At 42.1% G+C, this 288,358-nt stretch overlaps 11 protein-coding genes across 20 annotated transcripts in view; 4 read left to right on the forward strand and 7 right to left on the reverse strand.

The window, feature by feature from the left end:
* Positions 1–12,407, reverse strand: part of ncmap (non-compact myelin associated protein) — a 13,791-nt gene extending 1,384 nt beyond the window's left edge. The window contains exons 1-4 of one of the 5 annotated variants that reach the window (XM_061062649.1): positions 12,206–12,407; positions 11,823–12,023; positions 1,336–1,442; positions 848–932 (exon numbers count right to left, since the gene is read on the reverse strand). In XM_061062649.1, the coding sequence (XP_060918632.1) occupies positions 848–932; positions 1,336–1,429 (179 nt within the window). In that variant the 5' untranslated portion in view covers positions 1,430–1,442; positions 11,823–12,023; positions 12,206–12,407. The other 4 variants (XM_061062648.1, XM_061062646.1, XM_061062647.1 and 1 more) reach the window with 4 other exon arrangements.
* Positions 12,408–19,228: 6,821 nt separating this feature from the next.
* rcan3 (regulator of calcineurin 3) lies at positions 19,229–64,993 on the reverse strand. Of its 2 annotated transcripts, XM_061063226.1 has the most exons (5): positions 64,834–64,993; positions 63,215–63,501; positions 25,854–26,027; positions 24,377–24,548; positions 19,229–20,399 (listed from the first exon to the last, which is right to left on the reverse strand). In XM_061063226.1, the coding sequence occupies exons 2-5, from the start codon at positions 63,428–63,430 to the stop codon at positions 20,245–20,247; spliced, it is 717 nt and encodes a 238-aa protein (XP_060919209.1). In that variant the 5' UTR covers positions 63,431–63,501; positions 64,834–64,993; the 3' UTR covers positions 19,229–20,244. The 2 variants fall into 2 exon arrangements, with proteins under 2 accessions (XP_060919209.1, XP_060919210.1); XM_061063227.1 differs by lacking the exons at positions 63,215–63,501; positions 64,834–64,993 and adding an exon at positions 44,337–44,656.
* Positions 64,994–67,189: 2,196 nt separating this feature from the next.
* On the reverse strand, positions 67,190–75,283 carry nipal3 (NIPA like domain containing 3). Its single transcript, XM_061062723.1, has 11 exons — positions 75,053–75,283; positions 74,690–74,758; positions 73,023–73,194; positions 72,717–72,776; positions 72,224–72,369; positions 70,832–70,928; positions 70,554–70,689; positions 70,369–70,457; positions 70,114–70,177; positions 69,751–69,845; positions 67,190–69,162 (listed from the first exon to the last, which is right to left on the reverse strand). Exons 1-11 carry the CDS (start codon positions 75,119–75,121, stop codon positions 68,975–68,977), a joined length of 1,185 nt encoding a protein of 394 aa, XP_060918706.1. The 5' UTR covers positions 75,122–75,283; the 3' UTR covers positions 67,190–68,974.
* A 21,814-nt stretch (positions 75,284–97,097) lies between these two features.
* On the forward strand, positions 97,098–106,249 carry grhl3 (grainyhead-like transcription factor 3). The gene is made up of 15 exons (XM_061063135.1): positions 97,098–97,257; positions 98,661–98,829; positions 98,927–98,991; positions 99,638–99,908; positions 100,027–100,263; positions 100,933–101,044; positions 101,195–101,289; positions 101,866–102,024; positions 102,133–102,202; positions 102,293–102,417; positions 103,267–103,292; positions 103,417–103,502; positions 103,594–103,679; positions 103,886–103,950; positions 105,196–106,249. The coding sequence occupies exons 1-15, from the start codon at positions 97,241–97,243 to the stop codon at positions 105,311–105,313; spliced, it is 1,701 nt and encodes a 566-aa protein (XP_060919118.1). The 5' UTR covers positions 97,098–97,240; the 3' UTR covers positions 105,314–106,249.
* A 415-nt stretch (positions 106,250–106,664) lies between these two features.
* Positions 106,665–112,270, forward strand: cldn23l (claudin 23-like). Its single transcript, XM_061062652.1, has 3 exons — positions 106,665–107,026; positions 109,581–109,633; positions 109,809–112,270. Exon 3 carries the CDS (start codon positions 110,044–110,046, stop codon positions 110,764–110,766), a length of 723 nt encoding a protein of 240 aa, XP_060918635.1. The 5' UTR covers positions 106,665–107,026; positions 109,581–109,633; positions 109,809–110,043; the 3' UTR covers positions 110,767–112,270.
* Positions 112,271–115,742: 3,472 nt separating this feature from the next.
* Positions 115,743–145,016, reverse strand: cnksr1 (connector enhancer of kinase suppressor of Ras 1). Of its 2 annotated transcripts, none has more exons than XM_061063726.1 (21): positions 144,784–145,016; positions 143,369–143,526; positions 140,784–140,986; positions 139,764–139,848; positions 131,774–131,815; positions 130,791–130,910; positions 127,771–127,830; positions 124,993–125,061; positions 124,665–124,790; positions 123,565–123,683; positions 121,145–121,290; positions 120,080–120,237; positions 119,947–119,980; positions 119,193–119,368; positions 118,996–119,069; positions 118,527–118,598; positions 118,056–118,120; positions 117,785–117,846; positions 117,571–117,661; positions 117,121–117,302; positions 115,743–116,645 (listed from the first exon to the last, which is right to left on the reverse strand). In XM_061063726.1, the coding sequence occupies exons 1-21, from the start codon at positions 144,833–144,835 to the stop codon at positions 116,205–116,207; spliced, it is 2,535 nt and encodes an 844-aa protein (XP_060919709.1). In that variant the 5' UTR covers positions 144,836–145,016; the 3' UTR covers positions 115,743–116,204. The 2 variants fall into 2 exon arrangements, with proteins under 2 accessions (XP_060919709.1, XP_060919708.1); XM_061063725.1 differs by having other exon boundaries at positions 120,068–120,237; positions 144,784–145,015.
* A 7,612-nt stretch (positions 145,017–152,628) lies between these two features.
* On the forward strand, positions 152,629–203,621 carry rps6ka1 (ribosomal protein S6 kinase a, polypeptide 1). 4 transcript variants are annotated; one of them, XM_061063728.1, is made up of 23 exons: positions 152,629–153,021; positions 161,319–161,363; positions 188,361–188,414; positions 192,162–192,278; positions 192,380–192,461; positions 193,601–193,681; positions 193,860–193,939; positions 194,060–194,166; positions 195,328–195,365; positions 196,110–196,252; positions 196,359–196,429; positions 196,571–196,659; positions 196,746–196,810; positions 196,951–197,053; positions 197,781–197,911; positions 198,209–198,334; positions 198,931–199,020; positions 199,129–199,287; positions 199,698–199,859; positions 199,993–200,069; positions 200,167–200,284; positions 200,601–200,738; positions 201,473–203,621. In XM_061063728.1, the coding sequence occupies exons 1-23, from the start codon at positions 152,959–152,961 to the stop codon at positions 201,593–201,595; spliced, it is 2,262 nt and encodes a 753-aa protein (XP_060919711.1). In that variant the 5' UTR covers positions 152,629–152,958; the 3' UTR covers positions 201,596–203,621. The 4 variants fall into 4 exon arrangements, with proteins under 4 accessions (XP_060919711.1, XP_060919712.1, XP_060919714.1 ...); XM_061063729.1 differs by lacking the exon at positions 188,361–188,414; XM_061063731.1 differs by lacking the exons at positions 152,629–153,021; positions 161,319–161,363 and adding an exon at positions 187,192–187,345.
* A 6,841-nt stretch (positions 203,622–210,462) lies between these two features.
* Positions 210,463–212,090, forward strand: LOC132993287 (uncharacterized). Its single transcript, XM_061063039.1, has one exon. The coding sequence runs from the start codon at positions 210,955–210,957 to the stop codon at positions 211,573–211,575; it is 621 nt and encodes a 206-aa protein (XP_060919022.1). The 5' UTR covers positions 210,463–210,954; the 3' UTR covers positions 211,576–212,090.
* A 6,523-nt stretch (positions 212,091–218,613) lies between these two features.
* Positions 218,614–241,626, reverse strand: asap3 (ArfGAP with SH3 domain, ankyrin repeat and PH domain 3). The gene is made up of 26 exons (XM_061063724.1): positions 241,241–241,626; positions 237,436–237,508; positions 234,557–234,702; positions 232,998–233,072; positions 231,066–231,115; positions 230,358–230,475; positions 228,923–229,008; positions 228,479–228,554; positions 227,430–227,516; positions 227,105–227,214; positions 226,349–226,418; positions 226,121–226,208; positions 225,765–225,813; positions 224,755–224,921; positions 224,527–224,660; positions 224,195–224,286; positions 223,902–224,082; positions 222,882–222,967; positions 222,622–222,737; positions 222,460–222,527; positions 221,646–221,753; positions 221,319–221,523; positions 220,748–221,018; positions 220,415–220,622; positions 220,126–220,257; positions 218,614–219,975 (listed from the first exon to the last, which is right to left on the reverse strand). The coding sequence occupies exons 1-26, from the start codon at positions 241,364–241,366 to the stop codon at positions 219,901–219,903; spliced, it is 2,997 nt and encodes a 998-aa protein (XP_060919707.1). The 5' UTR covers positions 241,367–241,626; the 3' UTR covers positions 218,614–219,900.
* A 6,836-nt stretch (positions 241,627–248,462) lies between these two features.
* On the reverse strand, positions 248,463–263,257 carry e2f2 (E2F transcription factor 2). Its single transcript, XM_061063732.1, has 7 exons — positions 262,427–263,257; positions 254,200–254,299; positions 252,970–253,189; positions 252,365–252,526; positions 252,131–252,245; positions 251,823–252,024; positions 248,463–250,501 (listed from the first exon to the last, which is right to left on the reverse strand). Exons 1-7 carry the CDS (start codon positions 262,706–262,708, stop codon positions 250,224–250,226), a joined length of 1,359 nt encoding a protein of 452 aa, XP_060919715.1. The 5' UTR covers positions 262,709–263,257; the 3' UTR covers positions 248,463–250,223.
* Positions 263,258–269,430: 6,173 nt separating this feature from the next.
* On the reverse strand, positions 269,431–271,475 carry id3 (inhibitor of DNA binding 3). Its single transcript, XM_061062832.1, has 3 exons — positions 271,063–271,475; positions 270,658–270,731; positions 269,431–270,215 (listed from the first exon to the last, which is right to left on the reverse strand). Exons 1-2 carry the CDS (start codon positions 271,360–271,362, stop codon positions 270,678–270,680), a joined length of 354 nt encoding a protein of 117 aa, XP_060918815.1. The 5' UTR covers positions 271,363–271,475; the 3' UTR covers positions 269,431–270,215; positions 270,658–270,677.
* Positions 271,476–288,358: the final 16,883 nt, after the last annotated feature.

The raw sequence follows: 288,358 nt of genomic DNA on the forward strand, positions 1-288,358 counted from the left end.
ACCCCCCCTCCTTGAAATCTGATTGGCCACCCCAGATGCCACCCCAAAATCCAAATCTATGATTGAATATTTGCCTAATCAGAGGCGGGACTTAAGTACAAATCACCTATTCTGGCTGTTTTCAACAGGTTAATAGTACTTTCAGTTGTAAATCAACACTTTGCTCTTTCCATAAAAAAAATAATCAAGCAAAAACTTGTGCACACTGTCTAAATTACAATGGACCTAAATGCCAATACATTTATTTTTGCAAGTTAGACAGTATAGAGTTTCCATGCAATTTTCTACGTACTTAAATGTTGTTACTTTGCACATATACATCCTTGTTTTTGAGTCCCTAAAGAATCAAGCGAAGAAGATTTATATGTGGCCAAATTGTGTAACTTACAATAACTCATCATAAGTGGGATAGAAAGGGTAAAAAAAATTAATTAATTTGTGTGCTGGTGCCCACAAACGTCTTGCCACCCCTGCCTCAGTCAATGCCCCAGGTGGGTCACCCCAGTTAAAAAAAAAAGTCTGGACACACCCCTGTAGATAGATGTCTGGTTTACTTGAGAGTGCACCTGAGTGATTGAACCGATAATCCCAATTTAGAACATCATGCAAAAGGAAGCAGGTGACATACAGGCCCAAAAGGGTTGTGAGTCATAAGAAAGCATTGTACAGTGGTGCATGGTTGATTTTATCAAGGTAAATCCCAGTCTGATAACCTAATAAAGAGGTTAAAAGTAGCTGCCGCCTCGTCCTTCCTTCTGTGGATAAGAATAGCACGATTGCTTTGTTCCCCGGCCCGTGGCATTTCACTCTGCAGGAATTGTTCTGTCGCGCAGGAATGCAGTCCTACCTGTTGTATGTCTTCAGGATGATTAGTAGAATGGCGAGAACGATTATGATGCCGACGACGATGATGGCGATCATCGCCCCAGAACCTGAGACACAGATAGAGAGAGAGAGAGAGACGAGGAGGAATGAGAGGTTAACACGCTGAAAGGTTGTGAGTCTGTTGTTAAATTTGCATCATCAGTTTTGTATATATTCTCTCTCCGCTCCATGCTGTGCAACTTATTTTGTGTAGCCTCCACTCAACAGCAGTGTGCGGTTGCTAGGCAACAGCATCACACTCAGGCAAACAGAACAAGGCAAATAGTTGCCATTAAATGCACGAGTGCCACTCCTGTACAAACCATCCCGATTACACTCAATGATGCGATAGGTTGTTATTTATGAGGCTTGGCTGATAATCTCTCACAGGGGACATTGAGATCTGACGGTGATGACATCATCTCCCATTTAATAGGAAAAACAACAAACACAACACTTAGAAATCCTTACTCTGGATGAGTATTTGTTCTTTGGACTTTGTAACAGTGGTTGTGTTCGCGGGTAGCGTCGTGTTGGTCACAGGTGAGACAGTTGAGGCTTGCATCTTCAGCAACGACCTGCACAGACAAAAGAAGCAAACTCAATACACTAAAAAAAAAAGCTTGTTTCTCTGCATGAAAAATAAGACATTTTGAAAAGATAACACTTTTTTTATGACAAAGATTAAGCAAGAAAATAATCTAATGGTTTTAACATCAAAGGACATCAGTGATACGACAGATCAGAGATGGCACAGCGGAGGGAGTGGCATCAATGGAATCCACAGGAATGAGGATCCTCACCAGAACATTATAGGCTTTGTTTGAAGCACCGATGAAAGCCAACTTTACTACCGCAGGACTGATGTTCAGGCCAAATTACAGCTATAATTAACATCCTCGTTTAACAACAGTTCCTACTGTACACTTCACAGCAATGCATGTTGGTAACGTCTACGTCACCGATCACTGAGCAATCCAAAATGGAAAAGATGTGACCGAACATCTTTGTGTTTGCTCTCTATCAGCATGCAGGCTTTAAGATCAAACAGCTTGTTCATACATCACTGACATGTTTGCTCAAGCTTGGCACAAACACTTGTGATTTTAAACAGCCCGATAACGAAAGGATCAGAACTAGAAGAAAAAAAAGGTTTAGACATGGCTGCACCATAGTTCTGCTTTTTTAGGCAATCAACATTTATATTTATGGCATGAATCCCCTCTACCTACAGACACACAGACACATGTATGCACCCTATCAAACAATCATTCTCAAATTCTTGGGGGAATAAATTCAGAAAATAAAAGGCTGTGTTTTTCTGTAAGTACTTTTTGAATGCTTTGGGATGCATTTAAGTATTTTATTTGACTCTTTTGCCTTTATTAGGACAGCTGAAGAGAGACAGTAAAGAGAGAAGGAGAAAAGGAGAAGAGAGCAGGGGATGACATTCAGCAAAGGGCCGAGGTCGGATTTGAACCTCCAGCCGCTGCGATGAGAACTAAAGCTTCTGTACATGGAGCGCGTCACACAACCATTAGGCTACTGACTACACATTAGATTTTAATACTTGCAAGTATTGTGTAACAAAGCTTAATGTAACTAATTCTCTGTCCAAAAAACGTAGAATAAAAAATAATAAAGAAACATATTAGATGCACCTGCTGACCTGAGGTGGAGCAGGGTCCCTTTATAAACATGTTCTGGATTTTATATTTATATGCTTCTGAGTCTATTTGTTCCTTCTTTCATGAGAGTCTTTCTTGTGTTTGTTTATTTGTATCTTCTGTAAAGCACATTGACTTTACATTTGTATGAAATGTGCTAATCTAATCAAATCAAATCGAGTCTTTCCCCGTCACAAACAGTGATGTCTATTGGTTCCACATTTCAACACCATTCTGTTGCGATTAATAACGAATGTAGCACTAAATCCACAGCAGGAAATGGACCCCAACAATGTACTTTGTGCTCCACTATGAGTGAGGTTTAATAAAAGTCCTAATGCTGAGGTGCACTTGGATTGTGTAAATGGTAAATGGACTACTCAGAGCGCTTTTACACTGCAGGTCACACCTACACATTCACACACTGATGGTAGAGGCTGCTGTGTAAAGTGTCCATCAGCAATAACTAATCCCATTCATACACATGCATACGCCTCTAATGACGCAGCAGGAGCAACTTGGGGTTAAGTGTCCTGCCCAAGGACACAGCAGACATGTTGCTGCAGGAGCTGGGGATCAAACTCCCCACCTTTGAGTTGAGAGACGACCGACTCTACCAACTGAGCCACAGCCCGCCCCAGTACAGTGTACATTCAGTCCTGACAAATGGGACTGTTGTGTTGCATCCAGAGGGCTACAGTATAGGCAGCTTCATTATGTTTTGATCCAAGCGGACACACTCTAATCTTGATCTAAACTTCTGTGTTGCTGACGTCACATGTCACGCAGAGATTATCTATCATTCAGGAGAATCCCTGACACCGCCCAGGAAACAATCCACACCCCGCTGTAGGACAGGGCTGTCCCTGTGAGAGATAAACTTAAAAATAATCGGCCTTTGCATTTACCCGGAGATACTGAACTGCATGCAAACGTCACATGAAATGACTACACTTGTAGTTCACGAACAGGTAGGTTTATTTGATTGAATATTCATTTTAGAAAAATCACTTGAACCTCTGTTTCAGACTTTCCACAGGACTTGCCTTACTTGCGTCATAATGGGAGGAGTCATCCGCGCTTCACGTACACTAACAAGGTATGACGGTCCGTGAGTCATTCACGCCTGACTCAGATATTTGGTCATTAATAAGAAAGGCTTGATGTGCTATAATTATCGTGATCATCTTGTACAAAGGAGGATTTGATACAAATGCATCTTACGCAGCGTTTAATGAATGTGCAATCAGTCATTAAGGGTTTGTTAATCGAAGGCTTTAATGACGTCATTCAGTGTTTTAACGTTACATCATTGATCACGACGGGCTTTACATCGTGGTTTACATGCTAATTGGGAAAAACGCTCTCAGGAGACGGATGAAGGGAGAGGTTGCATTAAATTACCGTCACAGTTAAAACACGGAGTGACGTTTTAATATGTCTGCTGGGAGGGAGAAACAGCAGCACAGAACAGAACAGGAGCTTCAAGCGGAAAACATTTGCATCAGCTATAAAAAGCAGAAAAGCCTGGCACAAGGAAGAGCAGTGTGTGTGTGTGTGTGTGTGTGTGTGTGTGTGCGTACTCTCACACACATACACACACCTCACTGTCTCTGCTACTCAATTGATCACAGTCAATCCACAAAGAAAGTATGCAAAGCTTTTACTTTCACGGCTTCCCTGTCTACATGTGAAGATAAGGCTGATGATGAAGTTATGTGCTGACAGACATTAGACCGCTGTCACTTTCAAAACAGCTAACAGATGAAATCACAGTGCTAATACAACATGACATGATAGCACAGCGCTACTTCTGAAAGACACACAGTCGCACTCTCTCTTCACTCTTTTAAACACGCTGTCACATCATTTTTCCAACAAAGATAATGCCATTGTTAAAGAAAGACTCTGACATTTGGGGAATACACCTTTGAAATGTCTTGTAGAAAGTGATATCAGAAGATTAACGCTGATAGGGCAGCTATGAAGCTATAGCTAGCAGCCAGCTAGCTTAGGCTTAGCTCAAAGACTTGAAACAGCTAGCACCTCTTAAGCTAACACTCTGAAATCTTCTGACATTTATTTAGTACAACAAAGAGGACCAACAAATAAAAACAGAAGTATAAAATCACAAACTGGCTTCTTCTTTTTTGTCTTTTTTTTAAGGTTAATTTTTTGCTAACAGTGTCACTGCAGGGGGCTTTGGAGTCCAATCAATGAGGTCTCCATGCTGGAAATGCGGAAAACTAACGACAGGCAAAGGCTGAGGCGGATTTTTGTCTTAAAATTCTTTGCAAGAAAGAAAACACAAACGTAAAAGCACAAATTGTCCCAATTTCCCTGAACTACACCGACGTTATCTGCACGCTGTGTTTAAGGCCGTGATGTGCAGACCAATACAGAGTCCTGTGTGCATTGACGTCAACACCAATGGGGCGTAAAACTTTACATTGCACCAGCCAGCCGTGCATATCCTGGAGGCATTGTGAAACCGTTTACAACACCATGCATGTGACAGTCATTATCAGTCATCAGCAGTCAGAGATACAATAAATTGCACAACCTGCTGCTGCAACAGGGTCAAGCGTAGTGGAAAAATATTCCAAGAATGTGGGTTTTATCCTTTAAAACTAAAAAAGGAATCTGAACTGAATCTCAGGTTGGCAACAGAAACTTGAGGCTAGCACTCGATAATTGTGTGTACTGTACGTGGTATATCGTACTTCCGGCTCAACAGCAAATATTGCCCAACCTACTCCCACTGTGTTTACATACTATTAGGCGTAGAGATTAACAGTGGCATATATCATGTTGCTGTTTGCAGAGGTGACAGCCTCTGATAAGTGGATTACTGGTTATTTGCTTGGTAACACTACTGCTTTGGTGGCACGGTGGCAGCTTTGGTAACCGTGCAGCTGAATTTGGCAATATTATGGTTGTCCCACAATTTGTATTTGTAAAGCCAAGATATAAAAAATGTTCATATAGATACATATAACGTATTTGTCTGAATGTGCTTGAGATAGAAATTGAAATTGAAAGCCTTTATTGTCATTATAGAATCCATCCCACTCTTCCCATTCGAGGTCGCGGGGGGCTGGAGCTGATAACAGCTGTTATTGGGCGAGAGGCGGGGTTACGCCCTGGACTGAACATAAGTTAATCACAGGGCTGACATATAGAGACAGACAATCAGGCACGCTCACAGTCACACCTAAGGACAATTTAGACTCACCAATTGACCTAACAAGCCTTTCTTTGGACTGTGGGAGGAAGCCGGAGAACCCCACGCATGCACGGGGGAGAACATGCAAACTCCCCATAGAGAGGCTCCTGTCAGACGGGGATTCTAACCTTGAACCTCCTCGCTGTGAGGTAACGGCGCTAACCACTGTGACCACTTGAACCATGCAAGATTAGAAATGCTTCTCCTTAAATGTGCACAAATGTTCACCAAAAACAAATCGCATTCAAGTGAAAAGAAGAGGGAGAATGTATATTTAAAAATATTTACAGCAGATGATGTATATAAGTGATGTTTGGAAAGTACAGTAATCAGTATTTTTAACAGAATTCATAGTCAGATGTTTATGGTAAATGTTACTGTAAGTTTAAATGTATAATCTAATCTAATTTGTCCTCTTAGGGTCTCCGTAGATTTGTGATGGCAGTTACTGTACACCAAATTCTGTATATGATCACATCAGAAATATAGGACATTTTTACTTCTGTATCAAATGATGAGAAAACCAGCTTTCCTTTAAAAGAACACAATGGCCCTAAAAAAGCACAGATCCAATTTGGCTTTCGATACATATTTTCTGAAATCTGCTGAAAACTAGTCATTCAAGGGAAGTTTTTATTTCAAGATACAATAAATCCGATCTGGAAATTTGAGCTGATCATCTGAAGTTTAATGTTCTGTTTTGTAGCCAGAAGCGTCACTAGTATCCCCAAACTGTTTCGGGCAGGGCAAGACAATTCTGCATCATGTGTCAGCTTTTGTTGAGGATGCGAGGGTGTAACTGAGGAAAGTAAGAGATATATTTCATTGTCCCAGGAGGTTTTTTTTGTTTTGTTTTCATGTGCAAAACTAAGTCGACATAAAACTGCTGAAGAAGCAGAAACAGTTAGTGTAAAAAATCTAAAAAATGTACTGGCCTCTAAATGGTATGTACAGAAAGGCCTACATCGGCACATGCTGGTGTTTTCATTAGTAGTAGGCGGATGTGTCTCACAAAACGAGTTGTGTCGACAGGTATAGGTAATGAATTAGGTAATGCATTAGCTTAATTACAGGCTAACTTAAAGTGTAGCTTTGGTAGAGGTCACTTAAAGTTTGGGAGAGCCTTCAACAAAGGAAACTCCTACGTTATTCAAATAACACTCCAACATGTAGCCACCAGCTTACTATCCCACAGCCAGTTTGTGACTTCCTCTAACTTGGGCTTGGTCAAAAGAACAAATACAGCGAACATTGCCAAAAGTGCTATGTATGTATAATGTAAGCTAATTAGATTGATAAGTGGTAACGGATTATAACAAAGCATCCCCAAATAATCTTAAACAATAAAAGGAAAGACAATCTGTGTGTTTTGTCAGACTCTATACAAGAAAGATATATATATCTAAAGGCTTTATATGTGATTTTTTGATCCAGCAGATGTCGCCCTTGAGCACCAGCATGACACCAAAACAACTCGCGCTGCATTGTTGTGTTAGCATGCTAATGCTAGCGATCTTTATTATGCTCGTATCTTCACATTGCATGTAAATTTACCTGAAATGAGCGTGATCTAGAAACACAGTTAATCAGTGAGTACAGTATGTTATTCTTCTTTTCTCTAGTCCCTCAATTAAACAACTTTTATACACGAGGGGAGGAGTCAGCCGGCTGTCCGGGCGATGTAAACAAAGTGAAGATAGGACTCTGAAAACTCTGAAAACATCACAGACAGTGGGACTCGGGTGTTACACCCATTGTAGACAGTCATGACTCAGAGTTATTTTCAGAGGATATACTTGATTTATATTATATTTAAGTGAGCATATATATAAAGACTTTAAGGATATCTGATCCTTATTCCAACTCTAGTCGTGTGTTAGAGGACAATATAAACCCAACTCTTTTCGGTAAATATGAAGGTTAAGCTAGCAGCCGCTTAGCTTAGCGTAGCTTATTTTAAAATAGAGTTGGTAACACAGGAAAAGGCTAGCAAGGCTCTGTCACCAAATCACTCTACAAGGATTTGATTTATCCTGACCAGGCTATCTCCAGTGTTGGAAAATGAAGTCAGTGTGGTGGTGCAAAGAAACTGCAGTTCCTCTAGTGTCCACTTGAGGGCTGGCTGCAAAAGCCCGGGATGTCCTATTAACACCCATATTAAAATGTAAATTTTATAGCAGAAAAAAAACATGTTTACAGCCTGGTACAAAAATCAGATCGGCCTGGATAGCTCATTTATTTACTTGCCTGTACAGTTTTTTTTTTTCATCGGTTTTAATTATATTAATGCGTGGCTAATTTGAGAGGTGGGCCCATTGTAATTCCTTGCCAGTTGGGTTTAGACCCGCCTCACCTTGTCCCCTCTGGACATATCAAGGCTAAGTTTCCCCACTGCTTCTGGTTGTGCTTAGCTCAATTAGCTAGCTTAACTCATCTAGCTAGGCAAAACCTTACAACTAAACGCAGCCACAAACTCTATCTATAGATTCAAGACTAATTTTAATGTTTAATTTCTAAAAGCAGACACGTTTTTCTCCATTGGATACCAATTATCCCTTAGCTTGGATTCTAAACAAACAGCTGGGAAACTTTCTTGGCCACAGATTGGAAACACCATTAGCCATCAACACATCTTTTAGCGTACCACAACACATCAGGGAAATGGCCAGTGAAGAACATCGGTTTTAACTTTGAAACCAAATTTCCCTCTGGGATTATGTAAGTATTTCTGATTCTGAAACACTCAGCTCTGAACCCAGGATCTTCTTCCTGTGCTGACCACTGGCCCGCCTCTGCTAACACACAATAAAAAAAAAAAAGATATAGCATGTTGACATCATCAGGAGGCAAGCTTCAGTGATGTTTTATGAAGTTTTTTCAGATGCAAGAATTTTGAACTCCATCTAATCAGGGCTCTTTGTTTTGACGTCAGTATCTACTTCCTCATCGACCAGTCTCCTCTTTGCTGTAATAACAGTTTGTTTGCTTTTCCACAATCTGCTGCTACTCGCTCACACCGCAGACTCAATATCCTTTTCTTCCTTCCTCAGTAAACAAATCATTTTATTGGTCTCCAAACACAGAACAGGAACAATTTAGAGTCCTCTTCTTCTTTTTTCATACGAGGGAAAAACCAGACAGAGCTGTCGGCCGGCTCGACCTATTCCCCTCTTTGCACGTGTTCCTCCACACATTTAGCGCGATAACACGGACTCCCCCTACGCACATCGCAATAAACACATTCAGAGGCTGACCTTCATCAATTGAGGAGTCAATATTTGAGCTGCCAATTTGAAGTCGGTTAACACGGCGCAGGTGGAGCTATTAGAGGAGGCGCTGGTCTATACAGTCACAGCAGAGAGGTCATCTGTGCCACGTCAGATGTAAATTCATCATTTGTTATCAAGCTGTCGCACTAAAGAGGGATTTAACTATGACTTTTATTGACCTCCGACAGTCACTGGGGGGATTTACAGTAACCCTGACACAACGGTCAGTGACGTAAATGATGGAGTGACATCAGAGATTTAAACTGAACTCACTTAATAATGCGTGTTTGGTTGTAATCCATCACAGTTTTGTTTCAGTTTATAGTGAGAGAGTGAGAGTTAAAAGCAAATTATTTAACTTTATCCTCACATTTATCATGATGTGGTGAAAGATCAGGCTGTAAAATCTTTCGAATAGCTGCACAAAAAGTTTACCGCGTGTTTTACTTTCACTTCTAGTCGAACATAAACAGAGACTTTGAGAAGTTAAAGGAAGAATGTGCGACTTTGATCCAGTAGATGTCGCCCTTGAGCAGCAGCATGAAACCAAAACAAACTGCTGTTTGGCCACGCCTCTGCCACACTGAACCCTCCTCGCTCCTCCAGCGACACACCACAAAACCCCCCCTCCCCTCTAGTTTTCAAATTGGAACGCACATTAATTAATCGCTAACAAAATCGTCCTTGTCTGGAGCTGCATTGTTGTGTTAGCAGGCTAATGGTAGCGCTCTTTAGTTAGCTCGTAGCTGCACATTACATGTAAATTTACATGGAATTACCGTAATCTTAAAACGCTTACGTGACGTTCGACTAAGCAGTGAGTTCAGTATGTTTTTTTGTAGTCCCTCACTTGAACAGCCAGCCTGCCGTCCCGTCCATGTAAACACGGCTCCGACAACAATACAGCTGGAGGGACTCTCGCTTCTCACTCATTGTAGACAGTCATGACTCAGAGACACATTTACAGAGGAAAAACTGGATTTATCTTGTATTTATGTGTAAAACATTGCACATTCTTCTTTAAAATTTTGCTTTTTTCGTAAAATTTGCGATCGTTGGATGTTTTAATACATCAATGCAGTTTATTATTTTGGCGATACCATATAAAGTGATCCACAAAAACAACATTTTGATTGCATCTGTTGCTCTGATTGTTTGAGATGCGTTTCATCTTTTATCTCGCATGAACAAAACGAGGTCACGTTCTCGTCAGCGCATCAGCCCTGATTCACGACGCCTTTTAAAAACATCACACTGTGACGGATTGTCTGGTTTCATTTCGATCGTTAAACATGAACCTGTCAGTCGCTGCACTGAAGTGATTTTGTGACAAAAGATAATTTTACATTTATAGACTTCCCTTAAATCTGATGGATCTCTTTTCATACAAACAGATACGTAGCTCTGATCTCGACAGAAAGCTGCTCAAATAGTCTGGGTGTAGATTTGTCTTTCGAGTGAGGACATTCAGATTTTCCATGACTAATATAATCCGACACTTAAAGCATTAAAGTCCATAATCAACACTATCATCATCATGTTAGTCAGAATAATGTCATGCAGTAGAGCAAGGCTGCCCTTTTCAGATTGTCCTGGAATCTAACTTCCAATCTATGTAGAATAATGAATATCACAATTTTTAGAAATGTTATGTGCAGTAGTCTTTCTATATATAATAAAACATACTGTGAGTGATAGATGGATGGATGGATGTAGATAGATACTTTATTGATCCTGAGGGAGATTCAAAGCATCCAGTAGCAGCTTACAAAGAAACCCATGATACATTTGTTACATGTAACGCTGCCTCCCATATGTATAGGCCTATATTAACCTGAACAGAGACTGAAAGAAGCCCCTACAGAGATCAATTGGTGTGTATCCAGAGATTCAATTTAATATAATTTGGCACAATATAAGAAAATATCGATTGATTGACAGAGCCTGTAAGTAGAATCATATATTAGAAATGTAAGAAATCAATAACCTGTTCATTGTGTTTTGTACCTTTTATATTCTTCCTTTTATCATTCTCTAATGGGGTGTATTTTATTTATTTATTTGTCTATTAAACTGTATCACTGTCTGTGGGCACCAACCTTAAAATAACAGCTTACACTGCTACTCTCCCAGTGACGTTTCAAGGTGGTTCAAACTCTTAATTAGGCTTAAAGCTCAGCCCAATTAAACAGGAGGCGCAGCTGGTATGCAGAAAATGGTCAATGACCTTTACACGAGTGACTGTACCTTTACATAATTAGTGAAGTTGAGAAGCAACTTTTCCATCCTGCTCAAATATCTTTAAAAAAAAAAAAAAAATGACTCTGACTTAAGCGTCTATGAGGAGAATTATCTTACACTAACATTAGAGGAAAACAAACAGGGCAGCCATATTTCACATTTTCCTACAGTGCAGAGGTGACTGATGAGACGATAAGTGGGGCTGTTCCCTCACACAGTCGCTTCATCATAAAAGAGCTACAGAGGGAAGATAGTGGTGGGAACTGAAACTGAATCCTCCTCGTAAAAATCTGCGTCGTTCCCTCTGGTTCAACTGTAACAGAGTCAATCTCAGAATCTGAAACTCTGAGGTATGCGAGCTATTTCCTTTCACCTGAGACTCACCTGCTGTCCCGCCACGCTGTCGGGGAGAACCCTTCCCTCTATTGCATATACAGTACACACACACACACACACACACAAACACTAAAAAGACTTCAATCATGATAGAGGTAGAAGAAGAAGAAGAAGAAGAAGGAGAAGGGAGTGAAAAGCAGAGATTTGTGCGTGACTCACCTAACCGTCTCCTCTTTAGTTTCAGCCCAAGCCTTTCCCAGACAGGAGCCTGAGCGGTGCAGAGCCCCCTCCCTCAGCTGACTGAGGGGGGCATAGTCCACAGGTGGAGAGCCGACGAGTCACAGCAGCTCTCAGGAAGGAGCCGCGGGGGTGAGTAGAAGAGTGTGCGAGCAGCTCCAAGGGATGAAATCAAGTCCAAGGCTGTGTCCAAACAGAAGGTACGGACTCAAACACGGGACTGAAAACAAGAGGAGACACCTGTACGTGCGTGTGTGTGGTGTGTGTGGTGTGTGTGTGTGTGTGTGTGTGCGAGGTTTCTGTGGGAATCACAGTGTTTATGTGAAAGGGGAGGAGGAGGAGGAGGAGGCTCCACGCTTGCTCACTTGTTGCTCCTCACAGAGAGTAATAATGTCAGGCAGCTGGTTTTTCAGGTCCTTCCGCCCGGCCCCTTAGGCGTGCCGTGGACGATGATCAAAAAAAAAGTGAGGCGTCTCTCCAGAGTCGTCTGCTCTGCTCCGTGCTCACCATGACTACATCCTCTCAAAAATCCGACCGGCTGCGTCTCTCACAGGATGTTTGACATGGACTGCAGAGGGGGAGGCTTCTGTCACTGCAGATGGAAGATCAATCAATCAATAAAACTTTATTTATATAGCACCTTTCAGACAAATTAAATTGCAGTTCAAAGAGTGCAGAAAAGTTATTGACGACAAAGTGGTTTATAAAATCATTGAGAGACTAATGCACACCAATAAGAATAATAAAAAAAATTAAAAAAAAAAAAGACACAAAGCAATAAGATATTAAAATTAATACATAGAAGAATAAGAATAATAATATTTAAAATTGTAGTAGGATAAAAAAGACAATACATGATGTCAAATCCAGGGTTGGAAACTCTGCAAAATTAAACTGAATGTTTGCACAAGCAGGTTCTTTTTTTCTCTTCAAGTAATGCATTAAAATAATATTTCTTCTTTTTCCGCATGTGTGTGCATGCTTTGTGTAAGTGTGTAGACAAATAATGTGCTGTGTAAAGTTCCCACTTATCCCTTCGTCTTTGTAGGAAGTGTTTTTTTTAATGTGTCTGGTTGAAAATTAACTTTGTGTTTATGAATATAATAAGCGTCCAAAGGGTATACTGGGTGTGTTTGTAGAAAAAAAGATATTGCATGCGACAGCCTTTTCTTTCCTTTTCTTCTCAGGGGACAATAAGCTCCTTTCAAAGACTTGGCAACATCTGTGTGAAAGTTGCCCCACTGAATAGAAAAACATTTTTTCACAGGTACAAATGTGCCAAAAAAGCGGCCCTATCAGCCTCACGCTCACTGCAGCAGGAAGGAAAACAAGTTGTCCGCCTCATGTTACCTCCGGGAGGTCAAAGTTGGTGACTCTTTTGAGCTTTGTGAGAAAGTGTAACTAAACTTCTGACTCACATTGTGTGGCTCTAATGGCCTGCAGAGGACGTGCACTGTGAGTGTCTCCCGGTTCAGACCATGCGGAGGACGATTACATAAGTATGAAAGCTGGGGGTCGAGTTTCATACAGAGAAATTAAATTCCCAGTGTTATGTTGGCTTCTCTTTGAAATCTGTTTAAAACAAGAGTGTCATCTCTGTAGCTTGTCTTTCAATCTCTCCTATTTGTTGTGTTTCTCCTCGGGTTTCTTATGGCTTGTCTCTTATGATACATTTTTTCTGGAACCATCATTTCTCTCTAGAAAAGTGTTGGATTAATGTTAATAAGTGTTACCACATTACAAGAATTCTTGCAGAAAAGGTTTCCCTAAGGTTTAAATGTGCTGTGTAGTTGATACATGTGATAATATATAGTATTGAAATCGCATTGCTGTTTTGTTTGATTGTTTTGTGGCTCTTGCTTATGTCATATTTTGTGCAGGTTGACTATTTTTTGTTTGCATTTAATTTTTATTTGTCAGACTTGACTCTGACTGGCACCCCAAATGAAAACCTTGTCAAACCCGCTACAGTGCTGACCAATGAAAGTGTCCCTTAGGTGCCCAGTGGGTGCCTGGGGAACAAAGGGTCCCAAAGGAGTCAAGAAGTGCTGTAACATTTTTTTGGTGGACAAAGATGTCCCTAAGGAGTCTAGTCACTGTAAAAGGCTGCATACGAGTCCTTTAGGGACCGAGTGACCGACCATTTTTGGCAGACAAGTGCTCCCAACAAAGTCCAGTAGGTTTACGTTTTTGTGACAGACAAAGTGTCCAGTGGATGTAAAATTTGGGGCGAAGAAAAGTTTCCCCAAGGCACCTGGTGTGACAGGTCACTAAGGCGTCCAGTGGGTGTTAAAACGGTTAAAACGGGGAGCTGGTGGTGCAGTGGTTAGTGCGGGCGCCCCATGTATGGAGGCGGGTTGCCCAGGTTCAAATCCAGCATGTGGCTCCTTTCCCGCATGTCATTCCCTTTTCTCTCTCCCTGATTTCATACTCTTATCCACCGTCCTATCTCTCCATTAAAGGCACAAAAAGCCCCAAAAAAACATTATTGAAAAAAAACTAAAAACGATTAAAACCTTCTTTGCAGCCGTTAGTGCGTGAGCCCCATGTAGAGAGACTGTCGTACTGCAGGCGGACGGCCCCGGGTTTGAGTACGACCTGTGGCGCCTTTTCCCGCATGACTTTATGAATAACCTGTTTATTTATTTTAAAAAAAGGCCAAAGATAACTTTCAAAATAAGACTGCAAAATGCAAAATTCCTTGACAGATGGTTTCCATGGCAACACGTGATGGAGGATGTTTAGATACAGGTTGGCAAGGGAAAATGTGGCGATATCTTTAGTTTAATAAAATATATAATGAATAGGGGATGTATAGAAACATTATTTTGGTTGCAAAAAGTGAAAGTAAATCATGGTTATGTCACTTTTATGTGTGTCACTTTTTTGTTTTGGGTTTGTGTGTTTTTTTTTTTTTTTTTAATGTGGGTTGCTTGTTTTCTGTTGTTATATTTAAAAAAAAAAAAAAAAAGAATAAATGAAAAAAAAGGCCAAAAATATATTTGTATTTCTGGATGGCGGGCAGTGTGAGTGAAACCAGTGCCACATTGACTGCAGGTGTGATCAATCTCACGTCCTTTGGAGTGAACGAGACTCAAACATTACTGAACAAACACAAAATACCTAACTGCCCTTCTAAGTACTTTGAGAGATTATAATTATGTACACATATTTCTATGTAAACTGACTCTTGAGCGAGAGGAATGTGCACCTTCCTGCTGGCCTGCACATCAACATTTATCAGAATAATCTACATTTTAGTACTGGCGACAGTACGCACCATAACAAATATAAATATTTTAACCAGGCAATAAAACAGAGGAAGTCTTATCAGTGTTATCTCACCCTCTTTCTGAGACGGATTAAAGTGTTTACTCTCACTCTTACTTATCACTTTATCGTCACAGAGGATGTAAAAGCCGAGAGAAAATGTTTGGACTCATTGAAAAAACTCATTGTGTAAATCTCATTGTCTACGTGTGACTCATGAGTTCACTCAAAGATTCCCGCTTGAGCAACCGAGACGTTCAAGCTGAGTAATTGTGGAAAGTACAGAAAACGTCCCCATTAACACTCTCACTAAAGGCTGGCTTTACCTGGGTTTGTTCCTCTCAGGTGCAGCACATCTTAAGGTTGAACAGTGAGGGTCATTGTGAGGAGGAATTCCTCTCTCCGTGCACCATGAAGAGAGCTTTTTGTGAGAGGACACACCATTTCACAGCTGCTGTTATGTCCTTCTCTACCTATAAAACACTCACAGCTGTTGTTTGTTTTCACCTGTTAGCACGCGGTATCAGCTTCGACCTCTGACCCTTTCCAAAACCTGCGTCTTTATATTAAATATGCTGTGTTTTCACAAATCAGAAAGCATACATCTTTGCACTTTAAAAACTGTTTTCTCTTTTTTGTTTTTGTTTTTGGAGATGTGCATCTTTCCACCCTTTTGTGAGCGCACCTGAAGTTGTGAAACGCGCTTTTGAAAACAAACCCACGGCCTTTTGTTGTTTTCCTTCCCTTTGCACAATAACGAAGAGGAAGTAGGACGTGAAAAGTCTCCTGTCATGGAATTCATGAGCAAGTCATCGCTCTCTTTTTTTTGTCGTGCACTGACACGCCGAGACTGCAGCTGTGAGAAAAAAAAAACCAACACACAGGTCACGGCTGCACTGCCTCACAGCCGCCTCACCGCGCGCCTTGTCACTGAAAGAATCATTTACTCAACCTTGCTGTCAGCGTCCTTACAATTAAAGCAAGGCTGTGACCTGATACGATATTAACTGCTGTGAGGTCCTTGAGGGGGGGAGAGAGAGGGGGGGATATGAGGTGCAAAGTGCAAGTGACTGCACCATTGCTCTTTGCATTATAAAGCAGTGAGAAAAACAAAAAGCTGTGAACACTGATGCCATCTACTGAAAGGGACAGAGCCCACTCTGTTTCTCGAGGAGGCTCAGGTCTTCTGATGTGTGGAAGTGTTCTATCAGTCAGTGTTGGAAAGTGTTGTTTTTTTTATGGTGCTGGAGGGGCAACATGACCGACAGGAACACTATGCAGCTTGACAAGCTGATAGAAAAAAAATTCTGGCTCAGTTTTAGTCAGGTGTAGGGACACACTGAGGACTGCATGTGAAAGACAGGACGAGATATATTGAACAATTGGTAGCGATCCTCTCCATGACACCACGGCATGGCCAGAGAAGTAGCAGCAGTGGACAGCTCATCTATCTATCTATCTATCCATCCATCCAAAGTCCAATGGTGGAGGCTGGGCGTCAGGGACGACGGCTGGAAGTAGTGCCAGATCATCTCGCTGAAGTTTACTGTCATGAATTGTACAATATTTTGAATATAAATCAACAAGGATGTTTAGATTTTGGGATCATTGAGTGGATGAAGATATGGACCTATGGGTCTGAAATAAAGTGTAAAGATGCTACAGAGATGTTAAAAGTCTGACATGTGCCTTTAAGTGAATGGACCAGGTCTCTTACATATCCATTCATTTGAGCTATAAGCTAAGCTAAGCTACTGTTTTTCTCAAATATGCTAATAATAAAAAAACATAGTTCTATATAGCAAAAACTAGGGCGATGACCGGCGATCTCTCCTTTGTGTTCCTCACGTTCCTGTCCTCCCACTCTTCCTTGCCACTGAGGTGGAGGTCGGATCAGGTCGTGCATGAATGAGGACGTCGGTGGCCGTATAATTATGATTTAGTTTCTAATAATTGAACTTTCCTTACACCTTGTTTCATGTGTGATAGTCTTCTTTGACTTTCTCACTTCGAGCCAGTTCCTGACAAAAGTGAATCTGTTTCTTCTCCTGTACTTGTGTGGCTCCTATAAAAGAAACACCACGGAGCATGTCTTTTTAAGAATAAGTCTTTATGTATTTCTCTATGTGAAACAAATTGCTATTATACTACACAAATAGAAGCGGATACTTTCAGAGAACAGAGACCACCTCTGAGAAATAAGTACAGAACATGAAAATACACAGAGCGGTATCATAGAACTGTAAATTATTGCTTGTTTTGCTACTTTTGTTTTCTGGAATCCTACAATACAAGACACAATATTCATATCGGAACAGAAACGGTACAACAGTGACAAACGGCATTATTGACCTTTTTAAGTAGACGTTCCCCAGAAAATGAAAGAAAACATTCAAACAGAGTCCATGTTGAACACAACACAATGACAGTTGGTTTTTTGATCGAGCATCTTCAGGACTTATTATTAAACTTTTTCTTAGTTTTTTTTAGTTTTTTTTTTTTCTTGGTTTTCTTTTGTTTTTTTTTCCCCCCCATCACATCATTGCCAAGAGAAGCCGTAACAAACTGCACACTGGGACTGGCCTCAGCAACGACAAAACAAAAAAAACAAAGAAAAACACTTGGCATATGTACATAAATATACATCTTCATTTTCAACTGTGACCACCCAGTTTAAAACACCATGACCACAGAGAGTACAAAAAATCTTCACCATAGCGTCTTCCTCCCGCAGCTTCCTCTTTCGTCGTCGGAGTTCGTCCAATCAGCCGTCAGCTCGGATAAACGCGACGGCTTCCACTCGGGTGCAAAATAAAAAAAACTGCACTCAGCCATCGCAACGCTTTTCAAAAGGACTACTTTCTCAGGCGATAACATGAACATGAAAACAAAGACACTGATTTTCTTTTGTAGAGTGTCACCCCGCCTTGTTTTAAAAAGCCCGTCGGTGTCCATGCTGTTACAGCGCTTTGCTCCCTTTTTGATCAAAAAAAAAAAAAAAAAAAACAAGGCCTGAAATTCTCCACAGTTCACACAAGCAAAAAGGAAGTGGAGCATTTTTTTAAATTTTTCTCTCACTGCAATATGCTGGTGAAAAAGGCTAACCAGGTGATTGGCTTAAGATAAAAAAAAAACAACAACAACAACAACACAAGAAAGAAACAGAAGAAATGAAATGTGCTTCCTACTTTTTTAGTTTTTGTGTGAAGGAAACAAAACATTAAAGTGCTCACATGCAGACAGACTTCTCGTTTTGCTCGATAATAATATAAAGCAGAAATGTAAAAAAAAAAGAGTCACGCTCGATTTTCATGCTGCCTCATGTCGGATACGATTCAGACTCACTGCTGACGCCCAAACAGCCCTGTTAGGAACATTTGCTTGTTGCTTGTGAAGCGTTCAAATATCGGAGGGAAAGCACTGATATGACGTGGGACTTTGGGGGAGGATGAACTGGAAAGTATCTGGGAGTTTACGGAGATTTGTAAAAGAGTTTCATCTGAATTAGAGCGGCTCAAAAGAATATAAAATATGTGAAATGATTTCTTTCTGTTTTTTGAAACTGAATAAATCAGTTTAGAAAGTAAAAGTCATTATGACGGTGTGAGGTGAGTGGATGCTTTGGTTGGTGTCGCATGAGGCTTTTTCATTTTTCCCTTTTTTTCTCAGCAAAAATCGGACTATTTCCACAAATCTATCGCCGGGCTATTTACAGCGAGAAGCAGCGCGGTATTCTTTGACGGAGACGCGAGAAGAAGTCCCCCCGGGGTTTGCTTGGAGATAGTCAGTGCAACAAAAAAAAAAAGGTTTGTAAAAGGTTTCCAGAAGAATACCTGACACAGGAAGGTGAGTTTCATCAAACATAATAAGACATGAGAGATGTGAGTGAACAGGAAATCAGCTTCTCAAACCCCTTGAAGAAAACGGCGGGGATGAACTGTCTCTGATTCGTCAAATCCCATCGAAGGTGACAAACGCGGATTTTCCATCTCGTTGAATACTGAACCGTCTCTTTTAGACTTTTTTTTTCTTCGTCCACCTTAGACGTCTCTTGAAACTCTGCACAAGGGGGATATGCACTCCCCCCCCCCCCCCCCCTCCCCCCCACACCACCCTTGAAAATTTGTCACACCACCTCCTCGTCGACACAAACAACGATTAAAAAATACACCTCAGCTCCTCATCTACAGAAGTAACTAGGCATGCAAAAGTATCTGGGTAACAAATACATTGTAAGAATACACATCGAAGTAGTTCAGCGAAAAAACGACACCTCTCCAAATGAAAAGACAAAATCAAAAAACAAGCCAAGAAAAATAAAAAATAAAAGTCAGAAAAAAACCACCACAACTTTTGTTAGTCACATATGGCGCTTCGTGCTGTGTGTCATGTTAAATAAGTTCCTTTTTTTTCTGGATATATCTTGTTAGTATTTGTGTTTCTGTATGTGTTTTTAGTTATACAGTATATACATGCAGACAGGAGCGGAAACATCACACACTCAATCTTGATGCGAGCTGAAGCGACAGACCGGCAGATATGAAAATGAATGAAAAAAAAAACCAAATACAGAAATATTTGTAAAAGTCGTCTGAAAACGTAAAAAAAAAAAAAGAAAGAATAAAATGTCTCTGTGTAGAGGTCTGGCATGTACCTCAAACTGAAGAGGATAAACAACAGTGAGACAAAAGGAGAGGTTCAAGCTAACAAGCTAACTAACGAGTGAACTTCTGACGAGCAATGAGAGCTGAGTGTGTGTGAGAAAGTGACAGGTGCCTGCGTTGGGACAGGTTTTTTCCCCGGCCCCTCTTTGCTGAAAAAGGGGGGTTGGTGGGGGGGTTGGAGGCAAACATTGGCTGCCGCTCCCCCACGCTGTCCGCAGAATGTGATGAGTGTGTGTGTGATTCTCATCCATCCCCTTTCAAGCCGCCTCATTCCATCGCCACGTTCCCCACAAACACCGTCTTTGAGCAATGTTTGTTGGTTTTTTTGTTTTTGCTTTTGTAGTTGAACTGAAATGAGGGGCGTCAACGCTCTCTGTGAGTGCAGAGACAAGAGAGAGAGGGCAGGTGTGTCGCAGGGTTTTAATAAGGGGCGGACTGGGGGCCGCGCCGATGTCGTGGGGGAGGCCTCTCTAGTTTAAGACTTTCGGGGGTCCGTCTGGACGTCTGGTCTGGACGATCTGCTGCTTTGGCCGCGCCGCCTCGTCCTCCTCCGTCTCGCTCTCGCACACGTGGACGACCACGCTGGGGGTGGACTCTGTGCCCGCGTGGAGCTCGTACTTTTCACCTGGAAGAGAGAGAGGAGAGAAAAGGAAAATATAACATAAAATGTCATCCAAATAAAAGATTTCAGAGGAGAGGAATTGTGAACATTTCACTTAGCATGTGAAAAATGTGCAACATTTTACACATTAATGAAGCAGAAATCTAGTTTATCCTGTAAAAGCCTCTCTGAGTCATGACTGTGTATAAATAACCAAAGGTAAGGACAAACACAAAGAACAGGTGTATTTCGGTAAAAGGGGTTAACTTGTGGAATACTTATGAGATGGAATTAAGAATGTGTAGTTCACTTTCCAGATTTAAATTTTAGTTTAAAAAAATGGTGTTTAACAAATATAAAAGGTCGGTTTGATTGTTTTTTGGGTGTGACTTCTGTTTTGTTTTTTGTTTGTTTCATTTGTTTTGTTTTGAAATAAATTCTTGGAACAAATTTTGTTCTTATATGTTTTTTTTTTTTTGTAACCAAACTAGTCGTGTCTTAAATAATAAGATTTGTAACAAGGGGAGGTGTAATAAGCTAAAGCTTCAGCCTTCACCTTTTCGGTAGGTTTTTGTATTTTTGTTTTAGTATCTCTGCTTATTTAATGTCCTGTAAGCGTTTTTAGATCAGTCATTCTGTGTCAGTTTGCATCAGTATGAAGCTACGAGCTAACTAGTGTGCTAACATTAGGGTTGGAGGGGTGTGGCTGGAGGAGAGCGGAGGCTACAGCATGGCGACATGTCACCAAAACAGCATCAGCAGCAAAAGAAACATCTACAAGATCCTCTTACCCGCATTACACATGAGGGGAAAGCTTCATTATTATTATTTTTTAAATGTATTTAACCAGCAGACGCTCATTGAGGTTAAAAATCTCATTTAAAAGAGTGTCCTGGCCAAGAGGGGCGGACTTTTCGATGACCTTTTTAATTATTGTACTCACTACAGCACCGACTGTGTATTGATCCATGACTGAAAGTAGACGAAAAAATTTACAATTTTCTCTTCTTTGAATATTTTTCTAGGAACTACATTTCCCAGCTGAGTTGATTAAAACATTTTTGTCATGTTTAAAGAAACTGTATATCTATGATTCTTCAATGTTTAGGCCCTGAGTAGGAGCTGACCATGAGGCTGCAGAGGGATTTCCCTGAGCTCAAAATACTTGCTCTTAAATACTTAATAAATCTAATTTGTTGCTTGATAAAATTGAATCTACATTTCAGATTGAAGCGTTGCTATTTTGGATGCAACCTTTGATCATCTTATCAAAACCATCTGAATCGTCATGTAGAAATATGTGTGCAGTGAGAGAGGTTCAGCAGCTTTTATGTTATCTTTTCGTCTGCTATTTATTCCACATGTGGGATATTTTTACATGACAGGACGATCGACTGTTTGTCTGTCCTTTGTGTCAGATCAGACGGGCGCTTAGACGAGCCCGTCACGAGAAAACAAAACAGCTTGCCTCTGAATAGCCCTGGTATTTGTGCAGATGCCAAACTCAGCGGACTCAGATTGAAAACACACACACTTGCTAGATTGTATCACAGTTGCCATGGAGATGAGATCAGACAGCTGGCAGACAGGAGGAAATTGGTCTCGTGGATTTTTTTTTTCTTTTTTCTTCCTCTGCGGTGCCAAAACAGGGGAAAAAAACGGACAGAGGATGGGAGCCCTGCTGTTACCGCCGAGGGTTGACAGAGGGAGTCAGCGCACCGTGCTGCAGCCCGCCGCTAATCTGATTCTAGGATGTGAAGCGAAGGACAAAGCCATTTCCTGATGCCCCGTGTTGCTATGGCGATGTGTCAGGAGTGATCCTATGGGATGGAGCGTGTGTGTGCAGTGTGCATGTTTATGAGTGTATAGAAAGTTTAATCATGCTTTTGAAAAAAAAACAACAAAATAGATGAAACTGTTAAATTGAATACAGACTTAGAGGTGACGTTTTCCTTCTTTCACCTGCATACACAAACAGGGCGACAGCGTGCACAGGGCATACCTAGGTGACATTTCAGAGAGGTGTCTGCAAATCTAAGATCTTACCCCGAAACACACACAGAGCCTAAATGAATTCTGAGCAAACAAGCTGCAGGGGAACGAAGGTCTTTAGAGCGTCTAAGTCTCACTGTGTCGAAGCTTTGCAGCCGACACAATTCACGCCTTTGCCGGAATTGTAAAAGGGATGGGAACTGAACAAAAAGATCTATTTGTGGTGCAGTGAAACTAGTTTGCCTTAGAGTTAAAAGATTGTTGAGTGATGTTGGTTCACTGTTAAGCTTTTTTTTTAATTTAAGTTAACTCTATATCTTTATTGCAAAGGGCTGAAAGCTCTCAACAGATCATTAATAATAGTCGTGGTGGCCGAGCTAGTTAGTGCACAAAATACATTATTTCAAAAACACTGTGACCTTAATGTCAGACAGAGGTCAACAAAAACACATCGCTCCTTTCAAATCCAAAAAGTGTTTCTATTTCCAGTTTAAATAAAAACCGTAGGTGGAAGAATTTCACAGCTAGCTTCATTTGATTTGAAATGCTGTGTCTCCCTGACCTGTGTTAAAAATGGGAACCTTACATTTTATCATCATGGTAATGACTAAAGCTAAAAGGTCCTCACCAGTACAGTAGATGATCCCTGTTCAAAGCAGGACCTCAAAGACACAGCATCAAGTTTATGTTGATAATAAGTCCTGCAGTAATATTTACTCATGATAAAGAACTAGGATCACCACTTTGGATTTGTGTCTGTGTGACTCTGCTATCCAGTCAAGTCGCAGATTACAGACATCAGTTTTTTCCAACAGCATGAACTTTGGTCAGGACAGGGTAATTACGAGAACAATGAACATTTTACACACCATAATTAGGTAGTAGAGTTTCTGCTGGAATCATGAAGGCCCCCCTGATACAGTATAGTGTCTCCATAGCAACCAAACATGAGAGGTAGAGCAAGCAGAGATTGTCCACTACACAAGGTTTTTGGGGGGGAGATTGTTGAGATATGAAATTCACAAGATTCGTCCAAAGGTTGGGACGGACATGTGGGACCTTGACCTTTGACCTTTGAACAATGACCTCCAAAGTCTAATCAGGTCATTATTCAGTCAAAAAAAAAATTACCCAAAAAAAAAAAAAAAAAAGTGTTTGATGTCACAGTGAAGTTGATGTTGAACGTTAATATGTGGTTTCTTTATTTTATAGGCATAGATTGTAGCTTGTATCACAGTTTAATTCCTCACACTCTGGCTTTTAAAGGTCTAAAAAAACAGAAGACAACATCTGAAGTCTCTAAAACCTGGGTTTTGTTTTGTCCTCAGCACAAAACACCAGAGAAGAAGTCAATGCCCGACAGGAGTGCTGTCTTTAGTTACAGTTCTCAAGGTGTTGTATGATTTGCCATTGTGTTAACCTTTCAGCAGTCAAAGCCACAGAAAGACTGGCACTGGTGCACATTTTCTTAGACATGTCGGAGTGCAGAGAGTGGAGGTTTAGTACCTGCGACGTTGACAGATGTCAGAGGTCAGCACTGCGGATATCAGTTATGGTCTAACTGCATGACCATGGAACACTTGCACTGTAACACTGGAGCAGGAGCGTCTATGTTAAGAAGCCTTACACTTAGATTTATTTGATTTTTTTTTAAATGTCCCCCACCTCATAACGACATTATAAAGGCTGCGTTCAGGTCATTTTGGATCTGATGTTGCTTCCCATGAATGACTGAAAAGCAGGAAAAATCAAGAATAAATCTGTGATGATTCACAAATGTTCCCCGCAAATTATTTTGACAAATTGCTTCCCGGCAGCGCAACCTGTCCGTAACACCCTTCTGAGAGCGTGAAATTATTTCCTGTTTGAATCTGCAGCGATGACTCACATTAGTAATATTTTTATTATACCTTCATCATACACTTTCTTACTCCACGTCGTGCCTGTATTCTGGGCGTTTTTGTGTATCGAATGCTTTTTAAAAAAAATATTAGCCATGAAGTTCTTACCAGGTCCTAGCTTGGCTACTGCACACAGGAGGTCGTAGTTGATGACGGGCGTAGCGTCCTCGCGCTGGCTCCAGCCCACAGGTGGTGATGCAGGCGGTGAGATCAGGAACTGTTTGACAGGCTGAGGCGGGGCCAGGTACGCCTTGTCGATGTCCTCGTCCCCGTTCTGGATCTATGAGAGACGGGGACATGATGGGAACAGTTTTTATACCTCCTGTACCTTTAAGAAGAGTTTAATCCAGATACTAAAGAGTCTCAGTGTCTTAGTCTCACATTTTCCATCTCATCATCAAGAGGGAATTTTGCTCTTTTGACAGTTGCTAATTAAGATAATAACATGCATGTGGCATCCTGTCAGACCGGTACAGTCCTTAATGCTCCTGAGACAAAATGTCATCTTTTTAAAATGTAAATGTTAAATAAAGTTATTCAGTTTTGTATCTGATGAGTATGTTGTCATTTTTAATGTTTCTGTTTGTGTTAGCTGAGAGGGGACTGCAGATATCAATTAGCATGCTTGCTAATTCAAGAATGTACACATTTAGTTTTTTGTTTTTTTTACCCCAGATGTTTATTTAAATGTGCCGTCCTCAGCAGAGTCCACGGCTCATGAATTTATATTTTTGATAAAGCAACAACAACAACAACAATAATAGTGAGTTGACTGAATGGTTTAAAGTGTTGGCAGGAATCTGCTGAAACCACCTTTAGAAAAATCATGACATGTTCGACAGTTTTAAAATACTTCTGGTCTCTTTATTTGAGGATTGTCAGGACTAGCGACACATCTTGATGATACCTAAATAATCAGTCTCATTACATTCGTTTGAAATAAAGCACCTGTGTTAAAAGGAAGTGTTTCCCTTCTCTTAGACCTGCTCTTTTTATTTAGTGTAGCAGATAAATTATGATTTTGCGTCAGGTATGTTACCAGCTATGTTTTGCTTTTGAGCCATACCAAAACAGACACATCTCTTTACCAACAGATTTGAAACTCTAATGTAATTTGAGTAATTATATCTATAACGACTTCATGATCACACTGAAGATATTTTCTCTTCTTGTTTTGTGTTTATACTGCAAACAAACTCCACTCTGTTTTTCTTTCCTTTCCTTCTGTCTGTTGTCTCCCACAGGCCACAGACAGTCACACACACACACACACACACATATATACAGTTGTAATGGAAGGAAAATCAAGAATTCATGTGGTTTTGTGTTTGTATGTGACTGATGAGATTTGACAGAAGGTTTGTCGGGATGAGGAAGCATTCAGGTGCGGCTCAGAGACGGCCGACACAAGAAGAGAAATAAAAAAAGAGAAGGGGCGACATGAAGGCAGAGCCCCCCCCCTCGTTTCTTATTCGTCCCTGTTATCCCTCGTATTTCGGTCAGCCATATTCCTCAGGCAGTCCAGGTCCCACAGGGCCCTCCTTCTTTGCTTGACCTTCCCATGACCCCCTCCGCTGTCACTCACCTGGGCGAAGTAGAGTTTGAGCTTGGTGCCGTTGAACTCGGACTCGTGCAGCTCGATGCGAGCGCGGGCGGCAGCCTCCGGGGTGCCGAAGTTGATCCGGACTCTTCGGAAGCTTTTGAACATTTGGAAAGTTGTCTGCTCATCGTAGATCCTAAACAACGCCTCGAACCTCTCCTGTAGAAGAGAAAAACAGAAAACATACAAACTTAGATTTAGATATTTGTTTTAATGATTAATCGTACACGAGACGCCGACGTACTAGAGCAAGTCGTAGGACACGCCCACCCCGGCAGCTCTTTCAAGGACACGCCCACCCAGACGCACACTCTCATTTCCCTGCAACTGCAAAGAGAGCTGGCCAATCGGAGGACAGTGGGCACGCAGGGAGGGTGGGCCTTAAAGAGACAGTAGCTGAAATGAACCGTTTCAGGCAGAGGCTGAAAATTCGGGTTAAAACTGACGCCAGTATCAGATAAATAAGGAAGTTATTGAGCTACACATCTTGTAACACTACTCAATAGTTGTCCCAGACGGACATATTTAATGTTGAAAGTGAGTATAATAGATCTCCTTTAATAGGACTAACAGAAACATCAACAAGACTGAATATATAGAACTATTAGATTTTTGACTTACTGCCATCTTGTCTGCTGCTGTCAGTCCCCTTGCTTCTTATTTTTTCTGTCTCATAAATCTCTATGTTCTCGCCTCCTTTTTTAACCGCATGATGTCTGTAACCACCCCCAGTCGATATATTCCCAAACCGCCCCTATGTTTTTTATCTCTCTCCACGGGTACAAAGTGTGCCTCCTCGGGTCTCAACTCAATCAAGTAGCTCAGCAGGAGGGCGACAGGAAGAGGCCGCCGGGAGAGCTGGTTTTCTGAGTAATCCACAGCTATGACATATTCTTCATCTCCTAGCCGACCGTGTCCCGGCACAAGGCGGCGACGTGACCATGAAACACGTCCGTTCTTTCCAAGAACAAAGACGGATGATTGTCTGACTCTGTCACTTTGAGGAGAGGAGAGTCAAAAACAGCACAGGCCTGATTCAGAAGGCTTTACGTTTGGCCGGTCCTTCCTCTGAGTTTGAGTTCTGCTCGGGTCATTTTACAACAAAGACATTTTTAATCACTTTGCTGTAAATGTCTGTAAACCCAGAAAATGATCATATTTGGCCTTTTAATTCATTCAATGCTTTAAAGTATTTGTTCCTTGTTAAGACAGTGTGAAACATAAGGAAGAAAAACTCCCACGATCCTTGTCCCTGTTCAGCTGACACAGCACCTCTCACCACGATGGGGAGGGTGTGTGTGTGTGTGTGTGTGTGTGTGTGTGTGTGTGTGTGTGTGTGTGTGTGTGTGTTACCTAAACAAGAGATCTGCCTCTGCACGTTAGTGACAGCTTAGCGGTGGCAGAAACCAGGTTATCTGTTGTTTCAGTGTTTGTTTCTTCATGATGAAGTTTACACTGATCACAGTATTTTATTATCGCCACATATCACAAAGATTCAGTTCAGGATCAGTATCTTTTGAAACGATGGTCTAAGGAAGACAAACAAATCAAAAACTACAAACTGCCTTGGAAATCTTTTTATGTCATTTTTGAGTTGCTTTGATTAAAAAAAGCAAAAAACAATTCTTTCATATGATATTCAGAAAAAACTGAAGAAAGTGAAAATAATTTCAGAGGCTGGAACTGACAAATATCTTTTTTTTTTTGATTGAACACCCCACATTCCACTTAATTTATGCTACATCTATAGGATAGATCAAATATAAGAATACTGCTGAATATATATGTATATACTGTATAGACTTAAAGGAGCAGTATGTAACTCTGACACCTAGTGTTTAAAATGGGTACTGCAGTCCAAATTGAAAACATTGTAGAGAGCTGTCTCCCAAGAGTCCATACACACACAGGTTGCCATGTAGCAGACACTGAAGCTTCAGTGTTTATCCAGCTCTGCATGGGTCTGTAAACCTTTCTGTGTTCTAACCTCTCTCCATTTTTTAAAAAGCATCTCCAATATTGATCCTAGTCTGAGCACGTTTCTGCTCGTGGAGCTTATTAGAAACATGCAGAGGCTTTTTTAGGTCGGGTACAATCACTTCTGTCTGAACCAGCTCACTCGTCTGCTTCCATCGCTGCAACACCTGCTGGTTTGCTGTTTGCCTGCGTGGCAAACTGAGGGGCGTCCAAAACGGAGGTGTAAAACCGCCTACACCTTCTCTAGACAAAACAAATCCAGAGCATTCAGGAGCAGAATCTAAAGTTAGAAAGGAGGACATACTGGCTGCTGCATTGTTGTCAGAGAAGCCGGCATGTTTCCTTAATGTCTGATGGTACAGTAAGGTCATTTTATGATTTTATTCAGTAGATTTCTTACAGATTGGACCTTTAAAGCCTGCAGCGTTTCTTGTAGAGAATATTTCAATGACACACTGAGGTGGTTGCAGTCCTTTATGAAAGTCCTCTTTCACTACAGCTGAACACCAGCTTCTTTGATCAGCTGTTATGTAAGACGTTTCTGCATTTCTTCTTAGACTTCACACCATCACGATGTCTGACACATGCAGAGCTGTTAATGATTGAGCAAGCTGTGAACCACAGTTATGCCGCAGTGTGGTGTACACTGTGGCAAAACAATTAGCATTTTAAGAATAAGCAGATTCACGATTTCACTCGAAATCCTGCCTCCATGTTTGTTTACAGCTTTGTTATTCCCCCTCCGTGTACGTGCATCTGGTCGTCTTTTGCTCAACGCCTCGGGGTAACTGGCTGAACAGCAGCGCTGAGTTCACCTCCGGGCTTTGTGATACCATTTTTAGCCCGCTTTTCAGTTTACCATACATGGTGCATTGTTAGAGAGGCAAAGGAAGGTCGACTCAGGAATGAATGAAAATCTCTGAACTCCTTTTAAGCATGCTCAGGAGAATTACAGACCTGCTTATCAACTAGAATTTTACTATTTCAAAAACAGCCAATAGGAAAGAGTCGGAGTCATGACTACAAGGGGGCAGAATTGTTAAGTGTGTGGATTTAAAATTGAATCTCGCACCGCTACAGACAACAAAAACAGAATACAAAGATCAGAAGAAAACTTCAAAATGTTGCATTCAAGTCTCCCTCTTCTATATATGTGCATTGTTGCTATAACATCAGGTCATCTTAGGGATTAATATACTTTAAGGACCAGATCCACTAAGAATGGATTGCATCGCTATCGCTATTAGCACCATGAGTTGTGCAGAAATAGCACCCGCATTCTTTAGATCCCACATCCACTAAAGAATTTGCACTAACGATGAGCCGGCGCCAACGCGGCCGCAAAGTCGTCCTACACTTTCTGCAGTCTGCGTCTTAATGTGGAGAAAAAAAAAAAATACCCACGTCTGCACCTTTGCCTCTGTGTGCGGAGCTGCACTCTAAACTGATGAAGACGATGAGCTAGGAGGGGAGGGGGGAAAGTTTTACTGAGTTTACTTAGATGCTAGAATCAGAAAAAAATAAAAAAGTAAAATGACTTTCACTGTTTAGACCAAAGCTCCCTCTCTGTTAGGAGCAAGGAAAGGGAAACTAGGAGAAAGAAAAAAAAGGTGCATCCTCGTGTGTCCTTCAAACCGAAGCAGTAACAGATTCAACAGATTTGGATGAAGTCAACAACACACCTTTCACATTTCACTTAGCACTAAGTATATACACATTAATAAGAAGATATTCTTAAGTATAGCTGTGAGGATAAAAGGAATATAACTTTGAGGAAACATGAAGTCAACACTGTTTTCACTGAAGCTGTTCTTATTGTATAAAACAATGAATTGACAAAACAGAGATCAAAAAGCTCGTACATCAGAGTTACGCTCAAGTTCTCGCTGAAATTTCAGAAAATTGACCGTAAACTTCTCTTTGTTTTCAGAGCTTATATAATCAACTTGAGAATGAAAACAAAGCACTTGTTTGGCCTTTCCTCCCACTCCTTTTTTCAAACACTGAACTTTCCGTAAGCGTTAGCCAGCCTCTATGGACCCGCATGTCATCAAACTCCATGAGTGATGAACGATAATGCCGTCCTTCTCATACACACCCACCCACATTAACACACACACACACACATTAACACACACACACACACACACACACACACACACACACACACACACACACACACACACACACACACACACACACACACACACACACACACACACACACACACACACACACACACACACACAGAGTGGGTGCTTCCTGAAACTAAATGGATGTTTTGGCATGTGCATGAGACGTGGGAAAGCTACAACGATCATGTTCCACAATAGCATGTCGTTTTTCTTCTCGTCCCCACACACACCCTGATGTTGATACACCCGTTGGGTGAGTGATGTGTGACAAGCGAGCACGCTCGATCACTAATTTATGCGGTCTCTATGAGCGGACATCCTGAGGGGAGTCAGAGGGAGAAGAGGAGGGGGCACGAGGAAGAGGAAGAAGAGGAGGGGGAAGGGGGGGGGGGTGTTCAGTTACAGAGGTACTGTTCCCTTCACTGACCCACTCCCTTTGTTCCCTTTAGAGGCTTTACAAGTGAGTGTGCATATATGTGATGTACACAGAGCTCTTCACTGTGTTGCCATAATTAGTTATCAGTACAGGTATGCAAACACACACACACACACACACACACACACACACACACAAACTGAGGCAACGTCTGCAAAGTAATGTGACAGGTAGCTCCGTTAGAATCTGAGACCGCTGAAGGACAAAGCCTGTCAGCAAAGATAGATTGGTGTAAGCCGCACGAAACACACACTCACACCAACACACACTAACTGCTTGATCTAGCACCTGTTATTATTGTATCTGCAGTGAGAGAGAGAGAGAGAGAGAGAGAGAGCTGCAGGACAACAGGTGAGGGAGGATAAGAACAAGCCCGCATCAAATATAGAATATGTACAATAAAGGATGTTTTTTCCACACACAGCAGCAAGGTAACAAAAAGAGAAGAACAGGATAAAGTTAAAAAAAATAGTGAGGTAATCTCAAATCTTCCCCTATTTTACCCAGAGGCGATATTTATCTACCTGCTGTGTTTGTGTCAGAGACAGTAAAGAGGATTGGGTGTGAAGTCACCGCTCTCAAATAGCCGACTCCTCTGCTTTATCCAAACAGCAGAGCTGTCAGTTACTGCTGACCGCATGTTTCTCCATGTCACCTTTACATAACACACAGGGTGTACCTCAACAGGCTGAAATTTCCCCCCTCTCTCCTCCTCCTCCTCCTCCTCCTCCTCCTCCTCCTCCTCCTCCTCTCTGCCCTGCTGATGCACATGTGAGCCAGCCTGCGGGGGCACCGTTTTCACCAAATGAGCAAATCAGCAACACGACATCTTTTCATCTCACACACTCATTTTTGACACATTACGCTAATCGAAAAAAAAACTTTTGCCATGTTTGAGACCGAGAGTCACGCATGAGTACGTGCAACCCTTTAACACTTACAAATGTTATCTGACACTCTGCTGGTGGCAACCGTTTATGAAATACGATTGCTTTTTAAAATACCGGTAGCAATCAACATGTAACGCTGTTTTTGCAAAGCGCTTTGCAAAAACAGCGACAGCTTAGAGTTGACATCTATAACGACGGAAAATGTTCACCATGTGATCCGAAGATTGAGTTTGGAAAGGTGCAGTGAAATCGTTTTCCAATCTTAGCACAATAAAGCTGTCATACTTCATGCTGCACGCTCGTACAAAAATCACAACAGGTGCAAACAAAACAAATTACTTTTGATGGCTAATAAAATGTTTCTAGTAGAAAGTGAAGGGAAAATGCAACTGAGCTGCTGATAATTTAGCCTGGTGAAACACGGCAATATAAATGCATGTGCTTAAATTTCATCAATCAATCATTATTAGTATAGCGCCAACTCATAATAAGTGTTATCTCGAGACGCTTTACAAAAGAGCAGGTAGAAGACTTTACTCATTAAGGGGAGGTCGGATAAGATGCAGGATTCCTCGCGTTCCTGCTGTGAGCCTGGTTTTCTGCTGCCGGGACAAAGCCTCCTGGGCATGCAATGTAATAAGATATAGATGAAGAGAGTCGGTACATATGGGGAGGAAGAGTTGGTATAACAAGGGCTGGAGTTGAAGCCAGAGCCATGGGGGTGAGGACTCAGCCTAACTAAGCTAAACTAAACCCTAAACTTCTCAAAACCAACTTTTGAAGGACAAAGTTGGCACTCAGGTGAGCGACATATCCTGAAAAAAACAAACAAAGATCAAGTAAGAGTCAAGCTTACTGAAAGGCCAGTCAGAGGCCCAAAAGTGTTCCCAGCACAGAGAGAGAATCCAGTATGAAGAGTTCTAAAGCTTAGTGAGCCACAGCCTCTCTGGCGGCTGCAGGGCCCGTCCTTCAGCAGATTGCCTCATGGCTAATGAGGCAGTTATGTTCCTGATGGTGATAGAAAGGCCGTCATCACAGTGGCATCAGGATGTGACTGTGGGCATGACTCACATTGAGCGCAGAGGCCGCTCGGGGTCCTGACGCAGAACCATCGTGTGAAAAAAAAAAGAAAAAAAAAGAAAAGATCATTAGACTAAAGAGCGGGGGTTACTATGCGACGTCCACATGGTTTCGTTTTAAGATAAAGTGTGGACGGAGAGAATGACAAAGCACCGACAGAGTATTGACTTCACACCTCTTTTCAGTCATGAATGAGTCAAGAGGCAGCACTCAGTGTAACCCTGTGACATAAGTGTTTCCTCATCTTATGCGAAAGGAGGATTATGTGTCTTCAAAGTGCAGGGATCACTGACAATTAGCGGCACGTCTTGTTCTGTTAGCTCCGTAAACACAATAACGGATGAACATGCCGACAGCCGACTACATTTGAACCCGCCCACAAAACACCACCGATTCTGAATGTATTTTCAGCAAACCGAGCTCAAAACTGCGATGTTCCCGAGCTTCAAAGTGCTGATGACTTTCATTGTTGTCCACTCATTGTGCAGCGCGGGGAGTTACGTAAGGCCTACATATTCATCTGTTTGTTCTCCGTCGGTGCAGAGAGAGAGTGAACAAGTCACATCGGCTGAAACGCACACACACAGACAGGCCCCATCTTTTCCTTTGATCAGCAGCGTGACCAAACATCAACAAATCATGCACACAAAACAAGGTCCTTAATATCATTTAAAAATAGATTGGTACAAGGTCATGCCCGGGGAGAAATGAACCGAGCTAATACGGTGAAGCAGAAACTGCACCAGATTTGATTTGGATTATTACATTCATACAGTTTAATTGACTGATTCATTTTTCCACAAAAAAAACTCAGTTAGAGTTGGGCAATTCATCGAGGATCAATTTCAATTACAACTTCCGCTTCCTACGATCATGAAAACAAGATAATCAAGATTTTTTTAAAGGTTTATTTTGGGGCTTTTAACGTCTTTGTTTAGAGACAGGACAGTGGATAGAATCTGAAATCAGGAAGAGAGGGAGAGTGGGGAATGACAGAAAGGAGCCACATGTCGGACTGAACCTGAGCTTCCTGTTTGGAGGACTATACCCTCTGTACATGGGGCATGCAAAATAACCACTAGACTACCGGTGCCCTGATAATTGAGATTAAACTGTGCCGCACAGTGCTCCTTTAGTCCGTAGATTTGCCATGTGTGGTAAATGTTTCAAAGTGTAGTTATAGTTTGGCCATCAGAGTATATTACCACTATCTAAAAGGTTAGCAGAGAGAATCCCTCCCATGATTCCCCACCAGCCTTGATGTCATGTTTTGTTATTGTTTTGATAGAGAGCCCCCTGGTGACGAAATGTACATACTGCGCTTTTTTTAAAGATTCATTTTGGGCTTTTTGGGCGCGAGTCTGCGCGGACGCCCGCATATCGGAGCACAACACAGAGAATGTGACAGCTACTTTGTGGCTTATAGTGTGTCATTTTAGTCAGATACAGCCATGAAACTCTGGATTTCTCCATAATGAGGGCTGTCAGCGTTGTTTACCCGCGGGCTTGTGCTCGTGCATGAAGTGTACCGTGCTGAAGCTCACCTCTCCAAAGTGTGCCAAAGCCAAGGAAGTGTACCATGCCTGAGCACGATACGGCGCGGTCACACTGGTCTAACGAACTGGACTTTAGCGTTGAAGCGTGCTTGGGCACGGTACGGATGGCCAGTGTGACCGTGCCCTTTGACTCTTCTCCTCTGTCGCCCCCCGGTGGTGGAATGAACTTCCAAACTCCATTCGATCCGCAGAGTCCCTCTGCACCTTTAAGAAAAAGCTAAAGACCCAGCTCTTTCATGAATACCTACTAACTTAATGATGATGGTCTCCATATTATTGATGATGATGATGGTAATGACGATGGTTTTTGTTTGATAACGACGACTTATAAGATGGTTTCTATACTGATTAGAGCTCTCAAGAACTGCCCTCAATGTTGTGCTTTGCCTCTGGTCACTTCCTGTCAGCACCTGTGTGTCCAATCAGACTCAAAGCTGATCGTTTGCTCTTACTGACATTGTTCTCTTTTTTCTAGATCCTTGCTTGTGTTGTTCTTACTCTCTGATGTACGTCGCTTTGGATAAAAGCGTCTGCTAAGTGAATTGTAGAAATGTAGAACTTTGTCGGCGCCCCCTCCATTTAAATTCACAGCGTTCAATTTCTCTGTTTTGATCCGGTTCTGCCTTTAAGCCAGCACAGTACTTTTATCACACAGGTGCTGAGATACAACAAATCCACGATTGTAATCCACAGACTAGTTCAGTTCTGTGATGGTATTTCGGATCAAAAATACAAGAAGATTAAAGCAGCCTAATTTGGATTTAAAGAACGGTCATTCAGTGTTTTTTTTTTTCTTTTTTTTTCATTCTGCAAATCACTCATGTCCCAGTTTGACACGTGCGTGGCTTTAGCACAACCTAATCCAGACCCTCGTGTTTGAGCAGCGGATTGGGTGAACACCAACAAACTGGGCCACCGAGCCTCAGGGCGAGTCAGTGGCAGTGTTACACCAGAAATAGACTGCGCTGGAATAATTAAGAAAAGTCATTTCTTAAATGTGCGGACCATCATTTTTAATTACCAGTTCCCCCCAAAGGCCCGAACTGGAACCAGTCTAATGAGGTTGAAAGAGAGACGCAGATTGTAGAGATAACAGACGCAGCTGGAGGATAAATCTCATACCTGCACGCACGTCTGCTCCAGCACATTTTTTGCTTATCACATACCACGTTGTTTGCCGTACAACTGAGCCAACTTTCCATCGCAATCATGTCAGTTCAACTGAAAACGAATTATGTTTAAAGCACAGAAGACCTTCCAGATGCCAGATATTACCATGAAAACTGTCGAGAGTAGAACAGATGTTTCACCTTTCAGACCCTCACACGCACCTTAATCTACTGCTATAGCAACCCTGCAAACAGCTTTTGTTGTGCTTGCTAAGCTACCTCTTATCACATTGTAAAGGAATCTTGAAACCCAACAATGGCGGCGGCCATATTGGAAATGCTGACTATTTAACTTTCAGTCGATCTAAACAAAGAAGAAGAGCTGATGCGGGTCTTTAACCTGTTGGTAAACAGCTGAGACGCACTCGCCTGTATACCATTTTAGCCAGGTACATAATAATGCAAGCTTCAAGCTTTATTCATCAACACCGGAGGTTGCTGCTTGGCTCTTACATTAGCTGTTGTGGCTAATTTCCTGCTAACACAACATTCTGAGTCATGCCAATTTACAGTTCGATTTACTTTACAGGCAAGATTAGATGAAAAGCTGCACCTACATGAGCTGCGAATGTGTTAGGATTGAGTTAAAACAGTTGTGTTTATCCAAGGAATAGCCTGTATTAAAAGACGGGCAACATGGGGACACGAGTTGGAAATTAGCAATAGCTATAAACTCTTTATGCAGCACATCAGTTTCATGCTTTGTATTGAAATTATGTTAAATTGCATTGTCCCTATTAAAATAAATACATTCAAATTCAAAGGCTTTGAAAGCTATTCAAAGGGGAAGCCAAAACACTTGGAGCGCCCCCTACTGACGGGCCTCAGTATAGGTTGTCGTCCTCCACGTTGATAGATAGGAAGTGGATCAAAGTATAAAATCATGTTGAATAATCATTTCTCGAACATGGTTTCTGTCTTTATATTAAGTTCTTATCATGTTGATTTATGTCTTGGGTGCACACTTTCCTAAGATTTTTAGTTTGATGCTATCAAAAGGGGTTTAATGCCATCACTGGCTACACGATATCCCTAACGCAACGTTTGAATAACTCCATCTTTGAATACAGTCGGTCAACTATCCTGAGATGTTATGTCTACTTCATTATCAGCACTAAAAGCAAAGAGACTGAAAGGAAGTAGGACTGAAATACAAATTTTACTGCCACTGATCAAGCCAGTGTAACTGCTAGTTAGCGTGAAGCCAACCTCTGTAAAGCAGATGTAACTCTACAAAAAGGCAAGAGGTTCATTTTCTGCATTTTTTGCACTGTGGGTCATTGGTACAGTCGTTCATCTCTCGAGGTTGGGAAGGCTGGGAGGTCATGGGCAAGACACTAAAAACCCCAAGTTGCTCCCGCTGCTATGCACTCGGCTTTAATGGGTGACTGCGTCATCTTATTTTCTTATTTGTAATTGCAAACACTAAATCAAGAGTTCAAAGCTCTTTTGCCAGTTTTAAAATCTTTTAATGAAGCAGGTGTAGGACAAAATCCTGCACACAACCTTTCGGTCCCTCTGAACAAACACACTTGACAAAGGTTCATAGGGATCAAAATGTTGAGATTTTTTCTGAAGAAATTGGTGATGTCGCGTCACAGGTTTGTTTATATGGCTGCATGTGTGTGTAGGAACACTCACAGTGACGATAGAAGAAACAAATAAATGTTGACCTCAAAGTCTAATTTATTACCTCTATTTCTTACCTGACAACGAAATATTAACCCACGTGAACTGTCTGACAATTTACTGCTCATAAGCTCTTCAATGAAAAGATGATTTAACTCATCTGATCTGTTTTATGTAATTGAAAAATGCCGTCGGCATGTTGTTATGAAATTCCTCGATTTTAGGTTTTTCTGCCTGTTATTTACCACTTTAAAAAAACGACTATATACAACAGTTAGCTCGCTGGCTACTTAGCATGAGAGGTTATGTAAAAAAAAAAAAACAGACTCAGCACTCGGAGATTAAGTCTGTGGTTGTACTGTACGTGTATGACCCGACAGTGAGGGCACACAGGCCAACATGGCTCCAAAAAAAGCAGCCATCCATTTAAGTACAGCAGCAAATCCTCAGCCGTACTAAACAGAACAAAAAAAAGCGAATAACGACTCATAGCATGTTGGGATGTATAAGAGACGGGTATGTATGTCACACTGTATGAATAGAGCGACTGTTATTACACTTGGATCGATAGCTCGAGCAGGGAGCGGTATCGACATGGGCCGACGCTACGGCGTTTCATTGCTGTTCCCTCGAGGACAGCGTGTCCACAGTGGGGGGGGGGGGATTGGAATCAGTTTACAGCATGAGGGGGGACGCATTCATTCTATTACCACCAATCTGGTCGTTATGGTTTTTATTGAGGCAGTAGCTTTTCCTATTCAGCGGCACTCAGGCCTCGCTCGAACACACATAAACACATTGTCCTTACGTCACACACTCTTAGCAGCGGAGTGTGTCTACAATGTCTCCCACATAGATTCACACACTGTAGAGGCGACAGCAATCCAAAGAGGTTACACAACGTTACATAAGGTGCAACTCTCACTTCAAGCGACTACATCGTCTCTCTGCAGAGGAGCTTTCTCTCCCTCCTCCATCACTGTCTTTTCTGCTTACCTTTATTCTACCTCCTCCTTTTATCTCTCTCCTGGTTCATCAATACATCGTGTTGTTCATGGCAGAGCACACAGCTTTAGTGATGATCGAGCAGAACAGCAGCAAAGGTAGACGCTCAGAGCAATGCATGCAAAGCCAAGTAATGTGCGTGCAAGGGTTTGAAAGCTTGTAGAGTTTCTCAAGATTTAAGTCGATTTTTTTTTTCTAGCTTGTAATGAAACAGACCGAGGCCGGCTGTGGCCCAGTGGTAGAGTTTCTGAACTGGAAGGTTGGGGGTTCAATACCCAGCTCCTGCAGCCACCCCAAGTTGCTCCGGCTGCTTCAGCGATAGGCTATGAAAGTGTAAAGTATGGATGGGATTAGTTACTTCTGATGGTCACTCCACACAGCAGCCTCTACCGTCAGCGTGTGAATGTGTAGGTGTGACCTGCAGTGCAAAAGTGCTTTGAGTAGTCAGAAGACTCGAAAAGTGCGACACAAGCTCAACTCCATTTACTGAATTACTGAAATCAATATCGATGCCTCTTTAAGACCCTGAAAAGCAAATGAGATAATTCACAACAAGTTGATTATTTGGATATCGATACGGTGCAATACACTTCATTGTCCCCTTGAGAAAGTCTCAGAGTCAAAGTGTTGCAAAACATTCAGCTGCTTCCACTGGAATCCAGTCGGGGTTCGGTGTTTTGCCCGATCATGTTATTATTATAAGTGCCTGAAAAATGCTGCAGATGTGTACAGTAGGTATCAGTGGACGGGATTAACTCCACGCTGCCTTACATGTATCGTAGCAGAGGTTCTCAATGAGTGACACCTTTGACTGCTAAAAGACAGCAGGATGAGATCTTCAATCAGAAAACACTACCTGCACATATTCAGAACAACATCAAGAACAAAAATATGCACTGCTTTGGCAACATTGGTCTCCAAAAACCTGCAGGGAAAAGTTCCTCACAGGAGCTTGAAGAAGAGTTTCAGGGTTTCTTGGACTTCATGCAAGTACTCTCTGTTTTTTACTACTTTACTAATCTCCATTTCAAAACAAAAAGTTCTTTCTTAACTAAAGTATTTGTGAGCTTTAATAATAAACCAACTGAGTATTGTTAATGCAGGACTTTGACTTGCTAAATATTATAAGCTAGTTATAGTTTGCAACTATTTATTGATTTGGATTGATCTCAGGTCTGTATTTCATCAGGAAAACATCTTGAGGTGTATGACCTCGTCTTCAACGGGGCCCCAAGGTAAGAAAAATGAAGACTATATGGTCCTGTGCCTGATAAACTGTAAACACAATTTAAGTGTTTTCACAGATTCCAACCTGATTACCCCTGTTCAAAACTTCTTCTTCCACCCATCCATTATCTTTACCTCTTTTCCCATTAGGGGTCGCGGAGGGGCTGGAGCTGATCCCAGCTGTAATTTGGCGAGAGGTGGGGTAGCACCCTGGACTGTTTTCTTAAATCCTTGTGAAAGAAAATTTGTTTTGTATTGTTACTTTGATGATGCCTTAGAATTAATTCTAATCTAACCAACAGTCCATCATTGAAAAAGGCCGAAGATTCATGTTGAAGAGAGTCGATGTTTGTAATCTTTGCTCAATGATGCAAATTAGCGTTAATTTGTGTGCGTCGTCTGATTGTCTTGGACTTGCAGCACAATGTGATGCAACACTAATGGAGTCTACTTTGAGCGGGCGGTCTTGCATGCTGCTGCAGACACAATGAGCTGAAGCCCCTCTGTTTTCATTTAAGGTCACTGCTTTGGCGTTTCTATTTTTAGCCTCTAAAAACCGTCTCGTCCTTTCAAGCTTGTTTGTATTGGACTGGAAACCTTTAGGAGATTCTGCTGGAAAAAAAATGATCATGATGATACCAGTTATTTTCATAACAAAGGCCGTTCATTGTTGACGTCGTGGCAAGTAAACTGCGCGCCTCATACATTCCACTGCGAGTTCTTTCTTCATCGCTTCTAATCTTATCCCTTCATAGCCCACGTCGTCGTCTTGGACACAGGGTAACCGGACACCCCGCCCAGGAGGGCCGTCTTTTTGTTCTACGTCACCCTAACGGACGCAGCACTAACCTTTAGCTGACACCTGAGCCCCGGGGCCTCTCTAGGGTTTCAGGCCAATGTGAGCCGCCCGTTCTCTACCTGCCTCGTGCCACAGACGGGGGGAGCAGGCACACCTGAGCCCACTGCTTCGGGCTCCCAGGATCGCTCAACCTTGCCATGATGCGGATCTGGTTTCCTACCAACACAGAACCTGATACGGTCAGCGTCTGCATCCATCCCGTGTGTCCTGCCGCTGCTCCTCTGCCCTCCAGCCTTCACCTCAACCGCCGGTCAGGGGGGGCGCATCACTAGAGAGTTTTTTAAAACCCTGCGCCGGGGATCATTTGAACATTCAAAGCTGATTCATGTTTGATGAGTGGAAGGCTCGGTTGTGTCCTTCCTAAATAATGAAACACAGCGGAGTAAAACTGGGTCACTGACTAAACGGCCAATGATTGATTTTAGCAGTTAATAACGGCTCGTTATGAATACCAATTGCAAAAATAATGAGCAAGGTCTGATCACAATCTGTGAATATTTTGTCTCTTTTCAAGCAAAAGTTGAAAATGTAACAAACTACCACCCCCCCTAAAATGCAGGATTATTCCTCTACTTTGTGTTTTGTCATCATGAACTGAATATTTGGTGGTTTTAGGCGATTTGCTTGAAAAAAAAGGAGCAATTTGAAGTTGTCAAATTTGTCTCTTTCTGGAAAAGCTACACAGAGGAAGTAATCCACAGATCAAAATAAAGCGCCTCTATATTCATCTATCCAGCCACTTCCAAAGAACAGATAGTGAGAAACATTGTGAAATGTTCTGCTCTTGATGGGCTCTAAAAGTCTCATAAAACAACACGATGATGCGTCGCTTTGTTGCTTAGAAGCTCGAAATAACCATCCCAAACTAAAGCAAACGACAACCTGTTATATAAGGGTGTGTATCAAAGACAAGAGACAGTGGGAAAGAATGAAAACATCACAGACGTCAGCAAAAACCACTGCAGCAATGCCGAACTGCATATAGCGCATTAGTCATCAAATCTTGTGCTCCTTCCTCATAAGAAGCAACATTTCTGTGGTGAGAAAAACCTAACAGACAGATTAAAGACACAAGCGACAGACAGACAGACAGACAGACAGACAGACAGACAGACAGGACGGAAAAAAGGTGACGGAAAACTTCTCCTGGCGTCCTCGGCGAGCGGGAGTGGTGTGTGTTTGCTGATAGAGGTGTTTGTGTGTGTGTGTGTGTGTGTGTGTGTGTGTGTAGGTCTCTGAGTCCGCTGACTCACCGTTTGGAGTGTGTGAGTGTGTCAGTGTTACTACAGTCTTCGGTGTGTAGGAAGCTTAAGTTGAAAAGAAAAAAAAAAAATAAATAGCTGCCCCTTTGTTGCTCGCTGCGCAATCTCCCAGTGTTTGTATTTACAAATTCTGCAGAAATAAAATAAGGTGCGAGGAGTGTGTCATTAAATCCAAATTCTGATTCCTAACGTTGCTTAAAAAATGAATAAAAAACATCAAATGCAGCGACAGACTGAAGGCAGAGAGGCGCTTATCGAGAAAAAAAAGCCGGCTGACTGGCTGATTAATTATTTATTCATGTATAAAAAGACCAAATAAATGGGCACCAATCAAACAAGGCGAGTGTGTAAATAAATAAATTAGATGCAAATGTCAGCAGCAAATCAAGCATGCTGGGTAACTGTGCAGGCTTTGCGTCACACTGTAACACATTCGCTGCCTTGCCGTCGTGCTGTGACCTTCACCGTGCGTCCTGTGCTGTCATGTGCTGCTGATGCCAGGACATTTTTTTTTTCTTCTTTCTTCCAGGTAATGATAGTGTGTTTGTGTGGCTCAAGCATGCACACGTAGTCAGCGTCTGCCCACCGCTGTGGCCTCGCTGAACCCTCTGTGTTTCACCACAAAGCACTCGGGTTTCTGATTGGCCTACCTACTGTACCCACGTCTCTGCCATTATCGCAAACAACAACCTGCCTGCCGTCCACAGCCTCTCTGTGTTTGTGTCGTTAATGATGTAACCAGCGGGCACGGAGCCAACGCGTGGGCAATGCCGTTCCAACCGTGTCAAAACAAAAGGCTCCAAAAAAAAAAAAAAAATCACCACAGCCAGCCTTGAAGCGTTTTCTGTAATTCAAAAAAAAAAAAAAACACAAACTATTCACTGATTTGTCTTCATGTCGTCTTTTCAAGCTCCACTGCCGTTGCCTAATCTTTCTGTGAAGTGTCTATAAATAGCAACAACACACATATGAGTTCACCCAAGTGCTTTAAAGCCAAAACAGGATTCTGATTATCGCTCCTCAACCTTCAGATGTGGTGATATTAATAAAAAACAGGAGCCTTAAATGAGCTCATTTCTTCTTGTTGATTGATTGTAAAAAAAAAAAAAAAACAACAAAAAAAGTGATGCTGACAGGGAGGGGAGCTCAATCAGGAGGCAGCTCCCCCCCCCACCCCTCCACTTCCCCTGCTGTTAATCTGCCCTCTCCCCCGGCGCGCTCACTGTGCCAGAAACCAGGATTAGTGGTGTTCTTTGTGTCATTCGAGAGTCAGCCCCTGTGTCTGCTCTTTTAATTGTGTGCAAAAAACCCCTTTTTATTAAGGAGAGGTGGGCAGATAAGAGCTGCTGCTTTTTTTTTTTAATGAAGACTGTCCTATACCCAGGGCGGTGCCTGCTCTGTGAGGATGATTCTGGAGCACTTAACCAGGTTTTCATTGAGAAAAACTGAGTCACAAAGACATACATTATCTGAGTCTCCAACACTCAAAAGAGATCAGAAGTTTCTTCAAGTGTACGCATCGCTATCTTTCCTTTGTTAAATTAGAGAAATGGCCACCACTATTCTACTATTAAAGGACGATATCGCAGTGAGACACAGTGAGTATCGTTCTCTTTGGTTGCTCTGCAGTGGTGAGAAAGTGTAATGAGAGTTCTGGGCAAACACAGCAGCTGACAGATAGCTTGGTGTGTCCAGACAACAGAGGCTGACATGAGTTTTTTATTGTGCTTTTTGAATAAGAACGTCGTTTCAGAGCACAAAAAAATGCCATTTTCATGCCATACAGACACAAGACAGATACATACAGACAAAAAGCTGGTATAATGCTAGTAATAGTAATTAAGTTGGGGGGAAGAAAATATGAAAAATGGCTGACCAAGGTGCTGCATGAGAATGGGGCTGGCTGCTTAAAACCTTCAATTGCTGCTTGAGGTTGCGAGATACAGCTGAACCCAGCGTTTAACACAAACCACTGGAGAGCAGAAGCAGACAATTACGATTGTGTGTAAGCGTCAGAACCTGAAAACATCCCTCAATCATTCCACTAAGATGTCTTGTGATGAACTATTGGTGTGTGTGTGTGTGTGTGTGTGTGTGTGTGTGTCTCATGAACACACACTGATCATGTTTTTTTTAAGGTTACCTAATTGTGCCAGACTCTCGAGCTGCAATGAAGCTCTTTTCTGTCTTTACTCCCCCCCCCCATTCCTTCCTGCGTATCTTTCATTTTCTGTCTTGAGTGACAAGCCCACCAGTGAAGGGTAAAAATATTCTGACATCTGTCGGATCTGTAAATAGTTTACTGGCTTTGTCAAGCTTTGGAAGTCCATCTGTGTGGCCTTTCATGCCCCCATGCAGTGCCAGAGGTGGATTCCCCCGGGCTCGCTTTGATGACATTAAAGTGCAACATGCTGCATGACTGACAGGCTGCATATGGAATACCTGTACCTGCCCTCAGGACAAGTCAATAAAATATGACTGTAGAACGTGTTTACTGGGTTTATAGTTACATAAATGTCCTTTGAGTAAAGTCAATCTAAAAGATCTCAACGCTAACATTTTTTTTTTCCCCTAATGCACCACTTTAGATGTGAGACTATTAATACTACATTATTTTAGCATTAATTTGACGCTTACATAACCAACCTCTTTTTGACAGCTCTTTTCCCATCTACCCCAGTGCACCTGCAATGCTGCTGGGATGAGGAGAGGGAGAGAGAGAGAGAGAGAGAGAGAGAGAGAGGGGAGAGGGGTCTGTCTGCCACTGCGTCTAAAAACTGCCTCACTTCTTCCATTGCATGTGCTTTGCATGGGCAATTCAACTCCGCTCATCACACCCTTTCATCCAAAATGCGCATCATCTCACAAAAAAAAAACAACCCTAAGGCTGACAAAAAAATGTACAGTGATGCAACATTAGATAAGGTGCATTAGATATTTTCCGCGTGTGTCCCCCCCCAACCCCCCCCCCCCCCCCCTTCCGTGCCCCTTCTGACCATTTCTGCAATTCATTCAGCGTCAATCAGAGAGTGCCGTGCGCGTCTTGGCGAGCGGCGCGGCGCGGCTCCCATTGATAAAAATCCTCATCCGAGAGAGAGAGAGAGAGAGAGAGAGCTGCATTCAACGTCACCAAGGCGTGCATGCACTCGTATATAGGCAGGCAGCATGCAGACAGTCCCGAGCACAACAACACAAGGACATGAACGCAGTAATGATCAGCTGATCGCTTAAAAAAAGTCGTACCTGCATTTTGTCTGACGTAAACACTTCGATGTCTACCTCGCAGGCGATGATGGTCACCATCTCCAGTTTCATATTTATCGATGGCATTCCCCTTCGTGGTTGGGAAATAACGAAAAGGATTTAAAAGTCTTTCTCCTCCTCGGTTGCGGGTAGAATCGGGAGTTTTTCTTGGTCCCCTTCTTCTTTTTTTTTTTTAGAGAACTTGAGGTGAAGTCCAGCGGAATTTGTCTGGTTTGTTGTATCAGCTGAGAGAGAGAGAGAGAGTTAGAGCTGGACTCCTCACTGCACCGACGCGCTGCTCCGAGTGATGCTGCAGCAGCCGAGCAAACTCTCTCTCCCTCCCTCTCTCTCTCTCTCTCTCTCACTACCTCCCCCCCCCCCTCCTCCTCCTCCAGCTCCACATTGACGTCATTACCATCCTCACGTTCGTGGTCTTTTACGCCACTACAGTGCCTGACGAACCGTGCAGCAGGCACTGAAGAATATATACGCTCCGGTTTATTCCGCTTTTTTTTTTTTTTTTTGTTTTATGTTCCCTCAGCTGTCACGAGTCGCAACCGTGTTGGAAAAATTCAGCTCGTGAGTCAAGTTGTAAATCAAGCGATATGCTACAGCACCAGTGTCGCCCTGACTCACCTCCTGCACTCCTACAGAGAGCCTGTTGTTTACCTGTGAGTGAGGCTCGTATTTACATACAGCGCATTGAACGCAACACTGCAGAGGAGAGAGCCAGCAGCTATTTCAAGTCTTAAAGCCTTACAACCACTATGCTGGTAATGTTTGTAGGTAATATTGAGGGCACATAGCTCAGTGATAAGCATCTTAGAATGATGCATAACACGTTACCATCAGCATCAAGTTAAATCAACAGTACAAGGTCAAAGGTCAAAGCTATTGGAAGGCACTACATCAAATTAAATGCAATGAACGTATAACGATGGAATTCAGTTGTATTCTACATTTTATCCACAATAACTGATTCATAATAATCAATATAATGCTTGGAACATATCAAGACTTTCTCAATAGGCTACACTTTTAGTGACAGTCCAAAACACTTTTTTTTTTATAATTATGCAATCACACAAAATAGAGGACGAAGTTAAGACGCCATGAATGTCAGTGTCAGTGACCAATCAATCAGTTAGATAGACCTTGTGGTTTTAAAAACCTGAGGGTCCTTTGGGATAGATAACTGGAAGTCCAGGAAACATGTCGAAATCAATACAATACAATACACAAGTGTTTGAGTTTTAGAAAGTGGTCAGATGAATTAGTAATAAGTAAGAATCATAACTGCTCACAACTTTGTTTGGATGTTTCATTTATTAAGCATATCAGAATAATAATAAAAAAAGGTTACAACTTCAGCATTACAACAGCAAACCTGACATTGTTTTGTTTTCTTTGAGGCACTACCTGACCTCCATACGCCCATCATCCAACGATCTGCTACACCTGTGGGCTCACTACAAAAGCCTGAGTCAAGCTCCTCCCCCTTCTCTCTTAATCTTCAGCCAGGATCAGAAACATGGCTTCAACCAAGCCCTTTCTCTTTTCTCTGAGTGCTATCTTAGCATTGATAGTAATAAAGATTATTTTGACTGATTGATCGTTTTTGACTCCTTTAGGTTGCTTTCCCAGGATCACAACACAACACAACACAACACAACACAACAACACAACACAACACAACCCAACACAACAACACAACACAACACAACACAACCCAACACAACAACACAACACAACACAACACAACACAACACAACACAACCCAACACAACACAACCCAACCCAACACAACCCAACACAACCCAACACAACACCACAACACAACAACACAACAACACAACACAACACAACACAACACAACCCAACACAACACAACACAACCCAACACAACACAACACAACCCAACACAACAACACAACACAACACAACACAACACAACACAACACAACCCAACACAACACAACCCAACCCAACACAACCCAACACAACCCAACACAACACCACAACACAACAACACAACAACACAACACAACACAACACAACCCAACACAACACAACACAACCCAACACAACCCAACACAACACAACACAACACAACAACACAACACAACACAACACAACAACACAACACAACACAACACAACCCAACCCAACACAACACAACACAACCCAACACAACCCAACACAACACAACAACACAACACAACACAACACAACACAACACAACACAACACAACAACACAACACAACCCAACCCAACACAACCCAACACAACAACACAACACAACACAACACAACCCAACACAACACAACCCAACCCAACACAACAACACAACACAACACAACACAACACAACACAACCCAACACAACCCAACACAACACAACACAACAACACAACACAACCCAACACAACACAACACAACACAACACAACACAACAACAACACAACAACACAACCCAACACAACACAACACAACCCAACCCAACCCAACCCAACACAACACAACACAACACAACACAACACAACACAACAACACAACACAACCCAACACAACACAACACAACCCAACCCAACACAACACAACACAACACAACACAACAACACAACCCAACCCAACACAACACAACACAACACAACACAACAACACAACACAACCCAACCCAACCCAACCCAACACAACACAACACAACACAACAACACAACACAACACAACACAACACAACACAACACAACACAACACAACACAACACAACACAACCCAACACAACCCAACACAACCCAACACAACCCAACACAACACAACACAACACAACACAACAACACAACACAACACAGGTGTTCTTGTTTTTGTATCCTTCAGCAGCATTAAGAGTGACACACTCGTTACTTCAAGTTTATCCTGGTGAACAAAGTTCCAACATAAAAACCGATACAGTATTTCTACCGTTACCAATTTTATTTGTATAAAAAATCCCCTGAACTCCTCGCTCAATGACATCCACAGCAAACTAAAACGCTTAGCGCAGGCCTCTACAGCATTGCAATCCCCCCCCCCCCCCTCCTCTGTCAAGGCATAATTGCATAACCATGGCTGTCAGCTGCATGCTCTGGAGTTAGTGCTGCCTTCACTTAACATGCTTTATAGCATCACAGGCTTCAGACAAACAACATGGTTATATGGCCGTCACGATGATGCGTTCAGGGTCAAAGCTATTGTCTCCCCGCGTTACACAGACAATTCAAAACACTTCTAATTTTAGGGCGTTGGGGAGTCATCAAAGCAGATTCTTGCTTGATCCTGGAAAGACTCTGAAGTGAAAAAACTTTAAAAATACTTTCTCAGTGAGCTGTACTGTACTTTCAGTGCCGCCTTGTTGATGGGAGATTAACTGTACCGCGGCTTTTTATCACTCACAATAAAGCAGCTGATGTAGCTGACTTTACTGCTGCCACAGCTCCTTCTCTCTTAATTAAGATGATACAAGTTTCCACTTCAGCCGCACACCCGATCATTACAAAAATTCCCACAGACATTAAGCTATTGCATAACGTCCTAATGAACCATGTCTTCTTCCCATCACTCAGATCATCTCTCTCTCCCGCCATTTCATAATAATAATTGCCCGGCTAGCTGAGACAGCTAAGTCCCCCATAAGCCATTAATATCGAGGCTCGAAGGCAATGAGGGGGCTATTTATGTCTGTGTGTGTCGGGCATTGTCCACGCAGATCAGACGGCGAACATGAGCGAGAGATATGTGAGGATGACTTACATTCCTTTTACCAGACAGCATCAGTGTGCCCGTCCAAGTCTGGAACAATCTGCCTCTAAACGCCAGAGAAAAAAACGTCACATACACCAGAACATGTAACATGTTGGTCTGAGAGTGGCGAGCGCCGTCAGCTGCTCCGTCTGCTGGGAAAGAATCTGTTCCATCTCTTCAAAAACCATGGCGGTTCGAGCAGGCAATATGGAAGATGTAACTTGACAGGTCTCGATATTATTTCAAAAAAATCCCCCCCCCCCCCCCCCCGCGCTGCTCATTAATCACAAGCTCAGGGTGGATAAAGCCGCGTGCCCCGTGTCGCCTTTTCTTCTAAAGCCGCTCAGTTTTTCAGAAATCTATAATGTAGTCTTAGCTCGCGTAAAGGTTGTGATCATTTATTTACGCCTTGTTGGAAAATTCTCTTTTTCGCTCGGCCCTGTTGACAAAGCCTTGGGTAAACAGAAGTTGTAGAGATTCACAGTCGAGTTCAAGGGGAACTTCAGACGAGCAGAGCCTTTTGTTGATGTGAAGCCATCCTGCCATGTAGTCAGGACGAGTTTAATCCAGAAAACAGCCTTTGACACGAGAGTTTCTTCATGCACCGTTCAGCAGCAGTTTCCAAGAAGGAGTCTCAGTCAGTGGAATTTTTGTCACAGGATGTCATGAAGCACTAATGCAAGTTAGCAATTGAACTGACTTTTATACTATTTATTTATCACTGTTTGTTGTTTTTAACTCCTCGTTCTCGGTTGTTTTATTTTAACCTCCTACCACTGGGGGATGAGGCCGTTAGAAACATCCGCACAGTGGAAAAGTGGGGAATTATAATCGAAGATGAGTCGAAAACCGACGTTCAAAACCTCTAACCGACGTAATCTTGCCCCCGTGTCGATGATTTTTTTTCAGGGCAGAGTCACTTGACGACACGTCCAATCTGCAAAAACGGAAGCAATGTCCCTCATTTGGACACATTAAGTCTTTGGGGAAGACGACGCCGAACAAAAATAATTTAAAATGAGGAAAAACTGTTTGCAAGAAATGCAAGTTATTTATATTCTACTGTTTTAGAGAAGTTCATTTCTGCTTTAAATCGTAAATGTGTCATGACGGGACGTGTCTTGTCACGGCAGCCGGCATGTTGAGCCGCCATGACGGACCCTAAATATTTATTGTTGCCAAGGAAACACCGGATGTTGCGTCAAAGACCGCTGCATAAGGAAGCGTGAGCTGCTTCTGAAAGCTGCCGTACTGTTTCTGCTGCTGTGATAAAAAAAAAAACATCATGTAATTAAACGTGGCTACATCGTCGTAAACAGATTTCTCAGGTCGGTTTCACCCGTTCATATTGACTTCGGACAACATAGCTTGTTTTCACAGAGGGCAGGGGAGGGAGTAGCAGAGAGAACTCCCATGATTCCCCGCCAGCCTCGACGTCATCTTTTGTTATCGTTTTGACTGAGAGCCCCCTGGTGGTGGATTTTACATACTGTGCGTTTAATTTCTGACGATATGGTAAGGTCGTTTTATCATTTCATTCTCGAGGTTAGGTAAAGGGTCTACTGAGTAGGTCTGAGTAATAAACCTGAAGGGTACAGCAGCATGTAAGTACCTCGTGTTGATATATGAGGCATGCTCAATAATGTCGTAACCACATCTCTGTGTCAATCAATGCACTCCTTTTTTTTTTTTTGGGGGGGGGGGGCTGTTAAAAAGGTGGATGTATAGTTGCGGATGATGAAGCACATCTCTTCCTCTCTGGCCTCATTCTGCAGCTCTCCCCTCCTCTTTCATTCTAAATTCTCCTCTCCTCATTCACAATTCTCTCTCTGTTAGATCTCAGCCGGTACACACTCCAACCACCACTCCATGAAGAAGAAGAAAACGCTCCTTAACATGCTCATCCGCTCTGTGTTTCCACTTCTACCACAGCGGAGATGATAATATCACTTTAATTTCTTCATTTTAGCAATGACAGCATTAGTTGGTGGTTTAATTTAAATCATTTATTATAGAAAACAGGAGGGGGGGGGGGGGGGCTTCTTTAAATGGCTGTCATCTTATTTTGTGAATATTTTTAAACATGCGATGAGTAAGCCTACTGCAGTCTGCAGTATAGAGTCATCATGAGGCAAACAGCACCTCCACTTTGCAAAAAGCAAAATTTACTACGAGGATATTAAACGACTCCTTCAAGGATAACCCAATTCTTTCAGCCAGCCTTAATATTCTCATTTTATCGAGAATATTAAAGGTTTTAAAGTTTATTGTATTCATAAGAGTCGGCACAGTTAAACCGGAGGAACTGCAGGGTCTCTGACATGCATCATGCACTCTGTAAAGCAACGAGAGGAGGGGAGGAGGCAGAGAGGCAGAAGAAATGCTCAGAGGTTGAGAGACGCCGTGTCTGAGACTCACTGATGTGCAGAATTTGTATTCTGGAGTGGTGCTCTGCAGAGGAGCAGGAGGGAGGAAAATCAGGGCAGTGGATCATCACGCTGGGCGAAGATACGCATGCTCATTTACACACATGTATACTGTAATGAACGCCAGCATATACAGAATCATAAAATGCAGCACATGAACACACAATGGCATACAGTGAAGGCTTGAGAATGTGTGTGTTCGTGCTTCATATTCATCTGTGCGTTAAGGCAGGAAAACATGCACACACACTTCTCGAATCTAAAAATAGAAATGTTGGAAAAAATGACAACAGCTCTCACAAACACACAGCGGTGAGGACATTTGAGTGTGTGTGTGTGTGCGTGCATTCGTGTGTGTGTGTGTGTAATATGACAGCAGAAGAATGAAAGGAATGATGGTCAAAAAATCCCCAAAAAATCTCCAGAGCTCTGCCACTGCTGGCATGCAGACGGACTGCAGCTTCACTATCCTTTTTTTTTTATTTACGCACATACACAGCCCACACACACACACACACACACACACACACACACACACACACACACACACACACACACACACACACACACACACACACACCATCCCTCCATGCCAACCCCTGGTTACACCAGGCTACCTCACTTGGCCCAGCCACACCGAGCTCTGGTGCCAGCGCCAATGCAGCTGCCGTAATCTAGGCCAAGCTATTTATAAAGCAAGCAGCCAAGTACAGGCGCAGGGAGCCGCGGGGAGACAGAGGGATGGTAGGATAAAAGAGTGTCTACAGAGCGGAGAGAGAAAGATATACAGATTGTAGGTGAGAAGAAAACCGTGGGGATGGATGGCAAAGATTGAAAATAGAGAGAGAGAGAGAGAGAGAGAGAGAGAGAGAGGTCCTGACAGGTGCAAAGAAAAGCATGAATACCTGAGGATGACCTCAACACAACACAAGAAGCCTCCGTCAACTTTCCTCAGAATCTGTTACATCTGAAGGTTTTGGATTCTGCAGGCGAGCTGACGGGATTCGATGTGAGGGAGGGGTTTGTGTCACTGCTGCAGTGGGTAATGAATCGGCGGTGGAGAATGGCGATGGATACGTTTTACATGACTTCAGGCGATCGAGTTTTAATTACTAGTGACGGACAATTCCCGGCGGCAGACTCAGACAGTTGTTCTTTTTCTCCTAATTAACAAGAACGAGCCAGCCGTCATGGGAGGTGTGTAAACGGCAAATGTAGAACGTCTTACATGGGCTCGGCAGTGATGGGAAGAACTTGCAGAGCATCAGACTCTCTAAATGGACTTGAGCTTGCATAGCGCTTTTCTAGTCTTCTGATGACTCAAAGTGCTTTTACCCCGCAGGTCACACCTACACATTCACACGCTGATGGTAGAGGCTGCTATGGAAAGAGACCATCAGAAGTAACTATTCATACGCTGCCGCCAAAGCAGCGGGAGTAACTTGAGGTTTAAGTGTCTTGCCCAAGGACACAATGGACAAGTGGCTGCAGATTGACCCCCCGACCTTTCGGTTTAGAGACGACCGACTCTACCAACTGAGCCACGGCCGTCCCATGACAAACCAATTTTGAACAGTTTTAGGTTTCAATTTCAAAAATCCTGTTCTGTTTCCACTGGTTTAAAGGTGGCATGGCTCAAACTTTAGTGGTGCTCCAATTCTATTTTACAAAAATTCTGATGTTAGTGGATATTTTTCTCATTTTGAAACAAATCTCATACAAATATGTATTAGTTATGGATATGGATGTAAAAACAAAAGTCTTGGGGCTGTTCACACAAAGGGTTTGGCGCCCAATGAAGCAGCACCTATGAGACCAGAGGATACCAAGATATTTCCTTTCCTTTAAATTGGGCAACATTCAGTTATTGGTGCAAAATGTAACCTTTTCTTTGCGAATGAGCTTCCTGACAAAAGAAGTCGCGCACGCTAAAATCCACACGGTTTGGCTATAATTATTATCATGCTCAAAGAGCTGGTGGTACAGGAAGTATAGTTTTTATTAGGATTGATTGATTGATTGATTGACTGATTGATTGATTGATTGATTGATTGATTGATTGATTGACATCTTTATTTCGAACATGTATACATACATTTATTTTTTTCTTTGTTTTTCTGAAGATAAATAAATAAAAAAACAAAACAAAACAAACAGAAAAAATAAAATCAAAATCAAAACAGATGCCCAAAAGATAATTGCATAGGACAACAGAAATTTCTAATTTCTTGTTCGGAAAATTGGAAGAATATCAACATACTGAATCAGTACTGAAATGATTCTCAAAAATACTGAAAATCAAGAAAAGTATTTATGCAATGATCCTTTAATCTGTGCTGCGTTAAAACCTCAACCAATGGATATTTGCAAAATTATTCAACAGCTGATTTATATATAGACCCTAAACAGAGTCCCATCATTAGTGCGACTTTCAAAATCCTAAAGAAAAATACCTGGAACACTGTCTTTGCAGACAGACCAAACAATATTCAGTAGAGCAGGAATGATGGCCGGCCATTTTTTGTTGAGTGTTTTTAAAGGTTTGCCGAAAAAAAGGCTCCCATAAAAACCGCCTTGAATCTGCTTATATGTAAATGAATGACTGAGTAAAAAAATTTGCTTCTTTTGTTCAAAGGAGCTGACAGTAAAGTATGCTTTTTTTTTGGTTCACAGCCTACATCTGGTGGGCCGGCAGCAGCTGTTGAGTGCTTTAGTCCAGGCCAGCAGCTTAGGAGCTGCAGAGATGAGCTGATGTATATCAGGGACAGAGACAGAAGCGCAGAGCGACACGTGCCCATGTTCCACTGATTGCTTCACTATCAAAAAAAATCAGGTCAGATATTGGGTGGGTTAGGCTGACTCTCTGACCCGCAAACAGACATTGTGGCTGCTTGAATAGCAGACACAACAAAAAGAAAAGAGACAAAACAAAAAAACAAAAAAACAACAGGGACGGGGCGGGAAGAACCTCAGGCGGTCTCAGAGCTCTCTGAGAAGTGGGTGCCATTTTCCGAGGCAGGCAAACAAAGACGGAGAAAGAAAACGATTCTTCCTTCTCTGCTTCACCAGAGAATAGGAAGAGCTTTTTTAAAAAAAAAAAAAAAAATTCACACCAAACATCTAATTTAAAGGCGAGGGATCACAAAGTTGTGAAATGTTGCCGTGCGATTGAAACTTTTAAAAGGATGGAGGCTGGCACTAAAGCAAAGTGAGTGAGAAAGAAAAAGTGGTTATTCTATAGCTTCCAGATCTGTTTCACACAAACCAAATCTGCCTCCAGAGAAACAGAACTCTACAGTAAACACACAGGAACCTCAGAAGACATGTGTGTGTATGTGGGTATATCGACTGACAATAATAAACATAATAGACGCGCTAAGACACACAGAGACACGGCCTTAAACGACAGGGAGGAAAAGCACCCATGGGGAAATGAACACAATGAAATATATGAAGAATGAATAAGTGTGACGCCAAAGTGACGCAAATTGAAATTGGGAGCGTTACACACACACACACACACACACACAAAATTGTATTTCCTTTCCCCAGCAAAGTTACAACAGTGACAAACAAGTGCTGGCAGAAAACATCAACAATAAAAGGACGTCAATAGTTCTTTTCTGTAAATGACAACAGGCAGATATTGATCTGAATGCCGCTCTCCACACCTCTCTCCTCATAAACAACTCCAAGAAGCAGACTCGCAGGGGAGCGGCTGGTCGGACTAAAGCATTAAGACGTCTAGTCAGGTTCTGCACGTAAACAGAGAGGTAGAAAAGACAGGAGTAACGGGCAGAAATGGAGAAAAGGAAACTGTACTTTGAATAATATGTTTTTAAAGTACATAGAAAACATGGACGGACAGAAAAACACATCAGAAAACGCCTCTCATGAATACTCGTAGTTTAATCAATTCTTCTTGTGTTTAAAACCTTTTGCTTCCTGTGGGTTCATTTCCACATATTCATGACAACAAGCATCTGCAGCAGATTGTTAGACTGTGTGTGATTGCATCTATACTCGGCATCAGCCAAACAAGAGATCATTTTTCTGTTGATTCATTCCGAACTGCTATCTGTCCTTAGACGTGTTTCTTTTTTTAGACCGATTGAACCAGAAAATAATCTTGATTTAAATAGAATCAGAGCGGCACGGCTGAGAACAAATATCACGGCGGCTTAGATAGCAACCTAAATCTTACAGTTTCATAATCAGCCCGTACGGTGGGCGACAGCGGGACAAGATGAAACGTCTCTTTAAAAAGCAACTGTAACCAAAACAAATCCTAATTATATCAAAAAAGGAAACATGTATTTCCCTCAAGCACGAATGGTAGAAGAAGAAAAGCAGTTATTTTATCATGATGAGAACACAAGTATCTTCATCTTTTAATAGATGTTTTGAGGTATAGAGGGAGCAATGTGGCACATTGGAGTTATGTAAGTGGATTTCATTAAATGTGTGAGGACATTTTTTTTTAATTACAAAGACAACATTGATGTGTCTCCAGAGCACAGAAAACCAACACCTACACATTCACACACTGATGTACTGTAACATGACCATTAGTTAGGGGTAACTAATCCCATTCACACACATTTATACGCCGCCAACGAAGCAGCGGGAGCAACTTTGGGTTAAGTATCCTACCAAAGGACACATCGGACATGAAGCTGCAGGAGCTGGGGATCGAACCCCCGACCTTCCAATTGAGAAATTATCGAGTCTACCACAGAGCCACAGCTGCCTTATGAACGGCTTATTACAATTTATGAGAAGCAAAGTTGAGTTTTCTAAACTTGCAAACTTTTTGAAGATATCAAAATTCGAAAGGATCCTCGCATTTGAGCAACTAAAGCTCGCAAAATGTAGCACTAATACTTATATATAATAATAATAATAATAATTCTTATGTAGTTAATGTTGACTTGATTGTTCAACAAGTGTTTCTTCAACACGAGAAACTGTTACAGAAGATTTAAGAACAAATTAGATTAAAAAAAAAACACAATATTGCCTCTTTTAAAGGCTCAGTATGTAAATTCAGCCACCAGGGGGCTCGCAATCAAAACAATAACAAAAGATGAGGTCCAGGCTGGCGGGGAATCGTGAGAATCGTAAGAATCGTAAGAATCGTAGCATGATTTTGAAAGTAGCATTCCCTCAGTGCGCCGTCTACGCCCACCCCCTCCCCTCTGTGCTCCCTCAGAAGCCACGCCCCCTCACTTACAAGCACAGGCGCCGTTGCTCCAGAAGCGGACCTCAGCTCATCGCTGTAGAAACTATGTCGTCTCATGTCTCATTCAGCGGTGAGTAAACACTAAACTTTACCATAATACATGTAAAAAAACGACTTTTTAACTACTCACAACGGCCAATGACAAACTCACAGTAGTGCACACGGGGTAGAGAACGAGCAGGGAGACAGGGAGGCATCTGATTGGTTCATCAGATTGGTACCTCGTGGCAGACATTGGTTTAAGTTTTTACAGGTTTACAAACTGATACAGATGACAGATTTTCTTCGTTCCTTTTTCAGAGCTCATGAGTTATTAATTTCTGTCAGGACCTAAAGACAGGTTCAACTAAAATCTTAAAAAAGTGGATCAGGAGAAATAACCGAATCAAGACTTCTTTGAATTAAAGAGGATGATTAGCGATCGAGTTCAGGCTTCATCTGGCTCCGCAGCTACATCGTTGAATCTCTTTCTCGTCGTTTACAACGTGGTGGGCTCACATGGCATTTTTGCTAATGTGCCGCACAGTGCTGTCAACTCAAGATGGCAGAAGTGGCATACAGCCAGGCTATTTTGCATATTGAATTGAAAGGAAGTGGAAACAGGATCTGTCTGGCACACCTAATTATTGGGGTGTAATTTGCTCCGTCCCAAACAGTATAACAGCACAGAGGGAGATGTCAATCAAACACACTCTGTATATAACGGCCCAGTGAAGACACATAATTAGCCTGAATAATTTTGTCTAGTGCTTGGCTTCACTATAGGTATGCAGGGCATTAAACATGAACCAAACATACCTTCTCCACCCACTGTTTAACTTACAGAATAGTCGACTTCTACACAGTCACAACCACCGTCTTTGAATCTCTGCAGAAAATGAACATGACGGTTATTCAGCGTAAAATATACAAAAAAGCAAATATGATGCATTTGTTCACACACTAAGCAAAGTATGGTTGAAAAGTTCACCTTGCATTCTTAAAGCTCAGACTTTACTACACAATCTAGTCGCTGACTTCAACTTAAAAATCCCATCAAAATGCAGGGAGTAATGTCGTTTCACCGACAGAAATGGAACTGTCACTGCAAAAGAAAAACACACTGTCATCTTGTCACAACACATTTCACCGCCCTAAGAACCAAAACTGCTCAATTTAACCAAACACTTCTTTCCACTGTTGTCTGCTCCTCTTACATTTTTTTTCGCTCTCTTCAGTTTGATACACAACAGCGAAAAATAGCGCACCAGGTCGCTGAGACAACGTGGGTCAGTGTACCAGATTAATATCCAGGCCGCAGCAGGAGCCGGAGCCCGGCGGCACTCGCTCACTCTGCACTGCATCATGTCTGACCTTCAGCCCGCCAAGCACCCGCTCCCTCACGTTCAGCACCGCAGGGATCATCGGCCAAAAATAGACCGTCGTCTGACACATGCAAACATATCTCTAACACGCGCATGCACGCTACACTGTACTTACACAGTGCTCACTGTGTGTACATAAAACACTTTTCACATCCTCTATCACGCCGTCTTTAGTCCTCTGATGTGCTTCATCGCTCCACTCTGAGCTCGGCTCGTCTTACTTTATCGACCAATATGAGTCACACTAGCAAACACATCAGAATGAAGTAGGACAGCTGCATCAGCCAAAGTAGTTCAACTTTCCACATACTTACACTTATCACCGGCTTATCACACTGCTAATGCACTGCTGGCACAAAAGTTTGGAAAATGTTTTTAAGGATATTAAAGGAAAGATGAGACATTATGAAAATGGATCTAGTAGATACAGATTAGGTTAAATGTGCTTACATATATAAAAAAATGTTATCACAATATATGCTTGTTAGGCATAAAAAATTGGGCAATGTGCAATAACTTTGTTAACTATTGAGATAGTGAGATGTAGTGCATACATAAATAAAAAATGTAAGAATGTAAATTAGCTATAACTCATAGTTTGCAACACGTTCCTTCTGAATAGAAAATAAATACAAAATTCATTTTTTTTTTCATCACTACATTGACCACAATGAGTCTGAGGGTAGCTGATTGCTAACATTAGCTTCATCTGACTGCATCAAAATGATGAGTGCATGACCATCATCACATTGAGGCCTGAGTGAGAATCAGTGCTTGGTTTTCATTCCGAGAAATTCAGATGTTTGCAAAGTGTTTATTCCACTTATTTATGTAGTTGTAATGATTGCAAAAAAAGATACAGCTCCAAATAAGTGTGTTTTTTTTTAAAGTATTAGGTTTCTTTCTGGCATCCATACTGTACATTTTCAAACAACAGGGACATGATTGGTGCTGTTAGCATTGTACGAGTTGCATTTTCCTTTTTGTTTATTTAGAGGTACATTGCATTGCTTGTGTTTATTTTGTAAAGTTGTTGTGTTGATCATGCAAACAAACAAATGCTTATTGAATATTGAGACGACAGAATAATATGAACTCTTAAAGTCATTTTTATGGCCAACCCACAAATGTGAACTCAATATTCCCCTGCTTGTCTAAGTACAGTACAGTGTGCAATTTAGCCAACAATGAATCCACTGAGTTCACTGGTAGTTACTTCATTGTCTGTCTGCAATTTGGTGATGCACAAATATATTGCAGTTTGTTATTTGTGCATTTTAGCGTGCACCAGTTGCATGCTGGGGCTAGAAAACACGAGGGTGAACTGAAACACTACATTTGGAAATGTTAACACCAAACAGATTAAATGAAAGAAACTGAAACTGAGTTAACTTCAATTTTTTTTGAGTGGTCGGCAACCATCTTCAAACTACATTGTTTGCACGTTCACACTAACATCTTTGTTCTCATCCTTTAACACAGAACAGCATCTTAAAGACATTTCGTTTGTGTGTGTGGTATAAAGCGTGCAGCCGGCGCTTGCTTGATTGCACTGGTTATGGATTGAGGGGAGCTCGGGTTGACAGCAGCCGGAGCAGCAGATGAAAGCTTTGCTCTGCGCTGATTAGGCCTGATATACACCGGGCACTATCAGGGACGACATATAATGTCCTCTCTGACCTCACTCCTGACAAGCACTTTGCCTCCTTACTTTGCCTACTCACCCCTCTTGTCTCCTCAGCCATCACTCCTTTCACACACTTGTTTTCTGGGGGTGTTGCAGATAATGAATCATGTCAGAATTAGATTCCGCACTTGCTGCTGCTGTGTTCACTTCTCATAAATACAGTCAATGATTGTAAGACAGTGTGGCAACCATTCACATCTTCAATCATGCCTAGTGCTGGTTTGAGAGTTGAGTGTTTAATGGCTCTTTATATTCCGAAATGTAAACACTTGCCTTCTTCATATTTGTGTTATGTGTCTGTTCAGAACATGTTTATTTTGTCCATCCATCCATCCATTATCTTTGCCGTTATTCCCTTTCAGGGTGCTGGAGCTGATCCAAGCTGTCATTTGGAGAGAGGCGGGGTACACCCTGGACTGTTTGCTAAACAATCACAGGGTTGACATTCAGAGACGGACAACCAGCCACACTCACATTCACACCTACGGGCACTTTTAGAGTCACCGATTAACCTAACAAGCATGTGAACATGGAGTAAAATTAAAGCTCCGATAAGGAAAGTTTAGCTGTTTATGAAACAGACTAAAATTACAACAACAACAAAATACTGATGTCTCTATTATGTGAGTAAGTTGTCTTTTAAATGTGTTATCCACAGCTCCACAGCGGCAACTTCCAATGTTGAAAAATGAAGTGAATGGGGTGCAAAAACTGCAGTCCCTTGAGAGTCCACTTGAGGCGCTAAAAGCTCCAGAAGTCCCATTAACACGACACATTAAATGTCAGTTTGATAGCATAGCAAGTTATTATATTTACAGCCTGGTTAGGAAAAGGCATGTCGTGTCAGTAGCTCATGGGTTTATTGTATCACATTGAACGATACCTGGGCGGGCCCAACTATAAATCCAGACCAGTTTTGATTTATTCAGAAAATTGCCGTGCGCACAAGAGAGAGAAAGGACTGATATGCTGCACAGAAAATGACAACTGGGCGCACAGATTTGCAAACTGTGTGCACGGACTCCACATGCAAATTGATGCGCACAGTCTATGAAACCATGACCACATGACCACATGACCACATGGTATCCAAATGGTATATCAGAGGAACGTTTAGCAGGTCAATAGTGTGTGTCTGTTGAAATGCTTTCCTGTAATGCATGCAATGAAAGTACCTAGTATTTCACCTGTAACACTAAAATGTATAGAAGAGTAAATGTAAGTTTAAGAGAAGTGCTGTGGGAGGAGGATACACTACCTCGACCACTTTACTTGCGACTCTATATTATTACAACAGGTGAGCCTCCTGTGAGGCATGTTATCAAGACGCAGGAGAGTGTAGCGAGCAAGAGAGAGAGAGAGAGAAAGAGAGAGAGAGAGAGAGAGAGAGAGAAATGTAAATGCACCGATTGAGGTGCAATGCTCACGTCAAAAACTAAAGCTTCTCATCATGGTTTAATTTCAAACAATTTTCTGCAGCTGCGTGCTGCTGATGCTGTCCAACACTCCGATGGTGCCGCATCATCATCAACACGCCTCTTCATACGCTGAACAATAAGTTTTAATTAGCAATGAATAATAAACATAATCATTTCAGTGTAAAGCTGTTTTTTGTTTTCTGACCAGACCTCAGCTGAACTTTTCTACAGAACCATGTAGCATTGCTGCGGCTTCTCTATTTTTATTTTTTTAAATCTTAAAGCTGGTTAGGAGAGCAAACGCTGCAGAAAAGAAGAAGGAAAACGTGCTTCTACATTTGTACTTGCTTTTTTCACTAATGCAGAGGAAAGGAAAATGCTTTTACGTCTTGCTAAGAGCTTCTTATAAACACAAGGGCGCATGTAGCTCTTTGTTCATATCTCCCTATTTAAGAACACAGTGTAAGTACAGAAACACTCTGTCCTCCTGCAGGTCTTAGAGAACACAAACAGAAGGTAATATTGCTGCTGGGAGGGGGGGGGGGGGGGGGGGGGCGGGTTAAGAGCCTAAAGACACTAAAATGTAGGTTGTCATGTCCCTGCTTCTTCAATGAGGATGCAGACAATAAGTAGGGTAAGCATGTGTGTATGTGCTGAATAAAACAGCAACGCTACAATCAAAAAGCAACCTCATAAAGTCTTCATTCAACCTGTGTCTTATTTCATACCTCATCCCTTCCTGTCCTCGTTTTTTTTTTTTTAAAGATTAAATAAATGTCAGAAGTTCTATTTTTAGCGCAGCCTGTTTAATTGAGCCCTATGGAGAACTATCTATTGACAAGCTCTGACCGAAGGGTGTGTGGGTGGCATTTCCACTTAAAAGCCGAATTGTAATGAAGTGAGGAGGCAAAAAAAAAAAAAGAAGGGAGGGAGGCGTGGAGGAGGAGGAGGAGGAGGAGGGGGGCAGACTCTCCCTCTAGGAGCAACAAATGTACAAACAGCAAGCGCACAAAGCAGGAGTGATTCATTTAAAGGGATTTTGTGTGTGCGCCAGATTTAGCCTGCTTTCTGCTTTGCATATATGCACATAGAGGGGATAAATAAAGAAAACTTAAACCTTGAATTAAAGGAGGATAAACAAGTGATCAGGGAGAGGAGAGGAGAGAAGAAAAATAGAGGATCGAGTGGATAGCTTTTAGAAACAAAGATTAGAACTGGATGGATAGACTCAACAGAGAATAGAAGACAAAAAAACAGAGAGAGGGAGAGAGAGAGAGAGATGTTAGGCATGCCAGCTGGAGGGATGGAGGGATGGAGGGATGGCATAATTGGATTAGAGGGGCAGAAAATTAAAAGTATTCGCTTTATATCGTCCTCCTACCCACTGATCCCAAATATTCCTGTGCAGAGAAGCCGTCACACAGAGTCTACACACTCAAAAGGATCTAAACAGTAAGGTGTGTAAGGTATATTTGAAGTCTGCAATATTTTCTGTGTATGTGGGCTGAATGAGGCGACCTCTGTAAAGCATAGGAAGGCATGACTAACACACCGCATGAGGCCATGATGTAAGAAAGACATACTGTATAAAAAATGTATATTCACAGCAAATGCCTCACAGCACCAGAGGACTGCACAACAAAGCCTGTTCAAGATCAGTTAACATATCTGTCTGGGAGTGGAACTACAGAATCAGCATACGACCAATTGTTAGCATGAATTATTCTACTGTAAATACAGCAGCAGATTCTGAAGGAGTTGACATTTAATCCAGATTATACGTTTCACAGCTGCAGAGGAAAAAAGCAGGAAAGACAGATGTCAAGAAAAATGACAGATTGTGTGAATCCACAAATGAGGACTTTTAATATCACTACAGGTCCATCATTAGAGCATGATAGGTCCGACCATAATGACTTTATTTGTTGCTGAGATGCTTTATTATGGTGTTTGAGTCGTTCAGCTGCAACCCCTGAGCAGAGGCGCTACTGTTCAACATGCAAGGCAGGCAACTGCTATGGGCGCCCAGACCTGTAGGGGGCCCCCTCTGAGGGCTGACAAACTTAAAACCACAGCAGTGGCTCAAAATGTGCAAAGTTTGAACAGACAGTAGGAAACCTTCCTAAAGCGCCCCATCCAACAGAACCCACTCGTAATTTCCGGTAGCATTACATCATGATGTTTGAACTTTGACCTTTCTATCATTCTTCATATTCATGTTTTGAAATTTAAAATGCTCTTTACATTCATGTTTTGAAAATCATACTAATTCAAAAATGTTCACATTTTCGCTGTTTTTTTTGTTGGTGTCAGATCATTTACTACCTAAAGTGATGAACGCTGGTCGGAGAGGCCCCTCCCCCTGTGAAGTTTTTTTTACCCAGACTCCAGAATCACCACTGCCCCCTTGTTGTCAAGGCGACTATTGGAGCCAAACAACTGTGAGGCTGCAGTGTTGTTATCAGTCTGTTATCAGTAAAGCAGAAGGGACTCTTTTCATTTGAAAAAAATCAAATAGGAAACAAGTTGTGCGGTGTTCATTTAAATAACGGAAAGAAGTGAACCGCCTTCAGTACTGGAAACTCTCGGTTAACCCTGAAGTGACTTCATAACTTGGGTGGGTTTCGCAGGGTAACTTGTGATTTATTGTATCATACAAATCAGGATAACAATATAAAGTGGTGTCTATACATTTTGTCTAACCCTTCTTAAACCTGCCTCAAACTGCACGGCTCAAGTGTGTAAATGTGGGTGTGCCTCTGTACTTTAAGAATCCACAGGAAGTGGATTTCGACATTCAGGAGCAAAAGATGTCGATAGCATCATCACCATTCTTCTGCGGATCAGAATTTTGACCCGTGCTGAAACTTTCTGCCGGATGACTCAACTATTTACGCACTTAACCATCAACCCAGCAAACCCACGCCACCCTTAACCCAGAGAGAGAGAGAGTCCGCTCACCTTATGAACGTCCTCCTCAAACACGGCTTTGTGGACGCTGCACGCAAACAGCGCAGTCGGGAGGTCACTCAGATCCATCATTTCCTCCGCCATGCTTTCCTGGTCGGTCTCTCCAAACACCATCTCCTCTTCCTCCTCCTCGTCCTCATCTTCCTCCGGGTCGCTGCTGTAGGCCTCAGAGCCGTTGCTCCACGCCTTGGAGCTCTCTCGCAGCATGCCGAAAGCCTTTAAGGAGGCAGCGGGACTGGCAGGTTGGGGGGGGGGGGGGGGACCACTTACGCTGGAAACTGAAGAGAAGGAAGATTACGAGAGTGGGGGTGGTGAGGAGATAAGGTGTATATTTATAAGGTGCAATACGGACCGGATATTGTGGAAAAGTGAGCAGAGAATGATATGATCTTGAGACACTGGTGGGCGAAAGAGATAAGGTTACATTAAAGTGTTAGTAATGATGTTACACAGAGCGTCAGATAAAGGAAAAGAAAAGGGAGGAGACAGAGGGACAGGAGCAAGGATTTAAGGCAGCTCTCAGTCCAAAGTGTTCACAGAACTATATTTTAACTCATCTTGCATCTGTAGTTATATTTAAGGCGCGCTATCAAAACTGTGAGGCTAACTTTCAAAATATATTTTTGCAACCAACATCCAAATATAGGCAACAAAATGCATATTCAGCTCAAAATCAACATGAATTGCTCACTTTTACATTTATTTATTTAATGTTATTATGTACAATATTACACATTCAGGTTGCCATTTGATGCATTGTACCAGAGTTAGCTTAGAGCAGGGATGGGCAACTCTGGTCACAGCAAGGGCCACATCCATTTAATTCTCACTGCCAAGTCGACCAAATTGTAGAATAGAAAAAAAACCAATCAATTATGTCTCAATTTCAACTCAACATATACCAGTGATCAAAGATTATTATGGATATATTTCTGGTTTTCATGATTCCATGGCAGCTTTTGTCATGTTTTCTTCATGTTTCCAATTAATTGATATGTAAAAATTGACTTTAGGGCCACGTTGAGGGTTGATGGGGGCCACATGTGGCCCACCCCTGGCTTAGAGCTAGGCCTATTGTAAGGACTGAAAAGACAGGAAAATATTGAACTGTGACCTTAGAAAAGAAAAGGATTATTAAGCAGAGGCAATGCCTGTCTCTCTAATTGAAACTTAAATGGTGTTGTTTTTTAGAATAGAGTGACATCTAGTGGACGATTTAAGGAAACGACACTTATCGTCCATATTTTTAATCCAAAGGCCAAACGAAAATAACCCTTATCTTAAATATGTATTTTAAAAAAACAGCCAGGATATTGATTAAAAACATAAAAGTGTATCCTTATGTAGTTTAACCCCTGAAGAATAATGTTCAAGTAAAGCAGGGGAAGACAGAGACATCAATAACATCACCATGTTACCGTGGTTATCATAGAAGTGACAGAAAAACACTTTGTTTTCCAGAGCTTTACTGCTGTTTTTAAGCTTCATTAATGAGATATTCGGACAGAATTAAGCAGCGACTGATGCATACAGACGATGTTACTCGTTTAATTTTCCTTTTATTTCATTTGTTCTCGGTTCTAAAGCGAAATTCTTGTCTTGTTACTTACCGCACTTCTGTCAGTGAAAGTGGCCTGGACTACTCATTTCAAACGATCAAAAAAAAAAAAAGCATGACATTCTGGTGACACTTGAAATAATCAGTTTTGGAAATGCTCTGATAATTTGTTGCCAGATGTCTCCGCTGCTCGGTGTTTGTTTTTTTGACTGGATTATTGGACACTGTTTTTGATGCAGCCTACTCCATCGTCAGGACCCGCAGGTGAGACCAATGAGATGCCAGCAGGGGGCTCGAAGCGACCAATCAGGCTGCAGCAAGGGGAGGGATGCTGAGCTTCATGTGTGGTGGCGACCGAGCAGTGAAGTACCACAAGGGCTCTGCTGATGTTAAACTGGGTTTAAATGTCACAAGGACAAAGAGACACATATCATCCCGTCTGTTTTACACACTGTGTAACATAACCTGCTGAGTCTTATTTTCAGATAATATATTTTCAATTCACCTGTTGCAGACATAATTCTGTGTGCCCTAGCCATGAAGGGCAGCAGCACACTAAACATGTAACAGACATTAAACTCACAGAACACTTAAAGACACAGATCAGCATATATTGAGTCACAGAGCAGAAAAGCCATTATTCAAAGCATCTACAACCTGAAGCATCGTCCTCCAACACCTTCAATCTACCTTAAAAAAGATTTAAAGAGACAGGCTCCCCAAGACACAGATAGATCATCCTGCAGGAGATTCAAGGCCGCAGGAGCAGCGCATACCTGAAACTGCTGAAACCTGTTTCAAGACACACTTTGAGGACGTTACGACAAAAATAAGTTTGGTTGCAGAGCGAAGGATGCGGCTTCCAGAACTTTTCACATGAACACAGTTGGACAAGCATGATGGAAGCAGATTATGTATAGCCTTATAAATATAAATAAATCATTTCAATTGTTAATTTTCAAACATCATGAGGCAACAGAGAAATAAAGAGAAGTAGGTCAAATTGATTTTTAGGAATCAAATTGAATCCAAGATTGTGAGCAACACGACTCCACACTTATCGCAAATAAGTTAAATGCTATATGACTATTAAATGAATACACCTACCTGTGGGATCCCACATTGTTGTCATCACCATTACTAGTTTTTCATATAGTGTTGTGGTATGTAGTGGGCGATGAAGCAACCAGACCCTTTACTTAGAATTAGTCATAGTTCAAATACATTGATGTTTAAATCAGGTTTAATTCCTGCATTCAACATCTTGCTTGGTAAAGGTACAAACCAAATGACTATCAGTTAAACCTTACAGGAATAAGTGGGGTTGTTATACAGGTTAACTGTGACTGACAGACTATTACATATTTAAATGAGTGATGGTGGCACTCCAGTGCTAATGTCGTTGGCTATGGTGAAGCTGGTTTTATTTACTTTATATAATTTGTTGAGTGGAGAAATTCTGAACAAATATTTACCTGGAATAAACAATATATAAAACTGAGTACAGCCTTTAAGTAAGTACACTAACTTGTGCATTTGGCTCATCAAAGTCAAGAAGCACAAGGCCCAAGATGTTTGAAAAAAATGGGAACAAAAGGGAATCGTGATGAGACATTTTAACAAAGTAAATAAAAACTACTTCTATTCATTAATTTTAAGAGGTACGACACGTACACCAGCACTAATTCAAGTTCATTTTATGACACAAAATGACAAATAATGTACACGTCAGACTTTAGAGACACCTGTGAATTGATTAAAAAGTTGTTCTATTAGACGGCAGGTTAAAGGTCAAATATCATCCTCCTTTTTAACCAGTTTAAATAAGTCTCAGAGCTAAAAAAAAATGTGTGTGAAGTGTCTTGTTCTAAATCCACTCTGATCCTGTATTTGATCATGTCTATAAACCCCTCTATTTCAGCCCTGCTCAGAACAGACTGTTTCTGTGTCTGTACCTTTAAATATGTAAATGAGCTGTGTCTGACCACGCCCCCTCTCTTGAAAGAATATGGTGGTTTGAACTTTCTCGCTCCATGTCCTATTGTTTACGGTGAGAAGGCAGACTCAGAGGGCAGAACAAACACCTAGCTGTGGGAGTGTCACCCACCTGGGGGAGGGGTTACTGCCCTTTGTGATGTCATGAAGGGAAAATCTCCAAACGGCCTGTTTGAGCACACATTTTCTGAAAATGGAGCAGACAAAAGTCAGAGAGGATGGACTTTTCTCATGATTTGGGGGTTTGTAGACAGACTAGGGACACATTAGTGTAAGAAAAACATAGTAGAGTGAATTTTACATAACATGTGAACTTTAAATAAGACAGACCGAAGATAGTTTAAACAATGACAATAGCGATGAGCTCGTATGACTAACCACACACCATATGACCAAGATGAGTATGCACTGAATACTGAGAAAAGGCGTTGTGCTTTATTAACACTGCAGAAATACATTGTCTCATATGGAGGAGTGTATACATACTAATTTATACAGAAATTAAACCACAATGGAGTATTTAATCATAGGGTGCTTGATAGATATTTTAATTATTGCTGCATGATCTCCATGTTTGATTACAGATAAGTGAAACACATATTTAAAGAATTACTGAATTTGTCAGCAGAAACTCAAAGGCATCAAGTTAAAGAAGAAGAAAAAGGTATTTAAAATCCATTAAAAAGAAACATACACTACAGACTTTAACAGGTAGATTTTTATACTTACAGTGTTCATGTGAGTAGTTGCAACATTTATGGTTAATGCCGACATGCAGAAACGGTTCACTTCCTTTGTTTTTAAGTTATCAACAGTGTAATCAACTTTGCTTTTAGGGGCGCACTCACACTAGGCAATCTGTACCATGCTCGTGTGAGTGCTCAAGCTCGGTACACTTTCTCGGCCCTGGCCTGCTTGGAAGAGGTTTGCAACGGCACGATATACAGTTCATGCACGAGCACAAGCACGGGTGCACAACGCGGACAGCCTTCATTATTGAGAAATCCCGGAGTTTAATGGTTGTATCTGAATAACATGACTTAGAATAAGCCACAGAGTCAGTAAAGTAGCTGTCATATTCTCTGTGGAGTTCTCCGACTCAACTGCGAGTCCCTTTTTTTAACATATACTCTGAAGTCCGCCTGTCTTGTAAACTAAGCACACTTCATAATAACATAAAGCCATGCATGTGTTGTATTACGACGTTATGTACAAGAGGTAACCGTGCTCAGGCCCGGTTAGTCCTGGAGCGGTGTGAGCGCAGGCCAGCGGGGCAATCGTGTTTAAGAACGGCACGGGACAACTGCGCCTAGTGTGAGTGTGCCCTTTAAGGTTTCAGGTCTTTTTTAATCCAGTAGGCAGTGACAGATCACAGTTGCCTTCAAATACAGCTGAACTACTTCAGTGATGCTTCCCTCACCTCCGCAGGTTGGTGTATCACAGTGATTTATCCTGTGCACAGCTTCATTTAAGGCACAGATGAGTATAAATAAATTAGAATAAATTAGAGTAATTGCACCCCTTGTTTGGTCACATCAGGAAAAAGCAGTAATACAAAAAAGTCCAAGAAGAAGAAGAAGAAGAGGCAGGATATTGTGGAGTGAAATCTGCTCCCGTTAAGACATAATACTTTAAAAGTCAAGACGTTAATTGGCAAGTCTTCAGAAACAGCTACATTATATAACATTTATACAGTATTAACCTGAACTTTGAGGTGTAACAACAATCCAAAGTGGAAGAACGGATCCGATCATTTTCCATCACGAGCGAAATTGGAACAAAATTGCTTTAAATGCACGATCATGAGTCGTCTATCTGAAGAGTAAAAGCAGGGCGCTTAAAGGCACAACACTGATCCCGTCTCTGCTGTCATATTTCTGAGTCCATGTGACAGACCGTCTGAGCGTCCAGTCCCTAATCTATATTGTTTTGTTGTTGAATGAATACAGCTGACATCTTCTTTAAAAAGGAATGCTTTTCACGGCCGTGTTTTGGTGTCAAGATTTCAGAGGAAGGAATGAGTGTGAAGAGGAGTGTAAGGCCCGGCAGAGAACATCATTAACACCCAGTGGACACCAGCTACTGGGGGCTGGAGGTTGTGTCTTGTGTACATGTGCGGAACATACCGATCTTTAGCTTTCAAAGTCCTTGAATGTTGTCGACAGTTAAATGGAATAAAAATGAAAAAATGTTCTTGCTTAATCTGTCTTTAGGTCAGGGTGGCCATGAGATCCATCAGGGGATCTGGATCTGACTGGTGGTTGCTCCAGTTTGACAGGAAGGGCAGCGGGGGCCACTCCGTCGTTGTTGACCAGCGCTCCGTAAGAGAAGGAACCGTTGAAGTCGGGCTGAACGACTAGACCTTTGTCATGAATGACCGGCACGCCTGAAGATGAAAAAGACAAGACAGGAGAGATAGGGTTCAAGTATTTAACTAAAATGTCAGAATATCAACAGAAACAATTTTAAAGGTCACATATTGTGCTAAATACACTTTACTAAGTTTACTAATTAGAATTAGAATTAATTAGCTCCACATTTTTGAAAATGTGTGCTCAAACAGGCCGTTTGGAGATTTTCCCTTCATGACATCACAAAGGGCAGTAGCCCCTCCCCCAGGTGGGTGACACTCCGACAGCTAGGTGTTTGTTCTGCCCTCTGAGTCTGCCTTCTCACTTTAAACAATCAGGCATGTTGCAAGAAAACCAGAGCAACCCTTTCCCTTCCAGAGAGAGGGGGCGTGGTCAGACACAGCTCATTTGCATTTAAAGGTACAGACACAGAAACAGCCTGTTCTGAGCAGATCTGAATTAGAGGGGTGTATAGGCATGATCAAATACAGGATCAGAGTGGATTTAGAACAAGAAACTTCACAGACATGTTTTTGAGGAGATCTGAGACTTATTTACACTGGTTGAAAAGGGAGGTTAAAATGTGACCTTTAAGAATGTGTTTAAAAATAAAATATACAAACCATTTGCCATATCCATAGTGACATATGGCTCAAAGGACTTGCTCTTTTTCCTGTTTTTGGTGATGAGATAAACCCCCAGGAAACAGAAAGCAGTTCTGTGCACACAAAAAAAGATCAGTCTTTAAACATGTTATGTTAGTTCACTGCCAAATGTCTCATCTGAGTGTAAAAGTGAATGGTATTCGCTGAACAGTACAGGGCATTATAGGCCCCTTTTTTATACTTGACATGTGAAACAGAATCAGAATTTGCAGGACTCTAAAACTGTAACACAGCTCAATGGATATCAGCGTTTCACCTGTGCTTCTCCCCACAGTATCAAAATGTTTTGGTGAGAAAGGTGGATGATGGTTGTTCGCTCACCCCAACAAATACATGCAGACGTGAAGGATGTCTTCATTCTTAAACTCAAGGTAGAACACAGCTCCTGTGAACGAGAAGAGAGGACATTATTCCTGACGTCCATGTTGTGACTGAAGACAAGTTGTACAACAAGCAAAGCAGCCTGCTAATAAGACTCCAGAGCTTTTCTATTGTGCCCAGCTGTTGGTTTGAATACATCTGTCAACCCAGAGACAATTAAAACCAGCAGAAAAAAAAAAGAATCCCATGACTCACCAGCTACCACTGCAAACACGGTGGAGAGGATGTAGTTGACGCTGGCAATCAGGCAGGAGTCATGCAGTTTGCAAGCTTGGGACAGAAAACTAAATAAGACGTAAAAAAAAAAAAAGTTAGAACACCATGCTAACCAAACTCGTATCTGTTTTTAGGGAGGTGTTTGTGTTGTTGTTGTCGCTCACTTTGCCTGGAAGATCACTGAAGCCACCATGCACACGAACATGACACTGAAGATCGGGTAGTCCAGCTGCATGGTGCCCTCGGACGAGAGAACCAGCATGCCTGACACCGCCTTCACTGTGATGACTGTGATGGAGCCTGTCAATCAAATGAAGAGAACACACAGAACCAATCAGAATATAATATGAATAAGGCTTTTTTAACATGAAAACCATGGCAGTATATGTTAATAGTAAATGTAAAAGCTTGACTTTATAGATGGTAGGAAACTGAGACTCACCAAGAAGAGCGACCAGCATGAGAACAACAACGACGTAGTTAGCACGGTGCTGTTTGTAGAAGTACAAGAGCAGGCAGAACATGATGATCTCCAGGAGCTGTGAATGAAGGGAAAAGCATCAAGTAACACCGTATAAATATGTCAAATATTCTATGCTGATTCACAGTGCAGATCAAGGATGAGATAGTTACAGTGTGAGGTTCAGAGTAAACTTCCAAAAGAGAAAACTACTGTGTCCATATGCAAGAAAAATGAATACAGGTGAAGGACAACATTTTTTTTTTTTTATAACTGCAGGAGAAAGAGAAAGGTCCGCAGACTGTTCAGCTCCCAATGAGGAACTATATTTTAATCAGGGTAACATTTCGATCCATAATCATTATTCCACTTTGCCAGCGACACTGTCCACTGCCTGAGATACTGTACTTATGTCTCTTTTTTTACCCGTTGCCAGTTTAAATAAGAATGAAGCGCTTGTGACTGTTTTACCAGCAATTAAGGGGCGCAGCTAATGAGCTTCTTCTTGCTTCTGTCTGTAAACAATAATAAGGTAATGTTCCCGAGCCCCGGACTACGGTTGACAATTATAATAATTAGTTTTCCACCTATATGACTCACGTCTCCAGGTGCCTTTGTAATCACTGTAACTGTTGAAGGTCTGCTGTGATTACACAAGGTGACGAGATACAGAAGATAAGCCGCAGAAGAGGAACAGTGGCTACAATTAGAGCAACACTGAATGAACAGCAGCACAGTTTCTTATCGACTCTACAGCCTCGAAGGACTTCTGTATTTTTGTTAAATGTGCTGCCTTTACAGAACATAAATGGACTGTACAATAACACCTGCTATAGAAGTAGAAGGTTGTGTTTTGTAGGCTTAAAGGTGTTAAAGAACATCTCTCAGATTACTGAATTACTTTGTTCAAGATATGTAGTTATATCTCATATTCTTCAACACATTGTCAAGTGTTCAGATGTTGCAGCCACACTTGGGTCAAATGAGGAGATGCACCGACCCCCTTTTTTTCCAGTTCTGATCCGACTCCCATACATATGTACCGATACTGATTCCGATCATTTTTAACCCAACTTGTTGGTTTTATATGTAAGGCTACGCAAAGCTGTAGTAAATATTTCTTGTTCCTGCAGTTCAGTCTAAATGTCTTCAAAGCTAAACTGAGCGAGCTGAGAATGTTTGCCCAACGATTACTCTTGATCTGCGCCAAAAGACCGATATCCGATCTGTAAATTACGTCAATATCGGACCAAATACCGATATTGGATTAGCTCTGTCCCATCTCTAGTCAAATGTTCTGAATCTAATGACTGAGTGAGGAGGGGTTGTGTATTTGTGCCTTGTTCTTTTTTTTTCAAAATCAAAATATCTCACCAGGTACAAGAGAACAGGCCATCCCACAAGGTGCTTCACGATGTTCTCCGCTTGAAGCTTCTCATGGGAGTTTGGTCCGAATGCAACAAACAGGTAAGTTCCTCCTGTGGTCAGGATGAGGCCCAGGAAGGAAAGCCCGTAGCGCCCTGATAAAAACATACAGCAGAATCGTTTTAAAGAAGTCAGTGCAAGAAAGAAGGATACAGGATATAATGAAAAAACTGCAAGAAAATGTTGTATAGGACAGAAATATGAATTTAATTTTCACTTTTATGAGGTTTTAGAAAATGTTATTTTAAACCAAATGTGGACACACCTTCTGAGTGTCATTACGCTGCAGCATTTGAAGGGTTAGGGTTAGTATGCAGTTTGTCAAGTGTGATAGGGTTGGTCAAAGATTTGAATACAAAAGGTATAAGCTCCATGTTGTTTGCATGTATGAGTCAGTGCTTCTGCAACTACATCCTCGGTCATTCCCATACGCTGGACTTACTTGCAAAGTCCCTCGGCTTCGATTTCTCACGTAGAAAAATGAGGCCCAAGATTGAGCTTGCTGGGGGGAAAAAAACAGACACGAAAACAGACGGTGTTAATACAAACTTTTCTTTTTTTGTTATTTATATATTATATATATATATATTTATATATATTTTGTGATGATTGCCGATACCCTTTTTTAAAAAAAAAAAAATAATTTCAGTGATCTTGTTTTTACAAGCTTTCTACCAACGATTATGCCGCGTCTTGATTTCCAAACATCTGCTACAAAAACATAACGGCGCACAAAACAAACACTCACTTATAACAGAAACGGCGTTAAGCGGCGCCACAAGAGCGAGGGGAGCGAAGGCGTACGAGACGAAGTTGGCTCCCTCCCCGAGGCAGGTGAATACAAAACCACACCACCAGGTTTTAGTGCGGTAGAAGGCACGTGGGTCCTTGGTTCCCGCTAACGTCACATGGCTGTGTTTCTGCAAGGGAACAACACAAAGACTAAAAGTAAACACAAAGGCCACAACAGCAAACATCGCTCACACAAAGCAAACAAAATAAGAAGGCCTAAAACAAACACACGAGCACAACGGTTTAGCTGCAGGGACTGTTACTAACTTTAGACAGTGTGTTCATATGTGTGTGTTCTGATCATGTAAAGATACGTCTCTTTAGAGCATATTGCACTCCCCTGTATTCTGCCCCCTTATGGGGTAAGTTAAAAAAATCAAGTATGCACAGACTTCAGGTTGCTTACAATGATTGTTTTAGGATCTTACTTAAAAAGGTGGAGTAGTGCAAGTGAGCTATTTGTGAATGCAGGAGTTAACACCTTACAAGCTTTATTGAGAAACCTTAAGTACAGATTTATCGGTTGCTTCAATGACTCAAAGAATGTAATTATAATGCTGCTGTCGAACCCAAGTTATAGTGCAGTACGCTACCAGTCATACCTTTGGAGACATTGGTATAAGCAAGGGTGTAACTTTGAGTTGAACATGGGGGGGTTGAGATTTCCGCCTGTGAAGCAGGTCTGAGAAAATCTTTAACTATATATATATATATATATATATATATATATACATATATAATATTACGAACATAAACTTCATTTATTTGCTCAAGTAAATAAACATAAACACACACAGGCTGCATGAGCTACAGACATTTTTTGTCATGTTTTCCACAGGTAGCGTACCTCCTGTTGGGAAGATATTTTTATTCTTTTGCCCAACCAACAACTTAAAATTGTTGGTTGGGCTTTCTTTTTCTCTCGTGCTGGCTTCATACATACACGGGGAGAGACAGGAGGGGAGGGACCAGGGACATATAAAGAGAGAGGAGGGAGGGACGCACAGGTCTGAGGTGGGCAAAACCAAATCTCAGAGCGGGAGGGGGCGCAGACAAACGTCACTAAATCTACCACATTGTCGTGTTTATAATACTTAACATCCATTATCAATAATTATGATATCATATTGGGTGGGTTGTGGCGGCTGGTTTGTATTATTGGGTGGGTTGCAACCCACCCATCCCCCCCATAAATTACGCCTATGGGTACAAGTGCCTTTTAATGTTTTTATTCTAATGTATATGTGTGTTGTCTATTTTTTGTATTGTATGTCTTTTAAAATGGTCTAATAATAAAAGTTGATGATGATGATGATATTATAAACAGGAGGGCCAATACAGAGGGGATTAAAGAAGATAAAAACTGATATAACAAGATGATAAAGGCTGAATAGTTTCAGTGACTATTGAAGGATATCATTGTGCACTACTGCCTAGCTTTTAAGGGGTTAGACCATTGAAGGGACCCTGAAAACATGCTGACACAAAGTGCATGCTTATTAGGACATAGCCTTTAGAAAGTGAAGGGAAAAATACAAACACGTACAGTTTAAACCCAGAATTAAGAGCTTGCACACCTGGAACCAAGTGAAGCACATTTCAGGATGTTATTGTGGCTTTTACCTGAATAGTTAAGGAGATGCTGACGAGCACATTCCCAAAAATAGCAAGTAAAGTCCCAATGAGATTATCCTTGAGGAAAAACAAAGAAGAGGAGATTCAGTTAGCACACATTGCATAATAATGACACAGTCTGAACTCTGGACGCGGAGAAACTAAGACGTGTTTTTAGCTTTTGTTTTCCACTTCCTTACTCAGCTGTTAACCTACTTTACTTTAATGTTATTATTCTTACAGTTTTGTTGTGATACGACTCAGACTCAGACGTGAAAAGCCTCAGAGTACATAAAAACATCAGGACAATGGTTTATAACAGGAAAATAGAAAGTATAAGGAGACTAAAGTAGTGTTTGTGAAGTGTCTCACCGTGTACGAGCCTCCGTCGGCTCTGCTAAAATCCATTCTGCTCGTCTTCAGGAACAATTTACCTATCATTACTAGTACCCGGATGTTCAATTATAACACATTTCATGTTCTTGCTGTGCCGTTGCGTGTTTGTCTCTCATTTCTTTTTGTTTATCTCACTCTACACTGAGGGAAGATCCATCTTTGAGGACGAGGAGCATCACACTTCCGGTTTGATTCCACCTGCTTCAGGCTACGCCTTGACGCATGACGCATGACGCAGGACGCTCGAGTCACGTCACCGTAGTTTGTTCGATAATACTGTAAGATATATTTATTGCCGCTGTACAAGTACAACGAAATACTGTTGGAGCAGACATGTAGATGCCTAACATCAGTAAATATATATAACAATTAAAATACTAAATACAAACATACAAAATATACAATTAGCAATATAAAGAAATACAGTTGAATAATTATATTTAATATAATACACAGTATACAATGAACTTGAAAGTGACAGGTGCTGAATAAATACAGTGGAATATTGCACTTAGTTATGGATATTTGAGTCAGTGGGGTGGGGGGGGGGGGGTCTCTAAGTCCAGGTGGTGCAGAGAGTCAGCATGTGGAGGTGCAGAGGATACATTGGTGATTAAAATATCATAACTAACGGAGAATTCGCGTTTAATTGGACGTACAACAAGTTACGAATCCGCAAATTAAATATCGTTATAATACATCAATTAAAAGTAAATTTTCTATCAATGTTCGCTTGTAAGCTGCAGTACCACTAACACACGGTAGGTGGTGCTATGGAGCAAGGATCAGCCAAGTGCATCGCAGAGGACAAAGATATATATTTGTTTAATTAGTACTTCAATGCCAGTAAATTCTCAGGCCTCATTTAAGAGCAATTGTCTGGTGTCATTAGCCAGACTCAAAGGGCATTACCCGGCCTAATTATATTCCAGGCCTCATTAAAACTACACTGCTTGTTCAGAAATAAGGGGGCACATATAGGATAGTCCTTCACAGCAACGCTTTCATCACTCTAATAAAACATATCATGCTCCGAATGAAGTCAGACAAAGAAACGAAAGAAAACAAAAGTAAAAAATAAAAAAAACTGTGATCACGACAATCTCTCCATGGCTTCATATTATAAATCTGACTAATAGCCCTGGCATGTTATTTTCTCTGCGTGTAATTACAGTGCTGAAGGAGGGACAGAGTACAGCACGTCACCAGCAACAGTGTTTCTATAACAAGAGCAGAACAAAACAAAGTCAGTCAAGGGTGTTGCAGTTTTTTTTTGTGTGTTTTTTTTTTTTTTAATATTACTGAAGCAGATCGAGATCATACGAGTAACAGGATTAGTCATTTGCTTAGAACTCATGCAATGTTGGCAAGATATATGGCAAAGGGCAAGTTACCTTTTATCACCCTAGTCCAGTCCGAGGTGTATACACAAAAACTGGATCAATACGGCAAAAGCTTCTTTAAAAAAAACATATATATCATGCCCTCTTCACATTTGGTTTGCTTACAGCAGAGGGAGTAAGACACTGCTGCTGCTGGGAGAACACCCTTAGCTTTGGTGGGCTCAAATCAGAGCCGAGACTTTTACATTCTTCATTGTTATTTGATGTGTGATTTGCATTTAACTTAACTCTTTGCCTGGGATGATCTAACACGTTGAACACCAGGTTGCATGCATCGTGTAGAAGCAATATGAAACATTAAGTATGCATGTTTTTCTTCTTCTGAATGTCAAGTTGTGTAAGCTGTGACTCGATGTCTGTTGAAGTAGGCTTAAAAAGATTCCTGTGCATACTTCTTGATCGTAAATAGATGTAGTCTCTCTCTCACTTTACTGTCCAAAACACTTAATCGTGACACTTTGACACCAAGGGACGACAGTTGCACTGCTGTTTGTGCAACTTGTAAAAGTCTTCAGGTGGATTGCTATAAGCTTTTCTAGGCATGATATATGGCACACCCTTTGTAAGTGCATTTAAGTGGCTAATTTAATTGCATAGCAGTGTACTTCTGTTGAAAAGGGAAAGCAGTCACATTTGGTAAAGCAACACAAAGTGCTTTACATAAGACACAAGACGCATTCAGACAACTTGTAAATGCATCACTCAAAAGACCAAATAAAAGACGCAAAATGTGAGATTTTAGAAGATTAAAATCAAAAGGTAGGGATGAGGAAATGAAAGTCTTATGGCCTATTTGAAAGGACTAAGGCATCTCTGTTTTGATTTGACTCTGAGGAAAGTAAGCGGATGTGTCCCTGCTGGTGTAAACAGTCTGTTCATAAACGAGCAGCAGAACACAGAGTGCTTTATAAACCAGCAGTAGTAGTCGATTGTATGACACACAGGAGACATCGTAAAACATCATCTCTAAACTACAAAGCCTTTATACCGGCTCCGCCTGTCACAGTTTAATGTCTTACATGACTTGTTGGAATGAGACCGGCCCGTAGATATTTATCAGTCAGACGCTGATTACAGCTTGGGTTTGGGTTAAGGGGGGGAGGGGGAGGAGGGGAGATAAATAGAGACGGTGAACAGGTGTTTTTTCCCTCAGGGTGTTAACAGGTGTGTGGAGGTATGCAGGTGAATCTCTTTTTCCACTGCATTACTTCACATGCTGTGCCAATCACATTATTCCGAGTGGATGCACCTTTCAATTAAATTTATTATCAGAGTGCCAAGAGGGAAATTAATCGCACAACAAATAAATAAAAAGGATTAAAAACATTGTATGAAGGCTGTACATGTATGGTTTGCTTTTCATTTATTTCAGAGTTAATTCATAAATAAATGTGACTGGCTAAAACTGTAATTTTAAAGACATCATAAATTATGTTAGAGAAAAAATTAAATATAGCTTATACAGACTCAAAATCAAACTACAAATATTTGTAATTAAGTTTTTGGAATTGAAAGGATGCACTCAAAAAAATGTGCATTATGCAGGTAAGCACATGAATATATAAATACGCAGTTTGAATGGATAACAGCACTACTTCATAATTATTGTTGTGTCCAAAATTCCACTTTTACACAACATCTAAAAAAATGAAAAGAAGAGAAACAGTGATTATGAATCCTGTTCTTTTACATAATCACTTTTTTATGCAAAAGTTATCAGCATTACATAATTACAGATCCTGAAACTACAACTACCGTTTGTCAAAGCTCGACACACAAAGACTAAAAAACATTAACACAAAATAAAAAACTTCTCATATGTTAGATCTTTCCACCACCGCCTGCACGGTGCTCAATCTGAAACACTTTTAACATCTCTGCTTTTCTAATGATTTTTAGCGACATGTCGGTCGTGGTCATTTTAATTAGATAGATAGATACTTTATTGATCCCGAGGGAAATTCAAATTCAAAGCATGCAATGCAGTTTGTAGCATGCTGTAAATATGAACACAAATGCAATGAGGAAACAAAATGTCTTTGTTCTCACTACGGAGCTTAAGATGATGCATCTGTGTTCTCTTGCTCCTCCTTCTCCTGAGCTTCTTTCTCGTCTTCCCCCTTCTCCTCTGCCACTTTATCCTCTTCCTCCTCTTCCTCCTCTTCCCTCTAACTCTTTCTCCAGAATTGTCCTCCATGCTGTTGTGCACACCAAAAATCAAACCTGACTCCTGTATATTCAAGCAGTGATTTCTGTGGGATCTGATTGGTTACAGGTGTCCTCACATGTGCATCCTGAGTTCTGCTGTTTGTTAACTTTGTGGGCTGTTTTAGTGGCAGTTTAAAAAATGAAACAAGCTTCAGTTTTAAATGACAGTGTCTTAATGTAGAGAAGTGTATGTTTGGTGTTTTGCACACACATTTTGATCTTTCTTTTTTAAATCTATGATCGTACCCTCACACAGTAACTTTGAAACAGTGGTCATTTCCCTTGTTTTCGCCTGTAAATAGATTTTTAATAAGAAGTTGCAGGAGGGTCAGTGTCTGGAGGTCGCGTTAAGTCCAGGAGCGAGGGTGTGTTTCATCATCATCAGGACATCCGACCGTCCTCCTGAATAGTGGACTGACCTGCTTGTTATTGTTGTAGTTTGAAAGGTTGAAGCATAACAGAAAGACACAATCTGGGCAGCAACAGGCACAAACCAATGGTTATCTTAGTCATAAGATCATGTTCTGATACACGTACACACAAACCCACACACTCTTTCCTGTTAAGAGGACAAGTTATCTCACCAAGAAAACTCCTAGGAAATGGTCTTTATGTAGCACACATGTTGTAATTGCTCAGTGTGCTGATTGCCCATAAAAGGATGAGTGGGGTGTGATAAGAGAAATAAACAGATCCTCGATTCACAAGCCATTCGTATCTGTCTGATTGTTAAAGAGCATTTACTCTTCTACATAATCACCTGTGTGTGTGTGCATGTGTGTGTGTGAAAAGGAGAGTTTTGAAGTTTCTGAGGATGTGTAAGATCAGAGGAAGAAGCAAATTAAATGGGAACATTTTGACACCGTCTGAGCAGAACCAGAGATGTTACTTAAAACTCTTTATAACACTTTTCTTTTTTTTCACCTTTTTTCCAAACCAATTAATTTAGTATTTACTTTTATTTCACAGAGACAACTGTAAATAGATAACTGTCATTTCTGCAACAATGAAAGGCTGTTTAGATTATGATCTCTGACCATGTAGAAAAAACAGTATTTGTACTGCCATTGTGACATTAAAAAAATAATGAAAATGAAACTCAAAACTGTCAGTCAAGCGATCATCGTTTCCTTCCCATCTGTTGGCGAGAAAAGGTCAAAGAGCAAGCTGAGTCACAGGCTTCTTCTTTCATTTCCTTTGCTTCAGGATTCAACTTTACCTTCTCTTGCGTCAGGTTGAAGCACCTGCGTTTAAAAAAAAGAAAAAAAATTGTGAATCCTCTAATTTACAACACGCACGCAGAGCTTCTCCCCCTATAATTGACTTTTTTTTTTTGCCGTCAGAGTTGAAAACAATGTTGACGACACCAGAAAAGACGTTACATTTTACGACAAATTTCTTCTTCCTATCAGCAATACGCTTCAGTATCTTTTATCAGTGGTGATGCGTGGGCGCCATCCACCATCTCCAGAGGAATGCGCGAACGTTAGCGATGTTGGCGTGTATTTAATAACTGCCGATTCCTATTTTAAAAACCAAACAGACCAGCATCAGTTTTGTAATCACTGAAGAATGTGTGTACGTTGGATAGATAGGAAGAAGGGGAATGAAGGGGACGGATTCATGACTATATGGTACGCTGCAACAGGAAGTGACTTTCTCCATGAGGTGATACTCCATCCTGTGGAGGAATGTGAACACGTTATGAAGCCTGCGGTGGAAGAGCAGGCTTTTCCTAAATCCTCTGCAAGTCCAGGCTCGCCCGGGACACCTAATGACTCATAAGTGACAATGACAACGTTGTGATTAAAGACCGGAGTCGATCTTTAAGGACAATTAAACGCAACCCGCGACTGTGGGTGTCATGCTAAGTATGCTAACAAATCAAATTGTCCTTTGTGATTTTCGGGCATCCCTCCAGATTTCTGGTTTCGATGACATTGTGTGTTTTTTCATCATCTGCCAAACAGGATGAAGACACCTGTGTGACAAAAGACTTTCTGTTTTTAGTATAGAACGGATATCACACATGGGTGACACTAAATATCAAAGAAGAAGAATAGGTTATTTCCCCAACTTATTTTTGTGCTTTCTTGCCCATTTGCCACCACGAGTACCGGATCTTCAACGGGCTGGAAAACAACATTTTTATCTTTATCTTTATGGTCAATGGACTTGAGCTTGTATAGCGCTTTTCTAGTCTTCTGACTACTGAAAGTGCTTTTGCACCGCAGGTCACACCTACACATTCACGACCAATAGCTATCCAACGGTAGCTGCAGGAGCCGGTGGGGCCGAACCCTCGACTGACGGTACCACTGAGCCAAGGCCACGCTTGGAAACAAGAACCAGGAAATTCTTTAATGCTTCCATTATCTATACCGCTTTTTCCCGTTATGGGGCTGCGGGGGGGGGGGGGGGGGGGGGGTTGGGGTTTGAGCCTGTCCCAGCTGTCATTTGGCGAGTAGGCGGGGAACACCCTGGACTGTTCTCAATGTCAACCACATCAGGGCTGACATGTAGAGACAGACAAGCAGCCACGCTCACAGTCACACCTACAGAACGGGCAATTTAGAGTCACCAATTAACCTAACGAGCATGTGTCTGGACCGTGGGAGGAAGAAGCCGGAGTACCCGGAGAGAACATGCAAAACACCACACAGACGGGGATTTAAACCAGGAACCTCCTCGCTGTGAGGCAACAGCAAAGGCAAATTCCTTCAGGGTGATGAATATTTCACCAGGGTGACAATGTCACTCCACCTTTAATCCCTTGATGAGGAGCTTTTCAAATACCTTGAATGCTGACTTCAGGCTGCAGAGTTCCATTTATTTCACCCCAACTGTTTAAAATCATTTTTACAGCTAATCCTCTTTTCTACCAGCCCCTCAGCCTTTTACATGAGAACAATCCATTTCCAGCTTTGTTTCAATTCACAGTGATTATCCTGCTTTAGTCAACTAATTTCCCCCCAAACGCCCTTTGAATATTCAGCTGCATTTAAATGATGGAAGCTTTGGGCCCTCTGACCCCTGAGATAAGAATGAAATCAAGACAAACAGTGTCCATTGTCTTACCTGTGCATGCAGCTTTGTTCTCCTCAGTGTCATACCTGACCCCATGATGTGTGAGAGGAGAACTGCAGTGTGCTAATCTCTGTAATTAGAGACTTCTTATGCATGGACACTCCATTGAAGACTTTAGACAGCATGTCAGAAGCAGAGGTATAATTAGAGTACAAATATAGATCATTCTATAAGCTGTGGTCACGGGGTGTTAATATCCTGCCATGTATCACACAGACCTATTCAGTTGTGAGATCAGTGTATTTGATTTCTTTATGAGAAGTTGTGTGCAGACTGATTTTTATGCATACATTTTGTCCTTCTTCAAGTGAATTATCTATATTTAATAATATTTTTTTATAAATTAAATTAATTCTTTGTATGGATGCACACTGTTTTATTCAGGTTTTGTGGCACCTGGAAGTTGTTTCTTGTTTCATTCTTAAAATTGATTTGCAAAGTTTATTCCCAAAGTCCAATTTTTTTTCTTCAATGTACGACTTTCTGTTTTTAAATCTGTACAAGTGCAGTTTTTGTTGCCTTACATTTCTTCGGCTGGCTTGTGATTTAAAGGAAATTTGATTCAAGGTAGTATTTGACTAATTTCATCGGGTACAGCGCCTCATAATGAGCTTTAAAGGTCACATATTACCCTCCTTTACAACCAGTTTAAATAAGTCTCAGAGCTATCTAAAACATGTCTGTGAAGTGTCTTGTTCTGAATCCACTCTGATCCTGTATTTGATCATGTCTATAAACCCCTCTATTTCAGCCCTGCTCAGAACAGGCTGTTTCTGTGTCTGTACCTTTAAATGTAAATGAGCTGTGTCTGACCACGCCCCCTCTCTTGAAAGAATATGGTGGTTTGAACTTTCTCGCTCCATGTCCTATTGTTTACGGTGAGAAGGCAGACTCAGAGGGCAGAACAAACACCTAGCTGTGGGAGTGTCACCCACCTGGGGGAGGGGTTACTGCCCTTTGTGATGTCATGAAGGGAAACTCTCCAATCGGCCTGTTTGAGCACACATTTTCTGAAAAGTGGAGCAGGCAAAAGACGGAGAGGATGGACTTTTCTCATAATTGTGGCGTTTGTAGACAGACACATATTAGTGTTAGAATAACATGGTGAAGAGTATTTTGCATAATATGTGACCTTTAAATAATGTAACATTACAAAATAAACACTGTTGTGTTGAGTTTTTTTTTTTTGCTTGAACATATAATACCTTGAATGACTTTAATGAAGGTGGCATTATGACTCAGGGCTTCGTTTAAAGAGGAATTACTTCAAACAATGGCTTCACTCATAACGCTTAATGATGATGCATCGACCTAAGATTCAACAACTGTCAGTCAACCCTAGAATCTGTAATCAGCAGAAAATCCTACCCTTTTTTTTAAATTGCACAATGTTACTTCTAAATGAAAACAGTTCTAAAAGTTGTATGTGTCAATTTTCCTGCTAAACACACAAACCAGGTCTGCCAGAAAGTGATCCACCGTGACATAAAGAGAGTGTTGTGAGAGCCCACATTCAACACAGCTTATGTGTAAAGGCTTTCTTTAACCCGCAGTAATGAGAGGAGCAAGATAACACTTTGTCTCAACTGTTGACCCCAACCTGCTCTATGTATTACACATCTTAGTGTGTGTGTGTGTGTGTGTGTGTGTGTGTGTGTGTGTGTGTGTGTGTGTGTGTGTGTGTGTGTGTGTGTGTGTGTTTAAAGAATTGCTCATTTAAAATTGTTGCACTTCTCCTGCATGCATCCACACATCATCATTCTGCAGCATGACTTCAAGACACAGGACAACTTGCACATCTCTTTCCAGGCCGTATAAAAGTGTTTCTTAGGGGAGTTGTCTGTTTTTGTGTGTGTGTGTGTGTGTGTGTGTGTGCGCGTGTGTGTGTGTTTGTGTCATGGATCGAGAGAGCTGTCGTCTGTCTGACACCCGAGCAGAGAGAGAAGCGCAGGCCGGACAAAAGCCTGTGTTTAATTTTCTTTCTTTCTTTTTCTGTTTTTCTTTCCTTCATATTTCAGCGCCCTGCAATCACAGCATCTTGTTAGCTTTGGATTCAGGTTAGACTTGTTGCAGGAGATGACAACTCCCCCCCCCCCCCCCCCATCTCCTCCACCTTCTTCATGCCCCCCCTCCTCCTCCTCACATCTTCTCCGGTCTTCCATTCACACCTCTGCATAGATTTGTGTTTTTCTTTTTAAACAGGTGACAGGATTATTTGTCTTGAAGGCACGACTGTCTCTCCCTGCCTCCTTTCCTTTCTCCGCTCCCTCCCCTCCCCTCCCTCCTCTCCTTCCCCCTCTTTACACTCGCAGGTGAGTTTCCTTTTAGGAGAGACTTAAGTCCACAATAGCAGGTGCACGGGTGCGGGATTTGACTTTGTTTAGCTAAAACGGATTCCTCACCTGGATCCAGTTTTAATGTGCCGCACCCGACGGCACTCTTCTCACATTATTATGTAAACACTATTAATTAAATTCCTGTCTTCTTCTTTCAGAAAGGACCTGAAAGTATCCATATGCTTTATGTTTAACTTTGTCTAAATGTTCAGTTTGAAAACGTTCCCCCTCCTTGTTAAATTGTCAGATGATAACCAACAAGGATACATCATGTTTGCAGCAAAAATGTCATTTCTATTAAAGGGGGAAAATAAAAGCAATCCTCCTTTAACACTGACATTAAACAAACAGCATTCTTAATAATACAACATAACTCATATACTTTTGTTACTTTAAGTGCACTCTGGACGTCACACAATACACAATGGACCCAACACACAAAAAAAAGAACAAAAAAAAGGGTGCTGATGGCCCAGTGGTTACGGTATATGTTGCGCGCCCCATGTGCAGAGGCTTTGGGTTCGACTCCGGCCTCGGCCCTTTGCTGCATGTCATCCTACACTCTCTCCTCCCAATGTTTCCCGTCTCTCTTCTGCTGTCCTATATAATACATTTCTTCTTTTTTCAGCCACTTCCTGGTTCAGGACTTTTTACATATCACTGATAATACTCTTATCAGGTATTTATGCTTCTTTCTCCACTCTCTGCCCTCTAGATCTACCAATCTTTAGCCCTCTAAGTCATGACCTTACATTACATGAAGAAAGATGAAACATTAAAAGAGTAGAAAAAAAAGATACTAAATGGGTTTTTTTTATATCTTTTTAATATTTTTGACCTAAAAAGGATGTTTTAGGGAATACAAAATCCCATCTGTAGAATATGATTCCCTTCAGCTATGACCAAAATAAAAGACCTCCTGGCTGTGTCGAAAAAAAAAAAAAGGAAAGAAGAAAGATGTTTCTTTATCCCCCCCGTGGAAAAAAATCAAACAGACAAGCAGGCAGCATTCAGAGAAACGATAATTAATTTATCTCCATGGCAGCAGATTTGTGCACCAAGCTTAGAAGGTCACCCACCAGTGCGTCAATCCCTCCTCGTACAAGTACCATCGGGACGCACCCATGCTGTTGCCCTTGCGCAGGGCACGTTGCGATTGTTCCGGCAGGGCTGAGGAGAAAAGGAGTGCGTGGTTCCTCTAAACCGCAGACGAGCCGAGACACGTAGACTGAAACTGGGCGCGAGGCGAAGAAAGGAAAAGGGAGGGAGAGAGAGAGAAATAGATTATGGGGAAGTATCGCAGGTGAACATGGAAAATTTTTCTCTTCCTTCTAATCTGAGTGTGGATCTCGACTGAGTGGAATCTTTAATTTAGTTTTATTTCCCACCTTTTCTGAGACATTCAAATGTGTAAATGAAAGCTTGGTAGATTTACAGCTGCATATTTAGTTTCTGTTTTTAGCAGCGTTGCAAAAGAAGACAAAATAAAGATTTAAAAAAAAGAAGACGGTGCAGGTTTAATTGAAGGATGCAAGTAGAGAGAAAGTGATCCTGGTGCAAAGAGCTTTACGAATAAAGTGGTGTTGTGTGTGTGTGTGTGTGTGTGTGTGTGTGTGTGTGTGTGTGTGTGTGTGTGCACGGGGAGGGCAAGCCTGCAAAGAGAAGAAAAAAAAGAAAAAGAGTTTCTGTCTGAGGTGAGGTGAGGTGGTCTGGACATGTTCCCTGCTTTATTTGGGATGATGAAGCAACAGGCCCTGGAAAAGTGTCCTCCTCCACTATCCCACGGGAATATCATCACTCATCCATAGAGGAAGAGGGACGGAGAGGGATGATGGGAGGATGAGGAGAAAGGAGGAGGGAGCACGGGACGGTGGGGGGGGGGGGAGATGTTTATCGTTAGGAGAGAAAGTGAAGGATGTGAGGATGAGCGTTTCCAGCGATAACTGATTGTCAAGCGTTTCACATCTTCTTCGCTTCCTCTTAACTTTGACACACAAGTTCATTGTCATGCCAACAAACACATTTAACGCACGCACGCAACTACGAGAACACACCCTACAATAAAAAAACAAAAAAAACAAACATGCATATGCATTTGACTCATACAAACAATAGGAACACTGCAGGACATTTTGTCTTTTAATTGCATCATGAGTCCCGTTTCGTCGCAGATCAAGAGCAGATTGTTGTGAAAGCGAGGCCGACAATGACAACGTCTCTTTGTGCAGAATATGAGCCGCACTGTATCTGCTGTGAACCCTCACAGCCTGCGTGTTGTATTACGACTGCCTGCAGGAAAATTTTCACCAAAACATCATGTTCTTTTTTTTTTTTTCCTCCAGGGCGCCCCATGACCTGAGGCTACAGAGATAGTGGAAGTCAAGCTAGCAGATTATCTTTTACAGGAAAAATGACAAAATGATTCACTGGTTATTCCTTCAATACTCATACTGTCGTTTGAGCCGTCAGGGAAGCAGAAGAAGAAAGATTTTAGAGCAACAGGAAGATTGAGAACTTTTTTTTGCCATCTTTTCTACTATAGTGGTTCCCAAAGTGAGGAGATTACTGCCAAAAACATATAAAAATGCATATTTTACCCATTAATTTGAAAATATATACAAAAAAGTACTTTTTTTTAAGATTTATTTTTGGGCTTTTTGCCTTTAATGGAGAGGTAGGACAGTGGATAGAGTTGGAAATCAGGGAGAAAGAGAGTAGGGAATGACAAGCGGGAAAGGAGCCACAGGTGGGATTTGAACCTGGGCCGCCCGCTTGGAGTCAGCTTCCATACATGGGGTGCGCCCACTGCACCACTGCACCACCAGCGCCCCCCAAAAAGTACTTTCTAACAATAAATTACAAAAATAATATGATGGTGTTTGGGCTACTGTGTGGTGTTCTGATGCCAGTGTTTGGAGAGGCCTAGTGCGTCAAAGGTTTAACCACCTCCAGGGACAATGGGGGTCCCCCAGTATCTATCACCGTTACATTAGGGGAAGTTCGGGAATCCCTGTACTAACAGACAAAGGAGTCCTCTTTTTTCTGTATGTGTAAGTAGAAGAGTCATGAAGCCCTTCTAAAAAGATTGTTCCATCAATTTTCCTGCACTGGTACATATTTTTTGAGTTTACATTTTGCACGCACTCATGCAGCTCAAAGTAACACATGCACTAACACTGCAGGTTAGATTTTCCAAAGAACTCCAGGAGCGATACAATTTCATTTGAAAAATACAAGGGAATATATGTGTTTTTGCACACAATGCAAGAGTCTGTTTTCAGTCGCCCACGTTGGAAATGCTCACACACAAAGCGATATTAATTACGAGCAAACACAGACGGATTGGTACAGGCTGGAAGTAGCTCTGTCATCTACCTCAGTGAGGCCAACACTTCCACCTTGGGTGACCAGTGCAGGTCAGACATCTGTGGATCCGTACATGTGGGTTTGCGGTAAAATTAAAGTGTCCTGATTTGGAGGTTTGAAAATATGGTCACTCTAGGATGGTATCAACTCACTCATTCCTGTTAAAATAAGCAGTTAAACATGAATTCTGCAATCTCTGGCTACAGTCGTCTTCTTAGATAGATAGATACAGTAGATAGATAGATAGATAGATAGATGGATAGGAACTTTATTAATCCCTTGGGAAGGTTCCCTCAGGAAATTCAGATTCCAGCAGCAGGTAACACCACAGGATAGAACAGCACACAGATACAAAGAATAAAATAAAAACACAAGTTATATACAAATAATATACTGTACACAGTAGCAGCAATAGACATGTTCTTGTAGGCCTACTAGCAACTTAAAGAACAGTGAGATATGCTCAGTTCTATGACGAGGCAGAAGATTTTTGACGCAGAATAAATAGCTGTTTAAGGCCCTTTGTCATCTGTTAAATGTTCCACCATCACAGGTCAGAGTGCAATCATGCACATTTCTCAGCTGTCGTTAGCGGCTGCAGATAACGCCTGCAGAGTTTAACTTTGAAATGAGGCTGTAGCTTTAGCTTTAGCCCCGAGGGATCCGGAATGAAACCTAAAATGGAGATGAGCCCAATACCTGCGCCCTGCTTTGGGTGGGACCGCCGGCCTTAACACCATAAAAGTGGCTTTGTGCATATGTGTAGCAATCTAACAGCAACAACCCTAAAAAAAAAAAACTCATTTCCACTGCCTCCTCGGTAGTTTGATCTTTTGTCAGTAACATCTCACCTCTGGCATGTTTCCACCTTCATTACAACCGTAAACAGGCTCACACAGATCTAAGATTTCCTTTTTTCTGATGATCGGTTTTCATATATAACGTGTTTCCAGTTTCAGTTGCTAAATAAGTCATCTATGTAGGATAATGTGTCTTTGAATCTTGACACTCTTCGGCTTCTTTGGCCGATGTTTCCCTGACTGTAATCACTTCATTGATTTCGTCTGAGCCGAGAAAACTGAGAGATGGTGCAGAGATGTGGTTTTGGGGACAGATACGATTATCACCTGTCTGCATCTACCACATTTGTTTTTGTTTTTGTGTGTGTGTGTGTGTGTGTGTGTGTGTGCGTTACTGTGCATGCACTCCACACCTTCATGCTTATATGTAAGAGAAAGTTTGCATGCACACTTAATTGTTGATGTGCCTGTGTGTGTGTGTGTGCGTGTGTGTGTGTGTGTGTGCGCGTGTGTGTGTGTGTGTGTGCGTGTGTGTGTGTGTGTGTGTGTGCGTGTGTGTGTGTGTGTGTGCGCGTGTGTGTGTGTGTGCGTGTGTGTGTGTGTGTGTGTGTGTGTGTGTGTGTCTCTACAGCAGGTATGTCATTCCACAGTTGTTGTTGTTATCTAACGAGCTCTTTCAGCCGTCTTCATACCGATCCCTTAAAAAACAAAAGCAGAGTCTGAGAGAGAAGTGAAAGAGGAATGAGTCTTCACAAACACAACAGAGACTTTCCTCGATGTTAAACAAACAGTTTTGTTTTGTTTTTTTACGGGTCTACGTGCCAAAACGTACTGCAGAACAAACACCTGTCTGAAAGAACAGGAATAATAGAGAATTAAAAAGAGTCCTTTAAGAATCACATTCAATGAGGATATTTTCAAAGAAACTTGCAAATGTTAACTTTCATTTTTGTTTGTTGAACCTCAGTGTCCTAGATGAGAATTCAAACTATGCCTAAGAAGCTAAACTCTTCTGCCTCGCAGACATTTTTCAGACAAAGGATCAAAAGCTAGAAGTGGTTGAAACATTTTCCTGGACAAAGTGCCATAAATTATCTCACTTGGCGTTTAACTGCTCGTTAAAAAAAAAAAAAAAAAAGTTTGCAGTTTGCTATTGCATTGCACTTTAAGAACCCACAGAGTTGAAGTTATTTTACGCAGGTAAATACCTTTGCTCAAAGTTAAATGTGCACTATGGAGATTTTGGAGTGAAATTTGAAAGTTGGAGAAGTGAAACAATCCTATACTATATTTTCTGAACTAAATGCGCAAACTTTACTCAAAGAAAAAATGGGTCCCTGGACACTGGTTGGAGCTTAAAAACGACCAGGAAAGTTACGGTTTCACTGTTGCTGACCCCCACCATAATTTTATCTTCAAACAGTGTTCCAGGGACCACATATTCCTCTGAGGACAGTTTGTGTATGGAGTTATGAACATATAACACAGAATCTGAACGTTTCTCCAACTTTCACATTTCTCTACCAAAACTCCATAGTGCACCTTTAAAGCTCCCACGTTGAGCTTTTGGTTTGTGTCAATTCGTGTGGCGCCCCCTGTGGACAAAGTTGCACGTCTCGTCTCTTTGTTAGTCTTGTTTGAAACACATACTTTTTTAAACAAATTCTGCTTTCTTTCAAGAGTCAAATGTATCTCTCTGTGAATCCTTAATCCTGCTGTTACTCACCTCGTCTGACACCTACCTCCTGTTAGCTGTTTCAGGTGTTTATAATAACTAAACAGACATATCCAGTCTGTACGCTGATGGTCTTGTTTGCTTTAGTAGGTTGTATAGAGGCATCCATATTAATTTCAGTCTGTTTCATAACCAGATAAAAACTCCTCACAGGAGCTTTAATGTCACTCAAAAACTAATGCAACTACTGCAGGGAGTATTGTGCAGACAGTTATGTTTACTATACACAATTAAATAATGCTGTTATATACTAATGCCACTTCCAGGAGGCCGAATTGTTTACAGCTCAATTTCAAAGAGCTCACTTGGATTTGTGGTTACTAGCTCCATTCATGTCAGACAATATATAAAAATATTTGACTCTGTAAAAAAGTAATTGTAGGAATCTCTTGTGTTGTTTCCTGTAAAATCCCTGCGTGCTGCGTCTTTTCAACACACTCGCCCCCGAGCACGGCTCTGAGATACACATCGTATTGAGCAATGCAACGAGGACACTCTCCTCTGCAGCTTCCTGTTGCCTCAGGTGTTTGGTGTCCTACCTCCCAAATAGCCATCGTGGAAATACCAAAGTGCTGAATATTTGAAGCAGCCCTTTGAAGCCGTCTTGACAACTCCCATTTTCTCTCCTGTCCTCTACAATATTACCATAAATCCGCAGTTTTTTTTCATATTCTCTTTGGCGCCTTCGGTTTAACACTTTACTACCCCGTTCGTTGACCCAAAGTCCTTCCTGTCATACCCCCCCCCCCCCCCCCCCCAAGGCTCTGATCCGTCACTCAGGGCAATGTGGAGTTTCTGGGAGTGGCTGCTGCTGCCTGGTGGGTGAGAGGGTTTGAGGATCTCTCCAGACTCCTGGAGCCTCTCTATAGTTCCAGGTCAAACAAAGTGACAGAGGGCTTCTGCTAAAGAGGTCTCGCCATTCACCGCGGTATCACGGCTCTAAGGAGGTCAGAGCACCTGGCAGAGGTCAACAAACCCCGCAAACATACACACACACACACATCGGTAAGCTAGCTGCACACAGAAAACAGAGGAAAACTTAAAGCACTGACTCACAAAAAGGCTCAGACCTGTCATCCCATAAGTCCTCTCTGCATGGACTCTGGGCCTTGGTATCAGAACATCACTGGAGTATACAGAATAGACTCACAGCAATAACATGTGAATGATTAAAACAGTCTACTGTGACGCTATAAGGAAGTGGACCATTTTTTAGAGCAAAGAAGCAGAAAGAAAATAAATCATTTCCAGAAGCAATTTGATTCAAAATCATACTGGAATAAAACACAATTTATCAATAATGTCCAAAGTCTGGACTCATCATTATGGAGGGCAGCATACTGAGATCATTAAAGAATTAAAGAATGTTTACTTTCTCTTTCATGTGATATTAAAACTCTATTTCAGAAAGTTCTTTAATTATGTAAAATCTATGTTAAAAAAAAGTTGATACAATATAATTTGATATGACATGACACATACGGCACAACACCTAATGATTGATACGGTTTGTTACGGTACAATACGGTATGGTACCGTATTGTACGATACGGTATGATAAAATGCAAAACATACGATATGATATATATTATCGATATTATACAATAAATACAATACGAGACAATGAGAAGCAATACGATACAACATGGTACAATAACTTTTATTGTCCCCTTAGGAAAATTTGTCTTTGACTCACATACTCAGTCTTCACTGCACCAGTAGATTTTAGCTCAGAGACAAAAAGACAGTAAGACTTGAAGACCTTAGATGAGTTGATAAAATAGAGACTTTTTTTTCACTGAACAATGCATGTAAACTATCAGAGTAAACAATCAGCAACCAAAGTTAAAAAGTTAAACTCTTGTCCCTAAAATGCACTAGAAAAAAAAACCCTCAAATGAGGTACAGCGTCATCATTGTATGTGGAAACAGGGCTGCTGTAAATGTAGCTGAACAACTGACGGTAAAAGAAATGTTGTACTCCTGAGTTGTGGTTCATGCTGTTAGCCACCATATAGACGTATTAGAATAAAATGGTTTGTGAATTTAACCAACTCTATTTCCCCTTTCAAACTGTTTTGCCTACACTCTAATTAAATGGTATTGAAATGCATTTAAAATGTAAAGCCTAAATCTTTTTGCTATTCTAAGATCACTTTTACAAATGAAGTCCAATGGCCTCCCTGTGTTTCAGGGGTGAAGTTGTAACAGTGTTGCATTTTTCATTTGGTTTGCTTTCAGACTGAGTTTTGTCAAGCGCACCAAAGCCGGTCAAATGTTGTGTAGCCACCTGTCACTTGTTGGGGCTGTAGCTCCGACCAGCGGTTACTGCCACCCGGCCTAATGCTGCACTATGATCCCAAAGTAAACAACAAACAACAGGACAGTGTTGGAATGGCATCCCACAGCGTGCCGCAGTTTAGCAGTTTTTTCATCTTTAAAATAAAAGTTAAAGTAGGCTGTGTCAAGTTAAACTGGCATATCGATTGGAGCGATGTGTAACCACATTTAGCAGAGGCGTGTGTTAACCTGCAAGGAGGACTGAAGGCTGCTGTTAGCAAAACGACAAAACCATCTGACATCATTCACAGACAGCCAAATTCAAACTATAATGAATTGCATTTTGGTTCAATTCCCTTGATTGGTTTGGAACGTGTTCTCACATACGGTGAACTGAACTCTGGTGCACTTGGAAATGAACCGAGACCCCCGTTTTTAAGATGACCAGAGTACGGTACCACCCCAAACAAAACAAACTATCCGACAAAGCACACCAGAGTTTGTTATAAACAGTCTGAGGTGTGAACATGTCCTTAGTCAAACTGAATACTTTAGAGATCACAGCAGTTTAGGAGGAAGTGGCGTTGGTAAAAGCGGTTTAAAGAAAATGTGTCGGGCCTTTACGGTAACAGGTGCACCACTTGTCTCTGCGTTTCCCACAGCTGAGGAGGAGATTGAGTGCAACACGCCCCGCAGGCTCCTTATATCTGTCAACCCTCAGCACACATTCCTCCATAACAAAACCAGGCAATAGAGCAAATAGACAGAACGAGAACGAGATGGCGAGATATGTGTGCTGCGTAGGAGTCGAGGAGATGAGCGAAAAGAATTGGCTTCTAATTTATGTCTTACCTTCTTTTTTGTTTTAAAAGCAGAATATTTGCATCAGGTCAGGTACTGAAAGAGAGGACGGCGGTCAAGCAGTCGAAGGGAAAGTAGGAGCAGGAAAAAAAAAAAAGGTGGGCGAAAGGAGGAGTGAGGTGGACACAGGAAAAAGGAGAAGACAGTGGGAGGAGAAAGGTGATGAGAGAGCTCCTTCTCAGCAGCACTGGTGCATAGAGCCAGCGCTGATGTCTGTTTGTAAGACATCATGCATGGTCGCACGCACACACACACACACACACACACACACACACACACACACACACACACACACACAGCAGAGGGACACAAAGGGTCCCGGTTTCACACTCCATGGGTCAGTATCAAGGCATGAAAAGGCAGCCGTTTGAACATCTTGTGACATCCTTCCAGAGGGAGGTCTCTCCGGGATCGTTGACAAATTTTTACGCAAATAAGAGATGAAAGTTGAACTCTGAAGATAAGACTGATGGGATCTTGTTTCGCAGACTAGAGTTAGACTTTGGGGAAAGATACAGGTAGGTAGGGAGGCTGTAGTCCTTGAGAGCGGGCAGCCCGGGTTTGTAACTCCTTACTCGCATGTCAGTCCCCTCTCTCTCTCTCTCTCTCTCACCTGTTTCTGACTCTATCCAATGTCCTATATCTCTGAAATAAAGGTATAAAAAGCCCCAAAATAAATCATGAAAAAAGAAAAAGAACAACCTTGGTACCCTTTCCTCATAATCTTTCATACACAGCGCTACTCAATGTATATTTATATATTTATATGTCATACATTGTAACTCACATGACGCAGGCCAAATTGTTGGCACTGGTTTGTATTTTCCACCTAATTTACCGGCTCGTAAACTCCTCTTCATCGTCTGAAATGGAAAGATGATCGAGAAAGTACACTCAGTGAAAGGACTGCTTCATTAAAACTCATATATGTGTTGACATCTTATTAATAAATCATTCATAAAAATGTATTTGGATTCTCTCCGGTAAGCCATCTTTTTTGTAACCCAGATGTTGAAGTGAGCTACAGCTGCTGTAAAAGTCCCAGAATTTCAGAATTTTTATTATGAATTCAGATAAATTAATTATGTGCATGAGCCAAAAAAACAATGTGTCAACTTTGTCTCAGTCGTGATCACGTCTATACTAACTGTGTGTCATCATTTGACTGATCATTACAACTTCTGACGTTGCTCTCAAATCTAAGCTGGAATGAATTTAGTAAATTCTGATGCACATTTTAGATCAGCTACATTTTTCAGGATGCAGTAAAAGTAGCTCAAGATGACGTACTGATCACTCTCATCGTGATTTCATATAACGTACAGTTTGGCTTGCAGGATTTTTCCCGGTGGTGTGTGGAAGTGCAGAGCGAGAGAGAGAGAGAGAGAGAGAGAGAGAGAGAGAGAGAGAGAGTTTTACATTGATGTGGTAATTTCACCGTGTTAATGAGGGACACATTGAGAAAAGCTAAGAAAGACAGAGTGAGTGGGTGAGAGAGAGAGAGAAAAAACGGACAGATGAGAGAAGCTCTTCGCACCCTCAACGAGCTGATGATTTGTGAAAGCGAGGCAGATCGACCACAATCACCATCTTTAAATCTCTGTTCGTTTCTCTGTTCATACTAGAGTGTTAGAATGAAGCTTGAAGGACATTTTGAGTCAAGCAGAAACGAACAACCTGGGTTATGATTCCATGAAATCGACTACATTGTGAAAGTGTTGCAGCCGAGGATGTAGTTTTAATACTTACAGATGATCTTTAAATACATGCAAGTCATCATGAAGGTGTGCCCTAACAAGAACGTCTTCCATCTTTCTATTTCTCTCCTGATCTGATGCCAACTTGCCCCTGGGCTTTTCTGTATGTGTGTTTGTCTGGTGTGTGTGTGTGTGTGTGTGTGTGTGTGTGTGTGTGTGTGTGTGTGTGTGTGTGTGTGTGTGTAGGACTCCATGAGGGTGTGTGTGAGTGTGTGGGCAGGCTGCACAGCACGCACCCTTGTGTGTTACCACGCCAGATCCCCTCAGGTGTCAGCGACAAGAGACACATCAAATGAACAAATATACAGCTAACTATAATTACACACACACACATACACATTGCACTCTCTATGTGTATAAGTGTGTGTGTGTGTGTGTGTGTGTGTGTGTGTGTGTGTGTGTGTGTGTGTGTGTGTGTTTTATTGGGATTCATTGTGAAAGTTAACATTTCATTCAGTAGTTGTCTCACTCAGAATCAGGAAGCATATTCTAAAAAAAAATCAGGCGAGGGATTACAGATGGAAACTAGCATGTTTCCAGAAATGTTGATTAATGTGCTGTAAAATAAAAATAAGTTGGGAGTTGGGCTGTCGGTATCGTAGTGGTAAAGTGTGTGCCCCATGTACCGGGGCTGTGGTCCTCCAGGCGGGCAGCCCGTGTTCAAATCCGACCTGTGGCTCCCTTCCCCACACTCTCTCTCCCTGATTTCTGACTCTATCCACTGTAATATCTCTTCAAAAAAAAAAGTTAAAAATGATCATCATCATTTAAATTCATCACTTAAATTGTTTTTATTTTAAATGATTTACTAACAATTAAACCGAGGTGAAAACTTTAATCAAATAAAAATGCCTAACACCATGTTTTGGAACAAAAAAAAGTTTTTTTACTGCACAAACTGTAAATTTAGATCAGAAAATTTTATTTTACCCCGAGCAGGGAAACTCATTTTCCACCAGCTCGATTCATTCACACAGCAAACATCATCGACACCACAATCACGATACACAACAAGTGAATAAAACACAAACACCATTAAACCATTTGAGACATAATCTGTCAGAGCATTAATAGATAGAAAGATAGACTCTTTATTGTCAATGTATGAAAGAACACAACAAAACTTTGTTGGCAGCAATCCTGTACAGCAGCGTTTACAAAATCTTTCACATGTTATAAAAATAAATTCACAAGAAAAGTGTTTGTGCAAGACTGAAAGTGAATAAATAAATAACAGTTATTCAATAATAAAGAAGCCTTTATATGATCATACAAACGTAGGAAATAAAGCTCTGATTACACTTCTGCTTTGCGGAGTTCAGATTAATATTTGACTAAAGCTCCTTCAATTGTTCTTGAGTATTTTGACTTTTTATTCTGTAACATCTGATAAATAAACACATTTTCCTATTTTATTTGTCGCACATTTCACACACTGACACAACTCTACTTAAAAGGTTGAAAAAAAATACTGTCATCATTTGTTGTTCTTCTTAAAATATATTCAATTATTGCTTCATGCTGGGAATTGTGAGTGAATATTTCTCTTCATTAATATGAAAATTCAAACTATTCATTAAAGAATCCTTTAAATGTATTTATACAAAGTGCTACATGATTCTTAATTTGAGAAATTATATCCTTTTTTTTTAAAGAAATCTTTCCTTTTTCTTTTCTGAAAAAATTCTGAATGATAACATGTTTTTTTCCCCACATACACTTCACTTGAGACTCTCTTCAGGAGTTTTGATCACCACACTTTGGTGTCCCTTCTTGCACCTTCAATGAAAAAAATAAATAAAGAAACCAAAACCTGTGTATGACATGTAAATCCAAGGAGAGTGAAAAATGATACTGACAAACTATTAACATAATTAACATATTAAAGCCGAGTTCCAGGCTTTTCTCAGAATCATTACCAAGCCTTTCACACCTCTGAGATCCCCGATCTCACTCTTTTATCCCCGATGCTAATGAGACCCGAAAATCCTCCTGTCCTGGATTGTCTTGCAAAGTGCTCTCTAGGCTGCACACCACTCATACACATGTAAGCCAGTTTCTCTCCAGCATGGGAAGGGTTAATAATCCTACACCTGTCCTATCAGACACCTGTTTCATTCCTCTCAGCCAATCAGAGCACAGAGGGAATACTTGGCTCGCATGAAATAAATCTGGGCCCCGTTCAAAGAGGGAATCACAACACTTGACTCATCTGTGTGTCACTGCTCCTCTTAAGACTGATTCACCGGCGCAGAGGGAGACACACACACGTCTAAACAGCACAAGAGTTGAAACTAAAGGAAACTATTCCGGCTGACTTGGACTGGAGACATGACCAAAGAGACTGAGTAAGTTCTACGAGGATTTTCTATTTAAGCACAAATGTGCATTTCATTCAAACATTTGTTTCCAAAGAACTATTTTTACTTACTTTTAGGAACATGTGAGTTAGACTTTGTGTTTGACAGTAGGGATTTAATGTCTGGTGGGAAAGAAACTCCCCCTTCTTCCTTTTTTTGCAATGAGACCCCCATGTGAAAGATCCCTGTTTTTTAAGAAAGGGGTGTTTTGCAGGGGAAATTGATATGGATAGGTTTAACACACACTCGCACAAACACACACTTGAGCCCGTGGTCTGTTTCGGCTTGTGTTGTCACTAACCTAGGGGCCACTGTGCACAAAAGGAGACCGGGAAATAAGAATCTCCTCTTGAGGTGTTGGACAGAGACAGGGGGCAATGACAGCATGTAATGCATTGAATTACATAATGGAGAAACCCTAGACACGAGCCCCCCCTCCCCCCTTCCCAGCGTCTGTGTCTACACATCTGAACTTGTCTAGTTTTAGGGGGAAATGGAGAGAAACTAATGGAGCTGTTGTGGTTTTTTTTTTTTTTTTGCAAAGGTGTGAGAAGGAGAGACAGGTGCATCTTAGAGCAGGTGTACAAGCAGACTTAAACCCCGTCTTTAATGTGCCGTCATTAAGAAATGTTAAATGTTAAGCAATCCACTTTAAAGTACAGTATAGATGTCTGGATGCTCGCTCATGAATCATTCCATTTCTCTTTGAGCTTCACTTCTTCTGTGGTCGTGAACACCTGTGGTCTCCCACTCCTGTCAGCACATTTCAATTAGCTGTTTATCCAGAGTAAACTGCTGCTTTATTTGCTCATTAGCTACTTCAGACCAACTCCAAAGGGGGATTTATCATGGTAGGCAGGATATTTACAATCCAATGTCACTGTGAGCCTTTCCAAACAAATCCAATCCTCAGAATCCCGGGCTCTGAAAAGCTGAGCTCACCTGAGCGCAACTGCAGGGTTCTGTTTACTAGTAAGATACCTTGTCGTCTGTTTTGAGACCAAAGCAAATAAGTACGTTTATACAGGATTTGAGATGTGTATGTTTGAGTGGTGGGGGGTGGAGGTGGAGGGGGCTGATAGTGGGTGGCCCTTTGGCCTTTTTTAAAAAGAAACCTTTTTTGACACCACTGCTTCTAAAAGGGATGTTACTCAGCTCTGCGGTTTTGCAATCGAAACCCTCCACGCTCAGGAGCAAGTATGTGCGGTGCCCTGAGGGCCAGTCACTACTACTAAATTACAACGTAGACGCACACCAGCAAACGCTATCTCTCAAACAAGCATTTAGGATATTGGAAAAATATGTATTTACCCATTGAGCAACTAGATAAATCAGAATCTCTTTTAGTGTTGAACTGTCTACTTAATCACTCTTTCTGTGTCTATCTGCAGGACTCTGGGACTGATCTTTCAGAGTGAGAATTTTAACCGTTACACCAACCACATAATGGAGTCTTGGTCCTACATGGATAACCCTGTCCCTGAGCTGAACCACTCCAAACCAAGACTGCAACCGGGAGATGACCTGACAGCCTTAACCATGCTTTACGAACAGTGCAAGGTAGATAATGCAGAATCATGGGAATCAGAACTTTACTCATTGTTGTCCACAAGTTTAAGTCTAACTCTCTGACCACCATTTATCTTTCTTTTTCCAGAGCCAGAAAGAGCAGAAGATCACTGGTTGCAACCGTGGAGGAAACATTTGCAAATCCACAGAGAGGTAAGACAAAAAAATCCAGATGTTCACCCAACACCCAAATGTGGTCTAGAAAGTGTTAATACAGCGAGAGAAAGGCAGGGCTTTGGGAGGCCATAAACAGGTGAGACAGTAATCCCCAAATCAAACATAGGGGTATTATTGTCCACCTCTCAAGTCCTTCCATCCAACCCTCTCTTCATCATCTCTGCTTGTTCAAGAGTTTCCCCCAAAAAGCAAGGAGTTTGTTTTCCCTCTGTTACTGAGCTTTCCATTCCAACTACTTCTCGTTGTCCAGAGAGTGATGGCCATTGTTGGGGCACAGTGTTGGTGCCTCAAGCATCTTAAGCAGAGAAACTCAAACACAGAGATAAAGAAAGCTGGATTAGGGTACAAATAGTTCCCACCCAGACTCAAACCGTGTCTTTCCCTGAGTTCTCCTTTGCGGTAGCTGTGTGTGGTGAGAGTGTTTAGACTAGTGTTTGTTTGCACAGGCTTCTGTCATGTTCTAGAGGCACTACAGTTAGGTTGTTTGTTCTCTTGCCCTCTTTGTATCATGGGTGTAGTATTTCTGAGTCATGCTGACCTAACAAAAGTGGCTTTCCTGATCACTTAATCACCTTTGTCTTTTCTTCCTTCTCCCTTTTTGTTCCCCCCCCCACCCTGCCAGGAATCCTACAAACACCAATGACTATGTTTCATTGGACGCATCCGCCAACGTTATGAAGATCCTCTCCGAGGGTGTTCCCTCGAGCCATCCCCAAGAGGTTTTGGGATCCAAGCAGAACACCTCCCTGCCCATTCCCACAACCTCAGACACCTACGCCACCCTGACCAGCGTCGTATCCGACACCTACGACAAGCAGGAACTCAACATTATCTTCGACTCCTTGCTGCAGAAGTGGCCAGAGAGCGGGGCTTTCCCGGACCACAGCACCGAGGTAAGTTTATCTGAGAGCCCAGCCTTGTTTTTCTGAGCAGCTTTTTTTTCTTCCTGTTCAGCATTTCTGTCTTGCATATATTAACTTATATCGTTTTTTGCGTTTTCTGCAATCTCAGACTCTTCCCTACAGCGATCCCTTCCCCGAGGACCAGTCCAGCCCGGTCTACTCAGGCTCCTACACCGGCTCTCCACCAGAGAGATTCAGGAGTGACTTCCAGTTTTCTCTTGGTGCTCCACTTGCGTCTACTTACAAGTCCAGCGAGCTGCCCATGGTGTACCTGAACAAGGGCCAGTTCTACCCCATCACTCTGCAGGGAGTGGACAGTGCATGCCTTACTGCCACCAAAGTCAAGGTGAGTCATCATTAGGAAAGTCAGGAACATTTATTTCTGAGAAATGTTTATCCAGAGTTCTTGTTTTGTTCTATTTGCATGCAAGATATGTACGAACAGTCGGCGACTTTTGTTGTGGCATATTTCCCCTCGGGCCTTTTCCAGCATGAATACGTAAATTCCTTGCGTGCCACCAAGCCAACCCTTCCCAAAAATCTGTCCCTCCCTTGGAGCCAGCTCCTCAGTGACTAATTCCCTGCTGACACCCAGCACACAGGGCTGCTGGCATTTAAATGACAGCGTCCTGCCCTGTTAAATGTATTCCTACGCTGGTGTAATGAGGCCAGAGTGCAGTGGAGATCAGCTCAGCTCAGGGTGAAAAAAAAAGTGAACAAAAAGGGGGGGAAGGTGTGGTGTAGTTTTTTAACATTGGTTGACAACCCTTAACTTAGTCAAGTGAATCAGAGGATAAGGCCATACACAAACACACACCCGCTCACTGCAAATAACTGAACACAATGTGAAGAGAAAAGGGGGATTTAGGATGATAAATGGAACATGGTGGCGTTTAGAGAAGAGCTGATTGTTCTCAAAAGGTGTAGTCAGGTGAACGGATTGCTTACAGCTTGACAAATGTTCCTAACTCACAGATTTTTTTTTTTGTCACCTTTCTCCCCCCAACAATGACAGACGGTGGTGATGGCTGTGTTTGAGAATGACAAGAGCCCAGAGATGCAACTCCGTTTTTGGAATCACTGGCATGCGCGCCAGCCAACCGCCAAGCAGAGGGTCATTGACATCGGTATGTTGAACACTAATTGAAAATACATGTGTGTGATCACTGTTCAGCTCTATGCAGACGATAACATCTCGGACATACAGTAAAAGTGAACGCATCTCACCATTCTTTGGCTAAGAAGAGAATATAAAACATGTCATTCTCCTTTTACAGCAGACTACAAAGAAGTGTTCAGCGGCGTCAGCAACGTAGAGGAGGTAGCCTTCAACGCTCTCTCCTTCGTTTGGAACCCCAATGAAGAGGCAAAGGTAAACACATTCAACAAATCGGCTTGCTCATAATTATGAAACAACAACGCGTCAATGTTTTTATATAACTAAGCTCTTTGAGGCGAAAGAGAAGGAGCAGAACAGGTGGATGGTTTTAGAAGGAAAGAGAGGAAAGGTAAAGACGAGAGAGGTGGAGAGAGAAGGAGTGGCTGAGGAGGGAGGGGAGGAATCCCAGAAATGTGTTTGGCCCCGAGGCTCCTGTCACCACAGCAGGCGAGAGCCACGACAGCTAATTTTGAGCTTCTCTGTGGCCCAAAGGGCGCTGGGGTGGAGCTAACCAAACCTGCTGCAGGTGGAGAGGATAGGGAAGAACTAGCAGCAGAAAATGTGAAGATAGGCCATGAATACTGTGATTTTAATGATATGAAAAACCAGGAAGTGAGAAAAGAACATGGATAGATTTCATTCTCAAGAGGGAAAAATAAAACTCAGAGAGGAAGTCGTTCTCAATCTCTCGCCAAACATGACATCATGCTGCACAAAGCTTCTTCCTTGTACTTTATTGGCAAACATCTTTCAGCGTTAGCATTAAAATACATTCTCCTATGCTTACAGGTTTACATTGGCATCAACTCCCTGAGCACAGACTTCTCCTCTCAGAAGGGAGTGAAAGGCCTGCCGCTCAACATCCAGATTGACACCTACGACTTCAGCTCAGGAACAAACCAGCTCATTCACAGAGCTGCCTGCCAAGTCAAGATTTTCTGTGATAAGGTATGCCACTTCACCTAATTTCCTTTTCTTAAACACCACAAAAACAAAATAAAAGACAAATGGCAGTTGAGGAGTTGAATCGTGACCATTTGGTTGTTGTTTCCAAAGGGTGCGGAGAGGAAGATGCGTGATGAGGAGAGGAAGAGATCTAAGAGGAGGGGAAAGAATGACGCAAACAGTAAGTATTGCAACCTCGATTATACTTGGAGTATATAATACTGCATTTCGAAGGGTTTATTCTAACGTTCATGTTTTTTTTAATTTCCAGCCAACAAGTCTTTAGTGAGCAGCTCCATGGGCAGTGAATGCACCTTCTTCCAAACCCTGGACGACCACGTCACCCAGCCGGTCCTCTTCATCCCAGAAACACACCTCTCCAGCTTACAGCGCATGGTAGGTCCTCCTTCAGACACACGTTTGTTATTGCTAGTAAATCTTCCCTCTTTTTTTCCCTGAGTTGAGTGACTCATTTTCCCGATCCTTGTATCCCTTCAGGGGATAGGAAAGGCGAGAGAGAGAGAGAGAGAGAGAGAGAGAGAGAGAGGCAGGGAAAAAAAAAAACTGTGGGAAAGTATGTGGTGGGAAAAGTGGGCTGGGAAAAAAAAAAAAGGAGGGGATGGTGTCAGCGAAAGTGAAGGTAGAGATCAGATGAGTTAATGGGAGTCGAAACCAGGCACAGGTACAAGCCGCTGCAGCTACTGACACTGACATTAGGCTATAGGGGTTTAGACGAACACACACACACACACACCTGTTGCGCCTTCATGTGCACCACCCTCATATTACCCATTACAAACACTTGCAAAAACATTGAGGCGAGGGGGGCTGTTCAGACAGGCCAGCTTTCCCACACTATACGTTCTGAAACAACATGTGTGTGAGTATAGAGGGAAAGCTTCCACAACTTCCTGCCATGTGATTGCAAAATTACATCACGACACAAAACCTCACAGGCAGTCATGAATGATGGAGGCATTATAACATCTTAGATTGGCCATTGTGATAAAGCACAGGATGCGTCTGCCTTTGTCTCTGCATCAGCGCCCACGCTTGTGTTATGCTCTTTAAAGTTATGGGAAATGCAGTCTTAAGAGTAATGATGATAACATTCCTTTTTGAAGGTATTGTGCTCACACAATAGGGGCGGGGGGGCCGGGGGCATTAAGCAATGCTTTTATCAGTGTGCATGGAGTGGTGTCTCATCAGATCTCTAATCAGGTCTCTTTCTCTTTGTCCAACCAGGCCACTCCCAAGGACGAAGCTGACAGGTAAGCAAAGCCAAAAAAGCACATTAACAGCCGTCCATCACAACTGCTTATTCTCCAAAATTAAAAAACACAGTGGCTGTTTAAGTCTAAAGTGAATGTCTGATCTGGTTTTTTTTTTTTAAAGGAGTTCGATGAAGAGATTGTATCAAAAGAGAGACCAGTCAAGCTCTCCACCCAGCAAGCAAGCACGCAGAGAAGACCCACAAAGAGGTAGATATAGAAAAAACCAACGCAAAGATTAGCATGTAGCCGATAAGCTAAATGTGTCCTCCGTGCTAATTTCTTTTATTTCCTCCAATAGTTCTGCTCTACGTGAGGTCGGGCGCTGAGGAGGTATTTGATGCGCTCATGCTCAACACGCCAACGGTGTCGGGTCTACGAGAAGCCGTAAGTGACATACTGTAAATAGAAAAACGTCAGACTTGGTTTTTCCCCACCACCTCGCCTTTGTTGTTTCCCTCCAACAAACACGCTATCGTACATCACGCTCGCATAGCATTCGCTTTACGGCACGCTCTCTCTCTCTCAAGCATATCATTTGTCTCTGACAACATCACGCTAACTGTCGTCTCTTGTTCCGTTCCTCCCCTCAGGTTTCAGAAAAGTACGGTATGCAAAAAGACGCCATTGGGAAAATCTACAAGAAATGCAAGAGAGGGTGAGCTCCCTTATTCTGTTTTGTTCTTTGTTCTAATGCGATGAACACAGGTGGCTTTACACACAGGCTGGATTAAAAGGAGGTGATTTGGGACAGACGATGCGCATCAATTCAGGGCTTAGTTTGTCATTCTAATCTTTCCCCGTCTTAAAAGAAGCTCAGGTCGACAGACAGGGTGGGTAGGTTAGTTGGCTTGGCCCCGCTGGAATGCGTTAATTGCAGCTCCTACAAAAGAAAGATGGGTGACTGAAAGGGAATGATTTCAGAAGTCCTTTAGCTGAGTCACTGCCGATTGCTGTACTTTAAAAAAAAAAAAAAAAAAATGTTTTCATAGCTTCTTCTCATCGGACCATCAGGAAGTTTGTCATAGTTGAAAACAGATAGTGGGGTGAAATTTAAGTCTTCAAGGGTTCCAGTCTGTGAGAGTTGCAAATCAAGTTCTGTATCTTTTTTTAAAATCTCTTACATTTCTTTGAGCTCAGATGATCTTCTGCACAGAATAGGGCCGCTTTGCAAAAGTGACCTGTGGAGAAGAACTCACACCACAGGAAAATATAAAGAAAGCCATCTCCTGTCCTTGATTGTTCAAAAGTCTGATTAGCAGGATTTCCAAATATCAATTAAGCTAACCCATAATGTATCAGCTGTCAAACTTATACTAGTCTGAGTCCCTTTGTGTGAAACTCCAGAGATCAGAGGGCAGATGTAAAAAAAAAAAAACAACCTCCCGAGAGACACTGAAACACCTTTGGGTGATTTTCCCTGCTGTGTGCTCGCAGCAAGCACTTCAGGGGGGGAGCAGCTAAGCTAACAGGTTGGGTTACATTCTCCCTGCGGTTTCCTCCCTCCTCTTTTACCTCCAGTCTTCAATCAGCCGTGTCCCTGCAGGCAGAATGCATGAGTTCAGTCATTAAAGCCTTTAAGACTTACAGGTTAGTTAGAAAAGGAGGGGAGGAGGAAGAAGGTGACCTGATTTACTACCCGTACTGATGCAGGAGATATACGGGCTAGCTTGTTTTTTTTAAGGAGCGAGATGCTTCCTTTAAAACGAATGACGCGTTGTATTAAAAGAAAACGAGAAACCTGGTGACCTGTCGTTTAAGAACGCTTGGCAAAGTAGAGCATGAAGCATTAAGAGTCGATTTTGAGTGTAAAAGTTTTAAAGACGGTTCAGTTTTTGCAGTTTAGGATACTTGGACTTCCCGTGCACACCTGACTGATTTCTTTGCTTTTTCTTTTCTTCAGGATTTACGTCAACATGGACGACAACATCATCGAACACTACACCAACCAGTCGGCCTTCCTCATCGAGATGTCAGAGGTCGCCGGCGGCCAGTTCCAGGTCACCCTCGTAGAAGTATGAAGTCCATGCAGCGTCCAGTCAGCGGCCCCGCTCCGCTGAAGGACGTGAGACATGAAATCACAGCTGCCGGTTGAAACCATCTCTTATAGCATTGCCCAATCAGAGACAATGTGAGCTGTGACCGCCAAAAAACCAGTACGAGAACTGGACTTGAAGAGACCTCTCCAGTTTCAAGCTCAACCTTTAAGCCTTCATCTGAAGTGTAAATACAACTCGCCCCAGTTCTCATGATGTATTTGAGTTTTAATGCTCTAACGTTAGAGCAATTATAAAGAACAGCCTGTACATATATAATGTAAATAGATTAAATAAGACAGTGTTTAATGAATTAGCCATGTGCATGTCGCGATCCATTTTCCATGAATTATGTATTTCAATTTTTTTTTATAACTCTACGGAGATTTTTCAGCATTTTTTTTTAAGAGGTTGCTATTCCTGCTGCTTTCAGTGTACTCATCATTTCTTCTACAAAATAATCCACCCACAACTAACTCACAATGTTGTTGTTTTTTTTGTTTTTTTTTTAAACTGCCAGCAAGTGTGTTCCTGTAATGGTTCCTGTTAGTTTCACGACTATCGTAGCCCGAAACGCTTCGGGTTGGATTCAGAACCGAACGTCAGACATTTCCATCCAACAAACCACACAAGAGTTAGTATTGGCAATCATTTAGCCCCAAAGCTGTGGACATTTCCTGACTGTATAGTGTAACCACAGAGCTAACCCGCCACCCCCCCAAAAAACCTCTCCTCTCTCCCCCCAAACCCTTTCATAGTATGCATGTGTGTGTGTGAGTGTGAAAAAGGTTGCAGGAAATCCCTTCCCCTTTACGCATCATTTCAAAACAAACATGTATCCCTGCTGTATTTCATTATTATACCACGGCAATTCTGGTTGTATTAGCATATCTTGCCTCTTTTATACGAAAATAAAGAAAATGCAAAAGACTCGTTTCATCGTCGTCGTCTCTTTTTCTCATCTCTGGTTATGAGGCATGCATATATATTATCGCTGGAAAAAAATTAAGGAAGGCAGATGCTGATACGGTGTCTGCGCGCACTGTTTCAATTAGTCTTTGTTAGATTGAAGTGCTTATTGGAAACAGCTTATCACTTCATCAGCCCCCTGCAAATGGAACAAAAGCATGATTCCAGTCTGTATGTATGAGGGTTGAACATGTTTTGTGTACTTCCTTAATGCCAAGGTTTTATGTGCATGCTGAGAAAATATGCTTTTGTTGTCTATTTTTCTCAACATTTGCAGCACACACACACACACACATACAGGCTTGATTATGTGTTAGCATAAGGAGATGTGAACTGTGATTCCCTATTTGGTGCCACTGACGGGAGGAAAAAAGCAGGGAGGCACTCTGCCCTAGATATAACACAGACATCATTCAGAGAGAGAGACACACACACGCACACATATAGAAGTGCAGCAAGGCAGAGCAGACAGAGACAAAGAGACAGGCAACACAAGGACAAACAAGAGACATGAAGACAGAGAAAGCCAGCCAGCGGAGACAGGTGGCGGTGAAGCGGCTGAAGCAACACTTCACAAGAGGGGAACGAGAGGGAGAGTAATGAAGAGGTGGTTGCACCATCTGCTGCCGAGAGAGAGAGAAACATGTTTGTCGGTTCAGATGAGAGCGAGCGAGGGAGGCAGCAGCCAGCGATCTGCAGTGAGATAAACAGCACGACCCCTCCTGAATGGTAAGTGGGGACATGGACTGTGTGTGTGTGTTTACATTTCAGCGTTATATTTGCCTGTGTGAGAAGAAAGATTATTTATAGATTACAGCATGTTCATTATTCCCAAACCATGACCAGCCTCCTTAAGTGTTTTGTTTTCTGCAGATGTTTTGGATATCATTTCTGGTGTCATCTCTGGATCAAAACAAACCATCTGAAGTCAGTGCTTTGAAAGCTTTGCAGCAGCAGAGATTTTGTGGTTAAGCGAGCGCGACATCTGGTTCAGCGATCTGCAAATTGCATGTCTAATTTGTGCATTAAAAATGAAACAAAATCGAGTTTAAGATGTCAAATCGTGCCGAGTGATAACGCGGGGGGAACGAGGAAACCGTCCCGTTTCATTTCCCCCAGGAGGGAAGAGAAGCGTTTGATGTCTCGTCTCTCTTTCCCCCTCACGTTAACAACGTCAAAAATATTCTCAGTAGCAGAACAGGAAATACTGGGATGTTTCCCATCACAATGTTTGACTAACACTTCAAGACATGTGAAATGTTAATGTCAGGTATGTGTCTGTGACAAAAACCCTTCCACTTACTAGGCTCACTTCATCAAACAGACGTTAATCCTGATGGTTAATCCTTCTTTAATTACCGTCTATTCCGGAGTTTTCTGACGTGGGTTTTGGTTGAATACTTTTCCAGCATGTCTGTTCTTGAGACTGATCACTGACGGTGAATCACGGTAAATGTCATCAACCCTGCAGTGACATTTGCTCAAGTGAATTATCTCCACATTGATAATGGGTCCAATAAACTAGCTTGATTGTAGGTCAGATTTAAGGTTAAATATCCTCTCCTTGGTGCACCGAAACAAACACAGGGTGATATCTGGCATCAATTCAAGTCCAGTGCTTTAGGTTTTTTTTGTGTTTTTTTTTATAAGTATATGTCATTGTTTTATAATTTATAAACCTCTACAAAGAAGTGACTTGAGTTGCCAAAAAATTAAAAAAAATATATGTGGAAAAATGCAGCTATTTAAATAACACCTACTAATCATTTTTAAAGGATTAAAGGTTTGACCATGAAGAGCCATAGATGTACTAACGTGGGATATGTCTATCACTTTAATCATATTGTGGAAACATTCATTATGATAGCTTTATTTTGAAATCTTATTAAAATTTTGTTTTAATTAGTGCCATCAAAAGATTGCATTTCCTAAATGTGATCCAACGCTGGAATTCAATAATTAATCGCAATACATCACATTTATCAAATATCATTATTTTGCATTTTTTAAAAAAGTTTTTCTGATGCTTTTATTTTGGATTTTTGTACCATTTTAAGATTTTTCTTCACTGAGCCTACAGGGAGATTCCGCTGTCAGTGCGGTGGCTTAGCTACAGTGTGCCTGAAGGGACAAACAGCACATGATCAAGGCGATTAAAAAAAAAAAAACTAATGCATTTTTTTTTTCTGAAGCTTTCATGCTGACAGCCCTCATTTTTATCTACTGCAGGCAATTTACAAGGCTTAAGTAAGGTTTAAATTCAGTTAAAGAAATAAAAGGAAACTCAAAAAGATTATTGCTGGTCTCACAATAAAGCCAGGGTGTTGTTTTTGTTCATTGAAGCAACAGTAAGGAAGATTTCAGTTTAGTGAACCACTGAGGGTCTCTGAGTGCAACTGTACTGTCCTAAACCACAACAAGTTTTGACGTCCAGTTCCACACTGGCCGGCACGGCCCGCGGTCACACTGGCCAGGACCACAGGTTAGATTCGAACCCGGGGTGCCCGCTTGGAGGACTACAGCCTCTGTACATGGATGTGCACTAACCTCTAAGCCACTGGCGCCCCTATCACCTATTATTTTAAGGTGGAAAAGTGATGTATTGTAGCTTTAAAGAAGTTGACCCCGTGGGTGTTTATGTGACAGAGATCACACTGATTTGGGCTACTTGTGAGTGTGTGTGTGTGTGTGTGTGTGTGTGTGTGTTTGTCTGCATGAGTCACACTAAGTGAGTCCTTAAGTCGTCTCGTCTGCGTCCCAAAGGACATTTTCTTTCTTTCGTCCTCCAGGCTGCGACATCGTCGATGGACTCACTCTGCATTCAGACACTGGCCCCCGACATAATTACTAGCCACACTGAATTCTTCCAAGGTCATCACCGGCCATCAATCGTCAAGACGACAACAACACACACATACTTCTGTAAACACTCAGACACACACACACACACACACACACACACTAACATTTCAACACACAAGACCTAGTTAGACTCCTATCCATACAGCCTAACTATGTCTTGTTATAAATAAAACCACACACACACGCTGTCACGCTGAGACTGGCCAAGTTGTGGTATCCTAGCAACAGAGACAGACATCGACCACTCCGTCTTTTTCCTGTCCAGCGCTGGAAGCCGTGAAGGCAAAACCTCCTTCTGCTTTCTCCGTCTGCTGGAGCCTCACACCTCTCTCTCTCTCTCTCTCTCTCTCTGCATCATTTCCTTCATCATATGTGCACAACACCGCACTCTCTCTGAATTAATATTTCTCTTTCATCCAAGGAGTCAGAATGAGGAGTCTGCAGCTAGCGAGGAGGAGATTGTCTTTCAAAGAGGTAAACTTCTTTTTTTTTATTCATTTGGGTCGTTTAATGTTCTTACTTTCTTTGATTTTTTTTATGAGGATTCTTTTTATTGTAATAAATATCCCACATGTTTTTCTTTATGGGCAGAGGAGACATTTGGGACTTGAATACATACTTACATGACCGTGTTGACTTATCCTTTCAGAATAGATTGTTGCTGTTCTGAGGAGACCCCCGATACCAACAAGTGCTAATAAGAAGCTGCGTCCCCGTGTGGAGGAGCCGCAGCAATCGTCATCTCTGTTTTGGAAATATTTACAGTGGAAAGCGATCTGAGGACAGGAATCGTGGAGCTGGTATGTTCTATCTCTAAACACAGGCAGAGGAAAGTTTTTTTTTATAAAGAAAATCTGGGGTTGCAGCTCTCTCTCTCTCTGAGAATGCACACTCCGGGCTCCATGGTGACGGGGATCGTCTTTTCCCCGCTGGGACTGGTCCTCGTCTTCACCGCCGCCATCACCCCTCAGTGGAGAGAGGGGCAGGCGCGTCTGAATATGACCGGGCCGGGGTCACTGCTCCGGTCGAGCGTGAAAGGTCAAGGGTCAACGGACTCGCTGCTCTTGCTCCGCTCTGACGGACTCTGGGAGACGTGCCTGCAGGTGGAGCACTCGGAGCTGAAGCAGTGCTGGCCCGCTGCAGGTCCGTATCAGAGAGACTCCAGGGTCCGCCTCGCCCAAGGTCTGATCCTGACCTCGCTGTTCCTGTGCGGCACCGGCATTGTCCTGGCGTGCATCGGGGTCCGCTGTTGGACGGATCTACCTCTGAGGGGTGTCGCTGCGACGGGCGGACTCTTGGTTGTGACCGCAGGGCTGCTGAGCCTGACTGCTCTCGGGGTGTACACGCACAACCTCGGGATGCTGGGGATGAGCAGTCAAGGGACCAAGTTCCCCCAACTCAGCCTGCACCCAGCGGGGTCGCTCTACTTTGGATGGCTGGGTTCATGTTCACAGGTGCTGGGAGGCAGCGCTCTGCTGCTCAGCTTCAAACGGCCAAAGTGTCCGACCTGCCCCTCCTGCCCCGAGCTGCCCGCCTGTCCTGCCTGTCAATCATTTCCAGAGCTCAGCAACAAGCCAGACATGAATGTTTACGAAGTCAGCTGTTAGAATACAAAGACTTTCAGACAACACGGGGACATATACTTCAAATTTAACAGCTAATCAATCTGCCAGCTAATGAAGTGAAGTAATTCATTAATGACTGTGAACTGCTACACATCGTCACTGAAAGATTAATGGAACATGATGGATGTTGTTGGCTCTTGATGAAGACACAAACTAACATGTAAAATACAACAAAAAAAGAATCAAAGATTGTCACTGATTCACTGAAATAATCAATGTTGAAAAGAGCTCAAGTTCCTGCTGCCTTTAACTGCGACATGTCGTAAGTCTCTTTGTGCTGCCTTTCATATTGTAGCCATGCATATGTACTGTTAGCAAGCAACACAGTATGTTTTTCATTAAGGGCTGTCAAGCAATTACATTTTTTTTTATTTTAATCTCTTAATTTCAGTATTTAATCTGAATTAATCACATGTTTGGAATTCAATTATTTTACATTTAATGATAAAATTATCATTTTTAGGCTTTTATTTTGAAAAATGTTTAACGTCTTAAGCTGAGTGTACTTTACTTGCTGTTTGAAATCAACCCCGCTTTTATTTTGAAATAAAGCAAGGTCCTTCTTGTAGATTTAACGTGATGACATTAACTCAAGCGAAGGGAAAAAGTTACTCGTTATGGATCAAAAACTAAATGAAAAAAACATCTCAAAGGGACGGTAACAAAGTCAAATGTTTTGGACTTTGGACTCGTCAGTTGAGCTGTCAGAGTTTTTTAAAGTGAAATGAGACATTCAAGGACGCAGCAGTGTCGTTCTTTTCCATCACTCTGACTAGAGGGAGACACTGCGGAGGCTATGGTGCCCCTAAAGGCACAAAATAGAATGTGATTAATTAAAAAAAAAAAAAAAAAAAAAAGAATGCCTTAATTTCAGACCTTGATTAATTGGGATTTATTTGTTAATGCTGACAGCCCTAGTTTTTTTGTGTCCGAAGAAAACTGTGACGTAAATATTTGTGATAAATTTAGAGAGCTGTAGCTTAAATAAAGTTAGAGCTTAAAGTAAAAAATAACCTTGGGAAAAAACTTGTTTATATGCTGTTATTAAACACCAACGTCCAAAGTGGATTTAACCTAATTTTAGGTTTAACTTTACTTGTTAATATTAAAAAGTGATGAAAACAGTCTTTCAGATATTTTTTTTTTATAAATGGAAACAGAAATCTTGTTTTTTTTTTCCTGAAAAATTTGCACTCTGATTGAACTCTGAGGTCACTTTGGACAATGAAGGAGTCAGACTGAGGTCAGATCTTTGCCAACTGCTCGTCAGGGTAAATCTTTGTATGATACGTAAACTGAGACGTGCTCATTTTGTGAACGTGATATGACTTACTCAGTGACACAAACTGTCAGTGTGAAGAGGAAAGTAGGAGGATGTTCAACAGGGTGTTGTTTGTTCTTTGCAGATGATTCATTGGTGTACGCTTGTTCTATTGTGTTCATACCTGGTGATGCATCCGTCTTTTGATTAAACATTTCAATATAACACTGTTTCCTGATCTTTGTTTTTACAGTTTTTGCAACACTAAACGTAGAAGCAGATAGTTCTAGGTTTTATCTTGACATACTGTGGCCATTTCTCACTTGTTGAATTGTTGGACTCATTTTTTGGGGGGGCTTGGGGGGAGATAGGACAGTGGACAGAGTCGTAAATTAGAGAGAGAAAGATTGGGGATCAACATGTGGGAAAGGAGCCACAGGTTGGACTTGAACCTGGGTTGCCCGCCTGGAGGACCACAGCATCCATACATGGGGCGCGCGCACCAACCACTGCACCACTAGCGCCCCCGACTAATTTTTCTAAGGTTTATTTTTAGGCTTTTAATTTCTTTATTTTAGAGACAGGGCAGTCGACAGAATCTGTTATCAAGGAGGAGAGAGAGTGTGGGGAATGACGGGCAGGAAGTGAACTACAGGTCAGATTCAAACCCGGGGACCGCCTGCTTGGACGACTATAACCTGTGTACATCACTCACCACTCAGCTACCCCAGTGTTGGACTAATTTTTAAATGTGCAATACATGCTTAGTTAAATTGTAGGCCTTTATTTTACTTTTAAGAGATCAAATGCACATGCAATTTCAAAACAATCACAAAAAAATCACAATCCAAATTGACACAGAAAGAATCTGTAGATTTACAAATTATCAACAAATTATCTCATAATTCCGACTTTTTATCTCATTATTATGACTTTATTATTTTCATTTTTATTTTTTAACTGGCGGAAATGGGCTTCCATACATTTAACCAAAGTATTCAAGATATCTGGACAGAAATTGAGTAGCCTGGATTCGGAATTTGGAAAGAAGAAGAATATCGGCCCTCTTCTCTTTCCAAATTAAGTCTTAATATTCAGGAAGCCATGAGTGAAACGCCTCGTGGGGCCCACAGTGATAACACTCACTGGATAACAACACAGCACGTCACAGAGCGAGGCTTTAACGTACAGTATGACGCAGCTCGTTAGGACAGTCTTCTTCCTCTTCCTCACCGTCATCCTCAATCTTCTCTTTTAAACTCCATTTACAGTATACAGCCTCCAACAGGGTAGCATCCTCTGTGCTTGCATGTTTACTCTGCCTCATTTCCAGGCACGCGCTCTGTAATACTAATTTATTGCAGCCTATATGTGTTATTGTATTTCACTTCATAGACTGGGCACTTGTCTTAACTTCTGGAAACTAAGTTGTTCCACATAACCCTCTAAATCACACAAGCAGCAAACGCCAACAGGCATCCACACGTGCGTCATTTGGATGGGAGGGGGAGGGGAAGGGGAAGGGGGGGGGGGGGGGGGTAATTAGTAGAATAACTGAATGAACAGTTCTGACGTCTTTCAAAGAGTGACTAATTTAATAATATGACATACAAAGGGAGACCTGGAGTTCAGTGTTGTCAATTTGGTATGAACATGAGTCGCTAACACCACGGGCTGATAAAGACAAAAGAGGACAATTAAAAGCAGTAAGTGGAATTTAAAACGAGATCAGAAAAATGTTTGGACGCCAGGCAAGACGCCAGATTTCTGCTGCTCTGGAAATAAGATAAGATGAGATATAATTTATTGTCCTCAAAGGGAAATGTGTCTTGGACTCTGTCCTGCAAGAGACTTATAAAGTAGTTACATAAATAGAGATCATACAAAACATGTAACAATTCCACATAAAAACACCTTCCTACAGCAGTGACATATTGCACGGCCCCCTGGCACATCCTCCATGTTCTTCAGAATATTAATGGACAAATGAATGTTTATAGTGTTTCATTCTGAGGGACCCTGAAACTTCTCCCAAAATCCCCCACTCCTCCTCCTCCTCCTCCTCCTCCTCCTCCTCACTGTGCAGGGTCTCAAAAATGTTCTGAACTTTATTATGATGGAGAAGATAAGATGTGTAACAGAAGGTTCACAAACATGGAGTACTTTAAAAAATATATATATATGTTAAGAGACTGTCTTTACTTGATCATTCATAATGTATCATCAAGATTGTTTTGGCTGTAGTGTTGTTGCTGTGGTACGTGCACGTCCCTTTTTCTTAATAAACATGTGTGCAGGTGGGTGTATGCAGATGCACATAGGTGTACATATACTGTACGTATTAAATCTGTGTACCTTATTTTGTCCTTTAAAACCTCCTTGTATACTGTGCTGAATTTACCTCGAATATACATAGTGTTAGGGATTTCTTTTTGAACGGCCAAGCTTTCGGTTACATGATGTTGTTTTCTAGTCGTCTCTACTTTTACACAACACTTCATTTCTATTACAGTAAAACCCTTTTTTTGCGGGAAAAAAAAGAAAAAAGGTCCATTAGGCTGTTTCTTTGGATTGGACTTTACCAGACCAGTCTTTGTTCCAGACCTCCTTCCTATCATGACGGCAAAAACACTGACCTCAAGTATTTCAATAACACTTATTTGACGACACATAGCCTCAGACAGCACACACTCACTCTGCCATCTCTACAATCGTCTCCCCTCAGGCCACAGATACAGATCTCTCACTTTCCGGACTAATCGAGCCACGTCAAGCTTTGCTCTCACATCCATCAGGCTCATGAACAAATTACCTATTTCTTATTTATTTTTAAGTCCACTCATTTAACCGCTCGTAACATTTATTTATGACCTATTTATCATGCTTTTAACAGAGCCACTTGTATGTGTGTGTTTCTGCTGTTGTTTTTGTGTCTAGCTGTATGCGTACTGATGCTCTTTTACACAAATGAAGTTCCTAACGGATAAATAAAGTCATTTGAATTGAATGAACCAGTGGATGGAGTCACAATGGATGTCTCCTTCCTGTTCCCTCTATAGCTCTATAATTTATGTGTTGTGTAACTCGAGCTGTTGAAGCATTTTTGAACTGACTGAATCTGAACATGAGTTAACCATTTTCTAGGTCAATGTTATTTGAAGATCGTTCTGAAAGCAGCAAACTTCCCCCGGTGATAGGTAGGGGAAAAAAAAGAGCGAGCAGACTGTAAAGAAACGATTTCCATTGAATGAAGAAAACCTTCAGTTCACCAACAGATCGAGCAGAGAGAGAAGAATTCAAAGAAAGAGCTGTGATTCATGCACGATGGAGAGAGACACAAACGCAAAGAAAATCATTTTATAACACATATTATGAGCAGGAACCCAAAACTACATAAAAGCATATTGGTGGATAAAACGTTCTGCAGTCGTTTCCCACTTACTTTCCTTTCAATTGAAAGGAGCAAGGCCACCTCTGACATCTCAGTACTTGAAGAGTTTTTACTTTTTTCTTTTTTTTTGCATTCATAGCAGACTCAGGCAATAAAAAAAGAACCACAACTGTCATGCAGCTTCTCTCTGTGGTCTGTGTTCATATATGAGGGGAGGTAAAGTGTTCACCACGAGGTGTGAAAGGCTCAGGAAATAACAAAACAAAACGAAAGAAAAAGGAGATGGATCGGTGATTTTAAGGCATATTTCATGTGCAAAATATTTAAAAATTAAACCTTTATTAAGGTCGTGTCAATAAACAAATACACACAGTATTTATTGTAAAACTGTATTTACATGTCACATTAAAAGAGGCAGGACTTATATTACAAATTCTCTAAAAAGTCCTCTATTTTATTATCAGAAGAACAGTCTTAGAATTTATAAATACATACTAAAGTAAGAATGACACTTGGCAATTTGTTCTTTTCTGTATTGTACACTTTTTTTTTTTTTTTTGCTGTTTGAAATCTAAGTCCAAATCTGATGCATTGAACCCACAAACTTGATTAAAGTGCAGATTTTTTGAATGTTGTGTTCGGCTGATCCTTTCAGGTGGATGCACCTATGTCACCGTGCAAACCTGATGAACGTCTTTCATTTGTCTGATTCGACAAAGAAACTGTGATGTGACAGCGTGTGCCAGAGGAGAGTCGGGGGGGGAGTTCTCAAATGTAAAAGTAGTTTTCCGTAGCCTCTCCGCTCTCCGCCATCTCGCTCAGCTGTTTATTTATTGACTCCTGCAGAGATCCCAGGGAGAGTTCTAACACCGGACTTCCCTCGGGACTCGGGGAGCCCTGAGGGATCTCCAAAAAGACATCGGCGGGTTCCGCGTCCACCAACTGCTCCCCGTCGCTGAGGCTCAGTCTGTATGCGCCCTCGGCCTCTGTGGCGGCTGTTTCCGTGGCGACGGTTTCCGAGGCAACCTCCTCGGCAGGTGTGTCCTGCGCTGCCCCGCCGTCTTCTTCTTTGGCGGCCTTGAGTGCGGCAACTCTCTCGATTTCCCGGATTAGTTCCTCGTTGCTCTCCTTCCACTGACGGTACTTTGAAGGCGTCAGGCTGGACTCCTCCAGGAGCTTGTTGATCTGCAGAAGCTCCGCCTCTTTGGCCTGTAGAGCAAAAAAAAAAAAGGTTTAAGTGATGGAGAGACAATCAAACATGAAACGTTTTGAATTTATCTCTCAGAACCTTTCTTTTTGAGAGTTATTTGTTGATTTATTGTCATGAACTCAAATCAAATTAAAAAGTCACACAGAGGTTTGGCTGTTTCAGACATGAACAGAGAACATTTACTCGTTTGCACTAACTCATGAGACATAACCCTGATACAGAGAGAATATAAAGGAGTTAGTGGTAAATACAGTCTGCAAACTAAAAAAGGGAAATATTTCAACTTCAGATGTTTCAGATGAGGGAAATTAGATGAGTCAAGCTGATGCAGGAGATGTTGAATGTGAACGCTTTTTGAAAATGCCAGGCCCCTTTCGCAGTTAGAATGTCTTATAATCTGTCCTTTTTCCCAATAGTCATTTTGAAAGGCTTTTGTTTGGGTAACTCGAGGACACGATTCCCTGTTGTGCTCACCTTCAGCGTGCTCTGCAGGGCCCTGAGCGTGTGCGCTTTCTCGTTGATGACGGGGTTCTTGTTGCGTCGTATGAACGACTTCCTGAAGTGGTCGTGCGTGAACGGCTGCTCGCTGCCGATCAGAGTCACTCCTCCCTCCTTTATGTTGTTCAGCATCATACCCATCTCGTCCACCGGTCCTCCTGAGGGGAGCAGAGTCAGAGAAAGGTAAAGATGGAGGGGCAGAAAACGAGAGCGATGTTAAGATGAGGTTTGGCCGTTCTGACATCTATTGAGTTTATTTGGATGTAAATAAACACAGGGTAAAGCCAAGGAATCAACATGTCAGTTTTTAAGTTGACTTATTATCTCATAAATTATTCAAACATCAGTCAGAGGGACTTTAAAGACAATTTTCATTACAAGAAAGCTGCAAAGAAAAAGCCAGAATGGAGTTGAGACGGTACATACCTGTTCCTTTGCTGCCCCCTGTTGACGGACTCGATAATGGCACCTTGTTGATCTTCCCTTTGGGTCGAGGCAGAGTGTTGGACTGCACTTTCTGAGGCACAAAACGAGATATTGACATGGCACCCAGAAGATGTGTGTGTGTGTGTGTGTGTGTGTGTGTGTGTGTGTGTGTGTGTGTGTGTGTATGCATGTTTGAGCCTATAGCTGCACTGACCTTGTTTCTTCTGCGGGTTGAAGGAGATCCCTCGCTCTCTGATTCAGTCTCACTGTAACATTCTGCACGCAGATAAACAGGCTGTTAAGTTGTTGATATTTAAATCACTGTGCATTTCTTTCTCATTATGTCGGTGCAGCAGGAAACCTCAGAGCAAGTACAATATGTGCATCAAAGACATTTTGGATTCCAGTGACTGAGTCTGTAAGTGCATCAAATGATTTGGTAGTTTAAATACAAGTTAAACAACATGAGAAGAATATTTCCCCACCTTCTTCACTCTCAGGGCCTTTGTGCTTATGATTCTTTATGGCCGATATCAGCTTGTTAATCCACCTGAAGTAAACAAATGAACATGACAACACGGTTTAAAAGCTGTTTTGATTCAGAACTGGTTTGGATGCGGCTTTAACAGCTCAACACTTCTGTAAATGTGACGCCACAGCCTCAAAAACGTCTTTCTGAGAAGCCACCAGCAGGGGGCGATGAAGACCAACACCTGTCAGAGCAGGATTTTAACACCTTTGATGCGTTCAGTTTGCAACAAAAAAAAAAAAAGAATGATAGCTGATACATGTAGTCTACCAGTGTACTTTTTTTCAGAACTGGTGACTGAGAGTGAAAACATTTGAATTACTGAACAACCTTGGCTGATCTTTTTTTAAAGGTTATGAGAGAAAAGAAAGAAAAAGCAGACAAGACAAGCTGAACGAGTCCGTGGCTTAAAATTGATTGTACTCACTTGGTCATGTCCCCGAGGTTATCGGCAGCGAAGACGAAGTTGTGAAATCTCCGGTGGCACATTTGAAACACACTTGAGGGGGGAGGGGAGGGGGGGGGGGGGGTTTAGGCCACGTGAAGATCATCAAAAAGTCATTAAAAAGTCATACAGACACTCTATTTGTCATCAGATATGAGTCCACTTATTCAAAACATACGACATGCGCTCAATCCAAAACAGTCGATTAACAACACTCTGAATAAGGCTTTTTATTTTGCACATTTTCCTGCGTCACACATGTTGCATAAAGCTGTGACAGACTGTCCTCTGTGCACGGGGACAATAACGCTCCTGTTTCAAACTACTCAAATAAGTACTTAAAGAGTATCTAACTGTTTAATCATCTCATCAAATCTACAAACTACACATCCTCACAAACTCCTACATGAAGACTTTTTTTTATATTACGTATCATGGAACTGATCCTTACTTTTTTCTCTTGTGCTCTCCAGCGCTCTCGATGTCAAAACTCGATATGTTGACGAAACCCTCGGCCTTCTCGTCCTGCAGGGAAAACCATAAACATACACTGAAATCATCTTCAAGCTGGTTGTTTTTTTAGAGTACTAAGTCTTCCATATGGATGTGTAGAGATGAAGCAGTTTCCATTGTTGTTGTTATTCCCACCTGTTGGCTCGTGTACCAGTAGAGTGAAGGCCCCGTCAGGATGAACCAGAAGCGCTGCCACTTCTGGGTGATGAACACGCCGCTCTCCTTTCTCTTCTTCCACAGCCAGCCGTCGCAGTCAGGTTTACCCAGCTCACGGCAGGACACGCGCCGCCGACTCAGAGCCGTTGTCATGCCTGGGAGAGAAACAAACAATGATGAAAGGAAGGGATGAAGTAGGGATGTTTAAAGACTTTTTAAAGGGTTAATGCTAATCTTAAAGGCTTTATATGCGATTTTTCACACTTAAATATATAAATCAAGTATATCCTCTGAAAATAACTCTGTGAGTCATGACTGTCTACAATGGGTGTAACACCCGAGTCCCACTGTCTGTGATGTTTTCAGAGTTTTCAGAGTCCTATGTTCAGTTTGTTTACATCGCCCGGACGGCCGGCTGACTCCTCCCCTCGTGTATAAAAGTTGTTTAATTGAGGGACTAGAGAAAAGAAGAATAACATACTGTACTCACTGCTTAACTGTGTTTCTAGATCACGCTCATTTCAGGTAAATTTACATGCAGTGTGAAGATACGAGCGTAATAAAGATCGCTAGCATTAGCATGCTAACACAACAATGCAGCGCGAGTTGTTTTGGTTTCATGCTGGTGCTCAAGAGCGACATCTGCTGGGTCAAAAAATCACATATAAAGCCTTTAAGGCTAAAACAGTCTGACACTCGACTGTGCCTTTTGATTTTGGTACTTAACATTTACCTTTAGTAGAAGACTTCTTTGTGTCTTTATTCCCCTGAAAATATAAAACCAGTCAAGTTAGTGAGAGTTTAAAATGTGGGAAAACGATGTAATGTCTGCATGTCTGTCTTCCTCTCCTCACCGTGTGTCCCACCATCTCAGGGCAGGAACTGACACTCGCTCTTTCCTCGTTGACTCCCTGAGGAGAGGGACTTCTGAATGCCAAGGGCGACGGACTTCTGGGTAATGGCGACCGGTCTCGTCTCGGGCTCGGAGAGAGCCTCAATCTTTCCGAGCTGACAAAGTCTCTCCCTGAGAAAACGTTAATAATGTAGTTATTCTTCATGAACCCAGCAGTGAGCCTGAGTGAAACTGCCCAAGTGACGATCAAATCTGTCACTCTTCAAAACACAATAAAAGCTCATTTTTGAGTCCGTGTCAGCAGAGAGTGGCATTTAATACTCTTTTGTTCAATCGACATCACTGTATCCAGGCGACACTGTAACGGCATCAACACAAGTGCTAATACATGCACTGCCAGCATCGACCTGCTGAACCTTTGAGACAACATTTTGAGGTCGTTGTATCATCTCGTTTACATAAAGTCTCCGTTTTAAACCCTTTTAGTTAAATAATGAACATGTTTTCCTAAACTATAGTTCAAACTAATAATGAAGAAAAGATTAAAGCTAAAACAAAGGAGCTCCCTCGACTACATGACCTACAGGAAGATTGATTCAGTAAATAAAATCTGCTTCTCAGAGCATTTGATCGATCGTCATTTATTTAGAAAATTTAAAGGAGCAGTATGTAACATTGACCCCTAGTGTTTAAAATGGGTACTGTACTCCAAATTCAAAACACTAGAGAGAGCTGTCCCCCTCCGCCCTCTCTTCTCTAGAGTCGATGTATACACGTGTTGTCGTGTCGCACTGAAGCTTCAGTGTTTAGCTCACGTACTGGTCTATTATTCCCTGAAGACTGTGCATACTGAATTTTCTTCTTTTGTTTCCTAATCAATGTTAATATTTATTCCGGTAAACTCGGTAGTTATTGTCCTACATCCCTTTAACAAAAAAAATCAATTTTTCCAAAACATTTAGTTACAGCTCATGTCCTGCTTTGACAGCAAGAACAAACTGTTTATGAATACTAGTTCATATTTAATGAATGGAGTGAATATCTGGCCCAAAGCCGGAGTATCCTCCTTTGTTCTTACCTGAGGCTGACAGCGGTGACAGCCCCCCCTGCTGCTTTTGATATGAAGTGGGAGTCAGACTCCTCTCTTGCTCCTCGTCAGTGGGCAACTCGGATTCCTCCTGTCCCATAGGCTGCTGGGCTCCGTCTGGCCCGTGAACAGCTCTCCTGTAGTGGAGAAACAACACAAAATAAAACGGATTAAAAATAATCTGCCCGGGCGCCCTATTGCCTAGCGGGAAAAGTCCCATGCCCCCCCCCCCCCCCCCCGTACAGAGGCTACAGTCCTGCATGTCATCCCCAACTCTCTCCTCCAAACATTTCCTTTCTCTCTTCAGCTGTCCTATCCAATAAAAGCAAATGGCCCCAACAGAAATCTCTTCATGGTGCATTCAAGTGCTTTAAATTCAGCACAAAAATCAATGTGCAAAAAGATGTCAGAAAGAGTCCCTTTAACAACCACAATGACGATGTCTTTGACAGCATGAAAAACCATGGTGAGTATAAAAGGTATAAACAAGGATTTGGCTTTTAAAGAGGTGAAATATGACTCTATTAGACAGAAGTCAAAAGTTTAGACTTGTTTTTCCACTTACTCTGAAGTAAGTGTATCAGGTTGTGACAGGATAATTTAGAACTTTAATGCACCATCCCCGCCTACTCCCTCCATTTGTCTGAGCCCGCCTGCTCTCCATCAGCTCTCACCGGCTCCCCTTGCCCCTCCATCACTCTTTTTTACAGCCTTCTTTTCTTTTTTTTCTTCACCTTGTTTGTGTCTTTCTTCATCTCTCCCCTAAACTCCTTCAACTATCCATCTTCCGACTCCTTTTTTCCTCCTTTTTTCTCCCGTTTCCAGTCAGCCGTGAACCGTGGGCGTGATAGATAAGGAATCTATGGCATATGCAGTGTGACCTCATCGCAAACCTAACCAGGTCCTAGCAAATTAAAGAGATCAAAAGGAGTTCATAGGCGGTTCAGCTCTATCTGGTGAATCCTCAGCAGTTTTGTAAAAAGTGTATAAGAACAAACAAAATGTAGCCGAGCCTGCTCTGGGATCAGAGTTATTTTGCTTCTAAATGTTGCAAGTTCCCACAGGTCAGCTACAGTCAGCTATTTTATTTCTTTTTTAGGAAATTAAACTGCTTACTTTTCACATTAGACACAGATTATATTTGAGAAGAGAGTCCATAATAGGGCAACAAGATACTCTTCAAAGGAAACGTGTACCACTTTTTCATTCTGCTTATTCAGCTCGTGGATGGTGTTTTCCATTTAAAAGGTTCCCTGTGGTGTTTTCAGTCTCGACTGCGCTCAATGTTTCTCACTAAAAGCTTTTGTTTGTATCCTTTAGGCCTATCAAACGAGCCCTGTATATAATCATCCCAAGGTGCAGTACACGAGAGTAGGAATTTATTAAAAATGACTTGTGAAGCAATAACTTAACTGCAGCTTGGGCTTTCTACCCAGAGCTTGAACTAAACCCTTTTGTTTAGTTTTGTAGTTTACGAGAGGGCAAAACGGATATGAAGTATCGATGGGTGGGTAATTGACATCACTGTAAACTGCAGGGGCGTGTCCAGACTTTTTTTGAGTGGGGTGGCCCACCGGGGGCACCGACTTCAGCAGGGGTGGCCTGATGTGTGATGTGCACACACAAATAAATACCCTCTATTTACCCTCTCTAACTTCAGCAATCATAGCTACAAGATAACACAAGATATTTGAAATGTATATATCAACTTAGCTTGATTCATTCAGACACAAAAAGAAGACGTCAGTTCAAATTGATGATTTAAAGTATTTAAGAAATGCATGCAAACTCCTGCACAGTCTTAAATACAAAAATGCATGGCAATGTTTTGGTCCTGAAAAATGGCCAGTTAGTGCATTGCATGCAAGACAGTGTGCTTTACTTCCCTTTGCACCTGTTTCATGAAAGAGGTGTGCAAAGTATTTATTTAGGGGCCTCAATCTGCGCAGCCCGTTACTTAGCCTCTATCTGGGCAACACACCCCGACAGAAGTCCCTTCATCATCGCTTGTGGTTTTAATTATGACGTAAAATACAAAGAAAAGAAAAATAAACTAACAGCAGCCATTTGCAAAACAAAAAAAAAGTCAGAATAGTCACCTTTGATAAAGAAAATAGCCAATCACAGTTTTGAATTTTTGGAGGGTTTTTTTGAGCAATCAGATTTCAAGGGTGGCCCCATGCCGCCCCTCTGGCCCCCCCTCCGGACACGCCCCTGGAAAACTGGATCTTATAACTGTTGGTGTTTAAAATTACAAAGAAATTGATCTTACCTGACCAATTAAAACAAATATTTTAAAAGTAATGTAAAAAACATGCACGTTTCCAGCATTGTACTACAATTACATAATACAGCCACACTCACTGAAGGCAGAGCACATTGTTAGCGGGAAAGCTAATTAACACTCTTACCTAAAAGACAGGGACCGGACAGACGCTGCTACCCTCTCAAATATGGAGTGCCTTGGGTTATCCTCCTCTTCCCCCTCTGACCTCTCCTCTGTCTCCTCTTCTTCTTCTACTTCTTCTTTCTGAAAAGGAAAAAAAAAAAATCCTCAGAAATACAAACATGTGAGCGTGCACAATACACTCTGAGTGTGTGTTCTTAATGAGGGGTTAGCAGAGGAGGATATGTTGCAGACTGTCATGGCAGCCCTCTCTCGGGGTCTCCGTCTGTATCAGGACATGAGACAACAACACAAACACTGACACACACTGTCTGTGAGACTCTCTAAAAGCAGTACATCAAGTGACGGCAACAAGGAGCCGATGCACTCAGCTGATTCAAATCATCTTATGTGAGCTTCCTTACCCTGAGGCGGCAGCTACATCAGATACGAACATGGTGAGGGTCACACAGGGGTGTGAAATGCACAGAGTGTGCGAGCTTGTCTCAGACACAGAGTTTACTTCAGTGTGTGGTTTGAGGACGGTCGCTATGGAGACTAATAAGGATGTGTGAGTGTGTGTGTGTGTGTGTGTGTGTGTGTGTGTGTGTGTGTGTGTGTGTGTGTGTGTTTTAGGGAAAGATCCCGAGCAATGTTAAACAGAAATGGAAAAAATGGAATCTCATGAGGAGGGAACGCACGGGATCAGCTGATATGAACCGTTTAAACAATCCAACATTTGAGGGAATCTGGGATGAAATCATCAAAAACTGAGACTGATCGGTAGAAAATCTAAATTGTCTGCGTACAGCAATGATGCAGTTGACTTTGACTTTCAAATGGACTCACAAATGATTCAAATTGTATTGAACTTTGCATTTCAGGCAAATTTAGAGTAAAAAAAGAAACAGGAAGGATGCTATTCCCAGGACAAAATAGCACATCTGAAGTGAGCAGAATCTTTCTCGAGGGGACAATTTCATCTTCTTGCATGCAAGGCCATCTTCACGTTTTTTTTTTATTGTACGTGTTTTTGCCGTTGGGATCTTCAGTATTTGAAAGATATTCATGATAGATGTGTAGAGTTGACTGATTGGCCAGTTAAAGACTTTAAGGATCCCTGACCTGTTGGGGGGAGCGCAGGACGGGGTCTCTGTGTCTCACTGATCCAGGTATCTTCTTCAGGACCAGAGTGACCCCGCTGGGATTCTCCTTCAGCTTCTTGACCAGGTTAGCTCTGCTCCAGCCCACCTGATACAGACCCACATCATTACCTCCAGTGTGAACCTTACAGTGACAGACACTCAGACAGTCAAAGTGAGGAGCTTTGTCTCGGTTACCTCGGAGATGTGGAGAGGTTACACTTCATTCTGCATCACCACTCATATACAGTGCAACACATATACGTATCGGCTCTTGAACACACATAATGTATAATTAACGTCACTCTCACCACTATCTGATCGTTGACTTGAATCACTTCATCACCAGCCAAGATCTTCACAAAAATATCGGCTGAAGGCTGCAAAAAGAAGATAGAAATGATGCGACAAATGAAGACACAATAAATGAAACCAAAACACATTTAATTCAGTCTTCATTTTGGAAATGTGTTGATCATTTTTAGGAATAAATTCTGCTCGTTCCGGCTGTGACTTGTAGTGAAGGAGAAGGTAATAAGGGGTTTCTTCAGGTATTATATCTACTTTTTTTAACCTGTTTTGAGGATGTCAGAGACCCTTTAATTAAAGTCACAACATTCATCAATAACTAGTTGCTTATTAGCATGCTAATTAGTAGCATACTGGCTGCTTATAAGTCATTATTGAGCACCTATTAGTACCTTATTCTACATGAACATAGTCTATAGCTAACAGGCCATTAACTAAGAGTTTGCCCTCCTAATGACAGCTGATTGATAGTAAGTTAGGAAGCTGTTGAACATGAATTATGATCTTAATATGATTTTTCTTACTTCTACCTTGTAAGGACACTACTAAGCAAAGCATATAATGACATGCGACAAAGGAGCTGCAGGTCGGGTTCGAACCCGGGCTGTAGTCTCTTTGGATGAGGCACGTAAACCAACCACTAGGCCACCGGTGCCCCAACTTCTTCAAAGTACTGCACAGAAATGGCGGAGGAATAGCTTCCTCAGTTTGGCTGAATCGGACGGGAGTCGATCTTTTATTAAAGAATTCCTGAGAAAATCCTAAAGACGTCGATTGAAATGAAAAAAATAGTTTATGGACACACTACAGGAAGTAGGTTGATTTGATTCTCTGTGTGGAGCAGTACAGATAGCGTGCACAGTAACACACAGGCTGCACTGTGTGTGTGTGAGTGTGTGTGTGTGTTTTTGGTCAAGTCTCCCTTTAGCAGTGAGCTGCAGCGATGTAACAGCAGCAGGGGAGTCGAGGGTACTTTGTTGTTGACATCACGGAAAAATAACATCTCCGTCTTTTAGTCCTCAGGAGAGCTATACCCTCACTCTCAGTTTACAAGCCCTCGTCTTCCTCTGGCTTATAAACACTCAACCATCCCTCCATCGCTCTACAGTTCAGATCATACGCTTCATGTTTTAAGTGATCTTTAGTTTTTCATGCTCTCCGTTGGATGTTTCTATTTCCGAGAGGAGCCAAAGCTGACAAACCAACAGACAACAAACTTTGGATATGATCCACTTCTTATTTTAAAAAGCCCTTTTAACTACATTCGTGTGAGGAATCCAAAATTTAAAGATAAATACCTTTATTGGTATAACTATAAAAACGGTACATGAAGATTAAAGGAAGAACGTGCGACTTTTTGATCCAGTAGATGTCGCCCTTGAGCACCAGAATGAAACTAAAACAAACCGCTTGTTGGCGACATCTCCGCCATTCTGAAGCCTCCGCTCTCCACCTGATACACACCTCCAACCCCTCTCTCCTAGCGTGTTCACACGACGGAGTTATAAATTGGAACACATCGTAATTAAGCAACATTAAGCGCAAGCGGTGGACAAGACTGTGGTTGGCTCAAGCTGCAATTGCCTGTGTCCTGCATTGTGTTGTTAGCATGATAATGATAGCACACTCTAGTAAGCTTGTAGCTTCACATTGCATATAAAATGACATGGAATGACCAAGACCTAAAAACGCTTATGTGACATTTAAATAAGCAGTGAGTATGCTATCCTTCTTTTCTCTAGTCCTTGATTAAAACAGATTTATACAGAAGGCGGTCCCGTCCATGTAAACATGATGTAAACACAGCTCCGACAACAACAACACAGCCAGCAGGACTCAGAGAGTCATTTACTTGATTTCTGCTGTATTTATTTATGTGTAAAATGTCACACATTCTTCCTTTAATACTAAGAAACATACATAGACTATGTCAGCCATGATACACAAAAGGTTTAGTTGTTCATGTACAGGTTGTAGTTAGAGGCCTCGAGTCAATACAGTGTTTATGAGACAAAGTATCAGCAGCACAAGGACTCAGATTGGTTTCAGTATGAAAGAAGTGAATCAAAGAAAGATAACAGCGGCTAAAAATAGAGTGCCATGAAAACATTTTCAAGGTAATTTTTTCTGCCTAGTAAACAGCTCGTGCTTTCATAATAACTGAATACAAATTCATTTTTGATACTTGAAAATGTGCAAAGAAGAATTCAAAGCATGAAAGTAGATATGTTCTGATATTGGGAACAGCCACAAAATCAAGTTTCATGGTCACAAACATGGAACGGAGCTGATGTAGTTTGTAGGAGTTACGATCAACGTTCACTGGTCTTCACGGCTTATAATATACATTCTGATCATTCTACTGTGGGCAGAGACCACCAAGAGGACAAGCGTTATCTGTGGTTCACTGATCAGACCTTTCAATAGGAGAAGTGTAAAAAAAAAAAAAAAAAAAGGGTAAATATCTGCTGCAGAAATATGTGACAGACGTGAGCCAAAGAGTCACAGTTTATCTGTAGCTTTAACAGCCGGACAGAAGCGATTAGGAAATAAAAAACTGTGGGAAGCTTTAGACCCTTCTCTGGAGCTGGAGTTAACCTATTTGTTCTCTGGTTCAAGAGGAGCTGAGGTCTGAGTCACGCTGCTCTCTTCTGGGAGATCAGTTAAGAGCACTGAGGTGGCAGCGATGGTTAAGTGTGTGTGTGTGTGTGTGTGTGTGTGTGTGTGTGTGTGTGTGTGTGTGTGTGTATGTGTGTGGATTGGAAGTGAAAGAGTCTAACCTCAGCTGCAGTTCCAGTCACGTAGTGATTACTGGAGCCCGTCGACGTTATCTCGATTCCCTACCAGAAAGAGAGCGAGAGAGAAACAAAAAAGATGTTTTATACATTTCTCAGTGATAAACCTGCAGAGCAGCTCTGCACATCATTAAGATGATTCACACTAATGGACTCCGAAACATCGGCCCGTCTTGCTCCTGTCATCACTGTTGGATGTTACACAGATATGGATGTCTGTCTCTTGATATATCTATGCCTCTGCCTTTGATCACCCATCAGCCGGCCTTGATTGATTTAAATGATAACGGGGAGAGATAACATATCACAGACCAGGAAGCCAAGATTACATAATCAGTAATATAGATATATGTATAAATTTCAACATCTTAATATTAAGATTGGTCAATCAGCATTCTCCATCAAAGGCTGCAAACTCTGGAACACATTACCACCTGAAATAAAATTAATCCCGGACTTAAAATCTTTTACAAAACAGGTGAAATGCTGGCTCAAAGCAAGCCAGAGCTGGATCTTAAAACTTTATGTTAAACTGGTTTATAGCATTTGTATTGTTGTACATGTGTTTTAATGTATCCTCATATCGTGTTAGGGGGTTTTATGTAACCGAATGTTGTACATTTTAATCTGTTTGTTTACACAAAGGCACAATAGCAATTAGCTATATACTCTTTATGCAGAACATCAGTTTCATGCTTTGTATTGAAATTATGTTAAATTGCATTGTCCCTATTAAAAAAAAATTAATTAAAAAATGCAATATTTGACAGATGTATGAGTGGTTTTACATGTCAGGTGGATGTCCAACAAAAATGTGATGCTTTAAGCAACGCAAACTAAATGGAAATTAGTGCACTTTGCTCTATCTGTATTAACATCTAATAAACAGTTAATAACAATCTATACTGTAGCTGTAGGCAGATAGGTGGAGTTAAGTGGTTAAAATTGGAATATTTGACTAATACAGTACATTATTAAAACACACATCCATGCATATTCATTTGTGGAACCAACTACCAAATGGCATTCGATCTGCACCCTTTGCACTTTTAAGAAAAAGCTAAAGACCCAGCTCTTTCATTAAAACTTCCAACACAATTAATGACATTGATGATGGTGATGATAGTTTTGTTTGATAATGACGATGACGATATTTAGACGGTTTTGATGCTGATTAGAACTCTCAAGAACTCGTCGATGTTGTGCGCTGCCTGTCAGCACCTGATCGGAATTGAAGCTGATCGTTTGCTCTTACTTACGTCCTTTTCCTCCTCCCTAGATCCTCGTTTGTGTTGTACTTAGTCTCTGATTAGTCGCTTTGGATAAAACCCGTCTGCTAAGGGAATTGTAGAATGACTTAGTAGATTTACTCTTGACCTCTGTAAAGTACTCTGTTATTTTCTCTAACGTCGAAACAAAAGGTTTTTCAGCGTTCATCAAAATACACACACACACACACACACACACACACACACACACACACACACACACACACACACACACACACACACACACACACACACCGTCATTTACTGTGACAGGACGAAGACATCTACCAGGGATGAATGACAAAATCAGCTGAGTCACAATTTGTTTGTCATTTCCCAACACTGCATATACTTCTTTTTTAAATGAATCATGGACGTCCACTCCCTCCGTCCCGCTTCTCCTCTGTGACTAGAATACATTTACATTTGATGGAAAGGAAAGAGGAAATGACGAGCTTTCACTTGTAGATCCATATTTTCTTTATGAATGACCGACTTTGTACATTCGGTGCATTCAGTGACGAATAATGAAAAAACTCTTCCTGCCTTTCACTTTGCGTTCTTTCTGTCTTTGGCTCCCATTATTTTCAATCATTCAGAGGGGGCAGACCTCGTTATCTGTGATGCGCACCAATCAATTCCTCTCTGTCAGACGAGGATAATCAGGGTTTGTTGCTAGTCGCTAAGCACATTTGTAAAATGACCCTGTTTGACTGCAGAAACACGGTGAAAGATTACCAGCTTTGCTAAAATCCACCCAGACACCCAGAGACACATAAAACAACCAGAGTATAATGTCTGTCTGCAGAACCAGAGTTGGTTTAGTGGAGCGAAAAACAAGAAGATAGAAATGGGATTACCATTGTCTCCTCACATAAGAGATTTTTACCTCATTGAGTGAGCACACAAGAGAAGGAAAGAGGACACATGTATTGGACAAGGGCTCGTTACAAAACAAACTAAAGGACACTAGATGGAGAAGATAAGAGAAAAAGAAGAGAGGGATAATTGTGCTGAAGTTGTGCTGAAGGCTGAGGCGTTAAGAGAAGAGGCAGGAAAGCAGAAGTTTATTACTAACAATGAGGGATAGAGGGAATTATTATAAAAGGTGGTAAAGAGCGAACCTTTCGTTCGATGAAAGAAGAGACGAGCGGAGACAAAGAAGGACGGAAAGCTCCGGGCTATGAAGACGGCAGGAAATCAAAAACTGAAAAAGGCAGAGAGAAAATAATAAGATAGAAATAATTGAGAGATTTTTGTTATGGATCTGGTAAAGCAATTAAACAGCAGGGAGAGGGAGGGGGTATTAAAAATGATGGTGGTAATGAGATGCTGCACAGATGAGATGAACAGAATCTCAAATAGAAAACTGAAAGAGGGGACCAGAAAGATAAAGACAGAGGAGAGCTAAGAGTTTAGAAAAAGAGCGTAAAACAGTTTAACAAGTATGACAGAGGGAAGAGTCAGTCAATCTGGATTCTGTTTGAATTTGGAGTTGGTCAAGCCCAGAATTTTTTATAATGGGCTCAGTGAGCAACCCGTGTTGTTGTTAATGTTTTATTTCAGATTATTGCATTTAGTTGATGTAAAGCACTTCGAGAATTTAGTCTGTGAAAATGGCTTTACAAATAAAATGTACTTCTCACATCTCCTTAGACATTTAAACATTGGGTGTTTTCTTTGTTCTACATTTAACAATACAAAAAGTCAGAGTGATGAAGAGTAAGAAGTCTTTACCAGCTGATCTCCAGGCGCCACAGGCACCAGGTCGACACTCTCCAGCTGAGCAGTGTGGGTAAGAAAGGAGTCGGAGCTGGAGTTCAGGATCTCATCACAAACTGCCACCATCTGACGGCACTGCAGGATGAAACAAAACAACGTTTACTCCTGAGAATATCTCATTACGTTTTCAGAACAAAATGAAAACACTTAAAGATAGTCAAATGGACGGAATATACAAATAATCATAAAGTAAATAGCACCTATCAAAATCAACGTTACAAAGTGCTTTAGAGCAGTGTTTCTCAACTGGTGGGTCTGGACCCAAAAGTGGGTCGTGGAGCCGTTTTCAGTGGGTCGAGAATTTGTTCCTGGGAAAAAGCTTGTGAAGAGCTTTTTAAACATGTTTGTTTTGTTTAGTTTCCTGCCTCCGTTACTTGTTTTGAAGCATCTACTGCAGAAATGTTTATTAAATAAATCTGATTGGTTTTGGGTCCTGAGGCTATAGACAAGTTGAGAACCACTGCTTTAGAGAACGTAAAAATCCCTATAGTAAAATACATAAAAAATGATAAATAAAACCAAGAAAATAGACACAACAATGTAGCAATTAAACAAGAAGACAAAGAGAATAAAATAGGAAACACTAAGACAATTATTGGCTAAAGGAGAGAGTAAAATAAATTAAACATCAAGGATAAAACAGGCGGCCTTAGCAAGTCTGTAAAGGTTATTTTAAAGAAGATACTGATCTATCTAGTCTGAGATCCTCAGGCAGGTCGTTCAACAGCTGAGGAGCCCAAGCTCTGGGTTTTTAAGTTTGAGGTGGGAAAATGAGGAGGATCTCAGGCTGCGTACTAGCTGGTAATGGGGATAGTTCAGATATGTATTCTAGGGCCGGACCATGAAGTGCTTTAAAAGTAAGAAGTAAAACCTTCAAATCAATCTTAAAAGCAGCAGGCAGTCCGTGTAAGGTAATTAAAAGTGATAGGTACACTTACCACAGAGATGATGTCCTTTTCCTTATCAAAGACGGAGTTATCCTGCGGATCGGATGAAATAACATCATGTGAGTCACAGCACAAGAGAAAATGACACCACGGCAGACTATGTGGAGCACATATGGATTTGTGGAAATGGGACAATCTGACACCAAACTCATGTCCTAGTTCCTCTTCACAGCATGAGGCAGGAAGTGAAAGTCCAAAGTAATCCAGAGTCAGAGGGAATCCTATCAGACCTGTTAGGCTCGTTATTTCTTCTATTTCATTGGCTTTTAACCATATCAGCGCTCCTGCAAAGACTATAGTAATATTTAAAATAACACTTGTGCTATGAAGTTATTAATACAGACTACAGAGGAGGAAAAAGTGCAGAGGGTAGTTGTTTATACCGCGATTAGTGATCAAATAGATGCATGCCAACTACCATTACTGCCTATTAAGCTAACTTGCATCGCCTGCTAATGTGACACCTTACATAATGGACTGTAAGAAGACACTAATCCCTGTGAAATGTGGCAATGGATAAACAGAGAACACAGTGGACGTCTGTGCTAATTAAAGGCTGTGACACACGGCTGCGCAGGGAGGGGTGTGACTGGGAGAGGGTTGGGAGTTACTGTCATGACTGCCGGTCAGTTCAGCGTGTCTGCTAGCCTGGTGTTTGTTGTGAGTGTTGCTTTCTATTCCCCTCAGGTGTTTTCAGTGGGGATACTTGGAGAGAGCACCACAACAAACCACTCAACACTGCATGTTAAAAGTCCAAACATGTTCAGATCTTTATCTTGATCCCTACTTATGTAAGCCAAGTACTCATGCATGTCCATGATAGTCTTGTATGTTAGCATGACTAAGGATATGTGTTGGTTTGCTAGCTTGTAAGGGCGTCAGTCACAGCATGAACAAAAAAAGAATACTCTCTCTTAAAAAGAGAGCATCAACAAGTAGCTTGGCTTTAAAAATAAAGATGCACTGAAGAAGTAACTTGCCTCAAAGCTATCTGCTAACATCACCAAAAACATACCTGGGTTATCTAAAACTAGATAAAAAGTTTTTTTTTAGCCGCTTAGAAATGTTTGTATCTCATGATAATACAAAAGGAAACTGAGTCACACTGACTGTATAAACTAAATACCAACATTAGCATATCTGGCCTGCTTTGACAATGCTAGAATTGTTTGTTGTTTGCCTTTAACAGATAGGACAGCTGAAGAGAGACAGGAAACGTGTGGAGTAGAGAGTGGGGGATGAACCCACGGCTGCGGCGATGAGGACTATAGCCTCTGTACATTGAGCGCACAAAAGAACCGCTAGGCTATCCGACGCCCCCCTACTATGTCAACGCTAACATTACTGTACAGCATCTTAGCTAGGCTAAGTGAGAACGTATGCTAACATTTGCTAGTTAGCACACAAAATAGGCTTTAGCTGAGTCATTTAGTCATAAATGAAAAGTGGAAAATGGCACCAAAGGGGTTTACAATAGAGCCTGGGGGACACTGCACATTTTATGTATCACTGCATTAAGCTAAATGATCAAATAGTTGTTAAGGTCAGACTTTGTTTTGACTGAAAAACCCAAGCAAAACCTGACAGATGAATTATCTTACTGCCAGGTAAACTGCACGATAAAGCTAGTTCAAGTGTTAAAAATGTTGACCAATGATTTAAACCATAGACAGAAACTCTATAAAGGCCTACCCAGATGTATGTTTAAAGTCTGCTCTGCTAGCAAAAGTTTAAATGTAAGCTGAGGTATAAGTGTTACTGTTGCCACTTCCTCCCACACACCATCACTTCTGCCTCTGCCTCATTGGTAACACCTTTCCTTTCCAGTTTCTCACCGTTAGCTTTCGAGACATACGGTAGAAATACAACAAAATCCACACGTGCGCTTTTTCTGTTGTATTTTAAGCCACATCTCTGGGGACTTTCCCACAACAAAACCACTCGCCCTACATGTCTTTTTGACTCTACTAGAACAGGAAGCGAGATGTGCGGTGGGCTACACTGGGTCACTTCTGCCCTGAAACTGACAATAAGGGGGGGGGCGTAGAGGTGAAAACAGAGCACAGCAGGACACAGACAAACAGTTCTACATAATCACTGTCAGACATACTGTAAGTCAATCTGCTAAAAATCTAAAATATCAAATTGCTCATTCAGAAAATATGTTGCCACATTCCAAATTACTGTTAAAGTCTCAGTGAAATGTGCACACATTCATAGATACGAGAGCATCATGTGATACTTATTTCAAGAGGTTGCAGTGTTTCCTTGCTGAGGCAAAGACACATGAGCAGCAAAGGGGCAACAGGAGAAGAGGAGAGGACTAGTAGGACAGACGTGTTCAGTCCCCAAACAGCCTCCAGCATGTTCACGCTCCACTTCCTTGCCCTTCTATTGATTTCTCGCTAAAATAGGACATTTACCAAAAACATGTCGCTTTCAAAACAAGCGCTTTCATTCTTTTGACAAACTCTTCAGGTTTTGAAACTCGTTCTTATCCGTCATGAGATGAAACACTTTTCAATTCTCCGTCGCTTAAAGCAGAAAAAAAGTTACTTAACATTTAAACCAATGTAGGTCTGGCCTTTCAGTTGGCCAAACAAGAGTCTTGTGGTGCAACAACATATCACCACTATCATTACCGACCTTCACTGTATGGACCATATGAGCAGTACTGTGCACTAAAGTTCAAACCACAGACAAACATTCAAGAGCGACCTTTTCCTCTACCTTATTACAGCAACTGTAGTTAAATATTAGCCAATATTGATAAATGGTCGGCAATCTCATGCAGAATGAGCTGCACAATCTTTCCCCCCCCCCTCATATTAAATGACAACACTGATTTGCAGCATTGTCAAAAAAAAAAAAAAAATCAAATAAAAGCATTCATGCTACTTCACAGTAACATGCATCTATTCGTTTTGATAAGAAGGCTGGTTCTGCGTCTTGTGTGAGTGTGGCTTGATCAGGTGGTGAGCCAACTTTACAGCAGTGCTCTGTGCCTGAAAGCTGTTCTCTCTATTGTTGTCGTGGAAACAATAGAAGCTATTATGTGGGAGTAACGTTCCTAAAGAAAAGCGGACAACAAGAGGACACACGCATGCATGTACGCACATACACAAAAACTCTGCATCGGTGTGGATATACATAAATGTACCGGCATAAGCTAACACAGACTGTTAGAGAAATACAATTGGACAGATTGAGGCTATTTCCTTTCCTCTTAGTTGTCCTCTGTTACTTAATTTTCTAGTACAAAGTACTAAAGCCTTTCAAAATAAAAGCCTCGTTGAGTCAAGCCCAAACATGTTCCATCTGTCTCTGTTTACAAAGTTGGACTTCCCCAGCAGATATCTTCCATTTGCCATCACCAGGTCAGAGACGTGCTATAAAAAGACTGTGAGACATCTTGACGTTAGATCTCTTTACACCTGTTTCTAACCTTGACCATCTTCATCTTATTACCCCTGTAATGTTCTTTTTCTGACCGCTCCTCTGAATTTCCCTTATTCTGTATTTTTTGGCCACTTATGACACTCAGACCTTTTCTCCCTTTCTGTACCCGGAGCTTTTAATCAGTCCTCTAAAGGCAGCGGGATGCTTGTTGCTTTTGAGGAATAATAGAGCTGTTTTAAGAATCTTGTTTTTCATAATAATGTCTTTGGTCATAGAATTTTATTGCATAACAAAAATGTCTCCTTTGGAAAAACCGTCATGACATCGTCTCAGTGGCTCCATATTCGTCAATCCTTAAACATTCAAACCATTTTTTAAAAGTGGTTAAAAAAATCATTATTTAACACACATACGTCGATATAATGCTTCCAAATTCTTTCTTTTTTTAAGGTTTATTTTGGATTTTTTTATGCCTTTATTGAGAGATAGGAAAGTGGATAGAGTCGGTAAATGGGAGGAGAGAGAGAGTGGGGAAGTGACTTGCAAGAAAGGAGCCACAGGTTGGATTTGAATCCGAGCCGCCCGTTTGGAGGTTTAAAGCCTCTGTACATGGGGCGCACGCACTAACCACTAGGCTACCAACGCCACTTCCAAATTAATTTCGGCCCTCAAAACTGTTATTTCACAGTTAACAAGGCCCTCTTTCTGTCTCTCTCCCCCCCCACTCTGGACTTTGCTTTCTGTTCGGCTGCCGGGAGAGAAACTGAGACTTGGCAACTCCAGTGTATCTCAGTGCAGTGTATCCCAACAACACCAGCTGACTGCTGACCTTGAGGGCCCTTAAGGGGGCTCGAAGACACACAAAAGCGCTCAAACACACAGATTACCAGGAAATAAAAAGTGCTTCTATTCGTGTGAAGGATGTTTTGTGGCTTCTGTTGCAGGCAGTTTTCCAGTAACAGACGTCATGATGAAGCCTCCTGATAGCATGTCATTGCACTGGGCTCAGCTTGCAGGGAGCTAACGTTAATAAGCTACGACACAGTCTTTTAGAAGGCAATCATTAATGCTACGTTGCTAAGGTATAGAAAAAAACATTCTTCTATGCATTCTCCTCACGCCTCTGCCTGCAGGTTAATAATGCTATGATGACACTTGAACTGACAGATGAGTCCTGACACATGTGGGATTTCATATTTTCTCTTGTCTGTTAAACAGGTGCTTCTCAGATGTCCAACGATGACCTTTAGCTCACCTGCAAAGTGTGTTTAATAACACCTGCCTACACTGAATGCAGGGATTATCTACACTATACTATTATGTAAAAGGAATCACTTCAATACAAACCTATTTTTTTGAGTAAAATAAGTAAAAGTCCAACTGTTTCCAATAGTCATGTTTCTCCAAAGCCAATGCGAATGTCGTCAATACAGCAGCCTAAAATGCGGTATCAGGTATTAGCCTGCCATTGGGCTGATCCAATACTTGTTAGGCCTCATTAGCCCCACAAAATTAGCTTGTTCCTTTTCCTCTGAAACAGTAGATAACAAAGCAAAAATATTGTTTGTGACTGCCACTTATAATTATAGTTAAGAGTGCCAAAGAATAACTTATAACAGGTAAATGTATCATGTGTCAAAACAAAAGCCAACAACAGTTCAGTGCTAGTTAAAAGTGTATGTTACACAGAGCTAGCTAACAATGTTTAATTCGTACACGTATATGTTAAGGCTGTTAAGTTTTCTTGGTGTAAAGTAAAGCAGTTCAACATTAATATTCAGTGTTTCTCCAATACTACGCTGCTAGTGTTAGCTTAGCCCAGCCGCTGTTACTGTTAGCTTAGCCTGTCGCTAGCTTATTAGCTTGTTTTTAAATTAGGTATCCTTTAGTACAGGGGTTCCCAAACTTTTCAGCCCCTAAAATTAACGGGGGACCCCCTGGAGGTGGTTAAAATATTTAATGTTGCGCACAGCCGGGCACAATATGAGGAACAGAAAAGAGCCCAAACAGAAACGCAAGAAGCAGAACATTGTAATGTAATCTCTTGAACTATGTTTTTGTTTGTATTTTATAAGGATAAGATAAGTTGACTATTATGTTTTTAGAAGGAAGCTCGCAACACCCGAGGGGGTCCCGACCCCCAATTTGGGAACCCCTGCTTTAGTACAGTGATAATCAACTGGACAAGCCTCAGGACGCAACAAACCACAAACTCCTACATGAAAAATAGGACCCAAATTTCCAGTATGTAAGCGCTTCAAAGACTTTTTGACACACATTGGCGACCCACTGAAAACGACTCAGTGACCCACTTTGGTGTCCCAACCCATCAGTTGAGAACCACTGCTTCCGTAAACTGATTCAGGCCAAACAACAATAATAACATTTCATCCATACAGGATTAGTAGTTCATAGCTGTCCTCAGAAAAAAAAAAAAAAAGTATCCCACTTTAATTGGAGGGGTACTTCTTAATTCACAAGCCAATATGACAAACGTTAATGTGCACATCACTCCTGAACTCTCCAAACAAAATGTTAACACCACTAAACTTCTGCTTCATGGACTTCATTTACTGTCTGTAAAACACCTGCATGTGCGAACACACGTGTGCACACAAAAACAGGAATTGACTAAACAATAGCCAGACGTTACCAAGCGATGACCAACCGACAGAAGCAGAGAAAGCTTTCACTTATAATGGCTAACTCACTGCCACACAACTCACTTCCATCAATATAGAGCTGACTATGAATGAAAACAACAGCCAAATGTGATTCACTTCACAGGGGCAAAAACATCCTATCGACGCAACATGCTTAATGAGAGTCTGAAATCCACACTTCCTTCCTCACAATACGATCCCCAATATGACTAATGCCACTGTTACTATACACCAACACAAAAAACCGCAACTCTTATTTGATATGCAAAAGTCCTGTGGGCTTGTTACGGTTCCACTTTTTAAATTTCTAACCAGGAAACACTGCTATACTACATGGTTCAGAATCATATTACGTTTAAGTTAAAATCCCCAACTTAAAGAAAACAGAGCATTACAAGAAGACTTCATTTCAATTACTAAAAATTTAAAATGGCACAAAATGATGTGAAGGGCCAAGAAAGCAGCAAAGGCATTACATCACCTTGTGGAAGAATGATCCAATCAGAGAGGTTAAAGCTGTACCTGTCGTGCCTGGCAGGAGTCCAGAGCCGGCTATAGTGGGTCTATATATATAAACTGAGCCTTTTCTTATACCCACGGCTCCTCTGCTTCCTTACCTCTCTCTAATTATCGCTCATTCTGCTGCTCTATCTTCTTTTCTCTACACTTCTGTCAGAACATTTTATCTCTCATGACACTACACGGCGTCCTCTCTAAGCTAAGTGTCTCTCTCTCTCTCTCTCTGCCTGTTGCTCCCTGCTGTTCAGTCAGCGACATGCGCGGCCTCAGGAGCTAAAAGTCATTAAACAGTCGAGTGCAATCCCTCCCCTCAGACTCCTCCTTCTTTTTCTGCCTTCCCCCTTTTGACTCCCTCCCCCGGGGAACTGACATATCCAGGCCTGTCTCTCTCTGCTACCTGTGAGCACTTCTCATACAGTCACCCAGATATGAATATCCCTTCCTTCTCCCTTATTTCTTTTCAACCTTTTCCTACCACAATGAAGAAGCAAAACACAAACAAAATGCAGGCCCCTCCTCTTACGCCAAATCCTTTCAACCTCCCGCTTCTTCAAGGTACAGCCGCTTTCAAATATTCCAGGAATGTAAAGATAAAGAATGCATTACTCAAGTTAAGCTGAGGAAAAGGGAGTTGTGCTTCAGTTTTGTTTCTTCTTACTAGCTGCACTTTGAGGGGAAAGCAATAGCCAACCACAAAACAAGTTGTTGTTCCTCTTTGGGGTTTTTGTGTGCAAGAAACAAGTGTCCACTTGTTTATAGTTCCTGTTAAGATCAAACACCTCATGCTTTCATGAACACATGCGCAGTAAAACTACTAAACACATACAAGACCGAATGGACAATCACTGTCCTGGGAGTTGTATGTACATTGAAATCGTATGTGAAAGAAAAACCTTAAAGCGTATGATGAACATATACTTGGGTAACCTGAGTGTCTAAAATGTGAAATAAATCCATCCAGTCCTTTGTTTGTGGTCTGCATAAGTCTTACAACACAGAGAAAAATGCTCCGTTTAAAATTTTCTCTCCTTGTGACATCACAGTGGGATTCTGGTTAAAAATAAATAAATAAAAAAACTCCCCTCCCCTGGTATCTCCACCCCCAGCCTAGAGCAAGACTTTTGCGCAGGTCCACCATTTTTATTCTCTCTACAGAGGAGTGATGTCTAACGGGACAACTCAGGGGGCTCAATGCATTTAAAGAGACACACACACCAAAACGGAGCGTTCTGAGAGAGCTGGTTTATACAGGGTCTCAAACCTCCTCTGGTGCTTGATTCATGTTATATTTTGACCAAAGCACAGCACGGATGTTTCATTTAGACCACAGGGGGACTGTTTGAAAAGGTGGAAAAGAGGGTATAACATGTCCTCTTTAATTAAAGCTTTAATGGACCAACCTTGTGGACGATTTCTCCCAGCTCTCTGCAGTAGTTGAGGATGCTCTTACTGGAGGTGTATCCACTGAGCTGGGAAAACTGATACCTGGAAAGACGAGGGAACAGAAAATGAAATTAAACCTGGAATGGGAACACGAAATGAGCTACATTCACATTGCTTGTTTAAAGATATAAACACCAAGTGAAAGCTTTGAACCATTTCCAAAATTATAACCAATCCTCTTGTTCACAGACTTCGAAAAATCTGGTTCATACGTTCATCTCTTCTGGCTCCATTATCGCATTTGGTGGAATCAGCCAGTTGTCGCTGATCTGCCTGAAACTGGTTCCTAACTTCTGACAGGTTTGAGGAAGAGGGATAATATCAGTCCTGTTTAAGCCTCTCTTCACTGGCCTTTAATATAGATTTTAAGGTTTGTTTTTGAAGCCCAGAATAGCCTCCTCACCACCTCCAGGTCCCTCAAGTCTCCTGACAGGGGCATCCTGGCAGCCCTTTGCTCAAATCTGAAAATTAGGTGGTGACCACACGTCTGCAGTCGAGGCCCAAAGACTGAGGAACAGCTCCCCCCCTCCTTGATTTTACTTTCCCTATCTGTCAGGAATCATCGAAAAACTATTTCATAAGAAAAGCATTCCTGAAAAGGCAGCTTGTAAACTGTATTTCCTGCTTCTCGTTTTGTTTGTTTCTCTCTCTGTGCTTTGCTTGGTCCTTTTGATGGTTCTGGTTTTTATGTATTGTTTCATTAGTGCCTTGTGCAGCACTTTGGTCAGCGGCTGCTGTTTTTAAATGTGCAATGTAAATCAATTTGATGAACATTCCCCTGTAAAAGAATGCACGACTTTCACCTACAGTAATCCCTTTTATATAAAACCTGCAGCAACAGGAACTACAGCCAGCACTATTTTTGTGAGAGTCACCAGAGAGCATTTTCAGAGTTGAAAATAACCGCAGGGACAAAATAGAATTTGGAGTACTGTGTGTATATATAAAACGGTTAGATAACTCTCCTCTTTACGGACCTGTTGAGCAGAGAGAAGAGTCCTTTGGCAGAGGTGATGAGCTCCACCACGACCTGCAGGACGCCCGCGGGCAGCCTCACCGTGCTGCCTCCGTCGTAGCTGTTGCGGCGCCAGCTGCTCTGGATGCCCATCTGGAGGGTGTGGGCCACGGCGCGCAGCTTCTCGGTGAGGCCGCGCAGGTTCTCCCCTCCCATGCCGTACGTCTAGAAGCACACAAGTGACTCGTTAAGACTGCTGCTGAGATATCTGATGAGATGTTCTAATGCTGTTATGCACGATGCCGTCTTCAATCATGATAGAAATTACAACTTGATTAATTGTCCAGCCTTATAATAAATATTGAAATTTAGACACACATCTGTTACATCTTTGGATTCACTTCAGGGTGCACCATTAGCCTAGTGGTTAGTACATGATCCCCATGTACGGAGGCCGTAGTCCTCAAGAGGACGGCCGGGGTTCCAATCCGACCTGTGGTTCTTTTCCTGCATGTCATTCCCCTCTCTCTCTCTCTATCTCCCCCATTTCTGACACTGTCCTGTCTCTAAATAAAAAGGCATAAAAACCCCAAAAATACACCATAAAAAAATGGGAAAATCCAGCAAATATCTGTCCATCAAAGTCATCAACACCACCTAAGCTGTAAGCTGTGTGTGTAATCGTGTAGCTATACCTGCAGGTGTTCATGGTTTTAGTCATTATACTTTGTACGTAATGAATGATTATTTAACTCACACGTTTTACTGATGAATAAAATGATTTTGAGATTTTGTTTGTGCCATCAGAGCACCGTGAAGTCCACGGCAAATTTCCCACTGGGGCATTAAAGTTAATCTCGTCTCATAAATAAGGTTGTAGAAATCATTGCAACAAATCAGCTGATGTGTCACACTGCTCATAATAGCCCCTCCAAGAAATATACCACTTAAACAGAACATATCCCCCATCATGTTATCACACAATGTTGATTTTTTTAAAGTTTAATATCCAGAAACAGTTAGAGGTTAAATTAATCAGCTTTAGTCATAACTGTTTTCTTGAGTTGTTAATTTAACTTATTTTGAAGGCTGTCGTTTCTTTATACGATTAGACGTTTTGTTTGATTTTGTAATATTTACGTAAGCCTTACATCAGAAACACCTCTCAGTCACTTGAACACAATTCAGCCAGAGATGCCACATCAAAATTTAGCTTAAAATAAAACGCTCCTCCTGTGATTAGACGGAGCGTCTTCTCCCTCATCCGCAGTGACAATAGAAGCCGTCACTTATTGTCAAACCCACTCCTCAGTGGTCGAGAGAGGCTTTGTTGTATAACATCAACCAGCCCGGAACAATCCTGTGTCAACAAGTGGACATGCATTTTTCATGACCTTGTCCACTTTGTACCTGTTGAATTATGTAACAGAGCGCTTGAACGAGTGTTTGGTCTGCTCCATGTGAGCGTCTGATGGTTTGTTTTTTTATGAATGAGCCCTGTGTTAGCACTTCACGCAGCATTAAGACAAGATTTGCATGCACACACACACACACAGACACAAACACACACGCATGCACACAAGCTGAAAATTAAATCTGCAAATCCTTGAAATGGATCTAAACTCCTCCAGTTTTGTGATTTCAGCCAAGTGCGCCCCAATTGAAGTTTAAACAGGAGGAGTCTGATTCCCACTCATTCACAGAGACTTTGATTTGAACTGTTAATTACTTTTTAAAACCATACTACAACGATTCCACAACATGCCCGTATAAGCTGCCCGAGCTTTTTCCTCGGTGTTCAAAGACTGTTACACCACCAGAGCTGGAGCTTTGCCTGGCTCAATTAGTTCTTCCAATGAAACAAAAGCCATTCTGGAAACACAAAAAACACCCCCACACACACACACACACACACACACACACACACACACACACACCAACGCGACTATTTAAGTGTCCTGAAACTCCCTCTTAAAAATTTTGGACAGGGAGGAAATTTAATTAGGCAGCAGAGGGACAGGAAAAAAAAAGCTCAAGAAACAAAGAAGTGGCAGAAGTGTACAAATTTTCCCAGATATTTGCATGTAGAGGATTAGGCAAAAGCGTGTTTGTTCTAAATCTGATTTGGTCATAGCTGGAGCGTGAAGCGTCCTCTGATTTAGCTACAACAAAAAATGGAACTATTTGACGTGACATGATGTGCAGGAATGTGGGGATTTTCATATTTAAACACTGAAGTGCAAAGTGGAGCAATGAAGTCAAACTTGCATGTTGAAAAACGGCTCAGAGTATCAGGACTTGTGAGGTGGTTAGATTAGATAGTTTTGCACACACAAAAATAAAAAAAAAACAGAAGAAGAAGAAGAAGAAGAAGAAGAAGTGCTGGTTCCCCTGTGCAAAAAGAAGCAGGGTCTTAAAACAGCATGTGCAATGAAATATCAGAACACACACATGACACCAGAGCCAGACAAGAAGCTGACTGATCGGTAAATAACCAAGAGAACATCTCTCAGCCACAACATACACGCTGCAGCCTTGGATACACAAAGCGCTGCCATGGACACACACTGTACACACAAACACACGTGCATCCGCTTCCTGCCTCACCAGAGAGCACAGTTTCTCCACAGCCTCCAGGATCAGCTCCTGGTGTCCGATCTTGTACACTCCCAACTTCTCCAGGTCCTTGGAGGTCAGCTGGAGGAGATCCATACCTGACAGACGCCACTCAGACACCTGGTATTGATGCAGGGGGGCGTCCAGACCTGGCAGAGAAACACAAAAATGTAAAAAAAAAACTATACACTTTCCCATGCACGTAGTGAAGAAATGGTAACGTCGTATAGACAGAAAGCCCTGTGCATGAGCAGGCTGAGACATGCATGCACTCACAGTAGAGCTGCAGGTAAGTTAAGCAGCCGTAACATAAAAACAAAGACGTCTGCTTGAATACATGTTGGACAATAAGATTTGAATATATGTGTCTTTGAAATGTGATTTGCATGATGGTTTTATTAACAGGGCACACTGACAACATTACAAACAGTGTGATTGTTGAATCTCTTCTCTGTGTACTTTTCTAAAAGCAGTGAAGTCTTGGCAACTGGATCCCTTCAAAATAAAAGCACCTTGGAGCACAATACACTGTCATAAATGTGGTTTTACATGTTGTGGCGTGTTTTGGAAGACTTGGATATTTTTTGAAAACACTTACAATTTTACAACAAAAACATGACAATACAAATTCTGCCTTCAGCGTTTAATGTGAGTAAAATAAATCGCAATTACATCATCAAAAGCAAAAGTAGCCTAATCACCAGGCAGTGTTAATATAGTATGATAATATTTATATTAGTTCTTTTGTAGCTGGTAGAGTTGAAGTAACTTTAGCTACATCATAAAGGTTACTGTTGGGTGATTTAATGTGATCCTAAGTCTCAAATTAAACATGCAAATCAAATATTTTAGGCAGATTTATTTATAGAGTTTTTAAATAAAGGAAGGCTAATTATAAATTGGCCTTCAATACACTTAATTCAAAGTGGAACAGTAGCATAAATAAGCTTTCCAGTGCTTGTAATCATGTGCTTGTACTGTAGGCCAACAAGGTTATAGCTTATTAATACATTTTCCCTATAAACAGAATAATCCATGGAGTTTAAAGAATGGATTTAACACCCTCTGGGTTAAAGAGTATATCAGTGGTCAGTGAACGCAACACCTTCTTAGTAGGTTATAAAGCAGCCATGAACTGTTTCTGAAGGTAAGCCAGCACCTTGATCATAACAGGACTTTTTGTGGCTCCTTTCTCAACCCAGGCCACTTCCTCATTCCACCTCCACCTCCTCCACCTTTCACTTCCAAGAGGATTTGTGTGGCGCGTCTATTTCTGACGCCACCGTCCGAGCCAAAAGTAGCCTAAACTGTGAGGCGATCAGGGCGTGTGAAAAAAAAACACATACACACACACACACACACACACACACGCAGACAACAACAACCCCACACACTATGTTCCTCACCTTGAAGCCACTCGCTGACTCGCTCCTCGCTCCACGACGTGATAGGCTCCATGCTCGGAGTCCTGCTGCAGTCGCTGGTTCAGCTCCCAGCCTTCCTGGCCGACTTCTACCTCTCCGGGCTGCAGGAGGAAGAAAAAGTGTATCCTGACTCGGAGTCGGACGATGACGACTGGCACTCCTTCGTACAGGTACGGCAGGTAAGAGAGTAGTCCCCCCCTGCTGACAGCCAATAGTGCGGAACTGTCAGGCTTCGACCTGGAGCAAAAGACCCCTCCCTCCCTCCCCCCCCACCTTTACCTCTCCTCCCCCTCCTTCTTACCTGGAGGAATAGTACGAGTGTGTGAGAGCAAGGCGGCTGCAGCTTTAATACTTCATAACTTCCCTCATAGTTTGACTTCCATGCGCAATTACGTCACGACACAAGGCGCGTCTGCAGAGCAAGCATGTGACACAATAAGAGCAGCACCTGTACAGCAGGTAATCCGAAACAGTAATCTTGTAATAGGTCAGAAGAAGGATCACGATTAACTCTGGTAGGGGCCTTTCTGAGAGTTGAGGTTGCAAACAGGAAAATAAACAAATGTATTTTATTGTTCTTAACAATTATTGCAGAATACAAAACACACAAACAATTCCCTTTGAGTTTGAGGAATTTAAAGGGATAAAAACAACTTACAGTCCCACAACATTCAAGCAGACTTAATCCTCTTTCTGAGTCCTCTGGTAAGGCTGCTCTCCAAGGAATTTACCGGAAATGTTTCCTATTTTAGCCTTTGAGCTGTGTTTTTAAATTTAGAGTAAACAGCGACGTTTCCAACATGAGGAGATTTCTGCCAGCTAAATTATTCACATGATCAACGAATATTTCCAGAAACTTGAGGAGCTTATGATGAATAATTTACACATTCATCAGGCAGTTTATTTACTAAACTGAAAACTATATATTGGATGTCTGCAGTTTTCTTTTTTTTTTTGTTTGCTCTAAAAGTGAGAAAATGAATTCTTCTAATTGAATCACTGCTTAACTCAACGTTATATATTTCCCATGTCAGCAAAAAACTGCAGTGAAGCAATCTTGTGGCTTTTGGAGATCAAAGTTCCTTTTATATTGAATGATTAACTTGATCCAAGTTCAATATTCCACGTTTGCTGTTGAAGGAGACTTAAGACTGGTCGGCTCCATGTGAGCGTCTGATGTTTGTCCGTATGGCTGATGGAAAAGTCACCTTCAGTTAAGTCCATAGCACCTTAAGGGATTCTGTGAATGAATCATATAACCTGTGCCTGTGAGCTGCCCGAGGAAATCATTGTCAGCGTCACAGTACGTGGCAAATCAGGCTGCTGGATGTCTCTTTAGAAGTAAAGGTCAACGCCTGGTGAAAAGGCCGTGGGTTATAAAAGAGCTGCCCTCTGATATCTGGCACCCCCTGCTGTTATCCTTTTTGAATCAAGAGAGAGTGACTCATAGGCAGGGGGGTAACAGTCGGAGTTATATGGCAGCGGGCAAAATGGCAAATAGCCCCAACATGTAAGGACGATATGATTCATACAGATGTTTTTTTTTTTAAACCTGATGGGCTGCACAAAAAAATCTAGTCATGCAATTTCTCTTTTACATTATTTTCTGTATTTTTATATACTTTATTAATCCCTGAGGGAAATTCTGGTTCACACACATAGGCCCGAAATACACACACGCACAAACAGGAAGTGTGGACCTGCATTAGTGGAGAGATGTCAGAGTGAGGCTGCTACACAGGGAGCATGCCAGAGCTGTAGGGGGTTCAGTCAGTGCCTTGTTCAAGGGCACCTCTACTCTGCAGTACTCAGGAAGTGCCCTGGCACCTCTCCAGCTACCAGACCAACTTCCATAATTTGAGTCTGCACCAGGACTTGAAGTAGCGACCCTCTAATTCCTTACCCAGGTCCCCTTCATTTGAGCTACTGCAGAACACAGTTCATTTGAGATAGTTTCCCATTTTTGAAAGCTTGAAACTCTGCAAATAAAAGATAAAACATTAATGGTGCTGTCATGGATCAAGGGTAAGTGCCCTTCAAAGTAAAAGCAACAAATTAAAACAGCAAAAAAAAAAAAAAAACCGCTGTGGATCATTTGTTCTGGGCTCTCAAATGTGAAAAAGTGTAGAAGGGTTTTGGTGATTATAAATTGTGAGTCACATTTTATCTCCTGTTGAGTCAAGATGCTCTGTGCTTAAAGTGAGAGGGAAATAACTAAGCACGGATTAAAAGCATCAGTTTACCGGCCTGACGGATGAATGCTAAATCTTCTATAACGGGAAAACCAATTGGATTGCAAAAAAATCTTGTCCATTCTTGTTCAAAGCCTGCAGCACTCGTCCAATAGTCACAAATGTACACATTTTGACTCCGTATAGCAGAACTTTCTATCGCAAGTTACTCATCAACTCTTTGCACCTTATTTTAAGTTCCCAAGCCTGAACAACAAAAAACTCTCTCCCTGTTCTCTAAAATGTTTCAAAAACACTCCGCTGTCTTACCGTATCTTGTTTTGTATTGAACTTGATCTCAAAGGTGTTTTTTTTTTTCTCTATGCGCAGCCCGCCTATTCTCTGCCCATCCCGAATACCAGAGATACAAAATCAAGTCTCAACACGCTGTTTCAGCTTGACAGTGCACACACAGCCGTCACATTGTGGCGTCAGCACGCTCTGTAACGGCAACATGTAGAGAAGGAAAACAACAGGACTGAGCAAAACTGTTCCTAAAAAAACAACAATGTAAAGCCACACTGGCCCTATCTTCACCTCTCTCTCTCTTTCTCTCTCTTTCTCCCCTAGCTCCCTTTACTGTTTGACCAATCAGCATCCCCTTCCCAGTCCTCCTGCAACCACACCGTCCCATCAGCCACTGCTGTGATAAATGATGATTCTGCTGGAGTTTGAAGTACTGTTGTGCTATTTGTTCCAGAGCTACTTTTGAACTGCCGTCTTCTCCTCCTGCTATATTCAGTCAGGAGGGATCTGATAATCACCTGTGCTGCACTATCGAGCGGCTAATTAATTTGCTCTTTGCTGTAGCCGCACTGATGATGGTGTTCCTTGCACTGCAGACGTTTGCTCAGTGAGCTCAGTTAATTATCAGCAAAGGTCTGGACTTGTGCAAAACCAGACACACCCACATCATTACATTTATTGCAAAATAAACTGTACGGAGATAAAAAACCTGCTTCATATAATGAGTTGTAACGGATAATACCACGTCCATTAAGACTGTGGTATTTACTGTAGGGCTGGTGGTTATATATTCAGTTTTTCAGCTTTAATGCTGGGCCGCTCTTGTCTTCAAGTGGAGTCACAGCATAGGGCTCGTGTTGCATCAACAGATGAATCCCCTGGATTAAATCAACACTTTACATCAAATCTATCATAATCCTCTTTCAGATGTAATTCAGGTTTACTCGTCCGTGTAATGGAGCAGAGTCAAGAGAGAAAAGTACAACCAAAATACCAATCTCATGTATGCTATAATAATTCCAACATACACACTTTGAAGTTGGCTCATATTAAAAAGTGATTCTGATTCTGATACTGATATCAGGCTGGCACAGATACACTGGTATCAGTAATGGGACCAGTACTTATATTGCTCCTGGTAATGCTGTTTTGATATTGCCTAAAGGGGAGTTTTGGGAAATGGCTTGAATTTGAGTCTCTTTACCACAATTTATTATTCTGGTCCTAATTCAGCCAGTTTTAGGTAAATCCTTAAGTAACTAAAGAAAATAACAACAGTATATTATTAGCAGAGAGCATAATGCTAGTCACAGCTAGCAACAAGTCTTTCACATCAATATGTATTTTCAATGCTGCTGGTATCAGAAGGTACTCAGTATCGGTCAATACTAGTGTCCTTTGCATTTTTTTGTCTATCGCTTGATTCGTTTACTTTGAGCTGTTTTAACAAGTGACTTTCCCCTGATGAGGGGAACAATAAAGTGCATCTTTTTGTAAATGGACTTGAGCTTGTGTAGCGCTTTTCCAGTCTTCTGAATACTCAAATCGCTTTTTACACCGCAGGTCACACCTACACATTCACACACTGATGGATCAGTATTCATTAATCCCATTCAAACACATTTATAAGCTGGCCGCCAAAGCAAGTGGGAGAAACTGGGGGTTAAGTGTCTTGCCAAAGGACACATCGGACATGTGGATGCAGGAGCAGGGGATCGAACCCCCGACCTTCCAGGTTGAGAGACGACCGACTCTACCACTCGACCACAGCCGCCCATATCTTATCTATCTTACGTTATCCTAGTGAACGCTGTTAAAAGATTCAGGAATAACTGAAATACGGACATACAGAAGCAAACATCCAAGTCCCAGAGCAGAAATGAAGAAACATTAAAAACTAAAATGTCTAAAGTGAACGCAAAGACATTAAAGGAGCAACATGATCGGAGCTCATGAGTGCACAGTTGAATTTCCCGAGGTGCTGTTTCAGGAGCAGCTGCCACTTCACAGTTTGAGCGTGCATGTATTTGCATTCTAATACAACTGTTTACTGCTGATAGGAGGAAACTACATAATGTATGATTCATTGTTTCTCCAAGTGAGCACTCAACATCGCTCTGCCTCTCTACTCCACTGGAAATGAAAGTATGACAACAGTGAGTGTGGTTTTAGGGACGTGCTCTGCCGTTCAGTTCTTCTTCTGCAAACACTCCTGCATCGATACACCGACGAGCCCGGGGTTGAACTCTTGCTTCAGTGCACATGGACTGAGTCACATTACCCATGATGCCTCTCGTTCTGGAGATGAAGGAGGGGGGGGGGGGTGTCCCTGGAGTCACTGGACGGGAGACACCTCTGAGTCATCGGCGCTGTCAACCTGTGATGTCACTGAAGCAGCATGAGGAGAAGAAGAATGAGATCCCCTGCAGTCGGAGGAGACGCACACATCACATCTAACAGAAAACATCAATCAATATCTCTGTTGTCTGTCTGTTTTTTTTACAGGAAGTGGGCTCCTTCTGGCCACATGTGACCCTTTTCTAACACAGTATTGACTTTTATTTTTCTTAGAAAGACAGACTGCGAAATAAGAGCTTCCCCCCTATTCCTAAGACTTGAATTAGCACCATCATCTTTTTATTCATACTGTCTTTATTACAACTTTCACTTTCACCACAAGATCAAACCGAGTGTCTCAAATTCATCATTTTGGAAAACAGCAGCTATAACAGATACAAATGTTCAGAAGTGTCCTTGACATAATGGTGATGGGAGGAGAGGAGATGAGAGGAGAGGAGAGGAGAGGAGAGGAGAGGAGAGGAGAGGAGAGGAGGGGAGGGGAGAGGAGAGGAGAGGAGAGGACAGGAGAGGACAAGAGAAGAGAGGAGAGGAGAGGAGAGGACACGAGAGGAGAGGAGGAGGGGCGGAGGGGAGGAGGAGAGGAGAGGAGAGGAGAGGAGAGGAGAGGAGAGGAGAGGAGGAGACAAGAGGAGAGGAGGAGGAGAGGAGAGGAGAGGAGAGGAGGAGAGAAGAGGAGAGGAGAGGAGAGGGGAGGAGACAAGAGGAGAGGAGAGGAGAGGAAGTGTATTGCACGGCTGCACTAAATAAAAAAAGCCAATCTAGCCTGATGAGGTGCTATGAGCAGCTGCTTATCAATCATCGAGACAAATTGACGGGTTAATGTGAGCTTTGTGGGGGAGTGACTTTGAGTCTTACGTACAGCACGCGATGATGGATGACCGTCCCCTTACTGTACGTACACCTTCTGACCACCTTTAGTGCTTTGGATTTGTCAGAAAATGAATGGACCATAAAAGCACTTTCTCTCTCTCTCTCTCTCTCTCTCTCTCTCGACTTCCTTCTGCTTCCATGAAGTGCGGAAAGAAAGGATGCAAACAATGGCCCTCAAAACAACAATTTTGCAACGACAGTAGGAAACCTCCCTTAGGGGGCCCCATCTGACAGCACTCACTCTCGTTGACCTTCTAAGCGTTTCATGCATTATTGTTGTGAAAACCAATTCCTCAATGAAAGTCAACAAAGACAGATGAAGAGGAATTATCTGTCTACAGGAGAGAAAACAGAAAAAAGAGAAAGAGGAGAATGCGTCGGGACACCTGCAGACATGATGGTGATGAACGCTGGTTGGAGGGCCCCCCAATTAATTTTGTCTTGGGCCCCCACCAGACTCCAGAATCGCTATTGACTATTCTAATCTGCATGCTTCACACTGGAGATCTGCAGCTTTTGCCACTTTTTAAAATTGTATTTTACATTGATACATGCATAATATTTTTACTGAATCATTTTCAATTGCTTTTATTATAAATTCAAGCTTTGCAGACTTTATCACTTCAAGCATTAATAATTGAAATGCTTTCACACATTCAACGACCATGTCTTTTTTTTAACTAAAGCCAGACAGATTCTTCTAAATATGTCAAAATGCATGAAGCAACAATGAATGAATTTTCAATCAAAAGCCACCAGAGCATGCATTCACAGCAGGGAGGATTTGTTTACTCTGCAAGTTCAAATCTGTGTTCTTAATGTGAATTTTGTAATGCACAACAGTTGGATAAAACATCAACCAAAAGACATTTCACCTCATCACAAGCTGCACATTAAGTCTCTTTTATGTTTTTCTGTGAAAGGCCATCTTCATTTGAACCAAAATTCAACAGCTCCATCCACGGTCAAGGCAAGCATTTGTATGCTCTCCAGTTGCCAATAGTAACCATAGCTATAGCCGAGCGAAAAAAAAATCCACTCTGCAGTGAATGAAGCCGAGAAGTGTCGAGGGTGGAGAGGTGTGTGTATTGTATCACTGAAAAATACCAAGGACCATCACGAGGGGTTGTTGTCAATGAAAAGAGTGCTGCATCAATATCCAGACAAAATCAAACAGCACATGGTCACGACTCAATCTCCACGCTCTCTTATTCTCTTTCTCCTTTACGTTGTTGTGCAATCTTTGTTATGCAACATTTGGAGTCAGTGTGAGGAAGTGTTGGGTCAAAGGCAGTGTGCACTAAATCTATTTTCATGCCACTGAGAGAATAGAGCATTTTTCTTTTAGTCAAAAGTAGTGCAACTCACGGTGTTAAAAGTTGCACATTCCTGCACTGGCCTGCAATTTTTTTTTTTTTAACAATCATGCAACCCAGATTTCTCTTTCATTGCTCTTTGGCGGCCATTCATGATTTGATTGACAGCTTTTTTCTCTTGAACGCAGAGGATCTCATCCTGCACCTGCTGCACCAAAAAGCATCAAAGAAAATCAGCCTCTCGTTCATGAAAAAAGCGATTTGCATTACGTCGTTGCAGTTCCTCTCTCCGCCAGATGGGGGCGCAATCGGACCTGGGCGGAACAAATTGAAAGAAAAAAAAAAAAAAAAGAAAAAAAAAAGGGGGGGCGGGGGGGGGGGGCTGGCTTGGGATGGCTCCTGCTGTAGTCTGCCAATAACAGCTCGAGTTTGGAGGCTGCTCGTACTACAGAGCCACACTGAGGTCTCTGTTGGGAAAGCAGCAGGCGGACTGAGCGAAGTGTTCGCTTTACTGCCCCGGGGGGAGAGAAATCACAGATAACACACACACACACGGGGAAGGAAGACTTCAGCGTCGACTGTGAAGACACAGGGGGGGTGCCTCTGGTTCATTCCTTCAGATTCTGCTCAAACATCCCGTTTGGAGGCGCTTTTTTTGATCACACTGTTTGGCACTCCTGCTCTCCTCTTGCTGGTAAAAAACCCAGATCAAGAGAAGCCAACGCGCGTTTACCCTGGACTGAGAAGCGTTTTGTGTGTGCGTGTGTGTGCGTGTGTGTGCGTGTGTGTGCGTGTGTGTGCGTGTGTGTGTGTGTGTGTGTGTGTGTGTTTTTCTGCTGGATTATCTACCCAAACAAATACGCACGAGTGGCACACCGACGGAGAAGTCAAGGCAAAGGGATTACAATCGGTGTGCATGCGCGTCTTCCCCTCTCTGAGTCGGGAGCAAAGTGCTGCTGAATCTACTCCACCTGGACTTTGGAGCTTCTTCTTCTTCTTCTCCTCCTTCTTCTTCCTCCTCTTCACTGAGCTGCACTTGACAGGAGGAGATAAGAATCTGTTGGAGCACACACACACACACACACACGTTTGAGCAGCTGAAAGGGGGAGAAAAAACTGAGAATCCTGCGAAAATGCCTCTCGCACAGATCGCGGAGCCATGGCCCACCATGGAACTAGTGCAGCTGGAGACAGAGGTAATGAAAGGTGACGTTACTGTGCACGCATATGTTTGACCCGTTTTTTTTATTGGGAGTTGGTTTAGGTCAAGGTACAATTTAAAAATGGCGAACACGATGTGCGCGTTTTCTTTTTTTGGACACATTAACTATCCAGTTTAAGGTGTAGACCAATGTGCAGAAGAAGTCAAAGTTAAGTCGAAATTAATGAAGTCAGGGTTCATTCTAAGCCAAACAAACAATGAATGCTTATGCTTGTATAAACTCCATTATGTCAATATTGGTTTTAAATGAAGTCTGCCTTTTTAAAAATCAAGGTGCACTGTTTAAATTTCTGATTTCTAGTAGAGGTTTCAACACATTTTTCCAGCTCTATCTTGCAGTCTGGCCCTATGGAAGCCTCTAAATCACGACCCATGAGTCTGCAAAAGTTTACATTCAGAGCTCAAGTTAGACATTCTTCACTTCTTTCTCTTCTTTTTTTTGTTTTGCTCTTGTGCAACTCAGTACTTGGAGCCATCTAAAGAAAATGTACAGACTCATCATCCCTGCTTCACTGCTCTCACCTTGTCTTTTTAAAAAGTGCTTTACAGTGCCAACTCCTGTGAGTGGCACAATGAAAAAAGTTTAAAATGTCTAACCTGAAGTTTGACTTTTGAAATACACACTGAGAGAAGTTCTTCTCCCTCCCTTTTTTTTAGTACAGCTTTATAGTTGAAACACGTATTTCCTGCCTTGCCATAGAGTTTTAGATATAGGCTAAATGCACAACAGAAATGCACATTTTATAGGTTTCTTAATATGCTAAACCTCAGAACTTGTAGGAACAAGAGTAAGGGGATCATGGGAGATTGTGGCCCCTGCTCTCCTCACGCAGCAGTATTATTCATGACCTCTCCAGTCGCCTCTTGAGCAGACTTGGTTGCTTAGAGAACGAGCAGGGCTTCATATTTGGCTCTGAAAATCACACATGAACTGCGTGGAAGCAACCTGTCCAATCTAATACATTTCTTTTTAAATTCAACCTGAACCCAGCAGTGAAGCCGCTGAGGAGGAGAGCAGTGCATGTTATTGTGTGTTTGCACAACATTCCTGGTTGTCCCCATCAGTCTTCATGAAAGCAGTCTGCATGTCTGATTCGATGGGAAATTAAATCTAATCAAAAGTCTGCACAATAGTGTGAGTAATGATCATCTTTATTATCTGAACCTGAGGTATAGCTCATTAGACACCAGGCCTATAATCCAGACACACCAAGGGCTTGTTTAATTTTCTCTCATTTGAGCTACATAATTAATTCAAAGACTGCCGGCGCCATGGCGGAAGTAAGACATTATCGATTGCACAGTCGTCGTAGTTAATTATTAGCTAGACAAAATGTGTTTTTATTTGTGCTTTATGATGAATGGGAAGAAAAAAAAGCCTCACAGGAGGAAAGGATTTGGAGTCCTTTAGAAACGGTGTCATCATCATGATGATTGAGTTAGTTCCTGCAGACTCCTCTGTTTACAGTCTCCTGCAGCATATGAGTCGGCTTGCGGAGCGTGTCACAGCTGAACAGATGGTTGGTGCAGAACCTGTGAAGAGTGCTAAGTTTCTGTCTATAAAAAAAAAAAATACACTGACTGGCTACACTGAAAAATGGCGGCAGCAGCAGTGTGTAAATGTGAGCCTTCATATGCATGATAACGAGATCTTATTTTGGGTCTCGCACGGGAGCATCTGCAGTGTGGGAAACTGATTTGTTCACTCAAGAAACTGTCTGTCATGTTGAGATTTGTGTCAAACCCTCCTGACACCTGCACCCACGAGAGAGCGAGAGAGGGAGGGAGGCACCTTAGGGTTCAGATGGGGTCGAGCGAGACAGGAGGGCCATGCCAGTTTAACACGTTTGGAGAGTCAAGCAGGAAGTAGATCAGATGGAACAAGTCGAATGGCACAGATGGAACGAACACTCTGGACTGATTTAAGAAAATAGAAGACAGCCCGAAAAAACAAAAATCACCAACTAGTGCTTTTAATCAGCACAGATGATGCGCGATGATTCGGCAGCTGGTGACAAGTCTGCTTCCACGTTGCTCATTATACGAGCGCCTGTGTCTGGAGGCAGAGGTGTCATGAATGGAAATCAGCTAGACAGCCTTTGTGTGTGCCTCAAAGCAAAGAGTGTAAAGAGGAGCTATTCACAAATGTTTGTTTGATTTGAGCCCTTTTATTCATCACGTCTTATTATGAATTATCTTCTCAGAGAATCCGCTCTGATGACAGCGTTTCAGTAAATCAAGCCTCTTGAGTCACTTACCACCTGCGTCGACCGAGGCCAATGCTGGGTTTTTAAAACTCAGGAAGCAAGGTGGGAAAAAAAATGACACTTTAGTTCTGTTCTTAAACTTTGGCACGAAAGGTGAGAGGACCAGGTGTGCCGCTCATTCAGGTTTTTTTTTTTTGGCCGGTACCTTCTGTAAATGTATTCGTAGTTAGAAATTCTGATTATTTTTGCTTCATCTCGCTGCATCTTTGATTTGACAAATGTTGGGCCTCAGTGCTGGTGAAAGCCTGGACTGGAGGCGTTCTGTTTACAGGCTCGTCTGTCTGTCTTTTCATCTGTCCATTCATCTGTCTCGGTGCAATCGAAGATGATTTCTCCTTTTGTACAGTGCTCATCCGTTTAATGTAATGTTTTCACTTTTCTGTGGAATCCTTTTTTCTTTTTTTGTTTCTTGATATGTCCTTTTATAACCTTAACTTCTGTTTTGTTTTTTTTAAACAGCCGCGCGTTCTAGTACCCAAAAGAGGAATCTGAGGTCACAACATGGCAATGTGTCACTCCTAAACAATCGGAATCCGCTGCAGGGCTCAACACAAAAACTTATAAAAGAGGTTGTCAGTGGCAACAAGTCATACAAATATGTACTCACCTGTAACGTTTAAAACCTTAACACTAACCAAACCTTTTAACATTGTGTTTTATCTTAATCTTTACAACCCTTTTCCTTGGAGCCACTTCCAATTGACTATCTGCAAATATCGTATCACTTCACTATCAGTATCGGCTCATTTTATCTCTGATGTGCCTACATAACTATGTTTGTTAGTAAATATGTTTCAGATCAGTCTTCTTCTGGCCAATTAAGGCTTTTGTTAAACTTTCATCATATATCTTTTTTTTAACAAGTGTTTGATAACAGCATTTAAAGGAATCAACGTAATAAATGTTTTTGTTTATCTGTATCTATTTATCTCTAGAGATCAAAGATAAGATCTAAGAAAGATATCGGCTGTATGGGATTTTTTTTTTCTCCCTGATATCGGCCCCAAAAAATCTCATATCGGTCGAGCCCTACTTTTTATCTGCAGACCATTGAATTATTTATTTAACCAGGAGAACCTCATTGAGATTAAGAATCTCATTTGCAAGAGTGTCCTGGCCAAGAAGGGCAGCAATAATAAACAGATCAGTGCGTGTTTTATCATCGTTTAAGTTCATAAATGCAAATCTAAATTTGACAACCTCCGAGCAGAGAGAGAGAGAGCCCTGAGGCTTTGAGGTCTTTTAGTTGTTGTCACTTTAGGGAGGTTTTTTTTTCTCATCAAATGAGACAAAAGAAACTAAGAAGTAACTTTGTGTTAAAATGCAGGACTACAAAAGCCAGGGCCGGGTTTTTACAAGCCTAGAGGTTGAAGAGGGAGAGTGGATAGACTGTGTACAACTACAGAGGGAGGTTCTACTTGTTGCGCAACACATCATGTAGAAGAGAAAGTGGGGTTAAAGGAGGGAATGCATGCCATGTTAGCTTGCCAGGCGTGTTCTGAAGTGCACACTAAAAGAGAACGTGTAGTGCAGAGGGTTCCTGTGCATGCACGTATAGGCTTAGCCTTAGATAATCTGGGTGTGACCTGTGGAACACCTGAGCAGGGCTGGGTGGGCATGTGATAACACAACACTCTGCTTGATAAGCTGCTCAGATCGGTCTTTCCTTTTCACTTCTGGAGTAAAAAAAAATATATTTTATAGCATTAAATTACGGGCTGAGGAAGCAAAACTCGCTCTTCACCGCTGTGAAGGAGGCGCCTTTCAGCACCCGCCGAAAACGAAAGATAGAAATGGCTTTTGAATCTATTTTCTAGCATTTACCAGAAAGGGACATTAGTAATGTGACCTGCTGTCAATACATGCTGGAAAGTGAGATTACGAGAAGTTTAGTCAGACAGGATTACAGGCACAGACAAGAGCGTGCTGATTGTATTTTCTTACAGTTGCCTAGTTACAGGGCGAGCGCTTCTCCAATCTGGCTGTTAAAACACCAATTAATCTACCAAACACACACACACACACACACACACACACACAGCTGCAGCAGCGCTCCGAGATTGTTTACTTTCTGTAATCGTGTCGGAGTCCTGTGAGAAATGTGAAGTTCTGCTCTTAGGGCTGAGCTTTAAATGTTTTCACAGCATGTTTGTACTTTTCTACCTGTGCGCATTAGTCACACACACACGCTTGCTAACAATGTTTTTTTGAATACATTCGAATCACGTTTTACTTATTAATGTGTTCAACTTTGAGCATGTTCATGTGGCTGTTTGTGTGTGTGTGCACGCCTGCGCTCTCGTTGAGGCAGCCCAGGGGAGGGAGAGCACCATTAACTGGGCCACTTGGATCAGCCATGCGAAGCTAATGAGGGCAAAATGTGTTGAGAGGCAACGCGGCTGAGGCACTGCGGACTGACCACACACACACACACACACACACACACACACAAACTCCTGACAGTTAAACTCACATGTAGAAATCCTACTGTTTGTCTTCTACATATTGGTTTACACAAAGACAGACACACTCATATTGATTGGATGATGAACTCAAAGGAAGGAGTCAGATCGTGAAGCTAAGAGGAAAAGATCTTTTTGTTTCTAGAAGTGAAGCCTCTTAATAATTACACACACAGATTCCTTTGTTTTCTTTGAAAAATCCCTACTGACTAGGGCTGGGTGAAAATCTGTCTATCAAGCAATTTACCGAGTTTCCCCCCTGGGATTGATGAAGTATTTCTGATTCTGATTCTAATCACTCGTATGTGTGGAAAATCAGAATTTCCAAAAATGAAAATCGAGATTTCCTCTTTAACTTACTCAGCCACTCCCCTTTGGGCTCCCGTAGTTCACATCCCCCCCCCCCCCTTGCTTCCGACAGAGTGGCCGAGTGGCCCCACGTATGTGCCACTAGTATTTTGCTAAATTTGCCCTGCTTCATCTGTACTTTTGTTGTACCGTAAGACAACTTGCACTTTAACCTCAACTTTATTCATCCTTGAAGGAAAATTCAGTTTGCTTTTGTTACATTTTATTGATAAAATAAAACCTACATTTTCTTTTCATTTTTTTGTCATAGATTTTTTTTTTTTTGAAGAAAAAACCCAGGGTACGACGGAGGATTAGGGCCATGTTAAAACAAAACAATTTTTTTTTTTAGATTAAAGTCGTAAATTTACGAGAATAAAGTCGTAAATTAACGAGTTCAAGACCAGCCTGCGCAAATTGATGAAAGTAGAACTCTTAAAGTATTTTCATCAAGATTAAACTTAAATTTAGGAGAATAAAGTCGTAAATTTACGACTTTAATCTCGTAAATTTACGACTTTATTCTCGTAAAGTTACAAGTTTAATCTTGTAAATTTAGGACTTTAATCTCGAAATTAAAAAATAATAATAATAATTTAACATTGCCCTAATCCTCCGTCGTATCAGACACTATAGTCTCTGTACACGTGGCGCACAACATAACCGCTGGGTTACTGGTGCCTGAATATTGAGATTTTTTGGTGTTTCTCCTACCTCACAACTCAAGCTTTTAAGAAAGGCAAAGCTTTGTTAAATTCAATTTTCAGTCCAGACGAGTAACCTTCTGGTCTTTTGAAAACACATCCAATTTTAATGCGCTTTGTCCTCGCTAGAGTAAACTCGAGCCAGAGAATTTGAAAGTACATCCAGTGTCCAAGAATAACAAAAAAACCTAATCTCAGCACAAAGGGAAGTGTAATCTGAAGTGTTACAGGGACCATTTAAAAGATCAGAAGTGTGTCTTTTCTTCCCTTCCCGTGTACTATAAGAGCCTCTCCTGTCTCTGCCGGTGACGTCTCGCTCTCTCCACTCCATACTGTTTGATCGTTGAGGCCACGGCTTGTCGTTGTGCTAAGTTGCCCTGCCTGTCTTGTTTGGTGCAGTCTGAAGGAAGTGGAAGAAGGAAGAGGGTATGTAAGAGGGAAGTGAACTACCTCAGGGTCACCTCTCTGTAGCTGATAACAAAGCGGAAAGAGGAAAGGGGGGGGGGGGGTTATTTATGGGGTTCTCAGACTCGGCCAGAATAATTGACTCTGGACCGAGGAGTATTGACTTCAATCGTTTTAAAGCAGAGACGTTCATCATCATCATCCCTCCATTTCACTTGTAATGTACTTGTCAAGAGTAATCATCATCCTGTGTGAAGACTTGAGATGCGGCTTTGACAGGCCTCAGAGAATCACTTACTTGTGTCCTCTCATTTTACGATTGAAGTCTATGGATTTTTTTTCAGAGTTCAGAGCGTTTGAGGGAAATACTCGGAGAGGTTTTGAGAATATGATGAGACACTCTCGATTTTTCTTTAACAGTTATTTTGTTGGGGGACATCTTTGGCCTTTTATTGGATTGGACAGAGAGTTCTTGGTTCTGAGGAGAGAGAGGGGGGGGGTGAAATGCAGCAAAGGGGCCATGATCATATTTGAACCTTTGACCACCGCAACAACAACTGTAGCCGCCATACATGGAGCACATGACACATAAAAGCTAGGCTATCCAGCGCCCCACACAATCGATTTCATTAGAAGACTCCTCGAACATGGAAATTCTGAGTACCTACCTGTGAAATACACATATAATGTCATAAAACTATCCACTTCAACTCTTGTTTGTCTTGTTCTCTCACACCAAGTGGGAAACGTGTAGCTGTGTGCAATATTGAGCAACAGTTTTAAGTCTTAACCACATGTTAGCATCTCTGACAAAACATGCTAACCCTGTGTGTAAACATCTGCTAGACCCTCGATCTGTTCAGTTAAAGTCCTGTCCAGTGAATCGATTTCTACATGTCCCTCTCTTGATACAGTGGCCGTAAAATCTAGTGATGTAATTTGCCAGATCTCGGTGTTCTGATGTTTATGACTCTGGGATTTAAAAAAAAATTGGTACGCGGACAAGATCACTGTAAGCATCTGTGACAAATCAGATATCTCCCCCCCCCTCCCCTCGCCAGAAACATTATGGCTATGTGACAGATTCATAGACTTTTAAAGCAAATTTACAGGGTTGGATGTTTCCAGATACGGGTCCCTGTTTTTGTCTAGTGCAGGAAGAAAAAAAAGTTAAAATGCAGAAGCTGACTCTTCAGCCCCGGGGTTCAGAAGTTCTGTGATTTTTAAAAAGATGATGTAGCCTCTCAGTGTGTGGACATCCTGAGTCAACATTTTCATGCATTCCTGCTCTTTTGTTAGTCTGTCCTCTGTATGACATCACAGGTACCCCCCCCCCCTAGCCCTCTCTGTCATATTCCTGTTCTCCTCTTTGTGCCTTTTTTTTTTTTTTTCTGCAACCGAACGAGAATTCAAGCTAACCTGTCCTAAACCCTTTTCACACATACGGAAATCTCTTGAAAAAATCCGGAGATTTGGCTATGTGTGAACGCAAACAGCCGCATTTTTCTCCGGCCAGACCCCTAGTATTTTTTTCCCGCTGAAAATCCGAGTGAGCTGATGTCTGAACGCGGCAGCATATACAATTTCAATTTGAGCCAATAGAAAGTCCTCCTGTAAATATCGAGATATTATCCGGAGTGCATATGTGAAAACGGCTCGACTGTATGTTCAAAGTTTTCCACCCACAAACTCGCATGAGCAACATGCTGAGCTCACTGAGCAGCCTCAGGTGAGGTTATTTGTTTTCCCAAATAACAATAATTAGCCTTTCAGCAGGACGTGCATACAAAGGGGGGGGGGGGGGACGGATGAAGGGATGTGCATTTTGTGTCGCAGCCTAACATTATTAGGTTTGCCCGCCAAGGAGCAAAGTGCTGGATACAATGGACCGCCGCCGCCACCCACGCAGTCTCGCAAATATTCTCCCTGTCTTTCTCTCTCTTTTGTGCGACTCTCCCCTCTCTCTCTCTCTCTCCACACACACACACACACACACACACACACACACACACATATGATGATGTATGTACTGCTCTGCGTTCTGACTGATTCTCAAATCTGCCTTCTTTCTTTCTTTCTTTGCAGAATGGGCAGAGCACGACTGAGGATGGAGTCGCGCCTACTGTCAAGGTACATTGAATCTCTGGGACGCATGAATGCAAAGTCACAGAAATACACACACACACACACACACACACACAAAAATGTGACTCAATATTTATTAGCGCAGCTTGACAGCCGATGTATCACACTTATAGGACTTCTGAATTCTTTGGCTTTTCTTGTTGCTTTCCTGTGAAGGCCAATTTCAATCAAAAGACAAAAATTCTTGTGTGCGATCTTAATTTTGAGAGGTTTTTTTTTTTTTTTTCTCCGCTTAACGGAGGAAAAAGAAAGGCGCCGCATTCTCCTCACGTCCGTGCAAAATGTGTGCTTGTGCGTCATTCCTTTTTCGCAATTGCATCAACAGAACTCGGAGTGCATCTGCCAACGAGAATTTAATATGTTGAATCCTGGCCGAGCGAGCCGCAGTCCAGCTGCTTGTTTGTGGGGATGTGTTTGGGTCAATATGATAGGGCAACGTTATCACACAGCCTCGTGTGTCCTGTTCACATGTTGACACGTTATGCAGAGGCAAATACGCACACGCACACGCACACACACACACACACACACACACACACAGTGAGAAGCATTGAGTCAGCCCTTTCCTGCCTCCTAGCCTGGCTCTCCTCCTTCGCTTCATTGTCCGGCTCTGAAACATGATCCTGTCTCCTTTTTTTACAGACTATTACTCTCCGGCCGTGTAGCAGAGGATGAGGAAATGTTCCCTCTCTGCTTGGCCTCTTTTTTTTTTTTTTTTGTCTTTGCTCTCAAGAGGGACACAGCCCTCAGGAGCACGTTGTCTTTTTCTTTCAGCTCAGGACAAGTTAGTGTGACTGAGGCAGAGCTGAGGGCTCAGAGGTAGAAAGAAAAGAGGAGGCAGCACAAAAGAGCAGGGCCGGCCATGAAGCTTCAGTGTTTAGCCAGCTCTGCATCGGTCTTGAATTTCTTCTGCGTTCTAGCCTCTCTCCATTTAATTTAAAAGCATCTCCAATATTGATCCTCGTTTGAGCACGTTTCTGCTCATGGAGCTTTTAAGAAACATGCAGAGTCTTTTTAGGTCGGGCCGAATCACTTCTATCTAATAATCATTTCACATATATTTTTATCCCTACACGGGTTATGTCTATTTTTAATTGCACAGTTTAATTTTGATTCTTTAAATCTTTTTTTCGGGTTAATGACATGAAACATTGGTTACAAATTAACCACAAATACCGACCACGTATGGGAGGGGGGGCGTCGGTATTTGTGGTTAATTTGTAACAAATGTCTCATGTCATGTACGTCTTTGTAACCTGCTACTGGATGCTTTGAATTTGAAAGTATCTATCTATCTGAACCAGTTCACTTGCCTGCTTCCGTCGATGCTGGTTTGTCGTTTGCCTGGCAAAATAAAGGGCCACCAAAACGATCGTGTGGGGGTCAGCCTTAAAGCCGCCTACCTTCTCTTGTCCAACCAAAAAAACAGAGCATTCAGGACCAGAATCTAAACTTAGGAGGGCATACTGGCTGCTTCATTGTTGACAGAGAAGCCATCACTTCAACATAGCGTGTTTCCTTAATGTCTGATGATTTAGTCATTTTTCATTTAATACAGTAAATATCTCACAGATTGCTCCTTTTTAAAAACAGAGATGTAGACACTAGGGCTAGGATCTTCGGGTGTCTCCCGATTCGATTTAAGAATCGATTTTCAATTCAGAACGATTCTGGATCCATGGATTCAAGGTCTATTTTTGAATTGGCACAAAGTTCAGGATCTACTGCTTTTATGTTGGGAGGAAAAGGCAGATTGAAGTGGGGCCTTCATGGTGCTTATAACTGAAACAAAAGCAGATTAACTGATGGGTGACGTCATGGCAGATACCTGATCTGATCTACAAAACAACATGAGAATTGTGCCCCCATTATCAGTCGAGCAGTATTTGTTCAGTAAATCCCTAATCACATCACTAATGCTCCCGCTACAGTCGAACACATCTAATTATCACTCAGACCTGGCTGATTATGCTCGTTACATGTTTTTTTTCTAATTGATTGGGGAGTATTTCAGTAATCTGATCAGTTATGTAATCTTGTTTGTTCGGATGTTCTCCAAACAGGCGGCTGGGTTATCAGCCTGTGAGTCTGAGCGGGAGAGAGGTGGATCGGGTTTCTCAAACAAACAGGCGCCAGACAGCAGAACACGATGATGGACTTTAAACGTGGATAGTATGACGAGACCGAGTCAGTCGTCTTTTTAAATAAATTCATCAGAAATTTGTCGCACAGGGGGTGGATTAGATCATAGTTGTCGTGGATTTGGTTTAGATCGCACTCCCCTGATCGTTCTGGCACCATGCGGGCACGACAGTCGAGACCAGTATAGCTGCAGCGATCGATGCCGAGCTGCTGTTTAAATGCTGGGAATCTGATAATGGCTGCTGTTATCTACTCCAGCCAGGGGAGTTACCTGGCTCCAGCAGTCCTAAGGGGGGTAACAGAGAAGCGAGGAGGAGGAGGAGGAGGAGGAGGAGGAGGTAACAGCAGAGATGTAGGGAGGCAGAGAGCGGTTACCCTTGATGCTTAAACAAACGTCAAAACCGGTAAAAGTGATTCTCTTCATGCTTAAGTGTGTGTGTAAGGATGTGTGTGTCCTTTGCGTGGGTTGGGTGTCTCAGAGGTTAAGTCTGTCCTCGGCCCCTGGAGAGAACACCCACAGCTCTAATGAGCCTTTTTCAGGTCTGTCTCTGTCTCTGTCTGACTTCATAAAGTGAAAAACACATTGGTGAACCCACAGGGGCATTGACTGGGCCAGCAGCAGGGCAGCTTTCTGTCCCTCTTGAGCTTTAACTGAACCATTAACCCCCGAAAGTGAAGGTAACTGCAGTAGTTAAGGCACCCTGACGGGCTTCTGTTCACAGCTTTAAACCTAGGGACTGTTCTTTTTTTTTTTGCACCTTTTTGTTGTCTGTTTAAAGGAAGACTGCGATATTTTCCACATAAATACAGCAGAAATCAAGTATTTACTATTTACTGTAAATATCTCTCTGAGTCATGACTGTCTACAATGAATGAGGGAACGAGTCCCGCTGGCTGTGTTGTTCTCTGAGCTGTATTTACATTTTATATGGACGGGACGGTCCTTCTGTGTCAATTTACATCAATATGAAGCTACGAGCTAACATTAGCCTGCTAACGCAACTATGCAGGACACAGGCAATTGCGGCTCGAGCCAACGACAATTTTGTCCTCCGCTTGTGCTTAATGGTTCTTAATTTTGGTGTGTTCCAATTAGGGTTGCAAAATTCTTGGAATTTTCAGAGTTGGAAACTTTCCATGGGAATTAAGGGAATAAACCGGGAATTTACTAAATTGAATGTTGGCCCTTTAACAGGAAGCTTAAATATAGTTGGGGAAAATATATTTTAGCATAATCTTGACTAAAACAACCAGATTTCATGCAAGTACCTGAAATCTGGTATCTATGCTATTCCTCAATCACATGCACATAGCACACTGCTTACCGCAGCTAGCTGGTAAGTTAGATGCTAAATAAGCTATAGCTAGCATCACTTCATTTACCATTTATGAGGCTATCTATGACAAAACAAAATGTTTATATTTATGCTTGGATATGATACGGTTCGATTAAATGACTCTCAATTTCCAGTTAATTCCCATAAATACCCATAATTTTTACCCCCAATTTTGAATATTTCCAGAATTCCCCTGCTTAACTTCCCATGGAAAGTTTCCGGAAACTTATCGTAAATTTTCCGCCCCTTTGTAACCCTAGTTCCAATTAATAACTCCTTTGTGTAAACGCAAGGAGAGAGGGGTTGGAGGTGTGTCGCTAGGTGAGAGCGGAGGTTGGTTTGGTTTCCTGCTGGTGCTCGGGTGCGACATCTCCTGGATCAAAAAGTCGAACATTCTTCCTTTTTTAAAAATTGAATCGAACACACTAGAAATCTGTAAAGTCGTGTTTCACATTTGTTCTGCACTCGTCATCACGGAGCAGTTTAACAAATTAAAACAAAGAATACTTTGATTCTGATGTGAAAGCACAGACGCTGTGAAGCACAAACTGCAGTGTTCAGGTGTATTGATGGGACGGTGGAGATGGGACAGTTAGATCACAGGAGAGCTCTCGTCACAGGAGGATGATATTATCCGGCACTTTACTCCCTGGCAGTAAGCCAGGCTGACAATGATCCGCTTGCACTCAAGTGTGGAAATGTGGTGTGTTTCAAGCAACCTGGGAGGATGGATTTTTCTCAAAAAAAAAAAAAAAAAAAAAGTTGAAACAATGGATGTGACAGCTTCAGTTGTCCTAGACGGGCTACAGTTGAGTGATTTTTAGGAGGGAAAGAAAAGCAGCGAGATGAAAGAAGAGCTCAGCTGTCTTCTTGGAACTGTCAGAAACGGGCGAAAATCACTCTTGCAGGAAAAAAAAAACGAGAACTTGAACGAGGTTGGTTTTTAACCTCGTGTAACATGACCTGGTGGTTGACCTGGCCCGCTGTTGTTGTTGTCAACTTTCTAACTTTGAAAATTTCAAGCGAAAAACAAAAAAAGCAACAGAATGATTTGCAATTTCTCAGTGGATTAAGTAACTTGGCGTCGGTGTTCATAGAACACTCTGTATCTGTTTGGTTTTTTTTCCTGTAAATGTACAAACCTGCAAACGCAAATAGGCTTATACCAGTAATTAAATAATTCCAGATTCAACACTCATACAAAGGACCTGACCTACATACTCAACAGAGTCAGTAGTTAAAACAAATGGATCCTAACTTACAGGCTCTGTCTTTTTTAAACTCTCCTGGTTTGCCCCTCAGGTTATACATTATCTTTTCATGTGATGAGCATGATGCTAATTCATTAGTCCGTCTCTTAGATGTAGGTGGTTTTCCCTCCTTCCAATGCATGTCTATATACATTTGTTGGCTGTATAACAAGGCCGGTTTTTCCAGATTCTGAAGCCTCTGTAGATGGAGGACACATCCTGAGAGTATAGATTGTGGTGTAACAAGATATTACTGACTATTAATGTCCCTGGGTGTGGCCAGAAAGTGTCTGGATGGTGGCTCAGCAGGTTTTTGAAAGACCTAAAGAATGAACTGTGAAGTTTTTTTTTTTGTTGTTTTTTTTTTGGCAAAGACGTGAGGCTTTGCTCCTGGGAAACTGCCTGCGGTATTTTTTTTTTTTACATTGCATTTATATCTGAGTTCTAAATGTCACTTTTTGCAACAAACTCATCATGTGGACAAAGCTGCGGGAGTGGATTGAAAAGAATCTTTGTTATTTTCTCCTGGGAAAAGTTGCAAACTATTCATTAACAGACACTACTCTTTATTCAAGTCTGGGTCATGAGGTAGATTAAATTTAAGTTATACTATGTAGGATTTTACTTAATGCGCGTTTAACTGGCTTTATTTATGATGCACGATCGGGTCAATTAAAATATGTCTCTAAAGTGCCCAGCTAAATTGACTTCTATAGTTCCACGAGAGCTGCTGGACCAATTAGAGCAGCTGCATGTTGCAAGTATTCCATAATTGGTGTCAACACAGCGACACAGTAATGGACACGAAATGCTTTTTGCACCAAATTTATCTCTCAATGTCTAATTGACTATGATTAAAAAGAACAGCAAATCTTTAGTTTATAAGCAGGAAATGGTTGGCGTCTATGCTTTAAGATTGCAGTTCAATTATATAAAAGATGCAAACACACACAAAATAGAAATTGAGGTTTCAATATTGCTTTGTAATCGCATGAAGGGAGGGTTTCATATTGAAAATCTGGCTAGAATAATATCCTTAACATCCACTTGATCTTCCTGAATGAAACACAGCGTGGAGTTGATACGTCGCGAAGCAGTCGTGCTGCTTTCATTTGGGTGTGATTCTCTATCTGTCTGATTTCTACTAGTGTGATTCCCACTTCAGCATGAACTCTCACCTTCCCGTCCTTTGGGGGGAGGAGGAGGTAATGCCTTTTCCATCAGTGTCGCTGACATTTTCTTAGAGTCTAATGTCAGTAATGGCTTTTTTTTTACGGCAGCTTTGGTGCGGAGCAATTGCTATTTGTGCTTCTGTGACCAAGTGGGCACCATCAGAGGGGAGACTTGAGGATTGTGAGGAACATGAGAGGAGAGGGAATGGAGGGAGGAGTACATGTTGTAAGAGGGAGAGCAGGAGGGGGGGGGGGTGGGGGGGAACACAGAGGTTGCTGCTGCATATTTGTTCCCTCTGTTCAGTCGGTTATGGACGGACAACAATGTCATAAACAGCTCTAAACAGTGTGACTGACGAGGGACTCGGCAAACAGGAAACCAAAACAGAAGGAAGTGGTGGAATAACTCAGCGTTTAGTTGTGCAATCCATGTCAATTGGATTGGTCGAATGTGTGGAGCAGATGCACACAAACACTCATGAAGCACTCGTTGTGATCCACCGTACTCCAGGCTAATCTGTCCAGATCTCCAGCTCACTTTGCATATATGTGTGTGTGTGTTTGTCAGAAGGAGCGCTCGGTGCAGCCTTGATGGTGACTGACTCGAGGACTGATTAAATATTTACCAGTGGTGAGAGTGTGTAGGCAGGGATTGCAAGCTTACACGATGAGCTTTTTGACCTCTGGGCTACCGTACAGCCCTGCAGGGCTGGCGAGTCTGGGGAAGTCAAGGCTGCGTAGCCCGGAGATGTGTGTGCATGTGCGTGTGTGTGTGTGTGTGTGTGTGTGTGTGTGTTTGTGTAAGCATAAGCCTCACTGTGTGCACATGCATGGTGTAGGCATGGCAACTGCTCTTGCTTTCTCTCACAAACCTGACCTCACACTTGATTTATATGGCATCCCCCCCTCCTCGCACACACACACACATTGAGCCTTTCCCCGTGATTCCAGTATCACCAGTATAATCTGGACAGAGTAAAGATCACACACAGAAGACAACTGGAGCACATCACACACTGTTTGTACAATCTGTACTCCTCAGTCTCTCGTTGTGAGATTGTGTGTGTGTGTGTTGTGGTCATGTAGTTGTCTGTCCTACTTTAAGACGACCTTAGAGGTGATGCCGCCGATGCAGGAACATCCAGTTCAGACCTCTTGTTTGTATGAATGTGATTTTAATTAATAAGTAAAAACTAGTACTAACACCCTGCTTCTTAATGAACAGTCGTGGTTGCTAAGTTACAGAGAGCGACAGTAATTAAGAGTGTAGAAGGTTGTTGAGGAAGCTGGAGACAATTTTATAGAAACGGGTGTGGGGAAAGATAACGGGTAATAAAAAGGAGAAATAATATAGGTAAACATATAATTAACTCGTTCCTTTGGTAAATAAATGATGCATGGAAATATTAAGTTAAGTTGAAAAACTGATGCACTCTAAATTTAAGTTAAGAATATTGACGCTAGTATAACTGCTAGCAAACCGTTAGCTAAGCTTAACATTGGAAACCAGCTAGCTTGTCCGGATTTTTAACCTCTTCAAACTTGTTTTCAACACTATAATTAAGAAAGTAGAAGAAAACTCTTGAGCTTCAGCCCCTCCACAGATGGAGAATGGTGCTCTCTTCCAGTTCCCAACCTTTTATGCTAATTGGCTACCTGCCCGCTGGATGTAGCTTTTACATTCACTGCACATTTTTCCACTCTTTACTATCTCTGCATGAAACCCCAAACCATATTTCCCCAAATGTCAAACTATTTCTTCCAGGGCCGTCTGCAGTGTAGTTTTTGCTACCTCATTTCAAGCTCTCTGCGTCTGTCTTTTACAGGGAACAGTCTCTCTAACAGGCAGAGTTCAAGTATTGCTCCTTTGAGAGCTTTCAATCTGCTTAATTTACTGAGCTCCCCACAGAGGACAGAAGTGCTGAAAGACGAAGGGAGGGAAGGCAAATAAGAATAAATGCTTTTCTACTCTCTTAGATGCTTGTCCCTTTTTCTATTTCTGTCGCCCTCACTTTGGCTGCCTGCCTTTTTCTTGGCTCTCTTCCCTTTTGGGGGCTGTTTGCATTTGTACCTCTTGATGAGATGCATCCATATCATTTTCTTTTTCTGTCCTTCTTTGTCCCTTTTGGGTTTTGCTGACTAATAGTGAGAATCCTGAGAAGAAACAGAGCATGAATGTGCACTTTAGTTGGAGCTCCAACCTAAGCGCACATTCAGAGGTTGATTCTGACCAGGACTAGTGAGGAAGGTTTAACATTTAATACATGCCCTGTTTTATCTTTTTTATTCTATTTTAGGAAATAAAATTATAACATTAATACATGATAACCTGAGGAAAGTTTCCTCTAATGTTTGGAAGCTAACATAAACTTTAAGCTAGCTGTCATGCTATCATTAAACGTAAACAGTCAAAGAAGCTAGCTTAGGACAAGTGAGAAAAATGTCTTTGAAACTAAAAGGTTTATTTAATAAATGCTAAATTGGTCAAATGGCCTGATTAATCTTCTCATCATATTTTACAGAATAAAATCATGACATAAACCCACCATGACCCGAGGGAAGTTTCCTGTAATCGTCAGGAACTACCTTTAACTTCAAGATAGCTATTAAGCTAACATGAAAGGTAAACAGTTAAACAAGCTAGCTCGTATTAGAATACCATCGTTTTGACATACTTGGTATCATGTTCACTCAAATGATCCCACAGGTACAGTCATGAAAATAATTGACTTTGAATTGACTAGGTTTTTAAAAATATTAGCTCGTGCTCGATGTATCGTCATGGGAACAAGGCTTCATTTAATTTGTTGTTTAACTTTTTGTGACACTCCTGTCCGTACCAAGATAATGTTTGCATCTGCATTTATTAATTTACTTTTAATTCCACATTTTTTAGGTTTAAGTTGAGTTTTTTTCTCATAGTAGAAAAATAAAAGAAAGACTCTTTAAAAAAATAAATAAAAGTACTTTAGCTAGGCCTATAGCTACTGAGCTAGCTTAGCTTTATTGCCATCAGCTACAATTTGAACATTACCTATTTTTGTTTTGATAAGTGTTTTTGTATTCACAGCTAAGCATTAAATCACCTCGTTTTTATTCATATTGTTCAGTGGTTACTCTCGTATGTGTATATTAAATTCAAATCAGCCCCCTCCTTATGTTTAGAGGAGGATGTAGCATCAAATCGTAGCCTTTTAGTCAGCATGGAGTACTAGATAAACGAAGATTGCATCATTTACCACATAAACACATCGGCTTTTTTGTGTGTTAAATAAACAACCTGCCACTATCTGAATATGGCACTTCTCCTGAACCATCTGCTGCTCCTGTTTGCCAAGTTCAAGTGAATGCCAAGAAATATTTGCTAATACTCTGATGATCATAACACCAGACCTTCACAGTATCTGAATTAGACTTTATCTTTTTGTATTTGCTATAGAGACATCTTCACCCCCCCCCCCCCCCCCCCCCTTTTTTTTTTTTTGGTTTCCTTCCACCTTTGAACAACAATGTGCAAGTGACTAAACCTCTAGTCATTGCAGTTGTGTCACAAGTAATCAGGATTCTGCACAACGTGGCTTTGAGTATCAGTGTGCATGACTGGATGACTGTGCAGAAAGCTTGCATGCTCAGCGGCCCCTTTCGAGCGTATAAAGGTTTAATATTAGCCATAAAACTTAATGGATAGAATCATGATGAGGAAAAGCAACCGCAGTCCTGTGCTTTGTTGTGTTTTCCTGCACTCATTTCTAGAGCTGCAAAGTGTCAGAAAGTTCTTTGAAAATCTGATCGTCTACATCTTGCAGCAGAGTGGGAAATCTTTGCCAGGTGGAGTAATGCATAATGCCCGGTATCTGCTTGGCTGCGATCCCCAGTGAGCAGAGAGGCCTGTATTAACAAGGTTTGGACACGCCTCGGAGCCTGACAGAGCTAAACACTTCACATTCCTCCGCAGGGTTAAAGGGGAGGGGGTGGGGTGGGGTTTATGAACGGCAGAGAGGGGCTGGATGTAAAGAGAATAGAGCCGATTATATCACCCCAGGCTTCAGGATGTAGCCTAGCATGCACTTGAGGTTTTTTATGGTCTAATTAGCGCACAAAGAATGGGTGCATATTGTGGGTGTTCGGTCCTGATCTCAGTTGAACTTCAACTACCATGAGCGTACAGTGGTTTATGCTTCCTGTCGCCAAAGATAGAGCCTAAAATGTCCAGATGTGTTCATGTCTAGCTTGGACAATCTGTTTTGTAAGTGCTTGTGGCTTTTGTCTACATATTTCCCTGAAAAAAACTTGAATTTGGTTGTACAGGATGAAGCGGTGAGGGAAATGAAAATGTCAAAACTTTACATTTTCATGTGGGGATTTGCCGATGTCAGCACTGTGGCGGCAGTTGTGTCCAACGCAGATGTGGCTCTGGCAAACACACATGCACGTCATAAACACACACACACACTCAACCTAAGAATAGAAGGAAGGGTGTGAGCTTCTGGGTATGTGTTATTATAGCATTGTTGTGCATACCACTGTTGTTAAATTCTTCAGTAGTTTGACAGCTTTGTCTTTTGATAGCACTTTGTGACAGGACACCTAAGACACACACACACTTCTTTTTTTCTTCTGTTGGAGTGCTCATCCTTTCTCACTCCTCGACTCTCTTCCCGCTCTAACATGACTCAGACTTTTAACAAGCCGCTGATATGACTGTTGAACTGGATTATGTGCTGGACACCGAGTTGGCAGAGGTAATTGCGCTCTGCCGTCCTCATGTGACCCGCTGTGTTCTCTCCGTCTCCTCTTTTGCCTTCCGTGGAAACATATGTTATTACCCTTCAAACCTCTCCACCTCCTTTCATTTCCTGGGTGTGAAATTAGCTGCTAGTAAGAGCCATCAAAGTAATGAGCAGAGAGATGATCATAGAAGATAGAGAAGGGTAGAAACACATCACTAGATTGTAAGTGCTAAAAAAAAAATCTGTCGCTTACTACACGTTTGAGGTCTATGACAGTTTCCGTTTCCATAATCAAAATATTGTCAGATAAAGCAAACGCATATTCTGATGAAGTGTCAGAGCATAATACTTCCATGAGATTTAAAGATTAAAGCCTCCTCTTGATGTGCAGCCTGAATATTTAAATGTAAGATCAAAGTGAATCTATTAATGCGGCGTAAGGTAAAGAGAGGGATCTAGAAATGATGAAGCTAGAGTGGAAGAATTTTGTCAGTGTAATCCAGACTTGAATGCACAAATAACAACCTTTTCAGGAAACATAATGTGTTGCAGATGCATTACATGTATCGTATCAGACTTGAAACACCTTGCATGTATGGGGATCCCGCCTTGTTCCATTTCTGTGTTAACGCTGTGCATGTGCATCATGGTGCGTTCCATTTGATCTCTGAAGTTGGAATTAGTTTCCGGTGTGAAACGTCATCAGGAACGCCCCCCTGAAGTCAGAATTCAGGAACTCGGAGCAACTTCAGTAGTCAGAGTTAAAATCCAACATGACGGCTACGTGCATCAACTGTAATGTTTAAGCTGTTACTATAGTATTTATTAGCAGCTTAGTTCTCTTTTTGTGTCATCAATCACACCGAAAGTATTGTGCATGTTCTGTCCATATTTATTTATTTATGTATTTATTTATTAGCACACATATAAGAATACATCAAAATAGGTTTAACAAAAACATAAAAGGTGTGTCAGGAGAGGTCAAGAAGCCAACAGGCTTATACAAGGGACCTCACCTCTTAAGAGACAAATAAATCAACTAAACAAATCACAATTTCAAAACAAAATTAAATATAAACACATATACAGTTACCTATACACATATTCATACTCATACTCATATTTATGAGTACTCATCTTCATACTCGTATCCATAGACATGTTGTCATGTTTTTGCGAGCAAACTGTCACGTAGTGTGTTGTTATCGTCTAACAAGGTATTAGCTAACAAAGCAAAGGTAGGCGTCCATGTTGCTCGCTCCACTTGCAGCTGGAACGCGGTTCACTCAGGTGTGAGGTCATTCCAAGGTAAATGGAATGCACCATCAGCCGTCACACCCATTTCTCCTGATTTGCGAATGAATGCTTGATGTACAGAAATCACCTACCCTGTAATCGAAAACAATTCTGCTTCAGTGTAGAATAACTGCACATTTAGAACCTCAAAATGAGATCTGTTCTTTATCAGAGGAACTAGAGCCACTTCTTTTTTCTTTGTTGGTAAAATGAAACACTCTTCACACATAAACTGTTGTCAGTTTGTAGACCATATAAGGACATTCAGGCCCTGAAATTTTTCAGGAACTTGCAACATGCAGCTCACAAACGGAGATTATCTGTGTTGGACCCTCTAGCAACTTAAATACTTTTTAAGTCCCCCCCCCCCCCCTTTGGTTCAGGGAGGGTGGCTGGTTAGCGTGTGCAGAAGGAGGAGGAGAAGTCTTCCCTGATGGTGATGTATCACGACAACATTCATGTGGATATTTCACCAAAACAAACTCAACAATGTTAGACAATGTACTAAAGATTTAGGGGAGCAGTAAAGAGTATAAAGCAACACTGTACGAAGGGGGTTGGCAGGAAAAAGTCTGCATGAAGTCAGGGTGAACAGATCCGGTCATGTAGGGTCACATTTGCATCCAAAGTGCACAATGTCAGGGGGGGAAATTAAGTAGTTTAGTGCATGTGTGAAAGTGACTATAGTGTCACTTGAGGCCACAGGATTTTAGGGATCAAATGCACTAGAGAAAGAATCTTTTGGTCGGTCAGGAAAAGAAAAAGAAAATCACAGCACTTGTGTTTCTCATCTCTAGAAGGGGATAAGATTGTGCGGCTGGAACCCCTCGTCTCACAAAGACAAACGATGGCGACGCTTTACTCCGATTTCAGGATAAAGATTGCTTTGAGATTGGAAACCTTGCAGGCAACAAACACTGTGTTCTGTTGTTGCCCCTGTTTCAGGCAGAAAATCATCGCGGTCCCTAAAGACTTGTGCTCGCTTGACACGCAGCTTTGGCAAGGTCTTAGAGCAGCCGTGAGTGGCCGGCGTTTTATAACTAACTGTGATTATGCACAGCTATATAATATAGTGCTGAATAGTTAATGTGCTGCCCTTATGTGTGAGCGATGTGCTTCCACTTAAACAGTACGCTTAAATAATTCTGTCTGTGTTCCCACCTCTTGTAACCCTCTTTAATTGAGCCTCTTACAGCACATTATTTGGATAAACGCACAATAAATCATGACCTATTCACATTAATCATGAATCTTAATCGAGCTCGTGGTGCTTTTATAAAACAGCTGTTGGAGATGTAACTCCTAAGTACTTTTAATTGGAGCCTGACCGATTTCTCAGCCAGCCGATAATATCGGCCGATATTAGCATCGGTATCGGCTACCTTCATCACAGATATGCACCGATATTACTAGATTTATTCACCAGTCAAATAGCATTTTATTTATTTGAGTTCAGTCTATTACACTAGCAGTTCTCTGTCACCAGCAGAGGGCGCTGTATGGATTACAACAAACATCATCACTCTCCAGAGAGTCAAGCCGTGATGCACGAACACTCGCAGTTATTTTCCAGTCGAGTGACCATCTTGTCTACATAATATATCTTTTCCACAAGTGTTTGATAGCTGCATTTGAGGTATCAATGCAATAAATGTGTGTATCTTTCTATCTTTACAGATCGAAGATAGATCTAAGAAAGATATCGGTTCCCCACTATCAGCATCAGTATCGGCCCCAAAAATCCCATATCGGTCGGGCCTTAGTTTTAATTTTCCGCTGTATAAAACATGCATGGGGGGAGTGGTACAGAATCCAAACAAACACAGGCAGATTGACTTTAAGTAATTTCTTTAACTGCCTTGTTAATCAGACCTGATTGTAATTACATGACTTTAATTAAAAGAGCTGCATATGATTTAATTTGAATGAAAAGATCCAATGGAAAGTCAAACTGTCAAACCACCCAAAGTGACAGCACACCCTTTAATAATGGCAACACTGCCATTTGTCTTTTAATAGCTCCATTAATAAGATCTATAAATAGTCCTGCATTAATCTGATGCATGAATGGATGGCAGCAGGTGTTTCTTCTTCCACGATGTAACCCAGTATGTTTATTACCTGAGACTTTTAATATAAGTGAAAAAACATGTCTTCATTTGTTGTCAACATGAGGTAGATATTGTATCGTGCAAAGAAAGCAATGTCATTGTAGTTGTAATAATAACAACATGCTGTTTGTGAGATGATTTTTTTTCACAGTTAGAGGGTAATGCATTAGTGACTCGGATGTGTCGACATAGTGATTGAATTTTCCAACTGTGACCGTGCATACAGGAGGAGTCAGAGTGTTTCGCTCGGTGACTCATTAAAAAATCCCTGCAGTGTGAAAGTTAAAAACAGCCCGTTTTAGGGGGTTTAATGTTTAACTGTTAGGAGTTGTGTGGGTTTTTTATTGTACTGTGTGCACACTCAGCACACTTGGGGCTTGTGGCTGTGGTTGGTAGTGTCGGTCGTTTCTTAATTCGAAGGTCAGGGGGTTCGATCCCCCAGCTCCTGCAGGGACCATGTCTGATGTGTCCTTGAGCGAGACACTTAACCCCAAGTTAACCCCAGCGGTATGTAAATGTGTTTGAATGACATGAGCTAATACTGATGGACACTTTACACAGCAGCCTCTGCCATCAGTGCGTGCATGTGTAGGTGTGACCTGCAGTGAAATCATCATGAGTAGTCAGAAAACTAGAAGAGCGCTACACAAGCTCAAGTCCATTTACCATTTACACTGAAATGTGATCCTGTCATGAGGTAACGAGAGAGAGGGTGGTAAACAAAGGTTAAAATATAATATGTTGCCCTTTTTCAGATAATATCACGAGTGAGTAAATTCAGGACGTTCTGGTTACAGTAATGGGAGTAAAATAATAATCGCAGTTGTGTCACTTTCTGTCTGATGGGAGTGCAAAGAAACCTCATCTGTTGCATTAAATATATATACACACATTTACTTTAATCACCAGAGCTGCAGTGTTGATTCACAGTATACAAACTTGTGGTGATAATCATGGGGAGGTTCTTTGTTAAAGGAGATACTGTAAAAACATCCCCACCTCCCTGGTCTGCTCTTAAAGCGTCTCTAAAGATGGCTGACTAAACTTCTCCTCTCTCTGAGCATAAACAAACCTTTCACAGTTCTCACTATTGTTCTGCAAAAATCATGTCAGTAAAGCTCAAGTGAGTCGCATCATCGAGGCCGACCTCAAAGATTGAAACCAATTTTTATTTTTTGAGAGATTCTGTTTTTTTGTTTCACTGGAAGCAGCTCAAGGCTTTGAGAGGCAGAGCCAGGATTTGAAGTGGCCCCACTTTCCAAATGAGTGACCTACATGAGACAACAGAGGTTGGATACAAACTGTTTTTATATAATGAAGTCGCAAGGTTTTAGTGAAAGTCGCCCGGGTGCTTTATTTGTCAGATAAGTGCAAAAACAATGTCGCCTGTCCTTCAACAGCAGAAACCGCTACAAACTTCTAAAACAGTTAACCACAGATATTATAAATGTGAACTAATCTTTTTACACTTGTCACTTGAAAATATCCGCACTGCAGAGAGGTGCCTGGTACAGACTGAAGGCCCGTTTTATCTGAAGTGCACTTCTCCTCTTCGCTTTGATTACAGTCGCGCTGCAGCAGAAGATGTTTAACTGTGGAAAAGCTTCTGAAGTGATTGGCTATGATTTGGTCTGATTGATGATTTAGTGGCCATATGATTGTCCAGCCAGTTAGCTGACTTCATTTTTGTTGCATTAACTGAAAACAGGTTGAAGCCCTTTTGATAGAAACATAGTAATGGATTTATTTATTTATTTATGTATTTGTAGCTCCAGCTAGTGGGCCCTCTCTTCTGGCTCTACTGCCCGGATGTAAACAAGCAAAGTGAAGTGGTAGCACTCTGCAAACCCAATAATAACATAGTTTACCTGCTGACAATTTTAAGTAAGTTGTGCTCAATTTGAACTGTTTTCTTTTTGTGCATTTTTAATGTTAGACTTGGCTCATAAATGAGTTGCCTGGCTTCCACATATGCACAAGACCCCTGAAAGTTTCCTGGAATTTTCAGGATGTGCTACATGTGTGAACGCAAACAATCGAAATTTGTCATTTTGACTTAAAAAAATTACAGAGGAGATGCCTGTTCACCAATTCCACGGGGTTGAATGCCACAAAGAAGTCCACAGGCTGAGATAGATCCAAAAATTGTCGCTTTAATTTAGACACGAGTGGTCAAAAATAAAGGTGCAAAAAGGTGAAGCAAAGCAGCAGCAAAGGTTTCAGTCCTTTACTATCTTCAGTGCTATTTTTGTAGTTTTGCATATGTCTTATCCTGTGGACTTTTTTTTTGTGGCTCAGTGGAATTGGTGTGCAAGTTTCTCCTCTGACTTTTGTATTTTTTTGTATTTTCTCCAGCACACCGACACACCCAGGTGTAACTTTTTTGAAGCCCTGAGGAGGCGCAGTCACACACCTCTTCACATATTTGTCATTTTGACTTTACCCAGGACTGTTTTTTTCTGACATCCCCCTAGTAAACATTCTGCTTAAAATCAGGTTATCTGATGTAAGAAAGCAGCTGGAAATATTCAGGAAAATTCATCTCGAGTGAGTAAGAGAGGGAAGATGATGCTTATATCAGGCGACTGGCTCACAAGCGTTGACTGTATAGTAGTAGGTGACCATCTCTGTGCACGTAATAAAATGCTTCATGGTTTCTTGTATGCTAGTAGATTCTTCTCTGCTTTTTTGTCGAAAATATGAATGTCAAACTACATTTAACATTTATATAAAAGCAAGAAATTGTTATAGCGTTGGGCTCCGTTGCTTCATTTGCAAGAGTGCACTTTTGTGAAATTTTCAGGAGAGCATGATGTGAAAACGGCTAATGAGCAGATCTGAATACGTGTGCTCTGTTTCTCTTTCCATACTCCCTGCCTGTGTTAGCGTTGTACCGCCCTTCTCTGCCCTCTCCATGTGCGTAAATCACACTGACTTTATGAGTGGCTGTGTCGGCCTGAAGGGCAGCAAGGCTCCGGCTCATTTGATTATTTCGCGATCAGACTGACGGAGGATGGCGCAGACCTGCCCCCGGTCGATCAGACGATAACAGTCAGCAGGATAACAACAAGTGGAAAAACGGCCTCTGGACCGTGTCAAAGGGGGACTCTGGTGTTCTTGCTGCGCTCGGGATGACGACAGCGAGGGAACCCTGATGACGCACACTCATACGCACACTTTCTAAATGAGAAAAAGCAGCGAGGCTTGAAGATGCCCCTCTTTCACGCTCTCTGTCCCACATCCCCTTGTTCATTTTTCAGACCATTCCAGTGCAGCATCTTCTCCCCTCCCCCCCCCCCCCCCCCCCCTCCCCTACACTCTCATGCATCATTCTGTCTTGTACTCCAGATAAACTGCGACTAGTTAATGATCTGTTCAGCCGGCGTCCTTGGCTGCGCTGGCCCCTCGTTATTTTTTATTTTTTTTTATTCTTTTCATTTTCTCAAAGTTTCTTGCGCCTAACTTCTTCAACTTTCCCGTGAAGTTACTCTCTCTTCTTCACAGGCGAGGACAGACTCGAATGAATCTTTTGTCGGGCTCGTGAATGCTAGTTGACATTTTTCAGCAAGGTCGCGCAATCTTCAAATAAAAAAAAAAGAAAAAGAAGGAGGATGTTTGTCATTGTGATACCTGACTGAGTTTGAGTGAATGGCGTTCTGCAAATCAATAGCTTTTTTTTTTTTTTTTTTCTTCCAGTGAATAGTCTGAGGAGTGTTTGGTTCATCTGTTACGTATAAACAGATCTCAGTGTTCCTGCTTCTTTAGCGTCAGTTAGTCAGTAAACAATGAACGGAAAATCAATGGGCTTCACACACACACACACACACACACTCGTGCACTTATAAAAAACCTTGCACACAATTTTATGGTTACACAAAAACACAACAACCATTACCTGAGTTTATCTTGTGAAAACACACCTGAGTTTAGGTGTGCGCCATCGGAAGGGCGACCACGTGGGAAGAAGCAATCTCCCCCCTTTTCCCCCTCCTCTCTCTCTTTCATTCACACACACACACACACACACACACACACAGGTTAATTCTGATCTCATTGAGTGTGAGTCAGAGCGTTGAGTTTATGGCCACGTTAATTGAGCCTCTCCACAAGGTTTTAACACAAATTGAATTGGGTCCTTGTTCTGTGCAGTAGCTAAGAGACCTTGTTAGGAGTGTTTTTTATGTGTGTGTGTGTGTGTGTGTGTGTGTGTGTGTGTGTGCCGTAGTGTTCAGGGGAAGTAAATCAGTGATCATTAGTGATGTTTGAAGTGTGTGCGTGTTCATGGAGAGGGGTTTGGAGGTTTAATTGAAGGAACTGTTGGCCAGTATCTGAGTTCATCATCAACTGTATCTGATGTTGATGTGGCAGCAGTTTACTGAGGGTGCTGGATGCACACTAACACACACACACACACACACACACACACGCAGTGGCCGAGGCGATGGTTTACGGCCCTATTACCCAGCCTTCCTCTGTGCAAAGGCAGCAGCTCTAAATCTTTTTGGTTCTATGGACACAATATAACCTTTGTTTCTCTGCACTCGCTCTTAAAGGGAAACGCCTTTACTGTCTTTATCTCTTCATCAAAAGTTTTCAGATCATCTTAGAGGATTCATGATGCTACGAGCTGTAATAAAAGGAAGATTCACGTTCAACCAGGCGTGTTTTTTTGTTATTTGGGACCACATGTTTCCTGGTTTTGATAACGCTGTACCTATGAACGCCCATGGTTGATGAGATCTGGTTACATGGTGGTGACAGTGCTGCAGCAGAGTCCACAGAAAGGAACATTCAGACAGTACGTAAATAAGCGTTGTCAGTTAAATGCGGGTGAAACTTGACGTAGTCGCACCTGAAACGAGACCTCAAACAAAAATAATGTTAGTGTATTGTGACTTATATTTGAGGTTCAGTTAACCATGTCCAGTCCTGAATGGTCTGTTTTTGTTTTGGCGGTTTTAAGGCACCCCCGCACGGTCGTTTTGGATGCCCCTTGGTTTGCCAAACCAACAGGTGTTGCAGCGATGGAAGCGGGCAAGCAAACTGGTTCATCGTATTAGTCCATAAGTAACTACAGAAGGTTTTTTTTTTTTTTTTTTTTCAAAGGATGCAGCAGAAATGTGAGTTAGTGTCCCAAAAAGTCCAAATAACTGCTTTTCCTCATCATGCAACAAACTGAATACCTTCAACACTTCAGCACCAGCCGACCCCTCAGGCTCCTGCTCCATCCATCTTTTTCCCTTCATCCCCTCCTCCATCCATTCATAGCTGCTATGGGTCTTGTTGTCATGGTTACTGTGTCCTTGCTGTCGCTAAGCCCCGACTGTGCCGCCAGGAGCTAAAAAAAATACACACAAGAGAACAAGCACATAAGCGCTAACCGTACATCAACACATGGTCACCTCGCATGGATTTTCATTTATGGATCACTTTGGCTTAAAAACGTGTGTGTGCACACAAACACAGCAACACTATCCTCTCTCACACAGACACACACACACACACACACACAAGTACAGTAGTGATTACACAGGAAGTCAGTGTCATTAATCATCCAGTGTGTGTTTACGCATTGTCTCATAGATAATCTGCGTTTTCTGAAAGGTCTCTGATGCGTCGGCTTCATTGGCGACCTTTAAAGGCCAGCACAGCACATTGCTCCATATTTTACGTTGTAGTATGAACACATTGTGAGTTACTATGTAAACGCAGCTCGGATGCTGTGAGGGAGAATTCTGGCACTGAAACTGCTTATTGAAGTGTGAGAGCTAAGTTTGTGAAGATGGGAGGCTGGCGAATGTTACCTGAAAGCATCCTGTATAAAAAAAACTGTTTCCTGTGTGTTTTATGTATGTGGCCTTGATTCTCATACAGACTCTCGCCTCACAAAGAGGATGCTGGGAGATGGAGACAGACAGAGAGAGAGAGAGAGAGAGAGAGAGAAACACAGTTGCCATAGTTTCACGCTTTTTGGCCTCTCGACAACCATCAAGGAGAGTTTTCCAACCGGTTGCTCTCATCCTCTTTAGATCTCATTAATATGAATGCTGCTGGTGATTATTATCTGGCCCTTGTACTTCCCTCTTGATTAACAAGAACCCCGCTGTGATTTAATTCTTAGATTTCTATTAGACTATTTAGTTTTCCAGGAAATTAATGAACAGAACAAACATTTTTTGCTGTCCTCCTTTTTTACTTTTTTTTTTTCACTCCCCCCTTTCTCTCCGGTGTTTGTCCTCATCAGCATTTTTAAACTGCTGCCCCCAGGAAAGTGTAACCCCTATGACCTTTGTTACCATGGCAACAGCTGCATATGCAGAACAGAACAGCGCATTTCATTGTCACATCACTTTGACTTTATTTACATTAAGACGAGTTGATAAAACAACTGATTTTTATGTCATGTACTGACTAATTCAACTTCTACTGAAGCAAGAAATTGAAATGTCATGACATTGGCAGCTATTGATCGTCTGTTCTTAGTGTGAGGATGCAGCGTTTAGATATATCATTAGGCTTCCATAGAAATTTGATTAACTTTAATCTTCTTTAATGGATTAATAAAGCTTTATTAGAATTCAAGTGTACAGGCCACATCCCAAGCGATCAAAAATTTGATTTTGTTCGACTGAGATGTGAAATATAACAACAACAATATAGAACTAGAGCTGAGCAGTAAATGGCACATTTAACATGATCACAATTTTAAAAAAAAAAGAAAAAGAAAAGGCCTGAATGTATCTCATTAAATAAGAACAATGTGAACAAGTTAGGCTTTTTTACACGAGAGGATTAGAGCCAGAGAAATAAATAATGAGAGGAGAAAGATTTTTTTTTCTCATTATGCACTTCAAGGAAAAAGTCAAAATGTCAAGATAAAAATCCAGCTGTCGAGAGTAAAATTTAATTATTATTATTTTGAATGAAACTTTCAACTTCATTTCTGCTGGACTCCAAAGCAAACTCTAAAGATTCTGAAAGCGCTTTTGACTTGAAATTCTAATTGAAATATTGATTGAGAACGAGTCATTCAAGCTGGACTATAAAATATTTTCATCGTGTGCCAACAAATGTTGAAAGTTAAAATAATAAAGTTACAGCGCTCAAGCTCCTGTGAGGAGTTTGAAACCGCTGATTCTGTGAAACAAACTCAAACTAATACTGGTACCTTTTTAATGAGCAACAAAAGCACGCAAGAAAATAAACATAGAGAGCCATACATTCAGAAATGCAGAAAAGGAGGAAAAGCTGGTGTGTGCAGAGTATAGGGAGACATTATGGAATTAAATGGCGTGCATTACTATGAGGTGAGACTCTAAACAGATCGTTGGACCTTAACCTCACTGGAGAAAACTGAAGGTGTGGCTTCACTTGGCAGGTTAGATAGAAGGAAACGTTTGTGGCAAATTTCTAGAGTGTGCAGGCGGGCAAATATTAAAAAGGTAGATGTGGAACATGAGCAAACAAAGGTGAAGGTTTGGGAAGCAGGAGTGCACCAGAGTTGTTTTTTTTTTTTTTTGTGTGTGTGTACGTTTTTGGCAAGTGTTTGGATTGATATTTTCGGAGAGCGGCGAGCCACAAGAGGGAGGAAGCAGGAAGTATTGACTGAGATTTGAAGCTGCTATTTTGGACCTCTGTGGCTGCAGTGAAGGGTTTGAACTCTGGTCACATGATGACAGAGGTGTTAGAGAGGAATCAATGAAACGCTGGTATTGTTGATGCGTTAAATAGGTTGTAACTCTTGTGTGCGTGTGCATGCAGGTGTCGCTTCTATATTCTGTGCATGCTGACGCGGTGGGCTGCACATTTCCACTGCAGTCAGCCAGCTCAGCACGGATGACCTCATTGTTTATATTACCAGCATCCACTCGTTCGTCTCCTCCTCTCACTCCCACTCATCCCTCCATCCCCTCTCTTTTTGTTCTCTCCTAACTCCTCCCTGCCTTTTTCTGACCCTCTTTTATTCATTTATTTATTTATTTATTTCATGTATTGACCACCGCTGCCACTGTGGATGTTACACAACACCATTACGGCCTCATGTCAACTGGCCCAGCGTCGATCTGCCTATCATCTTACTGCTCTCTCCCCCTCGCTGCTGCTATTAATACTGCAGATGCCAGCACAGGATTTCCTGTAGCATCTGTGCTAATCCCGTGCTACCTCCTATTAAATGTCCTGTAGCATCCACCTTCAACTTATGTACGGCCTTTGATAGAAAGCGAAGCACCTGTGTGCTAACTCACGTGCTGCTGTGATGCAATCATGCCAGGCTGCAGATTTCTTGTGTTTGTGTGTGTGTGTGCATGTGTGTGTGTGCGCACTGCCAGATGGAACAGATGCCCTCAGTATAGGGGTATTAACCCTTTGCAGTGTACACCAGGGGTTAAGGTCAAAACATGGTGTGGGGCCTCTTAACGGGGACAAACCGAGCGGCAACCTCCGCTGTTGAAAAATGAAGGCAATGCAGAAATCCTGCAGTTCGTCGAGTGTCCACTTGAGGCTGTCTCCAAGAGTCACACACACACCCAATTTTTTAAAAAATGAACTTCTTTACAGCCTGGTTGAAAAAAAAAATCAAATGGCTTTGATTAGCTCATGTCTCGATCGACGCACACTGAATGTGGGTTGGATGTTTTGACAGCTCATCCGTTTAGATGTTAAGAAGGATAAGCGGTATTCACAACGAGGCGTGAAGCTGACCTGATTGACAGGTGGGCGAAATGTAATGCTGTGTCAAGAGGCTTAAAAACCCGCCTCAGCTCCAGCTCTCAGCCTGTCGTTAGGTTGACTGAAAGTTAGGCTGAGACAGGATTTCCATCATGGCGGCTTCAACCAATGAGCCTCTGGACCCCCCCCCCCCCCCCCCTGCCCTAACCGATGGCTGACGTCACTCAGGCTTTAGAGAACCTAATGAACAAATTGAATTACTTTTCTTATTGTTTCCCATGTTTTCAGCCTCCATTTTTTTTATCTCTATAAAGACAGTTATGGTCCTGTGTCAATAGTTGTTTTTCATATTTCTCAGTATTTGTACTGCCACACAGAATCCTTTTCCTGCTCTTCCGTTTAAAAGTGATGAATAGAGGTAGGAAGCTCTTGTATCAGATGTGTCAGAGGGATAACAGGAGCTTCGCTGGTAAAGATGGAGATCATCACTTTTAAGTCGTGGGGGATAAAGATTACAAGGCTTTGCTGCTCTACTTGATCTTTGTTCTTGATGAGCCTCGGAGTTGTTCTGCCAGCTTGAAAACTGAACTTATTTCTTCTCTTCTCTTATTACATTCTTTAAACCCTCTCGTGGATTCTCCCTCTGCCCGCCCCAAGCTGAGTCCATTCTGAAGCACCATAATGGGATGTTTGAGGATTGCTGCTACTGAGACGTGCTGGACGTCCATCTGCAGCTCTGATGCTTATTGCAAAATTCCTCTCTCTCTCTCTCTCTCTCTCTCTCTCTCTCTCTCTCTCTCTCTCTCTCTCTCTCTCTCTCTCTCTCTCTCTCTCTCTCTCTCTCTCTCTCTCCACCCCTCCTCTGCTCTGTAGCGGCCTGTCAGTCACCGCTCTCACAGCAGGTGTTTCTGGAGGGCGAAACCAGAAAGTGATAAGAGGAGAATAGGACAGTGGAAAAGGACAGCGTGAAGGTGGGCAGATGGAGAAGCTGTCGGGCCGAGTGGAAAGAAGAGTGTGTCGCCGGAGCCGACTGTTAGTCTATGGAAAAGAGAAGAAAAAAAAAGATAATGAACAGGAAATTACCTGTTGAATGAATAAGTCATCCCTACCCGCCAAAATATAGCAGGACAGAGTTACAGACTAATGAAAAACGGACGGAGACATTCCTGTCTCTGCTCTGACAGATTTGGGAGCCTGCCTTGCAGACATGTCTGGACCCTCTCTCACAAACACGCACGTGTATAAACGCGTTGCAGCTACGCTCCAAACTTCAAGCTGGCTCTGTATATCTTTGCTCTCTAAGAATGGACGTCTGTTTTACTCTCCCATAAATAACGAGGAAGAAAACATTAAAGGAGCGATATGTAACTCTGACACCTAGTGTTTAGAATAGGTACTGCAGTCCAAATTCAAAACATCAGAGACCGCTCTGAAACCCCGCCCCCTCCTCCCTAGAGTCAGTGATTGATTTTGAAGTAGCATTTTTTGTAATCATAGTTTTTACATTAAGAGTCTAATCAATGAATCGTGAATTGATTTGTCGGACTGATGGAAAATCACCCTGCAGGAGTAATGCCATGATTATTAATGATCGATTAGGTATCGAGTAAGCCAAGTGTTATTGTTTTTAAAAGATTGTGGGCTGTGTTACCTTATGAAATGGTCAATCATTTTTTATAGTGTATTTTCATTTCATTTCATTTACTTACATGTAAAGTTCTTATTAAGCATTCACAAAGTGTACGTTTGAGTCAAGGTTGTGCCGGAGAGTAGAATCTATGCGTGCGTGCGTGCGTGTGCGTGTGTGTGTGTGTGCGTGCACAGACAAAGTCTCGTACAGGATATTAGTTTCCGCAGTAATGACACTGAACCACGGTTGGTTATGTGGATGTTTGGACTACTCTGTCTCCCTCCATAAACACACACCTTTTCCTCTCTCCTCCTCTCTCCTCCTTTCTGTTTCTGAGCTGTCGTGAATCTGAAGTCATGCACATGGTACTGCTGCTCAGTTTTCTAGGAAAGAGGAACAACTAGAGACATGAATACTGTAATTATCTAACTAACTGACATCATGTTTGATCTTCATTTCAGCTTCTGACACCAGCTCGTTCTCAGGTTGTCTCTGCCAACTTTTTGTCTTTTCTTCTTCTTCTTCTGTGGTATGCCTTGTTGTCATATGGAACATGTCAGGACTCCGGCGCTGGAGGAGGCACACACTAACAATGTGAACATGCCCTTACTTGGCTAAAGCTCCTGCCTTTATTTGAATATGTTCACTGTCCTGGCTGCAGACCTGCACTGGCCCCTTGTGTTTATCTGAGAGCATTACACCATGTCAGGCTCTGATAGGAGGAAGGTCTGGGTCTCTTCTAGATGTGCTTGTACTTCAAACAACTTAATTTTCCCCCTGCTTTGAAAGTGAATGTCTGTCTAAGTGCCTCTTCACTTTAAGTTCATTAAACAGGAGAAATATTCAGAGTTGAGCCAGAGGGGACTCTAAAAGAATCCTGCAAACGTCAAACAGGGTCGTCATTTTTCTTCAGAATCTCTCATTCTTGTCAAGCATCCATCAGCATTGATTTCCCCCTCTTCTCTGTAAGTCTTGCGGCTGCCAGCAGAGGCTTGTGCAATCACAGAGAGTGCCCCGTCATGCAAAGTCAATCTGTTTTGATCAATCTCTCACCGAAGTGTGTAAGAGCAGTACATCGGACGTCTTTTTGTCTTCCTGCTTGGAATTCTCCCAATGAGAAGACACTTCCTCAGGGGCGCCGGATAACCTAAACGGGTCCTTGTTGCAGCAGCTGTTGGTTTCAAATCTGACCTCATCCCTTTTGCAGCATGTCATCCCCCACGCTCTCTCTCCCTCCCAGCATTTCCTGTCTCCCCCCCCCCTCCATCCTATCCGAGAAAGGCAAAAAAATATATACAAAAAAAAAAAAGAAGAAGACAAAAGAAGACACTTCCTTAATGGCACTTCCTGAACCATTTATGCCCCCGACAACTGTCTGCAACTCACATTCACTTTTATAACCTTACTTCCCATTTCAGTGTGTGTGTGTGTGTGTGTGTGTGTGTGTGTGTATGCAGATTGTATCTCTGTCGTTGCGGTGTTGCATACAGAAAATGTTAGCCAACTCTGACACAGACAGTTTGTAAGTCGGCAAAGTGACAAAGAGTCTGACTGACACTAGTGACATGAAAACATCTGGACCCAGACATGTGGAGGCATTTATTCCGCACCAAAACACGCACACGAGAGGCAAGTGGATGTTTTGTTTTGTTTTTTCTTCATGTTGACCTGCAGCTGATCTGTAGTGATCGTGTTCTGTCAGTGTGGGTGGTGAGGGGGGGGGGGGGTTGATGGATGTGATGGGGAAACTGGGGGCTTGAGGAAGATGTGTGTGTGTGTGGTGTGATATTCTGGTAAGAGGAAGGGGTTTTCAGTGTGTGGGTGGATGGGTCTCTGTGCTGCCCTCTTCTCAGCTGTTAATCACAAGGAACCGCAGGAGGACAGGTTTGTCTTGCACCTGTTTTCACCCTTTTAAAGACACGTTTCCACCTTCTTCTTTATACGTTACCGCATCGTACTTTTTTTTTTGAAGAATTATTAAGAATTGAATGAAATTTGGTGAAACATGTTTGTGGGTGGCAGTAGCCTCAATCTGTACCGGTTCAAGTCCCAATAATGTGGATGGTCTGGTAGCTGGAGAGGTGCCAGGGGGCTCACCGAGTACAGCTGAGGTACAGAACCCACATCCGCTCTGCTGCGCTCCCTGTGTAGCAGGATTAATACAGTAAATGTTACTACTAGTAACTCGAGTATTTTCATTTCTTGAAATCCAGAATTCTAACTGTCGTCACTATCTTCACGTGCGATCATCAGTCGCACAAATGCAGTGTAATTTTTTACTGAGCAGCTGTTAAACTGGGAACCACAGCTCCCCCGCCGCGAGCAGAAGCATGTTTAAATCATCGAGCAGGAAGGCCGTGAGATCAGTTCAAGAAATGAGGAAGTGAAAACTCCGAGAGGTTTCCTGTCACCAAATGTGGCAATCCTCATCCTCTTCTGTGTGTGTGTGTGTGTGTGTGTGTGTTTGTGCGTTTGACCTGCTGCAACGATACTTTTAAGCACATTTGTGTCCATCCATATTCATGCAAGCTTGAGGAAACCTTTGTGTTGACATTCATGTTCTGCATCAAAAATCATGTTCTCTGCAAACCTGTAATAACTTCTCCATTCCAACACAACCATCCTCCCCCCCCCCCCCCCATAGAACGAGTCTGGCATCACCTGGATAGAGAAGGAATTTGCAAATATTAGAACCCAGGTAAGGTGCAACCACTTCCACCTGTGCATTTGCTTCTCCTCTGAACAATCTGCAGCTCTTCTTCTCCTTCTATGCAAACTAGCCTTCTGTTGTTTTCCCCCCTTCTCTGCAGTTCAGTCACTTCACACGTTTGCAATATTTTCTTCCTCTGCCCCTGTGCAAAACTTTTTTAAAAAAGTCAACCTTTTCTCCATGAGTGTGACGCGCACTGCCGTGTGATCACATGCTTGTGAGAAGTGGATCCGCTGACGGCCTCGATCATGATGCTGTTAAGTCAGAGATGACTCACGCGCCGCACTTGCATCGTGTTTTGAAATGACCTTTTTCTCTCGTTGTTTTTGGAGATGTTTAAAGAGCGGTAAAAAGAGAGGTGAACGAGAGGCCGTTTGAGGAGCGGTGAGAGCTGGTTTGAAGAGGCAGGATGAACAGGAATAGACTGTTTTGATGGGGACATGGCCTGACTAAAAGACAGGAAAATCTCTGTCATCTGCAAGTGAGTCGCCGTCGTCGTCGTCTGACTCGTCCATGCCCTCATCCTCCACTGCCTGTCTGCCCCTGTTTCCTCCAGCTTCATCCTGTTGGATTGTGGGTACAGGGAAGTGGCTTAAATTCCTGCTTCTGGAGTTGACAGAAGACTGTGCCGGCACAGAAACACAAGTTCGGTTTCTAGATCTGCCATTTATGTGCTTTGGTGGTTTTATCGTCCTATGTGGGGCTTATGACAGATTTATCGGTATCAGCAAAGATATGTTTTCTGATCTGTGCTGATGAGATTTGTGTTTTTCAGAACAAAAGCTTGTGATCGACACCGTGCAGCCTCAGTCGACGTTAAAAAAATACAGTATTTGCCGTAAACAAGGACACAAATGATCATTAAGGGTTTTCAAGCTAAAGCGGTTATCTAATGTCTCCACCTCTACCGACATGAGCTGACCTGGTTAGCTGAATATATTATTTATTATTATTAGCATTTATAATGAGGTGTCAACATTACTGTGATGATAATTAATAATAATGATTCTTGGTTTAAGGCTGCAGGATAGCACAGCTTTTCTTAACCTACATCTGTTTCTTTTTTTGTGCCGTTTAAGTCTCTCTCTCTCTCTCTCTCTCTCTCTCTCTTTCTCTCTTAGCCACAGATGTGTGTGCTTTTGCGAGTGTGTGTCTGTGTGTGGGACTTGTAGGGTGCAGGACTGTGAGAACAAGTGCAGGCTCTTCCTTCCTGCCCGCTTCGGTTCCAGTTCACTTCAGCAGCAGTCGGTCACCGAGGACACACAGGGCGAGGAGGAGCACAGAGTGGGAGGACAGGAGAGATAATGGAAGAGAGAATGAAGATGAAGAGTTGATATAAATTACAGCAGAGGGCCTCCGCAGAGTGAATAGATGGATGGATAGGTAGATAGAGGGCAGAGGCTGAGAGAGATTTTTCCATATTTACCTGCCGTCCACAGAACGGATCCTGACATGAGTGCACAGATGAGTTTAAAGTGTGCTTGTGGTGAGAGGAGGAGACGGTAGTTGAGATGATTTATGCGAGGTAGTGCAGCCTAGTTATGGACACTGTTATGATTATGAAGCCGAAGTTTGACAAGTGCTGAGATGGAGAAGGACAAGAGAAAGTTCAAGCTGAGCCGCTTTCTCACCTTCTACCTGTCCAAAAAGAACAAAGTGTTGGCTGGCACGGGCACCGCTGCTCACTGTGACAGCGTCAGATCAACATCTGCAAAGGAAAACAGCTGTGGCACTTTACCTGCAACGAGGAACCACTGGACGGTAAAGTGATTCCCCCTTTGTGTTGATGAAGTTCAAGTCTGTTATTTCATTGTTTAAATGAACAAACAATTAAAGCTGCAGTGTGCAGACTGTCGGATGTTTACAGTGTTGGTGTAGAAACGAGTTGCAGCTGACGGCTTGCACATTCAACCAAACTCTGGTTTCCTGTTGTCAAATACAGCACCAAGCTGCAGTGGCCTGTGGTGATCTCTGTTATTGATGTATTGTTGCAGCTTCAGATAAACTGATAAAACTGTCTCTCTGCTGCTTGATGAGTAGATTGTTCACTTCAGGATTGCATAATGATTACTTTGTTTTTGTCAGTGAAAGTATGAGAAAGATTTTGATCTTTAAATGGTCCAAGCATGGTGAAAAATGGGCTTTCTCGAGTTGCCAGCACCCCAAATAATTTGTTTTAAAACTGTTGTTTCATGTCACATTTGGGCCAAAACAGATGATTTGCAATTTAAACCAAAGCACAATACAAAGAACAAAATGATAACACTAGCTACCTGTAGCATGCCGTCAGTTCAGATCAGAAGGTTATGGACCATGTGGACGAACGCCGCCTTCTCCAATTATCTGAACTTTTGTTTTGAGCTGTCAAAAAACCTGCAAGCAGCAAATGTTAGCGTTCAGAAAACTAGATCCTGCAAAATAAAGCGGCATTAATACTGCACACAACAACAGTTAAGTAAATACACAGGACTTGTATTGCACTTCTTCTTCTTCTTCTAGTCTTTTGGCCTCTTAAGGCGTTTCACACTACAGCATCAGCATCGCCCTTTAACTTTAACACACTGACCGCAGATGCTATGCAAAGTGCCCAGCTAGCTGCTCATCAGGAACTAATACAATCTTATTTATGGTCACACACATCGATGGCCATGCCTACAACATGTGGACTGCAGGAGCCGGGATATTAAACTGTCAATCTCTCAATTTGAAGACAGTTTGTCTACTCCTGAGCCACAGTTAGCGATTCTTTCATTCTTTTTTTTTTTGACTGACTAATCACTCAATCAGGTTTTTTTTTGGTTTTTTTACATAATAATGAAGCTGAGCACGTCAACATAAATGACATGTTTTGTCTATTATTTCTCTCATGATTATGGCAGCAGATATCTGCAGAGTACACATTCAGGGATAAACTTTGCAACAGAGCAGTTGTCCTACTTTAATTGCAAATTTAAAAATATAACTTTTTAAGAAGTTGTTGGCCTCCCTCACCAACCGCTCTGTAAAATGTGTAATTTTCCCTGCAGGTAACTTGTGTAGCGCTGTGCTTCGTTCTTGGCTTGGGGCATGAAGCTCAGGGGATTAAGAGTACAGAGAAGTGAAAAAACTGCCTCTAAAAACAGAATTGTTGTTGTTGATTCTTTCTTGTCGATGCTTTTTCTCTCTCTCTCTCTCTCTCTCTCTCTCGCTCTCTCTCTCTCGCTCTTCTCTTTGGGTGTTTTCAGTTGGTGTTGACTCAAGGTCAGCACGAGGGTTCATGTGGTGGATTTGTCAGCTGTGCCTGTGCTCCACCCTGTAAAGAAACCCAGAGACGCTCTTTAGTCACTTGTGGTTACAAAGCTTGTATCACAAAAACACAAAGTTGAACCAATGGACACTTTTTTTTTTTTAATTGCTTTTTTGTGAAGTGACAGCTTTCTGTTTGCTTGTAATGTGGCAGCTCAACGCTCACTGACAAGCAGCGGCGTGTGCAAAAACTCATCCTTAGACACAAACATAAATCCCACTTCTTGCTGTGCTTCATCTCTCAAGTGTTTTATTTTGATATTCACAGCAAGAGAAACTCAAAAACTATTATACGCAGCAAAAAACGTCTCTTTTCTAACCTTCACATATTCCTTACACACACACACACACACACACACACACACCAAGGATCTCATTGTTTTTAGCCATTTGTTCTGTGATAACTGACTGGTTTATTATACCGTCCTCCTTTTGTTTGTCACTGTTCAGGACGATGGAGAAATCAAGGAGATCAACATCACCCATGTGGTCAAGGAAGGCTCGGAGAAGGCTGACGCGTCTCAGTTTGAACTGCTCAAGGTTTTGGGACAGGGATCATTCGGCAAGGTATCACACACACACACACACACTCATAACTGCTGTTTCACTCTTGATCACGCTTTTAAGACTTTCCTGTCCGTGATCGTGGTTTTGTCCTGATTCTGTAGGTGTTCTTGGTGCGAAAGGTGACCGCCCCTGATGCCAACCAGCTCTACGCCATGAAGGTCCTCAAGAAGGCCACCCTCAAAGGTACACTGGCGCTGTGATGGACTTGAATGGTGTCACAGTGGGATGGTACCAAATGTGGTCAGAAAGAGTTTCTATGACAGTCAAAACCCTCCCTTGATTGAACCATAGAGTGCAGGTCAAATTCTGAGCAGCTGATCTCACAGTGCCGGGAGCAGATGAAATGACAAATGCTTCCTCATCATTGAAGGAATTAGGAAGTACTTCATGTTGATTCAGTGTTGCAATGATTAGTAGACAGTCTGAAAAAGTTATCTGCAACAACCTTGACAACAAACCATCGCTGCTTCTCAAACAAAAAGACACACTTTTTCATATAGGATCATTTAAAAAAGATCCTTTTTTTTTTTTTTTTTTTTTGCTTTCGGGTCGGTTTACTTTCAAGTGGCAGGTACCCTCAGTTTCATGTAAGAGGGTGTATGCTTTCCTGTAACTAAGTAACCACATAGAGTACAGTGGATGTGTGTTAGCCCACCCCAGCTTGCAGGCTTTTTTCTTCTTCTTTTTTTTTTTTTTTTTTCAATCTTTGAGCACAAACAATTTAATTCGCTTGGCAAACGTCAGACAATCTGGTTCCCCCAAATGGGAATAGAATAGAATAGAATAGAATAGAATGACTTTATTGATCCCAAACTGGGAAATTGTGGCGTTACAGCAGCAGGTTGTCCAAACACACAATATGAGCAAAAAAAACACAATATTAGCAAATCTAAACACAATATAATATTAAATACAAAGTAAATAAGCACTAAAGATATCAAAACTAAGAATGGGAATATATACAACCAGGATTTAACTAAGCATTACTAGTCTAAAATATGAAAGATTAAATGTACATGTGCAAAAACAGAGTTGTAAATGGACAGTACTGACATAGAGCTGTGCAATCAGTGATACATAAGTTAAAGTGCATGAGTGTAGACATGTTATCAGCAGAGACTATTCAATATAACGGGGAAGTTGTTGGTTCAAAGAGAGCAGATGTACAGGCTTTTATTTGGCTTTCTGTTTTTGTTTGCATAAGAAGTAAGCATGCTGCTCTGTCTGTATACTAATGGGTACAATGCATTCACCATACAGCTCTGCAAAATGATATTTTAAAGTTACACCAGTATATCACTGTTTACCTTTTTTTTGTGCAGTCAGAGACCGTGTGAGAACCAAGATGGAGAGAGACATCCTGGCAGACGTCAACCACCCGTTTGTTGTCAAACTGCACTATGGTGAGCAAGCATGACGCTCTATGCAGCTTCAGAATTTGATTATTATCTTCTCGGCTCAACGGATTTCCCCTGAAGTGTGTAATTGATTTAAACTCCGGAAATGTTTGTTTTAGTTACTGGTACTTTCCCAAATTTTACCGCAGATTCTGATCTGATTTACTCGTGTGTTTATTTGCAGCATTCCAGACCGAAGGGAAGCTGTACTTGATCCTGGATTTTCTCCGAGGAGGAGATCTCTTCACCAGACTCTCCAAAGAGGTCAGACGGATTTCTAGATTTAACTACTTTGTTTTTAATCATTTTCATCTGAATTCTCTTGGGCTTTTAAAAAAAAAATATTTTGTCATTGTTTTCATCCTCTAATCTCGTCCCGCTCAGGTGATGTTCACCGAGGAGGATGTGAAGTTTTATCTGGCAGAGCTGGCACTTGGACTGGACCACCTCCACAGCCTGGGCATCATTTACAGGGACCTCAAACCTGAAAAGTAAGAGCAAGAAAACATTCTCAACACACAGAAACATTGTTCAACAAATACGTATTTGATTGAACATAATACTTGAGTCCAAAAGCATGTTGACATAACGTTGAGATAATGTTGATCTTTCCTTTTAGCAAGCTGATTAAAATCTCTTGCAATTAGTAAGACAGTTCATTACACTTAGCACAGGTTTATAACTGTAAAGCCAAATCTTTAGAGAATGAATCAATAACTGGAATTATTCATATACATGCTCTTACTTCTTGTATAGAAAAGCTGCTATCCTTACTTCAGTGCTCACTAAAGAGCCTTTTATTTAATAATCTTAAAAACTTTGCATTGCCCAAAAAGTACAAACATTGATTATTCCTCAATATAAATGACTAACAGGGTACCACATGCACAGCCAACCTACTTTCTCAAGTGCCGGTCGGTAGAAAGAACATACAATGAAAAAATAAATCGATGATCCGTGGCAGACTGAAAACCACTGTCAGCTTCCTGCTGGGGGAATCTGAGGAAGCTGCAGGCGAAATGCGTTGTTCGCTCACAATAAAGTGACAGTAAAGTAATTTTCAGTGTGCCACGAGTTATTTTAATTGGTTATTCCTTCTATTCTTAGGATTAAAAACAATCTTTTATCTAATCTGATAAATGATTCTACTGTTTTGCACTTTTTAGGTACTGTACTCTGTGGGATTTGCACTTTAAACATTCTAAATTATCTTTCTTCAGCATACTTTTGTTTATTTCCCTCAGGCAGAAAAAATTGTATGAATGCAAACCTGCCTAATTAAACATTTTCAAATCCTTTTAATGTTTTGAGCTCTGCATTTTTTTTGGGTTTATCGCTACTTTTTGTTTTGTCAGTGTGCCATAAGTGTTTATTATGAATTCCTCAACCCCCTACATAAATCTGGCACACAAACCCACAAATTGGAAAATCTCTACACAGCGCTGCTAGTGAGCAAAAGCCTATAGGGTACCTAAATTTTAAAGTTAAAATGTCACTTTTATATTGCAGGAGATAAACCAGGCTAAAAAAAGGGCAAGGCCAAAGACAGGGGGTAGTTCAGTCCGTAGTGGGACCTCAATGTGCAGAGTGTGATGTCTTGATGATTAAAATGTTCGCACCTTTTAAGACATATGTGATAAATTCTTTTCCAGCATTCTCCTGGATGAAGAGGGTCATATCAAACTTACAGGTGAGTCTCCAGCTCCCCTCTTCTACCCAATCCTCTGCTGTATTTGCAATAAGTCCTCAGAAGCACACAAGAACGAACGTCCTCTTAACAAAGATGTTTATCAAAGATCGGTCCTCACAAGTACATATAGACAAACACACCCAGACACACATGCACGCACACACACACACACACACACACACACACACACACACACACACACACACTCTCCTCCCCTCTACTTTGACCTGAAAGAACGTCCTCTTAACAAAGGTGTTTATCAAAGATTGGTCCTCACAAGTACATATAGACAAACACACACACGCACACTTTCCTCACCTCTACTTTGACCTTCATTACTCACCGTGTGGAAGAAGCCTTATCTCTCTGACTCCAGATATCTGCATACACGCCCGTGCGTGTTCTAAAAGTTAATTATTGCACTTTATCTTTTTTGTCAATCTCTATAATCACCACAATATATTTACCCCGCGGGCCCTGCCGCCGCCGCCGCCGACTCAAAGGTGACTGCAAGAGATTACAGAGAGGCATTATTACAAGTCACACTGATGAAGCATTAAAGCAATTAATGTCGACACAGATGAGGCTACTTTAAGAGTGAAAACGACCTTACAAACACTTTGTAAAACGGGAGTAAAAAGATGCATCTAAAACATAAATAATCCAGATCAGCAGATAGTGACGCATGTGAAGAGTGTGCTGCTGTGTTCATGTTCTGACTGACTCCTGTGGTGTGCTCTCCAGATTTCGGCTTGTGTAAAGAAGCCATCGATCATGAGAAGAAAGCGTATTCCTTCTGCGGTACTGTGGAGTACATGGCGCCCGAGGTGGTGAACAGACAGGGACACACCCACAGCGCCGACTGGTGGTCATTTGGAGTGCTGATGGTAAAAGCTGAGAAAATGTTGTTTGTTTTTTATAACACTCAAGCAGTTATGTGATTAAATATACAGAGGTATTTGATACATCACAGTTATTTAATCTGTCTTCCAGTTTGAGATGTTGACCGGGTCACTGCCGTTTCAAGGGAAGGACCGCAAAGAAACTATGAGCCTGATTCTGAAGTGAGTAATCTTTACATTAAGATGTGAAAATAATTCAACACAGAAGCACATTGTCACATATTTTTTTTGTTACTTCCAAAATCATCTCTTGAGATTAGATGAAAATGATTCAAGCTGCTCTTCTGTCTGTCCCGTCTGCAGGGCGCGGCTGGGCATGCCTCAGTTCCTGAGTACGGAGGCTCAGTCTCTGCTCAGGGCCTTGTTTAAGAGGAACCCTTCCAACAGACTGGGTCAGTATCAACTCAGAAACCACAATATTTACAAATGGCAACATGAACTCTTTGTCTCTAACTGCCAACTGTTGATTTTCTCTTAGCATCTGGGGCCGATGGTGCCGAGGAGATCAAAAGACACGGGTTCTTCTCCACCATAGACTGGAATGTGAGTGTCAATCATTTCCATATTATATTATTTATTTATTTATTATATTTCCATTGATAATTACAACAAATTGCGACCAATTTTGTGAGTTAAACCTTGCTACATGTTGCAATAAAAAAATCTTCTTTTACTCCTTTTAGAAACTCTTCAGGCGAGAGATTAAACCTCCATTCAGACCAGCGGTGGCACGTCCCGATGACACCTTCTATTTTGACTCTGAGTTCACCTCCCGCACCCCTAAAGGTGAGAGATCCTGTTTAATGTTCCCCTGGGTCTGTTCTGTCAGTTTAATCCATGTCTGTGTCCTCCCTGACAGCAGTCAAGGTTAATATATAAATACAGTGTGTTATATGTATAGAAGACACACAGCTGTGATGACAGCATCATTAAGCATTCATTTTATAACAGAGGTGCTTGTACAAAACATTAGAGCTCGACCGATAAATCGTCCAGCCGATAATAATATCCGCCGATATTAGTTTATCCAGCAACTAATGGTATCGGCTAATTTTATCCCAGATATGCGCCGATATTACTGGATTTATTCACCAGTCAAGAAGCATTTCATTTGAGCATCATTGTATTACACTAGCAGCTTTTTCACCAGCAGAGGGCGCTACATGGATTACAACAAGCATTATCACCCTCCAGAGTGTCAAGCAGTGATTCATGTTCATGCACAGTTACTTTCCAGTTGAGTGACCATCTTGTCTTCATTATATATCTTTTCCAAAAGTGTTTTATAACTTCATTTGATTGAAACCATCTCCGTCTTTCTTTACGGATCAAACATAGATCTAAGAGAGATATCGGCCGATATATCTGTATCTGATATTTTCTCTCTCTACTATCGATATCGGTATCGGCCCCGAAAATCTCATATCGGTCAGGCCCTACAAAATATTTATATAGACTAATTCAAATTGACTTCCAAGGCGCATAATAAACAACTTTCCTTATTATCTGTCAGACTCCCCTGGAGTTCCCCCAAGTGCCGGAGCTCACCAGCTCTTCAGAGGCTTCAGCTTTATTGCGTCGACTCTGTTGGATGAGGAAGGTTCAGTGGAGCCAGTCAAACCCCCACCACACCCAGTGGTTCAGGTAAGATTAAGTAGATGATTCACTGTTTTTTTTTTTGACTAGATGCAATTGAAAACATTCATTTTAGTCTTAGATTGTGAGTGATTTCCTTTAACACAGCTTATATGTATTTAAAGACAGCATACTGTATGTATAGTTACTACAGCTGTGTTCACAATGTGTAAGAGAGAGAGAGGCACAGAAGTGTTTCTAAAAATAGATTCTAAACCCCACTATCATCCGTCTTCCTCATTAGTACTGTCAGTTTTTCACCCCCTCCCCTAACCGCTCCTCTCCTTTGTAACTCTTCTTCTGCAGCAATTACACGGGAAGAACCTGCTGTTCAGCGACGGCTACGTGCTGAAGGAAGACATCGGCATGGGCTCCTTCTCTGTCTGTAAACGATGTGTCCACAAAGCCACCAACACAGAATACGCCGTCAAGGTATGATGAACACACCAACAGGGCCCCAAGTCTCTAGCTACACTATTCTCCTCTGTCGCCCCCTGGTGGTGGAACGAAATACCATACTCCATTCGAGTCCGTTTGCACCTTAAAAAAAGAAATCTGAAGATTTTTCATGGCTCTTTCATGGCCACCTGCGCACTTAATGATTTTGATGAAGATGATGATATTGATGTCGACATTTAGGATAGTTTTGATTCTGATTAGAAGTCTCAATAACAGCTGTCGATGTTGTTGTTGATGACGATATATTAACTTAATTTAAAAAAGTGCTCTTCCTCTGCGCACTAGCTGTCAGCACCTGTGTGTCCGACAGACTCAAAGCTGTTCGTTTTGCACTTACCGATGTTGTTTCCTCCTCTCTAGATCCTCACTTGTGTTTTACTTACACTGCTAAATTAATTGTACATCTCACTCCAGGGAAAATTACAAATTGTTTGAGGCAAACTTAATGAACAAGTTATCCCTTCTAGTTTATCAAATTCAAAGATAGTGTAGACACAAAATGTGAATTTAAAACGTGTGAATCTCTTAAAATATGAACTTTTTGTCAACGTTTTCTTTGCGATTGACAGATGATTGACAAAACCAGCACAGACCCGTCTGAGGAGATCGAGATTCTGCTTCGATATGGACAGCACCCCAACATCATCACCCTGAAGGATGTAAGTGAACTCTCTTACTGCGTATCCCACTCTGTTATTTAGGATTACTACGAGGTGGTTCTGAAGTCCACAGCTGTAGTTTTGACTGTGTTTGTGTTTCTGTGTCAGGTGTACGACAACAATAAGCAGGTGTTCCTGGTGACGGAGCTGATGCGTGGAGGAGAGCTGCTGGATCGGATCCTCAAGCAGAAGTCCTTCTCGGAGAGAGAGGCCAGCGCCGTGCTTCACACCATCACCAAGACAGTGGATTACCTGCACGCACAGGGGGTGAGCACACTGTGTAGTACTCGTAATACAGTTTAAAGCCTGTTTGTGGACTTTATGTTTTATTTAATTGATTTCTAATCAGAGGATTAGATTAGCAAATTTGCATCTTTTTAGTTATTGGTCATTGATAAATCTTGAAATTTATAAAAAACGTATTCTATGTTATAAACTTATGAAGCACAGAAACATTTTTCACTGCATAGCTGGCTCGATGTGATCTGTTGTTTTATCACTCAAAAGTCTAGTGCGGACAGAAGAGTCTTAACTAAATGCATGTTTATAATGTTTTAAGTTTGACTATTTAAATCCGTACAAACACAATCTGTCAAGCCTCACTTATTGTATTCATCAGAACGCAGCTTTGTGTTGCTTCATCACTCCTCGTTTTCACCTTCCCCGTCATCCTCCAGGTGGTGCACAGAGACCTGAAGCCCAGTAACATCCTCTACGTCGACGATTCAGGTAACCCCGACTCCATCCGGATCTGTGACTTTGGCTTCGCTAAGCAACTGCGCGCCAACAACGGCCTGCTGATGACCCCGTGCTACACCGCTAACTTTGTAGCTCCCGAGGTGAGCAGAAGGATTTACAGAAGCTGTTCAGAACTGGATTAAAAGTTGTGTCACCCAGATTGACCTGGATTAATGAGTAATGTTAAATTGAGACATTAAAGTAAATTGTGTGTCTCCATCATCTTTATCGCAGGTGTTGAAGCGTCAGGGTTATGATGAAGGATGCGACATCTGGAGTCTGGGAGTCCTGCTGTACACCATGCTGGCCGGGTGAATACCAACACTTCAACCATTTACTTGAACAGTTAAGTCCTTCCCGCTGCCCCTGGAAGTCCACTCTCTTATCTGTCTCCTTTACTTCCTACAGTTTTACACCATTTGCCAACGGACCTGAGGACACCCCCAAGGAGATCCTGAACAGGATAGGCAACGGTCACTTCAGTCTGACTGGAGGAAACTGGGACCCTGTGTCTGATTCTGCCAAGGTAGAGGCTCAAATCTGAAGGACATCTTTAAAAACCTTTGGTGACGCTGCTTTCAGCTGTTACGCTCCGAGACTGTGGAACAACCTTCCTGAGGGTCTGAGAGGACCCGAGAATATTGAGATTTTTAAACGCAGTCTTAAAACTCATTTATTCAGTCTGGCTTTTATATAGTGCTTTATATCAATTCAAATCTTAACATTATTGTTTTGTCTTTTTTTTATCCTACTACAATTTTAAATATTCTTCTCCTATGTATTAATTTTAATATCTTATTGCTTTTATGTGTCATATTTTATTTTATTTTTGCTTCTTCTAGGACCTCGTGTCCAAGATGCTTCATGTGGACCCCCATCAGAGACTGACAGCTCAGCAGGTCCTCAAACATCCCTGGATCGTCCAGAGGGACAAGCTACCCAACAACCAGCTCCCGCACCATGACCCCAAAGTGGTCAAGGTAACACAGAGTTCTCTTCAAATATATCACCAGGATTGCTGAGTTTAAAGGCTTTATATGGGATTTGTCACACTTAAATATAATATAAATCAAGTATATCCTCTGAAAATAACTCTGTGAGTCATGACTGTCTACAATGAGTGTAACACCCGAGTCCCACTGTCTGTGATGTTTTCAGAGTTTTCAGAGTCCTATCTTCACTTTGTTTACATCGCCAGGACGGCCGGCTGACTCCTCCCCTCGTGTATAAAAGTTGTTTAATTGAGGGACTAGAGAAAAGAAGAATAACATACTGTACTCACTGCTTAACTGTGTTTCTAGATCACGCTCATTTCAGGTAAATTTACATGCAGTGTGAAGATACGAGCATAATTAAGATCGCTAGCATTAGCATGCTAACACAACAATGCAGCGCGAGTTGTTTTGGTTTCATGCTGGTTCTCAAGGGCGACATCTGCTGGATCAAAAAATCGCATATGAAGCCTTTAAGTAGGCTTCTAGGCACTTTAATATGTTTTAACTGATTCATACAGAAGCCTGATCAGATATTTATGTTCCTATTAGATACAGTTACTCAGTGCTTGATTTTCAGGATTAAAGGTGCTAAGATAATGTTTTTTGACCAGTAGTAGGTGTCCAGTTTTTTCATCCTTGACTAAACAAATCCCTCGTGTATTTTTGTAAGTAAATTCTTTGGTCTTAAGCCCCACTTTTCTGTGTGTGTGTTTGTTCAGGGTGCGATGGCAGCCACCTACTCCGCTCTGAAAAACTCCCAACCGCCTCCAGAACTGAAGCCCATCGAGAGCTCCTTCCTGGCCCAGCGGCGCGTCAAGAAGCTCCCCTCCACCTCCCTGTAGAGACTCTTTGGAAAAAAAAAAAAAAAAAAAACACACAGCCAATCAGCTCATTGGAGACTGGCCAAAACTGCACCCCCCCCTTGGCTCCAACCACGCAGTCAGCTTGCATCGGGGACCTCGGCGCCCACGCACCTCTAACCAGCCAAGGAACACCGACTGTGGTCCTGCCCCCATCTGGTGACATCACTCCCGCTCTCGCTACTGTATCATCCTCCCTTTTGTCGGGCTGCTGTCAGACAAATCTTTGGACTAGCAAGGAAAATCATGAAAATAGATGGGGGGGGGGGGGGGCTATAAGGGCAAAATAAGAAAGGGTGCAGGTTATTGGCAGATGTATAAGTTGTGTGTGTGTGTGTGTGTGTGTGTGTGTGTGTGTGTGTGTGTGTGTGTGTGTGTGTGTGTGTGTGTGTGTGTGTGTGTGTGTGTGTGTGTGTGTGTGTGTGTGTGTGTGTGTGTGTGTGTGTGTGTGTGTGTGTGTGTGTGTGTGTGTGTGTGTGTGTGTGTGTGTGTGTGTGTGTGTGTGTGTGTGTGTGTGTGTGTGTGTGTGTGTGTGTGTGTGTGTGTGTGTGTGTGTGTGTGTGTGTGTGTGTGTGTGTGTGTGTGATGGTGCATGACCTGCCTCGGGGAGTCGATGCAGCCATGTTTTTCCGATCGTGACAATGACAGTTTTCTCTCCTCATCACTGCTGTAATCGGTTGTCATTCGGCTTTGCTGCACGCCTGTTCGTCTGCCTGTTCCGTTTGTGTTTTCTGTCTTCTTTTTGTAAAGTTGACGAGCTTTATATTACCGGTTGTGCTGCCAAATCAAACTGTGCCGACAGCACGGAACCAGACTACTGTCCAACTGCTGTTAAATGTTTTTCTTGAAAGAGCATAATGAATATGAAAACATTTCTACCATAAAATGCCTCTTTTGGCTTCGGTACAGCCAGAACAAGTGGATTCTGGGAAATGTCAATGCTGATGTTTTTGTTAATGTCAATCTATGCTTGTTTTTGTTCTACAGAGAGAGTGTGAGTATGTTTGGTGTGTGTGTGCGCTAGTTGCATGACTTGCAGTGTGTGTGTGTGTGTGTGTGCGTGTGCGTGTATGTGTGTGTAGTGTCTTGCTGGACGCTGCAGGGTCATGTGCATGGTCCGGTGATGTGATGATGTCATGTGGCTTCCTCGTTTCTCTCCCCTCTCTTCTCTGCTTGGTCGATATGCTGGCAACCATTTTGAGATGTCTCTTATTTTTTATTACTACAAAAATTAGTAACATAGGTGGCTTTCTGTGAAAGAAAACTTGCCCCAAAAAGGAACAATGTGGCATGTTTGAAAAAAAAAAAAAAAAAAAAAAATCTATATTTGCTCTGTTTTGTTTTTTTTCCCACTGTGTTTCTTTGATGATGCATATTGAATGCTGTTTCCTATGTTGGCTGCTTTGGTTGTTGACTCTTTTTCTTTTTTTTTGTCCAAAGAAAGTGGTGAATAAAAGTAATGAAAGATACGCTGAGCACATCACCGTCTGTGAACTCAATGCCCCCACAGGTCTTTCCTTCTGCTTTAAAAAATAAAGGCTCACTTTTTTGTATTGGATCACTCTGAAACTGCCTCCCTCCACCGTTTAAAAAACAAAACAAAAAAAAAACAAACCTGTGAAATCCTTCTGATCCGCCCTCAGCTTGGAGTTTTGTGTTAACTCTTCCATCCATGAGATTTGACTTTCCTTTGACAGGCCTCATAGGGTAGGCCTTGCTTTCAGTTCAGTGCCTGGGCCTACAGGTGAGGTTTAAATGTCACGTATAGAAAACATGAGAAATTAAAAAAAAAAGAGCCTGTACACGTGGGGAAGGAGAGACCTGTGTGGCCTAATGTTAAATGAACCAGCTTGTCTTACCTCAAAAGGGATCAAAGTGATATTATCAATTCTTGTTTGGTGGCAAAGCTCCCTCCTTTCACTAGATTTATGGTAAGATGTTATTGTATGATAAAGATGAAGATTTTTATATCTTACAATATTAAAAAAAAATGCAGTTGCTATGAAAAGCTGTCTCTTGTTTTTGTTTTAGTAAAGCTTTGAATGGGCACGACGACGTTGTGTTGCATTTTATTTCAGATTCACCATCAAAACGTTCTGTTTGATTATCAAAGATCAACAGGCCAGTTTGAAAGAAATTTGTATTTATGCCTTGCAGACACGGAGGTGCTCTGGACTCAATGTTAAGATCAGAATGCATGGTGGAATTTTTGTTACCTAGTATTAGCATGTTAGCATACAAATATTGGCTTTAAGCCTACTTTAGGATAAAGTAAATTAGATATATTTTGTTGTTTAAACAAAGTAAACTACACAATGGTCTAAGAACTACACGGTGCCAGACCCCCCCGGGCTGTTCAATGACCACGTCTGGCCCATTTATTTGAAACACAAGAACACCATGTAGTTAATTTCTTTGTATTAGAAAAGTCAGGAGATATATCAGTTTGTACACACGAGTGCCTGAAGCATAATTCAAACAATCTGTCCAACACAGGCAGGTCAACAGACTCAGAGTGCATCAGAAATCCTTTGTCACATGCTCAACATGACAAGTAGTTTTAGCAGTGCCACTTTTTACTGGTTTTAAATTCTTGCTGGGAAAAAGTTGATGGATATCCTCCTGCATCCAGCAAAGTGCTTTAGTACCAGGGGAGAATAGTTGAATCAGTGTTTTCCCCTGTTGTTGTACCTGTTGTCTACCTGTCAGCCCCTGCCTTTTAAAGCATCCAGTGGTTCCACATCTAGTCACTAGAGGGCGATAAAGGGCAGCTTTTGTTTTTGACAAGTTCTACAATATGTCCTGGTCCTCTTACTGTAGTTGAATGCTTCTCTGAGTAAGCACCGAGTAACTCCTGAGTCTTCTTCACTCTTTATTTTAATGTTTTGTTACAGGTGAAGTAAGTCACCTTTTAAAAAAGAAAAAAACAGTATTTATATAACAGCTTTAGATAACTATTGCACAGTCTGGGCCATGTTTAATGTAAATAGATTGATATAAACAAGAAGACAGTAGGCTATTGTCTTACAAATACATTTTCTGCATGTTAATGGATCTCTGCCTCAGCCCCTCTCCATCTGCCTCTTCTTGTCTGTAGCATTTAAACTGCCCTCATATTCTCTCTGCCTCTCCTCTACATGCTTTTCAGTATCAATATTGACCCCACTTCTACCTGCTGTTACCTTCCTCTGTATGCAAAGCAGCACTCTACAGAACAGTCACACAGTAGCATGGTACTCCTGCACCATAGCTAATGGTTTCTGTCACTTTCTGTCAAATTTCTTTCAAAAAGTTCCCAAAAGAATTCCATTGAAAACGTCCCAAATTTCACCTGAAATTTCCAATTTAAGAAATTACTGGTAAATATTTCCATACAAAATAACCCAACAAAATGACAAACAAATGTGATTGAAAGTTCTGACAAACATCTTCTATAGTATAAAGATTACTGTTCACATTCCTGAAAATCCAAATTTGCGATGAAACTTTTAAATGAAATTTCAAACTAAAATTCATGTTGTTTCATAACATATTTTTAGACAAAGAAATCCTGTACATTTCCGATTCAAATTTCGTAGAGAAATGAAGGATGGAAATTCATGAACATGTCCACACATTCATGTTTGGTAACTCCTTGTTGGGCCGTTGATCTTAGTACCTTGACATCACAGTACCAGTAGTTCACAGTGTTATGAATGATTTTGTGTCCCACACACACACACACACACACACACACACACACACACACACACACACACACACACACACACACACACTTTCAAACTGTCTCACTCAGCCTGCAGCAGCAGAACATTATTGATTTCAGAACAGCAGTATACCAGCAGCATCATCACCATCGACTGTCTCCGGTCGCTGAAGAGAGGAAAGCGATTTCTACTCACTTGACTGCAGCTGAGAATGAGTTTTCTTTAGCGTGATGGGATTGTGTATATGTTGTGAGGAATGGTGGCAGATCCTTTTCTGACCTGAGCTGTAAAAGAGATTCTGAAACTGAATATTTTAAAGATGTCTTTATTCCTGTGTTTGTTTTGCTCTGGTGTGAGTTATAGTAGTAATGTGCAGTTTAAAGCTTCCCCTGTGGATCTGTAAATCTGCACATGCACTCAACAACAGACCCTGATTGACACTCAATGTCAGTCTTCCTTTCTCAGCAGCATGTCTTCAAGCTAATCAATCATCGTCATGGTAATAAAATGCTCTTCCATAAAACATTGCATGCATACACAATGCAAGCTAAACGTTGAAAAATTCATGCTGGGGGGGAAATGATGCTATGTGCCTGTCATCCAGTTAGAGATGCATGTGTGATATCTGACATGGTAGATGTAATATATATGATAATCTCTGCACAAGCTTGTTAGAGTACACAACACTGATCAAAAGCACTGCTGCTAAAGTCCCTGAAGGCATCTCGTAGTTCTTGTTGCTTATTCAGTAACAGAGAGAACGACATATGGAGTGTGACACATAACAGTTATTTAGTGTAGCCATTAAACTTCCCTCCCTCCCCTGAAGACTTTTATAGTCTGGACTGTAATTTAAAAAAAAAGAATTAAATCTTGAACTGCTTCCTTACTGATACATCGATCTGTTAAGAGCAACAATATCATTATTTTTTAGACTTTTTTTAAATTTAAGTTAAGAATTGACTTTCTTTCAACTCAGTTTTTGGTCTCTACCACTCACAGAGAACATTTTGGGGGTTATTTAGAAGATAGTTTCCCCATTTTGAGCAGAGAGAAAGTACTTTACAGCAGAAAACTTTTACCTTTATAAGCTACAATCGGGTACCTAAATACGTTGTTGTCAAATCACTTACATATATGATAGCAAACACTTCATTTTTGAGAAATGTATTATAGTCAGACAACTCAAATTTGTGTTTGTTTAAAATATTTGTTGCAGCAGCAGATCATAGTTTGTGTCCTCTCAGTTTAATTTTACATGCAGTAATTAAGGGAGTGATGGGATGATATCTTAAAGGGGTCATATTCAGCTTTTTCTGGTTTTATATGCCCTTTAGTGTGTTTTCCAAGTGTCCTGTGCATGTTTAGGCACATCTATTTGCAAAAATTCAAAGTCTGCGGAAACGCGGCTTCTCCTCTGTCCTCCTGTTAGCTGTAGCATTAGCTGCATGTAACGCTCGGTTCTAGCCCCCCTCGAAAAAAAATTTGCCAGTGTGACGTCTTGTCAGTGTGAGATCACTGATCTAAGCCCATTGGCTCGTTGTGGCAAGCCCAGCAGCTCGTTAACTTCTGTAGCACGCCCACGATATGCCGTAGCCTGCGGTAGCACAGTAGTGCTAAGGTGCTAATGTTTTTGCTCACCGGCCCTCGGAGCCAGAGTGGCTGAGCGACTGACCAATTACGGCAGAGCCGACAGGCCGACCAATCAGATCAGACTTGGCACACGTGGGGCCTCTGAACGTGGGCACTTCAGAGCCTTAGAGAGTCAGAAGCGAGCCGGTGCATGGAGCGGCAGGACATGAAAACAGACACTTTTTTATAACTTTAACTATTGTGAACGTACTTTAGTAGGTACATAGATTAAATATATGAACCCCAAAAAGGGCATAATATGGGCTCTTTAAACCCCCCAGTTGAAACCTGAAGGTGGATGCTGGGGCTCAGCTAGAGTGCAGTTCTGTCTATGAAAGAAACAGAGGGAGAGAGCAGAAATCTTGCAGCATGAAACGACCGCTAATTGGAAGGAGGTGTTGTCAGGTGATTGTGGATAACGACTCGTGTGAAGTGTGAGATCAGTGCAGCTCGAGTTGACTGTCTGAACAAGCTTCATGTGTGGAACACTGACAGTCTCTGCAGACTCTAAAACATGCACTGTCATCCTCATATCAGCAAGACGGAGAGTTCAAAGAGTAAGAGTGTTTTATTGTTTCAATCTACTGTTTGGCCTTCTAATTGAAGAATGAATTTTAGACTAGCTTGTTAGTGACATTTATGTTCTCTGTGACTCCAAATAATCACCTGTATCCTGACTCTCCTCAGAATCTTTTCTTCTTCTTCCTCTTCTTTGGTAAGAGACAAAATCCACCAGTGTTTCTTCTTTGGCTCGGACTACGTGCGCTCCAGCTGTTTGTCCACCTTCACCTCTGCAGGTAAGTTTTGATTCACTGAAAACAAACCTGATGATGCAATCATTCCAACTGCTACCAATCTGCTACTAACATGCAGTCCCACACACACACACACACACACACACACACACACACACACCAATGCAGTGCTAAAAACAAATATCTGAGTGAAGGACAAAGTAGGAATTTGGAGCTCACTATTCGAGGTAAAGGCACACAGATGCTTGCACACACACACACACACACACAGATTAGAGTAATCTGGAACAGTGACTGGGGTTAGAGAGACTGAGAGCAAACTTTAATCCCATTTTTAGCGATACAAAGAGAGGAGAGAAAAAATAGCATTACATATGCTTGGATGAAACAGATAGTTCTATTTTTAAAGGATAAAACACTTTAATTAATGTATCATACTCAACTAAAAAAAGTCAAATAATAACTGTTCTTGTGTGTGTTGGTGTTTTCTTCTTTGTGCTTTTAGAAACAATGTGTCCAAAGAGTTAAACATGATTGACTTTGTCGTAAGAGAACAGATTTTCTTTTTGGTATAACGCCTGTCTGTCTCTGCACTGAAGCCAAATGCTGCTCAAGACGTTTTGCCAGTGATGCTGTCAATCTGTGTGTGCAGCTCTGCAGGCAGCACGGGGGGATTAGTCGAGAGCGAGGGGGTTTTTAACAGCGGGATGTTGTGCAATCACTTGAATCTTCCAAAAATGGGCATGACGTGAAAAAAAAGTCCACTGAAGCATCTTTTCTGATCCCCTCAAATCTTCCTAGAACAAAAGCTTCGATGTTTCTATTTCACAAGTGTGTAGAACTGGGGGGGGGGGGGGGGGGGGGGGGGGGACACCATGCCAACTCTCTTTTCCAGGGGAGACTTGGCCAAGACAGTCAGCAGCAAAAAAACTCAAAAGTTACAGACAGAGACACAAGGATAAATTTGCATTAAAAGAGAGCCAATCTGGGAGTCAGAAGTTTAAGCAGTCAAACTCAAAAACATCCACATCCTGTAGAATCTGCTTCCAAGTCTCTCATTTTAGATTTAAAAAACATTTAAGGACACCAGCTCCTTGAGTTTCAAGTCATTCTGCAACAGATTCCAGGATGAGGCTGCAGAATACCCAAAAGCCCTTTTTCTCAATTTCTGTTCGAGTGTTTGGGTGTCCATATAATTTGTGTATCTCTTGAAGTTGTTCTCAACTTTGCATTGTTCATTGTTTATAAAAAAATATGCGATAAAAGCTTCTTCATGAGTTTTGTGATACGTCTAAACTGTTCTTCAATTACTTCACTTGTCCCATTGTCCTCTGAATCATCCAAGTTGTCTTCTTTATTATTCTTACCCTGTTTGCAGATGACTGAACACCGTTTTCTTTCATTTTAAAAAAGCTGTATAAAGACTTATCTAGCATATTTAGGGGTTTCTGTCGTTCATTTCTCCTATAGGCACATGCAGGCCAACTTTTCCTTTTAGCTACTGTCTCTCTCTTCCGTTCTCTCTCTTCTCTTCTTCTCCCCTGAGATCAGGAGGCGGGTAAAGCTGAAAGCAGGGCGAGAACAGTCTGTGCTGCTGCTGCTGCTAATGCAAAGCCAATCCCCAGTTAAAAGAAAAAGGCTAAGTGAACAATCAAATATGCATGCACATGGACACTCACATGCACGCACACACACCTCTGACCTGCTAAAAGCTTTTTTTTTTAGTCTTGAGTCACTCCCGCTCAGTTATTAAAAACATCACTGCATGTGAGTGTCTGTAGGGTTATGAGAGAACATCCTGTGTCTTACTTCAGACATCAGTTCTCCCACACTGCTGCAGGACCAGTCGATATTTGTCTAGACGAGGAGGGTAAACTTATCTGCTAATGGAGGGGAAATAAAAGATGCGGGGGGAAGAGGAAAAATCAAAGTATGATATCAGGATGTTGAAGCTACACAATTCAGTCAAGTCAACCTCCATCGCAGTCTAAAACATGAGTTCAGTTTGCTGAAAAGATGGAGTGGCACCTCTTCCCCTTCATTAGGTCATAAAACAGGTCGAGGATTAACATTTCAGGTATTAATATTAAGGATTATACGCAACACAGCAGACTCCAGGCACTGAGATTTTTCTTCTTTTAAACTGCATAAATATAGAACATTAAATTTGGGAACAAGAGCAGTATCTATTATATTAAATTGAAATATGGATTTACACACACAGGACAGGATGACACAGAAGCACACAGAGGATTACACATGGCAGTATTTGCAGCTGGATGTTGTTTTTTTAAAGCTAGTATGATTTCTCGGTAACACATTAAAATTATTTTGTGGGTTCTGCAAGAGAGAGTAGCACGAATTTGACTTAGCTGATCAAAATGTTCCAAATCAATTTTCCTCTAAATCCACTAAATCTGCAACAAACAGCAGGAACACTGCATGCTTTCAAAAATATGTCCACACAGTAAGAGCTGTGTTTTTGTTACTCGAGAGATTCTAATTATGCATTTGTGTGCTGTTTATTTGTCTGTCTTTGTCTGTGTGCAATGTGACTGAACGAGGAAGATATCGTTTTTCGGGTGAAGGCTGTGAGCTGTCAAATAGGTCAGAAGAGGGAGGGAATGTAGGGGGGGGGGCGAGTACCGGGAAAGGCTGACAATGCCGAACAGCAAGGTGATAAAGGGGAGAGAGAGGAATCAGAGCATCACCCCTCCCTCCTGCTTGTGCCATCTGATGCAGAGACGGCGTTGCTAGGGGCAACCATTTGAGCAAGAGAGAGAGAAAAAAAAGGGGGACAGAAGAAGAACATTTCGGGGACCAGCTGGTGCGAGGAGAGAAAACCTGCTACTTGTGCATTAACCTGCCTCGCTCTGCCCCCGGCCCTGACTGACTGAGCTCCAGATGACGACGATGGGACAGGAAAAAAACAAAAACAGTCAAGCAGAGGACACGACATCCTGCCAGCATCAGCAGCAAACGATGCAGGCTGCCCAATCGTCAGCTGACGTGCAGCCAATGAGCTGCCAGGAGGCTCCTCCCCAGCACAACCACTCAGATGCAGAGACAAGCACTCGCCCCGGTGAAAAAAATCTCTTATTAATGAATGGAGCAGCTCGCAGGCTGGATCACTGCACGTCTCCGCACTCTCCTCTTCTGCTGCTCTCTGCTCCGACTCACTCAGGACCAAAACATCAACACTGACTACAAATAAATCAGCAACTGAAGAAGAGTTTAGGCGGCAGCCATGAAGCGACGACAAAGAAACAGAGACTTGCATGATGAGGACATGGCCGCAGCGATTAAAAACAAGGATCCCCATCCTGAAATCCAACCACCGGACTCACCTTCTCCATCATCTTCTTCTCCTCCTCTTCCTCCTTTAGCCATGCCACCTTCCACGTCCGCCTCCGCTCTCCTGGCGCTGGCCTCCCCAGCCACCCGGCGCTCCATTTCCATGGGAGACTTCAGGAGGGTGACAGGGGCTCTGCTAGCGGGCTCCGATCCGCCCTCCACCTCGGCCACGGCCCCCTCCTCCAAGCTGGTCACCCCGAGCTCCAGCATGGAGTTCGAGGCGGCCCGCCGGCGCCTCCTGGAGGTGGAGGAGCGTCAACGCGTCATCAGGGAGATGGAGCGGCGGCTCGAGGAGCTCAGGGAGGTGTTCGTGCGCTCAGAGGAGGAGGTGGTGGTTCACGGGGAGCTGGTGTCGCGGATTACCACCGCCGCCCAGCAGGGGGAGCTGTACGTGGCGGAGAACGGGCAGCGTCTGAAGAAAGGCCTCAAGTTCAAGAAGCATCGACCCACCATCGTGTTCTCCTCCATGCTGGGACTCCGCACGTGCCTCCCCTGGCCTGTGAAGCTCAAATAGGACAAAGAAGAACTCTTTTTAAACCTTTGCTAAAAAAAAAATACGCTTTGAATTAACTGGAAGATAGACTTCCATTCTTAAGCTATCACCACACAGCTGCTCTAAAGTGTCCACCTGTCTGCTCTTGTATCCTGAGGCTGGTCCTCCAGGTCTTTAGAGTGCCTACAATTATCACAAATGCTAGTAAGGAGCTTCCTGTTCTGTGCATTTCTGAGGAAATTCTTGCTAGAGAATCAATCAATTAAGCTAGTAACCAGTGCAATGTGTACAGGATGTCATTATGTCTTCATTACCTTCAGAGCTACTTTTGCTGCTTGCAGTTTGATGCTGGACTTGCACGGAAGAGATTGTTTGTCGATACAGAATCGGTTGGTGCTCTGATGAGTCATTTTTCAGGTGATGCGGGAGGAGAGGCTGCACACCTTCTAACTTACGCAGCAAATGATCAAAAAAAAAAGCTAACGAGGATTATGTAAAAAACAAACTTCCAAGAAGGAGACGTGTAGGTGTAAAAATGAGACAATGAGGCAGAGAATAGTGAAGGGCAGCGAGAGAATCAGAGGTGAGGCTATGATGGGGATTGCTGCACTGTTACATAAAACCACGAGTGCAGTAAGAGCAGCAGCGCATGAAAAAAGAAAAAAGAGAGAGAACACGCACAAAGTGTGGTAACAAGATGGCATATGCAGAATACGTGCCTTGGCTTCTGTGTGTCAACAAGTCCTTGTTTTTGGCAGTATAACCTAGATAAAAGCAAAGGAAGGATGGAGATGAGTTTGGTGCTGGGGTGATTCCCACCTGTGGCCTCTTTTAAATCCAGTCACCTAGCAACCACTCATCTCTCATCCATCCTAAATCCACTTGCACTAAAACACAGAATGTATTTATCAGAGCACTGTAACCACGACACAACTGGACGGCTGTAACCCAGAAGGACTCGGGATGCTGATTTATCGGCTGCATTCTTTAAAATTGAAGCGAGGACCGAGTATGAATAGTATTGTTACAAGGTGCTTTATTTATTAGATGATTAGAGGATGCACTTTGGCTTAGCAGTGCATGCGTTCACAAGGAAATCTAAGGTAGGCCATCACTGTTTGCTGAATGTGTTTGCTGTTATGAAGGCAAGATGATAAGACATACGTAACATTAGTCCAATCAGCACATAAAGAATGTCATAGGCAATAGTTAGGTAATATGTCTTTATTAAGCGATTGTATTTTGAAGCCTAAACAGTACGTTTTGGGTCATGTTGATAGATTGATTAGAAACTATGTTATATGCAGACGACGACCTGATTTCTATATTTCAAAATCAGGTCATTCCTTGGTCCAATTGTTCCTCTTTTGTCTCCTCTCTTTAGATTAGCGACGACTAAGTATCTCCTATACCCTATCTGTCTACTACACCAATCCCTTTGCTTTCGGCTTTGCATGTGTGCTCGTAGAAAGCACAGCCAATACACCAGGGATGTCTATTTTTGGGCACTGGAAGGTTATGGCAGAGAGGCAGGCATTCAATCTTGGCACTGCGTTTGTTTGTAAAAAAACAAAAGCGTGCATGGAGATGGTGGTTTTGCTACTCTCTAAAAGGGTTTTTCTGCAGATGAAGGATCCCTGACGCTGCTTTGTTTTTGCTATCCAGTCATTAATGACCACGCTAAAGAACAAAGAGAGGCACGAGGTTTGACTGTATCCTTTCTCGGGTTTCCAGAAAATCCTCATCCATCCTTTAAATATTCAAAATGTAACTGCACCCTTGCAATGATCGGCATGATTGGGGTCTGCCAATGCATCATTGGAGAAGCATTAAAACTGATCTTTAACTCTGTCAAGTCAAGGGTGGCAGGCAGAGTTAAAGGAACAACATGATGCACGAGGGAAATGATGTATGTTGATGCAAATCAAATAGAAAGAAGACACAGGTTAGCTTTGGTTGTTTTCTATTCTTACCTTAAGGGCTAAAATGATCGGTTTGTCAAAGATTCATGGGAGCACATTTTCGAAAAAGGGCACTCCAACAATTATTGCACATGGTGGTGGGGTTTAGTTGTCATAGAAACAGGAACCAATAACACAGTGAAAGAATGTTTGTAATGTTCTCTGTGGAGTCCTCAGGAGGTAGAATTTGAAAAAAAAAGAATCAAATGAAGGTTTATTCTAAGATGATATCCAGGTGTATGATGGGAAATGTAGGATGTAGAATTTCTGGAGCTTGACTTTTGGCGGATGTGGTTCAGTGGTAGAATCGGTCGTCTCTCGACTGGAAGGTCGGGGATTCGATCCCCAACTCCTGCAGCCACATGTCCAATATGTCCTTGGGCAAGATCCCAAGTTGCTCCTGCTGCTTCGTCGGGCGGTGAGTGAATGTGTGTGAATGGGATTATAAAACTGACAAACACTTTAAAAGCAGCCTCTGCCATCAGTATGTGAATGTGTAGATGTGACCTGCGTTGTAAAAAGCGCTTTGAGTAGTCATAAGAGTAAAAAAAAAAAACGCTTTTCAAGCTCGGGTCCATTTACAAATCCAGCACCATGCTGCTGCTGCTCTTTATGGGTTCTCTAACTTCATAGAAGACAAAATATCTCGAGTGACCCTTTAAGCTACAGAGACGCTACAGATCAAATCCTCAGCTTTCAGATTTGTGATCGCCATGATGACCTTATCATTGAATGTTCACTTTCACTGCATTCCACATGGTCAAGGGAATAACTGCTTGCCATCTCTGTGCTCATCTATACCAAACAATATTCAGCTAAGCTAGATAAGCTAACAGAACGCTTGAGCAGAATGAAAGGGTCTTGTAGGCCTTAAACATGTATACATGGTCCTATGTACATAGCTGGAGTTAAACTGTATATACAGCTGGCTTATATATCGCTTCATTCATATGCCTTATGCAGAAGTTTGTGCATTGGCAGCGCTAATAAAGCTGGTGATCATGCTAAAGAAAAGAAAGCGATGGTGAACAGGAAAGCTCCAGACCATCACTGACCTCATCCAGAAACATCATTATCTGGGAAGAAGAAGAAACTCACGCACTGTTGTGGGACTGCACCTTTTTGTGTTTTTCTATGAATTAAAAAAAAAGTTTTCGACTACTTTTCCCAAAGATCTCTGGGCCCACTTGCAGAATGAATGTAATGTTGATTTTTTTTTTAACTCAAGTGTTTCGTTCTCCCGTTTAAAAAAACTATTTATAGAGTGCATATGTGTTTTTTGTGAACCTGTGGTTGGAATAAGATTTTCCTGTTTTCTGATTATTCTTAGCCCAAAATAAATGTTTGGAGATCTGAAAACGACATGTTAAAAAAAGTTTTACAGCCCTTTACACATCGGGCCGAGCACGGGTCTAAAAAACACTTTCCTCATCCTGTTTTGATATGTCGTGTTTGCTTATGTGTTTGCTTTTGTTTTCCTTGATCCAGGTGACTTTGACCAATAACTGAAAGTATGATGATGTTTATTAAGAGCTGTATATTCTACTTTATTATGTGTGTTTAGTCACACTTTTATTTTGAAAATGGTAAACAGAATGCTTTGGGGTCAATTTGCTATAAGATTTTAACGTAACATGAAACAGTTATTTGCATTTAATGACATGACTTGATTGAGATTTATTTTTGGGCTTTCTGCCTTCATTTGATAGGACAGTGGATGGAGTAAGAAATGGGAGAGCGAGTGGGGAATGAAATGCGGGAAACCTTGTTTGAACCAGGGGAGGACTATAGCCTCCTAACTGGGGCGCAACCTAACCGCTAGGCCATCTGTGCCCCAATTTTAACAATTTATGAGAGATTAAAGGGGACATATTATGAAAAGACCACTTTGTCAGTGTTTCTGAACATATATTTGGGTAACCTGAGTGTCTACCGGCCCACAAAATGTGAAATAAACCATCCAGTCCTTTGTTTGTGGTCTGCATAAGTCTTACAAAACAGAGGAAAATGCTCCGTTTCAAATTTGCTCTCCTTGTGACATCACAGTGGGATCCTGGTATCTCCACCCATGGACTCCACCCGCAGCCTAGAGCAAAACTTTTGTGCAGGTCCCCCATTTTTATTCTCACTATAGAGGAGTGATGTCTACAGGGAAAACTCAGGGGGGGCTCACTGCATTTAAAGAGACACACACACCAAAACGGAGCGTTCTGAGAGAGCTGGTTTATACAGGGTCACAAACCTCCTCTGGTGCTTGATTCATGTTATATTTTGAACAAAGCACAGCACAGATGTTTCATTTAGACCACAGGGGACTGTTTGAAAAGGTAGAAAAATGGGTATAATATGTCCTCTTTAATGGTTTATAGACCTAAAGAAAATACAATTGACCCTCAATTTGTGATTTAAAGAAACAGCTGTACTTAAAGGAAGTTGTCCCCAAAGCTCTCTGTTGTACCTGCACTGCTTCTCAAATAACTTTTTGCTTTTTGATGCACATTTAAAGAATGAATGTTCTGCTATCTGTAATGCTTCAATTTGCCACCACTTATCTCAGTTTCTGGACACTATGCCATTAACTTGAGCAAAGAGCTACAATGTATACGATGAGTTCATTTGAAGCATTATCAGGTTTTGTAAAGAAAAAAGGCTGAATTATTAGAATAAAGACCGACAGAAATGTTGAAAAGAATCCTGTTTCTTTTTTGTGTGGACAGAAAACTCCTAAACAGGCTGCATCCTCTCCCTCTCTGGGATTCTTCTTGAAAGTGTTAAACATGAGAGTGTTCCAGGTGGGATCTCTAAATATTGCATCCTTTTGGCCGTTGCGTGGGAAGTTAACGGGGTCACTTTGCGTCAGCAGCACAGCAGCGCAGCATCCAGTGCCAGATCAGCAAGAAAACTTTGACGTAACAAGAAGCCGAAAAAGACTAAATACAGGCATATAGAGTCGCTGTGTTGTCCGTCAGAGCCTCATCTCAACTGATTATTCCGTTTAATGGATGTTAGGTAACCTTGAGTTCGGATGAAAAGGGCACGATTACTGGAAATATATCCCATTTCCAAGTGCTCATTATAGCAGGCGAGGATTTGATAAAGTTCCATTAAGCTGATGTTGCTGCTGCTGCTGCTCACTTAATGAAAGGCATTACCCGTATGGATGGATTTCAGACGGGCAGCTCTGCATATCGAGGGTATTAGAAAGTTAGAACATCCTCTATTATGTTTTATTTTCAGAGATTACACACACATGCAACTTGACCTGCTTATACAATAAAAAAAATATTAATGATTGACCCAAGAATGATTCTCTTCCACTCAGGAACTGTATAAATCCAGAGATTAGTTCTGGCTTTATGTATATCATGGATTAGTTTTACATCACATGATATATCCTGTGTGTGTATGATTGAACATAGAATGAATTAAATTAGTGAATAAATAGATTTGAAATACAGTATTTTAGAATTCCATTAAAACGACTTGTCGTAGGCATTAGTTCACACTCAGCTGGCAGAGCGGGGCCCATCAGGCGTTATTCTCCTGGCTGAGAGTGAGATGGCCGGTTATATAAGTGGCAGGTTGGAATTTCATCATCCTGGCCTCGAGACAACTAGAATCGGGGCCGTGTCGCGTCCACATGCAGGCTGGAGGAACGGAGAGCTGCAGGGAAGACTGCCAGGAAGGATGGATTGAGAGATTTGGCTTTAGGGAGGCGTCAAGGGGAGGAGGGGGGAAATGAAGAAGGCCAAAAATTGTCAGCAGGAGATAATGCAATTTAAAAATGTATGAACATGAGGTACACAGGGCGCAGAGCATCCTTTATGAACCTGGAGATGTGCCACGGAGGATGATGCAACTTTTTTCATGCTTTGCTCACGCTCACATTATTTGTAATTTAATAGAAATACTGTGACTTTTACTGTAAACCAAGACCTAAAGAGCTTGTTTTTGATCTTACAGAGGAGCTACGCTTTGATTTTAATACGCTGCAGCATCCACTTAAAATAAAAAACTTTGGATTATAATTGAGGGCCCTCACTTTTTATAAACTCAGTGACTGGTGAGAGAGGCAGCTCACGTCAGTCAGAGGTGTGTTTGACTGATTGGTTTTGACTCAGTCCAGGTGTGGGGAGCTTATATAAACTCTGGGTCTCCAACAAAGAACTTTCTGTGCGTTTGATTTCCATTGCCAGTCTGTAAGTATATAACTTGGGGTGCTAGTTGTGTTACTACTCCAGCGTTTACGGCCTCCCTGCAGCCTGTGCTTTGTGTTAAGGGTTTTCTGGTTCTCCTGGACAGTTTAGTTTAGAGTCAGCTGTTTGGCAGCAGTGATTTAGTTCATCACTTTCCGTGCATTATTTAGTTTTGGCAGCTTGTTTTGGCTCTATAAAATGTCTTTTTTCCCCATCTCTATTTTGTTATAACTTTAAGAAACCCGAGTCCGCACCTCAGAGCTCATACATGCGATTTTTCAAAAATTGGTATTCTGTTATCAAAGACTGGGCATGTTTGGGGTTTTGAATCCATTTTATCGTCATGCAAAGGTGACAACATTTGCGTTTGTTAAAGCCTCTGTGAATTCTGTAAATCCCTTTCCTAGGCTCGAGGATTAGTCCTGCCAGATATAAAACAATATCACCTTATTTCACGATTGAACAAGACCCTTCATGAAATGTGTTTAATGTGTATGTTAGAATTATACTAATTGGTCGACAGTTGCTTATTTTTGTCATTTCCTGCTTGCAGTTGCACTCTAATACAGTCATCCACTGTTTCCTGATGATCTAATTACACGTCTGTATTGTGATTTGTTTGCTCATTGATCCACGGTGAGATGAAGACAACACGAGGAGAAACAGTCTCAAGCAAACAGACTCGTCGTCGGTTTGTTCAATCTCAGGGAAGATTAAAGGAAGTGAGCACCTGCTTCCTGCTGTGTGCTCATTATTATCGCTGTTTGTTTTTGTGATAGAGGATCCTTTGTGAACACTGATTAACTCGCTGTTCCTTTTTTTTTGTCTCTCCCTCTGACAGACGAGATAATGAAACAGATGAGAGGGAACATGAAATCAAATCAGAGGACATTAACATGAAGTAGAATGATTCAATCCTTTTATAATGCATACAACAGGTTATATATATACTGTACATCTCTGGACATTTTTAGACAAGTATGTACAACAAATTGTGTGAAATGTGTTACATTGTGTAACTAGTATAAAAAAAAGTGGAGCAGTTCCACCTCTCCTTCCCTCAGGTAAAGGTTCCTTAAAATCTGGAAGCTACTTTGTGTGTTCAGTAAGTGCAAGAGTGCTTGTGTATTACACACACACATGCACGCACACGCTGTCAAGTGTGTGTGTGTATACAATACACACTGAACAAATGACTGCAGCGGGGTGCTGTTTCTAACACGCTCTTTTCAGAGTGCCATTTCCTGGTAGAGCAGCCTTCTTTTTTTTTTGACACAGAGCCATTTAGAGCCGTTCTCCGGAGACAAGATGCTTGGAGCCAGAAGAAATTAGATCCTCCACTCTCGTTGCAGTCTGCATGCTGTGCCCAGATTCACGATGGTGAGTTAAAAGTTTCAGATCTCTCCCCGGGTTCGCCCAGACGCCTGCCCCATTTTTTGTTTGGAGACAGACCGGCAGGCACAAAGCCATACGAGTCCCGGTGCAGGCTGCAACAGACACTAGACAGGCTTTGGAGCTCAAATCAAAGTCTGAGTATACTATGATTCAAAAAGACTCAACATCATTAAGCAGCTACATCTCTGTACAGCAGCTGGCTGTGTACAGCGCTGCCAACTCTTCACACGATTTCTTCTCTGTGAGTTTAAAGTGCCTGAAATGTTTTTTTTTTCTCCTTAGGGAGGTTTTTTTTTCCTCTAGGCACAGATCCCAGATCAGTATGGATTACTTAAAAATGTAAAATATAATCTGTTTAAAGGTAAAATGGAAATTAAAGCAGTTTCCAAAAATGCATTTAAAAAAAAAAAAAAGTTGTTCATGTTTTTACACAACTGGAGAAACAGGATTCAGTTAAAAACACTAAGCACATAACTCTGTCGTTACCAGAGAGGTTTCATGTGGCAGTGACAACCTTTAAGTTCCCTTGTAGATTTTCTAGAATGAGTATATGTTAAGGATATAATTCCCTAAAAGAGCGTACATCCTCAGGTGTCCTTTGGCATCATGTTGTGGGGAAAAACTGTCTCTTTGCCAAACCTTTCAGTTTCCATTACGTCCAGGAGAATAACATCATCCTCTCCTGAGGGTTTAAATCCTCTTGTGTTGTTGCGACAAGCTCCAGAAAACATCCCGCGCCGGTTGACTCGTTCTGCTATATTATCATGCATTACATTTATACTCCCCATGATGCTTCAGTCTGTCAGTTTGTGCACATAGTTGACAGGAAATGTCCCACTCCTGCTCGTGTCCCCCTCGATGTGACCGACCTGTTTGTGGGAGAAAAAAAAGTGATGTCATATTAACGATCACTGGAATAGTCCAGGACAGGTTTCATATTTTTGATTTCAGATTCCTTCACATCAACAGGAATAGTCCAGGCTTTTTGCATGAAATCAAGAAGCTGTAGTTGCACTTACCCACCAGTGGGGGTCACTAGTGGCCGTGACCACAATGATCTCATCTTTAAAAAAGGCGAGCTGCTCAGAACTGACCGCTCTACAGTCCACTAAAGCCTTGACACGCTTGTGATGTGGCCTGCTGCCTGAAACCTGCGGGAGACACGAGATACTATTTCAGTGTTGCCACCAACAGATTTATGTGACCGTGAAATCTCACAAATCTTTTCCGTTTCTCCCCAGAAGAAGTCCAGTGGAACTAAAGATAGTGATAGTGAGGACTTAATTTTTAAAGTGAATGTGATTGTACCATAGCATTCCTGCGAGGTCGCGGGACACAGCCCACAGTGGGTGAGGATGACGGTGCTGGGGGGGGAGCAGGAGCCGGGGGACTGTTCCCCACTAAGCTGCAGTACAGCTCCTCCTGGCTGCCCACACAACTCGGAGACATCACGCCACACTTCCCCTGACTGCCTCCTCCGCTGCTGGTCCGGCGATACGACGTGGTCTTCTCAGAGCTGCAAAGTGGAGAGAGTGACCATGACGTCAAGAGCTGGATCATCATTTTCACCTTTGTGAAACTAAAGGTCGTCAAAGGGTTCGATTTAGAAAATGCGTGATCTTAAACTGATATTCCTCCCACCTGACGGGCCCCATGTGGTTCTGAGAGGACGCTGTCGACGCGACGCTGCTTTGGGAGCCACTAGCGCCGGGTTGACCCTCCCAGGCCTGCTTCTGTCCCTTTAAGCCTCCCTGTGCGTGAGGAGACCTAGGTGGTCTCCCCGCTTGGCCTTGTGTTTCTGTGACGGCTGAATGCGTGCTGTGTCTCGCCTGCGTCTGGGGGCTGGACGAGCAGCGCCGTGGGATGGGGTTGCCTTCCTGTGTCGTCACCGAAATCTGGGGGTCCGAGCGACCTGCGGTGGAGCGGATAAATGAAGTCCAGAATGTAGAACAAGAGCAGCATTGTGTACTGTAACTGTGTAACAGTATGAGTGTATGTACATCCAACATTTAAACTTTAAAAATCCATCTCGCAGGGACAAAAAGAAAACAGATCTGCAAATTTGAAGAGAATTTTTTTTTCTTCTTTTGCTGTAAAAATGATAATTGCAGCTAACATACTGCTGTTTAATGTCTTAGTGATGAGTGAACATCTGTGCAGTTTAATTCAGAGGTGAAGGTGGTTTATATATATATGTTGCAGAGCTGCTCACCTCTCTGGATGGATTTAACCGGCAGCGGTGGTGCTGTCGCTCCGGTGGGGGAACTGTTATATAAAAAGTCTATATTCTCATACGTCTGACATGGCCTGCTTGCCGAAGTTCCATTGGCACCGTTAACCAAACTCCAGCGAGAAAAGGCAGATCCACCGCCTCCGTTCGTTGACAGAGGAGAGCGTTTGTTGGGTAACGGGCTGACCTGAAAAAGGAGCGCCGAGTTAGCTTTTCAAAAGAGGTTGTGTTTATTTTTTCATGTTAGAAGAAGAGATTTCAGGAGACAAAGTCAGTGATGGTGTGTGTGTGTGTGTGTGTGTTGTTTACCCTCTCATCCAGGTCATCCTCACTGTCATAAAACTCCTGTGACTGCGTCTCCCACATGAACTCCACGTGGATCTGGGCGTTGAACTTCCCACTCTGGGCCAGCTCCAACTAAAACACACACACACACACACACACACACACACACAACACACACAACACACACACACATTCATCCAGTTACTCAAACGCAACAGTAATGAGCCGGTTCTGATGCTTTAACATTGGAAAAGAACACATATTCTAATGTTTTTCTATTTCATATTCTGAGACTTTTAAGGTACAAGGAAAAAAAAAATGGATGGAAAATGATGTCACCACAAGCCGTCATACATCCCTTTACATTTTAGGAAAATCTATTTAGACAAATCTCTTTATAAAAGCTAAAAACAAAAAAGGGGCTTAATGAAATCAGGAAGAAAAAAAAGCTAAATCAAATTAATTCAGGCTTTTTTTTTTTTCTTCCAATGACTACACCACCGGCCTGTGGAACAAGGTTGAGCAGGATCAAACAGGATATGACACAAAGCAGATCTGATTCAGCGGGGCAGATGGCCGGTAAGAAAACAGAACCGGTTTGTAAATGATCCACAATGGGACCTGACGGGGATAAGATTCCTTGTCCTGGGAGTGAGTTTTAAGCCGAGCGTTGCTGCGCGGGGAGTTAGTTTAAGGTAGTGTTTCCAGCTGTGGTCAAGTTGTCTTGTTTAGTTTCTGGTGTTGGCTTACTGGTGGGCATTTTGATGTTGCAACTTGAGACTGCGTGTGATCTCACAATGCATGAATAAATAAAATAGGGTGAAAGTCGTGTTCTCACCAGCTCGACACATTGTGAACGCTGCAGCCTCCGGGCAACATCGAGGGCCGTCTCTCCTGCTGAGTTAACTATGGAGGATGCAAAAAAAAAAAAAGGGATGTTTTAAGTGTTTACTGATTGCACTGGGTGATGCAGAAATGAACAAACGGGTGTTTAAGGTACCTGTTTGAAGAGCTGCCTTTGCCTTGAGCAGTAACTTGAGAGACTCTGGCTTGTAATGCAGGACGCTGTAGTGAAGAGCCGTGTTTCCTTCCGCTGTTCTCTTCTCCAGACAGTTGCTGAACAGGGAACACGTACAGGAAGAACGGCGTGACATGTTAAAGACACTCTGAGCAACACTACTGAACAAGCGCTTAATCTACATAACAATCAAACACAGTGGTGGAGCATTGAAATGCCTCGGTAATTGTAAAGTGTCTAACCTGTTCTGGCAGAGGAAATCCACCAGTGCCAATGAACTTCTGTCCTCCAGACGGACAGCGAGATGGAGAGCGGTCTCTTTGATCCCCTTGAATGTGAAGAGAAAAGGAGAATTGGATGTGAGGAAATGGTCACAGGCAAAATAGTTGAAAAAAGAGACGTTTGCTAAACTTGCACCGTCATGCAGCTGCATTTTATGTCTCACACTCAGCTCTACAAGGACGCCAATGGAAGAGGTTGAGTGTGCAACAAGTAATCAGTGTTTGTGTGTCCTTACGTCTTTAAACACTAGCTGCTCATAGTGCAAATAGTCGGGGGCAGAAGAAACACAGTGCCTGCGTAATTCAATGAGCTCGTCTCACTCGTTCTCAAGAGACGCGAGCTCTGACCTCAAAGCTGAAATAATAAACGACGGCCAACCAACACAAACAAAGCACTCACATCTACGCACACACAAGAGGAGTCAGCGCCGCTGCACGCTGCACGCTGCACACGCTACTTATGCCGAGCAGGAAGCGTATGACGGGGAGGGTAGAGCGTGATTAAAGACGAAGATGAGGCGTTTTAGAGAGACAGCGGAGGCGGAGGGAAACGAGATGAGAGGATTAGGAGGGAGAGATTGGATTAAAGGGCAGCAGAAGAAAGGGAGGGGCTGGGACTACCCACCCAGAAGAAGCATGCACACACAGGGACAATTAACAAATACTTCACATGCTGTATCTATCCACACCTCCTTCTTACTGTACGTGGTGACATTCTTAACACTGTTGGGGATTTGATTCTATTTTTACACATTTGAACCACATTTCTACTCTTTTTTTTAAAATATTAAACAAATGTCGATGTGTCTTTAAACAAACTGGGTGGGCGGCCTCTTCAGGATGTAGCCGCCATTCAAACTAAATGCTTGACATCTGTGGGAATGTTATACTTTCAGATTTGTCACAACATGCGTTCCCATCCTAACAGGATACATTTCAGGAAGAGAAGCAGCTGCTGGAGATCCACTGAGGTATGCTAACCTGTCCGTCGGGGAGTGTGAGCGGTTTGGCGAGCTCCGCTCCTTCAGCGTAGAGCTGCAGGAGAGAGGCGAGGTCATGACTCCTCACGGCGTCATACAGCCGGACGGGATCGGCTTCTTCTCTGCGCTGGACAAACCGCCGCTCGGCGTACTTTGCCACTATGTACTCTTTCCTGGCATTCCTGAGGGTTACATAAACAAATCAATCAGAATAAATGTTTAATAAACACAAATCAACATGTTTATTCTCTCTAAACAATCACACTGTTGGTTTATTAAAAATCAGGGACTCACATGTCACTCTGTGGCAACGGTTTGACAGAGTCGTTTGGAAGGCCCGCCTCCATGACGTCATTGAATCGAGTGTTGCCAATACTGACTGCCAACTGAAACGACACAGAGATGTTTCTTAAAAGCAGCCGATTAAAAGGCAGGCGGTTACATAATGTCTGTAATTAGGAAATCCTGACATTAAAAAATCCACCCAAACTGTGTGTGTGTGTGTGTGTGTGTGTGTGTGTGTGTGTGTGTGTGTGTGTGTGTGTGTGTGTGTGTGTGTGTGTGTGTGTGTGTGTGTGTGTGTGTGTGTGTGTGTGTGTGTGTGTTTCCATGCATGATCTTCGTACCAGAAGCTCAGAGGTGCTCAGCAGGTCCAGAGTGAGGGACTGGATCCTGGAGTAGTGGACCCCCAGCTCCCTGTGGATGCCAGAGCACTCTATACACGTCAGGATGCCCAGATTGGTCGACAGCCATGTTGGATCTGGAAATGACAAAGTCAGCCGGACCGTTAGTAACACTCTGAAATAAGAACATTTCACTCTGCAAACATCGTCCACAGCTGATCTAGGCCCGACCTGCAGCTCCACAGTCAGCGCAGGCCTCGTTGCCGGGCATGTGTCGGAGCTCAGCGATGATGGATCTGGAAAGTTCCTGAAGCCCGCTGTCCTGGAGGTGGAGCTGGTCTCCTCCTAACGCCGTGTTCAGGGCCTCCTCTTTACTGTTCTGCAGGACTGACACCCAGCTAAAGAACAGAAACACAGAAAACGGTTAATGAAAAGGGCGAAAGTTAGTTCTGTAACGTCTCATTTGGAGGGAACCTTCAGTTTGTGGCATCAAGTGAAACCAACAGATTGATCATTTTAGTCTTTGGCACGTCAGATCAATGGTAGTCCAGTCCCCCCCCATGTGGTTTGCATGTGGGTTTTTCTTCAGTTTCTTGAGTCATCGTTACTCTCACTTTCTCAGTTTCTCAGTTTGTCAGCTTTCATGACTTCTACCACCCAGACTCAAACCAAACCTCACGTCTTTCATTTAGAGCTCTGGCACTTCCCCCTTCAAAACCATTTCCATCTCCCTCTGTCCCAAAGCTCACACAGCACATCACATCAAAGAATCTGCCCAGAGGCTCCCTCACACAAGCGAAGGAGAGGGGACTACACATGCACTCCCTTCAAGCCCCACATCACAAAACAAAGTTCCTTTGCTTGCTTCTTGAAAGAGAAGAAGAAGAAGTCCCACCCAACACCAGCTGGGCCGTGGGGCACCTCGAGGACAGCTTTTCTTTCTGCACCCTTCAGTCGCTCCCTCTTTTATGTCGACTATCAGCCTTGATTTTGCTTCACCGCTTACATCATCGATTTAAACACACCCTCATATTACTTCACATCTGTAGAGTTTTATTTTCATCCAAGTTTCTCATTATAAGAGCGGCCTTAGCCATTCTGAAACGAGGATTGCCGTTTCCCATACAGGCCGTGGCTCAAGTAAAGCAGCATGGCATGTCACAACTTGCTCACATAAAGAGAAAACACAGGAGGTGAGGAGGAAGAGCTGACATGCCACCTACAGTCACATCGACACTTACATCATACATTCCTGCTCGTCTTCGGTCTGGAAATGGTACGTACGATTATCTGAGGAAGAAGGGGGGAAAATGGGGGTTAGACACCGTCAATGCATATTTAAATAACCTACTGAATAAAGGATGACGTGATGAGAGTTAGAAAGTTAACAGGGCGGTGTAAACAGAGGTTGCACGACTAGAAACGGTGTACAAAATGCACGATTCATCACAGGCAAAATGTCTTTAGTTCACATTTCTTGTAAGGGCTGAGACCACATGGGCGAGCTTGCACACAGCTGCACTGCAGATGACTTTAGAGAGTCTTCAGAGTGGAGGGGTAAAAAGTGTTCAGGGTCAAATGTTAGAAATGAACCTACGAGTCACCAGGTCAAAGGTCCTTCTGTCGTCTGGGTTCGGACGCACCTGACAGGTCAGGAGGTTCAATTTGGCTGGAGGTCGATTGATCTAAAAGACACACACACACACACACACACACACACACACACACATGTTTATGTCAGTATGATTTGGACACGTTTCAGCTGAAGGATGCACTTTGTTGTGTATCAGATCGCTTGTTGACAGTTGAACACGTGTGTCCTCACCGTACTGTGAGAAATTGTCAGGCAGCCAAATTTCACTCCACACTTCCTCTTCTGCCAAACCTTCCTGATCCTGCACAAGCAAATCCCAAAACATGAAAAAAAAAAAAAAAACACTTGAGACATAGAAATAGAGACTGGCATGACATCATCCACCTGGTTAGTTTCTGTACAGTGTCCTCAGAGCTTATAGTGTTAACCCTGGAACTGAGTAATGATGATCTAAACACAGCTTAAGTCTTGTTTTCATTATCTCGATTGAATCATGTAAAATGGCTGACAACATGCTCTGTTTTGTCTCCATACACCCTCCTGAATAAAATCCCCCCCACCCCCTCTTTATCTCACTGAAACCTACCTCTGATTGTGTGTGTATGTGTGTGTGCGTGACCCAAAAGTTGGATCCACTCATTTTGCAAGTCTGCCAATAAGTTCCAGAGGAGGGGCCCCACTCATAATAATAAAGACCAGGTGGGGGGAGGGGTATTTAAAGCTCCCCCCCTTCTCTTCATACTCGTCACCCGGCTCTGATCTCTACTCTCTTGGAACATGTTCCTGACTAGCATCTGCACTTTTAATGAAAAGTTTCATAAACAGATATGATTCGGGGTAAATCGAGGCATTCTGGTTCTGAGCCGATTAAATGATTATATATAAAGTCATTATGTTGAGTCCCATTTATACTCAATTCTAAAGCCATACATGTTATATGTGCATGTCATTTGATATTTGGACACTGAAACCAAAACGTTTACACACCCGTCACTCTTCTTGAGCAGGAAGCCGGATTTCTCCGTGCCATACTTCTTGTTGCCCTGTGGTTGGTGGATGCTGTAACCGTTGCCAGAGTTCTTCCTGTTCAGGTACTCCTGGGATCAGAGGACATTTTCAGGACTTCATTTCAAAGGCCCAAAGTGTAAAACCATTTCAAACAATTGTGTATGAAAGTGATCGGAGGTTAAGATTTCTGCAGCTGGACTTTTAGAGCGACGTCCAGCTGCATACTTTTTGTTCAAATCAAACTGAGGATTTTGAAGTCATGCCATATCAAGACACATGTATCGTGCAATATTTGAAAGCTGACCTCTTTCCCCTCCACTTGCAGGAGTAATCTTAGAGAATCCCTCAACTGTGTGAGCTGTTTGACCTCCTCGTCCTGCTCCATACGCACCTACAACACACACACAAAAGGCTGTTAGTTCAGTTGCAGCAATGAATAACGCAGCGAGACGGTAAAGGAGTGTGTTTTCAAATGAATTTTGCTCATATGTTTCTTCTTTATTTGTTCCAAGGACTGGGTGTGGAAGGCCAGTACATCAGAGCTTTGAGTAATGGCCTGAGTAATCTTAAAGAGATCTCTAAGCGCTGGGGCGTGCCGTCCTGGGAGGTCGTACGTTTGATATTAAATCAGCAGATTGACCATGAGTCAGTTCAATTTTTCCTTGGAGCCATAACACAGATTTTGTCAGGATTTCCTATTTGATGCTGAGGACTGTGGCATGTCTGAGCGGGTCTCCGTCCTGCCAATGCAGAACCAGAAAAACCTCTAACGTTTTTTCAGTGTCGCCCGTTCCGTTTCCAGTGTGCTCTCCAGGAAGACGTTTTTTTTTTGCTGACTGGAAACAGGTTAGAGTGGTTGGAAGAATAGGTGTGCAACAGGGAAAGAATGAAAATGAAGGATGCTTTGAGGGATGGTTTTCATCTTTTGGAAATAAGAGGCAATGCTTTCCTGGGAATGTGTCCAATAAGAGAGTCTGCCTGTGGGTTCTGCTGGGGGGAGGTTTCAGAGGAAGGGGGGGGGGGGGAGAGGCTGACGTTTTGACTGCTTTGAAAAAAACAAAGAATGATTGCTAAAGGAGGTGATGAAGTATGCACTCAAGTCTCCTTGACCCATTTTTACCTGCAGTGAGCGTGCATGTGTGTCTATTGTTTTGATTGGGAGTAAGATAACATTGACATGGGTGTCCTTTATTTTTGGCTAGCCCCGTCCTTACATTCTCACTTCCTCCTCATGACAAATATTCCTCTGTTAAGAATCATAACAAGTGTGGATGACTTACATTTACCCCTATGAACACAGATGGGATTCAAGCACGTAGGCAGACAGAGCAGAAGTAGCGTCTTTGTACTTACCGTGTGAACAGAAGCAGCAAGCTTCTCAACAAACGGAGCCAGATTCTCTGCAGCTTTCAGGCCGTCCTGAAAGAAACTGAGATCGGAAAAAAAAAGACCATAAACGCTGAGTCATGATGGCGCTTGATATATTAATGACCTGGTTCAGACCAACCAAAACATCACATGCTGAAGCTGTATAAGCAACTTTGCTCCCGCACAAAAACCTTGGCATGATCAAAAACGGGTAAATGGTTAACAAGGTAATAATATCTGGGAAACGGAAAGTGGAAGCAAAGAACCTCAACTATGATGCTAACCCCCTGACTGAAACCATCGGGTGGAAATCGAATCCATATGTGTTCAGGGCCTGGATAAGGTCCAAACTATATTTTCTTGATCTCATTTTATAAACTGAAAAAAATGAAAGCAGAGCAAAGAAATGTAACGCAGACTGAGACTCACCTGAGCTGGGCCTGAAAATATTTGATAAGGCTCTGGAGGAGATCCGGGCCCTGACGCACCTTCAGCTCCTGGATCTTCAAAAGATACTGGAAGCATAAACACAGAGAGTTAAAAAGAGCTCCTACAATGGAGATTCTTTATGGAAGGGCTAAATGATTACCAAAAACATGAAGCCTGAATGTGAAAACATGACATAAAAGAAAGAGATCCTTTTTTTAAGAGCCCATAATCATAGGCTCATATAGACCAGTGGTTCTCAACTGGTGGGTCGGGGACTCATAATTGGGTCATGGAGCTGTTTTCAGTGGGTTGGTAAGATATGCCTGGAAGAAAATTTGTGTCAAAAAGTCTATAAAACACTTTTTTTTAACGAGATTGTTTTCATTCTATCACGCTTTGTACTGTCCTGAGGTCCAAACTGCAAAATCTTTCATTAAATAAAATCAGACATTTTTACGGTTTTTCGTGACGGAGTTGTTATTGGGTCCTGGGGCATGACTTTTTGAAAACCTCTGATATAGACAAAACATCTGAAACAGCTGTAAAAGCATGTTTTTCTTCTGTTTTATTTTGTCATTCTTTCCAAGACCTGCTTGTTTTTTTTTTAGGTTATAAGCCTTATTTACACGCTCTGTCCAGACACTGTTACTTGTTTTGAAACTACAAATAGCCTTGAGTCCAAACATGTGAAAAACTCGTGCATATAGTGAAGACTTTATTGTTCACTTTCCATCCAGCCTCAAGTTTAATTCCATTTGTTTTTAACAAGGGACAAAAAGGCTTTGGCGGGACATCTATGGAATAAGGATTGTCTAAGCTTTGTGGAAGGAATGACTCCATTGTCTTTGTTCCATAAAGTCTCAATCCATCTGTCTCCGAAGTAGCTGAAGCAGAAACGTCTCTGTATATTTGTGTGAGGTTTTTGTGTGTCTCTCTGAGTGTTTGTATGCAAGGGGGGTCAGTGGGGTGGGGGGGGGGAACAAAGTCAAACTGAGAGACAGAGGGGTGGAGCGGCATGCAACAAGTGGAAATTCCATTTTCACTGCCTCTCCTCTTCGGTCCCAACAGCTGGTCTCAGTCAAGAGGACTTTTCTTTTTTTTCTACATGTGAGCTGACACACTTTGCTGAGACTGCACCACCTGTACTTTAAAGCGAGCTTTTAGAGGAATTTCCCCCCAATTTGGCTTCCAGGTGCGAGTCAAAAAGCATTTTCATCTTGACTTGAATCAGCTCTTTTTAATGTAAATGACCCAGCTGTGCAAGATTCATGCAATACAGCTGTTGTTTTATTCAGAGGAATTAACAAAGAGACACAAAAGTTGATCTTGGATGGAATATGGTATCCACCAGGCAGACCACCCATGTGAATTAAATCTACCTCAGGTATGTGAAAGGTGTCTGGGTCGGCTGCTTTGACTGGCACTGATCCCTCACCTCACACATCTGCAGCTGAAAGGTCCGTCTCTCTCGCTCTATGTCCTCCCCTCCGTCGGATCCCTCCGTCCTGATCAACCCCAGCTGCCTGCTCTTCCTCTCCTTCTCGAGCTTCCCTCTGAGAGGGGACGGGGAGGGGGAGGGGAAGAGTAAAAATAAGAAGGAAAACATTATTCTTTGTCATTTTGGTTCACAATGTACTTCACAATTCTTTCATCTGCCAGTCCACTTTCTGTTATGATGGCCTCTTTCAGATATTTAAGCAAGCTGCTTATTTCCACCATGACTCTTTAATTCTTTTTTTTTTTTCATTAACTCTGAGAAAGGGAGAGGAATTGGATGACAGACAGTAATGGAGAGTGTACCTCTTTTTTTACAGCATTATAAAACACTTCAAATCATATTCAGAGAGAGATCAAATGATCGCTGCAAAGTGCAATGACGCAGTTTTATTTCACAGTAATGTAATGGAGATGCCCAAGGGGAATGAACTATTATCCTATTAACCTCTGCTGTTACACCACCCTCAGTGACCCAGTAAAAGAGCTGTAAATGTGCGGCTCCTAAGGCAGTAACATCTGTCTCAGGCAGCCGGTGCTTTTCTTCATGTTAGCATTTAAGATAAAGAGTGGGAAGAGAATCCACATGACTACAAAAACCCTCATAAATGTAAAGCAACAAGATCAGTGTGTGGGCATGGTTAATTACATTTTGATGTCATACTCCTTCCAACTTTTCTCCATCTGTTTCTTGAGCTCCTGTGGAGAGGAGAGGAGAGGAGGACAGAGGAGAGGAGGACAGAGGAGACAGAGGAGAGGAGAGGAGAGGAGGACAGAAGAGAGGAGAGGAGAGGAGGACAGAGGAGAGGAGGACAGAGGAGACAGAGGAGAGGAGAGGAGAGGAGGACAGAGGAGAGGAGGACAGAGGAGACAGAGGAGAGGAGAGGAGAGGAGGACAGAAGAGAGGAGAGGAGAGGAGGACAGAGGAGAGGAGAGGAGGACAGAGGAGAGGAGAGGAGAGGAGGACAGAAGAGAGGAGGACAGAGGAGAGGAGAGGAGGACAGAGGAGAGGAGGACAGAGGAGAGGAGAGGAGAGGAGGACAGAGGAGAGGAGGACAGAGGAGAGGAGAGGAGGACAGAGGAGAGGAGAGGAGAGGAGGACAGAGGAGAGGAGGACAGAGGAGAGGAGAGGAGGACAGAGGAGAGGAGAGGAGAGGAGAGGAGAGGAGAGGAGAGGAGAGGAGGACAGAGGAGAGGAGAGGAGAGGATAGGAGGAGGACAGTGAGAGGAGAGGAGGAGAGGAGGAGGACAATGAGAGGAGGTAAGGAGAGGAGAGGAGAGGAGAGGAGAGGAGAGGAGAGGAGAGGAGAGGAGAGGAGGAGAGGAGGAGAGGAGATAAGGAGAAAGACATTATTAGACGTTATTTCAATATTAATGCATGGATGTTTAAGGCTGGTTACAAACTTTAAACAATAAAACTCTTGTGCTTGTGTTTAAATGAAGACTCAACCCACCGTAGTAAAGTTTCTGTATATGTGTACAGTCACACTGGAGTGTTTATAGTTAAACAGAATGAGTAAATACTGTTTGTATTGTAATTATGTGCCATGATCTGGGTAGAGCCAGACAGACAGTAGAGACACGATTACTCATGTTACACTAACCAGTCTGCTTTCTGGCTGAACAGGATTTCAGTAGCACTGTACCTTTTCTTCCCAGTTACAGTGAAGCAATGTTCATCTGTCAGATCAGCTGTTTTCAAACACAGGGCAGCGACAGGAGCTTTCAGTAGCATTAGCCTCTCATTACTCACTATGTCTGTAGGCGGGGGAAAATCAAAAGGCCCAGCACTAAGCAACAAGAGATCTTTCAGTATTGGAACAGAGCTGGGTCTTACTCAATAATCTGCATAAACAGCCTCATGTTATCCAGTAACTTTAAGAGGGCTCAGCTGGAGCTAAGGCACAGACAGACAGCATTATGCGCCTAAAGAGGAAATCCAACCTAAAACTGGGTTTTACCCGGAGATATTGATTTTAGGCAGTAAAGCCAACATAAAGTATTTCTGAGCATCTAGAATAGAATATATGATCCTCAGATTGTCCTGTGTGGAGCTGGTTTCATAGAAGTTGAATGTAGAGTGCATCACAACAGATCGAACATTCAAACTGAGCTATAAAACGTCACAAAACCCGACAATATTACATAAAAAAACAAGACTGAAATGTCATTTTTAGCAGTTGTGGTGTCTCATTTCTTAAGGAAGTCAATGCAATTTGAAAAAAGCTCCCTTTTTCATGACTGTTAAGCCAGATATAAGCAGATAGGGCGGCTGTGGCTTAGTCGTAGAGTTGGTTGTGTCTCAACTGGAAGGTCGGGGTTTGATCTCCAGCTCCTGCAGCCATATGTCTGATTATGCTTCGTCAGCGGTGTATGCATGTGTATGAATGTGATTAGTTAATACTGATGGTCACTTTCCATAGAAACCTCTACCGTCAGTGTGTGAATGTGTAGGTGTGACCTGCGGTGTAAAAGCGCTTTGAGTACTCAGAACACCAGAAAAGCGCTTCACAAGCTCAAGTCTATTCACCATTTATTTCTTTTTAGTATTTCACAAGTTTTTAATAAAACGTAGACTCACTAGTCTGCCGTCCCGGAGCTCCGACTTCAGCACGTTCTCCAAAGGAAACGATAGGATGTTGTTGAGGTTTTGCACCTGGAACACATTTTGAACAAACAACAGAAAGAATCAAGTCAGACATGTTTCACATCATGCTGCATGCAGGTGCTCCTTATCTCCCTCAGCATGAGCAAACAGCCACACGCACACACACACACACACACGGTCCTACACACTCCTGTGTCCCTATGGACTTCTGTTTCTGGGAATGAGGCTGGATAACCCAAAAAACATGATGATTCAGACACTTCGAACTGATGACTCACTGAAAGAAAACACTTGTCGGTTATATCCACCATTGAGATTTTTTGGATCCAACAGGGAGTGTGATGTGATTGTTTTTATGACTGTACAGTAAAGTAGGGGTTCAGATTCAGTTCACTTTTTGATGGAAATGAGATAGCATGTGTTGCAACAGTTGGGCTTTACACTAATGCTCAATTTCCTGAGATCCCCAAAGGGAAACACATCTTCACTTCAGCATGCAGCTCAGCTATACGCACATTATCCTTCATATCCTGAACACGAGTCTCCACTTGACCACTGCCAAAGTGTACATACTCTTTTTTTATGAATGTCAGTGCAGTCCTGCCGGATACAACCAAGCTGCATGTGGATCTTAACATAAATAATATATAGCCGTTTCCTCGAGCTAACCCTTTTTTTTTTTTATATTGACACAGAGGACGTGGAGACGGCTCGGATTGTTTTTGTTGGCCTACAAAAGCCGAGGTAATTAATAGATAGTACATGGAGTTCTGACAGAGGGAAGCATCTCCTCCCGACGTGTGAACAGACATAAACATGTCACAGATCACTGCGTGTATGACTGTGTGTGTGTGTACACACTGACGAGTGGAGCAACACACACTGACACACACTGACACACACACAGGCAGCTCTACAGGTACAGGCTCAGGGTTGATTTGTCGGTCGTTGGGACCTACTTCGTCTTCACCTCTGTACGGTTAAGACTCCCCTGTGACACCTTGATTGACACACAGGAGAGAGAGAGAGTGTGTGTGTGTGTGTGTGTGAGAGAGAGAGACCGTTGCGTCACAAATGGAGGCCTGGGATGAATTATCATCGCCATAGAAACTATCAGGGGGAGGGGTTTTTCAGACTGCCCCAGATTTTGGGAGGCCAGAGGAGAGAGCGTGCAGCTGTTGAAACCCCCTTCCTGCATGAATTCATTCATGCATGTATGTGGGTGCTCTCATCTCGTGTTTTTTAGTTGCACATACACCAGAGATCTCATAGGGAGAGACTAGATCAATGCAGTTTTCTTTGTATACACTAACTAAGTCTTCTTATCTACTTTCTTTCTTCCCTCTTAGACTTACAGATCGTTTCCTCATTTGAGTGTTTTATAGCCTTGTAAAGGATCAACTTTTAGTTTCATCTTTATTTCCATCCCTCTTCCCTCTTTTGTGAGTGGTTTGAACTCTACAGTTGAGACAGCTAATTTGTTGAAAACTCCACTTCCCAATCCTCCCCACCCTCTTCTCCTCTTTCCTCACCAGATTTTTGAAGAGGGCCGTGACCTCTCGGGTGAACACTGCCAGGTTGAGGAAGCCGGTGGAGACTTCGTTGTTGTCCTGCGTGAGGTGACTGTTCCCCAGGTTCTCCAGCACCTCGATATACTGCTCTTTGTTGTCCACATGAGCTGAAAAACACAACACACATGTGCAGACGCTTAATGATGACTCAGACTGTAGTCACATCATGTGCGGCAAATCTGAAAAAAAAAAGACGGATTGACTTGCCATGTTGCAGTGAGAGTATTTTAACAAGACAAAGCATGTGGGATAAATTAGCACTGGTTTTTCCACCAATCCTGGAGCAGGAGCCAGGCAGACATATCGCGACCCCGGGTTTCTCTAGGGGCTTCTAGGTCACTTTCCCAAGGGTCATGACCTCTGTGGGCTCTCTGACTCTCTCTGTTGGATTTATGTGGAAAAGGACTGATGGAAAAGAATCTGAGCTCCAGACTGGCAGCGCATTCGTTTACATTACATTAAACGAGGTATAACCCTACAGCTATTTTAAAAATACGGCTCGGATTAGGATGTCAAATAAACAAAAGTCATAATTCAAGCCATGAAAAGAAATCATCCCTCGATCAAACAGCGACTGCGCTGATCAAAACCAAAAGGAAAAAAATTGTTGCATGCTTTTAGGGGGATACCAATGTTGAGGTTTGAAAGTAATCACGAGGAGGCTGTTGTGAATTAAAGGTTTAGGAAGGTAGTGATGGAACATATGGTTGGAGCAGACTTCTGCAGGAGAGCGCACGGACGACCAAACAAGACGAAAGCACAAAGAGTACAGTTTGTGGATTTCTTCTGCTCCGCTTCCCAGCTCAAGACAAATATTAAACTGTTCACTGTCTGTGGCCGGGGAGACGGGCTGCTGACACAGTTCGACTGACTGACCGGCCGAGTAGTGAAAGTGGGAGAAAAAACTGCGAGTGCAGAAACACCGCAGGACAGAGGAGATCACATCAAGGAAGAGCGTTAGAACTTTTAGCCACAGTGAAACTTCAGCAACTCGTTTAAAAAAAAAATAAAGTATGAGAACAAACAACTTTCTTTATGCGTCCATCAAACAACACAGCTGGATCAGAGAGGAGCTGACCTTTAACAAGCAGAGCAACTCGACTCAGAACACACACGGACTCGCAGGCCACAGCAGCTTGGCAGAAACCAAATGGTACTTAATGGTTTATGGGAATATAGAACGAAAGAGGAGAATATCTCACCATGTGTGTGTGTGTGTGTGAGTCCAGTAACGGACTGCATGTGGGAGGAAGAGTGGGCGTAAGAGTGTGTGTGTGGTGAGTCAGGCTGTTGATTAAAATCAGGACTGATTGAGGGGTTCAACAACAAAATGGTAAAAGAGAGAGGGGGAGGGGCTCTCTGTCATCTTACACATATGATTCTACTTAGATATAGAGGAAATGAATGAATAAATGCAGCACTTCTCTGCAGCTACAACGTTACTGCTGACCGTAACTGGTTGCCTAACGCTGTGCAGTTGAATTTGTGACTCACTTTCACTAAAAAACAAATTCTACGAGTCATGAAATGGGAAGCAGGCTTGTTAGCGAGCACAGAAAAACAACTTCAGGATGTGTTTTGCAAGTTCTTCTGTTTCTCCCGCGCAATTTTTGAGGTGAACACTCACATCTCGAGCATTTCAACCCTTTCCGATAGAGTTTGTGATGACGTACTGTGGGCCTGCATGACTCACACACACACACTCACAAAACATCCACTTAGAGGCCCAGTGGATCTGCTAGGTCACTATTTAGCGTCCCTGTTGTTGCCGAAACCACGCACACACTTTGCTTTTACACACACACACACACACACACCACAAAAACCACGCACTCTGTACGGGTGTAAACACAATCACCCATCATCCCACGCACCCATAACAAGGGGCCTCACTCATAAACACCACGACCCACATGGGCTCGATGAGGTCATCCTAACCAGGCGTTGGACAATGAATTATGGAGAGGCTCCCCTTTGCACTCACCACGCCGCCATAATAGAGGCTGCCCTTTACTTAAATGCTGAGTCGACTCGACATCCGTCATGTGGAGGAGCAGAAAAAAACTCCTGAATGGATTTTAAAGAATTGTAAAAAAGTTAAACATTTGATGTGTTGTTGTGCTAAAACCGTTTTGCAAAAGAACCGAATTGAAGTTTTTTTCTTGATTGAAAGGGCCGGCTGTGTTTCAGTTGGTAGAGTCAGTCGTCTCTCAAGCGGAAGGTCGGGGGTTCGATCCCCAGCTCCTGCAGCTACATGTCCGATGTGTCCTTAGGCAAGATACTTAACCCCAAGTAGCTCCGTCTGCTTCGTCAGCAGTTGTGTAAAATGTGTATGAATGGGAGCCGAGTGTGTGTGGGGTTGATGGACTGCCATCAGTGTGTGAATGTGAAGGTGTGACATGCGTTGTAAAAGTGCTATGAGTAGTCTGTTTACCAATTTAATTGGTCAAAAAAAAAGGACAGAATTATTCCAACTAAAGGTCGACGTCCCATATTTCTTGTGCTGCTTTCTTTGTATATTTGCTCCATGCAGGAAAAGAAGCTCAGGAAGAGCTAGTACGTACATGTTTGATTTTGATTTTAAATTGTATTGTGAAAATATTCCAAAGTCAAAAATGAACTTCCATGCATAACTTTGTTAAAATTCCCAACAGCATCAAGTACTGAGCAGACTGGGCTTGTTTCATCTGCTCATGAAGACTTTGTGAAACCCTCAAAAAGTCCTGACATAGCTAGTTTCTAAATTTAAAGTTGGTTTTATTTCTTGAACAACAACATATTTCTTGTGTTTCTTTTGTTGGATGAAATAGATGTACGAGTCGAGTTGCATCGACACTCACCGAGTCCAGAGGTGTGTATAGTTTTGATCATCTTCTTCATTTTCTGTAGAGTCGTGAGGTCCATCTCAAGAGACTGGGAAGAAACAACGAGAAGGAAGAAAGGTTGAAATTAAAAATGAAGAATATAAATAAGATGATGCACTTGATAAAACCTCTACACCAGGGATGGAAATCCAAACATTAGTGTAAACGTGTATGTAGTTCAATATGTGATATTTATAGTTTGCAGTGGTAAACATTTTCTGGAAATCCGACTAAGAAAGTGTGTTTTCTAAATTGTTGAGCTAAACAAGTAAGTTTAAGCAAGATACCTTGAATACAGTTCAGTCAGACAACTCATGTTTGAATTGTTTAAAACATTAACTGCAGCGGAACATAGATTGTGTTTGTCGTCTAAGCTCCGCCCTCAGCACTCCTCACAGTTTTCATTTACATGCAGGACTTTAAGGAGTGACGGGATGAAATCTTAAACCCCCCAGTTGGAGCCTAAATGCTGGGGTGGTGCTGGTGTAGCAGAGTGAGAGTGCAGTACTGGTTGCAGGTCCGAGCTGGAAATGAAAGAGCAATAGAGGGAGAGACCGGAAATCTTGCAGCTTAAATAGAACCGCTAATTGGAAGGAGGTGTTTGTCGGGCGACTGAGGAGAATGACACGTGTGAAGTGTGAAATCAGTGCAGCTCGAGTTGACTGTGTGAACAAGCTCGCATCTATACAGAGAGAAGTACAAGATCATCTGTCAGGGTTGACAAATGTCTTTAGGTTCAGAGAATATATCTTTTTGTTTCCAGTTTCATTCAATCAATAAATTCTATCATTTTTGATTTATATTCCAAAAGTTCAACAACAAACGTTATCTTTAATTATCTATTGGCTCATGGCTATTTAATTTAATTAAGATCTAAAGCATACTTTCTGTGTCTGTAATATTTTATACAGAGGCACAAATATGATCTAGGGTGTGCAAGCATTTGATAACAGTGGAAATGAATATCGCCCTTTACTTCCCCCCCAGCAAAACTGGACTCATATGGTGGACCAATCTTTCATAAAATCAGGACTTGCTGCTGGATTTTGACTTGTGTTTCTTTGCTGACCATATTGACAAAAAGTAAACGTGTCCGTGTTCGGTGTGCTTCATTTTCTCACGGTGTGTGTGACTCAGGCAAACAGGTGAGTAAGCACAAGCCGTCTGTGCTGCGTTGTCATGCATCAAACCCTCCGATGATGTCACAGCATTTTTAGTCCACCTGTCTGACTGACTGTCACTTTTCAAGTTCAAACAACACGTCCTCACATTCAAACCAGACAGTGCAGACTTCTTCTGCAGGAAAAAAAAGTTCCTCCCAAAAAACATGACACATGAAGAAGCCAAGACGCAAACAGGCGTCTCTATAGATGGACAATCAACGTCTTCAAAAACAACAAAGTTAAATAAAAAACTACACCCTGTTTAGTCTCCTTACTCTAGCGTCTTTGTTTCACTGCTCCAGACATGCTGCACTCCACCTTTTTGTCCCCAGGAATAGCTTTAATGAGCCGGTAATCTAGTCCTATAACAGAGACTCTGAAATGTAAGATGATGTTGTTTACGCGTCCCCGGTCCTTTCCTGGTTAAGTCCACTCCCAAAAGTGTCGGTTCCTTAATTAAAAGGCGGAGAGGGTGTTTTGCGTTATTGGACTGTAAAGACAATGAATGGGGGGAAAGTGATTTAAGTGGAGACTGGGAGCTGGGAGTTTCTCATGCGACTCCTGCTGTTTTTTTTTTTTTTTTGGTTTAAGTTGGCCGGCAGGAGAAGAGAGTAAACAGTGGAAAACAAGCTAGTGCAGGTCAAAGAAACAGGTTGCTTTTGTGGAATTTTGATGGAATAAGTCGGGGAGGGCGCACATGGAAACGTACACAGAGAAAGAGGAACCTGGCAAAAAGTACATCACCCGGTGTGCCGAGGTCGAGAAACTGGCTCCTGGCTGATTCAACAGAGACGTTTTGTACCCATGTGAAAAAGTTGTATACACCTGCTGTCTGCCAGGGTGTGTGGCAGTAGAGATTAATATTTCATGAGCAACAGACATTTAATCCTTTGTTTTTACTACATCAGCTACGCACACTAACACTTTGAGCTGCAGGAATGCATTATTCAGTTTAACCTGTTTAAGATTTTCAGAGCTGTGTTTTGAGACAAACTTCTTCTATGGAACCAGCTGACGTAAAGTCTAGTAAAGCTTTTTTAGTTATAGGGAACAAAACCGTTCCTTATCTGCCTTTCTTCTCCCTTTAATCAGGAGTAATAAGTGACAAACAGTCGAGTGTGTGTGTGTGTGTGTGTGTGTGTGTGTGTGTGTGTGGTTAAATCGCGTCTCTGTTTCCCTGCCTGTTGCCATAAACCACACACATGCCCACACATTACACAAGCCATTAATCAAGCTTGTCCCAGCTGAGCAGACTAAACATACAAACCACAGATCTATCTATACAGGGATTGTTGCATTTATATCTGTATGTGTGCGTCTGTCTGTCTGTCTGTCTGTCTGTCTGTCTGTCTGTTTGCACATGTGCAGGATTCTTGTATGTCCCTCCCAAGGTCAGGTATTCCAGCTATTTATTTTTGCAGTATGTCACAGTCATAAATAAGGTCATAAATGCAGGATAAGAACACAAGACAGATCTTTAAAACTTATCTAAATTCAGAAATCTGCTAACTCCGTATCTGATCTGCAGCCAGCTGATGCATAATTGGGTTACATTATCAACAGGATCCCATTAACATCAATGAACCACCAAATTAATTATTATAACTGGAGGTTCTGCTACCACACAACCATTGCTTGGTTACCAATTTATGTTCCCAAAGCTTATCTTCCTTCTAAAAAAAACATCCCCAGCCTTATAATAACAAACCTACTGTGAGCTCTCGGTGCAATCTAAGCTCCGTCCATGGTTTTGGTAGAACAGTGGGTTTCACTGTTGTGTTAGGAGGAAGACCGAAACAAGGAGAGATGGACTTTGTTTTTTGTTTTATGGCATGAGTTCATGGCGGCCTCGCTGTGTTTCCTCCTTTTGCCTGAGGAGCTTTAAGAGAAGAGATTTCAAACAAACACAAATGTGCACACACAGAGAGAGACCTCAGTAGGCTTTGAGCCAAAGTACAAGTTCAAACAGACAGAATGCACAAACATCTGTGTGGATGTTTACACTCACAAAAAAAAAACTTATGCTGCAATTTTCTCTTGTCCAATATCATTCTGAAGAAAAGACTAAGTAAACTTTCTCTCAGCTGCATTACCTCAAGTAACCTTTACTTTTCTGCTGAACCAGCTCTGAATCCTCATGAATACTAACAACCAGAGTCATCTGAAGACAGAATAGGAGGTGCATCACCCAAAACAGAGAAGGCACACACACGTATTCGTTTTTTTGCCAATTAAAAGGGTCTGTGCATTTATTTATTTTTTGTCTAATATCCCAACAGTGATTACAAACACAAAGTATCTCCTCATCAGCACACAACACAAATCAATGAAATTGCAACACTCGCATTGGGAAGCTGACACAATTTACAATTTAGGTGGCAAAGAGTAGGCTACTTTTGTATTTCCCTGTCCAGCTGATTTATTCAGGAAACAATGCTGGACAACTTCAAGGAAACATCTTTTGAGACTTATAATGTGAAGTGAAACTCTCAGATATATGCTACAACAGAAATTAATCTAGCCCCATGCAGCGTTATAAACAGGTAAAACGAAAGCAGACAAAAGGTGCAGCTTTCTCTCTCTGCACACCTTCCCCCCCCCTCCTCCAGCTCTCTTACCTCCTCCACGGTCGAAACTGTGTTCCGACAGTCACTCATTTTAGACTGGAAACTCGAAGTCCCCGGCGAAGACAAGTCCTCGTTTGTCAGGACCACAAAGTCCGAGATACTGATTCGCTCCGGCATGATGTTTCGCGTTTCGTTGCTCAGAGAGGATTCACTGAGGAGGAAAGTTCGCCGAAAGTTTTACGCGCGCATGTAATTCCCATTTGAAGAAACAAATAACATTTTTTTTTTTTTACTCTTCCAAAGGCGTCCAAGAATACTGTAATTCCTCAGAGTATCAGTTCCTCAAAGCGCATTTTTTTTAGGCGGAGACTTGTCTAAAAAAATCGGACCTGTGTCCTGACCGAGTTCAAACTGCACTCTGCGAAAGTGTGCGCCCAGCGAGGGAGGGAGCAAACTCCATCATCACGTGGGAATGTTTGTGCTTTCTGGAACACTGCAGAGAGAGCGAGAGAGAGAGAGAGAGAGAGAGTGTGTGTGTGTGTCTATCTATGCCTTCGCCTCTTTCATTCTTATTTTCTCATTTCTATGCAAACGGCAGTGTGGTCACCATGGATATGCAGAATGCCTCATTCACGGACCAAACTGAAGGAGAGGAATTTCAATGGATGAGGAGCTGATGGTTTCTGGAGAAAGGCTTTGCAGAGGCATACCTGAATATTAATAATGTCAAAGCTCTGATGTTATAAAACTGATTAAATTGACTATTTTGTTTGTTGTTAAAAAAAATTCTCTCTGTTCAAATCGTATGCACATTCATCACATAAAAAGCTATATATATATTTTTGTACCTCTTTTTTTTAACTTTGCTCGCGTTTTATCCTTTTCCTTTTCATCCTTTTCTTCCCTTCTCATGAAAATACTTTCTTTTTTGTTCTCAGGGGATTTTTGAAGTCCCCCCCCCCCCCCCCCCCCCCCCACTGACCTTTTTACTGAAAACATCTGACAGTACGCAAAGTAAGCAAAAGCAAAAGAGTGCATCATAGAGGGGAGGGGGGGGGGGGAGGGGGAGCTGTGTATAGAACATAACTCCTGCAAGCCTGGCATTGTGAAGCCTGTCTAGCTCAAAGAAAAGAGGTGTATCACTGAACCTTTGCCTCGGGGCGAAGCTGTGATACAAATACACCATGAAGTGCAGACGGGTGATTTCAGCGAGCTGCGTCAAATTCAGTGGCTCCCTTTGGTTCAACCACAAAACCACAAATTTCCCTACATTGGCATCATAAAGGGGAAATTGGTCCCAGCTATGCGAGACACTGGATGTTACTTTAACCATAGTCATTGAAGGAAAAGAGGCTCAATTTGTGGTCAAAAGGGATTTATCTGTCTTACTTCACTTCTTACCACTCAGACTACTGAATGTGTCCTTGATGTGCAGGCTCACAGTGACACTTTGTTTATATTCATTAACGCAGACAAACTCCTTTTGTGTGGCAAGTATGTCTTCTTTTTTTAGAAAATAACTCACAAGACACACCAGAATGCACATAGACCACATTCAAGTTCTGTTTTGTGTTGCACTTCCACACACACACACGAGTACAGCCTTCCAATGGAAAGCTTAAAGGAGCGGTAATCAAACATGTTCCCAAAGTAAGAGGGCCTGCACCATCTGCAGAAATGAGCCATTCAGTAAAGTCTCCACAGAGGAAAAAGCTTGAACACTCCCTCCTCATTCCAACAAGTCTCAAGAAAAAAAACACCCACTTTTTTGTAAGGAAGCAAGGACACGCGACAAACTTGAAACAATAGAGCCGCATAAATAGCTCCGCTGACCCAGTTTAACAGGCCCTCATTCTGTCATTGTTTCTGCTGCATGCCTGTTTGAACACATGTGAGGGAGAACACAGTGATGTCAGGAGATAACGATGGGTGTAAACAGTTTACACGGACACTTGAAGGTGTGTATTTATCGCTATATATGTATATGCGACATGTGTGTGTCTGCATGCTCATTCTGCATGCACTCATTTGTTGCATGCAAGTGCAAAAAGGGGCTGATGTAATGCAGAGGCTTTCTGCATCCCAACAATACCCTCCTTCAGTTTCTTTGCGGCACCCCTAGTGAAGAAGCAGAGCCTTTGTGCGTCTGCCAGCCTTCCAGCATGGGTTTTTTTTTTTTTCTTTTTTTTTGTAAAACTGAACAAACTGGTCTGTGCACAGTGTGCAGGCAATGCACTGACATAGTGAAGAACACAAGTCCAAGAAAGGGAAGCAGGGTACGGAGAGGTGGAGGGATTGAGGATGACAGCAAAGGAAGGAAAGGAAGGAGATAGAGAGAAACTGGAGTGTGTCATCTATTGTTTTCCCTCCTTGTCTCTACCGTTTTCCTTCATAACCACCACATACCTGTCATGTCTCGTAACAAATTACTCTCTAAGGCCCCTGTGAACGGTGATTACGCTCCTTTTTCCTGTGATAAAGGCAAGCTCTCCCCCTTATTTCCACCAGAATATCTCATTCGAGGGGGGGGGGGAGAAAATTAGGTACAGATTTTCAGTTTCGCTGTGACGCACACACACACACACACACACACACACACACACACACACACACACGCAGCAGCAGCACAGAGAGGTCGTAAGCAGCATCTTCCAGTAAAGATTGCAGCTGCCAGGATTTCCTCAGTGCTTCCCAGCAAATAATCCTGAAAAATATTCCTCTGCACTCTGTGTGTCTGTGTGTTGACTCAGCTCCACCAGTCCTGCTATCAATTTACTACCCCTGTCAAGCCAGTGAGGCCCCTGCTTACCGTAAAATACCCCCTCTTCTGGTCGACATGGATGACTGAAAATGGGAGGATTGGGGAGAGAGAGGGAAAAAGAGGGAGAGGGTTTTGATTTATTGTTTAAAGCAGGTCCTTAGTTTCCCCTCCTGGAATAAACATATGAAGTGTCTTGAAGGGGGCGGAGCTTTTACTGAAAGTAATCTGACTCAAGAGCAAGATTTGGATGCTGCAATAAGATCTGTGACATTTAGTCTGTGACACCCTCTCCAGCATGCCTGTCATTGTCGTTGTTATGGCAACAAAAGGTTTTCCACACTTTGTAACAGGTAGTCAAACTCGTTTGTGATTCATATTCATCACTGTGCACGCAGAATTACACAAAGAAGCGCACGTCACAGTGTCAATGAGACATCAACATTCACTTTTACATGAATAAGTGCTTTTACCTGATGAATAACTTCCTGTAATCCATTTGATATCTGTCAACAGGATAAGTGGTTCTGTTGTTATACCACCCAGATAAAAACCTAGGAGGCATATAACCTGTTCAGACTTATAGAGCTTCTTTGTGCAAAGAGTTTTTTCAAGGTTTGTGCAGCTCTCATAATGAGAATGTGTTTGGCCTCAAACACACCAAACTGTGTTCCTTAACCGCTCCGACTTCATGAAAATAATTGCAGCATTATGCGTCTCTGCTGCAGTTACGTACCTGAACAATCACATGCTGTGTTTTGTGCCACAGGTTCCTGCTACTCATTAAAAAGCTGCCACTTCAGTAACAACATGAACTGCACACAAAAGCATTTTTAGTTGTCTGCAGTCTAATCAGCTCATATTCACGTCAGGCTTTTGTGTTTGTGCAGCTTTTGGTCTCAAGGTGTGAAGAAAGAGAACTGAAACAGTGTGCTGTGTCAAGAGAATGAAAACCACGCAGTCAGAAGGCTCCGCATGTGTACGTGGTGTCTGATATTTGAGTTTTATGAACCCTTGTGAAACACATGAGCTGTTCTGAGCCACAGATGTTAATAGACACTTTAGCGCTAATAGACACCTGATGTTGGTTCACAAGCAGACAAATGACTTTGCAGAAAAAAACTCTGCAGTTCACAAACTGAGTAGAGCAGACTTTCCCAACATCGGGGTTGCACATAGACTATATTGAACACAGGCTACTGTGGGTAAATAACCAAAGCCAAAACAAGAAAGTTGCAGAGTCTCTGTTTGTCTGTCATCCATTGTGCAGAAATGTCATCCTGACCCTTCTTCCTCTGTCTACAATAATAAACATGAAAACGCTTAAATGTGGTCTAAAATGAACGTTTACTTGCAACCAGTGGTGTAGTGCAGGGTATATGCAGGTATACAGAGTATGCCCACTTATTTTTTAGTCTCCAGAGGGTATACCCACTTCTAAATCCCCTCTGATTCTCACCAATGATTGAATGACAATATCTGTGGTATGCTGCAATTTTTTCTCTGGTGAAGGGATGGCCCTCCCTCGTCCTTACTCTGTTAGTCTCATTAATACCATCGTTAATACACATGAAAATGTCCACCATTTTTGAAGCCGAAATTTTAGACATTTTTTAAACCAAATTTTTTTAATGAAAATTGTCAACATTTGAAGCCAAATTTCTTCATGAAAATTTTCGAAATTTTGGAAGCCAAATTTTTTCCAGGATTTTTTTGACATTTTCGAAGCTGAAATTTTTTCATGAAAATTTTCGACATTTTTGAAGCAAATTTTTTTTTTAATCACAATTTTCGACATTTTTGAAGCAAATTTTTTTCCAGGAATTTTTTGAACTTTTTTTGAAGCTGTATTTTTTTCATGAAAATTTTCGACATTTTTTTCAGCCGAATTTTTTCCAGGAATTTTTTGAGATGTTTGGAGCCAGGGAGTCTTACATGTCACTGTTTATAACAGAGGGAGATTATCCTCTGCCGGACAGGCCACATAAAAAAAAGCGAGTATACCCACTTCTTCAGGCAACACTACACCACTGCTTGCAACACAGTAGAAAACTATTAGAAGATAGAAAACAAATTCATTTTAGAAAATAGCTGTATGTGTTTTGGACGTCTGGGGCCCTCAGAGTTTGTGAAGTCAAAGTGGGGTCATGTGGTCACGAGCCAAAAAGGGTTGGAAACCACTGGAGAAGAGAGAGAGTTGCACTTTTGTTAAAGCAGGGATGGAAATATTTGACCACTGTGGCAGCCATAATAAATTAGTGTTTCCTGTTGCAGAAACATAACCTCTATACTGTAGTTTTATAGGCCATAAATCTCAGTCTCTGTATAAAACTCTGAGTTAGCATGTGGAGCAAATTTTTGTTATTTTCTTCTGAGAATTTTGAAGAACATTTGAGCTTCTATTACATCTCAAAATAAAACTTAATGAAAAAGGCACACATGCATCTTCCACAGATATGTCAGTACTTTTATAATGAACTTCTGTACTAACAGCCTCACCCCCAGTTCACTATCTCTCATAGTGATTCACTGAACTTTGACCTCCTCTGCATCTGCTTCCTTTTGTAAACTTGTTTCCATAACAACCACCCCACAAAGAATGATGGGTGTTTTTTTTGTTTTTTTTGTCTATCTGTCTGAACGTGTTCATTGCTCATTCAGTGTCATTGTCTCTCTTCATGTCGACCTATTCTCCCTCCTCAGGGAATGTCACTTCTCGTTACCTCAGAAAAGAACTGTTTGGATTTGAAGCCTGCAGGGCTTAAGATTCTGAGGATATTTATAGATAGCTGTTTTCCCGCATGCACAGACACATTTTTCACCCTCTTTTCCTGACAGTCCCAAAGTAAAATGTGTGAAGTCGGGGTGAGCCGATGTGTCAACGCAGCAGGAAAAATTCAGGAAAATTCAACTCAAGGGAGGGGACGTTTATATCACATGGCCTATGCGATCTTAGTGCACTTAATGAAGCTGCTTCATTCTCTTTTCTGTCCACCTGAAAGTTCCTGGCAGTGTCATTATGGCCAAATAAATCATATAGTGTCTAACATCATGCCTTGCCTCCTGGCGTCCCCACGCAGCGGCCACATTATGGGCTACCTGGTTGATACTCCCAGTAGCATATGCCTGTCTCAAAGATTAAGCCATGCAAGTCTAAGTAAACACGGCCGGTACAATGAAACTGTGAATGGCTCATTAAATCAATTATGGTTAACCACCCCCCCTCCCCCCTTCCCACTTCCCATCCAACAGAGAAACCTTCCCCTTCATGCGGGACATGTGGGATTAAGCAACTCAGGAACGTTTCAGGGGCAGGCTGACCTGAAAGTTTCAGGAATGTATGTTTTAAAAACAGCTCCGTTGGGTCAATATCCCTGCTTATACGGATTGATCAATTAAAGGAACACATGGCTAAAGTTTATTTTTATTGATTGATGCAAGTCCAGATGTATTTCCACTCGTTTTAGGATTCACTTGAATGGCTACATGGCTTATTGCCACAATATATCTCAGAACTTTTGCAGCCCTCAAGATCACTCAGATCTGTCAGTGAGTTGCTTTTAACCACTCCAAAAACTAGGAGCAGAGGACCAGAGGAGACCGAGCTTATTCAGCTATTCATCCAAAACTCTGGAACGAGCTGCCCCAACACTGCCTGTTTTTAAATCTTGTCTTAAAGGTCACATATTCTCCTCCTCTTCAACCAGTTTAAATAAGTCTCAGAGCTCCCTAAAACATGTGTGTGAAGTTTCTTGTTCTAAATCCACTCTGATCCTGTATTTGATCATGCCTATAAACCCCTCTATTTCAGCCCTGCTCAGAACAGGCTGTTTCTGTGTCTGTACCTTTAAATATGTATATGTATGTATGAGCTGTGTCTGACCACGCCTCCTCTCTGGAAGGGCTTGGGTGGCTCGGGCTTTCTTGCTCCATGCCCTATTGTTTACTATAAGAAGGCAGACTCAGTGGGCAGAACAAACAACTAGCTGTGGGAGTGTCACCCACCTGGGGGAGGGGCTACTGCCCTTTGTGATGTCATGAAGGGAAAATCTCCAAACGGCCTGTTTGAGCACACATTTTCTGAAAAGTGGAGCAGGCAAAACAGGGAGAGGATGGACTTTTCTCATCATTGGGGGGTTTGCAGACAGATTAGGGACACATGTTAGAGTTAGAAAAACATGGTGAAGTGTATTTCTCACAATATGTGACTTTTTTTTTGCATCTTAGCTTTTAACTGTGAAAAAGAGCGGTGTGTTGTGTCATTTTAGGTTGTATCTTGTTCTTATGTCGTCTTCTTTATTTTTATTATTTATTTGCAACCACTATTTTTTGTTGACTGTGAAGCACTTGGAAACGGCTGTTTCTTTAAACGTGCTCCATAAATAAAGCTGGATTTGATTGGACAGTGTTGTGGAAGAAAAAACATGAAGGGAGGAATTGAATCTTCAAAATGTTTAGGAAAATAAAGTTTCCTGGCATGACAAGAAGGTAAAAATAAAAATCAGAACTCAAGTGTGAATGTAAACCATGGCTTCAGTATTTATTTTTTATAATTTCAAACAGACCACACAATATTAGGAAAAATATTAAGTGCTGCACGTCATACAAAAGAAGCAGTTGTGCTGACTGTAGAAAAGGTCGGTATTAACTTTCCAAAAAAAAAAAAAAATTCCAGAAAAAGGTATAAATACAAAACAACCTATGTACAAATACCAGAAAAAAATAATGCTCATTTAAAAATAACTACACAAATTCTGAATTCACATATTTTCTAACCTACATTGTAAAAACTCACGCACCAACACACCCATTTCCCTTACTGTCAAATTCACACACAAACACACATTTTCAAGTTTTGTTAGGACAGGACACTTAGCTTATCTCTGCAGTGAAGAGGAAAAGCCAAAAAAAACAAAAGAAACATCAGCATCAAATTCAAATGTCCAGCTGTGTATTAAAAAAACGTTTCTCTGAACTCGGGTGCATGTCCTTGACTTTAAAAAAAAGGTTTGCACCAATACATGTGGACGAGCATTTATGGGCTTAAAATTAAGTAAAATCATAAACTCTTATTTCCTGTTGCCGTTAACAACAGAGTTCAATTCATTCAAAACAGAAGGGGAAAATATCTATTCTAATTAAACCTTAATTACATGAATTCACTGCAACACGACGGCTGCATTCCACTTATTTTTGGGGGTCATTTCCTCAGAAATACAATAGTAGTTTCACACTACTAAATCACACTACCTAATCAAGAATGAACAGGGAAGCACCTGGGCTTAGAAATAAAGCTGCCAAACCAACAAGAGGAGATGTGGAGCTCTCGCTAAGTGGAGATTGTGTTTGTTCACAGAGGAATGGTTTTTTTAGACATGAGCTCGTCTGGATGCATGTCCAGGATTGGCCAGTCTCACATTTTGGCACATGATGCAGCACCAAACAGGAACAAAGGCTGACGTAAAGCTTAAGTACAGAGCGAGAGCGAGAGAGAACCTGACGAGACGTAAACATGTGAAACTTTTTAAAAAGCAGATTTTAAAAGGCTTTCTGTTCAGCGTGTTGGTGCTTGTTGACGTGCATGTAACTAATTACTAAACATGTTATTCACAGCTTAATCAAACGAGTGTTCAAGATGGTAGGACTCTGACAAAAACACACCCGGTGCGTTGTTCTTGATGGCTTTTGCTTACTCTCTCATCCAGTGATTGAATCCTGTAGAGCTGCCAGGCAGTTAAAGCTGACATAATACAAGGCTGCCCCCTATGGGTCAAAGAGTGGCACAGACATTAAGACTTTGGAAATAAGGAAGAAAAAAAAAAATTCCTGAGTTGTCACACTGTAAACACTCTGAAAAATAGAAAACATCAGATTTTGTTGCTGGTGATATGCATAATAATATCTCATGCTTCTTCATGAATTTTACACTTTTTTTCTTTGTAGCGCATTTTGAAAATGTTGCAGGAAATCCAAAAATCCCTGCTTTCACACAGTGTTTCCTAAAGTTCGGAGAATACACACATCAATGTAAATCTCCCGCCCGACCTCCACTCGTGATCATTTTTTACAATCATATGTACAAATTATTTATTCTTTATTAAAATAACAAAAAGGAGGCAACTCCTCCCGCGAAACTACTGAAATCAAAACAAGCATGGCATAAAGAAAGAGTGATGGCTTCATAGTGTGATATGTCCTACCTCCTTAAGACGTTAACATTAAATATCCCCCTCCCCTCCCTCCCTCCCCTCCTCCCCTCCACAACTCATCTATACCTCAGCTCTTCAACAGATCTCCCAGATCATACGTGTCGAAGAAGTCCGACACCCCCTCGCTGTCCTCCAGGCTCCACAGATAGTCATCGTGGTCCAGAGGAGGAGAGAAGCTGACGAAGGGGGTGTTGGGGTCTGAGGTGAAAGACGTGCCGGGGAGCTGGTCGTCGGTGATCTGGAGCAGGCCCGGGGGTAGACCCAGCAGACCCTCGACGTCCAGCAGCGAGGAGGCAGAGGCTGCTGCAGAGGAGGAGGATGCTGGAGGTGCTGTGGATATGTTGGCTGTGTTTGAGAAAAGGACAAAGCACGGAGGAGATTCATATTTTAATTCAGTGTGTGTGACATTAGCTGCAACACATACAATTCGCTGTATGCAAACAGAAACATTGATGGAGAATATTTGAAGACATTAACATTTCCAGTATTGATACATCTCTCTGTTTTGTATTAAGTATGACGCTGGCGTCAGTGGGAGGCAAGCCGAGTTGAGCACCAAGGATAAAAGTGTGAAAAATACACAAACAAATATTCTCAATGCTGTAGCTAGAAGGACTGCTAACGCCACAAAGCGTAAACAGATGGTATTAAAAGAGCTACACAGAAACTGCACGTTGTTGATCACATTTTAAACATTCCCTCTGGGCGACCCCGAGAAAACAGACTTTGTCTTATATACTGGTGCGACTTATATTCCCGGATTTTAGAGCAAACTTTAATCCCATTTTTAGCGACACAAAGAGAGGAGGGAAAAATAGCATTACATATGATTGGATGATACAGATAGTTCTATTTTTAAAGGATAAAACACTTGAATTAATGTATCATACTCAACTAAAAAGTCAAATAATAACTGTTCTTGTGTGTGTTGGTGTTTCCCTTTCACTTTTAACAAAGCTTTTTTAAACAAACTATGTTGATTTTGAAATGTGTAGTTTTCCCTTTTATGTAAATACTACCTTCTGCAGGTTTTCAGCGTGTGATATGCTGCAACTATAGCTCAGTGTTACCGGCCTGAGCCTGTCCCTTTAAGTAGGTTGCTGATGGGAAATGTAGGCGATTAGAAGTTGTGTGAGTCTCCCGCAATGTGTGCAGGTACAGGTGTCTATGAATCTACAGCGTCTCTCCTCATGCTTTGTGTGCTGAATAAATGGACGATTTGTTCCCAGCCTAAAACGAGCCAAGAAGCTTCCCTGTACCGCGGTTAAGGCCGAAGAAGCTAAAAAGGTAACATTAGTGATGGGCGGTAACTTTTTAAGAGTTTTTTGTTTTACAGATTTATTTGAAGACAGAGATCAAAAAAAAAATCATATTATTTAATGAGGTATAAAGGAGCCGGGGGGGTTTTGTCCCGAGCTGGGTAAGACACAACAGGCTTCCTATAGTCTTCATGCTAAGCTAGGCTAACTGCCTCCTGCATCATAATTTAACTAAACCCTGAGTGTTTTTTATGTGTATGCCCAAAATAGCAAATTAGATATTGCTGCATGACCAGCAGGGCATCACACGCTACTCGTGGTCAGAATAAGGTGACTCATTAAGTAGTTATCTCCTGATGTGATAATAAAGTCTCTTACTGAACATGACCCGACTGAGCTGCACTTACATTCTGCAGGCTCCTCTTTGATGCTGAAGCTCGGCGGGCCCATGGAGGTCGGGGTAGGAGTACAATGAGAGGGGGGAGGGAACTCCTTTTTAGGGGTTATGGCACTCTTCACAGGGCTGGCGTCCTCAAGGCCTTCCTCTGGACACAGGTAGACTTCAATGGGACCGTTCTTACTCTTCAAATAGATCTGTAACGATCCCTGCTGTAAGGAGAAATACAGTTTTCATGTTAATGTTTTATATTAACTGTTGATATGATGTTTCTATCTTTTCAACACTTTGCACCATTCAAATAAAAAGTGAGCTCACTCCTGCCATGTCTGGAACCTCCAGTTTGGTGTCAGCCGGGGCCTTGACAGCAATGACCGTCTCGTCTCGGAGGCTGCCGATGGAGCGGATGTCCTGATATGTCACATAGCCCAACGTACAGTTTGGAGTTAAGGATAAGAAAGGGGGTAAGTGTGCATCAGAGTGTGAAACTAGACCAAACCAAAAAAAGGGGAGATAAAGCAACACAGGACAGTTGGCGATGTAAAAGGATATCTCTGATTGTCTCCGTGCTCCGTGAGCTGTTTGAGCTGCGCGGTGCTCGAGTGGATCAGGTCATCCAGAGATCTCTCCTCTCGCTCCAGGTCTCCGAGCTCTCTCCGGAGGGCGCAGGCCTTCTCTCCTCCGCCTGCACCGCCCTCGAACACATCGCCGACGCTACGAGAAAGCAAGATAAAAGAAAAGTTAGAGGATGTGAAAGCTTTACAAAATGCTACACGTTTCAGGTGAGGTTATTCAGGGTCGTCTTCAGATGTTGCAATGATCCTACACGGCCACTAGGGGGCAGATCACTGAAGTTAAATAACAGCTTTTGAATGAAATGTGTCAGACTATTTGACTCATTTACTGTCACTGCTTATTTACTTTTAGGTCAAAGTCTCAGTTTTATGGAACTTAATAATTCTAACTTACAGGTTAAAACATTCAAATATTATTTCTAGGATATTTAATTGTTTGAGAAAATTTATATTTTTAATTATGATGCAATCCAAACAGCAGGGAGCAAAGAAAACTAGAGAGCAGAGTAAACGTGTCGTCCAGGAATATGGGTCAATATGAAAAGGGAGTTGGGTCATTTCTCCTCATGCGTCCGTACTCACAGCCACTGGATGTTGTTCTTGGACTTCTTCCGGATCAGCTGGACTCCCTCCAGGACGTTGGTGATGTCGTAGATGCGTCTCTTCTGGACCTCCAGGACCTCTGTGGCCCAGTTCAGGTCGAGAACGCCATCGGGAGACTCGGCGATCAGACCCACAAATTTCTTGGTCAGGAGGCCCAACGAGGTGTCGTACCGAGTCCGCTCCCCGGGAGACTTTGGAGCTGAGAGCGAGGAGACATAACCAAAAGGAAAGGGGGGGGGGGGGGGAGTTAGACATAAGGAGATCAACAGGCAGAGAATGTAGAAAGGTAAAAACAAAGAATATTATGATTTAAAGCTCTCCTACAGCTTGGTAACCGTTCAGAGGAGCTGCTCTACTCTGCTCTACTCTTTCAGTACTTTTGAGACTCTGATGTGACTCTCTCTCTCTCCTGTATTCTGAATGTTAAAAAAAAAAAAAAATGTAATTGGTCAAATAATTGGACTGATATTCCTCGTGGAGCTGCGTTTCCCCCTGGACTCTTCAAAAGGTGGAGAAGCCTCCATCTTTTTTAAAGCTACCCCCCCCCCCCCTTCACCCCGAAACAATCTTCTTCCTACTTAGCCCCAATGACCCAACCCATCCCCTTCCTGCCCCCCTTTGGACTTGTCCCACTGTAAAGAACTCTTAATTGGACAACTTCCTGCCTTGCACTTAGGAACACTTTACAGCTCTTGTTATAATTATACCAGATTTTATTACGACTCCATTGTTCCTCAGATTGGACTCTTTTTTTTTTTTTTATTACTGCCAGCTTCATGCTGAGTGTCCTCTTCTATTGCTTCTTCCATTTTGTAAAAAAAAAACAACCTTATTTTAGTTTACACAGAAGCTCTGTAGAGATGGAATCAGACCTCTGACCACAAACCACACTTTAGGATTCAACACGTCACATGTTAGTGCTGCGGTTCTCAACTGGTGGGGTCTGGACCCAGAAATAGGTCATGGAGCCTTTCTCAGTGTGTCATGAATGTGGGCATGGGGAAAGAAAGTCTATTAGCCCTTTTTTAATCATGTTTGTTTTGTCACATTTTTTTGTACCGCACAATTCTTCATGAACTAATTCTGATTGGTTGAAAGGACATTTGGGTCCCAGTTTTCTCTCTAAGGAGTTCATGGTTGGTCCTGACTCCAGACCAGTTGAGAACCACTGCTTCCAGTGTGCTGTACTCATGTCGTGTTGTTACTCACTCCTTGGACTTGGTATCCTGGCTGCGATGCCGCCTTTGCCTTTGGGTGTGCGAAACTCGGGCAGGTACAGAGGATCCTCTAAATCCAGCTTCCGTTTAGCCTGAAGCGAGAGAGGACGAAGAACACGTGTTAGAATAAAAAGGAAACATTAAAAAGGTTTTATGTCACAGGGTTTCATAACTATTCTGCCGTTATAAGACTACAAACAGTGAGACTGTATTCTCTATTTGGATTTCCTCCAATGGCGAGTTAACGCTAAGTCATGGGATTTAGGTGTTTAAAAAAAAACAAAACGGGCCCATTTGTGAAACTGTGACATCAATGCTCGCAAAAAAAGTGCTAAAAAGAGGTTGTTGAATAGTGTCGTAAATGTGCCAACAGCCCTCAAGTGCAGGAACAAAGCACCCCCCCCCCCACACACACACACACACACACACACACACACACTTTCCCAAACACTTGGAGCCGGGCTGATGTTATGTGTGTGTGTGTGTGGATAGAGAAGGGGGGGGTGACTGGCTCCCAAGCACACTGCCTGCAACATGCGAGGAAATCCCAGGATTCACTCAATGACCTCTCCTCCTCCTCCCCCCCCCCCCCCCCCCCCCCCCCCCCCCCCCCTCTCTCTCTCTCAAGCCTCCTGACCTCCCCCTCCCCTCCCCTCCCCTCCCCTCAAAGGCTTAACACACAAGCTCTCCACAGAAACACACACAAATAGATGATGAATTGACTTCAGCCTCTTCACATAGAAACTCCTGATCATTCTAGAATTTCAAGACGGGCCGCTCTCGGTTCATCCCGAGTCGCCTGTTCACACATGCGCCTCACATCAGGAGACTTTCACCGTTTTTAGGAATTGGGTCAGGAGGCAGGAGATGATGTAATATCAGCTCTCTTCAGACTGTTTGTTTTTGCAAAAAAAGACCATAACTGAGCTCAGCTGTCTTTACGTCTTTGTGGATTGATTGGTGATTCCCTACGCTGTTATATTGCTGTTCCAGTCTGTGAATTTGCATCTCAGGGTTACAGAAGCACGGCACAGCTGGAGCTCCACATAGAAACAGTCAGACATGCACGCACACACACACACACACACACATACATGCTGACTCAGCTGAAACCGTCTCCCTCTGTTGCTACCTCTGAAGACGGCACCCTCTGACATTCAGTTTCAACATGAAACTTCACGGGGTTAGACACCATGTTTGTTTTTTTTGCCTTTACATGAATGCTACGTGTAATTGGACGTATTAATATAAGTAGATTAAACATCATACAGGCGAGGAGGAAACTGCATGAAGCATTTCCATTACGTGCATGAAGATCGTTCAAGTCGCCCACGGGTCTCACTATACAACCGTCATCACCCCCGGCAACTGGCTTGTGGTGAGTTTATCTTAATATCACCAAAAAATATGATTTTTCTTTGTAATTTAGCTTTAAATTGAACTTCTGTTGTTTTGTGTTGTTTTTCCTTGTCTTGGTTTTGTTTTTATGGTTTTGTTCTTTATTAAAAAATGTTTTTAAATGTTGCAATGCATTCTGAAGTCACTGTTGTGAATGAAAACTGTAAACGAACATTGCAATAAAGTGGATAAATAAATAAATAAAAATCACCTGCTGTGCTCACACATCGGCTCACCCTGACGTAAAGCTGAACCCTTTACTGGAGGATGATGAAAATGCGCAGGTAAGGTCTGGATGAAAAATTGGGCATTTTGCTTTCACACATTCAGCTTTGTGTGAATTTTTTACGAGATTTGAAGTGGTAAAAAAAAAAAAAAAAACTTGTAACAGTAATGCATAATAAATCTGGCTGCTGTAATCGAAAGTACACACACACACACACAACCTTCGGACCACATTATAAATGAGATATCTTTGTCATTGCATCACATAGTAACTTCTTTAATGACCTCCATGGTCCCATAAAAACAAAAGTGAAAATCAACCCCGTCTCTCTTTCAACACAGAGACATGACCAACTGACAAAAAAAAAAAAGGGCAAATTGCGCAAATTGGCAACACCCTAACAAGCAGAAGTCCTCGTTTTGAACTCTTAAGATGTTCGAGTCACTTTGCAGCGAATCATCCGGTGACTGAGCGGTTTTTTTTTTTCCACAGAGGCTGCTGGGTAATTTGTAGCTTGTCTGGTTACCTATGACTGTGTCCTCGTGCCGTCCAGCTCACTGTCGTCCCACAAACTCGCCTCTCCCTCATCTTGTAAAAAAAAAAAAAACATGACAACCTAATCCCTTTTTGTCACCTCGTGGTTCCAGTTAATGGGTTTAAGCAACTGACAGGGACGGGAGAAGTCGTTCACTGAACATGTGTGGACGTGTGTGTGTGTGTGTGTGTGTGTGTGTGTGTGTGTGTGTGTGTGTGTGTGTAAGTAATCAAGGCTGCCATTGTCCCTGCGTGCTCCCTGACATGCCCACCTGTTGTCAGCCGACATCTGGAGCAACATGGCAGAGTCTATGAGCTGTTGGCGGGGCCGGCTTTGAATCCCTTCAGTACACAGGCAAGACCTCCAAGCTGACATAATGAGCAGCTTTAAAAAAAAAAAAAAAACATTTATAAAGACCTTTTGTTGGATTTAATTCATCAGTGTTTTGTTGGCTCTAAGTGTCAACCACCAGGAGTTTCAGAGAGAAGTCTTAAAGAAAGGACAGCTGAACCACAACGCTCAAAAGAAGGAAGCCGTCTGGTTTGACTTCATGCTCGTTTTTGTTCTTCAGCAGGATTCAGCTTCTTATCTTCCATAACCTACATGTTGAGCTCAAGCAGCACCATGTTTGCATTTCTTTTTTTCAGGCCGACAGCTACAGAGTCATAGCCACAGGTGTGTGACGTGTTGTTAGAGGGGCTCCAACAGTTTGAGCCTGCAGCTGTATGAGGTAAGGTGGGCGGGGGGGGGGGGGGGGGGGGGGGGTGGGGGTTGGGGGCTTTGGTGCTCCTTTTTTGCATGAGGGATTTTTTTCGCGTGAGTCAACGATATTTAAAAAAACACCACTTCAATTGCCTGAGGTCCTTCATTTGCGTACAGACGCTTCACAAACGTTCACAAACCTTAAAAAAATGCTGAAAATCTTTCGTTCAGTCATAAAAAAAGAACAGAAGAAGACGTTGTTTTGGGCTAAGTGTTGCAGATGAAGCCCTCACAGTATCACTCCTCTCACACAGTTCGCTGTAACCTCACCCTGCCTGCCTGTCCAGTCACACCCGAGCACCAACACACGTGGCCTCCTCTGTTCACTGTACATTCTCAGACTGATTCCCGCCATCACTGCTGCTGCTGTGGCAAAAATGTCCACAGTGGCTTTTTCTCACACACACACACACACACACACACACACACACACACACACACACACACACACACACACACACACACACACACACACACACACACACACACACACACACACACACACACACACACACACACACACACACACACACACACACACACACACACACACACACACACACACACACACACACACACACACACACACACACACTCCACCCCAAGCCAAGGGCAAGCTGCAGTTTGCCTGCAAATATCTACTCCTAGCCGGTACACAAACACCTCACTACCACACCCGAGAAGAACAACAAAGCCGGCTGATGAGATTGTCAACCTGTCCCTCTCAAGAGGTTGGGAAAAAAAAAAGAAGAAGAAGGGTGGGCCTGACCATTTAGGGAGGGAGCAGTCTGCTTTGAAATGCAAAACTCCCCCTATAGAGGACATTGTGCTGCAGGGTTCTGCAGTGGCCTGAGGCCAGGGTAAAGTAAGGTGAAGGAGAAAAGAGAAGTAGGGAGAGTTTTTGGGCGATTGCATACAGTTGGCAACGTGGCCGATGTCACGCCCGAGTGTCATCGAGCTGAGTGGGGAGTCAGCAGAGGAGCCGTGCAGGATCTCTGGAAACCACATTGTGACACAAGAAGTCTCTGGAAGGTTTATAAAAGCTCAAGGAATTTTTTTTTTTGTTTTTAATAAGAGGTGGATATAGTTAGTAGAGTCCGACCGATTCATCAGCCAGGCGATAATATCGGCCGATATTAGCAAATCCTGTGACTATCGGCTAATTTGATCGCAGATATTACCAGATTTATTCACAAGTCAAAACATATTTCATTTGAGTTTCGCTGGATTACACTAGCAGTTCTCTTTCACTAGCATAGTGTGCCACATGGATTAGAATAGAATAGAATAGAATAGAATAACTTTATTGATCCCAAACTGGGAAATTGTAGCGTTACAGCAGCAGGTTATCCAAACACACAATATGAGTAAAAAACACAATGTTAGCAAATCTAAACACAATATAATATTAAATACAAAGTAAATAAGCACTAAAAATATCAAAACTAAGAATGGGAATATAACCAGGATTTAACTTAGCATTACTAGTCTTACAGCCGGCATCATCACTCTCTGGAGTGTCAAGCCAAGATGTACGTTCATGTGCGGTTACTTTCCAGTGTAGTGACCATCTTCATCTTGTCTTCGTTATTCATCTTTCCCACAAGTGTTTGATAACTGGATTAGAAGGATCAACACAATAAATGTGTGTATCTATATCTACATCTCTAAAATTCTGAGATTTATCTAAGACAGATATCGGTCGATATATATCGGTATCATATTTTTTCCCTCCCTAGTATTTACATCACTCCCAAATACTCCACATGGGTCGAGAGCTAATAGACAGATAGGACCTTTATTGTCATTGTGTAAAAGGAGCATATCCAAACTGTGTTGGCAGCTATCCCGTGTAGCAGCATTATAAAATCTGGTCAAAAACAAAAACTAAACTTGTAGTTATGTACATTAAAATTATAGTCGTGCCAGATCAAAAAGCTGACATTAATGTCGAAGCCGTTTTGGCAGATTGTCCACATTCCATGTAAATCTGGAGAAACGCACACATGTGAACATGAGCGGTGGAATAAGAGGGACATTGTTTCTGATGCATTTTGTGACCAGACCTCCTTTATTACTTTTTGTGTCTGTAATGCAGCGGCACAGAAAAGAGATCTCTGGACTTTGCAGGGAGAGCTGAATCTTATAACACATTAACAACACTTAACTAACCATTGAGGGGGAATCGAGGGTAAAACATGATAACACCTCCACGTCTAAATGACAAATCATTGATACAATCATTGATACATTACCTTTTATTACAGTTTGATCAATAACCCGAGAGCCCTGCTGCTAAAGTTTACCACACTCAGTTGAACATTAACTTGTTTTCATCCCTGAGTGGGTTTGAAAGCATGTGACCACAGGGGGAACCCTGAGTTGGATTCTGCATGGCTGTTGAATGGATCTTTTTTTTTCTTCGTTTGCACTCAAAAGAAACTGTCACCCAGTTAAAAAAAAGAAAAAAAAGAAATGTGGTTTATATGTTGTTTAAGGTGAAGGAAGCGAGCCTGTGCAGGGAGAAGCAGCACTTCCTGTAAACACGAGACCCACGGGTGAAGATGAATTGAAGCAGCTGTGTCAGCGGGAACATGATGAGGACAACCTCACTGTCTTCAAAACAGCACTGATGTCATCATTAACACATATTACATTTAATATCCACTCAGGGAGAAAAATAAATAAAGTGACAGCATGAGCTTGAATCATGTTCCTGCAAATCCTCATTTATAATCAGAGGGAGAAAAAACTGAACATTTATGCATTTGTTGTGTGAACTGTGTGAATTTCAGAAATGGTATATTTCCATATTAAAGGAATTAGAGCTCGACCGATTAATCGGCCGATAGTAGCACATCAAGTGACTATCTGTATCGGCTAATTATTATTTTTTTTTTAAAGATTTATTTTTGGGCTTTTTGTGCCTTTAATGGAGAGATAGGACAGTGGATAGAGTCAGAAATCAGAGAGAGAGGGAGAGAGAGAGAGGGGAACGACATGCGGGTGGGACGTGAACCCGGGTCGCCCGCTTGAGACGACAGCCTCCACACATGGGGCGCGCGCACTAAACCACTGGTCCACCGGCGCCCCTGTATCGGCTAATTTTAATCGCAGATATTACTGGATTTATTCCACGTTGAATGTCATTTTATTTCAGTTTCATGCGTGTTAAACTGGCGGTTTCTCTCGTCCACCAGCAGGGTGTTTTATATGCACGGTCACTTAACAACTCAGCGACCATCTGTTCACCAACACCAAGTGTTTGATAACTGCATGTCATCTATCTTTACAGATCTAACATCGATCCAAGGAAGATATCGGCCGATATATCGGTATCAGATTTTTTTTTCTCTCCCCAATATCCACATCCAGTTTCACCCACAAAATCCCACATCAGTCAGACCCTAACAGGAATATATAGTCGTGAAAATGCATTCAGGACACGACCCTAAATGCCTCAACTTTGGGGTGTGCATTCATCTTCAGTTTGATAAATTCAGGTCAGTGTCAGTTTAACCAAAGCTCCAAGTAAATAAGATATAAAAGCCTCGAGTCCCTTTTCCCTAAGCATTAAAGAAAGCGTTCATTGAAATGAATCTACAAGGTGACAGCTGTGGCGCTTTTCTTAATGCAGGGGGAAGAAACGGGGAAGGAAGAAAAATCTCCTTACAGCCCACTGTGTCTCTGTCACTCTCTTAGAAAAGAAACTGAAAAAGGATTTAGCTTTTTTTTTTTTTCTCCTGACGTGAACAAGATAGAAGTGGCAGCCCCGTCACCCACTCACGGTGTGTCGTTTGTAAGACTTTAAGGTGCTTTTTTTACCGGGGCCACAGATTGAAAGTTTTACTTCATTCGCTGAAGTGTTCTGAGGAAGTTTCACAATCATGGGACTCTGGGACTTTTGAAACCCGAGCTGCAATTTCAGAAGTGTCATCACTTAAAGGGACGGCGTATGTCCTGTGCATATAGAGGACTAATGGACACAGCAGCAGTATCAGTGTGAAAACACACACTCAGCTCTCTGGTTCTTTATCTGTGTCTTGTCACCATACTCTGATAAAAGCCCTGATAAACCCTATCAGGAGCTCTATTTTAGCCCCTGAGGTGGTCTTAAAAAGCCTGTAGACAAAACAGACATTTCTTCCATGTGACGTTTGCAAATTAATGTAAGCCCACCTTGGCATAATAATAAGCCAGGTGGTAACCTATTTCCCACTTTGCTTAACGTCCAACTAATCCTCTTGAGGGGCCTATTAGTGAATACAGGCTCCGAGGGCAGGGGGGGGGGGGGGGGTTAACCTGAGATTTGGAGACCCTGTCCACACACTCTAACCCTTAACCCATATAGCCGCACAGCAATTCAGTAAATCTACGAAAGGCTTTGTGGTCCAAACAGAACAAGCAGCAGCAGGTGATTTAAAGATTTAAAGCATGCACAGTGGTTGCACAGTGCATTTCTCGAACAGGAAATAAACACATGGTTGATTCCCCCCCCCCCCCACCCCCTGCTCTGAGATGTATTTAACAGACTTGCTTCAGCAGTTGTTTTGGCTGTGACCTCTGACCTAACCCACCTCCTTCCTACAGTGACAGGAGCCGGTCACACAGGTCCTGTACGGGGCCACTTAACGACAGGTGTGGTCGCCGCAGCTGTCTCGTGGGTGTAATCGCAAAAATAAGCTGCACAAACACGAGAGTTTTAAGGTGAGCCGGGAGAGCGTGTTTTTTGGACTCACTGTAAGCTTCATTGAACAGATACCGAACTGTGCTGTGTTTACACTAGCAGCCCGGCCATTGTTTGATGTGTAAAAGCCATCTTTCCCACAGTGGGGGCCACTCATCCGGCCTTTTCACATGAGAGATCGGGCATGGGGGGGGGGGGGGGGGCCTCACACTCTTCAAACACTATCATCCCCCTCCCTCCTCCTCCTCCTCCTCCTCCTCCTCCTCAGTCACTATCATCATCATCATAACTATTACAAAAACACACACAGTGGCTGGCCTTGTCTGGTTACAGCTGGACTGCAGGGGGAAAGATGTCACACAACTTTGACACACACACACACACACACACACACACACACACACACACACACTCACAGTGGATCCTCTGTGGCTTATCACGTCAGAGCATACTTGATTAAGTAATGCATAACCATGTAAGGATTATTCCTCCCACACTGCATGCACATAACCCACTGTATTGAACACAATATTTTTTTGCATGTGTAGTGTGTGTGTGTGTGTGTGTGTGTGTGTGTGTGTGTGTATGTGTGTGTGTGTTTGAGTCTTTACCGGTAGCCGCCCGGAGGATGATCTGATGGGTTTAGCCTCGGGTCCGTGGGGGGTTGAATACAGGCTGTTGTTGGCTCTTTGTTCGGCCGCGGCCGTGTTGCAGATCTGGGTGAAATATCCGGCCGGTATCGTGTTCATCAACGGACTGGACAGCCCGGCACCGAACAGCTCGGCCTTCACTCCCCCGGTGGACAAAACCTTCATTTTGTTCTGGGAGCAGGAGAGACCCACCACCGTCTGCCGACCCGCCGCCGGAGAGACGCCTTTAGGCATCCGCATCATTTTCTCCCCCCCTGTGCAAAAACTGTCTTTAACCGGATAGGGTCAAGAGGATGAGAGCAGCCAACAACAAAAAAAAAAGGACTAAAATGCTTAAAATGTCGACTGCTGAAGTAGAAGAGAAAAGGTTCCTCCTGCACGCTTTGTTTGCTGTTATATTGGTAGCATGTGAACACAATCACAAAAGCACTGGTGCATCAAGTTGAAATATTCGTGCTCAATACAAAAATACAAAAATGTGCAGTTCTGCTGTTTTATTGTCGTGAAATAAAGCAGCAGATTGCTAAATGTTGTTCCCCTTTGTCCGGTAACAAACTTTCCTTTAGGGAGTAATCAAAAAAAAAAAAATACCTTGCCTTATGAATAATTTCTTCAAACATCCAGCCTTTTAAAAACAAAAAAAAAGTCCCACTCCAGCAGGGCTTTTGAGGGTCCCACGGTGAGATTTACAGCTTGTTGTGACTCGCTTCTGATGCGGAACTCGACCCGGTCTGTGTGACTCCTGTCCGTCCACCTTCAGAGCTCCTCTCTCTCTCTCTCCATTCAAGCTGGGAGAGAAGAATCGGCTATTTTACCGCCAAACTTCGTCCCGCGAAATTTGGATCTCCCGCGGTTGGAGCTGCTCTCTGATTGGCCGACGGCACGTTCGACTTGTCATTATCTGCATGAAACAGTTGTACGCGCCTCGGGGTCGGTGTTTCTTAAAGGGACAGTAACATGATTTCAGGACACAGTGTTGCATTATACAAACAGGCTGGAGATGGAGACAATGACTTCTGTTCTTTATTTGAATAGTGTATAGACATATAATTAAAGCGTTGTAATGTTGTTGTTAACAAACATTATGTGACATTTGCCCACAGGCTTTGATAAACAACAAACTGACACATATCTTGCGTAGTACTAAACCAGAATCATTGACCTTCCATCAATGACAAAAAGCAATAAGCACATCATTTTTACTACCTCAACTTCATACAATTCACCAATCAGAATTTTGACATTTTTATTTATGAAAACATGAATAAATGTGCAGAATTAGGGCTGCAGGCTAATCACAAAATTGTGATACCAAGTTTTAAACTCCAATCAATGATAAAAAAAAGTGTATTTAATATATAGTTAGGTCTATAAGGTGAATATGTGTAGCAATCAGATGAAGTTAAGCTTGTATATATTGCATAATGGGGGATTGTTATTGAAGACTTGAGTTGAAATTGAATGATCTGTTTACTAATTATTTAAAAAAAGATCCTCCTTGGTCATTTGTATAGTCTGAAAAAAGGCCATCTGATTGTTAACATGGGTTTCCATATGATGAGTGTGTCGTGGCCTTATTGTGCAAAGGGGGCTACTGGAGATAGTTTGTAGACGATAATTGGATTCAGTCAGCAGCACTCTTCCTTATTGGCTCAGATAAGATATTGAAAGAAAACAACCCCTCCCCCCGTGCAGACCCCAAGCCATATGACTTGACCCCCATTGGCCCAGGCAAAGAAGACTCCCAACCCAAAGCGAGTCTTTTGTCACGCCTCCATTTGAACTACATTTCAAGTGAAACAAAAGTCCTTTATAAGTCTGAATACGGGAATAGGATCATTATGACAACATTCACTCCACATACAACCCTAATGACTTCACATGGGCTACAATATAAATATAAAGAAGGGCTAAGGTCGAGCAGAAAGAGGACACCGCTGCATGCTTATAACCCTGGATTACATGAGATAACGTTAACTGTTGGTTAGTTGAGATATTGGCTTTCTATTTCATATTAATCACAATGAAGGAAAAAGAAACTGTTATCAGAGTCTCTACACAGTTCAAACTCAAATCACCCCACCCTCTTCGTCTTCCTCTTTCTTACACCATTACAAAATGCTGTTTGCTACCGTACAGAAGACAAGATTCAGATATTGATAATGGGAGATCCTGTAAAAGTTGCCAAAAACGCCTATAGATATATATATATATATATATATATATATATATATATATATATATACATACCCAAAGTAAAGCTGTTTTTGAACTTTTTAGAGTACAAGCACAAACAAGGTCACGCTTGAGAGGTAACACTCTGAAGTTTCTTCCCCAATCAGCCAGAATCACAGTTTGTTTATAGGACTGGTATTGTAAAATATAAACTGGGACTGCACACAAAGAGGTCTGAATATGTTCTTTAAACAGGAGCCAGCAGACGACTACAGCTGGGAGCTAGAGCATGGAAAACTTAATTGGGCCGTAGCATAAAGCCTTACCTACTTTAAGTCTACATTTAAAAACAAAAGCACAAAAGATGAATGTTTTAGAGTTGTATTTGTCTATAGGTTTGTCAATCTGTCTCCACACTGTGCCATTTGGAGACTCCATGAGGACCCTTTGTAACCATGATGTCATCCCTGTGATAAAAAGGCTGCTACTCCTGAACGCTTCAACCTACATGCATCCTTTTGGGCTCTAGGAAAGGTGACACCTGGAGCTACCCTGTCCAATATCCAGGATCACTATCAGTATATAACATAAACACATTTAAAGTGCATTTTTGGAACTTTGTGCAAAAACGGTCTGCATTAAAAAAAAGAGTAAAAACGGAAAAACTATTTATAGAAAAGATAAAACTCAGCAAACTATTCTCTTATAAAACACACATATTGACATTATTCAAAACCGATTTTGCAAACAACCGACAAAAAAACGAGATCTGATACAGATTGTGCCAAGAAGAAAACATGGCAGAAGGTTTTCTCCTGCCCAACTAAGTTCTTCTTCTTCTTCTTCTTCTTCTTCTTCTTCTTCTTCTGCTGATGATGATGATGCCACACTCTCCATGTTCTGCAGGAAGTTGTCACAGACTTTAACCAGCCCACCATCTTTATGAGAACCATTTTACAAGTTACTGGAAACTTGCCAGTCCTTATAGCAGTTTCATGTAGAGATTAAAAATGCACAATGTCTTTTTTGAAATGGTTTGATTTAAAATAATGAACTCATGTTGTTTTTGTGATTTTTTTAAGCTGTATTTTTATGCTTTTTATGCCTTTATTTTAGAGATAGGACAGAAGATATTTAGAAATCTAAGAGAGAGAGGAAGTGGGGAATGACATGCAGGAAAGGAGCCACACTTTGGATTCTAACCCGGGCCGCCTGCATGGGGTGCACCAGCAAACCACTAGGCTATGGCGCCCCCTTTTGATATGCATTGTCACATTTCTTCATCTTCTTGGAGCTTTGGAGATTTTGTCTAGAATCTAGTAGTTTGTAAAGTGTCAGTCCGACCCAGCGTGTGTACCTCTGTGTGGATGACCCTGATGAAGGCTACAAGCAGAAACGCGTCGGTCTGATAAAGTTAATAAAGTTTTATCTCTTTTTTTTCTAGATCCTTGCTTGTGTTGTACTTACTCTCTGATGTACGTCGCTGTGAATTGTAGAATCGTCATACTACAAATGTTGTTGGAGCTTTTTTGACCTCTCTCACTCTTCATGCATCGTGGTAGTTGGTGAAGTTGTGCCAGAACATCCCGTTCTGCTTCTTCAGTAGTTTGTAAAGTGCACAGCACAAAGATACTTCAAGCTCCACATATCAAATTATCTAGACAATATAAACTCTATTAAACAATTATTATCATATAGTTATTGTCATTGAATGTTTTCTTAACTAAAAAAACCCATCAGGTTGGGGCGCTGGTGACGCAGTGGTTAGTGCGCGCGCCCCATGTATGGAGGCTGTAGTCTTCCAAACGGGCGGCCCAGGTTCAAATCCCACCTGTGGCTCCTTTCCCGCATGTCATTCCCCGCTCTATCCACTGTCCTATCTCTCCATTAAAGGCACAAAAAGCCCAAAAATAATATCTAAAAAAAAACAAAAAACGATCAGGTTCACGTGGAGTTGAAATGGTGCAAAGTGTGTTAAAGGTTTTTGTAAGTGAAGAGTGAAATACCTAAAACTGGAGGATTGGACTTTTACATGCAGGGACAAACAGATGACATGACATCATGTCAACAAGTTGTCACCAGCGTTTGTTTGGCGCGTACCTCAACATGCACATGACCCAGCTGCTGGATCAGAGTTGGTGGTACTTCTCATTTCTCACTAACCTTTAGGCCCGGGTTTCTTTTTCCCACTTTATTTGAAGTAATCTCCCTGGAAGTGTTTAAAGGTCAAAGGGCAGCTTTTGATTTATGTGAGTGCAACATTTAACCTGTTGGGGTTCAGTGCGTCACCCATAGCAACAACAACCTTGTGTTCAAAGCGCTCAGATTCTTGGACTGACCTGCAGGGATCACACGTTGTTGCATCGTCACACCCCCATCTTGTGGCGTAAACGGGGAGCTGAACTTTGTCACTGAGGCCTCAGGCTTCGTCTCTGGTTCATGCTCTGAGTCTTCCTTTTGATGACAAATATAAAAAGAGTGTTTACTATCTGTTATTGTCAAATCTTCAGAAGCAGTTTTTTTAATTTATTTCAAGACAAAAATTCACAATGATAGCTCAATAACAAGACCAAGTGTCTGATGTTGTCTTTGTTAAAGTTGTGTTTTATTTTCAGGAGTTGATTCCATTTCATATTAATGTAAAGCCAAATATGTGTAATTGTAACACTCATTAAGTTCCTATATCATCATCTCATTTGCATACTTGAGATGAAGTAACACATTCATTAAACTAAATGTGAAACCAGCCATTAATAATGACACTACACAAATGATCTATTAGTTCTGCACTTCTCATATCGTCTCAACATGTTGAGCGTCATTAGCTTGTTTTCTTACAATCGAGGAAACTGACTCAAGACGATAGAAATAGATGAACAGCTCAAAACACACCAGAGTAAAATAAACAGTGTTGGGGAGACGTAGAGGTCAAACTGGATTTGATAATAAAACATGATTATGTAATAATGAAAGAGTGACTGACGTCTCTCTAGGTGCGGAATTGATGATTATTTTTTCTTTGCTGGTCTCTGAAGCTCATACAATGTGCTGTGTGAGTTCTATTAAACGTATACCAGAATCAGAATCAGAATTGTTTTTTACTGCCAAGTCCATTTATTTACACACACAGGGAATTTGACTTGTTGGTGTTTTGGTGACAGGGAACTAAAATAGAATATGATGACAAATATAAAAAACAATCTTAAAAAAAGTACAATAGAATATGAAAATATCAAAACCACATAATGTACAAAAGGTGCAATGCAGGAGCTGTGCAGGTACACATGTGCAGGATTTACAGTGCAAATAACTTCCAGTGTAAATATATCTGACCAGTGGGCAGCTGTGGGTCAGTTGGTTGAGTCGGTCGTCTCTCAAGGTCGAGGGTTCGATTCCCAACTCCTGCAGCAACATGTCCGATGTGTCCTTGGGTGAGACACTTAACCCCAAGTTGCTCCCGCTGCTTCATCGGCGGCGTGTGAATGTGTATGAATGGGATTAGTTATTCTGATGGTGACATAGAAACCTCTGCCATCAGTGTGTGAATGTGTAGGTGCACAAGCTCAAGTCTATTTAACATTTACAACGATGAGATGCACATGTTAAAGAGTGTATATTCTTGTTAAACAATAACGAGTTTATATTTTTGTAGATACAGAACAAATTACTGATTTATTGCGCATCTGTTATAACCACTCGTTGGAATGAGAGCTCGAAGAGAAGCTGCTTCTTAACTGAAGCGCTTCAATTGTAATTTATTAAGCTAAATGGAAAATGAATCAGTATATGACAACCGAAAACTTCGAGCTGTATATTCAACTCATGGCCTTAATTCATCTCCAAAAAAAAAAAAAACCCGGATATGTGCAGTACTTCTGAGCTGAGCGGCCTTTATTGATGCAATGACTAATTTTCACCACTAGATGGAGTTGCAAGCTTAATATCTGCTGAAGGTTAGAGATAGTGTCTTTATTTCTATTTTTTTGTATTTACATTTTAATAAGTTGTGTCCCATCCACTAACATATCAAACAATTAATCATGTCTGCCACAAGTTACAGAAGAACCTACCAGAGGTTTTAATGTAGCCTAGCATACAAAATCAAATATCTTCAGCTTGGGTGTAACTGTCCAACATACTGGGAATTCCGTTTTTGTTGTCTCTTTTTTAAGTGAGATAAGCCTGTTAATAAAATGAGAAAGTTAATCAATTTTGTTGCCGTAGTTACAGGATAAGTAATAGCCTACATCACATACAAACATGAACATGTCATGTTAGACTAATCCACACGGGGGCGTAGTTTGACCATCTTTTGACACCAGTCCAGAAGGCCCACAGTAACATTTAAAAAAAAAAGTAGGACTACCAAAAAGGCAATCAATACATTGTTCCTGCTTGAGGCTCTAATACAGATACAATCCTACATTACAGCAACAGTGTTGTGTCATGCAGAGCTGTTGATATAAATCGGGTGATGTTTGTTTTTTTGAGTGTTGCATTTATTGTTGCATCAAAACCTCGACTAGCATTTATCATTTTTAGGAAATTCTGCTGCGTTCAACTGATTTTAAAGTAATTCTTTGGAAGATCCGAAAACCCTCACAGGAAATTCCCTGTCATTTGATTTCCAGCAACTCGACCTCAAGATTCATCAGAAAACATCCTGTTGTATCAGCACCTCATTGTCACCCAAAGCCAGAAAGTCGAGTCAGTGTCACTCTGCTGAATGACACTAAAAACACTTCAACCTCATTCATTGTTTCGCATAAAAACACACCATGACAGCCAAGCGGTTTCACATGTTTTGTTTATTTCATTACATAAGAACATACAAACAAACCTTATAATAAAACGAGTTTATAAAACCCACAACACATTGTCTGTAGAAATGCACGATCCCTACAAACACTTACAATTAACTCTAGTATAGAGTTCTGATTATACCTATGAAAACCCAAACGCCCATTCAGGAAAAAAAACATACCAACATCCAAATGTACTCACACAGCATACATACCCACAGCGAGATATGTACACATTCACATGAAGTAACAGTCTCCAGATCATTACAAATCAGATTAAGAGGGAGGGAAGTCATTCAGTGAGATGATGATGATGATGTGACACTTGGTGTAGAAAGGGGGTCAGGGTTGGGTGTGGAGCTTAAGCCACGAGAAGTTTGTTTTGGAATGCAACAAAGTTATTTAAAAAAAAAAAAATTAAAAGACGATAGAGGGACAATGTACCAAATGGTTCTATGTCTACTAACAGGGGGTCCCACGCTTTCAGTTTCCAATCCTGGCGTCTGCTTTGGTCTGTTGATTTGTCTGTCCAGGGGCCAAAAGAATGAGTCTCTGTTTTCTTGCTCATGCACTGCTGTTGATCCCCCACTCATCGTGGAAACAGTCCACTTTTTTCTCGTGTTTTCTTTCTTCAAAAAACCCCTCCACCTCCCTCCTCTTTTCTTCTTCTTCTTCTTCTTCTTCTCCTTTTCTCCTCCAAATACCTATCCCACCCTTTCTGCCCCTCTTGTCCTCTTGCCCGGAGTGAAGTGGAGACATGTGTTTCCCTGCACCTGCATGGAAGAGAAAGGAAGAAAAGTGAAGTCAGATCTCTCCCCCTTCTCTCTCTCTCTCTCACTCCCCCCCTTCCTCCCTCCCTCCCTCCCTGCAGAGGAGAGCAGACAGACTGGCGCCTAGCATGGAACTTTCATTAACCCCAGGCAGATAGCAATGAATCCGCTACACATTCACCGAGCCTGTCTAATTGGCAGCCATGGTGAATGTGGAGGGGCGAGAGGGAGAACCTTCACATCAATGCCAACACTATTCTCCCTGGCATTTTCAAGTTGTTGTTTTTTTTTATTTAGAAAAGGGGAAAAACAAGCCACTGGTGTGATTCTAAGACTGTCGCCTTCAGGCAAGATGTTTCCCCCCCCACCACATTCATCTTGTGATTTTTCACTTAAGAAGAACATCGAGATACAAGAACATCATTGTTTGATGATTCATACGTACCACAATCGATCATCTCGATCCTAATGGCACAATCGACCTTCTTCTTTGGAGAAGTTGCGCGTTAGATCCGCGGTCTACACGGAGCAGGAAAAGGAGAGTTGTTGTTAGACACAATCATTCTTGTTGCACATTGACTAATAAACACTAAGGGTTAGTGATAGGTTCCTCTAAGAGTATATTTAAGAGAAAAGGTATCAGTCAAGGTATCAAAACGGTCTAAAAAAATGAGATCAGCGTAATGCATGCATACATTAGACATTACGCATGCGTAATAAACTTTACATTGTCAGAAAATCTTATTTTGTATGTGTACTTTGAAATCAATGCAGAGGTCTGTGCTGCAAAAGAGAACTGTGTTGTTGTGAAAGTAGAGAATGCCAGTGTATGCAAGTATCAGTCTCTCACCTTTATTGACAGAACCATCTCCGGCGCCGCCGCGTCCTCCGTCTCCAGCGCGATCTGCAGGTCGAAGATGTAGTCGATGACGTGCTGCAGGATCTCCACCTGGCTCACCGACTTGTTCTGCGGTATGCTGGGCACCAGCTCCTTCAGCTTGGAGTAACAGTCGTTCATGTCGCACAGGGCGCCCACCGGCTCCTCCAGGCACGACAGTTTATTCCGGTTGATGGCGAGACTCTGCTCCGAGATGCAGCACACGGCCTTGTAGCAGCTTCTCACCGATCGGACGGGACTGATGGCTTTCATACTGATCTCAACGAATCAAATGTTCGAGTTTAAAGTTTGTGATGTTCTCCCTTCTTTTTTTGGTGTCTTCCTGACCCGCTGTCCTGAATATCTACAGTGCTCTGACAGCGACGTACAGTTTGGTCTTTATACGCCGGGCTGCGCGCCTGCTCACGCCCACTTCCTCGCACCGCGCTCCGATTGGCCAGTGTACAGAGCAAGCCCGTTGTGATTGGTGCACAGAAAGGTTAGGAAGAATGAGGAAATCACTCTGGGGATGCCTGAAGGGGATTGTCAATCAATAAGTTACCTGGTGCAGGTGTTGCTGTGTATTCGACAGAGGTGGTGAAAGTTGACATGTTTAAAAGAATGGAAAGAAAAACAGTAAAAGTTTTAGATTACGACTGCTCACATACAAGGAGGATAGTGACTGCAATGTGTATCCTCTTCTTCTTTAATAACAGCTTTTATTCTGCGGGATGTAAAAATAAAATGGAATATAAAGATACTTGTTATAGCTCATGGCTTCATTTTTATCAAATTCCCTTTTGGATCATGTGTTGTTGTGTAAATCCTTCCTAAAGTTTGAATGCCTGTCTGTCTGTTTGAATCAAAAAGCTTCTTAAAAGTGGATTTATATATATTGTACTATAGTTCTTAACATGAGGACACATACAGAGTTTGTTTATCCGTTTTAAAGACTTACAGTCCTCACAAATAAGTACAGGAAATATAAAATGGAAAAGGAAATTTACATAATATAGGTAAAAGGTCAGGCTACTTTTTTAGTTTTCCTGCACTTCATAATCTGATGGTAGATTATTGGATATAGATTCATTGTCTAACTTTCTTTTCTATACTTTAAAACACTTCTTTTTTAACTTCTTGTTTAGTAGACTTTTCTGTGAAATAATTCAAAACCAGGAGAAGAAAGTGAATGTTCCACCTAAAGTGTCAAATCACTGCGCAAACCAAACTTCTACATGGTGGAACTTTTTTTAAACTTTTTTTTTTTTTTTTTTTAATTGTTATTACATTTTAACAATTCCAAATGTAGCTCCCTCTTAGTTTACATCAAAGCACGTCCCGTTCTGCTCCTATTTGGGTCTTATTTTCCTCTTTTCTCACAATCCTGTTTTGTGGAGGAATGCAGGCCTGAGCCAGCTGTGTGTCCTATCCCGGCCCAGCTGTGTTGATCTAACGCGCCAGTCCCAGACATGCTGGCGCCAGCCTCCCGACGTCATCCATTCACCCCGACGCGCACTCCCCTCTTTGGCAGGCGGCCCGCCCTCCCCCCCTCCCCGTCCAGCAGCGGAGGGGGAGAGAGGCATGAGGCGCTCGGAGATCCGGTTGGCTGAACAGGTCTGTCACTCAAGGACATGGCTCCAAAGGTTGCCTCCTCCTGCAGTACTCGGGACACATTTGGAGGAGAGTCTTTCTAAACTTTCTCAAACTTTTCTAAGGAATAACGACTAGCCTAAATGTTTGTTCCTTCTTGAAAAGTGACAAAACAATGTGCTCAGGCACGATCCACGATCAACATGAAATCAAATCCAAGATAATATAAATTAGACTTAACACTTTCAGGTGATCGTTTGTGTACAGTAATGGGAAAAAGTGTTTGCTCAGCAATTTGGGATCGCAGAAGAATAGCTGATGTGTTAGTGAGGCACTTTACGAACAACCTCATCCATCCAGATGTGAATGCTTACCGGCATTATTGAATTTAAGTTGTTTTAGGTCACATAAACAAATTGGAGCTCAAATATACCAACCAATTTCAAGATAATAATTATTTACAAACACCAATCATTCTTATCTCCATTCTGGCCACATTCGTGCGTAAATGCGCACGGCTCCATCCTCCTCACATTACGCAGAGGTTTAACAGATGTTCAACCCCTTGCCTTCCTTCAGTCCTGGTAATCATGCCACCCCCCCTCCTCCTCATCCTCCTCATCCTCCCCACAGCCAATGACCCTGCATGACAAGTCACTAAGCAGCCTCACTTTTAGAGCAAAGCACAATATTGAACCGTGAGACAGGACTTCAGTCCGCTGCTATTTCAGAGATATATTGTGTGAGCGGTGCAGAGTATCCAAACAAGACTTTGACCTTTAAATATCTTTCTTAAATATGTCACAGGGAAGACAAATATGGCTCTGGATTTCCCAGGTCTGGTGGGAAAATTATTACTTTTGATAAAGTGTTGACATAAAAGAAACGCGTTTGAGATAACAGCTTCCAATGTGAACGTTAAACATTAAAACATTTTTTGAAATACTGCTCCTGGTATTTTCCTTTCATGACAATAACGCTTGTCTGCAGATTCCAGAGTTCACGATGCGTAAATGTGTGCAAAAAACACACGCACACAAACTCACTAGTATGTCTGGGTAGGGATCAGGTGCTTGTCGGAAAGGCCCCGGACACAATCGGGTCTCTCTTTCAATGGATGGGAGAATTCCGAGCCTGGCGTCAGTGAGTCTGCCTCTCTCCCCTCCCTCTCCCTCCCTTCCCTCCCTCCCCGCTCCTCCTCCGTGCAGCTGGACGCAGACAATCAAGGCATCAACAATCGCCATGCATAATTAGAAGCGCCCCCCCCCCCCCCCCCTCTTCTTCTCCTCTTTTCCCCTCTCTACTTCTCTCAATTAAATCTCAATCCACCATATTTTGCACAGGAAGAAAAAAAAAAATACTATCATTTATAAATAAGCCAAAACATCTGTTCCACTTCTGTGACTGAATGCGCGTTTCCGTACCTGCAGGCTTTCAAATCTCAGCCCCTCCACTCTCAAAGCACCTACACTGAACATAATCAAAAGTGTCTCTTTCACTTGTGGAAACAACAGCAGCTGAGTGACGAGGGTCAACTTGTGAGAGGAGATGTATGGAGGGGAGGGTGAAGCAGTGGAAGAGGCAGTGTTGTATACAGAGGGGGATCTTTTTCATCCACAAGTGCAGGCCCATCTTTAGGGGGGGATAATTAAGTGGCAAAAACACTCTGGAACTTAATTCTTTGTATCCCTGTTATTTGTCTTGCAGGATTCCTCTGCTCCTCCTCTGCTCTGTTTTCACTGAGCCCTTCATCAAAGACGCTACAGTGCTCTCCATCAGCTTTGAACAGCCTACAGATCCTGAGCTTTTGTCCAAAGTGACCCAGGCAGTGACATGACATTTCATGCACATTGTGGATTTGTACTGATCGCTTGTTTTTTTTTTTTTATGTTTGGGACTCTTGTTCAAGCTTGTGCATAATGATCCAGCTTGATATTTACATGAGAGGGTATACGGAGTGTGTTAACAAAGAAACTCACCCACAAACGTCATCCACTGATTCGTCCAGACATTTTAAAATGTGCGTATTGTGGCTGTTAGGAGGCTTTGCAAACTCTGCACACTTACAGTCGATCACACTGCCTGGTGCATACTAAAACATACAGCAGCCTATATATTGAACAGAAAATTACAAGTAGCATGTTCTGAAAACAAATGAGATTGCACTTAAGCTTAACAATACAGGGTTTATATTCTCACCGTATAACTCAAAATAAAAGCCTTTTTGCAGAGCCGAAACCACACATTCAAAACTACATGTCGTCCCTGGTGCGACATCGAGCAAGAATGTGAGACGAGCATCGACCAGGAAGTTGACCCTGCAGGGCATTAGGTGATGAAAATGACATCAGCTTTAGTCAATTTGAATTTTGAGGAAATAAAAAACTAATGTACATATGAGGCACTCGGATTTAATTTGAGTCCAGAATATTATAAAGGATGAATTTTAACAAAATTAGTTAGAAATCAATGTTTGTTATGGAATAGCATGATTTTTTGTCTATTGGGAGATTGATGAAAACGTCCCTAAAGAAGAAAATGAACACATTGTAAAAGAGTTCAGAGATATCATATCTGTATGTGCATCACCCTGATCAATCTCCAAAGTTTTCATCAACTATTAACTATGGACGTGGCTCGCTGTGTGATTTGGCTGTGTGATGAACTCTCAATTTGGTCCAATTTAAATGTGACTGATTCATATCCGACCTGCAAAAGTTTTTATTTTGTTCCATCAAATGCAGTCAATGAAGTTAAAAATATAAGAGATGGTAGTGCTAGAGGGGAAAATAACTTTTACCTGAATGTGTTGAGGATACATTTTTAAAATCATTAAAAGGCCAAAACTACAAATACACATAGAATATAGTTGTTAATGATGTAAGGGAACATTTTTAATTCTAACAAGGCATTCATTTATTGTGAAATATGCACACACAAAAAAGGCTGAAAGCACTGATGAAATGTGTTGCTCCAAACAGTCAAATGTTCAATAATTAAATTGGGTCAACAGAAGAGTTTGTCTGACCTGGTTGAATTTGAGTTAACCTTTTTTTCTCCAAAAAATGATAGCAAACAAATTCAGCCAAAATCTATCAACATTCAGGGTGATGTGATGATGCAAGGTGGGGACGCACCCTGATGTACCCTGAGGATGGATTGAGATCCAGATACAGGAGGTCGATTTATCTAGATTGTTTTGAGTAGTGGGGACGCTTATGTATCCTGAGCAGCGTTTAAGGACCAACCCTTCAACTGGACGAACGATGCTGCCTCCCTGCTGGGTGTGAACGATGACTCCTTCAGTCTTTTCAAACGTGGCGGGCACATTTGCATGCAAGGTGGACAAGTGAGATCTGAACTGAAGTGCTTAAAGGAGAGGCATTGTTTATGCAAAGTGCGAACGAGTGCTATCTACTTGTTATCTGATTACCCAGGGTGGATGTATTTAATGTTTTTAAATTCATGGCATAATCTGTATAAACAGTTACATGCTCTGTGGCTGTGCAGACGCGTTTATCAAGCCTTGAAGAATTTGCACTGGTGATGTCACGGTGATGTCATCAGGGTCGTGTTGGTTACGGCTTGGACTCTTTTTAAAGCTTGTACTGATAATGTGTGTTACAAGTGGGGACAAGCTGTGTCAAAACTTTACCTGATAGGCTTGATATATCTGAGATATCACACATTTGATTGGGGAAATTGTCTCAGATGCTAAATGCTTTTTGACCTCAGGAGTGAACTACTCGATCATCTGATGACAAATAGGGATTTGGGAGCAACAGCAACAAAGTTCCATTGTAGTAAACAATTAGCAATAAAAGACTTCCAGATAGGACTTCCTTTTCTGTGTGCTGCCTTTGTTTGAGTGGAGTTCCTGGTGAGAGACAATGTCTAAGAGCAGATTACTATCTGCACTTGCATGCAGATATCTGTTTAAAGACAGCTACAGATAAATATCTATTAGCTGGATGCCGATTGGTTACCAATTTTGCATAACGGCGTATTGCATTTAACCTCTTTTTGCTCTGGATACTTGTTTCCTACAAACAGCAAAAGTCCACAGAAATACTTGTGGATGATACCAGGACATTTCCGATCTGGTCTCAGGAATACAGACGTCACACTATTTTTTTTTGTGTGTGTGTGCAGAATCTCTAAAATGAAATTAGTCTCCAATGTATGTTAAATCTATTCAGATATGCACGTTATGCTGGTAATAAGAGCTCCTGTATCTTTGTTCGGCCTCTCACTTACAAATCCTTTGCGATTTTTTCTTAGAGAGTACAAAATCATTTGGGTGCTCCAAAAAAAATGTTCCATTTAACCTTGACGGACTTACTGGTGCTAGTCAAAACTCGGTGATGTGACTCCCTCCGAGGGTGAATACCTGAATACCTGGCATTAGTGAGTAACAGTGAGGCATTCGCTCTCCTGAGGCCGTCCATTGTGGGAACAGTTTTTATCATGTTTGTCGGGCGGCCCTGTCTCTGTCCTTGGGTGTGAATATTTTACCGGCCCTCGTGAAGGAAGAAATGGAGGCCCTGACAACAATGCTGCAGGTGGGAACGAAGCCCTGGAAGGCCATAAAGTCGTCACACAAAACAAGCTGACTGTAATGTTTGGTGCGACTGGGCAGGTGGAGAAAGCTGCCAGCTGTTGGTCGAACTGTTGCTTTGTCGGTTTTTTTTTTTTATCGCCCCCCCCTGAGTGGAACTGGTGATTTATCCTGCTGCTATCCAGTTAAGATACATCTGGCTTTTTTTGTAAGCTTGATGATTGGGGCCAATTCGTGTAGACAAGGGAATGATAATTTCACTTTATTTTAGAAGAGACATCCCTCAGTCTGTCAAGCAGTCAGACTCAGAAAGATCAGTTACAGAGTGCTGACAGTAAAATTCCTGCTAGTTTCCACCACATGACCATTAATGGAAGAACCACAGTGCCCTTATCTCTCCTTCTGAAACCAGAATTTTTGTTTTAAAAACAAATAAACACCAGAGTGAGTGCCTGCAGACGAGCACCGAGACGAACTGTCTGCATCTTTTACTGTGCCAAGGAAGAACGAGTCTGATCCTCGTCCAGTCTCCCAGTTCAGAGTCGTATCCTTAAACCTAAATCATGAGCTACGCGACAATTAGCAGACGACTACCAGATGATGGCCGTGATATTTAAACAACTGCTGTTGTTTTGCAAGCGGGGCATTCATGTAAAGGACACTTTAAACTGAGTTGAACGCGAGTCTTGACCTTGTAATTACATGCTGTCTGGGTACAAACTTTGTGAGAGCCCACACAGAGCAACAAGGCCCCGTGCATGAAGACGTGCATAGAAAGGGAACATTTGAAATCCATTTCCTGCACTTACATGGCTCCAGTATTCTCCAGATGAAGAATATTTGGATGCTTAACTGGTCTTGAATGTAACGCTGGAAGAAAAATCTGAATCTGTTTCATAGAAAGAGAGAGAGAGAACTGAGGGAAGAACCTCAAAAAGTAGTGTTGGAAGGAGACAAACACATTCCTTTCTTTATGACCACTAACAGTTGCATTGAATAAGGAAGAATTCACTTTCTTTTTCTTTTTTTTTACAGGTTCAGCAGTAACCCGCTCCTCCTCTTCATTTTCTCCCCAGACCCCACACAGAACTCGAGTTCATTGACGGGATTTTGCGAGGAGGGCGAACAAAGCCAAAGGGGGGAGCAAGATGGGAGAGATACAAACAGGAAATTTGTACGGCTTGATCAGGAAGCCCGAAGAGTCCAAAAGGACAGAACGAGCTGTGAGAAGTCTGAGAACACGAGTTTGGAAAAAATGTCTGCAGGAGAGGACAAGTGACAGAAAAGGAAGAAGGAGACACTGAGACAGAGAGCGACGCTATAGCTGCTGCTGCTGCTGCTGCTGCTGCTGCTGCTGCAGGGGTTCAGCTGGTCAGGCTTCACAAAGACACACAGACGGAGGCCATTAGGTCCCTGGTGGGTATCTCTGCACCTGTGTGTGTGTGTGTGTGTGTGTGTGTCATGTGTTTCTAGGTCAAGTGTGTCCCTGAAATCTAAGATGAGCAGCAGCAGTGACTTTCTCCTTCTGTCACTGGCATTGTGCTCCTTTAACACTTCTTCCCCCCTCGCTCTATTCTTCTCCTACACTCTGCACAAGAACACACACACACACACACACACACACACACACACACACACACACACACATTTCTATCTTACCAACAAAGTGGGGGCTTCTGTTTCTTGTCATTAAAAAAAAGAATATAACATTTACTCGAGGATCTCGTACCGTGATTTAAATTCAAATTTTTTTAACTTGTTTTAAAGAAAATTTCCGAGAGGAGACATGGAGGCTTTTCTACTTTCAGTTTATCTCATGAGAGTTCTTAACTTTATCTTGACTTGCTTTGTCTTATTGCACATGCGCATGTACAAACACACACACACAAAAACACACACTTGACACCCATCCCCTCCTCTCTTGTCTCCTCCTTGTGCCACTAATGAATTGAAACAGTAGGGATTGAGACATGGTACACAGCTGATTCCCACTGCCCCCTCCCAACCCTCTCACACACACACACACACACACACACACACACACACACACACACACACACACACACCCTCTAAGACACACACTTAGCCTTCCCTAATCTGGGTCAGTGGTGCCCCTCTTGGTCACCCCTGGCGGAGCCCTCCAGACGGAGGGGGCAGAGTGGGAGCAGAGAGGTCTGGACTCTCAGTGACCTGATTAAAAGCTCCTTCACAGACTAGTGAGCTCCATAACCAATCAAACACACACACACACACTATACTACTGGACCGTATCTCACTCCATCTGGTTGTCATACACTCGTCTGCTTACGTATATGATATCTCCATTTAGAGTGAAATATTCTCTCATAAGCAGTTTTTGCTCCGAAGCAACTTTTAATCTTGGTGATGTGATGTGCAAAGCATCATGGGACGGATATATGGGGACTCAGGGAAAAATGGACAGTACGCCAGCTGGTCAGCACTTCAGTGTTCTACTGAAGTGGTTTTTAATTTAACGTTTGGATCCGTTAGAAACCCAGCATGTGACTGAAAATGTAATGTGTGGTGTGTGTGAGTGTGAGAGTTTTCAAATGTCTTTCTGTGAACCATTACAGGCCATTGGCTAGAGGTCAACTTCTTATCATTTTCATTTAACTTATGTTGAAACTATATCAAAATCTGTGTTAATTTAAAAAAAGATGAAGTAACACCACCATGAGTCACCCCCCCCCCCCCCCCCCCCCCACACACACACACACACACACACACACACACACACACACCGAGTAGCACTACCAGGAACATGCTGTTATCGGTTCAGCAGTGTCTCGTCTGTGTGTGTATTGTTTTTTGGACATTTCCTGCTCACATTCTCGGGCTACTCTGTAATTACACTGGAAATATCCTCCTCGCACCACTAAGTAGAGAAGCCGGGCCAAAGTGAAGGGTCAGAGGCACTCAAGGATTCTAAAAATGCAACTTCCTCCAATTCCACAGGATGACCAAAAAAAGAGGAATACGAAATCTGTCCAGTTCTCACAGACTGGAGGCACCAAGGGTTAAATAAAGGAACATTTTTTATTTACAGGGTCATTCGGAATAAAAGCTAATTTAAGACTGAAATTCTTAGAAAATCTCTTAAACAAAAAGAAGTGTTAAAGGGGAAAGAAACAGCCTAAATAAATGGCATTGAGCTTGTATAACACTTTTCTGGTCTTCTGACTTCTAAAGCACTTTCACACCGCAGGTCACGTCTACACATTCTCACCCGTCAAACACTGAAGGCAGAGGTTTCTAAAGTGACCATCAGAGGAGCAACTCTGGGTTTAGTGTCTTGCCCAAGGACACATCGTACATGTGGCTGCAGGAGCGAGGGATCAAACCCCCGACCTTCCAGCTGGGAGACGACCGACTCTACCAACTGAACCACAGCCGCCCCCCCTCCCCTAACTACTTCCACCGCCCACTCTCTCCAACAGAATTACACAGGTGGTGTTCACAACACTTTCTTTCTATTTCTGTATAGAAATGGACGTCTGTCCTTTGGCGCTCCACAGGCCTCACAAGAGAGTTCTCTTATACATTACTTCTTGATAGAGAGTGCTTCAAATGAAAACAAGTCTCACTGAGTTCTGCCATTTCTCCACACTTATCAGGACATTGTTTTAGTTAGAAACACTGTTTACATTTATTTAATTCGCCTTTGTTTTATAAATTAGATGCAGAAATCGCAGAGAGGAATCCTTGGTAGTTCCAGATATCTAAGGGCATTTTCAAACCAAAAGAAGCAGAACCTCGTGTGTCATCCCCACTGGGCCGTGATTCTGCATCTTAGCAGACTTGACAGATAATGTATGCGATCTGCACTTGCTTCTGAGGAATCACTTCAACACCTAAGACTTTCCTGGTTCAGCTATGGGCACAACGCTTCGTCATATCTCATCACCATTTCTTTTTCACCAACACACATCCTAAACTCCCTGGCTTAGTCCGGGCGAGGTGCATGTGTGAATACAAATGGCTGAACTGGTTCACTCCGATTGTGATGACTATTTCCTGCCCACCTGACAACCCCTATGATGACCTGGCTCCTGCTGTCCATCAGCCTACACGGGTGAGTTTTGGGGGGAAGTCAGAGGGGGGCCTTGTGGTCGGGTAGGTAGAATGGGCATTGTCACTACTTGGAGGTCGCATCAACACAGCCGGGGTCTGGTGAAGGTGGTAATGCTGTTTTGGTTGCGCCCATAGGGTGGGTTATGTAACATATCAGGAGGGTATAGGGGCATCATTGGGATCAGGGGTGTCATCACTGAGCGCTTATCCTCTCATTAAAGGCTTTATGTGCGATTTCTTGGATCCAGCAGATGTCGCCCTTGAGCACCAGCATGAAACCAAAACAACTCGCGCTGCATTGTTGTGTTAGCATGCTAATGCTAGTGATCTTTATTATGCTCGTATCTTCACACTGCATGTAAATTTACCTGAAATGAGCGTGATCTAGAAACACAGTTAAGCAGTGAGTACAGTATGTTATTCTTCTTTTCTCTAGTCCCTCAATTAAACAACTTTTATAAACAAGGGGAGGAGTCAGCCGGCCGTCCGGGCGATGTAAACAAAGTGAAGATAGGACTCTGAAAACTCTGAAAACATCACAGACAGTGGGACTCGGGTGTTACACCCATTGTAGACAGTCATGACTCACAGAGTTATTTTCAGAGGATACACTTGATTTATATATTTAAGTGTGAAAAATCAAATATAAAGACTTTAAGAAACAAGTATCTTGTGTTTTTTTCAAACTACCAGCCCACTTGTAAAAAGCCTGCAGGAAATCCAGGTGAGTCGACGTGTGATGGCAGCAGGTATTTAATAGTCTTCATACTAATAATAGTCTTCATGTTTTTTTATTTATTCTACTATTGCTTTTGAATTGAGTAAAAATCCTTATGCATCTTGTAGTAATAAATCCCCACAATTACAGTCTACTCTGCAGCATTTTGTTGTATTATTAGTTGTCAAACTCTGCATACGTACTACTCCAGCTTGCTATTTTCAACACTTGGCAACCGCTTCGACGCCTACAACATTCAAAGTTCAGTTTGGGGCCCGGAGCCTTTGTCAAAATGTCATCGTCATCTCTCCTTTGTTTACCGTCTCACACAGCACATACAAGGTAAACTCCCAAAATCTCTGAGCTCAAATCTTTAAAACAAAAATAAATTATCTGCATTGAAGTACATCTCTGGTGATAAAAAAAAGGGGAGGACGTGTGGGAATAAGTTTAATCAACTTTTGGAAACGCAGAAGGCAGAGATAGAGACTGCTGTTGGTCAGGCTGATGACCTCAGCACTTCAAACACGGCTGATAAGCTTCACAGTAAAGGACGCAGAGCAGCTCCGTTGGCCAAAACACGAGATAGGCCTCACAAAAGCCAGCGCACTGTATGAGGTGAGAACTAGTTTTGCACTGTTGGAAATCCCTGTCTTTGTATTCAGGCACACGTGAGAAGTCGTTTTTTGGGTTTTTTTCTTTTTTTTTTAAGTTTGGAGGATTCTCTCAGATGGCACATCAACTTTATCTAATCAGTGCTGCAACAGTCAACAGTGGTGTTGTGTAACAGAATAGGCCTCAGCCCCATGTGACAGACGAGCTATGACAATGTTAGCAGTCAATCAGATGTGTCACAGTGAGTGTGTGTGTGTGTGTGTGTGTGTGTGTGTGTGTGTTCATTCACACCACAGCAGCCCCTGTAATGACTGTTTAACAACCTGAGTAGTGCTCACCTGTGTCAACGCGTTGAGTGACTTGAGTTAATTATTGGCCCCCTCAGACGTCTGCAAGGCCTCAGAGACCACAGAGAGATTACAGAGGACAAAGTGGAGATTAGATTAGCCGAGGAAGAAGTTAGCTTTCTTTTCTTTTCTTTTTTTTTTCCAGCGATGTCAAGATTTTAAGCTCCGCTCCGCTGTTTCAACACCACAGATAAAGCTAAAAAAAAGCATGGGTGCTGTTTTATTCACGCTCGTTTAAAGATAATGCTCATAAATGACTTTTCTGTTCAAGCCAGATGTGCACCCCCCGACCCCCCCCCCCCTCGCCCCGCCCCGCCCCGCCCCCCCCTCCCTTATTCTTAGGGAGGCAGATGATTCCACCCTCCTGACCAACAACAACACTCCAATGTTAAGCTAACCTCCTGGTGACTTTTATCGCAGCATCTGGCAAACGTTAGGCTTCACCTGAACCCACCGTTCACGCTGTAATCCGAGCTTCGTTCTTACAGATGTGGCTTCAGCGGGATAAGCCGTGTGTGTGTGTGTGTGTGTGTGTGTGTGTGTGTGTGTGTGTGTGTGTGTGTGTGTGTGTGTGTGTGTGTGTGTGTATGTGCGTGTGCGATCATGTATGTTCTCCTGCATCTGTGTACTCTCGGGCTCAGACAATCGCTCGGTTCAGGATGGGAACTAAAGAAGCCGGTGCAGGCACAGCAGGGGACCCCCCCCCCCCCCCTTTTCACATCGTGGCACAATAACCACGCAGCCCCCAGAGAAGCACTGTGCCTGGTTTTTGCCTTGTGAACGCACAGCAGTGACAGTGTGCCGCGCACGTGGTCGAGACGGGTCTGTGTGTCCTTTTGTTAGCATCCCGATGATGAAAAAAAAAATAAAAAAAACAGACAAGACCTATGAGACAATAATACCACGCTCCCTGCACAGCTGGCATATTTTCTGAGGAGCTATTTCCTTGAAAAAAATAAAAAAAGAATTCTGACACGGGGAATAATGACGGCTTTGATTGGGCCCCAGTTAACGGGAAGGCACTTCCTGTTCCTTTGTATTGGTTTCATTGTGCGGGCGATGGGGTGGGAGGGGGTTTTGAGGGAAACAGCTGCTGGAGATGACACAGTCAAGAACATCCCTGTGACCCCCCCCCCCCCCACACACACACACAACACAGCCCCACCCATGCACACACACAAAAAAAACACACACACACTATCACCTCTTCTGGTTCAACCTGTACGTTGGTAACGACCTGACTCTTCAACTGTTGACCCAGTTAAATCTCGGGTTAAATCTCGGGTTAACCACCAGAATCAGTCAAAGACGTGAATACATCATCGTTAGGCCTTTTTTTCACACGTGCACATCCTGATCGTTCCAAAAATAAATTCATGACACCCTGAAATCTTCCCAATTAGCTCGTTCACACATGACCTTCACAGAGGAACATTTTCCCCTTTCAGCTTTTGGGGGGGGGGGGTGCAAGAAATGACATAAAAAGGACCCTGCAGAAGACGTCAGTACACATCCAACGGCCGACGAAGCAACATGGTCCAGGAGTACAATGACTGTTTCTGCCAGTATGCGACATGTGATGGGATGTATTCACAGTTTTAATGAATGAGTGGAAAAGAACAGACTGGCAGGTGAATTTTCCTGAATATTACCTGCAGCATCCTCACATCAGCTCAAGTGATTTTTTTTTTAAAATCATTTTAGCAGCAGGCTGGCAGGGAAAAGTCTGGAGACAAATTCTGGCCTTTTGTGTTCACACGTGCAACCCAACCCCCGTAAAAAAAGATGGGTATCTTTTTAGGAGTTTAGTGCATTTGTGAATGCAGCTACTGACTTCACATTGTCAAGTGATACCCGGAGATCGGCTTTCAGGACCATCCTGGCATCTCAACACACTTAAACCACTCACTGATGCCTGTCTTATCAACCCTGCGGGGTCCAGGCCTGTGTGAGAAGATCTGGATTAGTTTGGCTCAGTTCAGACAACAAAGGGATTAGAAGTATTGCACCCAATTACAAAGAAACCAGGGTCAGACTGGATTTTTAAGAAATACTCAGACGTTTTTGTTTAACTGCTGGAGAAAGAATTGTAGATCATGACGTTGATGTCAAAGCTTTAAGTGTTGGAGGATATGCCAAACTTGAATTTGCCATTTGACTACACAAAACTGTACAACAGAATATGATGAAGGTCTGAGTTGCTACTTGCCATGACAAAATTTAGATTGGATGAAAAAAAAAAAAGGTTTCCGCAGAAGAGATGATTTTTATCTTGTATAAAATTTGCAGCTGAGGCAAATCTAGCTCACCAGTCTTAAAAATAAGACTGACTGTTTGGTTTTGCACATCTCTAAGGGAAGTCTCGCTTGTTATCTGAAGAGGAAAGGCTGTGGTTCACAAGTTAATAGCTTGCAAAAGCAGCTGTTCTCTGCGTTCAGTCCCCTTTCAGAAAACGTCACACATTAATGTAAGCTCGGCTCGTTGAGGGAATAATTAGATTTCTGACAACTTGCACAGCGACCACAACTAGCACACATTCGAACGCACACACGCCCACTGTCTTCTATCTGAGTTTTCCATTAGTGTTTCTGCAGAGATCACAGGTTTGTTCTGTTTCCTGCCGCACACAGCGATACGCCACAGAAGCTAACCAGTGTTCATGCTCTCTCTGCTCTGCATCGAAGCTGATCAGTGGAAAATCATCAGCAAAAGACACACACCCATGCACACACACACACACAGATGCATGAACACAAAACACAGTTGCTCTGCTTGCATTGAAATCATAATGGGAGAGTCCCTTCAGCGAAGACTCTTTTGATCATCATGAGTTGCTTATTTCTCTTATCTAATATTTTTCTTTTTTTTGTCACTATTCTGTATTTGCTACCCTGGTCCAATTTCCTGAGCTCTTTTTTATTCTATTCATTTTTCTCTCTTCCTCCTCTCTCTCTCTCTCTCTCTCTCTAGCAGTGCCACACTCAGAGGCAGGCTGATGTGAGCTCCAGATGTTTCAGTAGACTAACTGGAGACGGAGAGGGCAGAGGGGCTCCTCCATATATACCTCCTTCTCTGCTCCTTTTTAAATTATTTTTACCTGATTATTTTCACATGTTCTGCAACTTAACGCTTATTTTGCATTTGTTTAAGACAAACATTTATGTTTTATAACCTGTCAAAAACAAGTCTTCATTTGAGCTAATGTTTACTGATGAGGAGTTTAAACCGGCAGATCTTTGATGACATTTGTGGAATCATAATCATCATGAATTCAAACATTACTATTTAACCTTTTATCGTATTCTGTACACTGAATGCATCACTTGTCCTTTACCTTTTTGGCCATTGTTTATGTATTCTGCTGCCTTCTAATGTCAATTAATTTCTACATTTCTTAAGGAACTAAACTTGGGTTATAAACACATCCCTGCCTCATCTTTTCTTTGGTTCCAGGAAATTCACACATCTTTAAGTTTTAGTCATAAGGCCTTGATTTCGGCTCAGGGGTCATCTGGCCTCAAAAGATACCATCTCTCAGTAAGGGAACATCCATCCATCACTGTGGATACAATGTCACCTTCCTCACCTCTTGTCCCATATACTGCGTCTCTCTCTCCCTCTCTGCACTCGCTCGTCCAGCCCCCCCCCCCTCGCTCCACCCCACTAACTTGTCCTTCCTTCAAAGGACACATTGATCACCAGGCGCACGCAGATAAGACATTTAAGATAGTCGTAGGTCTTTCTCTGTGTCGGTGTCGCCCGCTCAGCGACAGCAGGGGGGGTCACACTGTGAAATTAGGGCTGCATGCCGGGGCTAATTGCACTCAGGGGGTCACTAACGTGCATCGTTGGCCATGCACGTTACTTAGCATATCTTAATCTACTGATAAGATCCTGCCTGTGTGTTGAAGCTAATTTGGTGTAATAATAACAAACTGAACAACAATTAAGCTGCTAGATAAGTGGGAGAAAGATGAGTTCAGTGGTTTCAGGGTGTTATCGATCAGAGCTATGGGGAAAAAAGTGAAGTAACAGTTTGCCGATTTAAAGAAAAAAATCTCTTTAATTAAGAAAAAAGGCCAAATAGCTTATCTTTTGTTAAGGATGGGGCAAGAGGGCGGGGATTTAATGCTTACCCCAGCTTATAAGGATACAATTATGTAGAAAAAAAAGGATCTTGAAAAGTATAAATAGGTGCTTGTCAAGGATATGGATGAGCACAGGAATAAATAGACAGTCTTAAGAGGCAGAATGAAGGATTTCTCACAGACCTTTAGCCTGCCCTCAGGCCTCTTTCCCCTCCCTTATGACTTTGTTGTTTTCCCTCATATTTAACACCACAAGTCCTCCGCAGCTCCATTTCATAAACTTGTTAAAATGAAAACAGACAATCATAGAAAAGTACTGTATCTTTCCAGGCGCATGAAGAGAACATTATTAAACCACTCTGCCTGCACACACACACACACACACACACACGAATAAATGTTTACAGAGAGGTCACACTGGGCAGCAACAGCGCATTATGAAACAGCAGCGAAATTCACTTTGCTGTCAGAAGAGCGCTCACCAGCTCAGCTATGTGTCACACATTAGTCAGCTCACTTCCAGGTACTTTAGACTCGTTTCTTTTCACCTTCTGAGGCCCAACAGTTTATGAATATCACAAAGAAACAGCGAGCACTACAAGGCCAGTTTCAGTTAACAAGAACGAACACACTAGTAAAGTGAGACTTTCAGCGTTTTCACACTTTAAAGGCCTTCATTTTTTTTATAGAAATTATTATAAATGTTTATAAACTCCTGATATTTCCAGGAGGAGCTGTGTGTGTGAACGCAAACAGACACATTGTTCACTCTGACTTTATCAGGAGTTCCTTCTGCAAGCCCAAGTTAAAAGTGGTGCGCCCGTGGCCTAGTGGTTAGTTTGCAAGTCTGCACGCCCCCATGTACAGAGGCAGTTTACTCCTCCAAGCGGGCAGCCTGGGTTCAAATCCGGCCTGTGGTAAATATTCTTCTTATTATAGCGCTGTAAAGCAAAAACTTTGTCTGTCTTTGTCTTCCATTTACAAGTCATTCTTTATTAGTCACGTCTTGCCTCAGGATCGCTCACACCCCCTCCCCAGAAATACTTGAGTATTTCTTGGAACTCCTAGTGAAAACAGCTTTTGTAACTGTGATGAAAGGTGGTCACAGGAGCTACAAGGACAATCAAGATCAAATGTAAAGGCTCAAACAGTAGCCTAGCTAAAGCATGCTAACCTAAGCTAACATTAGCTACTTAAAGCTAACTATCACAGAAGGATAAAGGACAGATAAAACATCCAAAAACTTTATATTCAGAGAACT

Source organism: Labrus mixtus, chromosome 18 (assembly GCF_963584025.1).
Source record: "Labrus mixtus chromosome 18, fLabMix1.1, whole genome shotgun sequence".
Classification (NCBI taxonomy): domain Eukaryota; kingdom Metazoa; phylum Chordata; class Actinopteri; order Labriformes; family Labridae; genus Labrus; species Labrus mixtus.

What these genes read in the sequence shown, in the direction of transcription:
- cnksr1 (XM_061063725.1), bottom strand. Translation starts at nt 144,835, where the DNA reads ATGGAGCCTATCACGTCGTGGAGCGAGGAGCGAGTCAGCGAGTGGCTT. An exon ending in ACTGGTACACGAGCCAACAG is followed by an intron (nt 119,070 to 119,192) that starts GTGGGAATAACA and finishes TTTTCCCTGCAG; the next exon opens with GACGAGAAGGCCGAGGGTTT. An exon ending in AGGCCCTGAGAGTGAAGAAG is followed by an intron (nt 117,847 to 118,055) that starts GTGGGGAAATAT and finishes ATCTGCGTGCAG; the next exon opens with AATGTTACAGTGAGACTGAA.
- id3 (XM_061062832.1), bottom strand. Translation starts at nt 271,362, where the DNA reads ATGAAAGCCATCAGTCCCGTCCGATCGGTGAGAAGCTGCTACAAGGCC. An exon ending in AGATGGTTCTGTCAATAAAG is followed by an intron (nt 270,732 to 271,062) that starts GTGAGAGACTGA and finishes TGCTCCGTGTAG; the next exon opens with ACCGCGGATCTAACGCGCAA.
- e2f2 (XM_061063732.1), bottom strand. Translation starts at nt 262,708, where the DNA reads ATGATGCGGATGCCTAAAGGCGTCTCTCCGGCGGCGGGTCGGCAGACG. An exon ending in CAGGATACCAAGTCCAAGGA is followed by an intron (nt 253,190 to 254,199) that starts GTGAGTAACAAC and finishes CCTCGCTCTCAG; the next exon opens with CTCCAAAGTCTCCCGGGGAG. An exon ending in GAGCACGGAGACAATCAGAG is followed by an intron (nt 252,246 to 252,364) that starts ATATCCTTTTAC and finishes TCCAAACTGTAC; the next exon opens with GTTGGGCTATGTGACATATC.
- asap3 (XM_061063724.1), bottom strand. Translation starts at nt 241,366, where the DNA reads ATGCCGGAGCGAATCAGTATCTCGGACTTTGTGGTCCTGACAAACGAG. An exon ending in AGCTCCGGGACGGCAGACTA is followed by an intron (nt 231,116 to 232,997) that starts GTGAGTCTACGT and finishes TCCTCTCCACAG; the next exon opens with GAGCTCAAGAAACAGATGGA. An exon ending in CTGCTCAAGAAGAGTGACGG is followed by an intron (nt 226,419 to 227,104) that starts GTGTGTAAACGT and finishes TTGCTTGTGCAG; the next exon opens with GATCAGGAAGGTTTGGCAGA.
- LOC132993287 (XM_061063039.1), top strand. Translation starts at nt 210,955, where the DNA reads ATGAAGCGACGACAAAGAAACAGAGACTTGCATGATGAGGACATGGCC.
- rcan3 (XM_061063226.1), bottom strand. Translation starts at nt 63,430, where the DNA reads ATGCTGCGAGAGAGCTCCAAGGCGTGGAGCAACGGCTCTGAGGCCTAC. An exon ending in TTGAGGAGGACGTTCATAAG is followed by an intron (nt 26,028 to 63,214) that starts GTGAGCGGACTC and finishes TCTCTTCTACAG; the next exon opens with GAGAGGTTCGAGGCGTTGTT. An exon ending in TCAAACTCTACTTCGCCCAG is followed by an intron (nt 24,549 to 25,853) that starts GTGAGTGACAGC and finishes CGTCTCTCATAG; the next exon opens with ATCCAGAACGGGGACGAGGA.
- nipal3 (XM_061062723.1), bottom strand. Translation starts at nt 75,121, where the DNA reads ATGATAGGTAAATTGTTCCTGAAGACGAGCAGAATGGATTTTAGCAGA. An exon ending in GGCCTGTTCTCTTGTACCTG is followed by an intron (nt 70,929 to 72,223) that starts GTGAGATATTTT and finishes CTTCATTCACAG; the next exon opens with CTCCTGGAGATCATCATGTT. An exon ending in CGTGTTTGCAGTGGTAGCTG is followed by an intron (nt 70,178 to 70,368) that starts GTGAGTCATGGG and finishes TCTCGTTCACAG; the next exon opens with GAGCTGTGTTCTACCTTGAG.
- rps6ka1 (XM_061063727.1), top strand. Translation starts at nt 190,014, where the DNA reads ATGGAGAAGGACAAGAGAAAGTTCAAGCTGAGCCGCTTTCTCACCTTC. An exon ending in CAAGAAGGCCACCCTCAAAG is followed by an intron (nt 192,462 to 193,600) that starts GTACACTGGCGC and finishes TTTTTTGTGCAG; the next exon opens with TCAGAGACCGTGTGAGAACC. An exon ending in AGGGACCTCAAACCTGAAAA is followed by an intron (nt 194,167 to 195,327) that starts GTAAGAGCAAGA and finishes ATTCTTTTCCAG; the next exon opens with CATTCTCCTGGATGAAGAGG.
- cldn23l (XM_061062652.1), top strand. Translation starts at nt 110,044, where the DNA reads ATGCACACTCCGGGCTCCATGGTGACGGGGATCGTCTTTTCCCCGCTG.
- grhl3 (XM_061063135.1), top strand. An exon ending in TTACTGCCACCAAAGTCAAG is followed by an intron (nt 100,264 to 100,932) that starts GTGAGTCATCAT and finishes CAACAATGACAG; the next exon opens with ACGGTGGTGATGGCTGTGTT. An exon ending in ACCCCAATGAAGAGGCAAAG is followed by an intron (nt 101,290 to 101,865) that starts GTAAACACATTC and finishes CTATGCTTACAG; the next exon opens with GTTTACATTGGCATCAACTC.